Source organism: Tiliqua scincoides, chromosome 2 (assembly GCF_035046505.1).
Source record: "Tiliqua scincoides isolate rTilSci1 chromosome 2, rTilSci1.hap2, whole genome shotgun sequence".
Taxonomy (NCBI): Eukaryota; Metazoa; Chordata; class Lepidosauria; order Squamata; family Scincidae; genus Tiliqua; species Tiliqua scincoides.
Window position 1 is genome coordinate 126,199,890 of NC_089822.1, and position 230,332 is coordinate 126,430,221.

Consider the following 230,332-nt stretch of genomic DNA (forward strand, 5'->3'; position numbering starts at 1 on the left):
CATCTGAGAGGCAGGCAGAAAGAGCAGAGCCTTCCCTCTCTCCAGGGAGCTGTTGCAAGCAAACTGGGAGATTATCAAAAAGCTCAAGGAGACCTTTGACCACCTCTACGACACAGGCCTTGTGCCATGGGACACATGCATGGAGATGGCAGTGGGCAGCAGGAGCAAGCCTTGGGCAATACGACTAGCAGGCACGCAGCACCACCACAGCAAAGGTCACGGGACTGCTGGTTGGGACTGTTGAGGGTACTCAGCTCAGCTCACTGTGAGTTCATGAAGAAGCAAACCATTGGGATGGAGGCTTACATGGCCAGGCATGAGCTGAGGAGTGGAGAATCATTAGGAGGTCACAACACTGAGGGGTTGCACTGCCCCCCTCTGTGAACCCATTTGCCAGCACTTGTTTCCTGCACACGTATAAATACCTATTGTTGTAATTACCTGATGTAACAATGGAACACAGTACCTTTTTGGTGTGCATTTGCAAACTGGAATGAGGCACTTGTTTTGTGTGGAATGAACTGGAATGCAGCAACCAAACCATTCCAAATTTATTTTGGAATATTTATTGACAAGTGAAGGGTTTTAAAAATAAACCTTTGCTTATTTTTTTTAAAACTATATTTTTTAAAAAATTTGAACTACTAATGAATCCAGCCCCTCATCACTAAAGTATCTACAGAGAACGTCTCTCGTCTTTTTGGCAGGAATCACACAGATCCAGCAGTGCTAACCTTCCCACCTGTCAACCCACCAACTCCCTTTCCTGTCCCATTCAGGTAGGTCATCCTGGGTGACCCGTAATCAATCAGCTTGGAAAGAACACAGGGCCCAATCCTACCCAACTTTCCAGCTCTGGTGTAGCCACAATGCAGCCCTGTGGTAAGATCTGAGAACATGCATTCCCTTAAGAAGGCCCCACTGACTACCCCTCTGCCTCAGGATGCAATGCACACCCCACTGGCACAACTGCACCAGCACTGGAAAATTGGATAGGATTGGGCCCTTAATCTTCTTGGTCAGAGAACACGGGGAAAGACCTTCCAGAACATGGGAAAACACCGGCCAATGGCATATTATGCTTGTGGTTGGCACATCAGTTGTTAGGCAGATTCACCAAACTGAAGTCAGGCAACTGTAGTAATTTCTCACCCACTGACACACCAGTTACTGCAGAGATCATTACCCATCCATGTTTAATTATTTTAAAGCAGTGTGTCTCAAACTGTGGGTCTGGACCCACTAGGTGGGTCATGAGCCAATTTCAGATGGGTCCCTATACATTTCAATATTTTATTTTTAATATATTAGACTTGATACTACCATGGCATGTGACTACATTTGGGGAAATGTTACAGACTTGTACTTTTAACAAGTATATTCTTTTAACAATGATAGTCAATGGGACTTACTCCTGGGTATGTGTAGATAGGATTGCAGCCTAGGATTGTTAAAAATATTCCTGCTTGATGATGTCACTTCTGGTCATGACATCACTTCTGGTGGGTCCTGACAGATTCTCATTCTAAAAAGTGGGTCCCAGAGCTAAATGTGTGAGAACCACCGTTTTAAGGTATTTTAGGGCTCAATCCTAAAGGCGGTGGCGCCACGAGGTGCAGGGGTGCCAAAGTGGCTGCATCCTGTGGTACCGCAGCAGCTGCCAGAGTTCTCCTCAGGGAAAGGGAACTTTTGTCCCCTTCCCATGGGGAAAACCCCAAGCCCCACAATGGGGCTTCTCAAGCCATAGGGATCAGCAGTGGACCCTTGGCAATTGCCCAATAGCTGATGCCAGCCTTGCTGAAGGGGAACTTTTTTCCTCCTTCAGCAAAAAAGTGTGGAAGACAGGCCTTTGAGAATACTTGTACCGGGTAATTTGTGAAAACACATGATCTGCTTTTCGGTAGAACTGAAAACCTCAGAAAGGGTCCAGAACACTGTGGCTCGGCTCGGCGTGATCTACAAAAGACCAGGCACCCTTATGTCAGGCCATGGCTGAGTTCGTGCGTTTTGTCCCTTTCCAGATAATCATATCCCCAGCATGAAGAAAGGCGGCAGAGGTTGCCATTTGCAGTTTCCCAGCAACCATACACCATGGTGCTCAGTTACTCACAATTGCAATAATCACTACTGCAACATTGCCATTTTGGGGTCTCTAGATATCACTCAGACAAGAGAGCATATTTCCCAGGTCCCTCATTTCCCTTGCTTCACAAAGAAGCAGGTGGTGTTGTAGCCACTTGGCTTTCTGGAAGGGAGCATAAAAGGGTCTCCAACTGCCACTGTCTTGTCATAACCTGTTGAGCCCCTTGATCATGCGATCATGTGAGTCCCTAGAGCTGCAGGTAAATATATAGGACCAGTAACTGCAGGCCAACGAAGGGATTCATGAAACATCCGCCTGTGCAACGCAGAGGAGGATACATAGCACAAAAACAGGCCAGTGAATTGCTGTTAATGTTACAGGGATTATAAATAGCAGGCAAAGAGAGAAAGCCACTGGTTGTACCACAGAGTGGTCGGAAGGTCAAACAGAATAATATTTAAAGAAGCAGCTCCACCAGTATGGTTGGCATTGCAATGTAGTCTAGCATGCTGGGGGGGGGTGATGCTGGGAAATCAGCTTAGTTTGGCACGACGACAGGGTCTACAGTGTTGCCAGCTTAACCCACCAGTGGGTGTAGACGATGTGAAGCTGGAATGGATAGCCAATAACTGAAAGAGGGCTATGCTAGCTTGCCTAGAGCAGGGTTTCTCAAACTTTAGATACCTAAGGCACATATTTTGGGGTATTATAAAGCACACTTCTCTCTTACATTCAGGAACATGCATATATTTTTCTTGATCTGCTCCCAGAAGGACAAGCAGGCTTTTGTGACTGCCCAGTTAATACTGCCTCGCCATATCTCCTGTGCCCGAACAGCAGTACTAACCCATAACAATTTGCTGCCAGAAGCAGAGAATCAGGCATCTTTTCCTTCCCTTTCTCTCTTCATTAAACTCACCCTGCACATGTCTGATCTCGTCTGATCTTGGAAGCTAAGCAGGGTCAGGCCTGGTTAGTACTTGGATGGGAGACCGCCTGGGAATACCCGGTGCTGTAGGCTTACACCATAGTCTTTCAAGACTGAAGGTCGCCAACCAACCAAACTCACACCCCCAATTCCTTCTCTCTGTCAAAAATCTCTAACATTCTCTCTTCACTTTTTGTTAGGAAGGGAAGAGGAAAAGCTCTGTGGGACCATTTCACCTTCCTTCCTCTGTAGGCCTCAATGGAGGGAGGTGCTAAGTGGGCTGCCGTGGTGCCCTTGAGACCTGGCCCACAATCTGCCACCTGGAGATGCTTCCTCCCCTCCTTTCATCCTCACAACAACTCAACTCTTGACATGGGTGAGGCTGAGAGATAATCAGGTAACCCAAGGTCAAAGGTCACCCAGGAATTTGGCTCCCTGGTTGAGTAGGAATTTGAACCTGCATCTTCCAGAACTAAGTCTAGCTCTGGAACCACTACACCATCCTGGCTCTTCACCCTGCCTCATGAGTTCAGGGATGGGACTGTGCTTTCTGAGCACTGATGTTACTTCTTCGATTCCCTGGCATCTGCAACACAGGCTGCACCAGGAAATTCCAGAGAACTCCTTTCACCCTCTAAATGATGTTGTTATCCATATATTGGCCAAAAGAAGGCAAGATCAATGCTGCACATCACCTCCCTACTCTTATGGGGGGAAAGGATGTCTTAATTTTTCAAGGCACACTTCAGCCCCTCTCATGGAACAGTGCTCTGTAAGCAAGGAGAACACAAAACAACACAGAGACAAAAGTCAGACTCTGTTGGGGTCATAATGCCTAAAGATGAGTGAACTAAAATACATAATTTAAAATGCAATGAAGGGTATGTGCAACCTCCTGGTTTTAGAAGTAGGCTACCTCAGAAGGCCAGATGCAAGGGAGTGGCAACAGGATGCAGGTCTCTTGTTGTCATGTGTGCTCCCTGAGGCATCTGGTGGGCCACTGTGAGATACAGGAAGCTGGACTAGATGGCCTGATCCAGCAGGGCTTTTCTTGTGTTCTTAAAAATAAGTATTAATTACCTCCTGTATGTGCTCCAAGCCATATACATTCCAAGCATCCAAAACTGCTCTTCTCAAAAGTAGAATTTGCTATCAGATGCAAAGCATAGCATCTGGATAATCTCCACTGAATTTTTTTATTAATCTCTTTTTTCAATGAAGATTAACTTGAGAATAGGTAGATAATACTGGATGAAATTCCAGGAGCCAAAGAAGGGCTGAGCAGAAAGGGTGCCAAATCTGGTGGGTTTGCAAATATGTTTTGTTTACCTACTCAGGAACTGAATTCAGCTTCTTTCATGTAGGGGATTTAGATTTTTTAAAAGGATAGCAAAGTCACCTCAACATCCCATTCATCACGGAGATTGTTGTTGCATCATATTATTGAGGCAAATTTGAGTAATGGTTACCATTTCCAAAGGGGTAGCTATGTTAAGCTGTAGGGAGGAAAACAAGAATACAGGTCCAGCCTATTTATACACGGATTTTTTATACACGGATTTGACTCAACACGAATGGCCACTGCAAATGAGAAGGAATGTGCTGATTCCCTGGAGAAAGGGGAAAATGCACCCCTTTAAAATCAGTTTAAAAAACTGAATAGTCCTTGAACAACAGCCTCCTTAATGAGAGAGAGAGAGAGAGAGAGAGAGAGAGAGGGCAACTGGCTGACAATCCATCAATCCTTCTCTCTCCATCGGACCCTCCCTTCCCCCTGAGCACATTTCCATTGATGAAGGGAGGGGCTGAGTGAAGGGGTTGGAGGAGGACTGATTGATGGATTGTCTTCTTAATGACTCTTATCTTAGAGTCAGAAGGTCAGCAAGGCTGTTTTAAAATCAATGGAGCAAAGAAACTTTGTTTTTTAAATTGATTTGCTATAGTGTGTTTTTTTGCCATCCACATGAGTGCTTGGAAGGGAACCCACATAGTCTCAACCTGTAGTACCTTAAAAACAAAGACACTTATTTCAGCAGTAGCTTTTGGAAACTGTGGTCCATTTCATCAGGTGGAAGACTGCCTCTGATGAATCGAGCTGCCACTCTAGACTGTGAAAGCTTGTGCTGAATATCTGTGTTGGCCTGGTGCTACAGAATTTTTAACATGTAATAGTTCAAACTACAGACATGTTTTGTTGCTGTTCTGGTCATTGTCTGCCTGATGAAGAGCGTAAACATTCATTTTCTTTCTTATGTTGCCACCCTGTAGACGGGTGCTCAGTTTCCTCAGAAAGTACCAACCTTGCTAGCGCCTTCCCTATGTTTGATTCCATGCCCTTTGAAAAAATGACATTCCCAAAAGAAAAGTACAGTATTTGCAGTGGAAACATTTCAAATAGCTGGCATCTGGAATGTTTCCAAACCCCCTGGCTGGGATGCCCTGATAGGCTTCGTTGTGAGCCTGATGACCTCACACAAAGCAGCCTTCTATCTTTGCACAGCAGGCGAAAGAATGCTGAAAAATATGCAAGCTAGCCAGAGCTGCGGGAGGCGCGTCTCGTCCGGCTCATGTTAACAGAGGGTCCCGTGGCTTCAACGGTGACTGGGCTTACTGGAAATAAGTACGGCTGGATGACACAACAAGATTCCAGCCTGAGCAAGAGAAGTGGCCTGGTGGGAGGGAGAAGGGAAAGAGGCCAGGATGTATGCTTTGGCAAACTGGAATTCTGGAATGTACTGCACCAGGTACTGGAAGGCCTTCAAATCAAGGCGGAGTTGAATAATTTTGGTTGTTTTTTGTGTCCTGTTTGTATAAGAGGTGGGAGCTGGTTGGTTAGCAGGATAATTTTCTATGGGGTTTCCGTTTCCCAAGTTTTCTCTGAACGCATGGAGCTTTTTTCAGAGAATCAATTAAACATCACACAGAATGCAACTTCATACAAATTCAACATTTCAGAATTTGAATGACAAAATTTTGCTTATGGCATTTAGTTTGGCAAAACCTTGAGTCTTGCTGATGAATTTTACCAGTTTCAACTTTTCAAATTTCCAGTGCCAATGCAGCTGTGCCAATGGGTGGTGGGGGGGGCAAACCTGTGGTGGTGGTGGTGGGGGCAGTCATGGAGGTCTCCTTCACATGGTAAGGGAACAATTCCCTTACCTTGGGGCTGCATTGCAGCTGCATCAGCACTGGAAAGTTGAATAGGATTGGCCCAAAATTAGGCTACAGCTAGGCAAATTAAATATAGTTTTCTCTCTAAAAACCCTAAGTGAGCCTTGCAACAAAAGTTACCCCCCAAAAAAATACCTAGCAACTGAATGTATGAACTGATTCAACTGAACAGTTTTGTGGCTGAAATGGTTTCCAGTAATATGAATGATTCACCTGTGGCACGGAAGTCTGAGATGACTGACCCATGCACTCAAGTCATTTTTTGATGTTTCTGTCATCAAGGAGTGAACCGTGCATGTATGAACCAGCCCAAATTCTAACAACACTTATCAGTTCAATTGTCAAGAAAATATTCATCCTCGTACTGTTGGGTGTTCTTTATTTGTGTCCTGCACATTCCTCCAAGGAGTTGATCCCCTGGTTTCTTTTCTGCTTTAAACACAGTTCAGGGAACATTTGACTCTAATTATTCTTAATTATTTTCTTCTTGGCTTTCTTCATGCATTTCCTAATCGTCTAATCTCAGCTGCAGTCCTCTTCCCAAGCAGCTGGGCACCAGAGCAGTGCACTGGCCTTTGCCAAAGTCCAGATCCCTCAAAACCAGTAGGACCATCTAGAAGGACTTAGTGGGGACTTGTTCCCAAAAGCCCACTTTCAGAAATGTGATGCGGTGATTAATGTTGTTACTATGGTGACTTATTAGGAATGGAACATTTTGAACCCCACCTGAAACGATCATTGAGCAAAGGAACACCCTCCTTTCTACCACAGGGAAAGAACAGCACATTTCCAAAAAGCACCCAGATTAGCCCAAAGTTGTAGTCCATGTCCATAATGAAAGATACTGACAGCTCAAGCCTGTCTTGAATACCCTGCTACCACACACCCTAGATAATGGGGCACGTGCTGTGGTTACTCAGCAGTAATGGAATTTCACTTTGCACATGCTTAGCTGAGCCTTATTCCACATATTCAAAGGCTGAGGCCTAGCAGTCCACACAGGTTCCAGGGGACAGTCATGGCTGCTTGCTGGACTCATTGGTTCTTAGTCACTACCACAGTTCTGAGGGCAGGAGTCAATAGTTCTTTTTGCAGTTACAGCTGTATTTTTTTCCACAAGGAAAGGAAGTTAATTACATTGTACTTCCTTAAACATATATGAAAACTTCAGGTACTTTGCCAAATTTCCTGACACTATGCATTGTGTAAAATTTAAATTGTCCAATAAAATGTTAATTAAAAAATTTTTTGTCTTGTTTTTAATCTTTGACTTCTAAATGCTGGAGACTTATGTCTTGCCAAGTTTCCCACAACTAATGTCGTTGCTAAAATACCTGTAAGTTTTACCTGGGTTATTCAGTTTACGTACTTGGCCTATGACCCGCCAAGCTTTATCATCTGAGTTAAGATAAAATAAAATCATTCCAGAAAAATCCTCTTTTGTTTTCAGATGATGCATTATTATTGATAAATAGGGACATATGGAATATATATTCTTGGCCATTTGGAAACCCCAAATTTGCCTTCTGAGAGTCCTGACGTTTAGGTTTGCTGTGCTTTAGGGCAGAGTCAGCCCCCTTATGATAATCTTGCCTTTCTGGTTTGTGGATATAGTTCTGGTGTTAGGTTTGTAGTGGTTCCTGATTTAGAATGCATCTAAGATGGGTGGAATTTGCATAACTGTGGCAATGCTGTAAGTCAGAATCTGGTCTTCTAGTGCAGGGGTCTCCAAACCCCGGCCCGGGGGTCAGATGCGGCCCGCAGCCAGCCTCTTTCTGGCCCGCGGCCAACCTCCTGTCTCCTGAAAACCTCTGGCCCACTCAGCTGAACATGACCAGAACTGTGCTCTGATTGTGTCTGGAGGGTGTTCTGAGGGCCAGAGAGGTTGAATGAATGAGCCCATTCATTCATTTATTCACTCAACTAAGTTCCATCTCAAATTTATTTATTTAAATTTTATACTTAAATTTTTTTTCCTGCCCTCCACACCATGCCAGATATTTGATGCGGCCCTCTGGCCAAAAAGTTTGGAGACCCCTGTTCTAGTGCAGAACTGAATAACTTTGACTGGAAAACAGGCACTAGCAGTGTGAAGCAAAATGCCCACTTGGGAGCGAAATCAGAAGAACTGTTGTATTCGAAAGCTCAAATTCAGTTCCCAGGGCCAGCACTGAGATTAGGTTAGGTGAGGCAGCCTAGTCTAAGATGGACAATTTTGGCATCTAATTAAAGGAAAGCAAATCAATTTGCCATTTCTCTCTGACAGTTCCATGTGCTCCAGCCTCCCAGCCTGGTATGCCTGTTTGTAGTGATGCAAGGCTTGCCTTCTGCTGTGACTGGGCGGTTTTGCAGAATGGCTGGAGTCAGTTCTAGACCTGCCTTCCCCTTTTCTTTTGTCCCTGCCATGGGTGTTTCTGGCCAATCATGCAAAAGGTGAGTGCCTTGCTGGTTGGGTCAAGTCCCTTGGCTGTTTTCAAAACCTTTTGCTTGGCTCCCAGCTGTGTCTTTGTGCAATGAGCTACCAGCACTGTAGGAAGGTTAGGAGTGCTGTGGTATCCTTGTGCATTTAAGTGAATTCAGCAAGACAGAGTAAGAGAAAACAGAATAAACAAGAGGGAAAAATTTTTGACTACCATGTAATTAGAAATCCATGTGTCTTAGATAGTCTAATTCAATTTTTATTTTGCAAACATATTCACCGCTAGTCTGGCTCAAGCAGGCCCATAAGGTGGCTTAAGAACCCAAGGCGTATCCCTGTCCATCTGTGAAATATTAGAACGCTTGTAATTATGTATATTTATCACCATAGCAGGTGCCATTTGCATTTTCTCTTTCAGCATCACACCAGTGCGATCTGCCTCTGGACTATATTTCTTTTATTTCTTCTTTAAAATTGCAACTCTTTGCTTGAGATCCAAAGAGGCTCACGGTACACAGTAAACTATCAATACAATTAAAATCACTCTGCAGAAATTATACTGCAGTACCATTGATTGCAGTGCCTCTAATGTAACACATATTTCAATTTAAATAATAGAGCATTAATCGAATAACTAGAGCAGAAATCAATTTAGCCTTGCACATTTTGGTCTAAATATGGCCACATGGTCTGTACTGGAGTACCCTCGCTGGCTTCTTGGATTCCCCAGCTTTGATAATCAATAAGCAGGCCGTAGAACGTGCAAAGGAGGTCACACATCTCTCAGTTCTTTCTCCCTCACTAAACCTTGGGGGCTCTTATTTGCAGCACATTTGCTTGCAGAAGTCCAGAGGACAGTGGGCCCTTTGTCTTGGGGGAAGGCCTGTTCCTTAGCAACGCCAGACCATCTCCTTTGGTGAATGATATCAAGGCAGAAACACAGCCCTGGCTGCTTCAGTTCCCCTTTGGACAGGAATTTGTCTGTTCAGCACTGGGAATGCAAGGAATGCTGGCCTGCCCAGAAAGCTGTCCTAAATAAGCCATGCCCTTGTAAGGATCAAGAGGTCATTCAGTTCCTAGGACAATGCTGCAGTTTTCCTAAAGAAATTTATCTATGTACCAAACAGCCTGCACAAAGAGCCTGCTGGCCTCGGAACAATTATAGGAAGAGCAGGTTGCTAACATCCCTCTTCTCAGAACCCTCACAGGGACTTCACAGGTATTCTGTCTCAGGAATCTACACAGAAACCCCACCCCAACAGGAATCTCCCCTCTGTTCTTCCATCTGGGCAAAGCACTCCACACAGGTAAGCAAAAGGAATACCATTCATTCATTAGAACCAGTCAATCAAAATAGAAACATTCTGGGATCAAACTCCAATTCCATGATTTTACTGTTAGATTTTGAATTCAGATTTGCAAAATCTTTTAAAATTTACATGTTTGTTTCATTCTGATATTTTGCAACATTTCATTCCAGCCCTGCCGTGAATTAAAATACTTGCAACTGAGTGACTAAAAAGTTGTTGTTTTTAATTGGCCATCAGCTGCAGGGCTGCTGTATCCAGTCTGGACAGGGATTATATCACTTCAGACTGCAGGTAAAGAATCAAATGAATGGCCCACAGAATTTGTCACAAATTCTGCTTCTCCTCTCTACTTGAGACCTTGGATGGCAGCAGCCAATCAGAATCAGAATGTACTTGGCTAGATGCACCAACGGCCTTCCTTGGTACAAGGTAGCTTCATACGACTTATACCCGCCAGAACACTTTGCACAGAGCAGTCGCTGTTGTGTTTACTTGACAAACTGAATAAACCCAAGAAGGTCCAGCCTTACATCTTTTCGCTGGGCACAAGTTTAGAATCTCTGCACACAGGCACCATATTCATAGAGTAGCAAGGAAAGAGGTCTTGGCGGTGGCATTTGGCGGCCCCTGTGTTTGAACATACCTTGTCAAGGTCAATATTGGATCCATTTGGAGACAGGTGGGAAAGCTGGACTTTGCTTGGGGAGGGCAGAAGCTCCAGAAGACAAGAAGCACCTTTCCTTCTAAGGGGACTTTGTTTGAAGGCGGGAAATACAGTCAGGATACATGGACTATGCACCAACAAAAATGGCTTTCTTGCAACAAGAAAAGCCAAAGTATACAACTCAAAGTAAATTAGGCAATTAAAATGTATGGTGATTTAAACCTGTTCCAGTTGCTCACTTTGTTTTGCATCTGATGTTTGAATTTTTGCAGAATTTGAGTCCTTTTCAGCACAGAGGCAAGAAAAGTGGCAAGACATGATTAACCATTATGTTAAGTACTCTACAGGAGCAGGATCCTAACCACACTGGAAGCTACTTTTGACACTATTCAATGTTCTGCCCAGGAGGAGAAAAGTAAATACGAGGTATTTAAGAATATCCTAACTTTCTGCACCCCCCCCCCCCCAAAAAAAAAACTTCCATTCCTTAAGTAATTTACAGTCTCACTATTGCTGGTCATGGGCCTAAGCTACAATATTAGGGGCACATAGAGTCCCTGGCAAGCATCCTATCTTACTCTAATTTTTACCTGAAGGAAAAACTGCCCTCTAGTGGAAATGATAGGCTTGGTAACCATTAGTTCAATGTCCATGCTAGTCTAGCTAGAGAGACAGAAAATACTTTGCTTTATAAAGTCAAAATCAGTTTGAAAGCAGAACCAAAGCTGATGGAATGCAGTTTCATTGCGGACAACCCTAGTCTGCTAAATTGGAAGTTTTTGCACTGTTTCAAGAACTGCTCAAACAAAGGCATCAGAGAAACAAAAGAAGCAAGCACATATGAAGCTGTGGGTTGATCCATGATGGGCAGAAGCTCTCCAGGGTTTGCAGTAAAGTTTTTCCAAGTCCATTCTGGAGATGCCAGAAATTGAACTAAGGCACTTTTATATGCAAAACAAGTGCTGTATCACTGAACTGAGTCCTTCTTATGTACACCTAGACAGGGCCACCCCACCCATGAGATGGGGCAATGCAGCTGTTTCAGGCAGCACATTGGGAAAGGTGGTAAACAACTGGGGGTTCACCACCTGTCTACTGCCGGCTCTGACCATCTGCCTAGCTGCTCACTTGGCCTCAAACTGGGCTGCCCCTCACTGCAATTCGTCCAGATCATTCTTCAAGCTGCGAGTGATCCAGAAAGGTGAGGAAGCAGCAAATCTGCGCTAATGTAAGCAGCCCCTCCCAGGCAAGAAGGAGGTAGAGCAATCTTGTTTTGAGTGGTTGTGGAAGCACACAATCAGAACAGGATCGCCTTGGCAGCTCTGAAGGAAGAGGTGGTTTGCCACTGCTCTGATCCTCCTCTCACTTGCTCTCAGTGAGCAAGAAGAGTATCAGAGTGTGGGGTGAAGTGGCTGTGTGGGTGGCAGATCAGGAAGGGGGTGACAGGCAGATGCAGGGTAAAGGGAATCCCTTGTCAGTTTACCATCTCCTCCAGCCCACTGCTTGAAGTAGCCACTTCAGGCAGCCTCATGGTTGAGTTGGCCCTGGCAGATGCTTACCAAAATAAAATTCAAGCTTCTTCAGTTCCTTAGTAAGCAAGGGGGAAATGAGGCTAAACTTTTCTCCATGGTCTAAAGCAGGGGTGTCCAAACATTTTGGCAGGAGGGCCACATCATCTCTCTGACACTGTGTTGGGAGCCAGGAAAAAAAGAATTAATTTACATTTAAAATTTGAATAAATTTACTTAAATGAATTTATTAGAGGTAGAACTTAATATGACTGAATGAAGGTCTTGCAGTAGCTCAAGATCTATAAAAGGCCTTGCACAAAGCAAGGCCAGCCTTTCCTTCACTGCCACTGCTACATCACAGATGTGAAACAGCAAGTAATGGAGGGAGCCCTCGTTTCACAGCTCAGGTGAGAAGTTGAACAATTGTCCTCATGCTAAGAGCAGTTGTGTCGGGCCGGCACAGGCTCCAGCAAGTCTCTGGAGGGCCAGAGGCTCATTGGAGACTATGGGCTCCTGGAGGGCTGGATTGGGAGCCCCTGAGGACTGCAAGTGGCCCCTGGCTGGGGTTTAGGCCCTGGTCTAGTTTCCCACACAGAGGAAGGTTTAATCATATGAACTCTCCATTTGCAATCTTAAGTGGTACAGTCCAGCCAGGAACACTTTTCTTACCTTATCTGCTATATGTGTGATCATTTGTCACTACACGACACCAGCCAGCAGCTATGCATCTGCTCACTCACCTGTTACTTTGTAAGAAAGATCCAATGTGCAAATTTTTTATATCTTTTAGTATTTTTTTATTGGCCTGATTCCTTATATTCTGCTGCAATATGCTCTTTTTTACCTGACTTTGTATCTGTCTACTGTTTTTATCATATTTGTCAATGTGTTATTATGTTTTTATCTGTTTTGCTAAATTATGTTTTAATTTGTTTTTAACTGTTGTAAGCTGCCCTGGGTCCCTTTGGGGAAAAGGGCGGGGTATAAATAAAGATTATTATTATTATTTTGTATTTACTCCACAGGACTACAGGGCCCCTGTAGTACTGTGTATTGACAGGCAGGCACACTGAGATGTTGGTTGAGCAATGTCATGATTGGTGTAGGAAGTCTAAATTATCCCTCTATTTAAATATGGGATAAATAGTTCCTGTCTTCTTCAGGAAAGGGTTGAGAGCAGCAGGAATGGAATAAATGGAACATTGTCTCTTCAGCTCAAGGTATATTTACAGAAGTTGCTTGTTCTTATGTGTGTATGTGTGTGGGGGGAGAGATTTAAGATGCTAATGACTAGTTGCTTGGAAATGTTGGGTAAGGCCTTGCTCAGTCTAGGAACAAGGCTGCAGGGACAAGAGAGTCAACATGACCTGAAAATCCCTAGCTAGTGACAGGCTGGATAATATTCTCTTAAAAAAAAAGAACAAGAACAAAATTAAACACTGAATGCTTACGTTAGGTTTCTTATGCTTTCTATGCTATCCCCCCATCATAGTTTCAGCTCCCCCCAGAGCCCCATTATTGCCCTGTTCTGTAATATAGTTTTTCTACTCACTGAACCTTTTCCACACCCACCCCTTTTCTCATACACAAAACATCCAGCACCCTTCTCAGAGAAAAAATGTCAGAATTGGAAAAGGTACAATCTAAATGACCAGGGTTTGGAATGTGTTTCCTAGTGGGGAAAGGCCAAAGGGACTGAAAGTTTCTTATTTATTTCTGAAGCAGTGACTAATAGGGACTGGACAGAGGTTTAGAAAAGTATGAATGGTACAGACAGAGTGGGTACAAAGACATTTTTCTCCTCACATCCTACCAGAACTTGGAGTCATTCAATGACTTTGACTGGTAGCGGATTTCAGACCAAGTTCTGTACTCAACACCATGTTAACTAATAGCACTTGCTGAGATAGTGGTTGCCAGCTTAGACAGCTTTTAAAAAAAAGATTGGTTGAACTAATGGATGGCAGACTCATAACAGAGATGAGCTATGATAGCTAAATGGGACATCCATGTACCAAGGCCATGAGCAACAGGTGCTGCGTTCATACAAGAAGAGGCCTTATGCCCTGCTTTAACCTTTCCTAGGAGCATCAGGCTCAGTTGAGTTAGAAATCAAATGCTATACTGTATGGATGCTGGCCTGATTAAGTAGAGCTTTAATATTCTTAGGCAGAGAAGCAAGCGCACAACTGTAGACATAGACTTTCTAACCATAGAAAGAGAAGAGTAAGCAGGAGTCCATATGATTTTTCTACAAACTGAAAGAGACACAATAAGTTATATGTTCCCCAGTTTTCCTTACAGGCTTTCAAGAGCCACTGCATTCAGTCTTATTAACTTAAAAACATTGGTCAGGTACACAGTAGAGATAGGATATACTGCCTTGCTTTGTGTGGCAAAATGTTGCACTTGGGATAACCTGGGTTCAAATTTGGACTTGGTCATGAGGATCACTCATGTGGCCTTGGATAACCTCTCAGCCTAACTCATAGGGCAGTAAAGAATAAAATCTTTGCTCTTTAACATAACACCCCCCCCCCCCAAAGTAAGATATACAAATGTTATAGTATAAGACCCCAGAGGCTAGTAGCCTTTTGGCAAGCACATCAGACTTCCTATCTTGCAAGTGTCTCTTATTTAACCTAGTGCATGCCATTCATTCAAGCTATGGGATGGCATATTCCAAGCTATGGGATGGCCTATAAGAATACACAAGTTGATAAGAGAGACTGAATAGATTATCATTGCCAAGGGAAAACAGGGTGAAGTCTGGGTTGCAGCTACATACACCTGCTGGTGGAGTGTTCTGTCTCCCCCCAGCTTTACCGTATTGCCAGGGAACAGAATTCATTTTATTTTTTCAACCTATGAAAAGGCAGAAGGCAGGAAAGAGCACTCAGAACTTGCTCTACAATTTGAAATTCTCAAATTTGGATTACTTCTTCAAAATCCTGCCAGCTCTAAGATTAGTAGTAACAGACCACTTCACAAGTTTCTAGCCTATTGGTTCCCAAACGTTTTAGCATCGGGACCCGCCTAAAAAAGTTTCACTTTACCTGCCACTCATGCCTCTGTGACTATAATGGGGATTGGGCATCAGTGCTCCCCCCCCCAAGAAGGTTGTTTTACCCTTGATGCCTAATCTGCCTAGTCAGTTTCATGACCCACCAAAAATTGGGTCATGACCCACTCATGGGTCCTGGATATAGTTTGGGAACCACTCGTCTACCCCCAACGATTTTGGAGGAAGATCTGAATACCAGCCAGTACTTTTGCACATTAGAAGAAATTAATTAAAAGAACAAGTTCAGTGTTATTAACTACAGTAAACAAGCCTGTTAATGTGCCCACCAGCATATACTACAAATACATAGCTTGACCCCACTAGACATTTTCTTGAAAAATACATAGCTTGATTAACTGCTGCCACCTACCAGCAGCAGATATATCTGTGCATGTGGGGCAGGCTTATAGTACCTGCCCATCTACTTGTATTGATTTGCAAAGGGAAGTCAAGTACTGTAGGTAATTAAAAATTGTTTGACTTTGCCTCCACTGATCAGCCTTGTGCATTAAGACACACAAGGCTGCCACAGAAAACATGGTGAATCCTGCCCCCCAACCCATAATATACAGCACCAGTCAGTTATGTGAAAGAGGTAGGAAAACCCCAAGAAGATGAATGTCAAATACATGAAGTATGTTGTACTACAGGGTGCCAGGGAGGGGCTCAACATGAAGTAACTATTTGGATAGCAGTTCTGTTTTTGATAACATGCAGTCCTGCCTTTAGATACTCAGAAGGAAAAAAGGGAGAATAAGGCATACCTTTTTTTTTTTTTAACAGCTGGGTTTATTTAAGAATAACACATTACAAAAAAAAAATACAGATTTCAGGTTTTAAATTCAGTACTTGCAGAAAAACATAGAAAAAGGGTACCAAAGAGACTGGTATAAAAACACACAGACAACTCAAAAAAGATACGAACAAGCTTTCTGGAAAGAGCACGACTTAGGGAAGGGAAAGGAAGAATTTGTACAAAACTATTGTTTACAGGTACAGAATATATAAAATGTTCCCTATCTGGTGGCAAAAATACAAGAGGAAGTTACTTCTTTTATTCTTTAGAATGAAGAAAAAGATACATCAAGAGGTATGCGTGGCTTGTGAACTTGGTAAGCAGTTCTGCAACCTTCTGGTAGGAATTCCAACTGCACCCAACTTTGTTAGCCGACAGTGGGTGCAGCTCCCAAGCAGAGCAGTTGTGCACCATCCATTCATATAAGTGGGACTCACCTTGGGTTCACACTGAAACAAAATGTAGGTTGTACAGGAGTTATGCACAGTTGCCTTTAGTATAGGTTAGCAGCAGTGAAGGATAAGACTTTTCAGTGGAACCTATAGGAGTACTGTCCCCCAGATATTGAACTAGAAGTTAAGCCAATTGGTGAGAATCAAGGTGTAACAAATCTGCTTGTGTGCAAGACAAAGCTGCTGCTGCTGGAAGGGTAACTGACAATTGCTGAATAGATTTGCTATATTGTCCTACATTACAAAATGCACACACGTGTGCAGACTTTAAGGAAGAGTTCCAGTTTAGGAAGACCTTCCTCCCATCATGAATGGCTGTCAAGCACACGTGTATATATGTATGGGGGGGGGGAGGGATTGAAAAACAGGAAATCAGGTTCTCAGTTCACCCGTAAGAGTTAAAACAGAGCATAGGAGAAGAGCTGCAAAACCCAACAGACATTTGTTCACTGCAACATTGCAAAAGGTTTATAAATATATACGGTATAAAAAACAGCTTACCAATAATTATAAAAGAATTTTAAGCAAGTCAAATTGTACCTAAATTCTACAAAGTTTTAGCTCCACCCTCCGGTCAGGTGAGCATCCATTTGACTTACAACTACTTAGTTTGCTTACAAATTCTATTCTGTCTCAAGGACGCAAGGGGACAGTTCTTCCTAATTTCAGGACCCCCTTAGATTCCGACAATAGGCCAAGAATATGGAAAAAGTGCTGGTTTTATAGGTTGACCCAGGCAATTGGGCAGAATGAACAGGACCCCAAAAAGTGATCTGCACACTCAGCTACCTCCTTCCATCAGACTCCATGTACACAGTGTGCCACTGAGTGACAGTAGCATCCAAGAGGACAACTCTCAGTGCTGATGCCTCTGCAGACAAATGTCTCATCTTTCCAACAGACAGGCAGCTAGCTATGGATTTTTAGAGAAGAAATGGAAGGATTCAGTAGGAGAGACTAGATTTCTAATGCTAGAAAGATCTCTTAATTGAGCAGCAGTGAGAAGGGGATTGTTTGTCTTCCATTATCTATCCCGTCACAAAACTGAAGGGAGCGTTATGTCATGGGAGAAGTATGGCAAGCTTCATCTCATGTGCTGGTGTCTGTTACAGCCCCATCTCTCATTTTAGGACAAACTAAAGGCCAGCACTAAATGTTATAAGTGCTGCGAGGAAAAAACAGTGCTATTTGAAGACACATGAAGAGCAGAACCAAACCACAGAATCAGGGCCAATCAGGTCTCCCAACCATGTACAGAGGATATATACAAAGGATATAAAAGACACACATACACGAATCTTTTACTTCCATATTTTACATGTTTGCTATGAAAGGCACCAGTGTTTCCTGCAGCAATTATAGCACACAGTATGACCCTTATTAAATGCTGCAAATTAAACTTTTCTCCAAGTCAGGATAGATACAGTATAACTGTGCAAGTGGTTCAATCCCATATGCCTCAACTCAGTACCTGCCAGATTTCAGTTGTTTATATAAATCAGCTATGTGGAAAAGGGCAGAACCAACAGAGACAAAAGAAAACTCCTTGGAGATCAAAGGCTTTGCTCTTCAGGGTCTTCTTAAATTGCTTGTAAAAATAGGGTTTCAAAATACAAAAAAGGCAAGTGTGCTTCTGAAAGGATTCCACAGCACACTGGTCCATGAAATAAATTTACTGTCTTAAAATCCAGAAAAATGTATTGTACAGTCTCTTGCAAGCATCAGTGGAAAATCCATGCAGTCCACATCTGAGATGGGCAAGGGCACAGTTCACAGTCTCTGAAGGGTCCTGCATTTGGCATGAAATCACAGCAGCTTGCGATGAAGAATCTCCCAGACCATCCGCTTTCGAAAGTAAGGCATGTGTTGCTTTAATAAAAAAAGAGAAAATGTTATGAACATTTCTTAAAATGAACATCAATGTAATTGTTTTTAATATATCCTGGCAAACTGTTCACACGCTCATACCTAGGCAGTTCTATCCCAGTGCTGTTGCACAAAACACACATCAATCAAGAACCAGTCCTGGGTCTAGAATGGCTTCATAAAGAAAGTTACTTTTGATGTTTTGAGCTGGCAAAACTCAAGTTTGAGTTGACATTCCCTGCTGAAGCAAAGTTCAAATGAAAAACAGAACCAGACTGCTCTTGATAGCACCAATTCCACAGCATAGCATTGGGCTGTCAGTGGAATGAAAGCTGTCAAAGTGGAGACCAGAAGAGTTAATGGATGAAGACCATCATAATACAGTCCCACTAAACAACATACACATATCCTGTACCTCTAGCACCTACCTTGTTCAAAAATAAAGAAATAACATTGGAAAATAGTTACAAAAGCAGCTGCTGACCAGTGCATAGGGGGCAATACACCTGGAATTACATTTGCTGTATAGGGTACAACACACTTGACAAAATTATAAGGCTCTGCCTGAGTGCAAAGTACAAGTTTCAGGGTCCTGTCATGGGGAAACAACTGCTTGCCAGTCCATTCTTTGACAAACTTTTCAAATCCAAATTGAACACCATAAGTAGATATATGTGAGTTCCTAATTTGAATCTTTTCATGCAGCTAATGAATCTGGTTGGGCTTGGCTTGTTTTTCCTAATTAAGCCCAGAAGACACCATTATAATCAGATAACCTAACATTCTGCCAATATCATTCATGAGGGTCAGTTTACCTGAGTGAAGTTGATGGGTTTGTCTTTGGTAATGCAGTCAGCATACTTGCAGGCAAACATCCCACAATCACTGCCATTCATCTGTTGAGGGATCTCCTTTAAAGACAAATAAACCCAAGCCGTCTCTATTTAGATGGTGAAAAAAATCTGACACTAGCTTTATCAAATAACTCGTGTTATAAACCTCAAAGTGTAATGGAAGAAACCTAAAAAAGCCCTTCATCCTCTTGGAACTGGGAAGATGTGAAAGAGCAAGACTTCAGAATAAGTGGGAATAAATGAGCCACTATCATTTGGGTGAAGATGGCAAGAGGGTGCAGGAATGCCACAGGTTCCACACATACAGAGGCCTCTGAGCCTGGAACCACTATCAATTCCAACAGCTGCTACCAGCAGCCACAGCTGGAGAGGCCCCTTCCACTTCTATCCTTGCCTCAGACTCCGGGTTAGAAGAGAACTGCTATCACTTATACTCTGGCAGCACTTCATTTCAGCTGGCAGAAAAGTTTTCTGTCATAGGCTGATTTTTCCAACTGCAGAAAAGAGCAGTAAGTACGAGGAAGATAAATGGCAGGGAGATATTTTGTTGCTCTTTGACAGAAGAAGAGAAACGCTGTCGGAGGGCAGACAGACAAATATGGATTGCAGCTTTCACTTTGCCTGGGAGGGTGGGAAAAGAAGAGTCAGAAAGAGTCTCTCTAGCAATTGGTGCCTGTAGCAGATGTTGTCAAAGTAGTAACTACAAATACGCAAAGATTTCTAAACATATGGCTCATCAAATCACAAGCTACTGCTGAGCCAAGCCTACGTTTTCCTAGCTAGTCAGATACTGTGCATATGTGGTGTTCTCCAACAGCTACATACAAAGTCTACCATGGGTAGACCAGGGGATAGGGAACTTTCCTCCTCTGAAAAGAGACCCTTGGAGTAAGAAAGTGCATATAGGTAATAATAATAATAATAGCTAATAACTAGGTATTTATATACCGCCTTTCTGGTCATCGGATTACTCCTCTGACTTTATTCAAGGCGGTTTACATAGGCAGGCATTTCTAAACCCCTCAAGGGGATTTTTAAAATCATAAAGGTTTTCTCTTTCAAGAACCAACAACATTTCAGAATGGATCTTCCTAGTTTGGTCTCACTTCTGGCCTCCAGTTCTCCCACGCAGGCTGACAAACAGCTCCATCTCTCACATGGAGGGCAGCCAAGTCATGATGGAGGGGAGGTTATAAGTCATGATGAATCCTTGGAACATTTCAGACCTTTTCAGTGGCCATCTAAATAAAGAACAACATACCTGGTTTCTTTTACTCAACAGCATCCAACCATTGGTATCAAATTCCTTCTGCTTTTTGTCCAGGCTTTCCTTCTTTAAGTACTGCCTGCAGAAGTTATGTAAAAGTGAGAAGGAACATATTTAGCAAACTTGCAATTAGCAATTAAGATGATTCCAGTTAATTACCTCTGAAAAATTACTTTGAATTTCATAGTTGCTTTCTCACTGTTCAATCTAAGGGTTCAACTCAGTTCCCAAATTCAACCTCAGCATATCCATACAACTTCAGATTCCTCAGAATGCCAAGATATCAATAGAAATCACCTGATTAGAGGACAATAGTAAGCTGATGCTCTAGCTAGAAAGCCCCCCTGAAAATAGAACTCTCAATCTACCAAGAAGTTAAAGTCACTGAATTCCACCCCAAGCATGCTGCTTCTCCCCAGCGCATTTCAGCTTCTTTCCATCATTTCTATTCTCAACTCATGTTCACACTGCTGGTTCCCCACATGGATGGGTCATGGAATGGATTGAATCTTTAGGGAGGACAACATTGCAAACCACCACCACCCACCCACACATGTGCACGCCTCCTGTGCAGACATAGTGAAGATCATGTGCTAGACTGCTCATGCACATCTGAAATGCTGTCAGCCCATTGACTTGTACTACATAGGTAACTTGTACCTGGGCATGCACAATTTAAGTACTGAATTCAGATGACTTGCTGAATTCAGACTTCAGATGACTTGCTATTCATTTCAGATACATCTATGTGATTGTGTAATAAAATATTTTCAGGGTATGTACACAAAAGTTACATGTACACACACCCTCAATGCTCATCTTCGCAGATTAAGCTTTGAGAGTTTGCTACCATTTTCATTATTTTCTTCAATTCTTCTTTCCTATCAATTCACCTAGAATTCCATGTCATATAGAGAGATGATAGATGGTCCCAACTGAATGATGAAGCTCATGCTACTGAGGGAAGTTAGGAAGAATCAACAATATTATTTGGTGCCGAGTGCCCCAGTCTCAATGCATTTTTTTCAGGGACAGGTACACAAGTTGACTGAACAGTAGTTTATTAAACCACACCTTTCTAAAAAGCTGAATGGTTACAGGGGCATTAACAGCCTCACTTGACAACCATTTTCATTGGCTATTCATTTGTATTGTTAATATATTGCATCTTATTTCCCAGGCAAATATTTCAGCTGGATTAGAAACCTCTTTGCAGCCATACGTCCTCACCCAACCCTCCCATCATCCAGATATATGTAACCAAGTCAACTTGGTACAACTTTGATCAACAAACTGAGCTTCTATATGAGATACAGAACATATGAGAGCCAGGATGGCACAGTGGTTCTGGTGTTAGACCTGGATGATTCATGTTCAAATCCCCACTCAGCTACAAAGCCTCCTGAGTGGCTTTGGATCAGTCACTCTCAGCCTAACCTACCTCACAGGGTTTTTGTGAGGACAGAAGGAGGGAAAGAACCATGTACGCCACCCTGAGCTTCTTGGAGGAAGGGTGGTATAAAAATGTGGGGGGAAAAATGAGTATGGATATCAGAAGACACATAATCAACAGTATTTTCATAAAGGGCATGTATGGGGGGATCCCATATCTGTGGTTTCAGTTAACCGCAGATCGGGTCTGTGGGGTTCCCCCATGCATGCCCCCTCCAGTGGTGGGTCTTCTGAGTGGCCTCTGCCACGCTCAGAATGACTGTAGGAGATGAAAAAATGTCATTTCTGGTTTTAAAAAAAAGATATCCAGAAGTGACAATTTTCACCTCTTACAGTCATTCTGAGCCCAGCAGAAGCCATGGGCAGACATGTGCACCCTCTGCTGGGCTAATAAGACTGGAGGGTGGGGGGAGGCATCTCCCATATCTGCCTCATATCTGCATTCATGTATCTGCAGGGGGTTCCAGAACGGAACCCCTCCCCCCCATGGATACGGGGGTATCCCTATACATATCTAATGCACACAGGTGGGGGGAGGCAGTTTTATTTTTTCCCATGGACTTTGGTGTTTTCAACATGTTAGAAGTGCAGAGATCAGTGTTACATGTTTTAATAATTTATTATAATGTAAATTTTGAATAATCACTTTAAAAGTATACTAGGTAGGTGACACAGGTGGTATAGTGTCAGCATATTTAGCCACAGTCATTACCTATGCAACCCCCATTAAATAATAAATAAAAACCAAATAAAAGCTTTTTTTTTTTTTTTGCAGATTTCAGGTTTTTATTTCTTAAACAAAAACGAGAAGTGCAGAAAGTGGTGTTAGATATTTTTATTTCATTATCACCAATTTCTCCCACCTCTAGCTATTGACTCTTATCCCCTATATACCATCTAGGACAGGGGTGCTCAATAGGTGGATCGCGATCTACCGGTAGATCGCGAGGCAAAATGAGTAGATCGCGGAGTGCCAATCCCTTCCTTCAGGTGCCTCTGGGAGGAAACGCCAGGAGTAAGGCCCATTGTACTCAATGGGGCTTACTCCCAGGTAAGTGTGGCTAGGATTGCAGCCTCACAGCCTAATCCTAGGCATGTCTACTCAGGAGTAAGTCCTGTTATACTCAGTGGGGCTCAAGGTACACCAACATACATTGTACACATAAATGTTATATGTTATATGTTATGATGGCGCGAACATTGTAAAAAAAACTCTGGTAGATCTCCGGGCCTTGCTGGGTTTCAAAGTAGCTCTCCAGCCAAAAAAGTGTGAGCACCCCTGATCTAGGACTATATTAATCCTCTGTCATAGTATTACACCAAGTCCCGACATCTGGCCGATTTTCTGAAAGAGCCAGGAAACAAACCTACCACGCTCAAAAGAGTCTTTCCTGAATAGCGGCTACCCTCTTGGCCCCATCCCTATGTTGCATGACAAACCATTTCTGAAACAGAAGGGAGTCTCAAAAATAGCTTGTGATCATGGCAGAGAGTTGTAGTTCAAAGAAAAGACTACGCTAGATCAGGGGTCTCCAAACATTTTGGCTAGAGGGCTGCATCAGATATTTGGCACGGTGTCAAGGGCCGTAAAAATAAATTTTAAATATAAAATTTAAATAAATACATTAGAGATAGAACTTGAATGGATGAATGAACTCAAATTTCCAAATTTTCTCCAAGCAACAATACACACCACAGAAATAAAGCTCACACTCAAATGGACTCCCATTCCCCCACACCACAAGCAGCTTACTTAAAGGTACTGGAGTAAATTCTTCAGAACCAGCACATCATAGGAAACACCTAGAACATGTTCTGAGGGCCATGGAAGCCTCCTCGACCCTCACAGAAAGCCTAAGGCCTTCAGAGGGCCCCAAAACACTTTGTGTTTTTTTTTTAGAAAACCACAAAGTAATGTTTTTAGACCTTCTGAGGGGTGGCCTCCCTGGCTCTCAGAACACCCTCCAGATGAGACTGGAGCACAGCTCTGATCACATATGGTCAAGTGGACCAGAAGTTTGCAGGGGACCAGAGGCTTTCCACGGGTTGCATCTGGCCCCAAGGGCCAGGGTTTGGACACCCCTGCACTAGATGCACACAAGCCGATTGGTTTGTCTACAGTAGTTCTTTAGGATTCCAGCCAATGTTTTTATCTAGGCAAGTTTAATAGGAGAGTCACTCTTTGAATTAATAAAAATATTTTCAGAGATAATTTCGAACTAAATGTAGAGAGGAAGCAGACAAGCATTAGCTGATACTGAATCAATGTTTTGAAAAGTATAGCGTCCCAATTCTCAGTTTGGATCCAGGTTCCCTATAAGAGTTTTCCGTCTCTAAATAGGGAAGGATCTATTTACACCGTTTCTACCATCTCTAAACATCAAAGTAGTGTAGGTTGTCTTCTCTGAGATAAAAAGAATATGTAGGAGCATGTTCTGCTGTACTCACACTGGGATGGCACACACATTTTTATCAAGGTGGCACAAGAAAGACACTGTCCACATGGCAAAGCAATATATGTTGTCCCGGCATTAGAAGCGTGTACATTGCCTTAAAACTCCCTTTGCAAGGGAATAAAGACTCATAAAGCAGAAGCACAACTTACGCATGCATACTTCAACACTTCTTGTAACATCTGCCTAAGGTTTGCATTAGTGTACGCAGAACACAAAATCCTGATTAACATTGGGAAAAGAAGTGGGATGAAGAAGGAAATTGCTCCAGAGAGGAGGAACTGAGTAAACATTAATGTGGAAGTACCAAATTTACAAACAATGCCTGTACCAGCCCACTGAATCACCATCACTACTGTTTCAAAGTACATTCTGTACTTTCACCGAGGAAGACTTTAAAGCTATTAATTTCTACCGACGGGTGGGGGGGGGGGGCAATTCATTTCTGTTAAGCTTTGAGATGACCAGGAATGCCTCTTATATCTCAGATGTCTATACCAGTGTGATGGGTCAAACATATGACACTGCCTCATATTGAGCCATACCATTAGCCCATCTATCCAAGTATTGCCTACTTTGACTGAGAGCAAATCACTAAGTATTGATGAAGCAATAGCTTTTTTGTTTTTTTCAAAAATCTTTTTTTTTCCAAAAGCTACCCAAAATCCTAAAAAATATCAAGATTAATTTTATTCCACCACTGCCACTTAGGAATTACCGCAGACACCCACCTATAAGTCGCCCTCACAGATAAGTTGAAGGCATGTTTTAGCCAAAAATTATGGAATTTTCTATGACCCTCGGATAAGTCGGGGGTCTTGTTTTGTGTGACCTGAGGCCGGATCCTGAAAAATAACCTCCCAGTAATTGTTATCTAAGAACTATACAGTCTCCAATTTATTGAAAACATAGTAAGTATTAAAAACACAGTATACATACATAGTATATACAGTATGTATACTTAGCATAGCAAAAACTGTTTTTGTACAGACTCTAATTTATTAAAAACTATGATCTATCTCATAGATTAGGTGTCTCCAAACTTTTTGGGAAAAGGGCCACATCATTACAGATTTTCTTCTTTGATAAAAACACATGGGAGTGAAAGAACTGGAAAGAACACCTCTTGCAAAGGGAAGAACACTGCACATTGGGGAGATTTAGCTGCACATGGGATTTCATTTCATCAAGCAGGGAGTCAGATGGGGGGGTGAAGGGCAGTGAAAGAAACTGGAAAGAACACTTCATGCCCAGGGAAGACACTGCATAGTGAGGAGATTTAGATGCACATGGGGTTTCATTTCATCAAGCAGGGAGTTAGATGGGGGGTGGAAGGGGAGTGAAAGAAACTGGAAAGCAGCAGCGGATTTACTCAGATGTAGACCCTCTTCAGGAGGAGGTGCAGCAGCACCTCCTGGGGTGTGGGGTTTTGGGATTCCTGGCAGCCACGCCTCCCGCCCAGCACAAGTTCCATAAATCTCTAGTGGCTTCTTCTTCTTTGAAAATATATACATGTTCCCTTTTAAAAATTATTGCAAACAAAGTATGGTAGATACTCGCCTATAAGGCGATAAATTTGTGCCCGGAAATGACGGGAGAATCACCCCCCCCCCCTCGTCTTATCTGCGCAGTCATGCAGACAGACTGAGGGGGCCATCTGCACCCTGCCTCGGTCAGGGAGGGACTCTTCGGAAGGAGGGGCAGCGGCGCCTCTTGAGGTCTTGCGTGGGGTTGTGGGATCCCTGGCAGCCTCGCCTCCCGTCAGGTCCCCCCATTGCACAAGGACTCGGAGGAGCCCTGGAGGAGGCAGGGTGGTGGGGGGACAGCCTGCTGGCCCGGCGCTCCCCACGCCCACTCAGAGCTGCTGCACGAACTCGTTTCTGCCACCCGCGGAGGCAGGGAGCAGAGCGGGGTGTCCTGGCTACTGCCGCCCGCCACCATCACCAGACTGATGGAGGGCAGGGAGCAACCTGTGCTGACTACTCCCAAGCGCTTGGCTGCATCTGTGGTGGGCACGGAGGGAGGCATGCTGCCCCTGCCCAGGGAGCATCTGGTGGGGAGCAGGCAGTGCAGGACACTCCCTGCACGCTCCCTGCCCTCCATCGGTCTGGTGACAACGGCAGCAGCCAGGATGCCCCCACTCCGCTCTCTGCCTCCGCGGGCAGCAGGACTTAAGCGAGTTCTTGCAGCAGCTGCGCGGGGGAGCGCCGGGCCAGCAGGCTGTCCCCCCACCGCCCTGCCTCCTCCATGGCTCCTACGGATGCTTGCGCAATGGGGGGACCTGACGGGAGGCGAGGCTGCCAGGGATCCCACAACCCCACGCAAGACCTCAAGAGGCGCCGCTGCCCCTCCTTCCGCAGAGTCCCTCCCTGACCGAGGCAGGGTGCAGATGGCCCCCTCAGTCTGTCTGCATGACTGCGCAGATAAGACGGGGGGGGTTGATTCTTCCGTCATTTCTGGGCACAAATTTATCGCCTTATAGGCGAGTATCTGCCATACTTTGTTTGCAATAATTTTTAAAAGGGAACATGTATATATTTTCAAAGAAGAAGAAGCCACTAGAGATTTATGGAACTCCATAAATCTCCCCCTTTAGTAAAAAGGGGCAAACAGTCAATCAAAACTCACCAAAAATCAGGAAGCTCTAAAGATTGAAAGCATGAAAGGGTCACTAACCGTGAATAGGACTTCTGTCCCCTCTTCCCAGTGTGATCCTCCCACTGCATTCAACCAATTAAAGCCTCCTGAAAGGAAATAGAAAGGGAAAAGCAATTACAGGAAGGGCATCAATCAGCTGGAGCCCTCCCCCCATCAAGTCTGCATCCCATTTACCCTACCTGTGCCACTAGTCACCTGGCCCAAACTGCAGAGTTCCTGTTTTAACTATGCTGCCATCTCATAGGCTAGAACAAATGTCCCTAGGCCAAATCTGAATGCATTTTGGTTTTCCCATGTACTCAGAGAACCACAGGGCTCTGTGCATTACTCCAATAACTCATTGTTAAATTAGCAGGTTTCCTTCAGAGAAGTTCTACCAACATTAACTAAAGTGGCAGAAAAGTGGCAGAAAAGCCACCAATCTTTAACTAAATTATTCCAGCAATTAGTTATAAAGCATTCTACTGATAACCAAAAAGCATAATCCATATGCATCTACAGAAATGATCAATCATTTACTCTCTCAGGGGTACAATAAGTGACTTCCACTAGTAATCATAGTTGTTTTCTACAGGGAGCTGCTAATGCCAGGCAAAACCTGGAATTAGCAAACATCAACCAAAACCTTGGGTTCATACCCTCCTTTAACAGTTAAAACAACAGCTCTGAGTTCAGACAACAGGTAAGAGTAAGCAACCAAAGATGGTATGCTACAGTATCTTCCTACTACCATATCCAGGCAAGCATTAGGAATTTGAATAACATTTTTAAATAATTAGCTATTTTGCTGGGGATTTTAGATTCCAATATATTTTTAGATTATGAGTAGCATCCCAACTAGTGCTTCCATCCTCCAAATGGGAAGCTTTTCCCCTGAATGGAAGGAGAGCTCTGCTCACACAAATAATCTTCCCCAACCACAAAACCAGGGCAGCACTGATGGGCATCTCAGCTTCAATTTGATGTGCTGGGACAATGGGGAGAGAAGCAATCCAACTGCAGAAGCAATAGGGTGCATTCTGTCCCAAGACAGGCCTTGGATAAATCATGAGATGGTTGAGGGTCCTATTAAACAAGCCAGCAGGCCTTAAAGACCAAGTTGGTCGAGAAGGATAATCTAAGACTCCCAGATCACATCACAAATGAGGGAATGCTCAGGAGAGGGCAGAGGGAGAGGACAACAAAGGGTACAGTTGAAACTTCAAATTGCAAGAAGGGGGTGGGCAGCCTCAGGATGAACAGGCACTATATTTTCCCTCTTCACCCCTTCCTGCAAAGTGCAGATCAGTAGTTTTTTTTTTTAAGTTTGCATTTTCGGTTGCTAAAATTCAATGTAATTTTTGTCAAAACCAAGGTAAAGTTACTCAAGGGAGTGAACCTTAACAATTCCCTAATCTGCTATTTTTATTTATTTTAACAACAAAGCTACTTTAAATTGCTAAAACTGGTTATTCTCTCATTTTTTAAGAGAGAAGTTATTGACTCCATCAGCTGATATTCTAATCGAAGCTTCTTGTAAATAGACCTGCTATGATGGTTCAACTGCTGATCACTATGTGGCAATGGGCAGATACATGGGTGCTTCATGAGCCATGGTTTTCATGGACCAGCCTCCTCAAGGGAAGACCAAGGCATGCCATGGTAAACTGTCCTGGATGCTGTTGTCATGCCCCTGATCAATCCCAGTGGTAGGTGGAGAAATTTATTCCCTGCAGAGATGTATTTTAGACTTTGTCTCAACTTCTCCTCAGCCAGGTAGCTCATTGGCATAGGCTTCTCTCAGTAGTGAAGCCTACTTTGCTACAGGAGTGAAAGGGTTGCCAACTGACTGGTCTGCTCCCACCCATGCACTCATAATCCAATCCTTATAACATATGGCCTAATAGGGAGCAAGAGGGCAAATAGCTCTCAGCAAATGCCTTTTACCAGATAGCTGGATGCTTTGAAAATATAGAAAACATTTAATGGGGGTGGGGGGGGCGGGGAGGGCAAAACAGAAAATAGGGAAAATAAAGTTCTGCGGTCAGGGGCAATACAAAATAAATCTACAGAGGGTTTAACTACACGTTCCCTGCTCTAAACATACCATGAAGCAGCCTGAAGATGCAGCTTGTCTCCTCACAACTACCAAAGAAGCAATTTGGCTTAAACAGCAAACGCTGCTTCTGACAAATCAAGCTCAGTCTCCCACCCAACCTTCCCTTTTTACAGGGTATTGTGGGATAAGGTTTCTACTTTTCTCATTGACTAATTCAGGAGGTAGCCCAACTTCTGGGCCTTCTCTAAGTCCTGATCGGGTGGACTCAGTCAACAGGCAGGTGCAACCTGAACACAGCAGGGTATCACTGGAGTCACTCTTGTCCATTGCTCTGAAGCAGGGGTCTCTAAACTTTTCGGCTGAAGGGTCGCATAAAATATCTGGCACAGGGTTGATGGCCAGGAAAAAAAATTAAATATAAAATTTAAATAAATACATTAGAGATGGAACTTGGATGAATGAATAAATGTCCAGGACTCAATAAATGTCCTGGCTCAAATGTCCAAGACTTCTCCAAGCATGAACACAGCCCAAGAAATAAAGCACACACTTAAATGGCCCCTCATTCCATCACCCCACAAGCACAACTCTGGTTGTGTTGGTCAACTGGGCCAGATGCTCTTGGGATCAGAGGTTGGCCATGGGCCGGATAGAGGCTAACTGCGGGCCACATCTGGCCCTGGGCCGGGGTTTGGAGACCCCTGCTCTGAAGGATACAGATGCCAGATAGTTATGCTATTTCATTGCCCCTTTTCCTGTTGGGCAATGTAGTGTTATAAGAGCTTCTTGGCTAGAATGTGGGATGTGAGGTAAACGGCAGGTACAGGTAAGCCAAACCATCTCAATTTTGAAGACACAAAAAGGGTTTCTAGCAGAGGCTGAAAGGTTCCTGTTCACCACAGGACCATTCTAATAATCTATTTCAGTTTCTGGAATCAGATTCCACATTACTTTCTGGAAGTAGATGTGAACTACACTTTGCAAGCTGTGGTTGTTAAAAGTATATTCTACTGTATGTACATATGTTTTCTTTCACACTGTAATGTATGTTAACAAAAACATTATCTTCCAAACATCCATGCCTAGTGACAATAGGCCAAATTTCTGCTCATGTTTAAGATTGGACCTAACTCATAAATGACATGGAATATTCTAGATAAAGAGGCACTCGCTAATTTTTGCAAATCCTAAACATGCTTACTGGGGAGTAAAGTCCATTGAACCTGGATGAATTTAGAAGCAAGTAACAGGAGTTAACATGTTAGGGATTGTTCTGCATATCCACTTCAACCTCTTCACTATCAAAGGCATAACTAATGTCTTCTTAGGCTAAGGGTGCAATCCTAACCCCTTATGTCAGTACTTTCCAGCACTGACATAAGGGCAATGCATCTCTGAGGTAAGGGAACAAACATTCCCTTAATTTGAGAAGGCCTCCATGAGTGCCATCCAACTGCAGGATGCAGCACACTCCCCATTGGAACAGCTATGCCAGCACTGGAAAGCACTGACATAAGGGGTTAGGATTGCACCCTTAAATCATCTCCTTCCCTTACTTGCGGGTCACTCAGGAGTCAGGGCTGTTTAGGCACTTCATAGGGCAGCCAGGGGAGAGCAAGAGGACAATGCAGAGATAAATAGAGGGCTATTTGTCTCCAGAACAGCGAGGCTGAAAGCTGCAGCCAAAGTTAACCTTCTCGGTCCTCCCAAGACAGAAGTAAACCAGGACTCAAGGTTTCCATTTAAATCAAGCAAGCCTCATTCTTCGTGGTAGGATCATACCTGACCCTTCTGCACCATTTTGCAAATGTTTAGCAAAATATTTTGCAAACGTTTAGCAGAGGTCTGGTTTTTAAAACACCAAGATGTAATCCTCATTTTCATTGGAAACAGTCAGAAGCTACAATTCAGTGCACCATTACTTAAGAATAACATCCATTGAAAGCAATGGGTCTACTTCTGCATAAATCAGGTTGCAACGATGTGTAGGTGCACTTGCTCACAGTCATTCCTTGTTGCTTGTCTCTCTGCTGTGAATTAAATTGCACACTCCCAGTTATGTATTATAAGTTGTATGTTACATGTTGAGCCTCTGGCTTAACACATCAGGCACCTTAAAGAAGAATTTGATTAATGGTTCTACTGGTGTGTTGTTTACAGTGCACTTACTCTGATAGTGTTTACAAAAAGGTTGTGAAGACTAGAATTTTAAAAGGTAATGAATAATAATGTATCTTATGATCTTTTACTATATTTTTAATGATTAGAGACTATGCAGTTCTTAGCTAACAATTCCTGGTAGGTTAATTTTCAGGATCTGGCCTCAGGTAAAAATCAGACAAAATTATAGTCAGACACCCCACTATCCATGGGTGATAGAATATTCCATGATTTTTGGCTCAAAACCTGCCCTTGACTTATCTGTGACATTGACTTATACTTGAGTATCTGCAGTATCTCTGAACTGCAGTAAAGTCATGGGATAAAAATCAGTGACATATTCTTGCCTCCAAAAGGTGGAAGATACAACTAATAAAATGAATGCAAGGAAATGGTAACTGTAACATTTGCCTTTTGGGTTATAGGAGCATGCCTGCTTTCAGTCACTGCTTCTGAAAAGAGGAAATTAGCCCTTTCTACATGTTATGACAGCAGCAGCTATCATTCATGTTGCTTTCCATAATTCTCGAGCTTTTATTGCCACTTCACCCGTGATTGGGAAAACAGGAATTTAAATCAATATATTTAGATACTCACAACAGTATCTTGCAAGCTTCACTGTTCATTCCACCCATTGAATCATAGTAGGTGATGGTGCTTTTCCTAAAGTCTATCACCTAAATAAGACAGAAACTGTCATTAAGGCATTAACACAACCATCTACTTACAATCAACAAACATCTGCTTTTGCTGTCAATAGAACAGGAACTATCTGAAAGAAATTTCAGTAGCAGATTTTTGAAGATCTCCAAAGATAGGAATGGGAATTTTGTACCCATTGGGACACCAATTAGTGCTGTTTTTACAAAAATTGTATCTTTATTATCTGTTTGCTGAGAAGTACATGTATAGCAAGGAAGAAGTCATTTTCAATAAGTTGTTCAGAGGATATGATGGACAGGCAGGAGGGAAAGTTGAATGCTAGGTACACTGGCATCTCTCTCTCTCTCTCTTTCTCTAACACACACACACACAGATGTAAAGCAAACTCACTGCTAGGCACCAGTGGACACCAAGGTGAATAGGTACCAATAGGACATCCACAGAAAATATATCCACTTTTTTCGTCCAACGTTTCACAGCTTGGTACCCTGCAGTTTTTAACTTGGTGAAGAAAAATGTGTTAAACGCATGAACAGTTGGAAAGCCCTTCTGTTTACTTCTCTCCATCAGCATATTCATGTAGAAGTTAATTATCTGAAAGAAATACAAATGTTATTTTCAGGTAGTTCAGAAGTGACTGATAATTTTTCAAGCAGCCCTTTTGCACTCATATAAGACAAACATTCGTTAACACATGCTGAATACTGCCATTTGCAAGGGACAGAGCAATTGGATTCTCTGTCTTGATGAGATAAATGGGACCGCTTGTCAACTTGAGGTGGCAAGTATCTCATAACGTTTTAAATGTCTGAAACACTGGCATATTTGGTGGCCCGCATAAAGTAAGTTTGATTTGCACAACAAACCATTTGAAATCTTGCAGAATTCTGGAAATTGTGACCAGGGCAATGAAGAAAGGAAAGTGACGTGCATGCCAATTTCACAGGGTATGCTCCATGTGAACTTAGCTGAACACTGAAATGACAGCAGAGGCCCTGCTCAGTACTTCCTTATTGTCCAAGATGCAAAATGTGGGCATAAGAGACTGTGGCTTTTTTGTTATGGCACCAAAGTTTTGGAATGAGGAAGATCCACCTGGCCCTGTCTTTATCTGTCATCCAGTGGATGATGAAAACTTTTTTTTTTTCCTAATTTCAGAACAGATATTTGGTTGTCTTACTGAGGTGGTTTCTTCCCCTTTCATCTCACTGGATTTTAAAGAAAAATAACTGATTTCTTCAAAACATCTTGATTAACATTTAAGATGAAAATGGTTGGCAAAAACGCTCCTTTCTCTCCAAAAGTCAACTGACCCGACCTCACTGAGGAGGGGAGTTGATACAGGCTGAAGAGAACCATTTTCCCTTCGCTCTGAAATTGCTGAGGAGGAGCTCCAAAAGAGATGACCTAACTCCAGCAAGGCAGGGACAGTCTGGGGACTGGATCCCTGTGCTTGTGGAGCTCCGCCCACCTTTTCTTTGGCCCTGCCTCCAGCAGCAGCACCAAACCCATTGGTGAGGAATGCCCCCGCCTCCACCAGGGAATAAAATAATGTGATGTTGCAGGAAGTGCCTTCTGCACATGCTCTAAAAAACCTACTCTTCTTCCTCCACATATCCCAGAACTTGGTCTCCTATTAAACAGAGCCCTGACATGGAAAAGGCAACATGGAAAAGACTACGCAAAAGGCAGTGGATACAGATGCTGCAGCAGAGCAGGTCATAGCTCAGTTAAGCCTTGGGTGGGAACAGGGAATACTCACTTTTAGCTACAAAATGTCATTTTGCAATCTAACATCCAGGCTGTCAGTGCGTCACACAATTACTAATGCCAGGACTAAATCACATGACCATGACAGGGCATTTCTGAGATTCTGACCCATCTAATGTATGTAAATTGCACACGCCACAGATCAACTCATGTTTCTGTAAGTTTTCCAGAACTTGCCAAGTCACAATCTTGATGCATGCTGGAACATTCACAGATAAGACAAAATGTTATGACAAAAAATGCAAATTCATGAGGGCCTGGTCATATCATAATAATCTGAGCAGGTATACTGCTTTATTCAGAGATTTATACAATGACCAGGCAGTTATAAATTGTACTTAAGATACGAGGTAAAGATTAGATTACCTCATCATTGAGCCAGTTGAGGTTGTTCAGGGTTTGAATGTCTTTCCTAGTTATAGTTAATCGGAAGGCTTCACTCAGCACCTCATCCTGGTTCCCACTTCGTAATACGCTCTTTATTTCCCTCTCCATTTCCTAAAGAAACAAACAAAATTTATGCATTTTAGCCCAGACAGGACTGGGTGCTACTGCAGCCAAATACCTTAATTTAAACTCAAATTCAGATTAGGAATTAAGTTTACTAATAATTTTTTTTTAATTCACTGTAACAGCTACAGAACAGGGACAAGTAGTGTTGACTCTAGAATCTTGATCCTAACACCTTTATACAATGATTTGTTCATTTTTCCAAAAACAAGGGGCTTGGTCTCTTGTAGAACAGCACAGACTACCAGAAGAGAAAGGGTGAACAAACAATTGTATGCAAGCCAAAAGGCCCATGAACAGTTATGCTCAGTTTCTCAAAATAACTTCCTGGGATAACAGAGTGGGAAGAGGGATCTTGAAACACAGATTACTTGTGGCTTCAGGTACAGGGAAGAGGGATTTGAAAGAGATGGGAGAGTGCCACAGAGGGTATAGATCGATATATTCAGTTTTTTTGTTTTTTTTACAGTGGCTGTGGCTGGATCAAAGGAGAAAATAAGTTTTTGTTTTGGGAAGGGAGACTTCATAATGTTTGAGAAACACTGCCTTAATGCTCAGTTTTAGTCAACAGTTGTTCCATGTTTACAACTCCTCTAGTTCATACCATTAAACCTCTCCCAGATTCCCCAGACTGGACCAAGCATTCTGAATCCCTCCATGTAGCAGCAGGAACAGGCTGTCAAAAGGAACCTATGTAACAATGCACAAAGTTGGGGAACCTACAAGGTGGGGCTGTCATCCCCCTCAATGAATGAACCATAATCCCCAGTGGGGTCACTTTACTCCAGGCCTTGTAGGTAGCCAGATGCACTCACAGGAGGAGTGGAAGCAAGTGCCCAGCATATATCCACAGTATGGCAGTCCAGCTCCCCGGGGTGTATTGTCTCACGGATAAAGAAAACCACATGAGTTTTGCTTCCAAACAGGTAGTTATTCTGTGGCAAATGTCCATTTCAAAGTGGGCATGTTTGGTCTCTGCAAGATTCAAGTAGGATTCATGTAGGATTGTTACCCAATCTTATATTTATTTATTTATACCGGTATTTATATACCACCTTTCTTTGGTCATCAGATTTCTCCTCAGACTTTAATCCAAGGTGGTTTACATAGGCAGGCTGTTCTAAACCCCCATAGGGATTTTTATAATTGAATAGTTCTAGTCTTTCATATAACTCCTCGTACCAGCTGGATTCCTTCCCGGTCTGGCCTCTCTCTGGCCCTTCACCTCCCACGCTCCCATGCTATATGAATTTACGGTAGAAGAAAGCTCACTTCCACATTATTTCCTTTCCTATACAGATCAACCATCTTAATACACTCATTTTCTTTTTGTCATCCACGCATACTATAGCAGCTTCACAGACAAAGCACCTTTGGTAACATTCACTATACAGACTAGGCCCCACTTGACTAATGATTGATGAGATGGTAAAACTGTTCCCAAGTCCAACCACTTCAGACAGCAAAAGCTGGAGGTGGTAGGGATGAATGTTTGAAAGGTGGGTTGGAATCCTAGCACTCAGAAAGCCAGCAGGTCAGGGAAAAAGCTAGGCTAGAACCGTCTCTCAAAATATTTAGGAGCTTTGGTGTGTCTTTAAAAAAAAAGAAAAAAAAGAAAGCAGAGCATTCAGTCATGCAATCCCCCAACTGTAGCCTGAAGCAGTACAGTTCAAGAATGATTTTATACCACATGATCTGCTGTTCCTGTAGACTGGGTCTGAAAACCCTGCTCTCATGGAGACCATCAAGGCTTTCACTATCAACATAAAAATTACCTCTGTGATTTCAGGAAATTCTTCTTCACCATTATCTGTCTTGGAATCTTCTGGGACAATTGTGACAGGAATCTCCTTCTCAAGAGGTACTCGCAGATGTAAGTCTACTGAATCAGGTATCAAAAACTCCTGCTTCTGCAATCTCTGAAAAACACACCCTTGTTACTAGTGTCCCACATTACAACTTGGGATTTTTTTTAATTAGCCTGGAACTTTTATTAGGTAATGCACACAAATAATTCAGGGCCCAATCCTATCCAATTTTCTAGTGCCGGTGCAGCCATGCCAATGGGCCGTGCACTGCATCTTGTGGTGGGACAGTACTCACAGTAGCTTCCTTAAGGTATGGGAACATTTGTTCCCTTACCTTGAGGCTGCACTGCACCGGTGCTGGAAAATTGGATAGGATTGGGCCCTCAGTCATCACATTTATTTAGAGCCTACAATAAACTCCAAGGTATGTTTTAAAATGTGAAATCCTTTGAGACTTCCATAGAGTAGGACTTATATTGCAATACAATCAAGACCTAAATCATGGTCTCACACTGAGTGGACCACTTAGTTCCATCTAGTTTCTTTCCCCTTCATACCACACAAACTCCTGGTCCCTATCCCTAGGCCTCTCTTAAGTAATCTTCCTCATTTCCCAAAACATTAATGTCCCCTGTTCTCCAGTGGGCACATAGCCAGTGTTCAGTGTTGGGAAGCACCTCCTCTTGGGTAGGCAGGTCAGGTGACAACTCTTTCCAAGGGGAGGGGCTCCCAACTCCGCAGACTGGCCTTGCCTCTGAAGGCACTGGCAGGTTTTTCTTGGAGCTGTGTTAGCTCCAGTCATCTCTAGGCACCATGGAGAAGTAAAGGGCCAGTGAGCCCGCAAAGCGACTTACCAGTGCTTGGCTTGCAGAAACTTTGTCCTTGCCAACATGCCCAAGCAGCATTTCACTGCCACCAACACTGGCTGCACCTAAACAGGCCAAGCCTTCCCTCAGCTGTGTGGAGAGGCCATCCGGTTTTGGCAGAAAAGCACCCAGCTGCTTCCCTCCGCAATGCAGTTCGCCTCTGGGCCACAGCAGAGACCTCACAGTCAATTGAGGGCTGCACCATCTTTCTGAACCTCCCCCCTGCCACGTTTGGACAAGAGAAAGAACATGGTCTGAGGAGGAATCACCTTCTCCACCTCTCGACTAGAGTCTTGTCTTCCTTTCCCCCTGAATGGGCCGAAGACCAGGTTTGCCACAAGCACAAGTATCCAGAAGTCCTCCTGACTGGGTGAGTCCTTCTCCATTAAAAATGGCTAATCCCAGTAAGGACTTGCAGGAGCTGCCTGCTCCTCTGGCAGAACCTCCTCCCCCCTTCAGATATGATGAGATGGATGCCAGGATTGTTAAAATGGTATAGGCGACTTTGGCTGCCTCTGGAGCCCCTCACAGACAGTCTATAGGAGAGACATGTCCCTCAGAAACCCCACACCCTGCCGCTTCTATTGTCTCATCCACCTCAGGCAACAGAGCTGGCCCCACCAGATAAGCAACCAGAATAGTGGGAGAGGGTAGTCTAAATATGTCTCAGGGTCAGTCCCCAATTGAGGCAGAATTTGAGAGAGACAAGGGCTTAGTGCCACCAGGATCTTTAGAAGAGGGTGAATTTTCTGAAGAGGATCATGATTCTGAGACTCAGAGGTCTCACTTTTTTTTCACCCGATACATATCAAAAGATGTTTGCTAAAGTTGTGAGGGCACTTGAGCTGCAGAAGGATGAAGATGCAAAGCCTTCTTCTAGCTCAGATAAAAAATGGGAGGCTTCCATACCACGCAGACATGCTGACTGAAAGGCCACTAATGCATCCTCAGCCTGGCTGACAGTATGGTGGCTGAGAGACAAGATCTAACAGGTTTTGGCTACATGGACAGAATGCTAGACACATTGATTGTGGCCCCATCAGCTTCTGGGAGGGCGTTCCTTTCCCCAGACCAGTTCCGCCTCTTAGGAGTCAGTCAGGGTCTCGATTTGTCTGAGCCATAGCTCAGCATATTCTTCTTAAAAAAAAAAAAACAAAGAAAGAAAGAAAGAAAGAAAGAAAAAGAAAATTTTTTCTTCCTTTGCTATCTTCCTCCCCTTAGCTGGAATAGTCAGGGCACAAAGTGATGCCACACTACTGCGTCACTTCCCTTCCACCTTGTGCTGAGGGAGCCTGTCGTGGGAGGCTCCCACCACCACGCCTCCCAACTATGAGGTAAAATCAGCAGCCAGAAGGGAAAGCGGCCCCACTACCACGCTGTTCCCCTTCCACTTCACGCTGAGGGAGCCTTTTGTGGGAGAGCTGCCCGAATACCACGCTGCCTCCCCCTAGACCTGCACAAAGAAGCCAGCTGAGGGTGAGTGGTCCCACTGCTGCATTGCTCACCCCTCCCCCCGAACACTGCTGGTTGGGTGGCCTCTCTGTTGCAGAGTCACCTCGCCAGCTGAGGGTTTTGGCTTGTGGCCCCACAACACACTACTGTCTATCCAATCACCATGTTTTAACAGCACAACTGCACATCGCGCATGGTAACTTCCCCCTCCCTTGTTTGCAACAAGTGGGGAGAAGGTGAGTTTCCTGCACCAGGCTCTGAGTCAATTGATTTTTCCCCTCAGACAGTTCAGTGTGGTTGATTTTCTTTCCCGCCTTTTTTTCTCTTCACCTTTTCAGCATGCAGGGTGATGAAAGTAATGATTTTATGGGGCCGGTAGAGGGCCTCATCAGCACAGCTTTGCAGAGGACAAAGTTATTTTCAAAGCCACCATCAAGCAGTGGCTCAAGGAGATTATGGCTGAAACCAACACACAGGGACAAGAGGTGCCCAAGGGCTAAGCAAGCGTAAGTCCCCGTATTGAGTCTGCGGACATAAGTCCTGAAAGGCTGCCCCAGGCCCCTAAGTGCCCCCAGAAGTCTGCCCCAAAGGACAGGACCTCCTCACACACCCTGAGCAAGAGTAAAGCCAAACTTAAGGATGTGGTATTCTCTGACCCCTAGGAATCTGACACCCCCGCCTCCTCAGAAGGAATCTGACACCTTCCGCTTCCAGAAAAGAGGGAGAATTATTGTGTGAAGAGGATCTGGCCAAAGCAGGGGGAATGAGGCTCTTTCCCTCTGATCTCTTCCCACGTCTATTGAATAAAGTGGTTCAAGTCTTAGATCTAGATCTTCCCAAGGAGGCAGAAGTTACTGCATCCACCTCACATGGCCCCTCTTCCAAGTTCTTCTTCCTGCAGGGTCCTAGGCTCCTTCCCAGAGCCTTTCCAGAGTCCTGGAGTCGAAGTGGGAGTCACCATCCAGAATGAAATGTAACACCTGGTTTGTGAGTAAGTTATATTCCTGGTCAGCAGAGGTCTTGTAATTGCTCCAGTTACTAGGGGTGGATGGTCTGATGGCTGCCCTCTTCTCATTCACAGTCATTCCCTCGGAGGAGGAGGGTGGCCCTAAAGACCACTGAGAAAGACAAGTAGAAGGAAAAGGTGCTGCCTTTCCAGCACAACAGAAATTGTACAAGGTTTCCCCTTGCCAGAAGAATGTGTTGGGGTACACTGATTACATATGCCCTTGTGAACATGTTAACAGGCAAGGGGGAACCTGGTCGATGTCACTGTAGGAGGCGGCCCACAGTATGTCCTTATGGGCAGAGAAGAATCTAGCCTCCATCAGGTCACAGCATGTTCCAGGGCTTAGCAATATTACAGTGGACTGGGTCAGCTGACAGGAGATCATCTGTGTGAAGTGGCAGCTGCACCTGGAGATCTTCTGCATATTAACAAGGAAGTTTGGGACAATGGCCCTAAAACTTTTTGCAAGCCAGGAAGATTACCAGCTCCCAAAGTTCTTCTCCAGAGGAAAGTTGTCCAGAAGTAGAAGTAACAGGGGGGACGGGGCCAAGCAGTGGTCGAACAGGACGTCTTCCGGACTTAGCTCCTGGAAAACTACTTTGTTTCTCACCTGAAACTGCGGATTTAGGAGATCTAGAAGATCTGGTAAGGATTGCCAGGAGAGGCATTGTTATTCTGATGGTGTAAAAGTACCTGAGAAGTTTAGAGGGGCTTTCTTTTCAGGACTTTGCCTGTAAGGCAGTAAAGTAGGAGAGGCTGCTGAACCCCTGTGGGATACCATCTACTGAAAGAAGACATTGGGAAGAACAAAGTAAGTGCTGCTTGTGTTATGTAAATCCCGGTTTTAAAGGATTGATTTGGCTCAATGCTTTGGAGGAAAAAGGAGACAGGGGGAGGATTCTTCCACCCCACTGTGGATTTCTATATTTGAGAAGACCGTTGAGCATTTGGTATCTTATGAAGCATGATTTCATTGATATATTTTATAAATGTGCAACCCTGTATTGAATATAAATTTTCTTTTATCAGACTCTGGACTTGGAACTATTTTGGATTTCTTTCACACTGCAGAAGGATCTCATGAAATGTTAAGTGAGCTGATAGAGAGCTGCTTTGTCTGCTTTTGTCTGCTTTGTCTTCAGCAGGAAAAGAGAAATTCTTAACATTCCATTGCAAAAGAGAGTTGCCTATGACATCTAGTGGACTAAAAGATAATTGCAAGGCAAAAATGACTGGTTTTTTGGAAGAAGAGTGGCAGAACTATATGCTGAGACAGATGGAAGAACTGTTGGTGATGAACCAAAAACAGGTGATTCAGACTTTACAAATCCAAATTAGTTTGGAAATTCTAAGTCAACATGTACCCAAGTTGAATGAAACGGAAGTCAAAGACATAACATTGGGGATAACTAAGGATCAACAATCTGAGTCATCAATGGAGTCATTAAAAATTCAGGAATTATTGAACCAGAATGGAGAAGAGACATTTCGATTAATAGACCTTGAAGGGATTGATCAAGAAATTGGTCAAGAGATTGAGATGACTTGCCAGGACCTGGATTTGTTGGGAGGAGTAAGGAGAAGTCATAATTAAAGAAGCAATGGTTGAGAGGTGTTTGTATGAAGTTTATTAGGAAAAGCAGGGGGAAAAATAAAAATGGAAAAGTTAAAGCTTAGAGATGATATGCAAGATGTGAATTGATACTTAAGATAATGACATGGTCTGGCAGTTATACAGTATTTGATTTGGGATAAGAGAATATATAGGTTAGCATTTTATAGGTTAATTTTGATGAATTAGAACTTGAAATTATAGATGGGGAAGATATGTAGTATATGGAAGCGATTTGGTAGATTGGTTTATAATTAGATTTATGACATATATTTAGTAAAATAATTTATATTAGAATAAGTTGTATTAATGAACGTTTAGAATTTTATTGAAAGAGGGAAAGTAATGAATGGTGGGAAAAGATGGAAAGTTATAGTTAAAGCTTTGAGTTAAAATGTAGAAATTGATTAGAGTACATGTGTTATTGAAAAATTGTATTTTTATATATTAATTTTAGAATTTTATAGGTTAATTTGAGATGTTATAGAGGTTATAGATAGAGAAATGATATATTCAGTTATTATGACATTAACAGTTGTAAAATTTAGTATACAAGATATTGATAAGAGTCTAAAATTTTAATGAAGAGGTAATAATGGAAATGATGAAAAGAAGTATAGAGAATATAGACACAGGGTATCTAGAGATAAATATACTCTCTTTTTTTGTTTGTCCCTTTTATTTGTAGAATGAGATATTAGTTAATAGGTTTATGGTACCTTGCAAACCCAATGTTGTTGTGTATGTCTGTGTTTTTATGTGTGTTTATTTGTTTGTGAAAAAACAATAAAAAATTAATAAAAAAAGGAAGTGGAAGTAACAGATGCAAATTTACCAAGATTGGTCCTGGGGCCAATCTTGGTAAATTTGCATCTGTCACCTGATTCCCAAGGTAAGCTGAAGCAAAGGCTGAGATTCTGCTGATTGCAGCACACTGGCTGAGACACCTGTAGTTCCCCGACCTGGCAGAGCTCTCGATCACTCCTCTGTTTCACATACTGTCCAGGCCTGATGTCCTCAGCAAGGGGCCAGTCCTGCACCCCGAATCAACAATGTTACATCTCACTGCCTGGCAGCTGAATGGCAGGGCTTATCCAGATTAGCTTACTCAGAGGTGGTTCTTAACACCCTTCTTTCTGACCACAGAGCTTCAACTAATTGAGTCTACAGTACAATGTGGAGAGATTTTTACAGCATGGTGATCCAACACTGTCAACAACACTGTCAGCAACACTGTCTAAGCACAGAATAGCTGCTCCTAGAATTTATACAATCAGGTCTCAAAGATCTTAGTATAGCTACCCTAAAAAGACAGGTTGCAGCCATAGCTTCTATATTGGATTTTCCTAGAGGGAAGTCGCTGTCATCTCATCCCCACATCAAGAAGTTTATTCAAATGGGTAGCTTTGATTAACCCCTCTCCTGTTCCAAGGGCTCCACCCTGGGATCTATCTCTAGTATTAAAGGCTCTCACCAGACTTCCATTTGATCCAATGGAAACCTGCCCTTATGGGTAATTATCTTAAAGTCAGCCTTCCTAGCGGGTATCTCATCAGCAAGGAGGATATTGAAGATTGCAGCCTTCTCTATATCCAAGGAGCTTTGATCCTTCTTGCAGAACAGAGTCATCTAATACATTGTCATCTAATACATTGTCCCATCTTTCCTCCCTAAAGTTAGTCCATTTTTCACAAGGCAGAGGAGGTCATGCTCCCATCCAACTGCCAATCCTTCCCATCCAAAGGAGAGGGACTGGCACACCTTAAATGTACACAGGGTGGTGAGTTTCTACATGTCTAGGACTGCTTCTGTTAGGCCAGGGTGACCAAATGCCCTCTTTTTCCAGGGCATGTCCTCTTTCTTTAGCCTTGTGTCCTGGAAAATAACTTAAATGTCCTCCTTTTCCCTGTGAGCAGCAGCACATAGCCTTGTAATTAATAAATTATATGTAATATAGTTTTAAATTTAATAAGTAATATAGTGTTTAAATTAACCACATAAGATCAGTATAGAGGCTTTTTAGCTTTTATTTTGTCATATCCTACATTTTTCTTGGATGTCCTACTTTTGGAGTGCCTTGTCCTCTTTTGCGGTTATGACATCCGGTCACCCTGTGTCAGGGAAACAGAAGCCATGTTTGTCACCTTCAAGCCCCTTAGAATGGGCTCTAAGATCACTCCATCACCACACCAAGGTGGATCATGGAGGCAATAGCAGATACCTACAGGGCATAAGGGATAATTGTGGCTCACTCCTTGTGAGGAGCAGCAACATCAGCAGCCTTCAGGACTTTTCCCTCCTTAGAGGCTGAATGCAGGGCAGCTACTTGGAGCTCCCCACATACATTCATTAAACATTACACCTCTAGGGATGCAACTTTTGCTGGCTCACCTGGCTCTGCAGCTGCAATGTTAAAGCTTTCTGTTCCTCTATCTGACGCCATCTCTCACGGGCTCGAGTGTCATACACACTGGTCCTATAAAAAAGTATATTTGTAAGAAAAAAAGAAAAGTTTGCATACCACATACTAAGCATTTAACAGGAAACAAAAGAATACAGCATGAAACAAAGCATCAGAAACAATATATTTTTCAGCAGTACCATAAAGCTTGTTATTTATTTAAGCATCTAGTCAAATTTTACAGGAACACCAAGGTGAAAGATGGAGAAGAGTGGGTCAATTTATCCCAAAAAACCTATACCCCACAATAACTTGCCAAGAAGTCCTATCACTGTACCCACAAGTCTCTTCACATCTCTCTCTCCCTCTCTCTCTGTACTTTCAGGGAGGAGAGAGTGGTGTTCAACATGGAACCAGATTTGGCTTTTGGGTTCAAGTGGCCAGTTTTTGGAATATATGCAAAAAAATCATATTTTTCCTGCAAAGAGAAAGTACTAGCTTATGCACACTCACAATGTGAAACTGCATTACAAAGACAACCTTGTACCTTTTAATGACTTTATTTCCAACCTCTACCTCCACAATTCAATTAGCAAAAAGGGGCAAGCCCACATAGAAATACCTAGACTTATTGAAGGACTTTATTTCCACCCCGTTTCCCTCTATAGCAGGGGTTTTCAAAGTTTTGGGCAGGAGGGCCACATCATCTCTCTGACACTGTGTTGGGGGCCGGGGGAAAAAGAATTAATTTGCATTTAAAATTTGAATAAATTTACATAAGTTTACATAAATGAATATATTAAAGATGAACTTATGTGAATGAATGAAGGGCTTGCAATAGTTCAAGGCCTATAAAAGGCCTTGTACAAAGCAAGGCTGGCCTTTCCTTTGCTGCCTCTGCTGCATCACAGACGTGAAACAGCAAGCAATGGAGGGAACCCTCATCCCACAGCTCACATGAGAGATCAAACAGTTGCCCTCACGCTAAGAGCAGGTGCGACGGGCCGGTGCGGGCTCCAACAAATCTCCGGAGGGCCAGAGGCTCATTGGAGACTGGAAACTCCCTGAGGGCTGCACTGAGTTCTCGAGGGCTACAAGTGGCCCCAGGGCCGGGGTTTGGGCACCCCTGCTTGCAAAGCACTGATTAATGAGATAAAGAATGAGTGGAATGAATGCAAGATGAAAAGCCTACAGATTAATTAAAAGCTGGAGTTTGGATTCCACCAGAATGAGCTTCTTCAGCTACAGGCGGAGCCTGTTTATCCACAAATTTTATATCTGCAGATCTGTCTCAATGCGGGTCTCCCAGACCCGAGTTCAGACAAACTTGGCTTCACCTGAAGCCTCCAAAAGTGACTAGAGCTGTGCTCCAGTTGCCTCCTGAGGGCCTTCTGAAGTCCAGAGGCCACGTGTGTCCACCCATGGCCTCCCTGGGCCTCAACATGGCCAAAAAACCCTACTTCCAGTTTCCGGATAGAAACCAGAAGTGATGTTTTAAAGTGTCTTATAAGGCATTAGGAGGCCCAGAGAAGCCTCTGGGGGTCTCCCAATGCCTTATAAGGCATTTTAAAAGTCACTGCTGGTTTCTCTCCAGAAACCGGAAGTCACATTTTTAGGCCTTTTTGGCGATTCTGAATCCTGCAGAAGCCACCAGCAGACACATGCTGCATTTGAGGGCTTCAGAAAGCACAGCTCTGGATTTTTTCAAAGGCATTAAAGGAGCTGAAACAATGGATTTCAGCAGTCATGGTTTTTGGTATTGGTGGAGGGTCTGAACACAGATCGCTCACAGATACTGAGGCCCCGCCTGTATTTCCTTATATCTAACAATCAAGAACTTCTGTCCCTGAAGAACACTACAATGCATCACAGTATCCTCTATGAATACAGGCATGTAAGGTGGTTATTCTAGGGATATCTGTGATCACTCTCCATGGCACACCTATGCGAATAATCTTTAATAGGTTGAGTTAAACTTAAGGAACCAGGTTTTCCCCTACTTGAAGCAACAAAAATGCACCCTTGAAACATCTGACCAACAAAAGCAGAGATAAAATTACAACAAAAAGTTGTAAGTTTATTTTGACAGCAGCTTCCTTAATAGATTGTTAAGCAGATTCTTAAGCAGATTCTGCTGCTTTAAGAGCAGAATGAAAAGGCAGTGATAATAGTCTGGAAAGGTATGTACAGGTGTGTACCACTTAAGATGGGGATATGTTCTCCAATTCCTGTTGTTATGCAATTAGGTTGTTAAGTGAACATTCAGCCCAATCTAGTGGCTTTGTTGGGTAAACAGACACTCTGCTGCAGGTTATGGGAGACCTGACCATTAAGAGCCTTTTTTGTGCTTGGACCACCTTTGCATATGCAGTCCATCATTAAGCGGAAGGTTGGTAAGCAGTGCATGCCTGTAGTTTGTTTAAAAGAAATGTCTCTCAGAAATATGAGATTGTATAATGGTTATATGAATACAACCTAGTCATAAATATTCATAATAAAAAGCACTTACAATTCTTTGATCCACAATTCAGCTTCAAAGAAGGGGATGCTGAAAGAGAAAGAAATGGGAAGAGAAACAAACAAAAATAATTGGCATTAATTTGGCTCAGTTGTACAATTGCAATCAAACTGAGAAAATATTCAGCTTAAAATTACATCAGGAGACTGGGGAGCCCAATGGAAGTCAAAGGATAGTAACGGATCCTGTTGAAAGCTTGAACAGCATGCTCAAGAAGGGGCTGACAGAGATGTAGTGCTGGGAATCCCTCACTAGGCGGCACTGCAAACATGCTATAGTAAAACTGCAGTGTTTGAGCTAGAGCAGTGGTTCCCAAAGTGGTGGTTGTGACCCACCAGCCTGGGAAGCACTTAGCTGTGGCCCCTTAAGGGGTGCGGAGGGGAGAAGGCAGCAAGGTGATCCCCAGGATCATGCTGCTACTGTGAGGAGGTTTTTTCCCCCACTTATCTAGGGGGTGCCAGCCTCGGGGGGGGGGGCGCAGAGAGCCCTGCAGATGCCTCTTCAGGGCTCCCCAAGCCTCTATAATAGGGGAGGAAAAAAACTTGATTTAAAGCCACTTCCTGTTGTCCATAAACAGGAAGTGGCTGTCAACTGAGTTTTTTTACTATTACAGTGGCTTGGGGAGTTCTGCAGAGGTGTCTTTAGGGCTCCCTGCACCCCCCAGAGGCTGGTACCCCCTTAAGTAAGTGAAAGACCCCTCCCCCTGGCAGCAGTGCAATCTCCTGCACATACTTACAGTGCTCCCAATTCCGTTGTAGGAGTTTGGGAAGCACTGAGTTAGACAGTAACAAGCTCTAGGCAGAAACCTAAGATCAGACATCTATGGCCCTGTTCTTTGATTCTCTGCCTTCCTACTTTTCATACACTGCAAACAGAAGCAAGAGCCCTGTGGGTGCAAACTTACAGCTTGAAAAACTAAGCTACAAAACACATGCAAGAACTGTTGTGCAGTTGAGGAAACCTGCCAAAGCTATCTTCACGCAATTGGGATTAACAACTCTACCCAAAGAGAACTGATGTTTGGCTGTGGTGGGATTAGGACCTTCACTGATTAGCTAAACCCAGGCGACAAGTCGCCAACTTGGCAAAATGTCTAAACCAGAGAGGTCAAACTCATTTCATATAGAGGATTGTAATTAGCATTCATGGTGTCTGTTGAGGATCGGAAGTGACATCATTAAGCAGATGATGGCCAGAAATAATCACTTTGTCCTCACATAGAAACTCATTAGTGCAAATGACAGAAGAGAAAATGTGCAAGTCATTTTCAAGATATGAGAGAGCCCAATTATCATGCTGAGAGAACTCAATAACTGGGGCCAGATAATTTCTTCGGGGGGGGGGGGTTGCATTTGGCCCATGGGCCTAATGTTTGATATCCCTGGTCTAAAAACTGTCCAAGAGCAGCAACCACCAAAAGAAATGTAGACAGACACAGAGAAGGCTGAATAGTTTATATCACCAGTTTATGTCAGTGAGAGCAAAGCAATGGTCAGGAAGAAAACCCCAGTTACCTTGGAGCTGAAGATTTATTAAAGTCTTGTCCATTTAGCATAACAAAGTCAGATCCTAAATGGGGCACAAAACAGATCAATGTTGAATCCTGCTTTATAAAAATAAGTTTTCAAAATCCCTAAAACATTCAGATCCTTCTGGTTCATTTCTTGATTTCCATTTCCAACAGGAATTGCTCCATTAATATTCATTTTTCAGTGTACAAAGTGTTAGACTGTGGTTCAAATTAGTTACTTGAGATATTACTTTTAGATTATCTTGAACCTCAAGTTGCAAGTCTGAACACGATTGAAAGTGGGAAATATTTCCAAATAAGGTTAGGATTTTTCCCCAAATTGTCATTTGGAAATAGACTGAAATAGACCACCTGACAAGTTTTTGCAAGAACAAATGAGAAACCAAACTATGGATAAACTGAAGAAAGCAGTAACTAAAGAGTCTTATCTGGGACAGGGAAAAATGGAAGACAGCAAAAAGTTTAATTCATATCTATTTCTTTTACCTTCAGGTTGCACGTCCAAAGATGGTAGATTATTTTGCTGAGCTGGTGTGCTGGTGTCCTTGGGCTCAAAGGTAACATGTGAGGGGCAACTACGCATGGGGTGTTGAAGTGATTTGTGAGAATATTGCTCCGGGGTCTTGAGAAAACTAGCTGACTGGTTGTCTGGAGTGATGCCATAAACTTGAACTGGTGTCCTACTCTTATTTTCCGTTTCTTTCACAAGATTTTTACTCAAGTTTGCATATTTGGGCCTGAAAATAAAACCAAAGGACAAATCTTCAAAAAAGGAACAGAAAATACAATGCCAATAACCAATATACTTTAGAAACTCACAGGAAGAGAGACAATGAAGAGGGCTTGGAGGTTGAGAATTGTTTCCCTGTAACCACTTGAAGTAGCTGCCTGTACATCTCTTTCTCTTCCTCTCGAACTGTCTGCAGAAAAATAGTCACACATTTTTCAAGCAACCAAATATTCAATTCTTGCTCTGCACAGACTAAGAACATTTTGCACTATATTCAGAGTTCTCAAACTACATCGTGACAAGAACACAAACTAAAAAGAACGGTTTTGAGGCTCTATTAACAACGACATTCTGGTTGGGAGATGATATTCAATAACTTGTAAGTATATGCAGCTGACAGCCTCATCCTAACCTGTGCTGGTGCAGCCAGGCCACACATGGCCAATGCTGCATCCAATGCAGTTTAGGAGCTGGATGGAGGTCTCCTCAGGTTAAAGGGGTATGTTTCCCCTTACCCTGAATAAAGTGCCAGCCACCCCTATGGGGCTTCTTGGATTTGCACTAACTATTAGCTAAAATCCACAAATCCAGGATTATTGTGGATTCCACAAATTAGCTAAAATGATACAAATCCAGGAAGCCCATGTATGGGCTGTCCAGCCTGGGAACAGGGATTAGGATATGGTGTGTGTGTGACCGCTGCCAATCCCACCCCTTCCCAGGGCTGATCCTCCCCTCATTTTGCCTTCCCCCACATCCCCCCCTCTAGACTGCCCTCCCCACGTCCCTACTTTGGCTATCCCTCTTCGATCCTACCTGCTTTGGCTGGTGCAGGGTTTGGATGTGATGCCGGCAGGCCAGTGCACAGCTTTGTGCTGGTGCTGTCAGCTTGTGAGTTATTGCAAGCGTGCCTTACAGCACATTTGTGATACTCAGGACTGGTGCAGGGAGGGCTGCAGCAGACCAACAAATAGATAGGATTGTGTTGTGAGACGTTTGCATATTCTTATCCTGCTTGTCCCTGCATCCATTTCCCTCTCCTTCTTCTGTTGCCTCTCTTGTGCCTATCTAGATCACAAGTCCCTCAAAGAAGGTTCCTGTTCTCTCACTGTGTAAAACACCATATTCATTGATGGTGATATAAAAATAAAAATATTCATAAGCCTCTGGGCCTAGGAGGAAAGTAAAAGAGACAGAATAGGCACAAAGGCAAGTGTGCATAGGCTGAATGGGAGAGCCTTTAAAGATCTTAGAGACTAATTGAGGGTAGCAAAATGACAGCAAAAAACAGAATTGACTCAACAGATCACAGCATTTTCAAATCAATGCCATAAAATACAGTGTTCAGTTAATTGAGATACCACCCAGCTAATCATTCCAAAAAGACCCTTAATCCAGATTATTTCAGAAGGGAAAAACATGCAACTAAATGTTTGGCTGCTTGTTTCAAATCAATGTGGAGTTTTGCAGTTCTTATTTGTATAACTTCTCTTCTCCCCTCACTCCCCTGGTCCACTCTCTCTTCCAACCTTCCTTTCCTAGGATCCCCTTCACAATACTTCACTTGGCTTACTGCTGTTTCAGGTCCTGGTTTTTCTGTTCTGTCTGCCTTGTCGCTAAAATAATAGTAGCTCAGCCAATCGCAGCTGGAGACCACTGTGCTGGAACCACCTTTCTGTGATGTTATGGCAATGAAGGCAACCACTGCAAGAGGTTTTACCCTCCATCAGAAAACCCATTCATACACTACAATAAATATGAGGATTAAATCTGAAGATATTTACTGAATTTTTATCCCACTTTTCTCCCTGTATGGGGACCCCAGTCTTTTATATCTTGCCTACCCAAGAAAAAACAAAGCATGAGAACCTTCCTACATAAGCAACTCTAATTCCCTCTGCTTTTTCCTTTCATCTACCTCTTCCGCAGTGCTGATGAATCTCCTCTGGGATTTCTTGGGACTCAGTAAGCTCCGACGACAGGGAGCACTCCATGACGGACTGGTAACAGGCTTGATAGGAAAGGACTTTTCATAAGCAGAAACGTGGCAGTGATGGTTTGATTTGCCTACAAAGGAATTTGATGTTCCACTGCAGAGGAAGTGCAATATATTAGTCTATTAGTCCACCAGAAAGTCTTACAAAGATATTCTGATTCTAACTGCTGCATGAAGTTAAGTAGAAAACCAGAGCAACCCAGTTCCCCACACTTGGGTGTCAACCAACAGGTACTGCCACCTTCTTTCTCCAATTATTTATCCTAGAGCAAATTACTCCTCCCATTTGCTATAAAGGCAGGAATAGTTACATTTTCCTTGATCCTATCCATGGGAGGAAATGCTCCAATTCCAAAACAAAGGTTGAACAAAATCAATCCATCTCACTTAAAATAAGTTTGCTAATGAAACTCAGAATGTCTGCTTTTTAGTGATACTGAGGTAGAAATTCTGTTCCACTTTCATGTGGAAAAATACCAGGATTCCTCCAGACTGCCAACTGAGGCTTAGCTCCTTCTCATCAGGACCACTACAGAAAGATCTTCCAAGCAGTTTCAAATATTCTGCTTTTGGAATTCCAAAGGAAGGCCAAGTGAACCTGCATTACTCCTAGGAAGCAGTCAGAGTCTCTAAGATTTGCCATTCAGCCTCCTAGTTAACAAGTGTAGGCACTCTGGGTGTGGTCCAGAGATGTTACTCTGTGACAAGAGTTCTGTTAGCACTGGCAGGAGCTGTTGGGGTTCTGCTGAGTTTTCCACTAGGATACAGACTCATGCTCAGTACACAAAAATCAGATGACCTCCACTTGTTGGTTCAGGCCTTCTGGTTGACTCTGGTCATAAATCAACATACCCATAAATGCACCCATTGCTACTGTTCCCTTTCAGGAAAAAAAGTAAGAAATGCACAGATTGTCCCCAGGGCAATGGCATTGTAACACCAACTTTATGCTGTTCACTTGGAAGCAAGCAGGAAGCAAGCAGGAATTGTGGAATTCCTCTAAGTGGGAAGGCCCAGAAAAGTGTGAATAGCTTGCATTTGTGAATGGGAGGAATAAGGCACCCAGGATGCTTCCCTCCTTTCTGCCAGATTTACTGAAGTTTACCTTTATGCAGATATACTGAAAGCATTTAGAAGAAGGATCAGGCTTATTTTAGCATTGTTAACAGCATAAAGAGGCAGTCATTAAAAAAAATGTGGCAAGCTTAGGTCATTTCCAAATGATAAGAACAATATACACTTTCAAACTGCAGGATTTTTAAACATGTGTTCTTGGCTGCTACTTTAAAAAAAAAATAATGAATGCAGTCTAAATTTGCAGCCCCCAGCCTCCACAGGTGCACCCTTTTTAAGAGATATGATGCCCCTAAAGAAAAACAATTGATTTTTAAAAACAAGAAAACTAGTGGGACTCCAGTATGTGAACTAGGATGTGACTGTAAAAATTGTGAACTTAAAGGCTTCTCTTACCATTGGACCTTCATTTATGGCTGAACTGAATGCTACTAGCAATTTATAAATTAGGCTACCAGATAGGGCTGGAATTCTCTACTTTCTACACATTGTCTTCTGCATTTGCACACAAGCATGCTCAGAATGCAACAAGGTATAACAAGACCCAATTCAGTTGCACTGGATTCCGACAAAGCAAAGGGGGGAGAGGAGTAGGTTCAGCTTTGCTGAACGGATTCTATACTTAGATCTCCCCCCCATCATGATTATTTAGTGGTGACAATCTGACACAATGGCCTGCTTTGATCATCACTTGGCTCTCAAAGTCACAAGTCCCAGTTGCCCTCATCTCACCATGGAAAGGGGGGGGATAGGGCACAGGACGTTGCTTCACTGATAGAGTATGTTCTACCTCTACCTGCCAGAGAGCTCATGGAATTGCTTTGACTATGAGAGGGTGGGAAATTTGGCTTATGCTATTGTGAGAGTATAAGCAAGGGTACAACTCAAATAAGACAAAATAATCAGTTATAAAATAAATATGCAAAACACCCTCAAATGAAGCCTTCTCTACCTTGAGCTTTTACGAGTTTCAAAATATACATTCCGACTTGCTCTGGGTTTCTGTAAAGCAGGACCACAAATCCTCCACTGTCCATTGGCACTTGTTCCAAACGTCCTTGGCATGCCTGCTATTTGATAGCTCTCAGAGGATGGCAATTCTGTCAGGAAAGAAGTACTGAACAGTAAACAAGAATGTAATACTCCCCTTCCAGGTAATCAATTACAAAACAATATCATCTCAATCATTACTGGTCTCAAGAGCGGTTTCCTACAAACATCTCCATACAAATATCTCCACTCAGTATGCATCTCATTCATGCATACAGTGTAAAGAGTAACTGGAAAAAGACAGAAGGTTTCAAGTAAGATACCAAAAACTGGTCCCTCACTTTAAGCTAATTACTTACCTGAATAGTAATTGAGATTACAGGAGGCATTTCCAGCTGGACAAGTGAAAGGTCTCTCCAGACTGCCAAACTTGTTTGATAAAAACTGAACATAAAAATAAAAAAATTCAAAGAAAGAATCACATTCAAAGAGGAAACACTCTGGGATGTAAAAAAATGAACTATGCATTTCTCTTTAATAAAAATTAGTGACTAAATGAAACAAGAGCTACAATATAGGTAGGACCTCTAGAATGCTACAATATAAAAATATGTTCAGGAAAGATTTTGGCATTTCAAAATTCAAAGAGAATGATTTGCAACATTTTATGTTTAGAAATTACTTTATGATATAAATTTAAAACTGGACAACACTGGAGAATATCCCTCAACTTCACCACATTTTGTAAGTCTTCAAATAAAATAAATTTTAAAATTCAAAGAGCTAAAATTAATCACATTAATTTTGATACCAGAACATCAAAAATTTGGAATTCGTTTCTGACACAATCTTTGCTTCAAACACACATAGGTTTGTAAAAAGTAAAAGCAGCTGATTCCCAAACCTTGTTGTCGGACAACAGTAGTTGATCCCCTGAGAGAGCATTCTGTCGTAGAGGAAGGGTTTTGAATACAGAAGTGTGATTAGTTAACACATAGTCTCCAGCATCCATCTTCATAAAATCAGCAGTTTCATCTGAAAGAAAAAAACTCTTCTGGTCATGATTCTCTAGAGCAGTGTTTCTCAAACTTTTAGTGAGATTTATTCCCTAAGTCTATAGTGGAGGAGCAAGGGCAGTGACATGATCCCCATGATTAATATAGTGTTAATATCTGTTAACTTGGATTTGGTGACTAGTTTTCACTTCTTAAAAGTACAAGCTAGGCAGCAGACTATCAACAAGTTCAGCCTATGAGAAAGAGCATGCAGGCAAATGGGAGACAACAGTAATTATTACGTCTCAATCGTTATCTTCATCTGATGAAATGGCTTTAGTAGCAGTAAAAGCAGGACTTGTGCCACTGAAGCCAATACCCAGTCCTGTGTTTAACAACTGGAGAAGAGTTGTGCAATCTTGCCAAAATCTTTTTTCCACTTGCACCTTTACTATTATAGACATGGCCCGTGACCTTTGTAGCATCTGCAGATGAAAAAGGCACACAAAATGTAGAGCAGATGGATCAGAGGGAACCCTATCTCCTCACTCACCCCAAAGTGATATGATGCAACTGCTCTTTCTGTAGGACAAGTGTGCAACAGCAAGGGCAGGTAAGTCACTGGCTTCAAGACTATGGTCAGGGCCCAAAACTGAAGCAAGGGCATTCGCTGGTGAGACCCTATACGCTTAATCCTATATGCTGCTGTGTTACCACAAGACTAGGCTGTAAGGTAGGTCTCAATATGTCCAAAAATACAGAAATATAGAAATTCATGGAGAAGTTCTGTTAGAGGAGGTTTTTCTAACAACTTGACGAAAGGCTGTAAACACACTGGGTTGGCACAACATACACTCACCCATTTCTACACCGTTCACATAACTGACTCAGATGATGTCAGCTGCAAGTGCCTGAGAAGAGAGTAAAACATAACAGATGCATAGAAAGAGCACTTGAGACAAAACCTATGCAATTTTTGTCTGATCCTGAATGAGAAAGTCAGAACTGAGATGGCTTGGGGGGTATCCTGAAACACTTAGAAAAAAAAACATTGTCATTTAATATTGTATTAAAAAATGAGACATACAGGTGCAGCCTATTTATCCACGGATTTTTTACCTGAGGATTTGTCTCAACATGAATGGGGTGGGGGTACTGAAAGTCACACACATCTTTGCCTCCTTTGCCCTGAGCTGGCATCTCAATCCGTTTCCAGACAGCCCAAAACACTGCAAAAAGGCTCCACCTCGCCCAGGCAGGGAAATAGCTCTGGAGCCATGGAAGAGGCTCCCCTTGCAAAGGAACAGTAACATTCTTGGAGCCCACCCCAGCCAGCCGAGGCTGAAGAGGGGAAGGGGGGGACCAAAAACCTCTGTAGCCAGAACACGTACAGCAAGGTGGCGCTCTCTCTCTCTCATGCACGCACGCACAGTAGCAACAGAGGGGATTGCTTTAAAAAAAACAACCCCAGGAGTGTTTGCCAAGCCTTGGAGAGACAAGTGAGGGTGAGCAGAGAGCCAGACTACAAGTCCCAGAATGCTCTGGGGCAGAGGAGTTTCCATGATGGCTGCGGCCAGGGAGGGCTGCAGGAGCGGCCGCAGCAGCAAAGAGGAGGAGGAGAACCTGCAGTGCTGTCGGGTGGCTGCCTGGGACACAGAGGACTCCCAAGCAAGCTCACGATCCCACCTGTGAAAGGGGAAGGAGGGGGGAGGGGATTGATAACAGCTGCCTTAGTTTCCTTCCATCCGGAAGTGTCAGGCTGCAGGCTGTATGGGATGTAGCACAACGCATTTTTTGTTAATCACGCCGAGTCAGGGAACTAAACTAACGCAGATAAAGAGGCTATACCTGTTCTTCCATAATGAACCATTAAAATATCTATAATATTAACAGAATTATTTCTGCCTTTTAGAAACATCAGATAAAAAATTGTGGTTCTTTTAGACACTATGTCTAATTAAACTCAGATACATGGGCAATTAAGGGCTCAATCCAGACGCGCCCATGGACTGGCGCAAGCCCCTTATACTGACCCAGAAGGGTCACAAATGTGCTGTAAGGCTTGCCTCTTGGCTTGCCTGTTCCAGTGTAGGGTAGGATTGCGCCCTAAGTCACATAATGAAAATTCACAGGTTACTGATTTTGATTTCATGCATCTGTAGTTTTTATTTCATGCAATTGTCATTTCAAACTCTATCCAAAAATTAGATCTATTAGCCTTTAAATATGTCATTTATACTATCCCAGAGAATCATGGTAGGCTAGGGCTCAAAATTAATTGTTTTTTGAAAAGTGCCTGTTTTGGCCCCTCCAAAAGAAAATTTGGTTATGAAAAAACGTTTCTTTTTCACATAGAAATGTCTTCTGGAAAGCTCTTTAAAACTGCTATTATGCAGTGTTATCTAGGATTGACAGACACTGAAACCAAACGTAAGTGTAAGGCTTTTATTATGTGGAACGGAACCTGAACCACACCAAACCAAATAACCTTGTTCCAAATCTTCCCCAATTGAGTGAGGACCTAAGGCAGGCACTAGGCAGGCAAGAAGCAGCAGGACTTGAGGCAAAGGGGCTGGGTGTTTGCTCCCTGGTTCTGAGGCTCTCCCAGGGGCTCCTTGCTGCAGCTCTCTCCTCAGCTCTCACAGCAGCTCTTCCCTGGTGGTCTTTCTCCCTCTGTAGAGCCTGCCCTCTAAGGCTCCTCACAGCAGCTCTTCCCTGGTGGTCTATCCCGCTCCTTCCTTGTGCAGCCCCTTTTATAGGCCTCTGCACACAGCAGCCTCTACCTTCCCTCCACTGGTACTGCAGCCTCCTCTCCTGCAGCAGTTTTCCCTCAGGTCCTCCTCAGACTGAGCCCAAGTTTTACACATAACATTAGGTTCCAGCATTTTTCTCCCTGTCTGTCACAGTTTCCACCCAAAACTTTCCTACAGTAACAGTGACGCCACCTTGCATGTGCTAGTTAGAAATCTCTCCTAGAAATGGCTGCAGGAAACAGTTCTCATCTGTTTCTATTAAAAAAAGAAAACAAGAAACAAATAAGCCTAGTCTGTGTATATAGATATCGATCACTAAATAGCACTTTGCGGGAGAAAGACAGCTGACAGGAGAATGGATTTTCAGGGTGGAGAAATCGAGTTTGTTCCACATTGTTCACTATGGCACCAGGAGACAGAGGGGAACAGCATTGATGTTGCACACCAAGGAAGCAAGAGCAAAAGGAACAGGAAGACATTCTAAGAAGGAGAATTTTGTGTGGAATAGCAGTTGGGGAAAAGCAGTTGGAATGTCAGGAAAGAGCAGTTAAAAGAGGCAGTTGGAAAAGAATGTGGGGGAGAGAGGCAGTGGCTCTGAGGAAAAACTGCTGAGCAGATTGTTGGGAAGGGCTGAGGTATATGAGAAGCACTCCCTGAAGACCATCTGAAAGTCCCACTGAGGAGCAAACCTCCTGCAGAAAATATGTTAATACTTACCTCACTGTTCTAAAGTTTACAGTAAAAAATTTTTTAAAGAAATCTTGCCAGTGTCAGTGTTGTTTGATGGGGACCAAGCCTAACGTGACAAATCCAGTGTTATAGAAAGTGGCCACGGTAACGTTACCAAGCCAAAAAACGGGTTGTAGGATCCCTTTTGCATTACATGGTGGCTGTGTTGGGATCGTTTGGGGGCGCTTCTACCCATCAACTTCATGGGCACAGTTGGGGTTGAAGTCTAGTGCACAGTATAATTAGTGAGGGCTAAAGGAGTGGATGTGGAGACTCCTGGATCATTATGTTGGCTGAGGCTGCAGCAGCAACATTTGAAGTTGGAAGAGAAGGGGTAAAGAATGCCGTGCGGGGCATGGACAGTGTCACCACATCTGTTTTTATGAGGAAATGAAGTATTGGTATTGGGAGACTATGGAAAAAGAAGAAAAAGAAAGATGTTAACAGATATGGAGGCTCTGTTGAATTTTCCAAGTGTAAAAGAGGACAGGGAAGAAATAATAAAGCAACAGCTGGTAGTGCGATGAAAGCAGCCACCAATACAGGTCCACAAAGGAGAAGACAGACAAAAGGTGGGGACAAGAAGGAAGTGGAGACACTGAACAATTTTATTCAGGGAAGACAGCAGACCTGTTGTGATGAGAGTTGCAGAAACTTTGTAAACAGGTAGCATCTCTGAAGAAATGGGAATCAGCAGGAAGACGATGACTGGAATGGTGATAGAGACAGAGAGTGGAGTACCTTCTACAGCAATTGCAAATAATGCAGCAAAAAATTGATGAATTGGAGTGAGAGAAAAGAGGCAAAGTTGATGCAAGTAGAGAAACAAGAATACGGAGAAAACCCCAAAGTTCCAAGAGGAAGAGAGAAAGTAAGATTACTTGGAACTCAAGGAGAGAAAGAAGATTTTACTGGTTTACAAACACCACCAGATGAGGAATGTGGATTTAGAAATATGTCCTGTGATTACAAAGGGGCAGAGTGGACTGGAGATGTTTACCAAAGATGGAACCACTAACATCTTCAGAAAAGGTGTACCAAATGAACTGGAGGAGAGAATTTGAGCAGCCAGTGATTGATGATTTCAGAAGGCTAACTAGGGGCCCAGTCCTATCCAATTTTCCAGTGCCAGTGCAGCTGTGCCAATGGGGCATGCACTGCATCCTGTGGTGGAGAAGCAGGAACAGAGGCCTCTTCAAGGTATGAGAACATTTGTTCCCTTACCTTGGGCTGCATTGAGGTTGCACCAGTGCTGGAAAGTTGGATAGGATTCAGCCCTAGGACAGTAGTAAGCTCTGAGTCTGTCCCACGTGTAAGGATGGGATTGTAGAGCAGAAGGAAATGTGGGAAGTAGTAAGATGGTGGATGAGAACTCTATTTCCAAGTGGAAGCTAAATATCTTCAAAGGAAAATGGGACTGGATTAATTCTTCCAAAGGGGGTGACTTATATACCTCAGCCTTTTGGAATGCTAGTAAGAGAAACAGAATTAATTTCCCCAGAACAATCTCTCTGGAAGCAAAGGCAACAGATGATAGACACAACAGGTCAGTTGCAAGTGAGATGAATTCAACCAGAATTGGAGACTGAATAAGCTGCATGCCAGGGGGTTGGTAAAGGAACAGACTTGTAAGCCTAGTGGAGAATACACTTAAGTGGGCAGGGTCCCTATGGAAGAGAAGGCAGGTATAGCTGTGATGCAACCGGAATTTGATTATGAGAACTTTTCTAGGAATAGAAATGTTGTTTCTAAGGCACAAGTTGTGGCCCAGGAAGACTTGAGTGAAGTTGGAAAGGAGGCTGCTGGGAAAGAAGGGGTTGTTGTTGTTGGCATCCTTCAGTCTTGGAAGACTATGGTATCACGCTCTGAATGGTAGTTCTAAAACAGCGTCTAGTGTGGCTGAAAAGGCCAATTCAGGAATGACAATCCCTTCCATACAGAGCAGATGTAGTCTGTCCATGGTCTGTCTCCCTGGCTAAGGGCTTTCTTTCCTTGCCTTTTTGCCTCAGTCTGCTGGGCAAGTGTCTCTTCAAACTGGGAAAGGCCACACTGCACAGCCTGCCTCCAAGCAGAATGATCAGAAGCCACTCTCCCTCTCCACTCACTCCTCCCTCCACTGCCCAGGCTGATGAAAGAAGGGGTTGAACAGACTCTAATTGCATTGCTAGGTGCTGGAGAGAAAAAGAATGTGGAAGTGGCTGCAGTTGTTGAGCCATTAGCACACTCTTCTAATTCTGCTAAGCACAAAAATACCCTTCAAGGGCTTAGTAAGTCAAAGGAAGCAAAAGGAGTATATCCCAAATCCTTAATTGCCTCTTGAACAGCAGATTGGGGAAGAAGATCCATTTTGGGACATTTATGATCTGCCTAGACCAGGGGTGCTCAATAGGTGGATCGCGATCTACCGGTAGATCGCGAGGCAAAATGAGTAGATCGCGGAGTGCCGATCCCCCACCCTTCAGGTGCCTCTGGGAGGAAATGCCGGGAGTAAGGCCTATTGTACTCAATGGGGCTTACTCCCAGGTAAGTGTGGCTAGGATTGCAGCCTCACAGCCTAATCCTAGGCATGTCTACTCAGGAGTAAGTCCTGTTATACTCAGTGGGGCTCAAGGTACACCAACATACATTGTACACATAAATGTTATATGTTATGATGGCGTGAACATTGTAAAAAAAACTCTGGTAGATCTCCGGGCCTTGCTGGGTTTCAAAGTAGCTCTCCAGCCAAAAAAGTGTGAGCACCCCTGGCCTAGACTTTTCTTAGTACTATCTGAAATAAAGGATTCCCCAGAAGAATTGTTTCCAGACCTGGATGATCTGTCAGAGTCTTTCTTATGGCATATCAAGGTTAAAAAAAAAAAAAAACTTTTTACATGAATTGTTTCCCTATGGTTATGAAAGAACTGATCTTTATGCAAAGCAAGGTAGAGGAAGTTGGTTTACTTCAAAAGAAGAGAGATAAGTGGATTTTTTTAAAAAAGAACTGAAATCCCTAGCGCAAGTAGTCAAAGACAAGAAACGGCAGATTTCTGCTATACCCAAGGATTTTGAAGATACAGAGGCTAATAGAAAGAAGACTCTGGAACAGTACAGTAAACTGGAGCAGGAGGCTCAGGTTGAAGAACTGGACAGAAAATATTATGAAGTGAAAAGTAAAAAAGATGAAATGCAGAGTGGGAAATTACTTGTGGAAAGAAGAGGATGTAGAACAGCAAGCTCTTGCTGCAAAGCGGGAAGACTTGGAAAAGAAATGACAGCTTCTTGAGACAGTAACAGGAAAAGCTATCCTAAATGGCATTGACAGTATAAACAGAGCATTTTCAGGGGAAAGGCATTAACCAACATGTTCTGAAAGTGAGGAACAACTTGAGTGTGAACCAGCTTTCTATGCAAGTGATGAAGTTATTGCAGGAAACAGGTTATTTTACTACATCGTAGATTCTGATGAAATTAGTACAAAAATATTAACAGAATTCAAGAAAATGAATCCACCTGGAGAAGTAACTTATCTGGCCTTGAACAAGCTGGATGTTGGAGATGCTGCTTATCCTGAAACCAATGATGCTATTTCTATGATCAGTAAACTGAGATACCATCCAAGATTTGATAAAGCTTTCAAACTTTTTTTGGAAAAACTCTTATTTGTCAGAGTTTGGAAATGTCTACCCAACTGACCAAAGCTTTTACTATGGACTGTGGGAGGTGATCAAGTCAGCCACTGAAGGGCTTTATTATGAGACAAGAAAATCTCAACTTCAACTCCAGAAAGACGTTAGAAAGGCAGAAGAATTAGCAAAACTTGAAGCAAAACACAATGAAAACTTGTGCAAAAATATTGAAAAGATTAAAATGAAATTGATCAGTTCAGGAGTCAAATGCAGCAGATTGAAACACAACAAAGAAGTTCAAAACATCCAGAGACAGCATTTTGTCAGAGACAAAAATGTTGAAAGAAGAGACAGCACTTTCTTTTATATCTAATCAATGCAGCTCACAAAGTTGATTTGTGAGGCAACTCTGCAGGCTATGAAATTAATACAAGAGTCATTAAAAGCAGAACTGGGCAAAGATCTGTTGTCTTGGCTCAGTTTAGAGAACCAGAAATGAGTCAAGGATACCTTGACACGATCTGATGATCTGGGCAATTCAACTGATAAAACCGAAGCAGGGATTAAAGAAATTCAGAAAAGCAAGAAATATTGGAAGAACATGGAGAAAGACTACATGGATGTTAGTAACCATGAAATGAATGAAGTTGAGAGGATGGCTTTAAAAGATCTTTTGCGGTTACCAGGGCAGTTTTTCTTTTGTTCCTAAACTTTCTTTACACTTACAAAGTTATTTGTGTACATTTTGGGTTTGGTTCTAGCAAATGTGTCCCAGGGAGCTGTGAGTTCTTACTTCAATTGTACTGTGAGTTTTGCAGAGGTCTTTTGGCTGCAGCAATTCCAATTTGATCAAGGATGTCTAAAATTTGTAACTTTGCTGATGGTGGAATATTGAAAAGGGAAGAGAATTACATCATACAACAAGCTCTCTGTAGCTTTAAAAATCGGCTGTAACCTCTTAGGGGAAATGTTTGTTGGGAGATCTGTCTTCACGGCAGAAGACCTCGGGCAGATACCGCTGCCCGAACGGCCCCTCCTGACCGAGGAGTTAAGTCAGATAGAGGTTAAAAGAGAAGATGTTTCAGACCTCATTGATAAATTAAAGATCAATAAGTCACCGGGCCCTGATGGCATCCACCCAAGAATTATTAAGGAATTGAAGAATGAAGTTGCAGATCTCTTGACTAAGGTATGCAACTTGTCCCTCAAAACGGCCACGGTGCCAGAAGATTGGAGGATAGCAAATGTCACGCCTATTTTTAAAAAGGGAAAGAGGGGGGACCCGGGAAACTATAGGCCGGTCAGCCTAACATCCATACCGGGTAAGATGGTGGAATGCCTCATCAAAGATAGGATCTCAAAACACATAGATGAACAGGCCTTGCTGAGGGAGAGTCAGCATGGCTTCTGTAAGGGTAAGTCTTGCCTCACGAACCTTATAGAATTCTTTGAAAAGGTCAACAGGCATGTGGATGTGGGAGAACCTGTGGGACATTATATATCTGGACTTTCAGAAGGCGTTTGACACGGTCCCTCACCAAAGGCTATTGAAAAAACTCCACAGTCAGGGAATTAGAGGACAGGTCCTCTCATGGATTGAGAACTGGTTGGAGGCCAGGAAGAAGAGAGTGGGTGTCAATGGGCAATTTTCACAATGGAGAGAGGTGAAAAGCGGTGTGCCCCAAGGATCTGTCCTGAGACCGGTGCTTTCAACCTCTTCATAAATGACCTGGAGACAGGGTTGAGCAGTGAAGTGGCTAAGTTTGCAGACGACACCAAACTTTTCCGAGTGGTGAAGACCAGAAGTGATTGTGAGGAGCTCCAGAAGGATCTCTCCAGACTGTCAGAATGGGCAGCAAAATGGCAGATGCGCTTCAATGTCAGTAAGTGTAAAGTCGTGCACATTGGGGCAAAAAATCAAAACTTTAGATATAGGCTGATGGGTTCTGAGCTGTCTGTGACAGATCAGGAGAGAGATCTTGGGGTGGTGGTGGACAGGTTGATGAAAGTGTCGACCCAATGTGCGGCGGCAGTGAAGAAGGCCAATTCTATGCTTGGGATCATTAGGAAGGGTATTGAGAACAAAACGGCTAGTATTATAATGCCGTTGTACAAATCGATGGTAAAGCCACACCTGGAGTATTGTGTCCAGTTCTGGTCGCCGCATCTCAAAAAAGACATAGTGGAAATGGAAAAGGTGCAAAAGAGAGCGACTAAGATGATTACTGGGCTGGGGCACCTTCCTTATGAGGAAAGGCTATGGCGTTTGGGCCTCTTCAGCCTAGAAAAGAGACACCTGAGGGGGGACATGATTGAGACATATAAAATTATGCAGGGGATGGACAGAGTGGATAGGGAGATGCTCTTTACACTCTCACATAATACCAGAACCAGGGGACATCCACTAAAATTGAGTGTTGGGCGGGTTAGGACAGACAAAAGAAAATATTTCTTTACTCAGCGTGTGGTTGGTCTGTGGAACTCCTTGCCACAGGATGTGGTGCTGGCGTCTAGCCTAGACGCCTTTAAAAGGGGATTGGACAAGTTTCTGGAGGAAAAATCCATTATGGGGTACAAGCCATGATGTGTATGCGCAACCTCCTGATTTTAGAAATGGGTTATGTCAGAATGCCAGATGCAGGGGAGGGCACCAGGATGAGGTCTCTTGTTATCTGGTGTGCTCCCTGGGGCATTTGGTGAGCCGCTGTGAGATACAGGAAGCTGGACTAGATGGGCCTATGGCCTGATCCAGTGGGGCTGTTCTTATGTTCTTATGAGATTTTTATTCTTTTATGGGAAATCTGTCGGATCTATGTAGTGTTGACAGGAATCAAAGAGATCATTAAGAGTTGGGAAGTGATGAGGAAGTGTACTATGAATTTTAGAAGATGGGTATTTCCAAGACTGCTTTTCTTGCAGTGGGGAAGGGGAAGTTTGTAATTTGTATTACAAGTGAAATGTGTCCTTATTGTACCCTGACATGGATTTAAGAATAGTGTGCCATCCCAGATGATAGATTTCCCAAGATCTTTTGTAGGGTTCTAAGTTTATCTGGTTTTGCTGTATCTGATTTAGAAACAATTGGTAAGATTCTGATGTAAGTCAGGTTATTGTGAGCTTAAGTTATAAGCTGCAGGTATAAGATAATTATGTGAATAAGGTATTTTAGAGGTACTGAGTTTCATGACATTAAAGCTAATTAGTTTTAGAGATAAGTAACTTAGGTAAAAAGGTTTGTTGGTATACAATAAGCATTTCTGAAAAAGGGGCATGTTGAGAATGGATTTAGGGGTGGAGATATTGGGTTTGTTCCACATTGTTCACTATGGTGCCAGGAGACAGAGCGGAACAGCATTGATGTTGCATACAAAGGAAGCAAGAAAAGGATGAGAGGAACAAGGAGGCATTCTAGGAAAGAAGAACTTTGTGTGGTGGAATGGCAGTTGGGGAAAAGAAGTTGGAATGGCAGTTGGAATGTTAAGAAAGAGCAGTTAAAAGAGGCAGTTGGAAAAGAATGTGGGGGAGAGAGGCAGTGGCTCTGAGGAAAAGCTGCTGAGCAGATTGTTGGAAAGAGCTGAGGTATATGAGAAGCATTCCCTGAAGACCATCTGAAAGTCCCACTGAGGAGCAAACCTCCTGCAGAAAATATGTTAATGTTGTTATGTGTAAAACTTGGGCTCAGTCTGAGGAGGACCTGAGGGAAAACTGCTGCAGGAGAGGAGGCTGCAGTACCAGTGGAGGGAAGGTAGAGGCTGTTGTGTGCAGAGGCCTATAAAAGGGGCTGCACAAGCAGAGAGCAGACAGAGACCACCAGGGAAGAGCTGCTGTGAGGAGCCTTGGAGAGCAAGCTCTGCAGAGGAAGAAAGATCGCCAGGCAAGCTGGGAGAGAAGGAGCTGCAGAGCAGAGCTGAAACCTGAGAGCTGAGGAGATCAAGCCAAAGGAGGGAGAGAGCAAGGAGCCCCTGGGAGAGCCACTGAGAGCCAGGGAGCAACCAGCCAGCCTTTGCCTCAAGTCCTGCTGCCTCCTGCCTGCCTCAGGTCCTCACTCAATTGGGGAATTTGGAGCAAGGTTGTTGTTATTTGGGTCAGGTTCCATTCCTCACAATAAAAGCCTTGAACTTACATTGGTTTCATTGGTCTCTGTCAATCCTGCATAACAATTTTTACCTTACTGTTCTAAAGTTTATAGTAAAATTCTTTTTAAGAAATCCTGCTATGTCAGTGTTGTTTGCTGGGGACCAAGCGCTAACCTGACAAATCCAGTGTTATAGAAAGTAGCCATGGTAATGTTACCAAGCAAAAAGGGGGTTTCAGGATCCCTTTCTTGTTTTTCTGTCAGTCTGTCATAGTTTCCACCCAAAACGTTCCTGCAGTAACAGTGAGGCCACCTTGCATGTGCTACAGTTAGGAATCTCTCCCAGTACTGGCTGCAAGAAACTGTTCTCATCTGTTTCAATTTATTTTTAAAGAAAACAAGAAACAAATAAGCCTAGGTCACATATATAGATATGGATCACTTAATTGCACATTCCATTGAGAAAGATAGCATACAGTTTTTTTTTCAAAAATTGCTGACTAAAATGTTTAAAAAATATTTCTGATTAAATAGTGTCAGGATGACTGAGGTCAAGTCAGTCAAATTCTTGGATGTACAATGCCTCGGCAATATGATTTGTTTATTGAATTTTGCCCTGCGAACTGGGTAAAGAAGCACTTTTTCAAGTGTGCTCCTAATATTGAGCAGGGGAAAAGTAACTGTCCCTTTTCACCCCAGTACAGTATCTTTTCAGTGACTGTTTGCTGGAGTTCTTCTGCATCTTTTTAGATTGTGAGCCCTTTTGGGACAGGGAGATATTTAATTATTTGATTCTGTCTGTAAACCACTTTGTGAACTTTTTTTTGTTAAAAAGCATAAACAATAACACTTTTATTATTTAAAAAAAATTTTATCCTACCTTTTCCAACCCAGTAGAAAGCTCAAGGAAGCCTATAAAAAATAAAGAAAATAGAACATCAAGCAAAAACCGACCACAAAACAAAGCAACCATCAAATCAAATGTAAGAATACAGCAACCAATGTAACAAATAAGAGCAGATGCAATATATATTGTTTACACTCGTATCACAACAGAGACGCTAAGGCAGGAGTGTCAAACAAGGCCCACGGGATAAATGCAGCCTCTGGAAGCAATCAATCTAGCCCTGTTACAACTGGTCTCTCTCAGCTTGATCATTGGGCTCTCTCATATCTTGAAAATATGAACAAGATTTGCACATTTTATTTTCTGTCATATTTAGTTAATAAGGATCTATGTAGGAATGAAGTGCTTATTTCAGGCCATCATCTGCTTAATGATGTTCCTTTGGCTTAATGATGCCACTTCTGGCCCTCAGCAGACACCATGAATGCTAACCTCAGCACTCTGTATGAAACAAGTTTGACATCCCTATGCTAAGGGAAATTTGTATCTATGCCATGCTCTCATCCTCCCACATTCTCTGATGCAACAAAAAGTTGAAGGTGAAACTGGTTTTTCAAAATGTCATTGCCTATGTAAGAGCTCTGCATTATGCTGATTTTGCAAAGAAATGAACTACTTTACTACATCAAGGATAGGTTGTTTTGTCAAAACAAGAACAGCACAAGATATGTTGTCGGGTGTGTTGTCATTTCCTCTTCCCCCCTGCTCCAATATTCCCATTTGTTCTCACAATTAGGATAAGAACAGCCCCACTAGATCAGGCCATAGGCCCATCTAGTCCAGCTTCCTGTATCTCACAGCGGCCCACCAAATGCCCCAGGGAGCACACCAGATAACAAGAGATCTCATCCTGGTGCCCTCCCTTGCATCTGGCATTCTGACAGAATAATTAAAGAATGCAAAACTAGAACAATTACCCTAAGTTTTTTGGTATTGTTTCCTAGTTGTACATTCTTTCCAGACTGAGGGTTCAATCCTAACCAAACTTCTAGCGCTGAGACAGCCAGGTGCTGCATCTTGTGGTGGATGGGCAGTCACAGAGGCTCCTCAAGATAAGGGAACATTTATGCACCACGCTAGAATGTTGGATAGGATTGGGCTTTAAGTAAAACTGACATCCCCCACCACTTACCACAGTCTGGGAAAAGGTGAGAAAACTGAGCAAAGTAAGGAAAAGACCTAACGAGATCTTTTTTCAAGCAATGTCATATACAGAAGTCACAAGTTTAGGTTATCACCAATAGATTTGAGGGACAAAAGCAGGAGAATCAAGTTAAAATTCCCATTGCTACTGAAAAAGTCAAAAGGCTTATGCAAAAAAGGGAAATGGCAGGGAGGATTGACATAATTTGGGGAAGTTATGCGAGAGGCAACTGGGCGTGGCGTCATTAAGAACAAGAGGAAATTCAGGTAAGAAAGCAAGAAAACTGTAGGAAGGATGTCAGGCAGCTAATTAAGACCAGGGAAAGTATTAACAAGACCTCCACGTGCTACATTAGAAAAGAAACAGACAAAATGCAGAGCAGTTCTTCGTCAAAGAAAAAGACTCCGGTTTCAAGAATGCCTGAAAGGGTGAAGCTGCAAAGGCAACTAATACTGTAAAATTCTTATGTGGACAATAGCAAATATGTCTTAACAGACAAGAGAAGAAGCACATGGGCACTCATAATTAAGATAATAGGAATATGGAAGAAGCTCCAGAATTATGGCTTCAGTTAGTAAGAATGGGAAGGATAGCATGAAGTACTGTCAGTAGCCAGTCAGCAGTTACAATCTTGTTCTGTCACTTTTCCATTGTTCCTTATGATGAAAAAAAAAGATAACAAGTAGAGGATGTTCCTTACAATAACACATACTTGAAAGAAGTACTTAGACAGTTTTAAAGAACATGAGACATGTTGTTTACTTTTCTCATTTGATCAGCATAAAAGTCTTACAAACAAATTATTCAAAGAAGTTGATACATATACAACTACTTTATTCCCCCCGCGCAGCAGCTTGCCAAAAGGGAAGCATGGTGTTAATTAAAAATTAAAAGGTTAAAAAGTAAGTTTAATGTGTCGTTATCCAAATTCAGCAAATGAAGCTTTCCCTTGCAGTGATGGGAAAAATTGCACCTGCTGAATATCTGCCCATCTTATACTTCACAATGGCACAGAAGTTCTGCCAGAAAAAAACATAGCCAGCCCTAGGTGTGAACGTCTGGGCACACCATAGGGAAATAGTAGGAGCTCATACCATCTCATGGAGATTCTTTAAAACAGGGGTCTCTAAACTTTTTGGCTGAAGGTCCGTATCAAATATCTGGCACAGTGTTGAGGGCCAGAAAAAACAATTATCTATAAAATTTAAATAAATACATTAGAGAAGGAACTTAGATGAATGAATGGGCTCAAATGTCCAGGACTTCTCCAAGCACGAACAGAGCCCAAGAAATAAAGCGCACACTTAAATGAACTCCCATTCCCCCACCCCACAAGCACAACTCTGGTTGTTTGGTCAGCTGGGCCAGGGACTCTCAGGGGGTCAGAGGCTGACTGCGGGCTGGATAAAAGGCTCGCCGGGGGCCGCATCTGGCCTCCGGGCCGGGGTTTGGAGACCCCTGCTTTAAAATATGGAAAGAGCCAGTAGGTGATGAACTACTTATCAGTGACGTTAGGACACTTGAACCGGTAGTCACTGTTCAGCCCAACAAACTTAAGTCATTGTGTTGCACATCCACCTCCTGTGACTATACACTCCAGCGTTCATCCAAATCCGCTTTAGAATGTCAAGCAGCAGCAGCGGTGAGAACTCCCACACCTCTGTCAGTGCTGGAGGCAGGTACTGCTTGTCATGCCATGCTTCAGGAGAGGTGAGAAAAGCTGCCCTTGTCCAAAATAACAGTACCCTGATGCTTTCTGTCCAATTAACTCCACTTACCTTACATGAGGGACCCCTGAAGAAGATAGCAGCAGGGCAGAAGAGAAGGAAGACTACTCAGCCTCGTCCTCCAGGACCTGAGGGGGAAACATGGGAAAGAGACACTGGTGGGTGGAAGTCGGAAAGAGATGCTCAGCGCAGGAGGGCACGTTGACGGCTCCTAGCGCCACACACACAACAGACCTGCAGGCAGGCCACCCTCGCCTCAACCCATTCTGAAGATGGGAATGTTGGGGCCAAGAGGAGCCAAGTGGGTGTCCCACAGCCCCCTGAGAATGTTTAGTTCACAGCAGGGCAAAGAGGTTTCCCAAGGCCCTCCAGGCTACAGGACTTCCCCTGCAGAGACCCAACAAGGCAGCCAAGCCTGACCCACGGGGGACACTCACTTCCAGGCCAGCAGCTCCAAGTTCAGCCCTGAGCCCGGCTGGCCTCGACTGACAGGCAAGCAGAGGCGACGGCTGGACTTGCCCACGGGAAGCTGAAGGCAGAGACAAAGCAGGAGCTGGTCGCACGGGTGGCAACGGGGGGGCAGAGAAGCGGGGGGGAAAGCTATTACCATGGTGACCATACCCAGACATCCCCCCCCTTACCGGAAGCAACGACGAGGACGACAAAGGCAGAAGAGCCGCCGAGGGAAAATGAAAGGAGCGCCTCTCTCTCATGCGTCCCGTCTTTCTTTCTTTCCCAACCGGATTCGAAGAGGCGGGAACGTCAAGACAGCCGGAAACGGAAGTCACTTCCCGGTCGGTGGTCCTCTTGCCTCTTCCGGCAGAAGAACAAGAGCGGGGAGAAGACGGACCGAGGGAGCGCGTGTGCGCATGCGCACGAGTTAGCGAGGCAAAAGCCCTCGGGAGGGAATGTGGTGTGCGTCGAGTGCGCATGCGCCGCGGTTCGGCGAAGCAGTGTGCGCGTGAGGTCGCTGCGCGTGTGTTTTTTTTCTCCCGTAAGTACTGTAGTATAAGGGTACGACGTCTCTGAGTTAGATGCGGAGCGAGACAAAGAGCGCGCAGCAGCCCGGTTCAATTCAGGAGGAGCGGCAGGAGAGCCCCGGTGGCAGGCGGCTCCCGCAAGCAGGGTATGAATGGCTTCAGCTGCAGCCCCGCTCCCGCTGCATGCGGAGCTCAGGGGTGGAGGCTGCCTCCGAGCAGCGGTGCTCCGGTTTGCAGTGGCATCTCCTCCTGCAGCTGCTTCTTTGTCCCTCTAGCAGTCGAGGCTGCACCAGCCTTAGCAGCCTGCATGCCTACTCTGAAGTCAGTCCCACTAGTCAATGGGCTTACTCCCAGGAAAGTGTGGACAGGACTGCAGCCTCAGAGCCCAACCCTATGCATGTCTACTCAGATGTAAGTCCCATTAGAGTCAGTGGTCTTACTCTCAGGTAAGTGTGGATGGATGTCAGCCTTGGAGCCCAATCCTGTGTATGCCTACTTTGAAGTAAGTCCCATAAGAAGATAAGAACAGCCCCACTGGATCAGGCCATAGGCCCATCTAATCCTGTATCTCACAGTGGCCCACCAAATGCCCCAGGGAGCACACCAGATAACAAGAGACCTCATACTGGTGCCCTCCCTTGCATCTGACATAGCCCATTTCTAAAATCAGGAGGTTATACATAGCATCATGGCTTGTAACCTGTAATGGATTTTTCCTCTAGAAACTTGTCCAATCCCCTTTTAAAGGCATCTAGGCCAGATGCTGTCACCACATCCTGTGGCAAGGAGTTCCACAGACCAACCACATGCTGAGTAAAGAAATATTTTCTTTTGTCTGTCCTAACTTGCCCAACACTCAATTTCAGTGGATGTCCCCTGGTTCTGGTGTTATGTGAGAGTGTAAAGAGCATCTCTCTATCCACTTTATCCTTCCCGTGCATAATTTTGTATGTCTCAATCATGTCCCCCCTCAGGCGCCTCTTTTCTAGGCTGAAGAAGCCCAAACGCCATAGCCTTTCCTCATAAGGAAGGTGCCCCAGCCCAGTAATCATCTTACTTGCCCTCTTTTGCACCTTTTCCATTTCCACGATATTCTTTTTGAGATGTGGCAACCAGAACTGGGCACAATACTCCAGCTGTGGCCTTACCATCGATTTGTTCAACGGCATTACAATATTAGCGGTTTTGTTCTCAATACCTTTTCTAATGATCCCAATGTCATCACCAGTTACTTCTGGTGGTACTTCAGATAGGTGGACCATGTGAAGTGGTATAGTGGAGGATAAACATTGAGAAACACTGTTCTTAATGCTGTTTTAGTCGGAGGAAGTGGATATGTCCTCATTCCCCTGGATGATGGAGGGGGTTGGTTTACAGACAGGGCCGGTGCATTCACGAGACCAACTGAGGCAGTTGCCTCAGATTGGTGTGCAGACTCCCATCTCTGCCTACTTTCCTCCACTGCTTCTCCTTCTCTGTCCATTCCCTGTATTGGAAAAGGGGAATGGAGAGGAAGTGTAAATGTGGAGGGGAGAAAAGTTAGTCCATTGGGGAGTGGGAGGAGCAGAGGTGGCACATCATCAGTGACACAAAACCACTTAGAGGGTGGTTTTTCCATAGCTTTTCCTATAAAGCAGCACTTTGCACGGAAGAGGTATATGTTCAGAATTCTTTATGGCATCACCATCTATCTAAATCAGTGGTTCTCACATATTTAGCACCGGGACCCACTTTTTAGAATAAAAATCTGTCAGGACACACTGGAAGTGATGTCATGACCAGAAGTGACATCATTAAGCAGGAAAAAATTTTCACAGTCCTAGGCTGCCATGGTAGCATCAAGTCTAATAGATTAAAAATAAAATATTGAAATGAATAGGGACTCACCTGAAATTGGCTCATGACCCACCTAGTGTGTCCCAACCCACAGTATGAGAAACACTGATCTAAATGCATCTTGTTGTGTGTGTAATTCTTTCATATAATTTAGATGGAGTGCTGGTTAATAGGGACGAAAGCAGAACATTTTATCTTCTTAAGACCCTTTTCTGCAAACTATTAATTTTGATGCTAAGGTTAAGTCTATATTACAGTTATTTCTGCATGATGTAGGTTTTGGTTCAAAACGCCTGAATTTGCCTGCTTGAATTCTGGTAATTGCCTTTATTCAGCAGAGAGTGAGTGTATCATGTTCTTGTGCTGCCCCACTGAGGTCAAAAAACTTACTGATGTAAAAGGAATCACCATATAAAGGAGAATGTGGACTTGTACCTTTAAAGTAGACTGCAAGGCAACATGACTGGGACATCTTCAATGTAAGGCCATGACTTTTATGTGCACCAATAAGGAAGAGGTACAGGAGAGCCAGCTGTCTAGAGGCCAGGCATAGCATCTATAAATATCATACAGGAAAGCTTGCTTTTTCTGGTAATGTGGGCGCCCCTGGACCTCTCTGTAGTAGGGTCCAGCTTTTTCATTTCAGTGTCACTTACATTTGCTGCTGTTATCTTCTTTTTTACCATCTACTCGTTCTCAGAAGAAAAAGAAGGGAAAGCAGGTTAGTGAAGATGCATATTTTAGATTTGTTTGATATAGTTGGTTGAAAAGATCTCAGGGCGTTAGCATACTATGTATAGCAATTTACTACACAGTGGAAGCACTGGCATGGTTCAAATCCCTATTTAGACAAGGAGCTGACTGTGGTTTCAGTAATTTGCTATGTCTCAGCCCAATATACCTCACAGGTTAGGAGAAATATTAATATATCCTGAGCTAGTGCAAGAAGATGATCACCTGCATTGAATAATGTAATCCTTAAAGTGGTTAAAAAGTGTCCCAGTCTGGACCTTCATGAATGCTTGAGAAGGCAGCTTGGAAACTTGATGTAAAGAAATATTGTAAGTGAGAACACTGAATGCCAAGCTCTGTGAGACATGCTGAGAAATCTTATAGTAATGTAAACGTAGTACTTTGTAATTCCTTTGTAGTTGGCCTTTGCAAACTGTTTGTTTTTCATTCACACATGGATCTCTGCTGCTGGGTCAGGGTGAATATCCTAACTGTCCTATGAGCTAGTTAAAGCAGGAGTATTGTGCCAAGCTTGTAGGTAGAATCTGCACTTCTTAAGAAGACGATTGCCAAACTGGCAAAATGATAACCTTTTGATGGGGACAACTTCAGTTGGTGAAAGAGTATGAGAGTTCTACTTAATAGAGAGTTGTGTGTGAATTTGAAGGCTTGCTTGATACTTTCATCTTGTTCTCTGTAGGAAAATGGGGGTCCTACATCTTAGAATAGTTCCATCACCACTACCTCCAGGGTGAAACCATGGTCCTCTGTACTTTTCAGGGCGGAATGTGAATTTGATCCAATTTGTGTCACTGATGAGAGTTGCCAAAAGAGGGCGCTCTCCACAGTTCTGTTTCATAGGTTGTTACTTCCCAAGGATTCTGAAAGCTCCCCAGAAATTTGGTCCAGCAGCAATTGCCCCAGTCTCTGTTTTTACTCAATAGTTGCATGGTTGCTCAGGTTCTTCTCACCTACTATTATCTGTTGAACCACCTGGAAAAATGTTAAGAAAACAAAGAGATACCTGAGACTGAATTGGAACACTGCTTCAGCACACCTAGCACTGTTAACTCTGACTGTCAACTCTCCTAACTGTCAATGCCAGGCAATCTCTCAAGATTAAATGTGGGATCCTATATTTGCAGAAGACACACTGAGCAATAGCTTCTGCCCCAAGGCAGAAAGGCCATGTGTCTTGCATCTGTGCTGATGATCCAAGTAGGTGCAGGTGAGTTGTCAGAGATAGAGGAAGTTCTGCCACAAATTGGAGATCAAAATTATTGAAGTCCTTCAACTTCAGGCACTAGCTGAAATCTCTGAGAACAGCTATAGATTTGTAGCAAGTTGCATGGTACATTTCATTCAGTAGACAGCACTGTGCTGGTTTGCTCATATGAAATGTTCTTGAGAACGAGTGCTGCTTACCAGAAATATCATATATTTGGTATTGAGATATTATAGTTGACTGATTTGGCATCAGTAATCTGTGTTGCTTCTGCTACCAAACTGTGCATCCATCTAGTTGACCTCTGCAGCTAAGCTACAAAGCCACTTACTTACGGCAAGCTCCCTTATAATCCCAGGATGGCATTGATAAAATAATATTGAATAAGAAAGGGTTAGAGAGCAGATCGATTAATGTTTCCTCTTTGAGGAAGTATTCAGAATTGGAGGTCTTTCTCTGATATGTGCATCTACATGTACATATGTCAGTATAATTTGTGGTATGTTGAAGGTTTGCAGAGGATGGATCGGGGAGGGCAATAACTCTCTTCCAATTTTTAAAAATGCCTTTGCTTGGTTGACTTCAAGGGAGGCTTAAATTGCTGCAGGCAGCTAGGCAACTAGCAATTTACTAGCTTGCTATGAATTATCCTAACAATAGGAACAAACTGGTGATTACAGCCAAGATGCATCCTATGCCATTTCCTATGCATTGGCTGTTGCATTTAACTCTAAAAGGACCCTATGATTCTCAATTAAAACAGAGAACATATAATTACCTTCACTTGTCTTCTGCCTTCAAGAGAATAACTAGTCAGGCAAACATTTGTGTACACTATCAGTTGAAAATATTTTGATTTCTTGGCTGGGAGATGTATTTCCCCAACTTCTGAAACAGTGTTTTCCTTAACTTAAAATTGAACCCATTCTCTTGCATGTAGAGAAATGGCTGTATAAATAGTCAGCCGGTTTCCAAAACAGTGGGCAGGAATCTTCTTTGCTATTGCAGCATAGCCAAGTTAGGGCCAAGTCCTAACTAATTTTCCAGCACTGGTGCAGCCATGCCAACAGGGAATGCACTGCATCCTGTAGTAGGGGGGCTTTCATGGCGGTCTCCACCAGCTAAGGGAATGCTTCTTCCCTTTCCTTGGGGCTGTATTGCGGCTGCACCAGCATTGGATAGGATTGGGCCCTTAATATCCTCCCAAATATCTTGCATTTTCCTTTCTTTAGTCAGTAAAGGCTAAGCAATATTGTGGTAGTTAGATGGACAGAGGGTCAAGTAACTGACGTCCTGTGACAGGTTGTAAACTGGACTGGTAGTTCTTGCTGCTAGTCCCAAAGGCCAACAGAAACCAGACAAAAGGAGGCTGCTGTGGGGGATTTCTGGGGGTGTCCTTTAAAACTGGACAGTAGTGAATTTTGGTGGCCTGGAAAGGTTGGCTACTGACTCTCTCCCAAATGAACTGAGGCCAGGCAAGTAATACAGGAAAACTATTAAAATAATGAAAGCACCTTAGGAACAAGTAGTAATGTAAAAAGAAAATGATGAATAATGGAAAGGCAAAGGTTGATTTAGATGGATGGTTTGGATAAAGGATGGCATGGAGGATTAAAAGCAAGGTTAAAGGGAAAGTTTAAAACAAACCACTAACAACATCTTTGGTATATTCGCTGCTCTATGTACGCGTGCTTGTCCAGGTTGATGGCCCTTGTCCAGATTGACCTGGCCAGTTGGGTGAGAGAGCCCCCATTAAACATCAGATGCTCTTAATTGGGACAAATGTGCAAAGGGGGAGTATTGAACCCAACTTTTTATAATCTGTGTAGATTAACTAGACTTTACTTGTGGGATTGGATACTTGGAGGTCACCTGAACCACTTTAATTTCCCACTGCTGGGAATAAAGTGAGCTTCACAATCTAAATCCAAGTTCTTGGTTTACCAACTCAAAGAACAACTTAGCTGCCACTTGAAGAAGCTGGTGCACCACTGGAACCTACCTAGGGGATAAGAAGGTCCAAACCAGGTGGAAATCATGAGGAAAATCTGTGATTATTGCCACAGATGTGATTGTGCTTTCTGGGCATTATGATGCTTCAGGACATCAGGCAGCTATGACAAAGGCTGCATCATGGAATCCCTGTGCAGTGGCATCACCAGAGGCCCCTGAACCTGCGGTGGTCACATTGTGATGTCACTTCTGTGTTCTCCTGGAAGAGAAGGCCATGGTGATGGCAGCATTGTGATCTCACTGCTGCCCGGTTCTTTCGCCTTTGGAGGATGAGCCTTCAAGGGAATGGGGCAGCATCAAGCAATGTCACTGAAACAGGAGTTGGGGCTGTGACCTCCTGTGATCTCACTGGTGCTGCTTCTCCCACTGCTGCCATCTTTGGTGGCCCTCATGTTGCACCTTCTTCTGGTCTGACATGTGGGGCTATACCACTGTCCCAGTGTTCTCAGGAGATGTTTACTGCTCATATTTTGGCAATGGGGGTTGTCAGTGCCACTCTGCAGGCCTTTGTGCTCCAGTGCTGGATACACTTGACATAGCATCTTATTACACTTGGGGTGCAATCCTAGGCATGTCTACTCAGAAGTAAGTCCCATTGTGTTCAGTGGGATTTACTCCCCGGAAAGTGTGTATAAGATTCCAGCCTTACTTTCTTCAGTCCCTCTTGTGATATGCTGGTATACCCTGGAACACTGTTTGGGAATCACTGATAGATGCATTATCCTGTGCACTTTACAAGAACTTCTACCAAATGGCACGGCTACTAGTGCTACAAAAGGTAATCCAAGAAATTGCTTTCCATTGTGTCCAGAATGTGGCAGCAGCATTTCTTATTCATTGAACAAGTGATACAGTACTGATCTTTTAAGGCCAAATTAGGTGTTGTTTTGAAGGCATTCACCTTTTTTTCTTAAATTAAAAAAAGTGAAGGGGGACATGTAAAAGGCCTTGCAACTATTATGATGTAGGGGACATATTTCTGTCATGGTCATATACCCCCATGTGCTATTTACATTAAGTACTGTACCCTGCCACATGATGTTTCATAAGGCATTGCCTGTGCTAATTTTTTAAAAACAAAAAAAGGTCCAAACTAATTCTTCATATCTTGTAGTTTGACCCTTATGTTCATAATATGATTCTCTAAACGTATGCCCAGATTGTAAACATTTGAGACCACAGTGCAGTGGAAGAGATACAGAGGCCATCACATTCAACCCTCTACTGATTAAACCACATAACTGAGATTAAATTTCAACTGGAAAATGAGAAGCATCTTCTAAGTATCAAAACCTCTGACCTTCGGAATTCTATAAGGCTGGAGCCAAAGTTGGCCAGTTCACAATAAATTCTGAAAATGACACAAGTTGTGCAAATGTTATTTATGTTGGGATTTGTTGTAAACAGGGAAGAAGGAGAAATAAAGCATCTTCCATATATAGTAGGTTAGGTATGTCCTGTAAAAGTCACAGCAGCAAGGAGGAACAGAATGCAGTGTTTAGCTTTGATTAATGATAGCTAAAGCCAGGAAAGTTGTAATTTACAGCCCAATCCTAACTTGCTCTGGAATATGCAGGCCAAGTGGCCTGCACTGTTTCTAGCGCATGGTAGGTGCTGGCTGGAGGGTAACTTGGGGTAAGGGGATTTTTTTAGCTTATCCCATGTCGCATGCTAGCCACCCCTATGAGGCTACTTAGATTTGCACCAGTGAATTTGGGCCAGGAATGGGGGTTAGGATGGAGCCTGCTGTGGGTGGGATCAACCACCTCCTGGTTCTGATCCTCCTCTCAGTCTCCCACCCAAAAGTGTTCCATCCCCATAATGCCCTCCCACCACCCTCTCCAACCCGCGTACCATCCTCCCTCAGCTGGCGCAAACTCACCTCTTCCTGGTCTGGATCCTGCTCACAAGGAGGCATGAATTTGCTTTACAGCATTTTTGTGACGCTCCTGGACTGGTTCAGGGGCTTGCACTGGCCCATCTATCACTCTGGACTGTGTTCTTAGATCCATAATTAGGAGTATGGACAGACAATTCTGCAAGGTGGAACAGTCTGTCATTGTAGCAACTTGGGATTCAATCTCAGTTCTTGGCTAACTTTAGATATTGTGTCCTGGGCTATCTTTACCATTTTACACCCCACCAGTGAGAGTTAGAAACTTATTTTATCTGACGTTTGAAGCATGAGAGATAGCAACTCCCATCATGGCCTCTTGAAATTTGCTATATGCTAAACTAGTTATCTTTTGTAATAAAATGGAAGAGTAAGCCCACTGTTCCTCAGGATACTACTTTCCTGGCAGATGGATTTTTTTTTCCTGATAGAGATGCTTTCATCTATTTTAAGATGTGTCTTTATACTGTGCCCAGGCTAAATGAGCATGCTGGAACTTAAAGGTCTGGTCAATGATGATATGTCATCAGTTTGGTGACTGTGACCTGGGAACTAGCAATGAGATATCTTGGTTTCCTAGCAATTTCACATCACATGATACATGACAGATACCCTCCAAAGTAGACTAGAGGTAGAGGCAACAACTACAGTCATGGAGCCCTTCCCTAAAACAGACTTCCTTTTTTTGCATGAAGTAAAGCCAGAGATATGGGAAAGCAGTTTGGCAGTATTAGGTAAAGGAAAACCTGCTGACTCCATCTATGTAGCCAATGCTGTTCTCTGCCAATGTTTTTCTTTTCCCTTAAACTGCTACCCTGAAGATGATTTACCTCCTGTTGGCTACATGCAGCTTTATGCCTGAGAGCAAATTTTTTGGTAATGGTGGTTGGTGGGGGTGGCAGACAAGAAAATCCCTACCAAAAGATTTCAGATCTTTTGAAAGAAAATCAAAAGTGACTAAATGTTGAAAGGAATATTAGACTTGTTTTCACAATGGATAGATGGCATTCCCGAACAGGTTCCTCCTTGTGGCAGATTGACCAGGGTATAAGGGAAGCTGGAAGGTAAACAGGTGCAGTGGCTAGCATTTGTAAGCAATGGCACCCTTCTCTCTTCTGCTGCACTCTTACTGGGAAAAGGGGTAGATCTCCAGTGCCACTTTCCAAAGCTAGGAAGCCTAGGCAGAAAGAGGCTGCCTTGAGGGAGCTTCTCCCGCAGATTAGCAGAGAGCCCTCAAATCCAGGGGACTCTTAAAACCAGCAGTAGTGGAACATGATGGTCTGAGAGATGTGGCAACCTGCTCCCTTTGAGTGAATACAGACCAGGAAAGTAAAATAATAAAAATACAAGAAACTAATCATTAAAAGATTGAGTAGTCAAACCAATGAATGGAGAAAGAAGGGGTGAAAGTGAGGCACTGTATGCAATTGGTAAGTGGAGAAAAGTGTGGGGGGAAGGAATAGCATGGGGTCAAAGCAAGATGCTGATCAAAAAATGAGAAGGGTGGCAGGCAGCAAAGTTTTTCCCAAAGATTGATTTATTTATTTAGCGTATGGCAACCCAGAGATTAAAAGGCAAGTTGAAAACAAAACAGATCCCTCACCTGGCTAACTGTGTATAGTCGGTATCTGTGGGGGTTAGGCTCCTGGAAACTCCTGTGCATACTGAATCTATGGAGAGGGAGGCATTGAGCTTATTATTTATTTCTATATCACTTTTCGACAAAGAGTTCACAAAGTGGTTTACACAGGAAATCAAATAAGTAATGGCTCCCTGTCCCCAAATGGGATCAGTGGGGTTAGGGAGAGGTGCCAGCAGGAGACCTGCTGCTAACTAACCTGCCAATAGGAGACCCTCAGGATGCAGCGGAGACCTTCAAAATGTGAATAGCACAAATAGATCTAAAATGACCATGGGAAGCTTCAAAAATGCTGTGGATAGTTTCAAAATGCCAGCAGAGACCGTCAGAAGTTTCCCATTGGTATTTTAAAGCTACTCCTGCTATTCACTGGCTCCGTTTTGAAGGCCGCTGTGTTCTGAGGGTCTTTGACTCTGCTGGCATTTTGACTGCAGCGGAGACCTTCACAATGCCATGGATGCCTGAGAACACCCTGCAAATACGTAGAGGTAGGTGGCAATTGTGCTCCCTGTGAATAAGTGCATCTGCAATCGCAAATCAGTGGGAAGTGGGAACTGAATCTCCCACTATTGGACATCAGCTGGGCGTTTCACTCCAGTGAACTGATTCAGATTCAAATTCCATTGTTTACTGGCTAAGGGGACAATGAAGACGCTCAAACAAAGAACAGCATCCCAGGATAATGGCTACTACCTTGGGATTACTAGGTAGCCTTTTTTGGATATGGGCAGCCCAATCCTAACCTGTGCTGGCACAGCGGGACCACATGGTCTATGCTGTATCCAGTGCAGATAAGGTGGGGTTAAGGAATATTTTTCCCCTTATGCCAGGTAAAGCTGCAGCCTGCCCAATGGGGCTTCTTGGATCTGAGCTAGCTAAATCACTAGTGCAAAACTAGGAAGCCCTGTGTAAGGCTGGCAGGTCCAGGTAGGGGGTTAGGATATGGCAAGGCTTGCTCCACCAATTCCCCTCCCAGGCCTGTCTCATTACAGTTCCACCTTCCTCTGCCCAGAAGTGCCCCTCCCTACCACTGTTCTGCTGTCCCGAAGTCCCCCGCACCACTCAACACTTTTCTGACCTCTGGCAGCCACTCCTTTGGATGGAGCACCTGCAGGCTGGCACAGGCCTTTCCACTGGCACTGCCTGCGCTAGTCACAAATGTGCTTTAAGTCACGTTTGCAACCCTCTAGGCTGGAACAGCAGTCACTGTGCTGGCAGAGGATAAATATAGGATTGCACTGTGAGGCAGAAGCCTCTGTCAGGAGGGTTAGAAGGGTCCAAAGCAGGAAAAAAGTTTGTGATATGATACAGGGCTATGCAAATTAGCAATTTTTTAGAGCCATGGGAGGAACTATTCATTCTAGCTCAGCCCTGATGACTGAGGAGCATCTATTTCCTTGTTTTCTCCTCGAAAATATGATGAACTAACAGTTGCCCCCATGTGACTTTTGAATGTTGAGTGTAGAACTACTCTAATGAAAGAACAAACCTTCCTGAGAGTGGGTAGGATGCTATCATTCACTGTGAAGAAAGCATTTGCGGTAAGGCCAAGTTTTTTCTCAGTGGAGGAGGGCATCCTGGGATGGGATCTCCTAATAGCTGTTTGCCTGGTCTAAGAGGGAATTGGCCCTTCTCCAGTCTAGTTGTGCATCACCTATTGCACAATCTACCTGCCAAAGCATGAGCATGCAGCTTGTAGTGGTGGATAAGTAGTGATGGAAGGTCATTTGGCTGCCCTGCACATCTCTGGTGGGGTGAGGTGTGGCATTTGCCAGGAGCAGTTCAGGTGACTCTACTGTGCACAGAGTGTGCTGTGATTCCCTTGTGGACTCGGAGGGATAAGGCCTCATAGGCCAGGGTAATGCACACATTGAGCCACCTGGCCAGATAGCATTAGAAACATTAGATAACTTGGGAAAGCAAGCTTACAATGCTGGTAGGATGCAAGGAGATGAAGAGCGCTTCTGAGGAGCAAATGATCTTGGTGTTCCTTAAGCAGACTCTCGCTACTCTGCATATGTCCAGTTTGTCTTTTCTAGACAAAACACATTTAATAATGTCATTGAAGGGATGACTCCACAACAATTGACCTGAAGGCCTTGACCAGTGCTCATGATGGCTGGCCACATGCCTCTAGGATCAGATGTGGCTGACAGTGCTTTGCAGATCATTTACAGTGTGACATTTTTACTTGTCATTTATTGGGGTGGGTGGGCGGGCGGAGTGTGAACTTTGAAAAGCAACAGCAGAGGGCTGCAAAGATCTCTTGGATCTCACAGGCAGCGTGAACCTTGCGGAGGGGAGAGGAGGCTTTGGAGGGAAAGGGACATTTTCTTCATCCTCTTTAAAAACATCTGTTTCGGTTAACTTTCCAGCTCGGAGAATGGCGCAAACACCGGTAAAACATGAGCATGCTGACACTATGGGAATTGGCAAGGCCATTGCCGTGTTGACCTCTGGAGGAGATGCCCAGGGTAAGCAGATTGTTCTAGAAATTTTCAAGGCTTTGGGGGGGACTTTTACATTAAAGTAATTGGTATGTATCTGATGTGCCAACCATTACAGCTCTTTTAGCAAAGAGTTTTAGGCTCTTTGCTAAAACAGCTTCTGCTGCACTTCCCTGAGTGGTGAGAAGTTCCAGAGGCAGTTTCCTGGGTCTGGGCTTCCTTTGGAGGAAAGAGCACTGGAAGCAAATTGTGTCTTTGTAATAACGCAAGCCTGCAAAATTGAGGGTCAGAAAATGTTTATTTTCAAAATTTATTGTGGTCTTGTATGAATTTGGTTTTATATGAAGCCATGGTGTAGGCTTCCTCATGAGGAAGCTGTTTGAACCAACTGAGGATATGCTTTATCTCCAAAACTAGATGTGATAGGGCAAAAAAGATGCCATTTTTTGGAATCGGCACCCCCAGAATACTCAGGAGTAGGTATAACTTTTAAGACAGCGAAATGTATGTTGACCTGCGTAACTGCTTTATTTACAAATATACAGGCTGGATCATTTAGATGGGGGAGGGGGGTAATCTTTCAACTTCAGGGCTCTTGGACCTTTAACAATTGCGCAGAGGAGGGAATTTCAGAAGGCGCAGCTTGTCGTCTGTGAGACCACAAGCTGCATCTGCGGAAATTCTACGCAATTGTTAAAGGTCCAGGAGCCCTAAGGTTGAAATGTTGGCCACTCCTGATTTAGATGTTGGCTCTGTCATGTCGTGAGAATGGATGATGTCCGGATCCCAAAGGATCTTCTCTATGGAGAACTCATGCAAGGAAAGCGCCCTACAGGTAGACCACAGCTGCGATACATCTGCAAGAAGGATCTGAAGGCCTTAGGAGTGGACCTCAACAGGTGGGAAACCCTGGCCTCTGAGCGGCCCGCTTGGAGGCAGGCTGTGCAGCATGGCCTTTCCCAGTTTGAAGAGACACTTGGCCAACTGAGGCCAAGAGGCAAAGAAGGAAGGCCCATAGCCAGGGAGACAGACCAGGGACAGACTGCACTTGCTCCCAGTGTGGAAGGGATTGTCGCTCCCGAATTGGCCTTTTCAGCCACACTAGACGCTGTTCCAGAACCACCATTCAGAGCCCGATACCAGAGTCTTTCGAGACTCTGTAGACTCGAGTAGTTGGAGGTTGCCAACTACTCTAAGCAACATCAGTGTTATATATATTTTTAAGCATGCCCGCAGCCACTACCTGTGCACTCTTTCTCTTGGCTTCCATTTTGGGCTCTCTCAGATCAAATTTTGTCTTGACATCGTCCTCTTCCAGAAAACATGTCTTTGTTTTTCTCACACAAGGAGAAATGAATCACCCGGCACTTGCATTTTAGCCCTTCCTCTCAGGTAGATGCACAGGTCCTGGGAGCCCTAATGGAAGCTCACATTCAGGCCAGTCAGGGAGGAGTTAAGGACCACTAACTAGTCCCTAGCTTGTTAGCTTAACAACAGCCTGGATCTTGTTATCCTACTGAATTCCAGCCTACTAGATTCTTAGCTTAACAGAAAGAACTGGCCAGTTAGAATTCTATCATGAAAGAATGGTTGATCTAATATTGAAATTGGCACTCCCTAAGTGTATTTCCTAATCCTGAAACACTGTCATGGCAACATGAGTCCATAAGGTCCATATGACATCACAGACGTGTTGCTGCAGGACCCTTAAGTATGCATGATGTGTACAGGCCTAAAGATCTGGAGAGGGAAGCCCAATCCTTGGGTGCTTTAACAGAAATCTCAGCCATGGGTTTATGAAGGGATAGCATAGTGCGAACTGACAGAGAGTAGTTACTGCTAATTTAACCCAGAGGTATGACTAATTCTAGCAGTGAACAGAATATTACAAGGTGATAGGTAGCAAAAGGGCAAGTTTGGAGCTGGCACCTGGGACAAATGCCCCACTATGGGCTATGGGTTTCTGCACATGTACCAAATAAAGTTTTATAAGGCCTGGACAAAAACGCAATTGGGGAGTCATCTTATTCCATACAACCACGTGCATAAATTGGCCTGTTCATTTTCCAGGTTGATTTTTTGGATCTTTTTCAAAATAATGAATTGCACTGCTAAAACCCACTTTCTTTAGGGTTTTGAGTGATGAGCAGCCCAATCCTATGCTGCCCCTGCACCCAGGAAGATAGCAGTGCCGAAATGGCTGCCGCTGCATCCAGAGGGGCTGGGGTAGCACCAGAGTCTCCTTGGGGAACTGTTATTCCTTTACCCCTGGTAAAGGTGCTGTAGCCCTAACGGTTCTCCTCAGAGCTACACCAGCAATTTTGCTGGCACAAAACTGAGGAGGCCCGTATTGGGCTTTCTGGCCAGCAAGAGGGCTTAGGATTCAGCAGCAGACTCTGCTGCCATCTCCACTGCCCTTCTGGGCCCGATCCTGCCTCTGGCACAGCCTCCCCCCCCCCCACCCTGCCTAATGTGTCACTTTCAGGAAACTTGAGAAAATTTCACATCCTCTTCAGTCTCCAAAGACACAAGTTTTTCAAAGCCTCAGCTATACACATGTTCATAAGTTCTCCTTGGAGCAGTCACATGAGGAAGGAGGTTTCTCTGGGTATGCAGTGGCATTGGATTACATCTCCTCTCCTGCATGTGGATGTATTTTGGAGCCGGCAAGTACGGAGGGCTGGCAGAGAGTGCTAGAGGCACTTACGTTAAATGTCAGCATGTCAAAAATAAAATGTGCAAATCATCTGAGGGTGAGATCAGATACATGGGAGATTCTGGGTCAGTCCTGACCTAGAGCCGTAAGAAACCGCACCCACTCTGAAGGGCAGGGACCAAAAAAAAAGCAGAGGGTTGTGAGAGTCACATGATGATACAACCATCATACAGACCCCACACTGCATATTCATGTCACAAGTCCTCAAAGGTGTAACTTAGAACTATAACAGTAGTTAGCACTGGTATCTCAGAGTTCAAAACACTTCATATTGATTTGCTGCATAAAATAGCATAGCATAGTTGCTAAGGGCCCAACTAAACAAGACTGAGTTGATGTTATGTGTCTCTTGCACTCTGGAGCAGCTACTCTGAACAATCTATTAGCAGGCTGTCCAGTCACATACTATATCAGGAATGCAGCAGATATGAAATTGGCACACATCTAATTTTCCAAAGGTGACATGGTAATGAAGCTTAAGATGCAAGTCTTCAGATACGTCTGAGGCCATCCTCTGAAATTGCCATCATTGCCCTTTTCATCTTTATTTCTTTAAAGCCCTCTGTTTTGTGACGTTTATGACCTCAAGTTTTGATGTACACAAGTTGAAACATTTCTCCCCCACCCTGATTCCTTCAAAGGGGAGCCTCCACAGACAGGAGAAGGAACGGGGGGGGGGGTGCGGGGAGGACATGAAGCTGCCAAGGCCGCCTCCTCCAGGGAGAACCTGAAAGTGTTGCACCCGTTTCTCTGCTAGGTAATTGCAGGCTCTGAGGGAATCCCAGTCTGAACTGCATGACCAAACTGTTTCCCTTTGCCTCATTGCTGGTTTTGCAAACTTGCACCTTTGATTGAAAATATGATCCCATCAGTGAACCCCAGTGATCCACCTTAGATAGTATTTCTGGAGGGCATCCATTCTCAGTCAGTTTGTCAGAAGCCCCTGTGCATTACTAGCATCCTGTGGTGCATGTCGGCACCAACGCTGTGGTGCATGTCGGCACCAACGATGTGGGCAAGTGTAGCTGGGAGGTCCTGGAGGCCAAATTTAGGCTTTTAGGCAGGAAGCTGAAAGCCAGGACCTCAAAGGTAGCGTTCTCTGAAGTGCTACCTGTTCCACGCGCAGGGCCAGCTAGGCAGGCGGAGATCAGGGGTCTCAATGCGTGGATGAGACGGTGGTGTAGGGAGGAGGGGTTTAGATTCGTTAGACACTGGGGAACGTTTTGGGACAAGCGGGGCCTGTACAAGAGGGACGGGCTCCACTTGAACCAGAATGGAACCAGACTGCTGGTGCATAACATTAAAAAGGTGGCAGAGCAGCTTTTAAACTGATCCCTGGGGGAAGGCCGACAGGAGCCGAGGGGCATCCGGTTCGGGACTCCTTATCCCTATGGGATGAGGATGGGGAGGTTAGAGAACAACAAGACAAAGGCAGGGTAGGAGAAGAAATTGGGAAAGTTAGGGAGATGGGATGTGATAGACGGTTTGGCACAATGAGAGGATGCGGGGACAAAGGAGCGAATAAGCAGCCCATCCTGGGGCATTCCGTGTATAAATGCTTTTATGCGAATGCCCGAAGTCTACGAGCAAAGGTGGGAGAACTGGAATGTCTGGTGACAAGGGAAAATATTGACATAGTGGGCATAACGGAAACCTGGTGGAATGCGGAGAATCAGTGGGATACCGCAATCCCGGGCTATAAACTCTACAGGAGGGACAGGCAGGGGCGTGTTGGAGGTGGGGTGGCCCTTTATGTTAAGGAAGGGATAGAATCCAGCAAAGTAGAGATTGAAGGTGGGTCTGACTCCACCGTAGAATCTCTGTGGGTTAAATTACCAGGCTTGTGCAGCGATGTAATACTGGGGGCGTGCTATCGTCCTCCAGACCAGAAATCTGATGGGGACCTTGAAATGAGGAAACAGATCAGGGAGGTGACAAGGAAGGACAGGGTTGTAATCATGGGGGACTTCAATTATCCTCATATTGACTGGGTCAATTTGTGTTCTGGTCACGATAAGGAAACCAGATTTCTTGACGTGCTGAATGACTGTGGCTTAGATCAGCTAGTCACGGAGCCCACCAGAGGACAGGTGACTCTGGATTTAATTTTGTGCGGTACGCAGGACCTGGTTAGAGATGTAAACGTTACTGAGCCATTGGGGAACAGTGATCATGCTGCGATCCGTTTTGACGTGCACGTTGGGGGAAGAATACCAGGCAAATCTCTAACAAAAACCCTTGACTTCCAACGGGCGGACTTCCCTCAAATGAGGAGGCTGGTTAGAAGGAGGTTGAAAGGGAGGGTAAAAAGAGTCCAGTCTCTCCAGAATGCATGGAGGCTGCTTAAAACAACAGTAATAGAGGCCCAGCAGAGGTGTATACCGCAAAGAAAGAAGGGTTCCACTAAATCCAGGAGAGTGCCCGCATGGCTAACCAGCCAAGTTAGAGAGGCTGTGAAGGGCAAGGAAGCTTCCTTCCGTAAATGGAAGTCTTGCCCTAATGAAGAGAATAAAAAGGAACATAAACTGTGGCAAAAGAAATGTAAGAAGGTGATAGGGGAGGCCAAGCGAGACTATGAGGAACGCATGGCCAGCAACATTAAGGGGAATAATAAAAGCTTCTTCAAATATGTTAGAAGCAGGAAACCCGCCAGAGAAGCGGTTGGCCCTCTGGATGGTGAGGGAGGGAAAGGGGAGATAAAAGGAGACTTAGAGATGGCAGAGAAATTAAATGAGTTCTTTGCATCTGTCTTCACGGCAGAAGACCTCGGGCAGATACCGCTACCCGAACGGCCCCTCCTAACCGAGGAGTTAAGTCAGATAGAGGTTAAAAGAGAAGATGTTTCAGACCTCATTGATAAATTAAAGATCAATAAGTCACCGGGCCCTGATGGCATACACCCAAGGGTTATTAAGGAATTGAAGAATGAAGTTGCAGATCTCTTGACTAAGGTATGCAACTTGTCCCTCAAAACGGCCACAGCGCCAGAAGATTGGAGGATAGCAAATGTCACGCCTATTTTTAAAAAGGGAAAGAGGGGGGACCCGGGAAACTATAGGCCGGTCAGCCTAACATTATACCGGGTAAGATGGTGGAATGCCTCATCAAAGATAGGATCTCAAAACACATAGACGAACAGGCCTTGCTGAGGGAGAGTCAGCATGGCTTCTGTAAGGGTAAGTCTTGCCTCACGAACCTTATAGAATTCTTTGAAAAGGTCAACAGGCATGTGGATGCGGGAGAACCCGTGGACATTATATATCTGGACTTTCAGAAGGCGTTTGACACGGTCCCTCACCAAAGGCTACTGAAAAAACTCCACAGTCAGGGAATTAGAGGACAGGTCCTCTCGTGGATTGAGAACTGGTTGGAGGCCAGGAAGCAGAGAGTGGGTGTCAATGGGCGATTTTCACAATGGAGAGAGGTGAAAAGCGGTGTGCCCCAAGGATCTGTCCTGGGACCGGTGCTTTTCAACCTCTTCATAAATGACCTGGAGACAGGGTTGAGCAGTGAAGTGGCTAAGTTTGCAGACGACACCAAACTTGGTGTGGTAAAGACCAGAAGTGATTGTGAGGAGCTCCAGAAGGATCTCTCCAGACTGTCAGAATGGGCAGCAAAATGGCAGATGCGCTTCAATGTCAGTAAGTGTAAAGTCATGCACATTGGGGCAAAAAATCAAAACTTTAGATATAGGCTGATGGGTTCTGAGCTGTCTGTGACAGATCAGGAGAGATATCTTGGGGTGGTGGTGGACAGGTCGATGAAAGTGTCGACCCAATGTGCGGTGGCAGTGAAGAAGGCCAATTCTATGCTTGGGATCATTAGGAAGGGTATTGAGAACAAAACGGTTAGTATTATAATGCCGTTGTACAAATCGATGGTAAGGCCACACCTGGAGTATTGTGTCCAGTTCTGGTCGCCGCATCTCAAAAAAGACATAGTGGAAATGGAAAAGGTGCAAAAGAGAGCGACTAAGATGATTACGGGGCTGGGGCACCTTCCTTATGAGGAAAGGCTACGGCGTTTGGGCCTCTTCAGCCTAGAAAAGAGACGCTTGAGGGGGGACATGATTGAGACATACAAAATTATGCAGGGGATGGACAGAGTGGATAGGGAGATGCTCTTTACACTCTCACATAATACCAGAACCAGGGGACATCCACTAAAATTGAGTGTTGGGCGGGTTAGGACAGACAAAAGAAAATATTTCTTTACTCAGCGCGTGGTCAGTCTGTGGAACTCCTTGCCACAGGATGTGGTGCTGGCGTCTAGCCTAGACGCCTTTAAAAGGGGATTGGACGAGTTTCTGGAGGAAAAATCCATTATGGGGTACAAGCCATGATGTGTATGCGCAACCTCCTGATTTTAGGAATGGGTTAAGTCAGAATGCCAGATGTAGGGGAGGGCACCAGGATGAGGTCTCTTGTTATCTGGTGTGCTCCCTGGGGCATTTGGTGGGCCGCTGTGAGATACAGGAAGCTGGACTAGATGGGCCTATGGCCTGATCCAGTGGGGCTGTTCTTATGTTCTTATCCACATAATTCACCCCGTTCATTACATGTTTAGTCATTACTGAGTCCAGATCTTATGAGACTTGAAAACAAACAAAACACACCTGATGACATGGGGAAGGACCACCACCACCCCTTCTGTAAGGCAACATAGAGATGGGAAAATTAAGAATCGTACACCTATAGAGTGGTAGTGCTGTGGACTAGTTACTGGAATGCCATCATGTACACAGGGTAACCAATGCCATTCAAAGTGCTCCTCCATCTGTGCTCATCTACTATGTGCTCTTCCTCCCAGGTTCCAGTTGGGACTCAGAAGTTCAGGATTGTCTTTTTAGTCTTTTCTATCTCTATTCAGAACAGCCCACTAACACTATGACAGAAATGATGGTAAGGATGCAGTGTTGTGTTTAAGCTATAAGAACTGGTGACTTGTGGCCGTGGTGATCTATTGCTCAAGATCAATTTATCATATACTAATCAATCTGTGCAAGAATTGCTGTGCAGATTGAGGATCTGTGTTAATCTGCCCTTGCTTTTGTTCCCACCCCCATCCCTCCCCCTTGGTTAAACATGATCATCTAGTTCATACTAAAGGTTTACAGCAAAGGAGCACTCAAAAGAAATGCCTTTCGGGTACTCTCAGTTATTTTATTGTTATTTATACAAAACCAGAATCCATCAATGACTTTTCTCTGAACAGGAATGAATGCTGCTGTCCGGGCTGTGGTCAGAGTGGGGATATACACCGGAGCCAAAGTGTACTTTGTTCATGAGGTATGTAGAAGTGGCCATTTTTGCTCATGTAGGAATTACATCCAGTTCTAGGTGTTAATCCAGGTTGGCATCAGTCAGTTCCTCCCAAAATATCCCCTTTCATTTTGTATTGGGAAAACCTAAATTATGTACACACCATGTATTTGTATTGTAACAGTTTTGTGTTTGAATATTTTTCATGGAGTGAGTGTCTGGGTAAGCTGCAACCTTGATCACTGTATCTTTTAAATCCCCCATCATGAATCAGGAAATGAGGCTTTCCCTTCTCCTCCTGTCTGTTTTTGACCTTAATCCTCCTTTACTTCCTTCTCCCACATCTGTTGTGAGCAGGACTCCAAACATCACACAGTAGGCAGTGGAATGGGGAGGAAAATAAAGCTGCCGTAGTAGGTACCTGGTTGGGTGGAGATTTTAAATCTATGGTTAGAGGTGGATTCTTTCAGTAATAATGAAATAAAAACATACTGCATAACACCACTTTCTGCACTTCTCATTTTTGTAAAAAAAAAAAAAAATCTGCAAAAGAACCTTTCTCTAACACCTCTACATGCATGTGGCTACATCTGCTGACACTATACCATACCACCTATATAACCTAACTAGTACACTTTTACAGTGATTATAATTTATAAAAGATGTACCCTTGGAATAAAAACACATAGCACTGCTTTCTGCACTTCTAACTTTGCAATCCATGAAAAATAAGGCCGTTTTCACCAACCTCTAGCTATGGTGTGACTTTCCAGGTTGCAGGCTGACAATCCTAGTCAGGTACATGGGTTCAATAGTTACAGAAAAAGACAGAAAACTATGCAGAAGCCCCAGGCCAGGACTATCTGAAAGCTGTCAAAACTTCCTTTGGTATCTGGACCATTGTAAAAGGAAATGTAAAAGGAAATTTTATAACTTTTCTCTGCAAATTTTAATAGATGCCGTGAAATTTGAACCTGGCTTTCTCATGTTCGTGCACAACACTCTTAGCAGCTGCATCACACTTGCTCTCAGGCATGTAAATAGCTGTTTTTTTATTTCAAAGATAGGTAATAAAATAGAGAGATAAATTAAAATTAACAGTAAGTGCTTGCTTTTTGAAAACAACAGTGTCTATCCATGAAATTCCATGTGAAGCTGCATTCTCTTGAGTCAAGTCATTGGTTCATCAGTAGTGGAATCCTAGGCATGTCTACTCAGAAGTAAATTCTATTATGTTCTGTTGGATTTACTCCCAGGAAAGAGTGTAGGACTGCAGCATTAATCCAGCCCCTTCATATCTGACTTGTAGTGTCTCTCCAACATCTCAAGCTGATGTCTTTTGCAGCCCACTACTAGAATTATTTTAAGTGGAAATGCTGAGAATTCAAGCTGAGACCTCCTGCCTGTCAGTTTAGGGCAGTGCTGATTTCCTGTCTTTGAACTGTTGGTTGGTATATATGGAGCTTAGGGTGGCTTGCTGGAAAGCTCATTAGCTGAACATGTGGAAGGTGCTGGTTATGCTTCCCTGTTCAAAGCTATCTCTGCTACCCAACCTTCCAAGACTGCTGTGGGATAAAATAAAAAAGTTTTATTTCCACAAGCTAAGCAAAAAAATTCCTAAAGGGGCTGATTCAACTCTCAGAAAAAAGTCCTCTCCGGCTTCAAGCCTCTTCACAGTGCAGATGGTAGAGTTACATGTTCAAATGCCCTTCCCTGTCAAAAATTCTTTGCATGTGGAAAGCTAGTATATGGAAGAAGGCTTCACTCAGTAACTTTTCTTTAGCATGCTAGATTTCCACAGGCAGGACACTTTTGCTGTGGAAGATCATATGATACTCCAAATGCATCAAGGTTGAGGTTTTGAATGTAACATGTGTTTTTCCTGTTTTGTTTAGGATCTTAAAGTGTATAGGGCTAGGTGTGATCATGTAGAACAGTGGTTCCCAAACTGGTAGACCGCAACCCACCAGGGAAACCTTAAGGGGAGTAGCGCAGAAATGAGGGCTCTGACAGCACCACAGCAACTGAGGCTTTTACACTTACTTAGGGTGCCATGTTGGCCTCCAGCGGGGTGCAGGGGGCTCACAGTTCTCTTTGCAGACCTCCCTGCTGCTGCAAATAGCTCCGCCGTTGTACTGTACTTGGAATGCATTTTGTTTTGAGTGTTGCTTCGTAACTACGGCAAATTATGGCGGCAACTGTAGTTGCTGTATATCTCATGTCAGTCAGATCTAGAGCAGAGAAGACTTGAACTCTTATTCTTAAATAATCTCTTGTATATTTTATTTCAGGGTTACCAAGGCCTTGTAGATGGTGGTGACAATATTAGGGAAGCAACCTGGGAAAGTGTGTCCATGATGCTACAATTGGTAAGCCAGTCGCCAGGTTTCATCCTTCACTTCAGACTGTGAGAGGCTTACAGAAGTGTCCTCCCCTTACCGGTTTTCACAACTACTAAGATTTTCAGATGGGCTTGTGGGAGCTAGGTGGGCCTGATGCCATAGAATTAGGGTATATTTGCTTGCTGCATCATTTCGTTTCATTGTTTTACTTGGGAGATTTTAATCCCGTACTGCTCTCCATTTGTTCCTGTGCTGCTTTTTGTGCCTGTGTACACTCACGAAGTAATTTGTGTACAAGGCATCTGTGCATTCATGAAGTAATACAGAGGAGCAAACGACACAACCGAAGGGGTAAATGTTTCTGTTTAAGCAAATAAGTGTATGTGCCTTATACCTGGGGAGTATCCTCACAGATAAATGGATTTATGGTTAGACACCCCAGCTTGCTGTTTGAAGAGGATGATGTTTCTTCTGACTGGGAGGAACATAGCAGAAAAGATAGTTCCTCTTTGTGGGACGAAGCAGGGATCGGACTCCTGAGCTAGAGCACCATAGTGACGTAGGGAATGCACTGCCTTTTGTGTTCTGACAGCTGCCTTGTGAAATGCTACTGGAACAGAAGTACCATAAGTCCTCCAAGTATATGGAATGACAGACTCCCTGTAAGTCTACTTGTGGCTATGGGGTATAAGTGCGGCAAGAATGCCAGATGGTGGTCTTGTTCTTGCAACATAACTGAGCAGGTGATGATCTCATTAACCACACCAAGGGAACCTGAAGCTATTTATCATCATCTTCAGTGTCTTCCTTCTCTTGAGTGCTTAACTTTGGTCCTAGACCTCTCAGTTTAAAAGTGGAATGGAGCTGCCCGGAAATAAGGTAGCGGTTTCTGCATATTCAGTGGACTTTCCCGATATGCAGAAGTGTATTAAAAGAAAAATATAGCTTTTAAAAACTCTGACCCAGAATGGACCTATGTTCTGACTTCCAGGATTTACAGAATATTGAACTGAGTCATGGAATGTTGAGGGTGTCCACTCTCCAAATTGGAGAAAGAGTTGGGGGAAGGGAACTGCTCTGTTTTTGATCATAATTGCTTATAATATTCTGTGATTATAGAATGTAATCCTGTGTTATATATTGTATTATGAGGGAGTACAAAGAGTGTAAATCCCAACACTGTATATCGGGAAGTTTCCAGAGGAGAGGAAAGAGAAAGGGATACTCATTCTCCAAAAACCTTCCCATTACACAGCAATATATTGCTCAGGGTAGGGGCCACCATTCCTGAACCTCTTTGGCAATTTATCGCACAAAGAGGCAACGTTCAGGGGAAAAAATGCTGTCCTTTTTCCAAGTGGTGAAGACCAAAAGTGATTGTGAGGAGCTCCAGAAGGATCTCTCCAAACCGGCAGAATGGGCAGCAAAATGGCAGATGCGTTTCAATGTCAGTAAGTGTAAAGTCATGCACATTGGGGCAAAAAATCAAAACTTCACGTATAGGATAATGGGTTCTGAGCTGTCTGTGACAGATCAGGAGAGAGATCTCGGGGTGGTGGTGGACAGGTTGATGAAAGTGTCGACCCAATGTGCAATGGCAGTGAAGAAGGCCAATTCTATGCTTGGGATCATTAGAAAAGATATGGAGAACAAAACAGCTAATATTATAATGCCGTTGTACAAATCGATGGTAAGGCCACACCTGGAGTATTGCGTCCAGTTCTGGTTGCCACATCTCAAAAAGGACACAGTGGAAATGGAAAAGGTGCAAAAAAGAGCAACTAAAATGATTACTGGGCTTGGGCACCTTCCTTATGAGGAAAGGCTACGGCGTTTGGGCCTCTTCAGCCTAGAAAAGAGACGCCTCAGGGGGAACATGATTGAGACATACAAAATTATGCAGGGGAAGGATAAAGTGGATAGAGAGATGCTCTTTACACTCTCACATAACACCAGAACCAGGGGACATCCACTAAAATTGAGTGTTGGGAGAGTTAGAACAGACAAAAGAAAATATTTCTTTACTCAGCATGTGGTTGGTCTGTGGAACTCCTTGCCACAGGATGTGGTGATGGCATCTGGCCTGGACGCCTTTAAAAGGGGATTGGACAAGTTTCTGGAGGAAAAATCCATTACAGGTTACAACCCATGATACATATGTGCAACCTCCTGATTTTAGAAATTGGCTATGTCAGAATGCCAGATGCAAGGGATGGCACCAGGATTCAGGTCTCTTGTTATCTGGTGTGCTCCCTGGGACATTTGGTGGGCCACTGTGAGATACAGGAAGCTGGACTAGATGGGCCTATGGCCTGATCCAGTGGGGCTATTCTTATGTTCTTATCACCTGGTGCAAGAGCTAATTGCGTCACCCCCTTGAAGGACCTCCTCCTGTACCGTACAATACAGAATAACTTACAATATCATATACACAGCTTAAATACAGTGGCATTACTAGGGTTAGTGTAACCCCCCATTAACTTCATTTATTTTAGGCCCAAATCATAACCCATTTTCCAGCACTGGCATTGCTGCGCCAATGGGATGTGTGTGACATCCTGCAGTTGGGGGGGGGCACTCATGGAGCCATCCTCAAAGTAACAATGTTTGTTTCCTTAAATAAGAGCTGCATTGCCCTTATGTTGGTGTTGGAAAGTGGGTTAGGATTGTGCCCTTAATTACTTAATTAATTAAATTAATTAGTGAAATATATAGCAGTGCAGGTCACTCAACAAATCAGTAACTAACCAAAAACAGTGGACAACTTGATGACTAGTTCAGAGGGCTCAGGTGGACCCAAGTCTGCGTCCAGGGGATCCACATTGAGTTAGATCCCGGGATGTAAAATCTTTGGATAAACAGGCTCTACTTGTATGTGAGTTAGCAGATTCCTTATCAAATGCTGTAATTAAGAAATCAAAACAAAAAGGGGCTACTGAGTGAGATTTTAATCCTAACCTGGTGAAATAACTGTGAAGCTTCTGGTGACATGCACAATTGCCAGGAAACCTTGTATTTTTCTTTGCCCCTTGGGAGAACTCTTCCTCTTGTAGTTTGTGAAAGGTCATTGGCTGTTTGAGGGAAAGGTATTCATGTCAAGAAGAAAATTGTTGTAACATCTTGACCTTTTCATAGGTTGGGGGTCACTGGCAAGGACATATGTCAAGTGTAATGCTACCTCTGTCATTGGGGTCACAATGAATGTCTGCGACCCAAAATAACTTGAAATCAGAGCTGATGGTTGCCAGCCGCCATGCTTGTGATGGGGTTGGCTGGAGACTGTTCAGGTTTCACAAACAAAATTGCAGAGATTCTGGTCTAGCTAAGCTTCTTCCTTAGGTGTTTAGGCCCCCTGGCTATGGCTATAGACATACTAGATCAAATGCAGCCGAAATATATCATCCCATCCCCAAAAGGCAAATTTCATATATGAAACTGTCTTTATACTGATCTAGCGGTACTCCATGGTTTGAGACAGGAGCCTTTTCTAGCTTCACTTGAAGGTATTGGGACCTTTGAGTGTGCAAAGTAGGTGCCTTGTCTCTGGGCTATGGTTCATTTATTGAGCTCCATCAGGAGTCACGTGTTCAATGCTCAGTTTGTAGCAAATGGCTTTTGAGGACTACGAAGATGCCTTGTTTTGTAGTGAAGGGAATCTATGTTTGTGGTGGGAGGAGAAATAATAGCGTTTTATTATCTTTCCTGAATAGTGAGAAAATCAGACTAGCTTCTATATAGCACTCAATTCCTTGGAGAGAAGGTATACCGTAGACCAGGGGTGTCCAAACTTTTTGGCAAGAAAGCCACATCATCCTTCTGACACTGTGTTGGGGGCTATGGATAAAAGGAATCAATTTACATTTAAAATTTGAATAAATTTACATAAATGGATATATTAGAGATGGAATTTATATGAATGAATGAAGATCTCATGATAGCCCAGGGCCTATAAAAGACCTTGCGCAAAGCAAGGGCAATAAAGGTTTCTGTTCTGATCTGATCTTTCCTTTGCTGCCGCTGCTGCTTCACAGACATGAAACAGCAAGCAGCATAGGGAGCCCTCAGCCTGCAGCTTGTGCAATTGGTCAGTCAGCCCTTGTGTTGAGAGAAGTCACGTTGGGCCAGTGTGGGCTCCAGCAAGTCTTCAGAGGGCCACAGGCTCATTGAGGCTGGGGGCTTCCTGCAGGCCGGATTGGTGGTCCCCAAGGGCCACAATTGGCCCCCGGGCTGGGGTTTGGGCACCCCTGCCATAGACTAAGGTTGTAGTTTCACTGGTTTTGCAGGTTCTTTTCTCAGAGAACCTGGGGAATTGTAGTAGGGGCGTGCTTATGAATAGAGCTAGTTGCAATTGAAAAAAAAAAGGTGATGAGGAAGTCAGTCATTTAAGCTCACTCCTTTTGCAGTGAAAAGGAATGAAGTAATTAAGGGGAATTAGCACCCTGGGAACTGTAGTTACTCCAAGGTCATGGCTGAGCACAGATGTGATCTCTGAAGGAGCCAGGCTAGAGCACACACAAGATCCTTGTGTTTAACTTTAAGATACCCAAGTTCACTTATATCATTGGTCTATCCAGTTGGATAGTTTACAAGCCACTGGGCATCTCTCCCTGCCCTCTGACCTGATTATGTGAGCTTGGATGCCCAATTGGCTAGTGCCTGCCAGTTTTAGCGGACGGGCTGGCTGGGACTATTGTTCTGGCCAGACCCAGACAGAAGGCACAAAACAACCTGCCTGCCTGGCCATGGTCTGTTTTTTCAATGGTGCTAATTTCAAAGTGTTGTCATTAGAGGTGGAAGAAAAGGATAATAATGAAATAAAAAATACATAACATCAGTTTCTGCACTTCTCATTTTTGTAAAACAAACTAAAAAACCCCAAATCTGCACCAGAAACACCATTTGGTTTTTATTATTTAATGGAGACCGTGGGTAATGATTGTGGGTAATCATTATGGCTGCATCTACTGACACTGTACCATCTTTGGCTTTTCTGATCCACCAGATTTTTCTGATACTGTAAATATCTGGCAATTGTCAAAAGATGTCACAGATCCACCTCGTGAAGAACCTCTGCCTGCTCGTCTGAAAAGAGACCTAGCAGTGCTTTTGCGGATCAGTTGTCCTGTGATGGAACCGATGGTCTCAAAGGGTTTTTATCCAAAAACCTTTACAGACGAGCACAAGGGGCTGTCTCTCTTTTGATCATAGTCAGTTCCTGGATAGGTGGTCATGATGTTGTCTTCCAACTCCTGTTCACGCTCTTGCCTGGCTTGTCCCCGCCCAGGGTGGCACAGTGATTGGAAGCGCCCGGTGCCAAGACTTCCGCACACACGAAGGACGCCTGAAAGCTGCTCGCAACCTGGTCAAGAGAGGAATTACAAACTTGTGTGTGATTGGGGGTGATGGCAGCTTGACTGGCGCAGACACCTTCCGGGCGGAATGGTCCAGTTTGCTGCAGGAGCTGGTTAAGTCAGGTATTGCAGTTTTGAATGGGTAAGCCAAGGAGGAAGCTAAAACCTGAATACTGAGTAGATGTATGGACAACTCCATGCTGAAACATTTTTAGTCCTTCCCATCAATGTGAAGAAGTTAATCCACATTGACATAGGACTGTAGCGTCTTTGTTCATCTGACTTGCGAGTCCTCATTCAATGGGGGAGACTTAGGCTACAGTCCTATACACATTTTCTTAAGATTTGGTCACATTGAACTCAGTAGGACTTACTTCTCAGTAGAATTGCACTGTTGTTCTCATTGCAAAACTTGGGGAACAGAAACAAGGGGCTTACCCAGTTTCACGCAGTGGGTTAGTGGTCGCAAAAGTGACATTAGGTTGGGCATTGACTGAGAGTCTCCTTGGCTGGTTTGAGCCCTCAGTACTGGTGGCAGTGGTATCACCCAGTGCACCATAAAGAGGTATAGGGGGGCCTTGGGAGACTTAGTGCACGACTTTGTCCCAGGACCTCCAGAAAGCTGGTGCAAGATGGCAGGACAGTAACTTTGAAGCCAGGTCTCTGTGAACTGGACTTATTGTTCACTTTACTTTGCTCTAATCCGGGCACTAAATGGCTCCTGTTAGATTTAAAGTTGTATGCTTCTGCATTCCAAAAAGTGGGTTGTTGTCTGAAAGGATCAATATATGCTTTCTCCATTTCATAAATTTGGCCCTGATCTTTATATGAGGTTAAATTATCAGGGATTAAGGGCAAACCCAGTTCTGGCTCACTGATGAGTTGTGGTGTGGCAGCTGTCTCAGGGAGCAGATTGGCAGGAACCACTCTGCATACTAGCCATCTCAGTTGGTCACCCTGATGCATTACTTGGCATTCACCTTGCTTCCTCCTTATGAGCAGTGCTGCTGCTCCTCTTCCTGCTCCCTGTATTTTCCAAAGGTGGAGGTTGGGGCATGCGTGGAGAGAGGAGAGGCAGAAGGAGGTGGCAACAGGAGAGGGGGGGAGAAGCAAGCTCCGTGTGTACTCCTGCAAGATGGGAGGAAGATCAGCAACCCACCTTCATAATCTGTGGAATGATACCCAAGCCAAATATTTGTTTTGCAGTGCCCTCTTCAGAATTCACACTTGGCCTGGGTTGCCATGGCTCTGAGTTTCAGTACTGTACTGAGGGATTGGTCTGATGTGCTTTTGTTCTGAAGCCTGACCTGCATAATAAAGTGGGAATTTAAAGAATGTTTTCTTTTCATCTTGTTCCAGATTAGGGAGAACTTGCTATAGTGACTGGACCCAATCCACAGGGCATGTGCCACATCCTGGGGTGGGGGGACAGCCATGGAGGCCTCCTTAAGGCAAGGGAACATTACCTTGGGCTGCATTGCACCTGCGTTGGTGCTGGAAAGTTGAATAGGATTGGGCCTTTTGTTTTACCACCAACAGATATTTTACTGGTCTTTCTGTTGCCTTTTCAGGTGGCATCACAGCGGATGAAGCCCAGAAATCAAGTCACTTGAACATTGTCGGCATGGTTGGCTCTATTGATAACGACTTTTGTGGTACTGACATGACCATTGGCACAGACTCTGCTCTCCACAGGATAATGGAGATAGTGGATGCTATTGCCACCACTGCTCAAAGGTAAGGTTCATAGGTGTTATACAGGGCTGTGTGTATCCAGGAGTGATGTTAAGCAAAACTGCACAAGTGCAGAAATCTGGTATTGAGACCAGAATTCAGCATTGTGGCTTTTGCTTAAAAAACAAACGGCAACTTTCTAGTCCTTAAGACAGGGTTTGCCATTTATTGATTAATTGAACTATTTCATGATTTGTTTTACAATGTAAACTGCTTTGTGAACTACTCTTGCTGAAAAACAGTATTTAAGTATTCTTTTATTGTTGTTTTTGTTAATGTGTCTTTGTGGATTTTTTGGCCACAGTTTCCATAAGCAACTTAGAAATAGGATGCTGTCTGAGCCAGGGTATAGGGTGAGGTGTGGACTGCATAAGTTTACCCATGTTGGTTTTCTCACGCAAACCTACATGTTTTGAAGATTTAAGAAAAAAAAGCATTAAAATGCTGCAAATAATTCCCCTTGTGCTGTTTATATGTTCCCCTTTCTGTTTTGTCTTGCAGCCACCAGAGGACATTTGTGCTGGAGGTGATGGGTCGTCACTGTGGGTATGTGTTCTTTACATAGGCTATGCCTTTTTTATCCACCTGTGGATTTGTTAATGAAATTATTCTGGAAAACAGCCAGAATTAAACCATGTTTGTGTGTACATATGTATATAACAATTAGTGTCACCTTTTTCTTTCATAATTTCTAATTTTGTGAATAGTCAAAGAATCATACCCTTTGTGACATGGTGTTAAGAAATATTTTCCACCTCAAAACCCAGGAACCTGTACCAGTACCCTATGCAGAAGTTTTTCTTTATCTCTCCCCCCCCATCCCAGCAGATTGACTTGTTACCAGTTCACAAGTTGTCTCTAAACTATTATGATTCTGATGTGTTTGTGTGCATTTATTCTAGGCTTATTAGTCTGCTGGGGGGAAAAAAAGTTTCCCCTTCTCAGGTCAATGGGCAACCATATCTGAATGCAGACAATTGCAGTTTTCCTCAGAGAGGATGGTACGGAGCTTTATATTTTAGGAAGTACTGCACTTGATCTTGGTATTGTTCTTTAGTGGCTAGTCAGTCTTGCCTCAGGCATATTTTGGGAAGAGCACTTTCTCTGTTTCAGTCTTTGAGCTGGTAGGAGTGCTATGCTATGTTTACCAATTGTTGTTCTTGCACAAGATGCAGATCCGGTCTATGTACACAGCAGAATGAGGTGGTATAAATTGATATAGAACTCTACCACTTCTTAGAGTTCCCCCATCTAAACAAAACACCCTGCATATCCACATTAATACATGAGCAGGAGGAGGTCTTACTTAGCTTTCCTTTTTGTGTTAATTTTCTACTGGCAGGAAGTTCTTTGCATACGAAAGCAATCAAAAATGTGATTCACCAGCTGTGAGCTGAAATGGTACAGTCCTTTCGACCATCTCAGGAATAAGTGCATGTTAGGCCTAGGTTGGCAGTAGAAGCCTGAACCGAACTAAGCCAGGTAACTGAGAAGTTGCTACCAGTTCCCAGCTGCAAGAATGTGAGTAGATAAACAAAAGGATTGTTGTCTCTCCTTTGCTGGCCAGAAAGGACAGATAACAAGAATTACAACCCATCGGAATGTTTAGCACCTTAGCAGACAGAGAGGCGCCTTATCAAGCGTGATGTAGTGCAGCTGTAGATCTCCAGTTGGAAGGGGTAAGAACTAGGAGGGGTTAGCAACCAGGCCAACTTTGAGAAGGTTCTGTTCCTCAAAGGTTTCTGATTGGACAGTCTAAATAAGTATGAAGTCATCTCAGTACGATTAGCATAAGATGATACTAATGAGTGCCCAGGGGTGTGGGTGTGGGTGTGTTCCTTCTTGGACAGAGTTTTGGGTGCAACATCCTGCACGCGTGTGAGCTCCATCGTCCATCATGGGCACCTGGCCTCATAGGTAGCCCGGGAGCTAAGAAATCTGCAAGAGTAACTGACCCAGGTGAGAGATAGCCAGCTAGCTTTCTTATTTTATTGCTGATACGTTTTCTAGATGTTTATGCCTTTAGCATTTGCTGCCTCATTGTAGAGTGTGTAACCTTATGTACTTAATAAACTAAAGTCTCTTTTACTAAGTTGTTTCATTGTCTGTTGGGGACAAATGTTCAGAATCCTGCCTAGCTACCAAGTGCTCATTGAGGTCTAGTAACAAGGACTGAAGCTTTAATTGGAGAAAGAGCTCAGTGCCTGCAAGGGATAGAATTAAGCCTAGAGGGTCTCAGTGTCCCTGGACTGAGGCACTGGCACATACAGGGTGGTGGCAGTACTACTGAGCAGAGGGGCCTTGAGGGCTTTAGGGTTCGAGAACCAAGAACTCTGTACGCCCCAAACCCCCCTAGGTTTACGACAGACCACCTCAGTCCAACCTCATTCTGCTGCCTGTATGAACCAGAACTGAATCTTCACTTTTCTCTCTTCCTCCAGTTACCTTGCCCTTGTAACAGCCTTAGCAAGTGGTGCTGACTGGGTTTTCATTCCGGAATCTCCACCAGAAGATGACTGGGAGGATCACTTGTGCAGGAGGCTAACTGAGGTAGCCAGATACAAGAGTTCAAATATAAAGGCTTAACTGCCCAGACCTTAAGGGTTGCTCAGAAGCAAGTCCTACAAAGCCTAATGACTACATGGAGAGGGGCTTCTGCATCCTTAAACCATGCGCCAACATTACGGGTTTGGGCAAGTAGACTTTAATTCTGATGCCTTTCCAGTATCTGCACTCTGCACTGTAGTGTATTCTGCTCTACCTGTTTCCAAAATGGTCACATTATTTTTGCTGTAATAAATGTAGCATCCTGCTTGTTCATCCATCACTGTATTTAATTTTTTTAGGAGATGAATAGCCCACTGTTCAAGTGATTATCCACAGTGGCTACCATAAAATGTGCATTAAAATGTGCATATTGAAACAATAAAATACAATAATTCAAGACTGGCTGTAGGAATGTTATAAAGGGAGGTACTGGGAAAGAAATGCAAAGCAACCCTGTCATGAATATGTACAGTTTAGGCCTAGGTTAGCATGTGAAGCCTGAACCAAACTAAGTCAGTAACAGAGAAGTGGCTAGCAGTTCCTAGCTGCAAGAATGTGAGTAAACAAACAAAAAGATTGTCTCTCCTTTGCTGGCCAGAAAGGACAGACAACGAGAATTACAACCCATTGGAATGTTTAACACCTCAGTAGACTGAGGGGCGCCTGATGAAGCGGAATGGAATGCAGCAATGGATCTCCAGTGGGGAGGGGTAAGAACTAGGAGGGCTAGCAACCAGACCCACTCCAAGAAGGTTCTGTCCTCAAAAGTTTCTGATTGGACAGTCTAAATAAGTATGAAGTCACCTCAGTACTATTAGCATAAGAAGGATAATAAAGAGTGCCCCAAGGGGTGTGTCCGGTTCTTCTTGGACAGAGTTTTTGGGTGCAACATCCTGCACGCTTGTGAGCTCCAATTGTCCACCATGGGCACCTGACCACACAGGTAGCCTAGAGCTAAAAGATCTACAAGAGAAGCTGACTCAAGTGAGAGATAGGGATTAGTAGAGAGAGCCAGCTAGTTTTATTATTTTATTGGTGATATGTTTCCTAGATGTTTATGCCTCTAGCATTTGTGGCCTTATGTAACCTTATCTTTTACTAAGTTGTTTCATTGCCTGTTGGGGACAAAGGTTCAGAATCCTGCCTAGCCCTTCAGCAAACTACCAAGTGCTCATTGAGGTCTAGTAACTTGAGGACTGAAGCTTTAATTGGAGAAAGAGCTCAGTGCCTGCAAGGGATAGAGTTAAGCCTAGAGGGTCTCAGTGTCCCTGGACTGAGGCACTGGCACATACAGGGTGGTGGCAGCACTACTGGACAGGGGGACCTTGAGGGCTTTAGGGTTCGAGAACCAAGAACTCTGAGTACCCCAAACCCCCCTAAGTTTGTGACAAACCCCAAGATGGAACATGCTGAAGTTTTCTCTCAAATTACCTGAAGCTCAATCTAAAGCCCTGTCCAGGCTGCCCACAGCTCTACTGAGCCTTTCATTGTCCTGGACATTCCAATTGATTTCCATACTCTTGTAATGTACCAGGCATCTCCAACCAGGGATTCTGGTGGCAGCGTTGAGATGCCTCATTCCCTATGGCAGTCATGCAAATAGAGAGAACTGCTGACCTCATCTCATCTCTGCTACCACTATAGAGAACCAGGTTTCAGTTTCTAGCCCAGCAGGGATCTGATAATTCAAAAAAACCAGTCCTGCTAACTCTGACCTGGCTTCTCAATTTGAGATAACTGTTGTTCAGGTGTACAGGGCACTGCTTGACCACCTGCTGCATCTCATACCTTTAGTCAACTACCCACCCTCCCTCTCTTCCCTTCAGACAAGAACCCGTGGCTCAAGGCTGAACATCATCATTGTGGCTGAAGGAGCAATCGACAAGCATGGCAAGGCCATCACCTCAGAAGACATTAAAAAGGTAAGCAACAGTCCCGTGACTGTGTGGAACACCTGTGTGAATGATCACGCCTCAACTGCTGAAGCTGAGCTGAAATAAAGCTAGTAGGCGAGTGGCAAAATGTCTGGTTTTCTGTTCTGCCATGGAAAGAGCCACTTTTGTACCTTTAGAGAAACCAAGGGGTAAAGCTTTTTGAGGACTGTACCGCTTCACACTACATGAGAGGCTGCATGCCTGGACATGCTTCTCCCCATCCCCAGTCTGCCTATGGATTGCTGCTTTGTCAGGCAGGGTTTTAACCCAGCTGTCTCCCTAGTATGCTATTGTTTTACTTATGTCCTACCTCAGCAGTTCCCAAACTGGTGGGCCACAAACCACCAAGGGAACCAGAAAGGGAATGGGTCCCCAATGCCTCTGCAGTGATCACAGGGATCCAGGGATATCCCCACATACCTGTGGATGTCCTACAGCCTCCTGGAGGGTCCTGGAGGCTTGTAACCACTTCTGCGACCCTCCATGTGGCTACAATGAGCTCCAATCTGCTTTCAGAGCTCACTTCCGGTTTGCGCAATTGCAAATCACTGCAGCACCGTTGGGGCCACTCCCCGCTCCTGCCTCGCCTCCACAACAACTTAGAGCAGTCCCAAAGTCTGAGTAGGACTTTGGGAACTGCTGTCCTACCTCTTAACTACACAGATCCCCAAGGCTGCTAATAATCACTCTACAACTACCACAGACATTTATTTAAACAGGGAGAGCAATCAGCAATGTCAGCAGCAGTGTCAAATCTTATGAAAGCTAAAAAGAAATGTCATGGCTTGTTTTTCTTTCTAAAAATCAATGGAGAGGGAGCCTGGCAGTTGAACACAAGGAGGGAGTTGCCATGAGAAGTGAAGTGCCATGATCAAAAAGGCCCTGTGTTTTGTTGCTTCCATTTTGCTTCAGAAGATGGTGGTAGGTTGAAGAGGACACCTTAGAAGTTCTCAGACTGGTTCATATGGAAGCAGGAGATCTTTTTTCCCATGCGCAGAAAGTTGGGTTTTGTGGGTTTTTATTATTATTATTTTATTAATTTATACCCCGCCTTTTTGCCCAACGGGCACACAAGGCGGCTTACAATTTAAAAGTGCAACATGAAAAATAATTAAAAACAATTTACAATAATTAAAAAAATCTAAAAACAAACAAACCCCATGGATTTTCATATAAGAAGCAAGAACGCCAGCCAGCCTGTCAACAATTAAAAGCTTTTTGAAATAAAAAGGTCTTCAGTCCACGCCGAAACGTTAGCAACGAGGGAGCAGTTCTCGTTCTAAGGGGAGGGTATTCCACAGTTCAGAGGCCACCACCGAGAAGGCCCTCTTCCTGGCCGCTGCCCCTCTCACATCACTTACTGGCAGCATAGTCAAAAGGGCCCCCCCCAGATGATCTAAGAGCACGGGCAGGATTGTAGGGAAGGAGGTGGTCCCTCAAATACCCCGGACCCGAGCCGTTAAGCCATAATATTTTTAAAAAATATTTGTGTGTATGTGGATGGTGGGGGGGGGGGTTTGCATATTTCAATGCTCTCTTGTGTATAGGAATGGGAGTATTTTAACATGTCTAGCAGGGGCTTGCCAGTTGTGTCCCCCTTCTGTGGCTCTCTAGCCATGATAAAAGACTGGTGACAAGGACAATAAATATCAGGAAGCCTCTATTGACTTGGGATATGGTGGTGATGATGTTGCTGACTTGTATCCATTGGGGACCTGGCCTGTGAACTGTTGTTTGTGGTGATCATACGTACCAGTGGCTGGAAGGCTTCTGCTTGCTTGTCTTCTAAAAATAATAAAGCAGGTTGCTCTTCAGAAGGCATGAGATGTTGCTTCAGATCTTTCCAGAAGATTAGTATTTTTTAAATGCACACACAAATAAAACACCCTGGCTTGAATTCTGTCCTCTTCATGCACACTCTCAGTTAGCACCTGTAGTACACTATTGTGTTCCAGAGCCATGCACAGGTAGGGGCGCTATCCATGGTGCTGCCAGCCACTTTTTGGTATATGGAGATGGATGAGTGTTCCTGTGCTGGCTCTGCACAAGAAGGGAGCATACAGCCAGCAAGGGAATTAAATGGGAGGTAAATTCAAGTTAGCATTCTTAAGATGGAGCGTTGCAGGAAATCACACTGCTTTAAACTTTGAATGTTGGCTGTTGCTTCTGGTCAAGAGGAGAAGCCAGAACTTCTGCAGAACATTGACATCGATTCTCGGGGTCTGCTGAAAATTCTGCTCAGCCTCTACTGCTGAGAGTTCACATGTCCTGTGTACTTTCCATGACTGGCTCTGCAGCCTTCAGGGCTGAAGTTTGATTTTTTTTGAAAGGAATGATGGGGCTCTTGGATGCTGACTTATGCACTTGGGTTTCTATGTGATGCTGTCATGGAATCATGGAGCTTATAAACCTGGAGTATCAGGAGTTCAAGTGGATCTGCTAAACTGTAAATCAGTGCTGCCATTCTTGCACTTCTCTTCTTCCCACAGTTGGTTGTGAAACGCCTGGGCTATGACACAAGAGTCACCATCCTAGGACACGTGCAGCGTGGTGGGACCCCCTCTGCCTTCGATCGTATCCTGGTAAAAAAGTGATGTGTTTCTGTGCCAGGTGCTTATGTTGTGCCTGTAGCTGTTTTGGATACTAGAGTGGGGGAGGTTTAGGGCAAACTTGGCTGTGCTTTCAGTAGAGGGGTACTATTAGCAGTGGCAAGCTGTTATCCTCTCTGGGGACTAATTGCCATGAGGTACAAAAAATTTGACTTCTCAAGAATGTTTCCATATGCTACCGTAACATTGCACAAGAGAGAGCATTGGAAAGGAACCACAAGATCAGTCTACTACCTGCAGGTTCAGCCTAAATTCAAATGCTCCACCCTCATTCGAGGCCCAGTCACCATTGCAAATATAAACTGTTCCATGGGCCAGGGATGACCCAGGCATGAACATTTTGCTTCAGCCAGTGGTTCATGGGAGGTGGCAAATAAACCTGTGCTCACCTTCTCTGGCTTTTTGCTTGCCCAACCTCTCCATGCAGTTGACCCATCTTCTTCTTGCACACTCAAAGAGGAGAGGGGAAGGTTTACCTTTTATTTGAGCTCAACCACCATTATCCTTCTCCTAAGCAGTCAGGAATGCTCAGGAGAAAGGCTGCTGCCTTTCCTCCCCCACAGCGCCTTGTAGAGATATTGTAAACCTCAGGAACAGGATTACTCTGGCCCCAGCTTTTCAAGGCGCAGGAGAGGAGGTGGTGTTGAGTGCAGGTGTGGTGGGTTTGGGGGGAGCAGCAAAACTGAGGAGAGGTGAGCAGTACGTCTACTGCCATTTTGAGCAGCAGGTCAGCTGGAGCTGCCCGTTTCAATGTCTCAGGCCCTCCTAAGAGTTGTGCCTTTTTGGCACAACTGATCTTGCTAATTCCAGATAACATATTTGAATATGGACTGTGGTTACTTGTTGGCAGAGGTGTTTGAAAATGGTGTTGTTTATTTTACTCAGAAGTAAGGCATACGCTGTCGTCCTTACTCACTGGAAACACTCTACTCATTAGTGAGCAGCAGGTATTCTGCATAGGCTCAGAGATGCAGTTTCTAAACAATTACTGATTTCTTGTTGTGTGTCTGAATTTTTTTTAGTCTGGTTAAACAAAAGTCTTAGTAAATACCAAATAGATTCTCCAATAGGGCAAGAATAGGAGAGTCGTCAAGGCCTTCATTCCTTGTGAGCAGCTCTTTTACAGGCTGCCTTTGTTTAGGAAGTCTACAGGATGTGAATAGCATTCTGGGACCACTTGTTGAGAACTTCTGGTGAAGCTCTCTCCACTCCCCAAGACAAAACCCGTTTCCCTTCTTCATTTTGCAGGGAAGCAGGATGGGTGTAGAAGCAGTCATGGCATTACTTGAAGGAACTCCTGATACTCCAGCATGTGTCGTCAGCCTGTCTGGTAACCAAGCCATCCGCCTTCCTCTCATGGAGTGTGTCCAAGTGGTAGGTCTCCCTGCTGCCTGTCTATCTTGTCACCCTGCATTGTGAGGTTAGAATCTCTAAGCTACAGGCTTAAGGTCTAAGACTCAGCTGAAAGCTCTCAAAGAGCTTTTACTGAACTAAGGGGTGGAGGTTGGAGGCTAAAAGGTGTGTGCATGAAATTGGCCTACCTTTTCCTCTGCCTGTTTTATAGCAACAACTGTAATTTTTCTTCTAGCAGCTGTTGGCTGCCAGAAGGATGCTATGATGTAGCTTCCTTCTTAAGGGCATTCTGGAAGGGAAAATGGTACCCACCAGCTGGTGGCTGTCGGGAGGAGCACCAGTGCTACTGAAGACTTTCCAATTGCACACCTTGGGGGGGGGGAATTGCTCAAATGTCCCCCTTTTCAATATCTGAGAATGGGGCAACTGTTTTAGGGAACCCCTTGAAATGGTACTTTGGAGGAGGAATGCTAGGGATAATTCTCTGTAAGAGTTCTCAGTGCCTACCATCCAACTACAATTCCCAGGATTCTTGGTTGTGAAAGTGATACACAGTTTATACCAGCCATTTTCAACCACTGTGCCATGGCACACTGGTGTGCCATGAGTGGTTCACATGTGTGCCACAGGAATTTGGGGGAAAGTCATTTATTAGTAAGACCAATAGGGGATGTGAGCGCCCCCCCCCCACTGGCAGCATGGTGTGCCTTGTCAATTGCCAAAAACCTGATGGTGTGCCTTGACAATTTTAGTGCCTTGTCAGTGTGCCTTGAGACGAAAAAGGTTGAAAATTGCTGGTTTATACATTTCTCATTGTCTCCTTCCTTCAGATGTTCTCTGGGGAAGTTGGCTTGTAGGTTCAGACAAACCTGCAGTACACTCAGGTCTGCAGTAATTTTCTTTGGCTGCGTAAGGGGAATGCATTGAGATCATTTTTTGAATGGGACATCATTCAAAATGGGACATCATTTGCCTACCACATTTTTACCTACCACATCATTTACCTACCACCTTCCCTTCTTCTAAGGAACATCATGGCTCAGTAAACCCAGGATACCAGCAGACCTGTGGGAATTTTTAGATTGAGACAGTGACTCATCCATTGAGCTACTGTTCAGTGGGAATTTAAATCCAGATTTTACCGATCTAAGGATCAAACAAAATATGATGAGAAATATGTTGTTACATTTCTGACCTCTTGGGGTCGTTTATTTTCTTTTTAATCACAGCGATGGGAAACCCCGATCCAGTTCAAGACAATGGTGTGGGTTTAACCTTTCCTCCACCACTATTTTCCCCACATTTCCCCCAATCTACTGTTTGTCCCAATAGGAAAATGGTTGCAAATACCTGTAGTGGCTTCCCTCCTGAGACCAACAACAGCAAGAAGAGAGAGTTTTGTTAGGAAAACAGCATGGAGAGAAAGGAACAGCCCCCCTCTTCCATGCCGTGATCCCTGTCTGAATCTCATTTCCTTCACCCCTTAGTTGTTGTTTACCACATTTTTAAAAAGGGTAAATGATATGTTTAGAGGGAGATTCTAAACTCGTGACCCTTCCAGTTGCGAAATTTTTACACCTGAGTAACTTGAAGAGGGCTAATCTGTTGGTCCTAAGCAACCTGGAGTTAACGCACAAGTAAATTGTTGTGTTTTAACCTTTATCTTTATTTGCTTTTTTTAACATATATTTATATATTGGATTGTTTAGAGATATTATGTGTTAATTTTTATGCCTAATAAAGTTTGATTGATTGATTGATTGATTGATTGATATGTTTAGAAATGCATCTAGAGTCACTCTTTATTTCATTAGGGATTCAGAACTTTCTGTGTTGAGATCCCAACACTTTTTTCCTTTGAATTTTGTGTATCCTGCAGGAAAAACACACCTCAACTGCAACTTGGAATTTTAATTATGCATAGATATATTTACATGCTGTTGCTTCACTTTGGGGTTTTTTTTGCTCTTATTTTGCTTCCATTGATTTGAAATTTCAAATATTAAACATTAAGTGTGCAATCCTAAATCCATAAAGCACGTTTGCGCCTCCTTGGGAGGAAGCGGAGGCTGGTAAAAGCCTCCGTGGCGGCTTGCTCACAGCCGCTTGTGTTGGCGCACCTGCACCGACACAAGCGGCAAAGCTAGGCATGGGGGGTGTGGAGGAGGCGGGAGGAAAGCGTTTCTGGGGTGGGGGAGGGCGGGCGGTAGGCGGCCCTGGGGGCGGGCATGCAGGGAGCTGGAGGCGGGGCTGGGACCCAGCAGTTATGCCAGATCCCAACTCCCCCCATGGAGAACGTAGCAGCTTCAAGCCGCTCCACTCTCCTTGGACTTGCGCTACCTCCAGAGGTGGCGCAGGTCCAAGGAGACCCATTGGGGCCAGCAGCCCTTACCCAGGGGTAAGGGGAAAAGTTTTCCCTTGCCTCTGGCTGAGCCGCTGCTACCAACGAACCTGCATTGGATGCAGCGCAAGCCTCCTGGCTTGCCTGCTCCAACGCAGGTTTGGATTGCACCTTTAATCAAATAATGTTGGAAAAAAATATTGGAAATTAGAAGGATGACAAGAGGGAAGAGTATGGAGACGTTGCCAAGTTTTGTGGCATCTTAAAGACTGACAATGTTATTATATGGTTTCACTGCCACCTATGCTATAATACTGTGGTTCCCAGCCTGGGGGTTATGACCTTCCAGGAGAGCCATAAATACCTTTTTCCCCCTTAAGGGGAGTGGCGAGTCAGCAGTAACGGTAGCAGTGGCAGTTCTGGGTTTGTGCCGCCGCTGTCACTGCCAACTAAGTAAAAAAAGCGGTTGGGGACTTACTTGTCTGTGGCAGTGGCTGGAGGCACCACAAAACCTGAGTTTTCGCCTCTGCTGGAGGTTAAGTTCCAAAAACCCCTTTTTAAAACTTAGATGGCAGTGGTGCAAACCTGGAAGTGTTATTGCCGCTGTCATCACTGATTCATCACCCCCCTCTTACCACCCTCTGCATGCACGCACTTGGTAGTTCCCTTATCTTTGAGTAAAGGTTGGGAACCACTGCAATAATACATTTGTTTGTCTTTAAGGTGCCGCCAGAACTGACTCCTGGTGTTCATATGTTGCAGCAAAAACATATGAAAGCTTTTTTTCATAAACATGAGGGATAGAACCTTAGTTTTTAATAAAGAAGTTTATTTTAGAAGCTAATATTATCAGGAGGATAATACTTGCTTGAGCCAGTTAGCAGAGAACAGTTATTATGCACACTTCTGGCTGGCTAGTCAATGTGCCAAAGCTCTGTTTTTCATGTTGTTTGAATGAGTCCAAAATGGTCCTCTTGCTGTGAGAGATTGAGTGCTTCTAATAAGGAACTGTAACCTTTTCTCGCATCTTTTAATAGACAAAAGATGTCACAACAGCTATGAATGAGGGACGGTTTGATGACGCTCTTAAACTTCGAGGAAGGTGAGTGGGAGCCAATCAAGACCTGCTAAGGGTTGTTCTGTTGTGCTTTTTAAAAACTCGTATTTGGTAAGCCACAAGTTTTCAGTCATTAGATTAATAACTGGTCAATCAGTATGGGGTCCGTTTTCATGGATGTGGGTTGCTTAAGGTCAAACATGTTCGTTTTTGGAGGCTGTTTTGTTACAGACATGTATTGCTGTAGCAGAGCATGGAAATGAAACTGTTTAAAGATTACTCTTAACAATGAGAAGTTGCTTTGGCTTGTTAAATCTCACACTTCGGTATCACAAATATCATTATTAAAGTAGTATTCACTAAGTCTTTTGGTGTTTGGGTTTTGTGCAAGTTTATTCAAATTCAATTGATCGTTTAAGGAGTTGATGATTAGTCAATTTAAAAAAATTCCTCAAGTGACACACACACCTGTGAGATCACCTTGTGGCAGAGGTGAGATTAAAACTAGGGGCTTCATAGTTCAGTCACTTCAATATGCCGACTGTCCTGGTATGCACATGGAAGTCTATGTGCAGCCTGTTCTGCCTTTTCAGCAACTCAACTTTCAAATGGCCTTGTTGGAAAATACTGGGTGTCCATGCATGCACGCACAAGCACTCCTTTTCCCTGCAAAGACCTCAGGAAGGAGCATGCCGTGTGTTTCTTTGGATGATGCTAACCATTGGACTTCTTACATTTTGCAGGAGTTTCCAGAATAACTGGAATGTTTACAAGATTTTAGCCCATATACGCCCACCCTCCACAAAGGTAAGCAGTGGGGTGGGGAAGTGCATAAAGTGGAAATCACTTTAAGATGACTATGGAAATTAGAAATTTGAATATTTCAAAAATTCAGCATGGTGGTTCCATGGAGCCTCCAAGTTCAGGGGCAGTATGTTTCTAGTTTACCAGTTGCTGGGGAGCGATAGCAAGACAACATGCTGCTTCTGAGCTTACTGAGATGTGGGGTGCTGGCTTAGATAGACTTTTGGAGCAATCCTAACCAGCACTTATGCCAGTATAGGTGCTCTGGAGGAGTCGCAAACGTGCCATAAAGCATGTTTGCACCTCCTTAGGCAGGAGCCACATTGGCACATCCAGATGGAGGCACAAGCAGCAAAGGTAGGCATGGTGGGCGTGGGGAGGGGGCATTACTGGGTGGGGGGAGCCGGGGGCAGGGCCGGGACTCGGCAGTTATGCTGGATCCCAACCCCCGTCCCCGGGGCGAGCGGAGTGGCTTCAAGACTTGTGCCACCTCCGGAGATGGCGCGGGTCCGAGGAGACCCACAAGGGCGCGCAGCCCTTACCCAGGAGTAAGGGGAAGAGCTTCCCCTTGCCCCTGGCTGAGCCACTGCTTGTTGCAATCCCGCGTTGGATGCAGCGCTAGCTTCTTGGCTTGCCTGCTCCAGCGTGGGTTAGGATTGCGCCCTTTGAGTCTGATCCGGCACAACTGCTTTTATGAGGTTTCTCAGTCAAAAGACTGGCGCCTGTACTTTAAGTGGGCAAATACTTCTTCGTGGAGGCTGAACTTATTAGTCCCTTTCCACTCAATGATTCTTTGAATGGGAAGGGACAGAGAGATACAAATGGAACAGCTCCACCTGTTCAGATTGTGTTCTGCTTCACAAATGGTAGCCTTCAACTGCAACCTGGAAGTTTGGGGTTGCATATCCCTCCAGTCTTGTCCTTAGCCCTGTCGAATAAAGGAAGGAGCTTGTGTCTCTCAAAGAGGTTGCTCTCTCTTCTGTAGACAAGTGTGCACCACCATATTGAGAACCGTGATTGCAGGGGGAGCAAAGCTGCTCTCTGAATGCATTTCTGTCCTCCAGTGGACTGTAGGTTTGCAGTGTGTGTGTGGGGGGGGGGGGCTGGGGAGGTACCTAGAAGCAGATAGTGTATGCTTGACATGGTGGGTTTAACAGTCTCCCAATCCCTTTTCCTTCTGCAGAGTGGCTACAACTTGGCAGTGATGAATGTAGGTGCACCAGCAGCTGGCATGAATGCAGCTGTGAGGTCTGCCGTCAGAATTGGGTTGATCCATGGCCATAGGATGCTGGCTGTGCACGATGGATTTGAAGGCCTTGCTGAAGGAAAGGTATTAATTCACTGCATTGGGCAGTGCATGTTAATTGTATCGTAATTCTGGAAGAGGTGCTGGAGCTAAGGAACTCTCTCCTTTTAGGTTGAAGAGATTGGATGGGGAGGAGTAGGTGGCTGGACTGGAAAAGGTGGATCGATCCTTGGAACCAAGAGGTATGTGGGAGGGAGAGAGAGAGAGATGACCAGGGACCTGTGTACTCGGTGCCAAAATAAAATAAAAACATTATGTTCTGAAATAACTGAGATACAGCTTTGTGTACATTGAGATTTGGAGGATCAAACTGCATGCGGCATAAAATGTGTTGGCGTAGCTTCATCTCAAAAAAATGAAAAATAATAGCTGTACGGAAAAGGTAGTCTGCAGTGGCAGCTTCTCTCTTGGGACAGAGGCAGCACAGCAGGAAGAAAAGATCAACTCTCTCTTTCCCATGTGTGCAGAAATGACCCAGACTGGGGACCCCTGCAGCAGGGATTTTTTAAAAAATCCACATTGTTTGTCATTTGATCCTGACTTTTGCACCTGAAAGAGTTTCTTTTCAGAGAATGCAAGAGCAAGAATTTCTACCCTCAGTGGAGGGAACTCCCTGTGATTCTGTGTGTGATTCTGGATGTGCCTCTTGACTGGAAAGAGGCAAGCCCAGAACAGTGACATATGCAGAAGTGCCATTTCCACCTTCAACGGAGGCAACTGTGCCTCTCTGCTTTGGAAGTGACTGAATGTTCCAGTCACACCCCAGTGCTGAGATGCAGCGACATTGCCTACCCCTGGCTGAGGCTGACTGAAAAGAGGCAAGGCCAGAGCATTGAATCAGGCAGAGTTACAGCAGATAGCCTCCTCTGTGAGGTGTGGAGACTTTGGGCTCAGGAGCCTTTATATGTTTCTTTTGACACACACTAATGTGCCTCTACCCATGCTGTATGGGAATTACTGGAGCAAGGGGACACAGGTGTTTCTTTCACAAAATGAATTCCAAATTGCCATCCCAAGAAGGATATTTTCATTTTCTTTCAGAACTCTGCCAAAGAAGTACTTTGAGGAAATCAGCAACACCATCACTAATTTCAATATACATGGACTGATCATCATTGGCGGCTTTGAGGTAAGTCTCGGGCCAAATAGATCCTTGTTTGAGCACAAGGAATATAGAGAAAGTAAAACTGTGTTTGGTATGACTAACAGCTCATGTTAACTTGGAAGTTCTCACACTGCAGAACTTCTCAGTAGATGCAGTATTAGGTGTGGGCTGGAAACTCTCTCTCTCTCTCTCTCTCTCTCTCTACCATCCAGCTCCCTTGCTAACTCGGCAAAGGAAATGATCTGCATTGTGGACTTTGATGGAAGTCAGGTCTCCCTTTTCTCTGTAGGCTTTCACAGGGAGCCTGGAGTTGATTGATGGCCGGGCCAAATTTGAAGAACTCTGCATCCCACTCTGTGTTATTCCTGCTACAGTCTCCAACAATGTTCCTGGCTCTGACTTCAGTATTGGTGCAGACACTGCCCTCAACACCATCACGGCGGTAAGGTGTTTGTTTGCATTCCAACTTCAGTGGCGTAACATTAGTATAGAGGCCCAACCTTGCCACAGGGCAGGAATTGACAACTATCTAAAGTAGCACTGTACAGTTGGCCCTTGTGGGCCCTTGTGGTATTTGTGGGGATCTGTTCCAGGACTCCCTGTGGATACTGAAAGCTATGGATAATTAAATCTGCAGGGAGGGGGGGTATGGCATCACAGTAATTTACCTGGAGGCTGCACCTGGCCCTCCGATAGTCACGCACAACCTCCTTGCCTCCTCAGAAGACCTGAGTGCGTCCGGAAGGTCCTCTGAGGCCCTCCAACCATGGGCTCAGAATCCAGGGATGCTCAAATCCATGGATGCTGGGCCTGCAGATAAAAGATCTTTGTCCTATAAATAAGGTGTTATAAGCAGTTCAAAATATACTGTAGCAGTAGCTGTATTGTGTAAAATAGCAGGATGCAGACTGCTTGGTACCTTGCTGTTCATATGCCTGTGTTTAGCTGAATGGGTCCCAGACAGAATCCATTCATTCTCCACTCAGGCTGTCATCTGGTTTACACTTCCATCTTGCTGCCACCTGCAGCAAAAATAAGTACATGGGAATGGCAAACTGAACTTTTTCCCTACTGTAATTTTTAAACCCCACCCCACCCCCAACTTCACCACCTTGATACATTGTTTTGTTCAATCCCCTAGACTTGTGATCGTATCAAACAGTCTGCTGCTGGCACCAAGAGACGGGTGTTCATCATTGAGACCATGGGAGGATACTGTGGCTATCTGGCCACCATGGCAGGTTTGGCTGCTGGAGCAGATGCTGCCTATATTTATGAAGAACCTTTCACCATCCATGACTTAGAGGTGATAACCTTGTGCAGATGTCAAAGGAACTGAGGGTGGTCTTCTCTGAAAAATGTGCCTGTTTTGCTGTGAATTAAAGTCATGGAGAGAAACCTCCATTGTAAATTAGAGCAGTATTCCCCCCCCCCCCACAGCTTCTTTGTGACTGCAGGGAAAAGTTCCCATAATAGCCAATAGAGGCTTTCCTCCTTAGTCTAATAGCAGCAGTCAGGCCTTGGTCCAGATTAGGCTGCAACAGGGGCAAAAGAATAAAATCTCTGCCCACCAGTGCAGTCCCAGTCTGGATCTAACCCCCCTCCCCGACTGTGCATGCTATTTTGCACTGACAAAGCCAGCACATTGCTACATAACATGTGCTTTCAGGTGAAAAGTGTGACTCATCTGTCAGAAGTGTGGGAAACATTGAATCTGTGTTATTTTTGTAAGGAAAGCCAGAGGCAGAACAAGGGAAGTAGCATCTAGTGGTTAGCGCTCAGCAGACCTGTTCCCTTTTTTCAGCTTCACTAATCTAGTGTCTCAGTGGGGGGGGGGGGAGGAAATGGGTTGATATCAGTTGCCACCATCCCAGACTGGGGAAACCAGAAATTGGGGAACCCTAGAGAAAGACCTTTCCCAGGAAAGCATAGAAATTAGTGATTCTGTTTAAACCCAGGCACAAGTGCAAGCAGTCTAGAGATGAGACAATCCCACTTCTGGATTAGGCAGGCATGAGATAAGAATAGAAACAGTATATTAAAACTCAGAAGAAGGGGTGTAATCAAATAATGGGGGGGGGGAAGCTGGGCATCAATCATAATCCTACAACATAGTGTTTCGTTCTTGTCAAGTATGTGTGGGTGTTGGTTGTGTGCTGCATTGCTTCCACTGATGTAAATTGATTTGGATCTACCCAGTTTGTGATTTTATGAACCGAGTAGATCTAGTTCCTTTTATATCCCTATCTGAAACATGACATTCTAATTCTTGCTGCTGAGTTCAAACACCCTGCTGATCGACCCAGCAGCACTAGAGCAGCTTTGCAAGGATGTACTCTAGCAGGGGCCTGTATGGGGAGCCCCACTAACCTTAATAACCTCAAGAAATCATGTGATACTTGTTTTTGGTTACTAGATGAATGTGGAGCATCTGACTGAGAAAATGAAGACCACAGTGAAGAGAGGTCTAGTATTGAGGTATGTGACTAGATTTGACACTCAGGAGCAGCAGGAAACTGGGTGCTTAGAGGTGGTTTACTTGGCTTTGAGTGAAGAAGGCAGGCATTCAGTCAAGGTGTGGGCAACCCAGAATGCTGCACAGTGCCACCTTGCCTCTGCGCACCTCTCTCCCAAAATTGTCCCTTACTATGCTCCTCATGTGATTTCTGCAGTTGCAGAAGTTTGATTTAAAGACCAGTTTGATTTAAAGACCATGTGAATGGAAGGAGCTCCTTCATTCTGCAGTCCCTGTAAATCCAACTGGAAGTCACAAACTCACTTCTGTGTTTGAAGAAACTGCACCAGCAGCAAGGCAATCTACTTTCTGTGCACTTTTAGTGAGTGGAAAACAGCTCACATCTATGGCAGTCTAAAGCGATGGAGGCAACAGTAGCAGACTTGGTGAAGGGCACCTGGAATCCTACCCCCCCCCCCCCACACACACACAATCTGTCACTGGTGCAACCCACAACACTATGCCTAGTGGATGAGCTGCCCTTGCATACTATTGTAGGAGCAGGTGATGTTCTGTTCTGGGATGAACTCTGAAAACTAAAATAAGTTCTGCAGCTTGAATGGGGGGAAGTCTCACTCTATTATCTTGCACCTGCAACAGTATCCTTTCCCTTGCCTCTCCCACCAAAATGTAAATCAAATGTAAATCGGAATTTACAACCTTTAAAAAAATGTTTTAAATGTTTGGAGGATTTCTTTTGGATATGATGAAATATGGATGCATAAATAAATATGCATGTATTGTGCTAAAAATGACTTTTACCTAACACGTATGAGAGGAGGTGTGAAACTAAAGACTGGTTTGGCATTCAACTTACATATGGAGTGCAAGTTGTGATGTTGACGTGAGCAAAGTTTACAATAATGGGTTGAAGAACCTGCCTCAGTTTAACAGAGCAACTGAAGCAGGTTCTTCAACCTATGACGCATTCAACACTGCGTCAAACTTTACCTGAATGAGAACTGTGGTATTTCCTAGACAATGTGTTTTGACAGCTGTTGGTAAGGCCTCAGTTGCTTTATGTGTATTAGGCTAGATCTCTTGCATGAGGTTCAACAAGCAATTGAAGAGCAGGGGAGTAGAATTCTGAAAAGCTGATGCCACATAACTGTTTTGTGGTGATTTAAGCAGAAGTTGCCTACCATCTTATTTCATCAACCTCACTATCTCTAGAACTCAAGATCAGAGCTTAAAATATTTGTACGTAAAGAAAGCTTGCATTCTGCAAAGAGAGATGTTGGCTGCCACTACAACGCACATGGTGCTTTGCAGAGTTTTGTAAACTAAGCAAAAAAGGAAGGTCCTCCTCCCCAGAAATGTACTGTAGCATCTAATCGCTGTAGTGGACAAGACCACTGATGGAAGGAAGGAAGGACAGCAAGGGATGACTCAGCTTAGTTACAGTTGGGGGTGATGGTTATGGGGGTGAATCAAAGGCTTTGCAGACAAAGGTGGGCTTGGAAAAGTATTTGAGCCATACCTTAATATCTTTATTTCTGCCACTCCAGAAATGAGAAATGCAATGAAAACTACTCCACAGAGTTCTTATACAACTTGTATTCTGAGGAAGGGAAAGGCATCTTTGACACCAGAAAGAATGTTTTGGGACACATGCAGCAGGTATGTCTGGTGTCATGGAACCTGGGATACTCTTGGTACCAAAGCATTGTTGTTAATGATGTCAGTAGATCTGTGGAAACTAAACCAGGACATGAGAAAGGTAGACCAAATGGAAAAGCCTGAAAGGATTGCTCCTTTCCACGGAAGCTCCATGGGCCTTTGGTTGGAGACAGATTTTAATGAGTGACTATAACTTCCATCATACTGATGATCAGCTAAGCTTGTTTTCCCAACAAACTGGAGTAGCATTGGTGGAATTAATCCTCCCTTTGAGCCTAAGCTCCCAATGAGCTGTGTTTCCACCATTACTGTTTTCTCTTGGAAAATCAAACCAGCCCTTCCTTTCTCTTTCACAGGGTGGGTCACCAACTCCATTCGACAGAAATTTTGGAACAAAAATGGGCGCTAAGTCAGTGGCATGGTTGTCCACCAAGATTAAGGAGTGTTCCCGACATGGTAGGTGGGAGCTTTCTGTTGGCTGACCTGTTATGTACTTGGATTAGCTGTGGTTGTTGATGGGGATAGTGTGAGAAAGGGAGGAGCATTATTTTTTTTTTCACTTAAGAATATTTATATGCTGCTTTTTCACGAAAAGTAGTTCACAAAGCAGTTTACATGGCTAAATCAATCAATCAATGGTTCTCTGCCTGCAAAGGGCTCACAGTATAAAAAAAGAATGCGAGAGAGATGTTAGCAAGAGCCGCTGGAAAAACACTATGCTAGGGTGAAGATGGACAGACAGTTGCTGTCCCTCTGCTAAATGTAAGAGGACACCAATTTAAGGGTGCCTCTTTGCCCAGTTAGCAGGGGTAGTGTTTGTTTTAATGTAGGCCCACTGGGTTAAAAGGCATGGGAAAAATATTTTAATAATTAAGCAATTCACTTATGGAATCCCCTGCCTTTTTAAGTGTTGATGGCCACAGATTTAGATGGCTTTAAAAAGAGACTAGACATGATAGATAGCTCTGTAAATTCTTACTAGCTATGAAACCTCCACATCTGAAGGAAGTGTACCACAATGCCAGTTGTATGGAAGCTATAGGAGAAGGAGGGCTGTTGTCTCCATGACCTGCTTTCCAGAAGCATCTGATTGATCACTGTGGGAGATAAGATCCTGGACTAAATGGACCTTTGGTCTGATGCAGCAGGGCTGTTGTTATCTTAACCATGCCATCTCTACCCCCCCTCCCCATTTATCCTGTTGCACAGTCCCTAGAGCACTAGATAATCATCTTGTTGTAACCATCAGACCACTCTGGCTTATTTTGTGGCAGATACTGGTGGCAGCAACAGCAACCACCATCACCAAGACTGACCAAAAACATTGTGAAGCATGAGGGAACAAGCCAAGTGGCACCTTTCTTATGTAAACTAACATGGGGCACAATCCACCAGGAAATTCTCCTGCAAAAGCCCCACTTAGGGTCACCCTAAGTGGAACACACTCTAGTAGTTCAGAGATTTTTTTATTTTATTTTATTTTATTTTGAGGGAGGCTATAGGGGCTGGTCACCTGCATGCACACAGACAGAGATTCTTTATCCTACTTGATTTTTTTTTTTCAAATCAGTGAACTTGTGGAACATTTTACATTGTTCTTTTTCAGGTCGTATCTTTGCCAACACTGCTGATTCAGCTTGCCTTCTGGGAATGCGCAGGCGGGCCCTTGTATTCCAGCCTCTCGCTGAACTCAAAGAACAGACAGATTTTGAGTAAGTTTTATATCCTGTCTTCTCTGTGAGCTTAGTCAACTAGGAAGGGCCTCTTAGGTCATCTGAGGGGGCTCTCCTACAAGTGCCACCTTTTTCCCAACTTAGAGGGATGGTGGTGCAAGGGTGAGCCTTCTCTACAGTAGAACTTCAATTATGGAATTCCCTTCTGGGGGAATTAAGAGCTACACCCTCCCTCCTGGCATTTCAGTGAGGGCTCAAAACATTCCTGTTCATCTGGCATTTGAGTGATGCTTTTTTCTCTGACCTGATGTCTGTGTCTCTGTCATAATGCTGTAGTCTAAATAGTTCCCCCCATGGTTTTATTGTTCTTATTATGCCTTTTTTGTTTTACATATTGTACATTTTAATGTGGTATTTGTAAGCTACCTTGGGCTTCAGTACAGGGAAAGGTTAGAAATTAATAACAATTTCTTTATTAGTGCCACATCACAGAGCCCTGATTAAATGCAGATTTAGCCAATTACCTTTTGGCCAAATAACTGGCCTGTCACTGTTGCCTGATCTTGAAAAATGGTTGATGTGGTCTTCAGGAGGCCCTGATAATGACTGTTTCACAAAGGTGAGCAGCTATGGGAAACCAAGATACAAAGCCGCTGATAACTTGGGGCCCAATCCGATCCAATTTTTCAGAACCAGTGCAGTGGTGCCAATGGAGTGTGCACTGCATCCTTTAGTGGGGTGGCAGTCACAGAAGCCTCCTCAAGGCAAGGGAACATTTGTTCCCTTACCTCCAGGCTGCATTGCAGCTGCACCAGTACTAGAAAGTTGGATAGTATTGGGCCCTCAGTCATTAGACACTCTCCTTTTTCTTTTCAACAGACACCGCATCCCCAAAACGCAGTGGTGGCTGAAGCTTCGTCCCATCTTGAAGATTCTTGCCAAATACAAGATTGAGCTGGATACCACTGAGAAAGCCCACTTAGAGCACATCACTCGCAAGAGAGTGTCTGGTGAAGGCAGTCTCTGAACAGATGGCAAGTCCATCAGCAACTCCCTTTTGAATTATGATGCCTTAGGAGACCTCTGAAATAAATTCTAAAATTTCAATTCCTTCCCCAGTTTAGCATGCAGCTGTCCATCCAGTGCAGTGGTTCCCAAACTTTTTAAGAGGCCCTCAGGGCTGCTGCCTGATTTACAAATGCCAAAGGATGTGACTATAATGATTGGGTAGTAGCCCCCCAGGTAGCAGCTTGTCTAACCCTTGATACACATATCGTGAAGTGCCCTGTCAGTTTTGCAAACCACCAAAAATTGGGTCACAACCCACTGGTGGGTCCCAGACCAACAGTTTGAGAACCACTGACTAGTGTTTGTGTGATCATTGAGGGCTGCATATCTGCCATAAATGGATTAAGGGACAATACACAATGACATTGTGCCAAACGTTATGTGGAGAAAGTATTGCATTTATGCATGAAGAACAAATATATATATATATCCTGTTCTTCCTTAAGAAAATTCAGAGCAGCTTATGTGCAGTCTCCATCCAGGTAACTTCTTTTGCTAAAGGATAAGGTGTTGGTAGACCACGCATTAGGCCTCTGCAGTGTTGGTCTCTGGGGTGGGGGGGCAGTTCCAAACAGTTACTGTATGCACATTTCAGACAGATTCAGTCAATCATGTTAACATTTCAACTGGAACAAATACCTTACTTTGCTGCTAGGGACTGTCTCCAGTTTTCCGTTTAAATGGCAACTAGGCCAGAAGATGTTGTATCAGAGACTTAAAAGCTATACCTTCATAATTCAGATTCTTCCAAAGTGCTCAAAAATAAAACCAGTCCTGATTGGCTAGAGGCTGTAATGTGGATCGCCTGTCTTAGTAGCTTTTTCTTGGTTTTTTTTCTCCAGTGTGCACAATGCAGGCATAAATGGAGGTGTGGTAGAACTCAGCACCACCAAGTGGTCACTTGATGCTTGCTTTAGAGTACATGCAAATGGTTGGGTTCACCATGTGGACAATTTCATCCTTGCTATGATTCTGCAACATCTGTGCACAATCTTGTTTGGGGAAACTTCCCCTAGGCTGCATTTAAAGCACCCACTGTGTGTATTGTTTGAAATTACCTTCAGGGTTCTTTCACATGTTGTTTGACAGGGCAGTAAACCTATTGTTCCACTGACCATGCAGCCAGTACTGGCTCTTTAACAACCTATCTGTATGAAGTATGAGTTGCAGATGTGTTTTGATTGTGGTTGCAATTTCTGGTGTATGCACAAAATGTAATGTGCCTTAGACATACTTCAGAATGAAGCTGCCTGTCAGCAGTAAGGTACAGATAAGTAGTTCTGCCCCAGCATTCTTCAACTGGCTAAAGATGGTTCAACTAGTTACAAGCAGTAGATTAACAGTATAACACCCCTGCAACTGGGGGATAGCTCCTGACCCTTTACAGAAGTGGCCCATTTTAAGTGGGAATATCCCTTATAATAAGGCTGATGCAATCTGTTCCACAGCTTGGTGAAAAAATTGGAAGGCTAGTAGCAACTTCCAGTTGTTGGGACTTGTTACATGTGTGTTCTCTTCACTTTTGCATTTTCCATGGCAGCTGCATTAGCCCCCAGTGAACTTAGAACTCTTCTGGTCATTATGCAGCATCTACAACTGGAATCCTTAGTCTTCCCCATAGGATGAGATAGATTTCAGATACTCTTACTGCCAGGCTCTTAACCACCAGTAAACAGACCCAAAGCAAACCTGGTTCTGCAGCACAGTTTTCTTAAGATTAAATTTGCATTTTTATATTTTGTGCTATGGTAGGTTTGTATAAACTCCCTCCCTGGGTAAGGATCCAGGCAGAGGAGGGCTGAACAGAGCACAATAGGCCCATCAAAGAAGGGTGCTTCACATCATGCAGCCTGAGATCATGCCATTGGAAGAGACCAGAGAATAGTCAACAGTAGGCTTTTTGATTTGTCATCACTGTATGTCATTTCTGTCCAACATTGCATATATGCAACAAGGGCCAAATGTATACACCTGTGGGCCAAGCAAAAATGGGTTGTGTGCCTTCAGCTTTGTGAGATGGAGTGAGGATCTTTTTAAAAGGGGAAAAGTAAGGAACTAGCCAGCCATACAGGGGTATATACAGGACTGGAAAACCAGCTTTCTGGTTACCACTGCCACTCCCCTACACTCCCTGGCAAGCATGGAGGAATGTGTTCTTTATTTTGTGCTGTGGTGCAGAGTGCAGTATGAAGTTGGATTGGCATTCCAAGCTCAAAAGGTCAGGAAGGGTAGGATGACCACCAGTTTGCAACTACCCAAATATTTTAACATTGACTACAGCTTTTAATTTAAGCACCCTTACAAACACTTAATAGGGCTAGATGGTTAATAGCTGAGGAGCCTGGTAAGGGTTTCAGCATGATCCCTCAGTCCAAGGGTCCCTCTCTCTCTTTAGAAACAGCCAGCTCTTTCTAATTTGTGATGCAAGCTGCTTTCTCTGTGTCCCCTAGTACATAAGCCATTTCACAGGCCAATGGGAGAGAGTGGCTCAAAGCTATTCACATCCAGAAATAGGGTTAAGCTATTTCTGCCCAACTTTGCACATATGTAACAAGGACCAAATGTGTACACCTACAGGCTAGGCAAAAGTGGGTTAAAGAGCCTTTTACTGAGGTCAAAAATGTTGGGCTGCAATAAGATTTATATATGGGCCTTGTTAAGTTAGCTGGGTAGATATTTCATTGAGGAGTTACATAAGGAAGTACATGAATAAACAGGCCTTATAAAAAACATTGCTAATGAATCTGTGCCCCTTAAAAGAAAATGTCAAGGAAAGGAGACCATATAGAAAGTCTCCAAAAGCCCATTGGCTCAGTTCTACTATTTTGTGACAATAGTCAGTAAAATGGCAGATGGGGCCACAGTAGGAACTATGTATTGACTTGTCACCTTAACTAGAAGTGAACACTTACCACTTCATTCTCCAGTTCTAACAAGAATCCACCCCATCTTGATTTATACAAAGGTAGGTATTAAATTACACCCAGGTTTGGCTCCACAGCAAGGGCATTTGGCAGGAGCCCATACTTATGCCTGGCCACTCTCTGAAGGTCCCCTGGCAGGAGGTGTGATCTGATGAATTAACTGCCACACTGCCTGAAGAGCTAAGTAGGAAGACACAAGCTGTGGTTATCTGTTGTGGTAAAACAGAGTTGCTGCTGAGTTGAAGAGCCACCAGAGTGAGAGCAGGGGAGTATGTGAGAAGGTCGGCCGGCTAAGAATGGAGAACAGATTTGAGGACCTGTCTGGGCTTGATATACAGTTGCCTGCTGAAGCTTGATGGCATGCAGCCAGAAGAGAGAATCACACCAGGAGAGAAATATTTGGTGAACTGAGGGTTCTGTAAGTCTCTTCCACAGAAAATACTGTAAAAACCCATTAAAAATGATGGCCTACCTATGTAAACTGCCTTGAATGCAGTATAAAAACAAATGCTGTATATAAATATCTGTTTGTGTGCTCTCCCCCCCCCCAACCTCCAATAAAACACAGCCCAAAGGGATGGTTACCAGGTTGTTGTAGGGAAGCAGCAGTCTTAGTGTCATTTTACATTGCTAGATGTCCCGCCTCACCCTACCCCCAATACTACATGGAAAACTGGGATATTCAGGAAGTATTATATAACATGGAGGCAGGAGCAGAAGGATGGCCTGCTTCTGCCTCCTGTTTCCAACTGCCCCTCTGTAAGCCTCCCTCTTGGGGTATCTAGCTGAGAAAGCTACATGGCAATTGGATAGGGAACAGGCAAGATGCAGATTACAGAATGAAGGAGAACTTGCACTTGGCTTCTGCCCATTTTCCAGACACCATGAGGGGTCAGCTGGTGCATGTGTGCGCTTTCCAAAGCAGTGAGAAAGGTGTGCCATTACAGCTCTCCATAAGCTGGGGCTGCCACCAACTAGGTCAGTTAACACTAGACTCTCTTCAGAAAGATTTTAAGAGAAAACAGGAGGTCACAACCATTTGTCTTTCAATGACAATACATTCAATACAGTAGTATAAATGCTGTCCAGCACATCATACTTTTAATCAGCATACTTTAATATTCCATACAAATCTCCTACTTGGTAAAGGAATCTTCCTGTGCAGAAACGGAGCCATCAGGAAAAAGGACATTGAGGTCACACATGATTTTTTAATGGTTTGAGTGGTCAGCATGTACTCTGACAGACCCCATCCTACAGCAAAAGGGAGGGCAACTGTGTTATACTTTGCTTTCTCCATTATGGAAGGCAAATGGTGGGATTCAGAATAGAAGTTTTCTTGAATTGCCTTGAACAAGGGGGGAGGGTGAAGAAATGCAGGAATTCACTGAATCCTGTGGCTTTTTTTTTTAATACACTGAATAGTCTCAGCAAAACCATGGTTCATACCAATGATTATTTCACAAACTGATCAGAGCAACAATTCCTAAACTTAAGCTTATTTTGGATGCATCTTCTACACTCAAAGGTCATGCTGTACACCATTGATCCTACCCTACTAAAACAGAAGCAGTGACAACTGGAGAGAGGGAGTAAGGGCACTTTTCAGGACCCCCTCAAGCAGCCTACACTTCAGCTGCAAGGAAAGCCCACAGCATAATTTTGCCCACAAAGCATGTCTCAGAGCACTGACCTATTATCCTGCAATTGCAAGAATGATGGCTATCCAACAGGAAAGCATTGTTTTGAGTACAGAATGAAGGGTGCCTCTATTATTAACCCAGAAAAGACGCTATGGCTCAGGTTCAAAGAGTTTAAGAAAACTGCATTAAAGATTTAATAAACTTATCCACTCCTAGACTTGTTTGGGAGTTCCCGAGACACTATCCAGGTTTACAGGGTATCAGAACTATTATACGCCTGCCAGAAAATGCAGGATTCAGATATATAATTAGGTGGTAATAAACATTCCTGGAGCTTTGCTGCCAAGGAAGTTGCACCTAAGGAGACACCTTGCAAACTTCACACTTTTCTGTACAGCATCATTAACTGTAATTAGGAAAATATGACCATCATACTATGCATATCACCAGAGTATTGCAAAAACTGCAGTGGAGTGAAGGCAGACCAGAACTTGACTGAAAATGCTATAAAGTAGCAAAGTAGGCTTAATGCAGGCAGCCAGCTACCACACTGGAGCTGAATGGTGTGTTGAAGAATCAGATACACAAACACACATCCTGTGGCTAGAAGCTAGCCTCTTCTCACAAGATACAAAGGCAGTACATATATTTGGGCTTGTCTCACTACTTGATTTTTTAAAAAACATGTATGTCTATATGCCTCCAGCCACTAACTGGTTTGCTTGCACAACAGTTTCCCAAGAGAGGGAGGCTGGATCTACACATACAACCAACTCAAGTGGCAGAATGAAGTGTACCATTGTACAATGCCAATTCCCTAGCTGCACATCTCTGAATGCTTTCATAGGTTAAAAAAACCAAACAAAACCTACCTGAAATACATCTAACTGAAATAGTAAGCTAGCAAAGCAGAAGAGAGCTAATTAAGAACTTTTGTCCCCGACATGTCAATTGTCTATATATCTCTCCCACCTCCCACAAAAGGGCATTCACAAATTCCCCACCTGTAAGCCTATGTACTACAGCCCACTAACATGACCTTAGGCTCTTACTACACTAATCCACTGCATAAGTAGATCTGGTCAAAGTAACATGATCCAGTGTTTATTTTCTACCTCCTGTTAATTTGGCACCTCCCAGTGGGGGAACAGGAGGAACCAGAAGGACAGCAAGAAACACAATGTCCTCCTACCCCTACAGGAGAGTACTTTTCTTGAAATCTAATATGTCACTACCTTCTCTTTAATCCCTGAAAAAAAATGTTTACCTCCCAGTACAATATGAAACAGCAGGGCAAATCTGCTGAATCAAAAATGTACAGTAAAGCTAGAAGCAGGAAGGTAATCACAAAGTGCAGCCCCTCATGTCCTGAGGCTCTCAACTATTGTTTCTCTTCCTATTTCCCCCATTTTAAAAAACAGCATGCTGCTGTCACTGCTGTTTCCCCCCCCCCCAGCACATTAAATAGCTCTAGAAGCTCCATCTGAAGCTACCTCTCCGTTTTGCAAAAGATTATTAGCAGAAGTCAGAGCTAAGGATGCCAGGGAAGTTTTGCTGGTGGTGGTGAAGAGGAGGGTTTGCTGCTGGTAGTGAAGAGGGTGGTGAAGAAAAAGGTTCCCCTCAAGACCCACTGAAAGCACCTTCCAGCCTCTTTCACTTAAGGAAGGAATATAACTGCAGCAAAAAGACAAGCTGGGGAGGACAGAAGGGAAAGAGAAAAAAAGACATCAGCTAATGCCAGGGTGAGGAGATGCCCACTGGCCTGCAAGGTAACAGACAGAGCTGCAAAATCTACTTCATGTGCCACCACAGTCCATGGGAAGTGCCAGGAAAGGTATTGCACAGTGGAGCTGGGCGATTACAAAAACCAAACAAAGTTTTAAAATGTTCACTTCAGCAGCACATATTCTTTCAGAGACACTGGCAAAGGAAGTTCCTTCACTGCATCTGGCAGAAACTGGACGCCCAGGCTGCGGCGCACAGCATAGCGTGAGAGTGTCTTTAAGGTGCCCGGCACTGAGCAAAGTGTGGTAAGCTTTTCGCAAAGCTGCTGATCCCGCATGACCTCCCGGGGCATGGCACCGTTCTTTCGCAAATCAAAGTGTCCAACAGCTCTGTGGAGTAGATCGAAGCAGGAGTCTTCCCTCTCAGTGCCAAGCCCTCTAACCAGCAGTGCAACTAACCTAGAGATAGGTGTCTGCCCCTTCAAATTTACAACTCGGACTTCTGCCCCATATTCCAGAAGGATGCTGACACTCTCCAAGTTTCCCTTCATTGCTGCCCAGCTCAGGGGGGTGTCGTCATTATAATCCAGAGCATTGACCAAGGCACCGCTTTCTAAGAGTGTTCGGACACATTCTGCATTGTTTTTAAAGGCAGCCCAGTGCAGTGGTGTATCCTTGTTACCATCCAGCGCATTTGGGTTTGCCCCATATTCTAAGAGGATCTCCACACAAGTCTCATCCTTTTCTGCTGCGTAGTGAAGTGCTGTTCGGTTGTACCCATCAAGGGCATTCACCTTTAAAGGGGAGAGAAGGGATTTTTCAGTGATGTGAAAAATTTAAGGCTGCAGTCCTACACACTTACATGAATAATAATAATAATAATAATACAGGTATTTATATACCACCTTTCTTGGTCTTTATTCAAGACTTTATTCAAGGCGGTTTACATAGGCAGGCTTATTTAAATCCCCCGTAGGGATTTTTAAAAATGAAAGAAGTTTCTTTCTTTTAAGAACCACAACATTCAGGTGTTTCTCTCTGATCTGGTTTCACGTTCTGGCCTCCACCCTCCCACGCTCAGAGCAGATGGAATAGCTCGGCTTCAGCTTGTCAGCTGCTTCAAGGTCGCACGGTGCTAGTGGCCTCGAACTGGCGACCTTGTGGATGTTATCTTCAGGCAAATGGAGGCTCTACCCTCTAGACCAGAACTCCTGCTCCAGTCATATGGAACAAAATTCCACCTCATTCTTAAAAAGATTTGGCAGATCACAACATTTAAAAATACAATAAGGAATTAAAAATAAGAATTAAACACAGAGGAACCAGGGTAAAGCCAAACACTAACTATAATCAAGAAAACCTAAGGTTATAGATCAGAGCAGTGGTTACTGAACTCCCAGGGAGTTCGAGAACCACTTAAGTGTGTGCAGGGGAGCGGGGAAGGCAGCGGGGGCGAAAGCAAACCAGAAGTGGGATGCAATCGCTCCACTTTCAATTTCTAAAGCTTGAGGAGGGGCATGAGTGTACATCCAGGTAAGCACGCATGGGAATGGGCTGGAAAAGGATGAAGGAACATTAACCTGGTAGTTCAGAGTTTGTCCGATCCAATTTTAAAAAAAATCAGTAAGAAGATGGACAATAGCGTGCTTCCATCTCATAACCCCATCAGGACTAAGGCCAAAATACTTATTCCATGAATCTCAATTTCCTGATAAAGTTTGTAAAATCATAGGGAAACCAGTGTGGTGTAACAGTTAAAAGTATGGACTAGGAAAAGAGGAAGCTTAGATTCAAATCTATACACAGCCTATCCTATGTCATAGAATTGTTCTGTAAATTGTCCTGAGCTCCCAAGAATGAATGAAAATGTAATAATTTAAGTTCTACTCAATTGCCTTGGGAAAGATTGGAAATCCTTAAAAGATCGTACCACTGCTATTTCCATTTTCCAAAGTAGTATGCCCCTGGAGGGGACAAAGAGAACCCTATGGCTGCCTCCATACTGCTTTCCCAGTGAGCTTCCCAGGGACATTTGATTAGCCACTGTCAAGTCAGAGTGCTGAACTAGAGGAAATTTTGGGTCAATCCAGAATAGGCAGTTCCTAGGTTCCCTGGAGTTTGATGCGCCACTATAAATTGGATAGCAACTTGTGTGATTTAACAGGTCTCTCAAGAAATTCACAATTATTTAGTTTGATCATCTTCCATTTTGATGCTTTTAAAAAATGAGCACTTTCATAGGCTGCCTTGTGATTTTTGGATTAGTGGCCTCAGTATTTCTCTACCTAGGCAGGTTTTGTTTCAGGACTGATAAAAACAGCTGAAACACACACAACAGAATTCTCTCTATTGCCAAGAGAATTCTAAAAGATGTCCACCAATGACAACAGTGCATCTGACAAAGTGATGCACAACAACAAATCTGACTGTATCAGGGACAAAGGCAAGTAAATTTTGAGCCAAAGCACAAACTCAAGTAGTCTGTTAAAAGTAATAGACCCAACAAATGTGCAAGTTGTTCATAATGACCAAGCTGGTATAAAGCTGCACTACTGTGATACTTAACAGGTAAGTATCCTCACTAAAGTAAGCCTCATTGAACACAGAAGGGTTTACTTTTGAGTAAACATGCACAGATCTATACTGTAAGCTTGTAACTGCTGAAAGGCACGCGCTGCCTCAACCCCACCTCACCCCACAAGATGCAAAGCAGAACTTCGTGTTAGAAAAGCAGTGTTTCCTACCAGCTTTTCGATCTGTTAGAACACACCTCCACGTAACACTGCAGTTTGCAGTACAATGACACATAGTCAACACTACTATATGGATTTTTATATTATTCTTATTATATCTTCTGACTTTGTTTTATCTATATTCTGGTATAGGAGATCTTGAAAAGTAAAAATATTTTAACACAGGCGCAGACAGGCACGCACAATGCAGCCACTCCAAAGAATAGCCACATGTCAAGTCCCCCCCCCCCCTCCATAAACTAACCATATGTCCTGGCATCATTCTGCTAAGTATTTCTTCCTTCCTGCTGGCAACAGGCAATGAGCAGCAGGTAAACACTCAGCACAATGATGTCAGGACACAAGGTATGATGCGTCAAGTTACACATTATAAATGGGAGCTCAACAGAGCACTGCTGCTTTTAGTGCAAGCATGATGTGTTCTGGAATGCACAGTTCCATCTCAAAAGCATTTTGTGATATGGAGACGGCGAACTGTGCTGTTCAAAGGAAAGAAAATTCCCAGTGGGCAAACACAAACCCTTAGGCACACCTAAACTATTTGAATCTCTGCTGTCAGAATTGTGCCTCACTAAGAAAGAGCAACCTATCCAAACTCAACATTATTAAAATGCCGGTGCTTGTAAGAAAACTGTTGCTTAGTGGAGTAATGGTGGAAAATGTTAGACTAAATTACTTTCCTCAAGTCTGTGGTTATGTGCCATGCTTTGGATCATCATTCCCTACCTCTCTTGGCGAAAGGAAAGACACAAGTTGAAGATGCTTCAAACTTACCCACAATAACTAAGACTGCAATACCTGGCAAACTGGATAACTAAGAGCAAGTTTATCGCACAGGAAAAGAAATCCACTTTCAAACTGCTTTTTTTTTGGTCAGAGATCTAGTATAGCATAGTGGCTATGAGGGCAGGCTGGTAATCTGGAATCCCTGGTTCAAATCTTACCTCTGCCACAAATGCACTAGAGTGGTCTTTTGTATATCACTATCTTTCAGCCTCCACCGGCAACACAGAGCTTACAGTACTGACCTACTTACAACGATTTCTGAGCTAATGTACAATAACTGCTTTGAACATTCAGAAGTGTTTCATGGCTCTCAAAGTTTGGCAGATTTTCTGTATCTGTTCTTAGGTGATGATACTGCTCAAGTTCTCCCTACCTCAGCTCCTTTTTCCAAGAGCAATTCGATGCAGTCTGCATCAGCAACCATGCAAGCACAGTGCAAAGGCTTCAGGGTACCATGCATACAGTTAACATCCGCCCCCTGTAAGAACACAGAAGAAGAGGGGAGGTTAGTAAGCCATCTGTTCCTAACCACTGCAACAGGAATATCTCCCAATACACACTTGTCATTGAATAGCAAAAAGACTATTTTATGGCAACCCAAGGAAAAAACACAGACCAGCAGAATTTATCAAAATAAAGATAACGATCTGGTTCATATCAGCCTGTTCAATATTATACACACTGCTGTAAAATTACTGAAGGAGTTCAAACTCAAGAGAGAAGACCTGACAACATCTCATGAGGCCTGCCTCTAAGGAAGCTAGGAAAAAGGTAACAGCATCTTCTCTGTACGTTAAATTGTACTAAAAGACCAAGGTTCTGCTTGCAGTCTGTTCTCCACAGTTTTCATTTTGGACTTTCTCACAGTGACACAAGGAATTCTTTTTCACATAGGGCCCAATCCTATCCAACTTTCCGGCGCCAGTGCAACCGCAACGCAGCCCCAAGGAACAAATGTTCCCTTACCTGGAGAAGGCCTCTGTGACTGTTCCCCCACCGCAGGATGCAGCGCATGCCTTGTTGGCCTGGATGCACCAGCGCTAGAAAACTCGATAGGATTTGGCTCTTAGTCATATTTAATTGCACTGAATGTATTGTTGATAAAATGTTGCTAGGGAACTGGTTGACAACAGGCAATAAAAGAACATGATACATTGAAGTTTTGCATACCCCACAGGGATTGGTTCTAGGTCTAAAGCTGTGTAATTCTTTTTAAAATCCTACTTACTGAAATGTAAGAAATCAGGCCGACAGAGCAATATCAGATATGGCAATGCAAAAAGTGATAAGATCAGCTCAGGAAAATCAGATGTCAAGATTAATCTTTAAATGTCCAGATCAGGGATGTCAAACTCGTTTCATACCAAGGGCAGAATACCATTCATGATGCCTACTGAGGGCCAAAAGTGATGTCATTAGGCAGGAAGTGATGTCATTAAACAGGTCATAACTGAAAATAAGCACTTTTTCTCATTTAGCTCATTCACTGCAAATGACAGAAGAGAAAATACACAAAACTTGATCATATTTCAAGATATGAGAGAGCCCAATTTTCATGTGGGCTGCCCTTGCAGCAGTAACACCTCAGCACTGCTCAGCAGCTGAGAGTCTGAGGGCCAGATAAAAAGCTTCTGCGGGCCGCATCCGGCCCCTGGGCCTTATGTTTGACACCCCCTGGTCCAGATGGCTTACTTTCTCAGAATCCCTTCATAAGTTACATTAGCCCTATCTGGAAGAAATTGCTTCTAAGGTGTGACAACTTCACATGCAGCTTTGTTTTACTCTGTGTACACATGCTGGGAAGTTATTGTTAACTGACTGACTGGCAAAGGCCAACAACCGAAGTTCATTTTCCACTCCTTGCAAAGAGAATGCTGCTTCATGCTTAAATGCCAGTTAAAAAAATACTTGCCTCCTCATTCCTATACCTCCCTCAAGCTACTTCCCTTCTCTCTCCTTCCCTTGTGCACCTAGTCTTGCATTGAAAGAGACTGGCTGTATAGACAGCTCTCATTATTGCACATGATAATTTCTTTAGAAACAATATTACATTAAGTGTAAGGTTAAGACACAGTACTGTGAACAACATCAAGGACCTTATTGGCTTGCTTGGGTGTTTTGGCCACAAGGCTGAATGATGATACATTTAATGGGCACTGGCAGTTGTGAGATACATGCACATTTATATGGCAACACAGCTGGTAGCATCAATCAAACCTCATTTGGAACACTGCATCTACAAGAGCAGAGTAATTGGAAACTGAAGTCTTAGCATTGCCCATTGGAACTGAAGAGAGTTTAAACCATCTTTTGAAGAACAGAAATGTCACATTGCATAGGCCTGAGGGGCACTATTCAGGAAACAGTTTTCCATCCTGTAAAGACTGAACCACCTTCCAGACACAGTCAACTTCCGTACAGACCACCTTGTCTCTCTAAAGCAGTGATTTTCAACCTTCCATCTCACGGCACACGGACAAGGCACTAAAATTGTCAAATCACACCATCAGTTGTTTTTTTTTACCATTGACAAGGCACACCACACTGACAGCAGGGGCTTGCATTCCCCAGTGACCCTACTAACAAATGATCTTTCCCCAATCTCCCACGGCACACCTGCAGACCATCCACAGCACACCAGTGTGCCACGGCACAGTGGTTGAAAATGGTTGCTCTAAAGAGTTGTCATATGAAAAGCTTTCTGGACATGGAAATGGTTTTAAAACTGTTCCCAGTTTGCCGTTACTGATGTATTTTGAAACAGCATGCCTGGGCTGCATGAACACCTCTGAAAGGCTTACTTCCCTCTTTTAATACCCTCTAACATCCAGTGCCACACATCCCATGATTACATCTCATTCTCTCACAACAGCGTTGGGGCCATCCTTCTCTACCTTCCTCACTTCCCTGAACTCTATCACCTGCTGAGGACAAACATACTATCTCCAATCAGCATGCCACATTCCCCACATGAATTCAGCTCATTATAGATATAGTGTGTCTGGTATTTTGTATTCTGAAGGATGCAGAGTTTTAGAAGGGTCTCCCATCACTCATATTAAAATTATTTGGTACTGGGGACCAGGAAGTGGTGCCCAGAGCAAGGAATCTGCACAAAGGAGCTACCCTCAGGTTCTTAGGAGTTAACAGCAAAGCAAGTCAAAATATTAACTGAAGATGCCAAAGATTGGGCCTAGGCCCTTATACGGGCAAAGCACAAACTTCACCACTAAGCAATTGCCCCTTTGAGCTTCACCTCAAGCTAAGCCAATTCACAAGGATCCAACAAACTCAATACAGATTTAAGGTGGCAACATTAAATTGATTTTTAGAAGTTTAACTACAGTGTGTTAGCCTGCTCATTTGTGACAACATTAAGAATTTTGTATTAGAGCCTTAGCATTCTCATGAATCTAAGATTTCTGGAGTTCTTGGAGGTACAAAGTCATAATCATGTAACTAGGTTAAAAGTGTCACATTTATTTATTTAAAATATTTATCTCTCCCCTTTCCTCTTCCCATCAACTCATGCCCAAGGTAGCTTACAGAATTATATTAACATGTTTTCAGTCTCAGTACAACCATCTGATCACTGAGCCAGCTAACATTGTCCCTCACAATATTAGTGCTCTTCCTCACAATATTCGTGCTCTTCCTAACACTGAGAGCCTAAAGCCTGCAAGTATAAAACCTAGTTCCCAGAGTTCTGTCACACTCTGGTGTGAAACCATGAAGAGGCTGTGAAAAAAGTCAGTATATGCATAAAGACAGTTTCCTATGGATGGAGTCACTGAAGGACTGAAGTCTCCATTTCCACCATTCCCCAGTCAAATTTGATACTCTAAATACAGTATATAAATAAAAGACATTGAAGAAAAGTGGAGACACAAAAGAAGCATTGTTGAACATTGTGGTCGTTTCACAAACTGAATTTAAGTCCAGTCTTATACAGCTTTTAGAAGTATCAATACACAAGCTTTCAAAACTAAGTTCAACCTCATTGCTCCTCCTACATACCCTCCTGATAAGGTCTTCAACATTGTCATGCGGGAAGGATCGGATGGCTGCTATAGTCCGGATCAAACGTTCTGACAAAGAATATTTACTTTGAATGCTCTGCATGATGTACCACATACTGGAATGTAGATTCCCAGGGTTATTTTACATGCTCTAGACTGCCTGGAAAACACAAAACAAGATTTAGAAAGTTTTAAGCAGGCTTTAAACCCAACAAAATCCCAGGAAATCTAAACGTAACTATAAAAAAAAATAAACCTGGTAATTCATCACATTACACCAACAAAGAGGCAGAGAGAGTGGCTAGAAATAATTCATCATGAAAATTAAGGACTGGATTAGACTTGCATATCCAAAATTTGATGACCAAGGATCAAGTTGATGGAGAGCATGTCTGAATGAACGCTTCCACATGATATTGTCTGCCCACGGGAGATAAGGAAGAGAGGCTCTGCTCCATTCTTATGTCCAAGGTTAGATTGGTGGGTACATGGGACAAGGACATTCTTGATTGTGATGCATACACTCAGGAACTTCCTCCCTCAAAAGGTCCCCTTCCTCTGTTTTTAGGTGGCCCTATTAACGTTGTCCAATACCCCGTCTGACTTTAATTTTAAAACCAATTAACATAAAGACGTGTTATAAAAACAGTTATAAAATCAGATTACTAATTGGTAAAGTGTTTACAGCATTTTATTGTTAGCCATTCGGGGCCAAAAAGCAACTTCTAAATGTTGATACCCATGAATAAAATTAGTCACCACAACAACAACAAAAACTTTCCTATCAGTCTGAATACAATGCTTTCCAAAGGGAGTCAGTTCACATATTTAGATAGTCAGTACTAAATGGATGGTGAATCAGTCCTAAGTCTCCTACAAAATGGCATTACACAGACAAGAAAGAAAGAGGTGCTGTAAATATTTATTATGAGAATGACATATGAAGCTTGCCTTATACCAGGGATGGCAAACGTTTTTGAGATCACAAGCCCAAATTGGCAGTAATCTTCTAAAAAGTTCTTGTGTGCGCCCATGGAAACTTTGAACAGTATGCTCTCATTTATTATATTTGTATTTTAGAATTTTGTTTGTTCTTCATTAAAAGAACAAAATGCTTGAAAGCATTCTTAATTTAACATTTGCACACCCGGTGCTTTTACTTACCAGAAGTGCAATCGGCAGCCTGTCTGGACCATATCACTTCTGTTTGAAATGGATGCAGTGCAGTTTGGGTTTCCAGCCTGCTCTGCTCATATTAAACGTAAGCTGAATGGAACAGGCAGGCTGTAGGTCATAAACTAAAAGGGCTGGACTCCAAATCACTTGCCCTTGCTTATTTTTAGGCAGGAAGAGGTGATCTAGTGCACATCAGCCTTCCCCCCTTCTTATTACAGCTCCTTACCTCCTCACTGTGCTCCATCCTCACACACAGTATTTAAAGTTTAAAGGGAACCCTTTAAATTTTAAATGCCATGCAAGTATGGAATGAGGGGTGGAGTAGTGAAGCACTCTGTGCAGTATTCAAAGTTTTAAAAAATCAGTTCCCTTTCAAAGTTAAACTCCATGTGAGAAAGGAATATGGAGAGGGGAGGATCCAATTCTCACTTGCATTTTAGTGAGCAGCACTGTATGTCACATGCCAACACATTAATTTCACGTGCCACCTTGGACATACATGCCATAGCTTTGCCACCCCTGCTTTATACCAAGTCTGATCACCATCTAACTGGTAAAACAATTGAGGGTCTTCAAGTTTTTCCCCAGCCTAAACACAGGATTTCTGCGAACATATATGTTCTACCAACATACGGCCCTTCTTTGATCCTGTGTCCCACATATTCCAAGCTATCACTCTTTCTCAGGGGCCATTCCTGAAAAACAGTTATAACACCAACTGCCTACATAAACATCTTACACAATTCATAAGGCATCTAAATCACCCAATGTTTTAGGTAAATCCATTGAGGACACCGAAAGGGGCATGATTCTTACTTTGGGTGCAAATGATCCTGGGTTCAATTCCCAGACAAGCCTATGCTCAGGGGGAAAAAGCAATACACATTTAGACATTTTGGGAAGTTGTAGCACAACAGTCAAGGACATGCTACCATGCAGAAAATGCCTTTGGTTCAGTCCCTGGCATCTCCAGTTAGACAGTATGGTAGAGAAAGGCCTCTGCCAGTCAAGGATACAGTTCTAGACTATATGGCCCAATGGATGGCTCAATACAGTATAAGATTTGATCAGCAGCTCCAAGTTGATGCAGCAAAAGGCCAGAACAAAATGAGGCCCATATGCAATACTTCTCAGGACTACCAAGCCTGATTCATTGCTCTTAGGTGGGCAGACATGGTGCTGCTCTGTAAAGCTAGACCAACTTGCACAAAAGATCAAAACCAAGCTTAAAAAAAACCTATATTCTATGAAGGCAACTCCTGTGCAATGTTCATACCAAATTGCAGGCAAAGTTATTCTATCATGATCGAGTGTAAGAAAAAAGCAACACCTTGCAATTTTTGCCACTATAATAAAATTAAGCAAGTCACCCTGATTTGAATAACCTGCTCTACCTAGAGTTTTCTACTGCTGAATTAATGTCTGCAAGTTGCCTGCTTGCAAATGGTCCCCGAGGCTACAAGCTCATACTACCAGTGATGCAAGAATCATCTCACCTATTTACAGCTTCAAGCAAGGTGAAAAACTGGGTGGTGCAAACACTGTAAACTTGGGAGGCAATTGTGTGACATATAGAATAATCTAAAGTATTTCTTCCTTTTTGCTCCAAAAATCCAAACAGAAAACATAGGGGATAATATAAGAAATACTGTCTGTTCCTGGGAGAAGAGGGGATACACAACATTATGAACATCCCCATATCTCAATTAGTAGACAGCAGACAAGAACAGAAATTCTCAACAAACTGCATGCTGCAAGAGAACTGCTGAATGCCATGAGAAGAAAAAGAAAACATAAAAAAGGCTACTAGGAGGTTCCCCATATTTGGATAATATGCTGCTCTAGCCTCCTCTCAATGTCTCTCTTGAGGGCAGATAATTTTGCTGCACATAATGTAAAAGAACCATTCCTTTACTCCCGATGCAGAGAATTTACTTGTAGAGAAGCTGCATGTTACATTTCTACATGAGTTCTAGGCTGGTCTTCTTGCAAACAGAAGACAAGTTCCAAAAGTGATTCAGGCAGATATACAGAGGGTGGACATCTCTGAGACAGGAATGTCTTACCATTACATGTTTAAAAACTCTCCTCGTCCCTGTAGCACTATCATAACACCAGCTATATCTGCTGAAATTACCTCTTCTATGGCATCTAGTCATGTCACCTACAGGCAATCAGAGACCTGAGAAGGGCCTTAAGACAATCAGGATGTCAAACATAAACCACTGCAGAATTTATTGATCCTTGAGACCTACTTCAGACATTCTAATAAAGCATGTGCATGAAGCTCACACAGTTTTTTTGTCCTTTCATTGCAATTTCTGAAAGGGAACTCAATGCAAGAAAGATTAGTTGTGCATTATTTGTATAGCAGAGTGCAGAGCATTATCATAAAGGTTAAGACACAGAGCTCTAAAGCCCCCTACAACACAGAGTTCTAAAGCCCCTCATTCAAATCTCACTTCTGCCACAAACTTCCTAGTCAGCCTCAATAGGCAAGCCACTCTCAGATTCACCGTGTTATAGTATCACCAACCTACTCTACAAGAGCGCAGCAAGTCTGAGACAATTACGTAACATGCTCTGACCACTCAAAAAAAAGCACAGAGAAGTGCTCATCCAATGGTGTTTGTAATGCTCAGCTGCTTCGGAAAGCTCAATCTTCCAGTTGTATCAATAAGCAGATAACTCTACAAGTGTGAAGGTTAGATCAGATCAATTAGTCCAATATGTCAAGGGTGCAATTGTGTCTATGCACCCCAGTAGTTGTCTTAAAGATTAATTCAATTCTGTTTTGGGGTATGGAGGAGAAAAGAGAACTTCAAAGTAAATTATTACCCTAAAGCCAAGGCACCAGGAGGCAGTGATCACAGACTGAAGGTCCAATCCTATCCATCTTCAGTACTGATGCAGCTGCAACACAGACCCACTAAAAGGGAACAAATATTTCCTTACCTTGAGGAGGCCTCTTTGACTGTCGCCCCCTCCCCCATCACAGAATGCAGTGCACAACCAGTTAGCACAGCTATATCAGTGCTGGAAAAATGGATAGGATTGGAACCTTAGGAAGATATTACTTCACAATAAGAAAATACCAAGAGCCAAAGAGCCTTTATCTATCATTATTTTGAGTTTTTAGTACATAAAACCTGTGCCAATGATGTTAGCATATGCTGCCAAAACCAGCAGACAGCTGTGTGGGCCACTAGAAAAAAAAAAAGCCAAAAATAACAGTGCTGTATTACATTGGGATGGTTTTGTCTGGTCTTCATAGAAGTAATACACCTGCTTTTTTGAGTTTCCTGGAACTAGTCTTCAGGTTTGGTACATCATCTGAAGAGTTCTGGAAAATTCAAATGCTTACTCTTTACATTTACAAGGTCAGGATTTCTCAAACTTTGAGGGAGCTTTACTCCCTCAGTAAGTTCTTGTGGGGGAAGGGCTAGAGCAGCAACACAATCCCCAGGATCACGTTGCTAAAGGAGGCGAGGGGGGTGCTTTAAGAACATAAGAACAGCCCCACTGGATCAGGCCATAGGCCCATCTAGTCCAGCTTCCTGCATCTCACAGCGGCCTACCAAATGCCCCAGGGAGCACACCAGATAACAAGAGACCTCATCCTGGTGCCCTCCCCTGCATCTGGCATTCTGACATAACCCATTTCTAAAATCAGGAGGTTGCACATACACATCATGGCTTGTACCCCATAATGGATTTTTCCTCCAGAAACTTGTCCAATAGCCCTTTTAAAGGCGTCTAGGCTAGACGCCAGCACCACATCCTGTGGCAAGGAGTTCCACAGACCGACCACACGCTGAGTAAAGAAATATTTTCTTTTGTCTGTCCTAACCCGCCCAACACTCAATTTTAGTGGATGTCCCCTGGTTCTGGTATTATGTGAGAGTGTAAAGAGCATCTCCCTATCCACTCTGTCCATTCCCTGCATAATTTTGTATGTCTCAATCATGTCCCCCCTCAAGCGTCTCTTTTCTAGGCTGAAGAGGCCCAAACGCCGTAGCCTTTCCTCATAAGGTGCCCCAGCCCTGTAATCATCTTAGTCGCTCTCTTTTGCACCTTTTCCATTTCCACTATGTCTTTTCTGAGATGCGGCGACCAGAACTGGACACAATACTCCAGGTGTGGCCTTACCGTAGATTTGTACAACGGCATTATAATACTAGCCGTTTTGTTCTCAATACCCTTCCTAATGATCCCAAGCATAGAATTGGCCTTCTTCACTGCCGCCGCACATTGGGTCGACACTTTCATCGACCTGTTCACCACCACCCCAAGATCTCTCTCCTGATCTGTCACAGACAGCTCAGAACCCATCAGCCTATATCTAAAGTTTTGATTTTTTGCCCCAATGTGCATGACTTTACACTTACTGACATTGAAGCGCATCTGCCATTTTGCTGCCCATTCTGCCAGTCTGGAGAGAACCTTCTGGAGCTCCTCACAATCACTTCTGGTCTTCACCACTCGGAAAAGTTTGGTGTCGTCTGCAAACTTAGCCACTTCACTGCTCAACCCTGTCTCCAGGTCATTTATGAAGAGGTTGAAAAGCACCGGTCCCAGGACAGATCCTTGGGGCACACCGCTTTTCACCTCTCTCCATTGTGAAAATTGCCCATTGACACCCACTCTCTGCTTCCTGGCCTCCAACCAGTTCTCAATCCATGAGAGGACCTGTCCTCTAATTCCCTGACTGTGGAGTTTTTTCAGTAGCCTTTGGTGAGGGACCATGTCAAACGCCTTCTGAAAGTCCAGATATATAATGTCCACGGGTTCTCCCGCATCCACATGCCTGTTGACCTTTTCAAAGAATTCTGTAAGGTTGGTGAGGCAAGACTTACCCTTACAGAAGCCATGCTGACTCTCCCTCAGCAAGGCCTGTTCGTCTATGTGTTTTGTACTTACATTTTAAATGTAGGGCTGCAGCAGGTTCAGGGAGCCCTGCGCAGCGCTCCCAGAGGCTTTGAAGCTACAATAGAAGCAGGCGCAAAGCTCCTCCTACAAAACAGAAGTGCTTTACACCCACTTTGATTGCAGATTCCAAACCCCTGGGAGCACTGCTGAGGGCTGTGCAGGACTACCTGCACCTCCTGTAGCCAGCTGCAGCCCTACATTTAAAAAGTAAGTGCAAAGCACCCCCCCCTTGCTGCCTCCCTCCCCTTCCCCCACCTCTTAAAGGGACGGGGGAAGCGTTACACAAACTGGTGGGTCACAACCCACCAGTTTGAGAACCACTGTACTAGGTTATTTGAGGAAGGAGGCATGGTCTGGTACTTGAACTGAAGGCTGCCCAAAGAATGGTAAAGCAGGACTAGTCCTGGTTGAATTCTGGATGGGACACTGAAAAAAACGGACAAAGCTCTCCTGAAAGGAAACAGCCAGGAGGAGTTGCTGTTGTGACTTCACTGTGAGAGGGTGATGGATGTGCAAACAATGCAGCAGGAATGTGGAGCAGCCTGGGAAGTCAGCTTCCAAAAAAGAATAATTAACAGATTGACCTGAAGCTTGGAAATGATGACCACAAAGGATTCCATCTGGAAGAGAAGGGCTATGAGTAGAACAAATGCAGTAATGTGTCATTGTGATGTGATTAGGTCATTAAGTGAACATTCATTCAAATCTATTGCCTTTGTTGTGTAACAGACGCTCCCTGCCAGACACTAGCTGGCTGCATGGGCTACTGGAGATAGATTGCCTCTTCCTTACATTAAGAGCCTCTGTGCTGTGTGAACATACACTCTGCTGCAGGCTATGCGAGACCTGACTGCCTCTTTAGGAACCTTAAGAACATAAGAACATAAGAACAGCCCCACTGGATCAGGCCATAGGCCCATCTAGTCCAGCTTCCTGTATCTCACAGCGGCCCACCAAATGCCCCAGGGAGCACACCAGATAACAAGAGACCTCATCCTGGTGCTCTCCCCTACATCTGGCATTCTGACTTAACCCATTCCTAAAATCAGGAGGTTGCGCATACACATCATGGCTTGTACCCCATAATGGATTTTCCCTCCAGAAACTCGTCCAATCCCCTTTTAAAGGCGTCTAGGCTAGACGCCAGCACCACATCCTGTGGCAAGGAGTTCCACAGACCGACCACGCGCTGAGTAAAGAAATATTTTCTTTTGTCTGTCCTAACCCGCCCAACACTCAATTTTAGTGGATGTCCCCTGGTTCTGGTATTATGTGAGAGTGTAAAGAGCATCTCCCTATCCACTCTGTCCATCCCCTGCATAATTTTGTATGTCTCAATCATGTCCCCCCTCAAGCGTCTCTTTTCTAGGCTGAAGAGGCCCAAACGCCGTAGCCTTTCCTCATAAGGAAGGTGCCCCAGCCCCGTAATCATCTTAGTCGCTCTCTTTTGCACCTTTTCCATTTCCACTATGTCTTTTTTGAGATGCGGCGACCAGAACTGGACACAATACTCCAGGTGTGGCCTTACCATCGATTTGTACAACGGCATTATAATACTAACCGTTTTGTTCTCAATACCCTTCCTAATGATCCCAAGCATAGAATTGGCCTTCTTCACTGCCGCCGCACATTGGGTCGACACTTTCATCGACCTGTCCACCACCACCCCAAGATCTCTCTCCTGATCTGTCACAGACAGCTCAGAACCCATCAGCCTATATCTAAAGTTTTGATTTTTTGCCCCAATGTGCATGACTTTACACTTACTGACATTGAAGCGCATCTGCCATTTTGCTGCCCATTCTGCCAGTCTGGAGAGATCCTTCTGGAGCTCCTCACAATCACTTCTGGTCTTTACCACTCGGAAAAGTTTGGTGTCATCTGCAAACTTAGCCACTTCACTGCTCAACCCTGTCTCCAGGTCATTTATGAAGAGGTTGAAAAGCACCGGTCCCAGGACAGATCCTTGGGGCACACCGCTTTTCACCTCTCTCCATTGTGAAAATTGCCCATTGACACCCACTCTCTGCTTCCTGGCCTCCAACCAGTTCTCAATCCAGGAGAGGACCTGTCCTCTAATTCCCTGACTGTGGAGTTTTTTCAGTAGCCTTTGGTGAGGGACCGTGTCAAACGCCTTCTGAAAGTCCAGATATATAATGTCCACGGGTTCTCCCGCATCCACATGCCTGTTGACCTTTTCAAAGAATTCTATAAGGTTTGTGAGGCAAGACTTACCCTTACAGAAGCCATGCTGACTCTCCCTCAGCAAGGCCTGTTCGTCTATGTGTTTTGAGATCCTATCTTTGATGAGGCATTCCACCATCTTACCCGGTATGGATGTTAGGCTGACCGGCCTATAGTTTCCCGGGTCCCCCCTCTTTCCCTTTTTAAAAATAGGCGTGACATTTGCTATCCTCCAATCTTCTGGTACCGTGGCCGTTTTGAGGGACAAGTTGCATACCTTAGTCAAGAGATCTGCAACTTCGTTCTTCAATTCCTTAATAACCCTTGGGTGGATGCCATCAGGGCCCGGTGACTTATTGATCTTTAATTTATCAATGAGGTCTGAAACATCTTCTCTTTTAACCTCTATCTGACTTAACTCCTCGGTTAGGAGGGGCCGTTCGGGCAGCGGTATCTGCCCGAGGTCTTCTGCCGTGAAGACAGATGCAAAGAACTCATTTAATTTCTCTGCCATCTCTAAGTCTCCTTTTATCTCCCCTTTCCCTCCCTCACCATCCAGAGGGCCAACTGCTTCTCTGGTGGGTTTCCTGCTTCTAACATATTTGAAGAAGCTTTTATTATTCCCCTTAATGTTGCTGGCCATGCGTTCCTCATAGTCTCGCTTGGCCTCCCATATCACCTTCTTACATTTCTTTTGCCACAGTTTATGTTCCTTTTTATTCTCCTCATTAGGGCAAGACTTCCATCTACGGAAGGAAGCTTCCTTGCCCTTCACAGCCTCTCTAACTTGGCTGGTTAGCCATGCGGGCACTCTCCTGGATTTAGTGGAACCCTTCTTTCTTTGCGGTATACACCTCTGCTGGGCCTCTATTACTGTTGTTTTAAGCAGCCTCCATGCACTCTGGAGAGACCTTTGTTGTGCTTGGACCACTGTCGCATATGCGGTCTGTTGTTAAGTGGCACACACCTGTACTGTAAAAACCTATTTGTAAAACTGAGCTTAGTATAGCCACCAGTGAGTCAGGGAGTGTCCAAATGCTGCTGTTCTTGTCACTGCACATTCTTCACAAGCAGGAGAGCAGCTCTGTTAGCCTGTCACAGCAAGAACAGAGTGTCCTGTAGCACCTGAAAGGCTAATATATTTGTTGTGACAGGTGTTTAAAAATCTTCCTGGCCTTACTCAGGCTGCAGTCCCATCCACACTTTCCTGGGAGTAAGCCCCATCGACTCTAATGGGACTTACTTCAAAGTAGACATGCACAAGATTGGGCTCAGAGCCTGCAATCCTCTCCACACCGTTTCCTGGGAGTAAGCCTCACTGACTAAAACGGGGCTTACTTCCGAGTAGACAGGCACAAAATCGGGTTCGTCATCAGCTGCGCAGTCGAGCCCTCGCGCCTTCTCTCGGCTGCAGCGTTCGCTGCAGCAGCCCGCGCCCCCCCCCCCGCGACGGCCGGTGAAGGGCGGTGCCGCCTGCGAGGCTGCCGGGGCGCTGCGCCTTCGAGTAGCCACCGAGAGCCCGGCTGCCGCTCCCACCCCCGCAGGCGCCTGCGGAGACGGGGCGAGCGCGCGCCGCAGGAGCCTTCCACGCCCAGGACGCGCGCCGCCCACAAGAAGGCAGATGCCGGCCTCTCCCTGACGTCACAGCCAAGCCGCACTCACCCAACCGGCGACTGTACGACCCGCCGCCGCCGCGACCCGGAAGCAGAACTCCCGCCGATCGGAAGCGAGCGAGCGGTCACGGGAGACCAGCGACTGTTATTTGCGGCCAAAAATGCACCAACGAACAGGCGCCGCAGTAAGCCCCGCCCCCGCGCATGTCTCCTCCAATCACGCACGAGTGCTTCTCCACGCACCGCCTCCCGCTCCACCGGCGGGTTAACCAATAGGACTCGCCTCTGGAGCCACTCTCCTCCAATCACCGACAAGATCTCTGTGTAGGCCCGCCTCCGACACCCTGACAACCGTCAAAGGCGGGAACCCCCTCCCTGTACTGTATTGAGCAGGAAGGAAATCCCGCTGAGTTCAGGGTGCCAGGCTGCAGTGCTAGCCACGCTTTCCTGGGACTAAGTCCCATTGACTACAATGGCATGTATCTCTGAGAAGGCATGCATAGGATTGGGGTCTCAAAGCCCAAGCCTTTGCATGTCTACTCAGAAGTTAGTCCCATTATAGTCAATTGGGTTTACTCCCAGGTAAGTGTGGATAGGTATGCAGCCTTAGGCTGCAACCCTTCCTTACTTACCTGGGAGTAAGCCCCATTGTCTATAATGGGACATAAGAACATAAGAACAGCCCCACTGGATCAGGCCATAGGCCCATCTAGTCCAGCTTCCTGTATCTCACAGCGGCCCACCAAATGCCCCAGGGAGCACACCAGATAACAAGAGACCTCATCCTGGTGCACTCCCCTGCATCTGGCATTCTGACATAACCCATTTCTAAAATCAGGAGGTTGCGCATACACATCATGGCTTGTAACCCGTAATGGATTTTTCATCCAGAAACTTGTCCAATCCCCTTTTAAAGGCGCCCAGGCCAGACGCCGTCACCACATCCTGTGGCAAGGAGTTCCACAGACCAACCACACGCTGAGTAAAGAAATATTTTCTTTTGTCTGTTCTAACTCTCCCAACACTCAATTTTAGCGGATGTCCCCTGGTTCTGGTGTTACTTCTAAGCAGACATGCATAGGCTTGGGCTCTTAGACACCCTTTCCTGATATAAAGCCTCACTGAACTCCATGGGACTCAGAGCTCGATCCTACGCAGGTCTACTCAGAAGTAAGCCCCACTATATTCAATGGAACCTACTCCGAAAGTAGTGAGCATAGGATTGTAGCCTTGCTTCTGAGCAGAAACGCATAGGCTTGCAGTGCAAAACCTGAATCCTCCAGTATGAAGGACAGAAGCTGTGCTCCCTCTGAACTTTCTCCCCTCCTACTGGAAATCTGCTCGTCCTCCTGGCAGTCAGTGAAGGCGCCCATCAACAAAAGGGCACAGGAACGAGAGGCAGCAACTCTCACACACAGATGTGCCCCTAACAACATTTTGAAAAGTCATCGCTCCAACTCACCAGTCACTAGATAGACATGGGACAGATACCAGAAAATCATATATGTATATATATATATATGTTGGCAACCTTCAGTCTCGAAAGACTATGGTATAACGCTCTGAAAGGTGGTTCTGGCACAGCGTCTAGTGTGGCTGAAAAGGCCGATTCGGGAGTGACAATCCCTTCCACACTGGGAGCAAGTGTAGTGTGTCCCTGGTCTGTCTCCCTGGCTATGGGCCTTCCTTCTTTGCCTCTTAGCCTCAGACTGTTGGCAAAGTGTCTCTTCAAACTGGGAAAGGCCATGCTGCACAGCCTGCCTCCAAGCGGGCTGCTCAGAGGCCAGGGTTTCCCACTTGTTGAGGTCCACTCCTAAAGCCTTCAGATCCCTCTTGCAGATGTCCTTGTATCGCAGCTGTGGTCTACCTGTAGGGCGCTTTCCTTGCACGAGTTCTCCATAGAGGAGATCCTTTGGGATCCGGCCATCATCCATTCTCACGACATGACCGAGCCAACGCAGGCGTCTCTGTTTCAGCAGTGCATACATGCTAGGGATTCCAGCTCATTCCAGGACTGTGTTGCTTGGAACTTTGTCCTGCCAGGTGATGCTGAGAATGCATCAGAAAATCAGTACTGCCCTTATATGAAGAAGGTGATTGCCTTAACTGACCTATGGGGTGTTCTGTGCGCCTTTGTAACAATTATAGGCATTTCCTTTGACCTGGGGCATGGGGTGAAAACTGGTGCACACGCACAGCATACAATTCTGTGTTTCAAGATTGAAACCAAAGGATCGCTCAGAGATGACTTTGAACACGGGGGGGGGGGGGAGAAGCAGGGTTACCCCTTCCTTGAAGGCAACCCGCTGCCACTGTTGCTCCTCCGCAACTAGTATGGCAGCACACTGCCTCTGAACATGGAAGATCCATTAATGGGATCTCTTTGGGATATCCGCTAATGGGGTCTCTTTGAGCGCACAGAATGTTGAGAGCAAAAGCAAGGCATCTTTATGCACAGATAGACACGCTGAGGCTGCATTCCTATGCACGCTTTCCTGGGAGTAAGCTCCGTTGACTAGAATGAGACTTACTTCCGAGTAGACATGCATAGGCTTGGGCTGCGAGGACGCTCAGGTGAACAAAAGGACAGCATGGCGGAGGGCGGCACTGGCTGCTTTCTACCGAGCACAGCGCTTGCCTTCTATTCAGACCCGCTGCTCAGAGCAGCGATGAGCAAAGGCACCAGAGCAAAGACTAGCGGGCTGGGAAAAGCCCTGCACGCCGCCAGAACGAACGCCTCCTGAAGATCCCCTGAACCTGAACGCCGGTGGAAACTGGCAGGTCCCTCCACTCTCTGGCGCCTGCAGGGGTTCTCACTCCTGTGCATACAAGCAAAGAAATCTTTCCGCGCCGGCCAGAGCAGTGGTGTGTGCTACAAGATGGGTGAGTGTGCAGGAAGAGGGAGCCAGGCGGGTGAAAGAGGCCCCAGGATCTAGATCTTGCTTGCCATCCCTGCGAACCCAGTCCTTATGCAGGTCTACTCAGAAGTAAATCCCATTGTAGTCAGTGGGGCTTACTTCCAGGTAAGCGTAGATAGGATTGCAGCCTGAGATATTTTGTGGGGTATCTGGACTCCAGACAGTCACACGATCCGATTGGTCGCTTTAATTCTTTGCAATAAATTGTAATGAAAAGCCTTCAAACAATGCAAAGGAAAAGATAAATCCTGCCGGAAGCTGATATTCAGCTTCAGCTGATGTAAGCTGAAGCTGAAGCCATTTAGTTATTTGATTTTTCTCTGTAAACTGCTTTGTGAACTTTAGTTGAAAAGCGGTATATAAATACTGTTATTAATAATAATAATAATAATAATAATAATAATAATAATAATAATGTGGCAATTTGCCCTTCCTTCCCCACCTGCCATCCCTAGATGTCCCCTCACCAGTGGTGTTTACACATGCTCAGAATCAACCTTCCACTCCTGGGATCTCCATGCTGGGTGTGCAGACAGGTGTTTTCAGAAAAGGTCTGTTTGGGTTTCCTTGCATAGTATGGCTTCTTCACCTGCACAGCATTTTCATCTTGGCCCAGGTGCTTTCCAGTCTGAATCTAGTTTTCTGCCACTCTACAACAGGACCTTATGCTTTTCCATTTTACAGGTGAAAGGGGTGGGGATGTACATTGCCTCAGTGTACATCTAGACTCAACAGGCAGGGATGGGTACTCGACTTGGGTTGACTCGAGTCTCACAAAAGAATATTTTTTGATCACTTGAGTCAATGTCATGGATGCCACTGACCCCAATTCAACTCATGACTCTGGGCCAATGACTTGAAAAAGTCTCTAGACTTGAAATGACCCGTCCCTATTTCAAGTCATGTGTGTGTGTGTGTGTTCTTGCATGTTGCTTACTTTTTTCCACCAGCTCTGTATTGCTCATGGGGGATCTGGAAGCCAGCCTTCAGACTGACAGCAGCAGTAGGTAGTGGGAGATTTGGTTTTTGGTTCAAGGTGATGGGGCTGGGGGGTACTGAGGAGAAGAGGAAGACTTAAGGGTTTGGGGGTTTTTTTGTTTATGTTGTTTGTTTTTTGGCTACGCAAGACTGGAGAAACTGGGGGGGTCGCTGGGTATGGAACCAATCATTTTTCTAAACTGGAATAACAGCACAGCTTTTGTTGACATAAATGGAAGCAAAGAACTTCTATGCATAACTGACTGGAGTGCAGATGGGATGGGAACATCCAGGAAGTGTTAAATGAGAACTCCCACACACAGAGAGATCCCTTTTATCTGTGAAGTCCTGCTCAGGGAAGCCCTTGGCTTGCAACTCATCTCATTTCACAAAATGACTCAACTCGAAAGATGCAAAAATTCTTATGAGTTGCAACGGCTGCATTTTATTACTCATGAGTTGAGTTGCAGAGTCATTGACTTGGGATTCGATTCACAAGTCCGACTCCGTGCCTTGAGCACATCCTTGCAATATGGGGAGTGGGGAATGGGAAGAAGTTAGCCTTCAGTGCCATTAGGGGCAAAATGCAATTTGGGAAGTTTTTTGAAATCAAGATTGATATTCAAGCATGTTTTGTTTTGTGTTGTGCAGCCTACTCTTAATACTTTGCCAGATGTCAAACTGTCAGCTAGAGGTGAATCTGGTAAAGTTGTCAGTCTGCCCAGTTCCTGCCCTGACCCATTAGGAGGCAACATGCATATACAGTAAATGGGGGTTGGGTGAGCATAAACCCCCGCCTGAAAAACCTAATCAAGGAGGCAGGATTATGTTTGAAAGACAGGAGAGGCTGAGTTGGTGGGCTTGGTTCAATTCTCCTTAAGAATAGGTGATCAGCACTATAGAGGGCAATTCATCCCAAGGACATGCAAGTTTAGCACCCATTTACAGGCAAGAGTGCTCCTGTGGATCCTGGTACCCAACTTGAGCACCCATTGAAGTGGGGGGTTTCTGGTGGTAAGCCATGTGCCAGTTTAGTCTTCTCTGCACCCCCTGTGCCTGGGGAAGAGCTGCCCACCCCTAGTTATACAACTGCTGCTATCACTTGTATCACTGTTCACTTCACTATTGTTAGGGCTGCTTTTAAAAATTGATTGATTGATTAATGCCCACTTAGGAAGCTTTGACTGAAAGGCAGCCTAGAAATCTTTTCAATCAAAAATACTCATTCGGGGAGGGGGAGGATTTTGTATTTTTTAGGGTCATGTGAAGATTATAACTAAATAGAAAAACAAGTAGAATCCCATATTTAGAATGTTATCCAAGGCTGCGATCCTAAACTATGTCTGGGAATATTTATTTTAAAATGTGTATCCTTCCTTTATCTACTAGAATATTCAGTGCAATCTTAAGTATGTTTGTTCAGAAATAAGTTCCATGGTGCTCAGAGGAACATACTCCTTGATAAGCAGAAATATAGTCTCAAGATGTTTTTACATGATATAAAAGTAATTCACTCAGAGTCCACCTTGCTACTATTTTTCCTCCCCTCCTCCTTTCTTTTCTGGTTCCACCATTGTTGATACTTAAATTTTATTCCAGGAGACGGCGGAATAGAGAGCAGAATGGAGGACCAGCCTGCCCAGACTGACCCCATAGAAACAAGGCCTCAGGGGCCAGAGAAAAATTATCAGGATGGCATTTTCCACAGCGTTGTTCAGGAAAGAGCCTGTGAGAGTCAGAGTAGGCCAGAGAGAAAACAAAGAAAGAACCCAGCAGTGAGGAAGTGGCTTGGTATACCCACTCAATGCAATAAAGGCATTTGGAAACTGGAGGACATCCTGGTGCTGCAGAGGTCCTACTCACACACCCGGCCCACCATCTGCAGTGAGTGTGGCAAAGGCTTCAGCCACAGTTCGGACCTCACCCGGCACCAGATCACCTACACTGGGGAGAAGCCACACACATGTGCTGATTGTGGCAAGGATTTCAGCCAGCACTCCAACCTAGTGACCCACCAGAGGATCCATACAGGAGAGAAGCCCTATCAATGGACTGACTGCAACAAGCGTTTCAGCGAGAGTTCAGCTCTAATCCAGCATCAGAGGACCCACACCGGAGAGAAACCCTACAAGTGCACAGAATGCGGGAAGCACTTCAGCATCAGCTCTAATCTCATCCGTCACCGGCGCACCCACAAGGATGAGAAGCCCCACACCTGCGTGGAATGTGGGGAGGGTTTCCCACACAAATCACAGCTCAGAAGACACCAGAAGCTGCATGTAATATAGGGGGGAGTGTAGACTCAAACTGAATAGCATAAAGAAAAGATAATAGGTACTATACAGAAATGAAACATGTTCTTGGGGTGAAAGTGTCAGTCATGTTATCAAACTCAGATTTCCTTGCAAAAATGTAAGGTGGTTTCTTTTAAATTTAACATTTTTTTCAGTATTCTCCTTCATAGATGCTACTGGATTTAGGGGGAGGTTAGAAAAAAATATATTTCTTCAGACATTTGGGTCTTCGGTGTATCAGATTTTACACTGAAAATATAGAGTATTTTTGTTTTAAAGTATCTCTTAAAAATTTGGTCTAGAAACTGAACTTTGAAAATTTATTTTATTTATACCCTGCTTTATCTTCCTCACAGGCATTCGAATTCACTCACATTTTAAATGACAGCTGGAGTCTAGTTACAGTACATATGGAATCAAAAGTATGAGCGACTTCTATGTTTGGAACACACTTTATACAAAAACATGGTTTAACACTGCATATCATGCTTCCATTCTGCAACCTGAGAGAGATGCTGCACCACACAGCAGAGCAATGACAAATGTGTAACACCAATCAGTCCAAGAAAACAATTCAAAACTGATTTTAACGTTTCCTGGAATTTCCAGTATGTTTCAAACATCTGTGTTCTTCCTCAGGAGAAGTTAGCCTTCCGGAGTTGCAAAGAGGGCTGGGATCCAAACAAACTTGCATCTCATCTTTCCCATACCATAGCTTTTTAGCACTGCTCCACTGTATCCTGAATTTCATGTTGGGCCGGAAGGCCTGACATGGAATCTCTCAAGTCTGTGCCAGCAAAACAGCCTGCACAGACTTGTGAAGCCCCATTGCAGAGCTGGGGCTTTCCCTGGGGAAAGGGAACAAAAGTCCCCTTCCTCCAAGGATTCTTCTGGCTGCTTCCCAGTGCCCTCTTGATACAGCAATGGCTGCTTTGGTGCTGTTAATTCAGTGTGCTCAAGCTTGCGTTGTAAAGCCTCATTCGTTCTGCTTCTTTCGTTACTGATGTTCTTGAAATCAGCCCTTTAATTGCTTGTTTCTGACTCTTTTCCTTGTGGTAGCCATACATAACTCATCACCAATCAATGAGAAGTCAATCTCATTATTTGCATGATTGTTGTTTTATTCTTAGGGCACTTGAGCTTTACTGCCAAAATAACATCCCAAATAGGGGCAGCTCTTCCGTAAAAATATTCTGAACTGAACGTTTGTTATTAAAGGAACTTGGCTTCAGTTTAGGACAGGTGATGTTGTCACATATCCAAGATAATAAGGACTGGTATTAAAACAAAAAACAAAACCAGGTGCTGCTATTTTAGTAACACTTGGATCAAACTTTCCTTTCATAATGTGGTAAAACTATCACACTTATAATGGTGCCTTTAATAGCCACGAGATATGCAGACATGAGCGGTAGGGAATAATTTTCTTGTCATGGTTAGTGTTACCCACTAATTTTTGTAGCTTAACCAGAAAGTCACAACAGCAGGGCAAATTTCTTTCTGGTCAGTTAGCAGTCTTCCTCACCCAGGGCCTGATTTTCTCTTTGGCACTGAGGTACAGGAACCACCTGATTTACACCATCAAAAGGAGAGAGTGCGCCTTTCTATCAAAAATGTGAGCGTCAGAAGAAGACAGCATCCCACCATATTAATACAGGCTCTAGCTGGTAAGCCAAACATGTGGCAGCCAAAACTATTCCTGGCATGGAAATGAAAATTAGCCTGCTAAATTTCTGCTTATCAGAAAGCTGCTGAAAGTAGGAGAGCTCTGCTAGAAAAAAAGTTGACAATCTAGACCAGTGATTTTCAACCTTTTTCAGCTCATGGCACACTGACAAGTCTTGAAAATGCTCGAGGCACACCATCAGTTTTTTAACAATTGACACACTGGCACACTGTGCTACCAGTGGGGGGAGGCGCTCACAACTTCCAATGGTCCTACAGATAAATGGTCCTTTCCCAATTTCCCACAGCACACCTGTGGACCGTTCATGGCACACCAATGTGCCGCAGCACAGTGGTTGAAAATGGCTGATCTGTACACAAGAGAGAAGGCCTCAGCACAAAATCATTTGTTCTCTCTGTTTGGCTGACTACAGAATTTGCAGTGATGCGCCTTTTACTTCATGCAGTGCACACGTAAGCCCATAGTGCACACGTAAGGCCAGTGGGGGGGGGGTTGGGAAGGGTGGCGGGAGGGCAGAACGGAGGTGTTTCAGGGCAGGAAGAGGGCAGAATGGTGGGAGGACTGGCCTCCGTCACTTAGTCCAGATCTTAACCCCCCTCCCAAGCAGCCCAGCCTAATTCCAGACTGTTTGGATCTGCACCAGCGATTTAACTGGTGCAGATCCAAGTAGCCTCATTGTGGTGGGCATTACTCAGGGTAAGGGGATAAATATCCCCTTACTCCAAGTTACACTCCAGGTATCTCCAACCTTGTGCTGGATATGGTGCAGGTCAGTTGGCCTGCCTATTCCAGTGCAGGATAGGATTGGGCAACCCATGTAAGGATGTGTAACTGCAACAATCGCATACGCTCCAGTTTACTGCTGCCCCATCTTCCCTGCTCTTGAGTCAATGCCTAGTTTGTAAGTCCCTTCTTTTCATGCTGTCTAAAGAACCATGTGATGGTGATATATAAATAAATTACATAGCAAATGTCAATTGCTGGCACTGTCTCAGACAAGGAATTCCCTTTTCTGCCTCATGCAGAAGGAAATGCCTCTTTCAAATTGGTGTCTGTCTGCAATGACGTGCATTCATCATCTAAACACCAAGCACAATTCCCCCAAATGTCTTCCTCATAATCAGCCCTCTCAGATTAGAGGAGACCAAAAGTCAACCTAGACCAGCATCCTCTTCCTTCTGCAGCCATAGGGATGCTTTCAGGACAACCACAAGCAGGGCATAAAGGTAATATCTTCCCCCAGGGTATCTGAGAGGGAAAAGTTTCTTTTGGGCCCCCTCCAAGGGGGAGAGTGGAGGGGTAAAACAGAGTGGGGGAGGCTGGTGATGGGGATTGACAGAACGGGTCAGGAGGGGGCACAACAGGGCAGAGGGAGAGTGGCAACAACCAGAAAAGTCTTTGGAGTCCAAGTCTACAGGACTTCACAATGCACAGTCCAGATCTACCTGTCCATGCAGCCTCATCGGCTAGATATATTTTTATATATGGAAAACTAAATACATGCTTCAGTCTCTTTAAAATGTTTCAAGTATAGAAAATCATTGTGGAAAATTAGCATCATCATATTTAGGCTCACACTAGAATAGAAAATGTCCTATGTGCACCAAAACATGGTTCTGCAGCAGCTGTAGCCCTGTGGCTGTATCTCTGAGCTCCTATACACTCCTTCATGGTAAGCAGATTCACAAGCCAAAGAGCTATTGCAGCAGGCCAGTTTCTTCCCAGATTTGACACTGTGTTAAGCAGTGTTATGTATGCATTCCTTGGCCCGGTGCTTATGGTTGTGGCAGCCTCCAGCATCCCATGTGGGAAGCGAGTCTAGGTGAGATTGGAAAATATTAAGATCCTAGGAAATTTCTAGGCCCCCCCCTTTGGCTCCTGGGTTCCCTTTTTGACACTGGGCTCGGATACAAATTACCCCTTTCAACTCACTCTCATGGGCCCTGTCTTCCTTGCTAGTTTCATGATCATTGCCATGCCAATTTATGCAAAGATTGATGTGCATATTTCATACACTTATTAACAGATTGATTTATCATATGCTGTCAGCCTACAAGCAAAAGAGGTGCAAATGGCAGTATGGTAATATAATATCCTATTTGAGCCTTAAGGGCTTGGTGCTGAGATGTAAAGGATAGTGTTCCAACAGGCTTCAAACTGACCCTTTAAGAAAACTAGTTAGGGACCAGAGATGTAGAGGATGGATACCTCAAAGTTTCTGCCCAACTGCTGCAGATATTCTGACACACCATTAAAATTATTGTTTGTCCAGCTATTTGATTTTATAATCTCTGGTGAAAGAGAGTTCCACAGGTCAACACTTCTGTGTGAAGAAAATTTCTGTGCGCTTTAATCCCACAGCTTGGTACATTAATTCAGTACTCCTAGATTCTACCCTTGCTTTTAGCTAATAAGTTCAATTAAGGCTACAATCTTGTCCACACTTACCTGGCAGAAAGCTCCATTGACTATAATAGGACTTACTTCCAAGTAGACATGCATATGATTGGGCTCTAAATCAAGTAAAACAAGTATTTTAAAAAATCAAAAGATGTGCACTATTTTGAAGATACTGAATGAAGAACCCAGTGACTCCCCTGACAGCACGTATAAAAAAAACAGCAGCCAGAGAAGCAAAAAGAAAAAGTTCACTCTTTCTCTTTATGCCAGGTAAAGCTTGGAGGGGGGGTTGGGGTTGATTTTTTTATATGACAGGCACAGGAGCAGTGCCTGTAAAAAAAGTTAGCACCCTTACATAAAAAAGGCTTCATGATCTCAGTGAAATGTACGTATTCAGAAATAGATAAAATGGCTTTATGAAATACATAAAAATATATAGAAATACATAAAAATGGCCGTATGGTCTCAGTGAAATGCAAGTGTTCAGAAACAATCAGCCCAAACTGAGTTCAGTGGAGCTTGTTGCTTCCAAGAGTGATAGACTTCAGGTGAGACCATCTCCTCATTTTTTATTTGTGCATTGTACTCATAAAACACTACCCCAAGCATGAACAAAATAACTCCACCAAAATTATTGGGGGGTCATCCTGAAGGCATCAATGTAGCATTAGTAACGTGGAATTTATTGATCATTTCTCATCATCAGTATATTCCACAGAGGCAAGGTGACCAGACACCCTCTTTTTCCAGGACATGTCCTCTTTTTTTAGCCTAGTAGTGTTTGGAAAAGAACTTAAATGTTCTTTTCCCTGTGAGCGGTGGCCTACAGGCACAGAGTGCCTCTACCTTTAACCATTATATAGTGGAGGGAATTTGGGCAGGTGCACCTCAACATGGAAGGGTTTAAAAAGCAGCACCTGCCCAAATTCCCTCTTCTATACAATGGTTAAAGGTAGAGGCACTCTGTCCAACATTGTATCTGGTCACCTTGTGCAGGCAGTGCATAACCTTCTTGTAACTAATAAACTATATGCAATAGTTTTAAATTTAATAATAAGTAACAGTGTTTAAATGAAGTAACATAGTGTTTAAATTAACTGCATGAAATCCATATATAGGTGTTTTTAGCTTTTCTTTGGTCATGCCCTACGCTTTTCTTGGATGTCGTAGATTTGGGGGTGCCTTGTCCTCTTTTGTGGTTATGACATCTGGTCCCCCTGCAAGGAGGGACTTGCATATCTCAGTAGAGATGGTGACCATCCCAGAGCCTGTGAGCCATCCCAGAGCCATCATCTCCTATGGCTATGTGGGGGGTGAGGAATATTCTTTGCGCATGGTTACAAGAGAGAGCTGTTTTGTTAACTTGCAGCAGATCATGCACCCACACGAACAGGGGCTGTGTTTAGGGGATGCTTACTAGCAGCCCTAACCATAGAGCTACCAGCTCCTCCCCGCTCCTAGTGATCACCAGGAAACATAGCAGAAGAGGAGGTGGAGGAGGAGGAGGAATCGGGGATTAAATTAAACTGGGACCTTCCTGTTCCCAGCAGCCCCCTGAGCTGTGAGTAGAGCTGGAGTGCAGTGGCTGCTGCGGGGCTACTCAGCCTTCCTTCCTTCTCTCCGCTTGCAGAGAATCCAAGCGGTGAGCTGCGGGCTTTCTGCCTGCAACGCAGAGCAAGTGAGTTTTTAATCGAGGCGCCTGCGGGGGTGGGTAAGGGCAGGAAAGCGTTGCCTGTAGGAAGCAATCTGGTGCATCACAAGCCGGATTGCAGCGGGGAGAGGAACATACGGAGACAATCCGGAATAATCTCCTCCTCCTCTTCCTCCCCCTCACCCTTTGCAAGGGGGCAAGGCTGCTTTGCCCCATCGCTTGGCTTTGCAACAAGCTTCTGAGGCTGCGATCCTGTCCATAGTTTCTTGGGAGTAAGCCCCATGGACTGTAATGGGACTTACTACTGAGTAGACATGCATAGGTTTGGGCTCTCAGGCTGCTATCCTAACCACACTTACCAGGGAATAAGCCCCGTGAACTATAATGGGACTTACTTCTGAGTAGACATGCATAGGCTTGTGCTCTGAGGCTGCAGTCCTATCCACTTTCCTGGGAGTAAGCCCCATGAACTATAATGGGACTTACTTCTGAGTAGGCATGCATAGGCTTGTGCTCTGAGGCTGCAGTCCTAGCCACACTTTCTTGGGAGTAAGCACCATTGAACACAATCAGACTTACTTCTGAGCAGACCTGCATAGGCTTGGGCTCTTATTAATTAGATTTTTCTACTGCTCTCACCTTTGTCCAAAAATATACTGGCTTGCAATTGTTTCCTCTTCTGGGAAGTAGAATGGTTAAGAATTGTGATGGACACACACCTGCTTGCTGCTGTTGCTGCCCCAAATGACATTGCTTGATCCCAAGATGGCCACCTCAAGCTGTAGGGAAAACTGTCATTTAAAAGTTGCTGCTCCAGGGTGCAGCCAGCCAGTCAGCGTGCTGGGCATCTAGTTCTAGCCTGAGCACAATGATGAGGGTTATTCCTTTTGCTTTGGCTATGGGCTGCACAGACTCAAGGAAGGAGCAGCTACAGTTTCTTTTTGGCAACTTTAAAAATGCTATTTATAGCATAAGTGGAAAGGAGTCTTGTGGCACCAATTTGTTGTGCCATAAGCATAGCAATAGAAATCTGTTTGTCTTTAAGGTGGTTTGCACAAGACTCGTTTTTTGCATTTGCTGCAACAGATTTACACAGTCGCCCCCTAGCATGTGTTATGTATAGCTGGCTACATTTTTCAGGCAAGTGTGCCAGTTTCTATTCCAGGTCGTGGAAGTGGGTGCATTGCCACTCATTTGGAAATGCAGAAGCAGAAAAGGGCTTTGGGAACTTTGGGCCAAATCCTATCCAACATTCCAGCGCCAGCGCGCCCATGCCAATGGTGCATGCACTGCATCCTGTGGTAGGGGTCCAGCCATGGAGGTCTCCTCCAGGTAAGGGAATGTTGATTCCCTTTCCTCCGGCCTGCATAGCAGCTGCACCTGCACTGGAAAGTTGGAGAGGATTGGGCATTTGCCAGCAATATACAGAGAGCTTCTTGTGAAAAGAAGTTGCCCCTTGTGTTTAGGGTGCCAGATACAGTGCCTGAATAAGTTTTGCTGATGCTCCCAAATGATGTGTCTGATGGAAGAAAGATTTTGACAGGCAGAAAAGACCAGCATTGCAAGTATACTTAAAAAGTATTTAATATTTCTATTTTTGAAGAAATAGAATGCATGATACTTTTTGCTATCCTGGCTCTGAGAACTGGAATTGCTGTGTCAAAGAAGAGGCGGGAATGATAATTAGGCATGGTGACCTGTTTTCAGTCATTACTAAATTCCCATTTTTATACTTGGTTGCAACAAGCCTCTAGATCAGGGGTGCTCAATAGGTGGATCGCGATCTGGTAGATCGTGAGGCAAAATGAGTAGATCGCGGAGTGCCAACCCCCCCCCCTTCAGATGCCTCTGGGAGGAAACACTGCCCCCATTGTACTCAATGGGGCTTACTCCCAGGTAAGTGTGGCTAGGATTGCAGCCTCACAGCCTAATCCTAGGCATGTCTACTCAGGAGTAAGTCCTGTTATACTCAGTGGGGCTCAAGGTACACCAACATACATTGTACACATAAATATTATATGTTAGGATGGCGCGAACATTGAAAAAAAACTCTGGTAGAACTCCAGGCCTTGCTGGGTTTCAAAGTAGCTCTCGAGCCAAAAAAGTGTGAGCACCCCTGCTCTAGATGTTGTACCCGTTTTTCTCTGCCATCACTGGGTGGGACTGAGTTTGTGTCAGTTTGACCGTTGAAGAGGTGACCACCTTACAGTGAAAGGATGTGTGTGCCAATGCAGGTGTGCGCTGGTTAACACATTTATAATGTGTTATATTATACATTTATAATTTTTAACCGCATTTATAATGGACCACATTTATAATGGTAGTCAAGGCACAGTAAAGATGCTCTTAATGAGGCAATTGTGTTTCCCATAGCCTGCAGCAGAGTGTCTGCTTACACAAGGCTCTTAATGCAAAGAAGGCTCTTAATGCAAAGAAGAGGCAATCTGTCTCCAATAGCCTGTGTAGCCAACTAGTGTCTGTTGAGAGTGTCTGTTTACACAACAAAGGCAATAGAGTGGACTGAATGTTCACTTAATAATCTAATCACATAACAACAGGGATAGGTGAACTTATGTCTGTTGTTAAGTGGCGCACACCTGTAGTTTGATTAGGTGGCTGTGACATCATAGAATTTCCTGGCAGGAGACACTGTCAAAACACAACAGCTCTTGCTCACATGGTGTGATTTAAAGACATCTTAGGCCTCAATCCTAACCAACTTTCCAGCACTGACATAAGGGCAATGCAACTCCAAGGTAAGGGAATAAACATTGCCTTACCTTGAGGTGGCCTTTGTGACTGCCCCCTAAAGGCAGGATGCAGCACTTGCCCCACTGGCACAGCTATGCCAGTGCTGGAAAGTTGGTTCGGATTGCGTCCTTAGTTGACTATATGCACCTTGTTATACTTGGCATGTGAATAAAATAATTGTTTTGGAGAAAAAACACCCCAGTTTGTCGAGAGATTATTCATGTATGTGTCCCAGCAAGTGCTGGTTTGGCAGCGGCATCCAATTTTTTGCACGTCGGAGGCAATGCCCCTTCTAAGATGCATGCCATCTGCAGTTTTTATTTTTAAAATGATGATCTTAAGCCATTTTTGCCCAATGTTGCATGTACACAATAGGGGCCAAATGTGTACACCTGTGCGCTGGACAGAAATGGGTTTAAACACATGTTCAGTTAATCAGAGACACCTCTTTAGATGGTCAAAATATTTGTAATTAACTAATTGAATTAAATCAACTATGGGCCCACTCCTATCCAACTCTCCAGGGCTAATGCAGCTGTGCCACAGGGGCATAAGCTGCATTCTGCAGTGGAGGGGCAGTCATGGGGGCCTCCAAGGGGCGGCACCGTGGCTACATTCATGCTGGAAGGTCGGATAGGATTTGGCCCTATGGCTAGACACATTTGTCTGAGAGTACATTCCGGTGAACAAAAGGAGACTTGTCTTCGAGTAAACATGTATAGGATTGAGTTGTAAACATTGCAGCTCCACTTGTGAATAAGTGTGCATTGGATCAAGATGTAAGCACTGCTGGTTTGTTTGTTTTTCCTGCCATTCTCCTGCTTTTTTGTGTGCCTTTTTACTGTTGCATGACAAAAATAAACTCAGCAAGCATGTAAACTTTTTTTCATAGCATATAGGAAGACAGTGGTGGGAACAGATTACCTTTCTGGATTTCTTCTCATCCTGCCGTTGTTAGGCGTAAAGACCCTGCCCTCAGTCTTGTTTTGTTGTGTAAGCTGTGGCCTATAGCTAGGGGTGTTTTGAAAATGGTTTTATTTTCTCACAGATTTCATGATTTGAAAAGGCAGAAAGCCTTGTTATGTGTTTTTCTTCCAAGTTTTCATTTTCATTAATTTTAAACACTTTAAAAGTGTATTAGGTAGGTGATATAGTACCAGCAGAGGCAACCACAGTATTATTTCTAAGTGGAAAACTAATCTATTTTAACTTCTGGAAAATACCTCAAACACCAAAATGCAGTGTTTTGTGTTTTTTGTTTGGATGTTTTAAACACGAAATGGCAGTGTTTTGTGTTTTTATGTGCTTTAAAAAAAAAAAAAAACCTCTACCCGTAGCACAGTGATACACATATTTAGATAAAGACACCAAGGCATCAGTGCTTACTTTGATCAGGGCTCAGCCCTGTAGCCAGTTCATAGTCCCAAGGCTCATGTCTTGGAACACTTAAAATAGTGAGTGCCTCTGAGCATATGCAAAGTACCTTCATTTCTATCTTGAATAGCCCTCATGTATCTGAAATTTGGTAGAAAATTCTAGGGTGAAACATATGATTTCTAGGCAGGCTTGAGCCCCTACAAACTTCTCACTTGAGAACAAATAATTTCACAAAAGTCCACAAATGTCCATGGCCTACATGGATTTATATTAGTCATTCTGTATGTTGATAGCTGCTGGTTTGGGGGGAAGGAGGAGAATGGAGAAGGATCAGCTTGAATCTATTTTAATGAAGTTTCCCTGCCTAGCTACCTGGAGGCAATTCTTTGCTCTTCCTCAGGTATCTAGACAAGACAGTATTCTATGCAGTGCTTAAAAGTGAAGTGATTGCTTTATTAAAATGTGTGGCAAGTGCCTGAGATGCTCTTTAATGAAGTCTGGACTTGGGTATTATCAGGCAGCTCTGCAGAGACTCAGAGCATTAAAATGAATGATTATGGGTTTATAGCCAGACAATATTAATTATCAACAGGGATGCTGACTGAGTCTATTTTTTTTCTTTACATTTGGGTCAAATAATACATTTATTCCCCAGAAGAGCACATTGCACATAGTTGCAATAGTTGCACATTGAGGAACAAAAGTTACAGGGAAAAAGTAACTTTTACCTAGTTACTTGCCTAGTTGTAAGGGCAAATTAGTTAGTTTGAAACAATATTCTGCCTTAAGAGACACATACCATTTCAGAGGTATGATTACATGGGAGACAGGACCTCAGAGATGTTGCAGATTGATGCTCTTTCACCAGGAGCTGCTGGTAATTTGCAGTGTAAAATGCATTTTGTTTTCTTTTTAACAGAGGAAATGTTCAAAAAGGTACAGCCCACAGGCACCTGTTGCAAAGGCTGTCTTTGGGGGACGGAGGTTGCCTATTGTCTCCACCTTTGCCATCACCCTCTCAGGCCCTGCATGTGAGCTCTGTGGTTTTGGTGAGCTTGTCTCTGAAAGGTCTCTGTTGACAAAATAAAAACTTTTTTTCCCCCTAGGCAATCAATCAGCATAAATATGTAGTAGAATTCCCTGAGGTCTAGATTCTGCCATTGCACATGCTTTGTGTATGTGTTTTAACTTATTTCCCGTGTTCCTTCCATCATGGAGCTCAAGGTGACATGCATGGAGTCTCCAGGTGGTCACCTATCTACGAGCTGGCTAGACCTATTATTATTATTATTATTATTATTATTATTAATAATAATATTTATATATGGCTTTTCAACTAAAAGTTCACAAAGCGGTTTACAGAGAACAATCAAATGACTAATGGCTCCTTGTCCCAAAAGGGCTCACAATTTAAAAAGATGCAAAAAGAACACCAGCAGACAGCCACTAGAAGAGACACTGCTGGGATGAGGTGGGCAGTTACTCTCCCCCTACTGAAAAGAGGAGCATCCACTTGAAAAAGTGCCTCTTACCCAATTAGCAGGGGTAATTGAACCTAAGAGGTAAACCTAAGAGAGCTTAGCTTTGGCATCATGTGCCCGTTAAACCAGCAGTTCCCAGACTGTGGACCATGACCCACTGGTGGGTTGGGACAGATTTTTGGTGGCTAAGCAGAGCCTCTAATGAAAACGGGTGATGGAACAGATAACTAATTGCCTCAAGCTCTGAGTCTACTAAAAAATCAGATAGCTGCTAATTGCTCTGCAAAGAAAGAGTTCCTGCAGTTTGCAAGCATGTGTAAATTAAATGTATCTTAGTTGATTCCCCCAATAATTTAAAAGAAAAACCAGAAGACAATTTTTTGTCTTTTTTTCTAGGGAGAAATGGGAAAGGAAGGAGAGGCATCATTAAAGTACATTAGGGGTCCCTTATTATGAGAAATTGATAAAGTTCTTTGTAAAGAAAGAAAATATTATTTATGAATAATTTCTTTCTAGATCTCCTTTTAAAAAAAAAAGCCTCGTAAAGCTAGGTGGGTCCTGATAGAATGTCCCTTTAAAAAGTAAGTCCCCATGCAAAAATGTTTGCAAACCATTGACTAACACCATGCCCAGGGCTGCCTACAAGAAGCATTTGGTTGAATTAGTTCATTGGGTGCTTGAGCAGAGAGCCATTTAAAATTCCATTTATGGATGGAGAGGGGGCCAGATGTTTTCTTTGTTTATCCAAAACACTTCTGTCCTGCCCTGTCCAGGGTGGTTAACAACATAAGACCTGATTTGATGCAAATATGATGTAAAGATTCACTCCCAGATTAGATAACTAACTATTAAAAAGTGTTGCTAAATGTATGCAGAGTGCATTATGGTCACCACCAAAAAGACTCCATGCATCTGAGGTTACAGGGTACTCCTTTTAGATCCTTTTGTGTTATCCAAACCAATCAGTCCTGGCTCTTTTCTGTGTAGAACCATGACAATGGGAGATCTTGGAATAACAAGGCAAGGTAGTCTTCTCTTTGCCCAGGTGAATCCCAACAGGAGAAAAGCTGTGCAACCACAGGATGTCACTGTGTCATGTCCTGCCCAGCCCATCCTTTCCTGTGACAATCAAGAAGACCGTCGCTTATGGGCCGTGTAATCTGTTTATTGCCCTTAGGGTAATCAAAAGGCCATAAACCCATATAACCACCTGACACCCCTCAGGTCTTTCCAATTCCAGTTACCAATTGCTCTTTAACCGTAGAGCTTCCAGTCCTGGTAACCAGGCCAAATTTGGGGAACCCTCCCCTGAACCATGCTCCAGCCTGAGCCCCCTTGGACTCGGCTTAAACCTTGAAACAGGCTCCTAGTACTGGGTCTCCAGGTTCCACCCAGTCACACCGGATTAACTCCCACAACCAGTCCCCTTTGCTTCACCAGTTCCAATAATCTGGTCAGTTGTAACAGGTTTAAAGAATAGTTATACAGACAGCACTGCATCAGTCAAGGGTTTTAGAATTTAGGATAGAGCATACCAATACAATACAACACTCAGCACTAATAAATCAATAAAGAGATAACTCCTAATTCTATCACTCACCAAAGTCTTAGATTTCCAAAGTCCAGTCTAACCCATCTTGCTGCAGTCAAGTTGGGTCCCTCTTGCCAGAATGGTCAAAACTCAGGTCCCCTTAGCCAGAGGCAAAGCTAGAACAAAGAAAAGCTCTTTTCCTTCACCTTTATAGGTCTCCTGACCCATCCACCAATCAGAACTTGGTTCCAGCCGAACATACTAGGGGTGGACATGCCACAAGCCTTCTTACTCATGGTGGAATCCCCGCTCCCAACCTGAGAAGTTCACAGCTGTACCCTGTTGTCAATCAAGTTGGCCTTGGAGCCCACTTGGTAGTTTGGTATGGTATCTGAGGGCCCTGTGAAGTGGCCTCCTCCACAGGTCTCTCAGGCCTGGTATGCACTAATTAGAAGTTGGTTACAGCTGGGGCCTTGTACGTGGGCCTAACAACATGGCTACAAGCAGAAACTTTCCTTGTTCAGGTGTTACCTGGTCATCGATATTCACTTTTCTGTCACACGTGTGTCCCCCCTTTCTCATATCCAGCTTTGCTTAGTTGCACACCTTGTGCCCAATTCAGAAATACTTTACAACTTCCCTAACTTTAGCTCTCTCCTCCACCCAGCAGCAAGATTCTGGCTTGTAAAATCTCCGTTGGAGATGGAGTGTGAAGACCTGGGTATCATGGAGATCCAGGACTCGGATGATGGTGGGATCGTCAGGAGAGTCTACGTGGGTGAGAGGCTTGACACTGGTTGCACAGCTTTGTTTGCAGTCCTCTTGTTGCTTAGCAGATTACATGACCCTGCACTTAGAAGTGAATACTCTACATGGAATAGCACATCTAGAAAGCCACCTTACCCACTATCCTGTCATTCAGTGGAATCCTACACACATGCCACCTTCATCCTCATTTACAGAATAACCTATATAAGAGAGGTTACCATTTGATGAGTTGCTATTGCAGGTGGGTGGGAGTTTATTTCTAGAAAGGTGAGAAATGTTCATCTCACTTGAAACTGCAGCTGAAAATGTAGATATGAAGCTGAGCACATGTGCTTCCCGTGTTCTTTGTTCCATACTTATTAGCAAGGCTGTGTGTATATTGCTGGAGCTTCGAAAAAGCATTGTACGTGGTGTTGCATGAAGGTCTTAGCTTGAGAATCTTACCTTTCAGTTTGGAGGTTTATTGATGGGGACAAAGTCTCTAATCCTTACAACTGCGAAGATGAGCTTGAAAGTCTATGGGCTATGCCTGTTGAAATCTCAGCAGTTAAAGAAGTTCCTTGATTTTTAGTGGCTGTGCCCCCCATACAAGAATTCAAATAAACTAGTAGAGTACAGTGTTTGAAGAGGCCTTACTTAAGATACTGCATTACAATCTATTTTGCATCCACTTGGAAACACGTAGAGGGACTGAGTAGCTGTTCAGACTTTAAAAGGAGAATGTTGTAAGTGCATACATACTCATGGGTCTTCATGGGTGTGTGCATGTGTCCTTTCTCTGAAAATGGGTATGGAGATCAAGCTGATAACGGAACTTGAAATGCAGAGTAGTGTCCTGAACAGGCACACCAGCTTCCATTTTGATTTCATTCAGTTTCTGCATTACCAACAAACCAAATGCCAGCCAAACAGGCTAGTTTAAACCCAACTTGTTTTGCTTGGCTAAGCTATAGGGGGGAAAAGTAAACATTGTGGAATATGTGCAAATCAGCATAACATGTAGGTTGCACAATTAGTTCTCAGCATAAAACCTGGATTAGGTACAGCATTATTAATTTTTTTAAATAAAAGACAAAACACTTGTGTGCATGCAGCCCTGTTCATAAAAGGTTGGTGGGTTCCTTTTATGGAAGCTTTACAGGGATATTCTTCTGGCCTCTGGAGGTCAGTCTATAGGTTTTAGTGCATTGCTTATGTACCTAAACCATGTGGCTCTTTTCCTCCCAAAGCTGACCAAGGTGCAGTGAGTGAGGGTGAAGAAGATCTGGAGCCTGAGACTATCCAGCCTGCCACACAGCACGGACAGCCCAACTGGAAGGCAGGCTCACAGCAGATGGACTTGGCCACAGAACAGCAGGGGAGCCCGCTTCCCCCAGGTAGTTATGGCGAGACCGAAGTGGGAGTAGCAACAACAGTAGTCTCGCGCTCTGGCAAGCAGCGCCCCTTCATCTGCAATGAGTGCGGCAAAAGCTTCAGCCACTGGTCCAAGCTTCTGCGGCATCAGCGTACACACACGGGCGAGCGCCCCAGCACTTGCACTGACTGTGGAAAGAGCTTCTCGCAGAACTCACACCTGGTGCAGCACCGGCGCACACACACTGGCGAGAAACCCTATGTCTGCCGCGACTGTGGCAAGAGCTTCAGCTGGAGCTCCAACTTGATCCAACACCAGCGCATCCATACAGGTGAACGCCCTTACACATGTGGGGACTGTGGCCGCAGCTTCACCCAGAGCAAGAACCTGGCTAAGCATCGGCGAACACACACAGGGGCCCGGCCCTTCCGATGCCCCGAGTGTGGGCGGGGCTTTGCACACACTGCTGGCCTGGTCAAACACCAGCGCCTGCGTCATGACACAGACTCTCCCATTGGCCACCCTTGCCCAGAATGTGGGCAGCGTTTCCGGGCACCTTCTGAGGTGGAACGTCACCGTGTTGCTCACCACGGGGTGACCCCATCTGAGCCCTTCATCTGCGTGGAATGTGGAGAGTGTTTCACTAAGAGCACCACACTTATCCGTCACAAGCGAGTCCACAAGCCAATATTTGTGCGCTGAACTTTGCCACTGTGGGGATGTTAGTGCTAACCATAGGCCCAGGTGTGCAACCTGGAGCCCAATAGCAGGTTGAGCTGGGGTGAATGAAACACTGACTGTAACCTAGGTTTTGTTCACCCACATCAAAGCCCCTGAAAGGACCTACAAGCAAAACCACTAAACAATGATGGAGAGATAAGGGCTCAGAGCATGGACTTCAAGCACTTGATGGGAGAGAGCCTCTGTGGAGCTCAGATAGCAGTTTGCCTGTGGGGCAGGATCAAACCACAGCACAATGCGCACCTCCCTCTTCTGAGAACCCACAGGCCCTGGGTGCTGCTACTGTACATAATATGGGGTTATTCTTTAGATAGAAGCCATAATAGAAATCTACAAGGGGAGGGGGAAAAGATCTTCAGTTAAAATAAGGCTTGGAGACTTAGGTGGACAAAACAATTTTGAATGGGAAGTTACAGGGAGGAGCCATAGCTCAGTCGTAGAGCTCAGCATGCAGAGGGGCCCAGGTTCAATTCTTGGCCTCTCTAGGCAGGACTGGGAAAAACCCCTGCCTAAAATTCTGGATGGCCACTGCCAGTTAGCCTGAATGAGCAAGCATCTGATTCAGCAGAAGGCAGCTGCATACATTTGTACCTCTAAGCAGAAAGGTTCCCTCAGTTAAGAGAAGGAACTTGGACAAATTTGGTGCTGTCAGTTGTTGGGGGGGGGGGGTCAAACCAGTCCTGTGAATTAAAGTCTTCTGTATCTCCTTATCTCTAATTCCTAGTATCTTTCTTTGATTAACCATTTCTTGTTTCATATACTTTTGGCAGGGGCAGTTGCCTTTCTAAGACCTCCAGCAGGCTTTCTGAGGCTCGGAGAAGTCACATAAAGCCTCCCTGGGCCTCAGAAGGCCTGCTAAAGGCCCCTGCCTGCTCAATTTCCGCTGTCAGGGCTGTGGGTTGGCATCTCTCAAGGTGTTATACCCAGGGCAATGTACCCCACCCCCGTTAGCTATGGCACTGGTACCAGTCCACCTATGAACATTACTCACTCTGTAATCCTACCTGTTTATTTTGTACAATTCCATTTACAAGTGACAACATTTCCACTGGGGTTCAAAATTAGACAATCCCATATGACAGCCAGCAACACAAGTGCCCAGCCACAGAGCTATCAAAAGTCCAGCGCCTTCAATGGATGCTCTTGTCTCTAGAAAAGCTTTCAGTAAACTGGAGTCGCATTTGTGTTCAAACAAGGAGCACTGGCCTCTCTCCCCCCCCCCCAATGTGCAGTTGGTTGGAGTGCTGTACCCTAAACTGCTGTATTATGAGGTTATGCCACAAAACGCTGAACCATAGGAGTACAGGGGCATATGGGTGGCTGGTGTTTGCTAGGCCTTTGTTGTTACGGCCTGCGAAGCCCCTGCTGCTGTTAGCTGCTGAATCTTCTGGCTCATGGTCTCCACAACAGCTTCAAGAAAAGAAACAGAGTCAAGAGTTAATTCCAAGTGTTGTTATATGCCTTTCTGACCATAGCAACAATTTCTCAGTCTTTCCCCAGTGTCAAGTCCCACCTTGCTTCATTGCATGTTTCTCCTGTAGTGCTGGTTGAATTTTCTCCATCTGTTTTGTCAGGAAATCAATCTTCCTCTTGAAGAAGTCTTTGGCATCATCCACTGACTGCAAAATCAAAAGGTACTATGACATCCTTGCATACCACCAAAATGGCTTCCTCAACAAGAAATGTTAAACCAGAGCCTCACAATCACTAGGACGACATATTCCAAGATCACTTAGACTGAAATCCTATACACTTACCTGAGTGTAAGTCCCACTGGACCGAACTGGACTCACTTCTGAGCTGACATCCATAGGATTGTGCAGTTAGGCTCCTAACCACTCTGGCATAATCTGAGTGGCTTGCCCTCTTGCACCCTTAAATCTCTTTATGGTAAGTTTTAATCCCTGGGGATGCGTGGAAATCCTTATTAACAAGGTAAGTGAACCACAACTCTTTAGGTTTCCCTTGCAATTCTTCCAATGTCTTGCCCATTCAGGAATCTCAAAATTCAATTAGCATTTCACTTCAAGCATATTTCAGCATCCCTCCAAGAGCCAATTCATATCTGATGCAGATAGTGTGGCTGCTGTTGCCAAACCCAGATTGGGGAGAAGGAGTAGTCTCTCTGTGCCATCAGTTTCCAAAGGCATGGTGCTTGCCAGGGAGACTCTCCGTCCTATTCACTCAATCCACATGGCAAGTCATTTACAAATGTCATAGGCATGGCTAATGTCATCTATGAGTAAGGTTAGGCCCATGACTGATTCACTGCCATATTCCTCTATGCTAGTGATCTACTGCCATCTCCCATGCACAAGACAGGAAACTCTGGTGCCATCTTAGGTATAGTTTTCATAAATATCATGAGGGGTGCTCCTTTAGTCACAGCCTTTACCCTGGAAGCCCTTTCCTTAGTCTCACACTCTTTTAGGCTATCTGTGATTATGCCATGGCAACTCTACATTCTCAAAGACCTCAACATTTTTTCCCCACAAGAAGCAAAATGGATTTTGAGGGTTCTCTGATAGTCAGTTGCCCAAGGGCCCACAAAATACTGGATTCAGCATCAGTTATAGCCCCAGTTTTGAGTCCCCCATTAGGCAGAAGCGGTTTGGGACACAGTCTAGGGCAAGAGTTCTCACACTTTTAGCACTTTAGCATCACTCTGCCCCAAGAATATAGCTACAGTTCAAACAGTACACTCAAATAGTCAAATCAATCCAAGAGTTCCAGATAGAAACTGGTCAAAGATCAGACCATCCCAGGCCCCTCCATTTCATGTGAAATGAAATCATGTGTTGCTTCTTCCTTAGACTGCAGCTAATTTCATGTTAATTTGGATTATGAGAGTCTTACCTTTTCTACATAGTAACCTGTCCCAACATCTATCAGCACCTGGCCAACATCGGAGAGTTTCCCGGGGACGTACATCTGTGATGGTGGGGTATTAAGGAAATGCACACGAGTGGAGGAAGAGTCAAATAGGAACAAAATGATTAAACTTTGCATCTTAAAATGAATTTAAAAATCAGCAGCTGATGAATGGAAATCAGGCACTCTACAGGTGCTCATAATACCCAAGCTCTAATGAAGCAGATGTATACAAGTTTTAAAGAATGATTCTTACCTGAACAGATCTCTGAAGTATCATAACATTTAAAAACGGTGCCAAGTTATATTATTAGTTTTCTTCTTAAGCCTAGGCATTGCAATACATAGGTACACAGAATTGAAGCTGAGAAACAAACAACCCATGGGGAAAAAATGTACCTCAGGTTTTCCTTGAGGGTGGCGCAGGATCATTCAGCTTGTTCAGCGAATGGCAGCTTGGGAGAGTTGTTTTAGCCAAAGGATATGCTGTTCTGGTCACAGCACCACATTATACTGTGATATCACTGTGATGGTGACATCATTTTACCCAGGGCTACAGACTCCATAATGACAGACATGCAAAATACCCATTATTATGAAAGGCAGGGAGTTGGCAGAGGACAACTGGGAGTACTCCACAGGAAGCCAAACTGCTCTCAACCTGAGACTGTGGCAACTCCGGGTTCAAACTGCTTATTTTTCCCCAAAGGACTCAGGGTCAAAAATAACTGAACCCGCTCCAATTTACATAATCCCACCCTGAGCACTATCGTATGATGATGATGACTGGTCATGGTTATGACTAAGATGGAAGCCAGCAATGGCCTGTCATTTTTAGTGAAAAGATTTCACCAACATGACCAAAATATTGATATCCCAATGTTATGTTCCTTGCTTAAAAGAACATATTCCAACTAAGTACCTTCCTGGATCACCATCATATTGACAAACGTGTAAGTTCTCTCCTAGCTCAGTAATTTGTAATCAAGCATCACCTCTCCCCCCACAGCTTCTCTTCAACTTCTGCCACACCATCCCTCTTCATTCTTCTTCAATACCAGTAACAGGATTGAGAGCAAAAGAATAAATCGTGCAATAAACAGCAATTATTTAAATTATGGTTAAGCAAATAACAAATATTGATTATTCCAAAGCCACTTATTTGTCCACAGACAGTTGAGACAAAAGGACAAAAATCAAGCCCTTGGGAAAGGGAGTGCTGCGGTGCTGAAGATAAAAATTCAGCTACCTGCTACAAATTCTACTTAAAGGGCGGGGGGTGAAAAATTGTAAGAGGCCAAAGCCTTCCATTCAGAAGCTTGAAAAGAACCACAGAGAGAGAAATCCACTTTGACTGAACTACAGTTCAGATTGCTAGAAATGAGATGTTTCCTTTCTTCTGATAATCTTTCTTGGATCATATACGTCATCTGTAATGTGAGGAGACATGGTAGAAGTTTTCCAGCAGATACTACAACCTGAACTACTTTAGACGCTCAGGGCCCAATCCTATCCAACCTTCTGGCACCGATGCAGCTGCAATGCAGTCCTGAGGTAAGGGAACAAATGTTCCTTGAGGAGGCCTCTGTGACTGGCTCCCTACCACAGAATGCAGAATGTGCCCTGTTGGTACGGTTGCATTGGTGCTGGAAAGCTGGATAGGATTGGGCCCTCATTTGCATATAAATTCTGGTTACAGGATAATGGAAAGGCCACCTACAGAAGAAAAGATTTAGCATAAAGGTTTTAATGCTTCAGTAACATCACTCCCATGCAGAAAGGATACAGAGCTGGAGAGTGGGACGAGTAGCTCTTTACCTGATGAAACAGAAATACATGGCTATTAATGTATAGGTACACCAAAACTCCAGAATTATCCCTTTCACAACAGCACCCTCCACAACCCACAAAGAAAACTTGATAATTCAGTCACAGAAATCACCACTGAAGTCCTTCAAATTACTTTTATGCCAGTGCCTAAAACATCCCATTATGGTAGGGTTGGGTTCTCAAAATGGGGTGCCGCAACGCCTCAACCTGTGGGCCCTGGACTCTACCCCCTTAAGGGGCTGGGCAGGGGGAAGGCAGCGACGTGATCCCCAGGATCATGTCACTAACGGGGGTCGCAGGGACTGGCATGCACTTACCAGTCCCTGCTGCAGCCTCCTGGGGGGTGTGGGGAGCCCTGCGCAACCGTCCACAGGGCTCCCCAAGTCTTAGAAAGTGAAAGCAGAGCTATCGCGCTCCACTTTCAGTTTGCGATTGCAAACCAGAGGTGGGGCGTGATTGCTCCGCTTTCACTTTCTGAGGGTTAGGCCACTTTCTGCAGATGGTTGCGCAGGATTCCCTGCACCCCGGGGAGACTGCAGCAGGGACTGGTAAGTGCATGCCAGTCCTTGCACCCACATTAGCGACGTGATCCTGGGAATCATGTCACTGCCTTCCCCCTGCCCCCGCAGCCTTCCCCACTCCCCCACAAGGACTTCCTGCGGTCCTCAAACTTCCTGTGAGTTTGAGAGCCGCTGCATTATGGTATACCTCACCCCTGCTTCATGCAAAGAAACCAAGGAGTGAAGCAGGAAAAATGCTTGGACTAAAGTCATCAGGTAGGGCAGTCGCAAAACCAGGAATCAAATTAAGGACCTTCAAATCATTCTTTTCCAGTCCTAGCCCTGAGGTCACAACACGAAACCAGATGATCAGAATAAGTAAAAGGGTCATAATGCTGGGAATTTGTGTGTTCAAGAGAGTATCCTAGCAGATCACTGAAACTCACACATGAACCTGCAACCCTGAAAACACAAGAAGTGCTCCTATGCTTGCCATATCTACCACCCTCTTTGTAAAAGAAGATGAACTGTGCACAAGGAAAGGAGTGTTTTCCAGCTCACAAGAAAAACTGAGGAACAAGTTCAAGATTCACCCACCTCTCAAAACAGGATGCTTAAAACCAATTTCTATTTGTCTGGTACATTGCATTAAGCCATACAGTAAGACTGCACCAGCACAATGAATCCATAAACTAAAAGGAACTCATCACCAAAGGGTGACAGAGCTGAACAGGCTCGGGGATGTGCATGGATGGAGACTGGGAAACTATCAGAGAGGAAACTACTGACTCCATGACACGCTGTTTACATCAAATTAATTAGGTGCTGCATGTCTCACCTATGTCCTTATTGGACCAGTAGTGGGTAGTGATCAGTTTGGGACAGTGATAACTGTTCTGAAGGACTGCCTTCAAAATGTGAAATTATTTTTCTCATTCCTGCTTGTGCATATGCCATGTTTTGCTTTTCCAGGTGGTTTGGAGGATGATTAAATCTTTATATAAATGCCTCCCCAACCCAAAAACAAAGAAACAACAGTTGATAAAATACAATTACATCTCACTATTTTCATATGCATATGGTGATGTGTTTCTAAGAGAAACTCACCTCTTTGTCTTAAAAATTAAAAGATAAAGCAGTAAAACAATCACTTGCCTTCATTGCTTTTGTTCAGTATGGTCAGGCAATCTTTTGCTTCCACATACTTTGTCTGCACCACTTTAAGCTGTGCAATAGATGAGGAAAGGAATTCCACTTCCTATAGAAAGGAATACAAAAGCCAAAGTGAAGGACCCATGACCTTAGTCTCACCACAAACTATTTTCAGGGATTTTAAACTAGCATCGGATAATTTTGTTACTACCAATGCAGCTATGTCACAAACTTCTGCAGCAGGGCAGTCCAAATTCTATCAGCTGGGAGGCTGCACAACCCCCAAATGTGCAGGTGCAGAAGTAATTGGTGGTGATGTGATGATGTCACCATCAATTACTTCTGGGTTCTAAGCCAATCACTTGGCTGGCTCCGTTGGCTGTGGCACGGCTTTTCTATCAATGCTGCACTGTTCCAGCTTCTCCAAAGGAGAAGCTGTGAAAGCATAGCAGGGAGATAGAAAAACTGCTGAAGTGGCAGGAGGCAATGGGCGGTGGCTGCAGCAGGGCTTTTCGGGGCCACCAAAAAGGGCCTTGTGGGGGCCACCCCGTTCTACAGTAACAGAATGTAACAGTCCGATAACTTTATTGAAATCTTAAACCATCCATTTTCATTAAAAAATCCTGCAAACTCTGCATGACATTCACAGTGACATCACAATCACTTGAAGGGGAGAAGTTACAGAGCAAGGAAGTGAGTGGAGTCATCATGGATGTGGACCACAAAGCATTGCAAGTCACTGCACTTTCCTGTGGGCCTCCGCCCCCCACAGTAAAAGAGAGAACATCTTTGGGCTTATACACTTCATTTCCTGCTCTTCTCGCCACATGCAGAACTGATATCCAAACTGAACATTCTATGCCTGTCTGAATATAGGATTTTGCTTTGGATATAGAATACTCGAATTACTAGCCATTATACACCCAAGCCAAGGTTTTTCTAATTTAGATTAGATCTAAGGCAAAGGAAATTGGAATACGTAACAAACAATGGTTCAATTTATAATTACTGCTGGGTACAAATGACACACATTGCTCAGAAAGAGATGGCTGCTGCCAACTGACCTACATGGATCACAGTCTAAACCAAAAGACAGTAAGGCAAATCTCATGCTTTCTTCTACCAATCGAACTTGTGTTGCTTGTCTAACAGTTCCATTTCATTGTATGCTAGATCATAACTGCCAGCTGCCCCACCATTTCGCAACAATCATGAAAGAGTGAGTGAGTTGCAGGGGTGCTTCAGTTTTACTGGATGACACTGGTTCCCAACCTGTGACCTGTGGACCACAGGTGGTCCGTGAGACCCTAAAAAAGTGGTCCACAAAGTCTCTGGAGGAAAAAAAAAGATTACCTTTTGTCACTTCCACCTGAAGTTTTGGTTGCAGCCATGGGCAGTCTGTTCTCCGCACTCTCTGATAGTCCATGGGGGGAGTGCTCATTCAGGAGACGCTTCCCCACGGACCACCAGAGAAGGCCGAGAATGGACTGCCCACAGCTGGAAACAAAAGCAGCAACCCTCAAATCTTCTCTATAAAGCAGCCATTTTCAACCACTGTGCCATGGCACATTGGTTTGCTATGAGTGGTCCACAGGTGTACCACAGGAACTTAGGGGACGGCCATTTATTAGGAGGGTCAATGGGGGATGTGAGCCCCCCACCAACAGCATGGTGTGCCCTATCAATTGTCAAAAACCTGAAGGTATGCCTTGACAATTTTAGTGTGCCGTGATATAAAAAAGGTTGAAAATTACTGCTATAAAAAATAAATCTCTACTAAAACTTATCCAATTATTATAAATTGTGTTTTTTGTGTACAGGGGATGGGGTGGGGGTTTGCACGCGGTCCACGGCAATTCCAATTTTTGCCTCAGTGATCTGCGGGCTCCAAAGGCAGCGATTTCCAACCTTTTTCATCTCACAGCACGCTGACAAGGCGCTAAAGTTGTCAGGGCACACCACCAGGTTTAGGACCGTTGACGAGGCACACCATGCTGCCAGTGGAGGGCTCACACCCTCCACTGGCCCTACTAGTAAATGACCCTCCCCCAAATTCCTGGGGCACACCTGTGGGCCACTCGTGGCACACCAGTGTGCCATAGCACAGTGGCTGGAAATAGCTGTATAAAGGCTGGGAAGCTCTGCTGGATGAGATGCTCTCACCTCCTCCCCCTATAGAAGCAGTGGGGCTCTGAGAGTGGGGCTCCTGAGAGCCAAGCACTGGGGGGGGGGGGCTGGCAGCCCAGAGGTGGTGCCAGGCAGGGCAGAGGGCACCCCAGTGGCAGGTGGGAAGAGCTTGGCTGGGGTAGCCCCCCTTGTGGTCAGCTGTGCTCAAGGAGCCAGCTCCTCACCCTCCCCCCCCGGCTGCCCTCACCTGGTCCAACTGGTTCTTCAGCACCTCCAGCTGCGGCAGCGAGAGCTCCGAGATGTTCACCTGCTGCGCCATCTTGGTGGGGAGGGAATAGAACCGCCCCTGCGCGCGCCAGACCGTCCACCACCCTCGGTCACTCTAGCCAGCGACGTCTATGGTCGGTCCGCCCACTGTTCCCCTCGCGGAAGAACCCTTTCCCTGGCCGCGACTACAAAGAGATGTCAGATAGACAATGGTCCCCACACAGCCCTCACTTCCGGTTTCAAGACGACAACTCAATGCAGGGCAAGAGTGGGGGTGCGAACGTTTAGGGCTCCCTCAACGCACTCCCTGAAGGAGCCTGCTGGGATCACGGTGACCAGGTGCCATAACCCCAAAAGAGGACACCCAAGAAAGATGCAGGGCATGCCCAAACAAAGCTATAAACGCGCATATATGGATTTCATGGGGTTAATTAAGCACTTCATTTCATTCTCAAACTGTGGGTCACGAGCCAGTTTCAGGTGGGTCCCCATTCATTTCAATATTTTATTTTGAATAGATTAAACTTGATGCTACAGCATTTAGGGAAATGTTACAGATCTGCACTTTTAACAAGCTACTATATCATTGTTAAAAGCATATACAGTCAATAGGACTTACTCCTGGGTAAGTGTGGGCAGGATTGCAACCTAGGATTGTGAAAAATGTTCCTGCTGGATGATGTCACTTCCAGTGTGTTCTGACAGATTCTCATTTTAAAAAGTGGGTCCTGGTGTGAAAAGTTTGAAAACCACTGCTTTAGTACAATAAATTTAAAACTATATTATGCATTATTATATATAATTTATTACAAGAAGGCTATGCAATAGCTATAGGGGCTGCTCACAGGGAAAAGGAGGATGTTTAATTTCTTTTCTAGGACATGAGAATAAAAAAAAGAGGACTTCTGGTCACCCTGTCTGTGGTTTATAAAAATAAAGAAGGAAGTAGGCGGGCAAAGATGTTTCTAGCTAAGCACTCACCATGTGGGGTTCATCTGTTTACATATATGGTAAACAGATTAAGTATTTTTCAAAATGTACAGTGCAATCCTAGGCTAGGATTCCTAGATGTATGTACTTGGAAATAAGGCCCACTGCATTCCATGTACAATACTCTGTAGTACTCCTTAATCCAAGCAACACTGATTGCCCTATTTATTTGAATGAGATGATTTGGCATTGAGGTTTTAATCAGGGAGGGGGGGAGCTAGGGCCAGCCCACCCATAAGGCCAACAGATGCCAAGGAAACATTCATCAGAATAGGACAATTTCCTTACTTTGAGTAGTGCTACTGCCCTTCTTTACGTCTATCTCAGCAAAGTCTTCTTTGCTTTTTCTTCTAATAATAATTCACTGGCTGGCTTTCACTTTCCTTCAGTGCTATGTGATTTTAAAATAAACTTGCCTAGACTTTTTTCTTCTCTGTGCTCTAGCTTTACAGTATATTTGTACCCCATACTTTTAATTTCACCTTCAGACAATGAGCTAGTGTCATGTTCTACACACACACCAAACTAAAACAAAAGGTGGCACTTACTTTTTGGGGTCTGGGAATTCTGCAACTGAACTGGGTGACCAGCTACTGGGGTCTAGTAGTTCTGCTCTGAAGGTGTAGGTTTCACTTTCCCCTGTTTGAATTGCACTAATACACTGGTTCCCAAACTTTTTAGCACTACGACTCACTTTTTAAAATGACAGTCATGACCCACATAGCTTTACTAGACAAAAAGTCTAGAAAAAATATCAAAAAATTAGTAATAATCAGGGTCCTATTCTCCCAAGGCAGCTAGAGACTTTATATATAGCATGAGATGTGTGTAAACCAGTGATTTTCAGCCCTTTTCATCTCTCGGCACACTTACAAGGCAATAAAATGGTCAAGAAACACCATCAGTTTTTTTATAATTGACAAAGTGTGCCACACTGCTGGTGAGGAACTCACATCCCCCAATGGCCCTACTAATAAAACTACCATCTCCCAAAATCCCACAGCACAGCTGTTGTCCATTTGCAACACACTGGTTGAAAATTGCTAGTGTAGACATTTGCTAGACTGAAATGGAGTTCAAGGACAGTTCCCCAAAACCTTTTTACAGTTGTTCCAGGATACCCAGAAGTCGGAACTGGAGAGCAAGTTAGGGACTTCCATACTAGGCAAAAGACTGAAACTGGGTTCACATGTGATCTATGGCATGCCAATTACAGTACTAGAGAATAGGAAAATGTGACATTTTAATTTGTTGGTATTAAGATAACCTCTTACCACAAGTTAGCATTCCAGCCACAGAATGGACTCTCCATTCAGATTTTTCACTGTTGCAATTTTTCTCCTGCAATTTTTTTTTCACTTCAGAAACTTTTTGCAGCCCACCCAAAGTCGGCTCCTGACGCACTTGTGGGTCCCAACCCACACTTTGGGAAACGCTCTACTAATACATGTTGTTGCTCATGGAGATGACCACACTATTATAACTTTAAACCATTTCCAATGCACTTCTATTCCCCCAGAACATTCTGGGGGGGACTGTTGATGGTTAAGGCATCAGAACTACCCTTAAACTACAGTGTCCAGAATGCATTGCAGTAGTAGAACTGCATTGAAAGTGGATTAAAGCTGTAGTGCGGTGGTTCTCATACATTTAGCACTGGAACCCAGTTTTTAGAATGAGAATCCTGGAAGTGATGTCATGACCAGCAGTGACATCAAGCAGGAAAATTTTTAACACTCCAAGCCTGCAATCCTACGCATACTTACCCAGGAGTAAGTTCCATTTACTATCATTGTTAAAAACAATATACATAGCAGCTTGTTTAAAGTATAGGTCTGTAACTTTTCCCCAAATGCAGTTACATACCATGGTAGCATCACATCTAATATATTAAAACTAAAATATTGAAATGAATGTAGATGTACCTGAAATTGGCTCGCGACCCACCTGTTGGGTCCCGACCCACAGTTTGAGAAACATTACTGTTGTGAAAATGCAATCTGGATCAGCTGAGATACCCAAATTTTGTAATAAATTTGTTTTGTACTGTATCATTTTCCCCTTCCTGGCAGTCGCAGTTCCTTTTGTTAGAAGATACCTAAGGATGTGTGGGAAGGTCAGGTGTCTGGGCAAATACGGGTTTAACACCAGCTTCTTTACAGTAAGGCACTAAACTTGTTGATTTCCTTCTTCTCTTGCAGTCTTTCAGAAGAAGGCAGACACTCCTATGCCTTTAGAACCTGCTTGGGATCATTAGAAAAAGGTATTGAGAACAAAATGGCTAATATTATAACGCCATTGTACAAATCAATGGTAAGGCCACACCTGGAGTATTGCATCCAGTTCTGGTCACCACATCTCAAAAAAGGCATGGTGGAAATGGAAAAGATGCAAAAGAGAGCGACTAAGGTGATTACTGGGTTGGGGCACCTTCCTTATGAGGAAAGGCTACAGCGTTTGGGCCTCTTCAGCCTAGAAAAGAGACGCCTCAGGGGGGTCATGATTGAGACATACAAAATTATGCAGGGGATGGATAAAGTGGATAGAGGGATGCTCTTTACACTCTCACAAAACACCAGAACCAGGGGACACCCACTAAAATTGAGTGTTGGGAGAGTTAGGACAGACAAAAGAAAATATTTCTTTACTCAGTGTGTGGTTGGTCTGTGGAACTCCTTGCCACAGGATGTGGTTATGGCATCTGGCCTGGGCGCCTTTAAAAGGGGATTGGACAAGTTTCTGGAGGAAAAATCCATTACAGGTTACAAGCCATGATGTGTATGTGCAACCTCCTGATTTTAGAAATGGGCTATGTCAGATGCAAGGGAGGGCACCAGGATGCAGGTCTCTTGTTATCTGTTGTGCTCCCTGGGGCATTTGGTGGGCTGCTGTGAGATACAGGAAGCTGGACTAGATGGGCCTATGGCCTGATCTAGCGGGGCTGTTTTTTTGTTAACCTAGGCAAACAGTGAAGCCCATCTCATCACTACATTTTTGTTTGGCATGCAACATTTAAAAGACTAAGAGGAAAGAGAATCCTCCTGGTCCAATCTCTTGCGATTAAGAGTACAACATTTCAAAGTAATGGTAACAGAAGGGAGCATCTAAGCCTGCCTAATTTTTTTTTATATATCTTCCCCCTCTGTTGGTCTGCTTATGAAGCATTCTGTGAAGTGCAACTTTGAATTTGTAGCCCACTGGAGAACTATGAAGATTGAACTCTATTACTTCCTTCTTAACTTCAAGCAGTAGTGTTAATCATGCCTTGTAGCAGACTTGGGGCCCAATCCTAACTATTTAGGAAGCAAGTCCAATTATAGTCAATGGTGTTTAGGACTACAGTGTAAGTTCAGCCAAGAACTACACCTACAGCCCAACCCTATGCATGTTTACTCAGAAGTTGGTCTCCTTGTAGTTAATAGACCTTACTCCCAGGAACATGACCACAGGATTGCAGCCCTATAGAATTAACCAAGTTGCATTGCCGGGCTCTTGTGTCTTTAATAGCAGTATTGCATGTGTGGTGCTGTTCAAAGCTTATTTTGGCAAATTTAACCAGATAGAGTTCACTCTGCTGGGAAAATTTGGGTCCTCTACGGATTGCAAAGTTTTCTGAGACCTAAAGGGAATGTCTACGTACTAGCAGTTTGAATTTTGAGCAAGTTAGAACAGCAATTCAGGGCATACTAAAGACAAGACTAATACAGCAGAGTCACTGAAAGCCAAGACAGGATGACTCTCTCACCCACATATCAGCCAAGGTAGAACTTCCATGTCTCAAGTTGCAGATGGAAATTAAAAAAGGTACCAGTAGAGCCTATTAGATTTAATCTTTATTCAGGCATTTACAACATTAATGCAATAAATTAAACAGAGCATACAGCAAACCTATATGCTGTGCAAATAGTCAAAAAACAGCAGCTTCATTAAGAACACCCCCTGTAAAAAGCCAACAGACCTTCCACTGAAGATGAAGCAAGGCAGAAATGGATGGCCGAAGTAGCTTGCTTAGGCCCATTTTTAAGTCTTCTCTCCTTCTGGAAGAGTTTGAATTCAAGCCATGGCTCAGGAAAAGTCAGAGTCCTTTCAAATTCTTCACATCCTAAAAACCCAAACTGCATATTTTCCAGGTTTTTTACTGCAGAGAGACTGGAAAGCCATAGGCTATAGGGGCAGCACCAATCATGTATTTGAGCCTGGGGGCCTTGCGGGATTGAATGACATATTGAAGCAGAGAAGCTCCCGATCCTGCCTTAAGCCAGTTCTTCAGAAGCGCTTCCATGTAACGATCAATGTCTCTGTCAGTCACATCCCAGAGATTACCCAGCACCAGGGGACTGGGAGGTAAGAGAAAAAAGTTAACATGCCATCAGTCACTTAAATCCCAATATAGCTGCTACTATTCTAATCAAGCATGCCATCTTAGGAACTAGCTTCTCCCAAGTGCACTAGGGAATGTCCAGACATTTTCAGGTCCTTTATTTACCCAATTTAGGAGTCTATTTAAGGTTGTTCACTCCCGGATTGGCCTTTTCAGCCACACTAGACGCTGTGCCAGAACCACCTTTCAGAGCGCGATACCATAGTCTTTCGAGACTGAAGGTTGCCAATACAATTAAGGTTGTCTTTTCTGCTTGCTAGTCAGCAAGAACCAAATCCCTGTCCCATCTCATTTTAGCATCAGGACTGCCTACAGAATGGCTTTTGTCAAGTGAGCCTCCTATCTTCAAGTCAAGAATAAGCATCTCATGTTTTCCAGAGTCGAAATAATCAAAGCCTTCTTCCTCTACACCATGCATAATCAAATCTCAAGCCTGCCCCTCACCCTAATCTAATCCAAGCTCAAAAGTGCCAGAGTTGTAGCCATTCCTTAAAAGGAGTGCGTTCCAGCCCTCTAATAATTTTGGTTGCCTTCTTTTGCATCTTTTCCTGTTCTAAAATATCTGTCTTAAGGGGTGGAAACTAGAACAATGTGCCTAAATGTGGCTGCACTATTAAATTTACATAAGGGCATTATAACATTAGCAGTCTTATTCTCTACCCCTTTCCCTAATGACCCCTAGCATGGAATTTGCCTTCCTTGCAGCCTGCTGCACATTGATCATCATCATCCTAATGCAAAGACCCCTGAACTAATCCAAGGTTGGGATAGCTCACTCACCATCCTGCCATGAGGAACTTGAGGATAACACCAGTTCCTTCCAGGTTGCCCTGCACTGCCAGGGCAGCACTGCTGCAGCCAAAAAGGAGGGCGACAGCTCTGCAGTCCACCTTAAGTATGGAGTCCACAAAACGAGCACCTGCACCATGTCCGGCGTAACTACAGGGAGGAAACAAACACTCAAACAAACTGCACACGAGAGAGACAATGCTCAGTAGAAGCAGAGATGCAGCTTGCAATTATTTGCATACTAGTCTGTATGCAGAGGCATCTTGCACAGCAACTCCTTGCAAAAAGCTGGATCCATCTGTGCAGGCAGTAGGCCTGTGCCCAACAAGGCTCCCAGGTGCACCCAGTGTGTGAACACTTGTTGCAACCCCTCCCTTCAAGGAAGTCCACTGCAACCAAGTGGAGGTGAGAGAAGATGCCTGGCTCCAGCCATTAGATCAGCTCCCTGCAACCTCATAGTTGCCTTGTAGCTGCCAATCATCCTGGCTCCAAATGGATTTAAGTCCTCATAAAGCTCTTCATTCCACACTGAACTTATTGAAAACACCACCTTGTCTGTTCAACTGGTCTCAACTGTTTACAGAGGTGTGTGTTCAAGCCTCTCCCTTTCCTCATAGAACTAGTCGGTATGCATGTCCAAGCCACTACTCTATTACTAAACTTAACTCCCATCCTAACCAACTTTACTATTGCTGATGCAGCTGCAATGCAGCCTCGAGGCAACAGAACGCATGGCTGCATTGGCGCTGGAAGGATTGGGTTCCTGGAGTATCCATTTGCCCTATTGTTAACAGAAAAGTGAGGGGAATTGCTAGGAAATGCTAATGAAGCTGCTCAGACAGAAGAGGTAAAATCGGAACCAAACTGCTGTTAAACAGAGCTTCCTCCTTTACCTTTTCTTTCCACCATCTTTGTGTATCAAGTCCAATTGTCAGCCCAAGGACAGCATTTGATTTAGTTAATATATGTGCACTAGGAATAAAGAGTTAATAAGCAGAACTTTAATATTTTAGAAAGCTCCATTCTAGAGATATATTGGTGACATTCAGTCATATGGTAGCAGTTAGATGCCAGTAGAAGGATAAGATAGTTCAGTGTTAAAGGAAACGTGTCTCATGAAGCAGAAGTAGCCATTCATTTGTGAAACCTTCTTTCACAAGTCACTCTGTGGGATCTACCTTTTAATAGTGACAGGACCAGATGATAGCATTAAATGCCTTTAAAGTGAGCTTTGCAAACTTCTGTGCATTTACTCATTTATCTTACTTTTTTTCCTCTCCTAGTAACTGCAAGAGCTTCATCACAAAATTGACTTCACAATTGAAGATTAGAGAGAGCGAGTGCTCCAAAAGCAAAGGAATCAGTTTGGCCAGGAAAACATGGCCACTTTTGAGGCTGTTGGGAAGAACAATTGAGTTTGGAGATCCTTTACACAGGGTCAAAAGGCAGGGGTTCAGCGCATTTATAAGTCTTGTGGCAGTCTTTTCTTCCTGGATGAGATTGAACAAAACTGCCTGCTCCCATCCTAGCTAAACAGATTTTCCTACTCCCATCAGGGAAAGAATTACCACGTGCTTTAACAGTATTTCCACCTCAAATTACGTAGTGCCAGCTTCTTTTTGCACCATCAACTCAGAACCAGATTCCATGGTGTACTCACATATAGAGATCACGTTCTTCAAGAGCCAGAGAGACTTGGTCTGTACTGGGGGCCTCTCCTACCACTCCTGTCCAGCCAGGTTCACTGCAAAGGGATGATACAAATTGGATGCCAGTGCCAAAAGGAAGTTTATTGACAGGCTGTGTGGGAACTGCCCATACCTCACCAACAACACTAACCCAAGGGATTAGTGTTTTAAGTTTGTCACATGTTCACTTCTGTGAAATTCAACGTGGTATCCATGGAATAGCCAGGCAATCTCTCATCCAGGCATTGGCTTGACCCAGACCTGCTCAGCTTTAATAAAATGACTGCATCATTTGTCTTCAGATCATACCCTGCAACCCATTATGTAAAAACGGGAAGGTGCTTACAGTAGCAAATCACATCTCCATCTAGCCCAGGGGTGCCCAAACCCCAGCCCTGGGGCAATTTGTGGCCCTCAAGGACTCCCAATTCAGCCCTCAGGGAGTCCCCCGTCTCCAATGAGTTTTTGGCCCTCCAGAGACTTGCTGGAGCCTGCGCTCGGCTGATGCAACTGCTCTCAGTATGAAGGCCAATTGTTCACCCTCTCATGTAAGCTGTGGGACAAGGGCTCCCTCCACTGCTTGCTGTTTCATGTCTGTGATGCAGCAGCGGCAGCAAAGGAAAGGTTGGCCTTGCTTTGTGCAAGGCCTTTTATAGGCCTTGAGCTATTGCAAGACTGTCATTCATTCATATAAAATCCATCTCTAATATATTCATTTATGTAAATTTATTCAAATTTGAAATGTAAATTTTTTCCCCAGCCCCCGACACAGTGTCAGATGATGTGGCCCTCCTGCCAAAAAGTTTGGACACCCCAGATCTAGCCCTTTGTCAGCTCTGTCTGGCAGAGATGCTTTCCCAACCTCTACCACCAACTGATTAACTGGAGATTTTGGGGATCAAACCTGGGATCTTCTGTGGTCACTGCATGTGCTCTGCTACCAAGGTGTGGCCTTTTCCTTTTGAGACCTGGTATGTGTGGTATGCATGTGTGGGTACATGCATGCAGATCCCTACCTCTGAAACCAGTCTTTGAATATCTTCTCAGTCCCAGAGAGGTTTTTCTGTGGGTTCAAGACATAGAAGGTGCTGCTGATATTGACTCCGTGACTGAGGATAGCCTTTTGCTGATGCTGTTAAGAGGAGAAAAGAAAACACAGCCTTATGTAAGCTTGGGAGAAGCAGCACAGAATTTGCACCAGACAGATTTCCTGCCTATGTTTAGTTAAACATACAGGGTACCCTGCAAAACACCCTATTTCTTCCCACAGGCAACAGCAAGCAATCAATCCAGTCAGCTTGGCAAGCAGTTTTACCAAGCCACAGAATTCATTCTTAATGATGCAGAATTCTGTTTTTAGAACAATATGCAACTTTGATTATGACTAATCAGTCCAATGGCTCACTTAGAATGAGAACTGGAAGGTGGCCAAGGCACTCTCTAAATCAATGGCCCTCTATGTGGGCCATATGGCCACACAGGGGGCCACATGGAAAAAAAGAACATTAGGGGTCACAGTAAATTCCTGAGTGGGCCACTCAAACTTAACTTTCAGGTATAGGATGAAATGAGGTTCAAAATGAGCCCATGAAAAAAAAAAAGAGTGAGAAACTCCGTTCTACATCACCAACCCACCCAATGGCAAGCCCATCATCTGGGAATCTTCCCCATTCCTAACCAGCCTACGAAAAAAAATCAAAGCCACAAATGACATCTCAAACACAGGAAGCAGATGCACTGCAGGTGTTCCTATTCACATAACTCTGATTATCTCAAGCATCATGCCACAGAGGAAGTAAAACAGGTAGATCAGTGCCATCTCTAATCTAGTTCACCAGGGTCTTTCAAAGAGTCCTTTTCCCAACTCTGCTACTACAAAACCCATTTACTGAAGATGCCACCAGGAAGGCAAAAGCTCTACCATTTAGCTATGGCAATGTCCATTCCTTTCGCTAATCAAGCTAACTTTAAAGGATGTGGCATAAATTTCTACCCTGGGGTATGCTCTGTTGCCTTCTAATTGACATGCATTCTTTACCTTTTTTGAAAGAGAGGCACTGAGCAAGAAGTGCAGAGATGGCAACCTGGTCACTGACTGGGATCTCAGGCATGGCATGTTTTCCCAGGGGAGCTTCTGCAGGTGCTGAAAGGGAGAAAGGATTGGGAATCAAGATCTCCACAGGAAGAGGCAACAGCTAAGACCATTCTATACTGCTAAATCAATGGTTGTGTTAAGGTCGTCAGCCCTGAATAGGCAAGAGACACTGTCTGCAACCTACCCTACCCAAAAGAACCCGGTTGATCATTTTTCACCTGGCCAGTGAAAGTGCAGCAAGTGGCACTTTTGAGTGCTGCTCATCAGGGGTGTGATTTTTGCCAGGTGAAAAGCAGCACATAAGCAGATCACTTCTCACCAGGAAGATCTCCTTCCATGAAATACAAGATGCTGCTTTTCTATTTTCCAAGCACAAGAAAACATGCCAGGCAAGAAGCAAACTCTTTCCTGCTGCAAGAAAATGGGAAGTGATCCAGGTGCAGCCCCAAGGGTGAGATATTTGCCCATCCTTGATGGAAATGCTCTTCACTCACTTTATGCAGTATTAGGACCAAATGGCCACTCGACATCTGACCAGTGCAGGATCCCAGTTTGTCCACTGCCTCCTGCAGAACATTCTGGGCTCTATGGGGCTGACTTGGGTTAAACCCCAATGCCAAGCATTGCACATCTTGTGGAGTCAAGAGATGTGAGCCTGTCAGCATAGCCTGTTAGGAGAGAACAGAAACTTAATGCATGCCACTTCTGCCACAGCAGTATCAGCCCATGCCACAATAGATTTTAGTCCTTGCACAAAGATACAATGAAGTATAAACTATTTTCTGTCAGGAAGTTGCAGGACATTCCCTGTGAGGGAATGTCAATGCACTTGAGGTTTTTCAGTTTAGAGAAAGGGCATGGGGTGGAGGGAAAATTACAGTGGTTTATTAAAATTATGAATTGTACAGAAAGAATAGTTAGAGGCATACAGGGTTACTCAAGTGAAATGCCCCCCCCACCCCTGCACTCTGCTAAAAGTCAATCACTTCATATCACCCATAATACACAGAGTGCACTGTTTTAAGATATGGGTGATGCCCACTCATAGAAAAGGAAACTTAAAAAGATTAATGAGATACTAGTCTTTCAGCTACATGACTACTAGTCTTGCAGCCCAATCCTAACTTGCCCTGAAGCAGGCAGGTCGATTGGCCTGCGTTGCATCCAAGGCCGGATTGGGGCTGAAAGCAGCTCAGCCAGGGGCAAGGGAAATTGCTTCCCCTTACTGCAGGTAAAGCAGCAGCAGCAGCCCTAAAGGAGCTACTTGGATCTGTGCCACCTCAAGAGGCAACACAAATCCAAGCAGCCTGGGACTGCCCGGTAATGGGGTTAGGATGCATCATAACAGCTGAATCTGCCTCCTGCTCCCCGCCCGTCTGCCCCTCTCAAAACACCTCTTCCATCTCCTCCCCAGACCCCTGCACCAGCCAAGATCGGTCAGCGCATTCTTACCTGGCCCCAACCTCTCGCTGACGCAGGGAGGCCAGTGTACATCTGTGCACTGGCCTATCTCCCCCAGGAGTGGTGCAAAAGTGCATGATGGCACTTTTGTGACACCCCTGGGTTGGCGAAGGGACTTGCATTGGCCCAGGGGCGCATTAGGATTGTGCCCTTTATTAGCCGTGATTGCCAAATAGGACCTCCAGATTCTGAAGCAGTGTACCTCTAAATGCCAGATGCTCAGGGCAAACAGGAAGTTACCATTATGCCCCATTTATGGTCTTCCCAGAAGCAGCTGGTTGCTGTTGGAAACAGGAGACAAACCCACCCAGGCTCCTCACCTTGAGCAATGCCAGATCCACTTCCTCACAGCCACACTCCCCAAGACGTGCCTGAAGGCAAGAGGCTTCCAGGACTAGGCTTTGGTCCTCACAGGCTGGCAGCAGAGCACCCCTCCAGCAGCCCAGCACATGCAGCTCCAAAGACTCTGTCAAAGCCTATGAAATGAAAAACAGAAAAAGGAGGTGGGGGAAAATAGTTCACTCCATCAATGACAGCCAGAGAAGAGGCAGAACAAGAGCAGCCTCTGCTCCCAGAAGTTCATATCCCATAGACTCTCATTTGCCACCACTGCCTGTCAATGTGCTAGCAAAGCCAAAGCCTGAAAGTTCTAGTTTTTGGCGGCAGGTTGAGAAAGTAGTGAATGAAAGCAATAGTTGTGAGCAACTGGTAAAGCAGCAAGAGTCTGACTCTAGGATACCAAGAGCTTTTCTCCCTAAAGCTATAGCTGCCACCTTGGAAAGCTTCCACTTTGCAATGAGCATCACCCCTCTTCTGCCTTGCTGATCTTTAGTTTTTCTTCTTGGCCTTAAGCCCAGAGGACCACTGCTCCACCCCCATCTTCTTCACTCCTTTTAGGCTGGATAAACCTCTCCACCTTCATTCTCTTGTCCAGTGCAATCCGGCCAAGCCACCACTCCTCCTTTTCTGTCAAGTTAGAAATCTCCTTCTGCTTCTGTAGGATGGCATCAAGCTCGGTGAGTGCCGCACTTAAAGGAACCTGAGAAATAAAATGGCCTCATGAAAAACCACACAAAAAACCACCATATTTGCCCCAGGTTCAGAAAGCCATTGAAAGTTTTGCTTCCTTCTGCCCTCACCTTGGCACGCATAGTCTGGATCTGGATGGTCACTGGGGTGGCATCCCTCTCTAAGCGTGTCAGCAAGAGGGTGTCCCCAACAGCTCCTGGCTGAATGCTCACCAGTGTCAATATACATACAGTAATGCCTGCGACAGGAATAGCAATGAGGACAGTTAAGAATTAGAGCCCTATGAGGATTACACCATCACAAGCATTAAAAAGGAACCTTATTTGCAGGAACCCTTGTTTGCAGAAACATGCAACGGGCACAATCACATCAGTTGTGCCCAATACCCAAGTTCAGCATGGATTTATTCTGCTCCATAGCACCTTCTCTTTGTGTCCCTCCACACCCCTTGAAGCTGAACATATTTCTCATTGTCTGACAAAAGGTCTTACAAACCTATTTTTAAAGCATATCTTGATGGATCCAACCCCAAATATGACCAGGATAGGACTCTGGGCAACTTCACTCTGCACCCACTTGTCTTTTGCCAGAAGTAAAAGCAAGCTTCCATGAGATTACAGGGCACTACAAACTGCCAAATCGTTAAGGGTTCCACTACAGTAACACAACTTATCTCTCCAGATTTTCTGCCACAGTAGCATAAAAACCTACATCCCTTAGAAAGACCATTGGACATCTACAGGCCTGTTCTACTATAGAAAGGAAACTGCCAAGTTGCTACAGAGCAAATGCTGTTACCTCTCACATCAAGTCAATCACATACCATGGGGGATTTGTTGCAGCTGTTCTTTGAAATTCTCCATCTCCAGATGTGTTGGGCTGGGACAGCTGAACTGGAAGAGTTTCTGTAGTTCCAAGAGATGCTGGAGCCGAGTATCAGCATTTCCATCTTTCAGGTTAAGTTTCTCCAGTTGCTTTGTTGTATTGTCTATGGATGCTTTCTTCATTTTGCTAAGGATGAAACAGGAGGTGTGTTGAAAGGAGACCAGTCATCGCATGAAAAAACCATTAGTGTGCCTGTCAAATTAGACCCGCGTACGGCCTCTACAGATCTCAGAAAGCCTCCTGGATGCAACTGGAATAAGGTTCTGGTTGTGTCCATAAGGTCCTCAGTGGGTCCTCCACATGCAGGTTTAGAACCCTCAGTGGGTCAAATCCGCAGGTTCTAAATCAACAGATAAGGAAGACTCACTGGGGACACATCCATTTCATACTAAAGAGATCCTGAGGGAAACCTTATTTCATGCCAGTTTCACTCCTGTGTACAAATCTGATACAGATCTTTTTCTGACATTGCATGCTGGGCACCACTATTGTGTCATGGTAAGTCACACTAAAGGCTTATATTTCCCACTGCCCTAGCATGGTTAATATAGTTGAACCCCCTACCTGCTTGTGATGAGCAAGAAAAAGCGGCCTTTGAAGGGCAAGAGAGCAGCCTCAGAGGAAAAGTTGTGGCAAAGAAGTGCTCCCTAGGATGCCATCTCACCTACCAAACTCAGATACTAAAATCTAGAAGTACACCTTTAAGAAGACACATTCTCAAGCTTTACGTACCCCTATGCCCCCTCATCCTCCCCTTTCCCCAGCAAGTTCTTACTTGAGTCTCTTGTGAATTGTGCTCATCATTCGATGTCGGAGAGTGACAGAGACCGACTCAGAAACCAGGTAGGCAGTAGCAAAGGGATCCTGGTTCCCAACACATAGTGCCATGAGTTGGCAGAGAGGGCTATAGAGGGCAGCAGGAGGATAATGCCCAATGGAATAGAAGGCAGCTTGCAACAAGTTATATACAGAATCCATGGACAAGTCTGCAAGAGTAAGAATAAGGATAGAAGAGAAATTTTTGGATTCAAAGGAAGGTTCAATCCAATCAAGCTATTTAGGCAGATTTTTAAGAAGTATGCAGAGGTCAAACATTGGCATGCTTACATTAGACATTAAGAGTTTCTGGACCTGGCTATAGCAGAGATGGAAGCACCATAAGGGTTCACTCCTAGCACATCTCTGCTGCAAAGGCTAAGTCAAGGGTGTACCCTTGCCCATGAAATACCCAGAGGGTAATTGCTGGGTTCAGGGCCAAGCTTTGTCCTCCTGAGCTTTCCCAGCTTGAAAGATTGCTGACTCTTTCAAGGTGAATATAGAATCAAAACCTGCTCCTTAACTACTGGCAACCCTAGTCCCGTGAACTGGGATGGGGGGGGAGAATAGCAGACTGATCATCAGTAAACACTGCAGTATATTCACAAGTGCCAAGGGTAACATCAACAGAAATAAAAAAATGAATTTTGGGGAATCCTCAAAAAACCAAAGAGGAATTCTGCAAGACTTCCAAGAGAAAATGCTAATCACAACTATATTGTAGTTTAACCAGAGTGTTGTGTCCCATGAAGCTCCTTACGCCCTTCCCACAGTCAGTAGAAGATGAAGAATTTTGCAAGTCAAGGGAATCTTGAGCACTATGTAGAATTTGCCTACATGGCCTAAACAGGTTGCAGAATTTGGCTATTTTAGCATAGAAGCTTGATTTGAAACATACCCAACACCCAGGGTCTGTTCAGACTCATTTAACCCATTTCTGCCCAGCCCACAGGTGTACACATTCAAACACTGTTGCATATATGCAATATTGGGCAGAAATGGCTTTTAAAAAGTGGAAACACTTTTTAAGAAAAGGGGATAAGGTGGATATGTGGAAGAAGAGTCACGGAAAGGTTCCTCCAAATCTTACCAGAAGCTGTATCCAGAGAAGTAGCAAGAGAGTCCAAGTTGAATAGGTCCTTGGAAACTCTCTTGCCTGCTGCCAGGAAACTCTTCTGCAAGTCACCACTGACATCTCGCCGGAGAACCTCTTGCTCCTCTTCTGTGCCATTTGGCCTAAGGAAAGGCTGCCTTCTCCTTCCTGTAGAAAGTCATGCCAGGTTATCACAGGTTGTTTCTGGAGTCTATTATCAGCACTGTGTAGATGTAGCTATTTCCATATAAGGACACAGTCTTCTCAACAAGAAAGTTAAGGCACTTCCAGAATATTATTCACAAAAGCTGGTGCCACAAAAGTATACTCTTCCCCCCCCCCCCAAAAAAAATATGTTAGGGAAAAATCTCAGCATTTAACACAAAGATCAGTAGTCACACTAGCAGTTGAACATAATTTCTAGTACAAGTGGGCTACAATGTTTTACATAGTCATGGGGTCCTTGTTTATGTATCTTATCATCTGAGCTTCTTCTCATCAAGCAAGAGCCTATTCTTTACACCCCTCATTTCAAAGCTTCTCTTGCAAATGTACAACCCCCTTCCCCCCACACACATACCCAAACTAACTATCTGCCCCCAATATAGCCTCATCAGCCAGCTCATTCCTAGGTTTCTGCTTGCCACTACTAGATTTCGCAAGCAGACAAACCTACCTTCAACCGCTTCTTCCTCATCAGAGCACCGGAAGAGCTCAAAGCTGTCCTCAAGCCCTTCTTCAATGGTCCTCAGAACCTCCTTTTCCTCTTCACTCTCTGTTTTAAGAGTCTTCTCCTCACAAGAAACTTTCAGAATGTCTTCTTGCTGCTTTCCTTGCCTGGCAGCTCTCTTGCTGCATGGCCTTCCACGGCGGGGTTTAGCATCTGCAATTTGGGAGCAGTCATCTGAAGAGCTAGCACCACATGCCTCCATTTTAGCATGGGTCATATTGGATTGCTTTCTGCTGGAGACTGCCTTCCGCCCTGGTTTGTGGGTGGTAGAGGAGAGCTCTTTGGCGGCAGGTAACTTGGCTTCCTGTTTAGTTTCTGGAGGATCTTCAAGGTCACTGTTGTCACTGAAGTGGGCCTGTGAAGACAGATATTTGGTGGCTCAAAACATTTGAGGTAAAAGCAAATTATCTCTACAGGGAACATAGTGCAGAGGAAACCTAAATGAAGAGGTAACAGATGGGGAAAAGGGAAACCAAGATGGACAAAGGTTTGGAACAATGCTTTGAGAAAACAGACTACAGCATTTGGGGCTTTAGGCTACAATCCTATCTACACTTTCCTGGTAGTAAGCCCCATTGACTATAATAGGACTTACATTTGATTTGACATGCATAGGATTGGGTTCTAAAATTTACAAAAAGGACGAGGCAGGGGCATAAAAGACATTTAGTAAGCTGTGAACTGTCTTGAGAAAGCATTTAACATCTCATGATACCAGAATTTGGTTTAACTAATGGAGCTGATTTGTAGTATATTAGAGATAAAAAACAAGAGGGGTTTTTTTTGGGGGGGGGGGGGTGCTGGCTGCTAGTAGACAGCTGATCATAAACTCAGCCTCTATGAATTTGTTTTATCCTCTTACCAGCAAGCACCGGCCAAGTACAACCTCTATATACAGAACAAGCATAACCCCAACAGCACATGACCATCACAATGATATAGTCAATTGGCCCTCTACTTCTGCATTGCCTTAAATGACATGAAGTGGCTCTTAGGCAGGAGACCTTCCCCAACTCTACTTGGAGATGCTAGAAATGGAACTCGGAAACTTTTGTATGTGCTCTGCTATCGAGCTACAGCCCCATTGTCTAAGGAGGACTATTATCCAACTATGCACAAAGCCATCTCATGATCGTATTGGGCTCTTCGCTGCTCACTACAATAGCCTGTTACCTTAAGTCGAGACTTTGTTCTCTTGGACACTTTGGGAGCCTTTGGAAGTTCAGCCTTCAGCCTTGGAGAAGATTCCTCAAAGACTACAAATGAAGTCTTGGGAGCGAGTGTTGGCTTGGCAGCAAAAGACTGGGTTGGCTTGGCAGTCCTACGAGTTTTCTGCATTGGGGTGAAGTGTTCTGTCAGTATCTTAACTGGAGGAAGTTCTGAATCAGAATCAACAAGGGCAAATGGATCACTGGAGTCACTCTCGGGCAAAGGCTTGGTCCCTTGGATTTTCTTAGGTTTTGCTTTCCGGTTAGGTCCCGACTGCCCCTGGGTTTTACTTTTTAGGGGCAGCGTAGCAGGTGTATTGAGCATCTTCTCTTCCGCTGGCAGCTTGTTTTCTTGGTTCTCATGGAGAACTAATGGTGTCTTCCAGAACCAGGTGCTAGAAAAGACATTTGCCATGCAAGCATCATGCTTGGAAGCTAACCCAGAGATAGTAGCTATAGCTTTGGTAAGCAGCAGGCTAGCCCTTTGGTATTCAGTTGCAGCCATTTGAGGTCCCTTGGAAGACAGCAACACCAAGCCAGCCTCCAGAAATTTCCACAGTTTCTTCTCCGGTTGACTGGTGTTCATGCTTTGTCTTGCCAGAGCCACATAGATATGGGCCACCAGATCATCAAGAAGTCCAACTACAGGCTGGTGCCGAACCACTGCCCTCTTAGCATTGCCTTGAGAAACACATGCCATCATGCTAGAGAGGCGCAGGGTCACAACAGCACACCGTTTCAGACTGACCTCAAGGAGATGCAGCCCTTCTACTCTGTTTCCGAGGGCCAGCTCGTCTTCTGCAGAGATGAACAACCAGTAGGGGCAGATGGCTGAAAGAACCACATCAGAGCACACTGAACAATTGCATGTTTCTGGGTGAGTCAAGAAGCTGGGGCGCTTCTTCAGCCTTGGCTTCAGCACTGGTGAAGTGGTCAGAGGGTTCTCCTTTTGCATGGAGACTGTGTCAACAAACTCAAGGGAGACTTCTCTCAAGAAAGGCTGCTCCTCTTCCAGAGGCTCTGAGCCCAGATCTCGAGGCTTCTTGCCCTTAGCTCCACCTTTCCTGGGCTTGATTGTTACATCGTTTTGTTCTGGTTTTGTTTCAAAAACTGGAAGCAGAAGAGAGAGTGGCTGGTTTAGCATGCATGTCTGGTTATCAAACTTAGCAGCAACCCTACTCCAGGCTTATGTGAATTCCCAAGTTCTCACCACTTCAGGACCTTCCACAGATCTGTGCTGCTCAGACTCCAAACACATTAATACTAAGCTTGTACACACATTTTGCTAACAAAATCCAACACGTATTCATATCAGTGGTTTAAGAACCTACACTCACATGCTTGGTTTACTGGCTTTCTACCTGCACTGTGGAACCAAACAAATTATGCTTAGAGTTGGATTGCCTTCCTTGGGTGTAAGTGTACATGAACAGGGGAAGCTGACTTATCAATGCATTGATCCATCTAGCTTAGCACTGCCTATAGGACTGAGCTCTTTGGAATTCCCCCCCCCCCCAGTGATTAAACTGGAAGCCTTCAGCTTGAAGAGTATGCACTTTAAAAGCATATACACAACAGGGACCAATGTGTGCATCTGTGGGCCAGGCAAAAATGGGTTAACACTGAGCCATGGATGCTCCAAATTTGGCATTATGAGAATTATGATGCCAATACCACTAACTGTGGAGACTAACTGGAAATGTTTTGGAAGCTAAAAGGGGCATTTAGCTGTTGGATGAGGTTTTATTGCCCTGTACAGCTTACTTTTGCTTTCCCATTGTGAAGAGTCTATCAATTCCCACAATCAATCCTTGTTTGTCCTTCCTAGAACTGTTATGATACATGCAGTAATCTTTAACTTGTATAAATTCTCCTGCCAAATCTATGTCAGTCCAACTCATGCCTGCCCTCTCAAGAGACTGCCACCCTCTCAGGCAAAAGTAATGAACAGGTTGATTTCTATCAGGAAGCAGCAACTGAGGTTTGCCTCTCCTTGCAATGAGAGATTAATTCCTAGAGCAGCCGTTCCAATGTTTTTCTTCTCATGGCACACTGACCTCTATGGTATTCATCTCTTATGATGTCACTTCCAGGAGACTCTTCCTGGTTCTGTGGCTCTGTTTCCAGGGCAACTGTCTGTAGTAATGAATTTTCTGTTCTCCTTCCTCTGCCAGCTCCTTCGAGCAGGCAGAGGCAACTTGTTACTACAGACAAATACCCTAAGAACAGGGTCACAGAACCCAGAAGAGTTCTTCAGTGATTTTCAACTGCTGTGCTCCAAACTCCTCGGCATACTAAGTTTAACTTGCTGCCTTTGAGTATGATGTTGTAAAGTGATGGCTCACCAGTGCCCGATTCAAGGAGAAACAAGACCTGCTCAAGATCTGAGCGACACAGTTCCAGATCGCTGCGCTTAAGCTCCAGTTCACTCTTCAAGACCAAGAAGCGAGCACACCTGAGAGGAGAGAACAGGAACACTTAGAGGAGCCTCAGCAGCAGGAAAGCAGCCTGCACTTCTCTGAAAATCATTCCAAATTAAATGCAGTGTCAGGTTTTAAAGCATGTTTCCTTAACTAGAAATGTGGTCTAAAAATAGACATTTGATTTGACAGTTTTGAAAAGGACACAATAGTAGGGTTGAAAAGCATCCAAGATCGGTTTTGCAACATTTGATGTGCAAGAGGCATCAGCTAACCAGTTCCCGCACCACAACCTAACATGCAGTACTGCATCAGAAGAGCTGGGGTCAAACACTACACAACTGTCATCAGGGCTATTTCCTTCTGGAAGCCTCATGTGCATGAGCCTCCCAGTCCAGACTGGAATTACAACACTTTGTCCCTGCTGTAGTCCCAGTGCAGATCTCTCTCCCACTCCCTTTCCCATGGGTACAGATTAAAGATAAAATAGCCTTGGCATGCTTGGTACAACATCAAGTGTAGTTTGTGCCCTCCCCACCCTCCAATTAACAGTGAGTTCATTCAGCGTGTAGTCTTATTGCCTTGCCTTCAGGGCCAACATTGCCATGGCAAGTTCAGCAGACTTGATTCACAAATAAGCAGAGTCTACAACCAGCATTCTTGGGTTGATACATTTGACAAGGAGCACACCGAGAACCACTTGGACTCCAGTTCTTGCCACTTCCTTTCCTGTGTTTCCACCCGCAGAAGACAGATGTGTTATAACGATAACTGTTCATCTTACCATCGAATTGACTGTAGCTTCATGGAGAGCTTGAGAGCTTCTAGGCAGAAAGCTTTAGCTTCACTTACAGTCTCTATTTTGCCAAGGAGGGAGACAAAACTCTCAGAACAGACAAACATGTCAGCCAGTACCTGCCACTTCTGCACCAGATTATCACCTGAGAAGGAAACAGATTTTTTTTTTTGAGGGAGTGGACAGTTAGGTATGAGAGCTGAAACTTCCATGCAGTCACCTTGCCCAAGACTTGTCACACTTCAGCATGCTAAATTCCTAGGGAGCTAATATTCTCTAGTATCAGTCTGGCATGACCTGGTGTGCTCACATATGATGTTGTATAATACAGGTGGCTTTTCTTGCAATTAAATATGGAGCAGATGCAGTCTGATGGAAGTTACATTTACACCATGCCTTTCTTCTATGATAAATCATCATATGTTCCCAGGTAGTCTCTCATCTAGGTACTAACCAGACCCATTAAGTTTAAGCAAAGCGACCGTATCACGTGCCTCAGTCTAGATCCTGGGATCATCCACTGGAAGGGGCTGAGCAACAAGTGAACTTACTGGAAGATCCCTTCAAGAGGTCAGCCATGGTTCTTGACCTTTTCAGAAGGTCTGCAAGATGGTGAATGAACAAACATTCCTTAGGAACAGAAGCGATTGCTTCTTTTCCTTATAATTACAGCTGAGAAACTGTACTATAATTACTAGCACAATTCAAATTTAGGGCTAGACAGGCTTGCTTTGGAGCCTATGGGTTATCAGTTGGATCATCCCTGGATTACAGGGATTGATTGATTTTGCTGTGAATTTGCATCAGTGGCATCTGATATGGGAATGCATGCTTCAGGTTTGCCACTGCCTATTGTTAAAGGCAAGAGAGCAAACTGTTTCAGCTTGCAGCCATTATCAATCTTGCTCAAGACATCACTGAAGCATGAGTCCCACTCCCAACTCTAATACACTAACTTAATGTAGGAGTAGGCTGAGTTGGTGCCTTAACCAAGCAAGAACACAGCACCCTTTATAAGTTGTGCAGACATTTGTCCACGTTTCCATATTTGTTCTGCTAATTATAGGATAGGGTGATGAGCTTTTGCCCTGACCAACCAAAAGCCTCCTTCAGCCACCTCTTAACCAGTTACTGCCTATGTGTTTTCAAACCTACCATTGCAGTCATAATGACAAGCAAAAGCAGTCAGTTTTCTTTCCTCCAGAGCAAGGAAACTGGATGCTACACTAGGATAATGTTTAACCCATTTCTGCCTATCCCACATGTGTACATTTGGTCCGTTGCATATATGCAATGTTGGGCAGAAAAGGTTTAAGAAAGAGGAAAAAAGGAAAGCAGGCAAATTATGTAGCCGAGTGCATTTTGATTACAAAATTGTGGGTTGTATAACCAATAATTTTACCATTATGCACCCTCCCCTCCAAAAAGGGTTAAAAGATGAACAAGTTCTTTTCTTTAAAAGCCTTATTGCTTGAGCTACTAGAGTACCATAATAGGTGAGGACTAGCAAATTGTGGGTTGTTTTTAACTGCATAACAAACAGCATGGCGAATGGCAGAGTCAAAGGTTTTGAAAGGTGGGATGGGATGAGGCACAAAATTTCATCTTAAGACCTCAACCAAAATGGTGGTTTATTGGAACCAGCACATGGAAGCAAGTTTCCAGCTATGTATCTTTGTGCTCCAATACAAGAAGATGTGAAGGACAAAGGATCTTAGGAACAGCAGGAATGGGCACACTGTACTAGGGGACAGTACTCATGTTTTACCGTAATCGACGAACTGTAGCTCTAGAACTTCTTTAGCAGACATCTCACTGCTAATCAGCGAGAAGTTCAAGAGGATGCTGCGGTAGAGTTTGTGTGCATCACTCAGAGCAGTTTCGGGGGTCTTCCATCCTGTATGGAAGCAGAAAAAGAGTATGGCATATTGGCCCTGTGGGTTTAAGACCTTTCAGCTTCAGGAAATCCTTCCTGAAAGGAATCCCTGCAAATCTGCAACATGATGCTGTAGATATTTATGAAAATGTCTAGTGCACATGCACAGATGAGAGGAGAGCAAGCCAAGCACACTGGGCCACTGGGGTGCATTAGAATGCACCCAATACTCCTCTAGGCTATGAATTTTAGGAGTCACAATATCTCCATCATGAAGTCTGCCAGTACTCATCTCAGCCCAAAACTCAAGGGCTCATTGGGAACACAAAGTCACTGCATTTGGATATTCTCAGCAATATTCCTTACAAGACTAATGCACTATGCTCCCCAGTAGATCAATATTTCCACAACATACAAGCAGTGTCAACAGTCTGTCAAAGGCTCAATCATTTTGACTACTTGGATGCAATTTACAACTATCAAGAATTGCAGACCATTAAGCAGTGCTGTCTAAGAATTGAGCCATCTCTCTTCCAACTTGGACTACAGGTGCTGCTCACCAGCCTATGGATGAAAGGAGACTCCAGAACAATCACTTTTATAATTTGGCACTTTTAAAAATGTCATATCCTGCCATTCCTCTATAAGGGATTACCATTATCAACAAGTTCCTGGCTACCCTCCTGGGCTTGCAAGATCTTCAAATCCTCCATTCATAGGCAGATGTATTAAGTGCAAGGTGGACCACAGATTAACACTGAGCAGAGGCATGTATGTTGCATACTTACCTTGGAGACAAAGTTTTTGCCTGAGTGTCTGTGGGAGGGTGGCAGGAGGTAGACCAAGATAAGCTGCTGCTAACTGAAGAGCGCTGGCTCGGAGCAGGTACCACACTTTAGATGGCTTTTGCAAGGCTTGGTGCTGTAGGATTTCTAGTAGCAGACAAAGGCCTTTTTCAGGCTGCCCATGAAAAAACAAAAGAGGATCAAATGGAGTGTCACTGACACGCAATTATCAGGAGAAGACTGCACACCATTCTTCAGAGAGAGTCAGTTATTATTCACAAGTAACCGCTGCAGAAAAACATTTCGGTTGATTGCTTACCACAGGAGAGTTTTCCTGAAAGTCAAGGAGTTCGTTGCATGCATGGGTGGGCTTCAAACTGGAATAGTCCAGCTTGACCTGGCACTCTGCCACCACTTTTTGAACATATCCAAAATATGTTTTTTAAAAAAGCATGAAAACAACTTCAAGATCAGGGCTAGCAAAAGTAGAAAGCCAAGAGGTTCCAGGTAAAGTTCAGTAGTAAATGCACTCTGTCTCCCATAACAGAGATACTTGCATAGAGCATGAAAAAGAGGCAGTTAATGGAATCGCAAGGTACAGACCCAGTTTTCAGAAGTATCACATTTCTCCCCTGCCCTACTTCTACTGTAGAATCCTATACGGTTCCCCCCTCCCCCCGTTTTATTAACACAAACTCTCCAGGAGCCAAATTAGGCAGATCCTTAGAAGGAGTAATTCTCTACGTTCAGAGAAAACTAAGGACAGCTCATTCATACAATTCCCAGGAGCTCTGCACTAGAAATACAGAGGTATGCAATGTGTAGAGATGTTGAGTTGGTTTGGAGAACATACAATTGCCCAACCAATTCTATACAATAAAGGACGTACATGCATGCAACTTCTGCCCTCCCTTCTGAGGACAGTTCAGACATGCTCTGCAACTCTGAGTGGCAGGGAAGCTGTTGTCCAAACTGCCCTCCTACAGACGTTGATAGACCTACTTTTAAAGTAGTGTTTTCAGCACAAGTAGAAAGAGCATTTTAGACAAATCCTCCCCCCACCATGCAGTTATGGTAAATGCCCCAAGTTCTCCCAGCAGCTGGGCCAGGTGTGCCTATACTGCAAGCAAACACACACACACACACACACACACACACACACACACACACACCCCCATCATATGAAACTGGTTGGGCAACCAAGTAGTGTCTGAACTGGCTCCTTGAACACCAGAGCAGTGATTTTCAACCTTTCATTTCATGGCACACTGACAAGGTGCAAAAACTGTCAAGGCACATCCGTTTGACAAGGTACACCGCACTGCCAGTGGGGATCTCACATCCCCCAAAGGCCCTACTAATAAATGACCCTCCCCCAAACTCCCATGAGGACCATTCGCGGCACAAGGTGCCACAGCACAGTGGTTGAAAAAAAATCCCTGTACCAGTGGGTAACCCATTCACAATGAGTGACTGAGTTTCTTGCCAGGATAATTCACTAGTGCAGTTCATTCCTAGATTACACCAAGGAAAGAATGAGATATTTGTTCCAGATACATAATATGCTTGTGAGTGATCAGACAGTGACCTGCGCTTTAGGAGGGGAGACAGCATTTTCACATTGCTTTGGAGTCTCTTCCCCTTGGCATAAAATGCAGCTCCAAGTTTTTTGGCCTCTGTTCACCAATTTCAGTGCGATATGATGCATAAGGCAGCCGCGTCCAAAGATACCTTGTTGTTGACCAAGCACAGCTTACTCTGGAGCACAGCTAGTGTTAGATCTGTCAGCAAGCAGGAACTATTACTTTTGTCAATATCTTGTAGGCAAGTTTCAGCTTCCTTTAAGGTGGTCTAGAACAGTACAGAGAACAGACAGCATTACTAAGGGGACAAAACATCCACTAGAACAGCAGGGTTTGGCAAGCAGCTTTAGCAGAAGATCGTGAGACAGTTGACAAGCATCAGGGACATAGAACTGATTTCATCTGCATGCTCCAAAATTGGTAGAAATTCTCACATTTCAGAGACTTGTACTCCGATGCAATGATCTATTGGTGGTAACTGTCCTTAAAGTGGAAGCCAACATGGTTGTGAACCTTAAGAAATCATAGCTCAGTGGCAAAGCATACACTTTGCTTGTATAGAGTCACAGGTTTAATTCCAGACATTTTCCGTAAAAGGATTTCAGGTGACAGAGCTGGGAAAGCCCATCAACAGCGAGTGCCAGTTAGTGTGTGCTGGGCTAAATGGATCATGGATCCATCTTGACACAGGGCAGCTGAAACATCTATATTGCTACAATAGTGAACCCTCAATTTAACAAGCCTTGATTTAACCGACTTTGGAAACAATGGACATTTTCTGCTTCATTAAAAATGAGTTATGCATGCATGTCTCTTTTAAATGCATTTGTTATCAACACTTCTTGCCCCCATTGAATCAAGGGTTCACTGTATATCCAGGATATCTTAAGGACAACTTCCTTCCATAAGAGGCTGTCCAGATGCTTCATTCAAAAACCAAGTCTTTAAAGTCGGACGCCACCTAGAGTGCAACACATTAAGAAATGTGATAGGGTCTTTCTGACTGCAGTACCCAGATTGTGGAGCTCCCCTCTCAAAGTATATCCACATGTTTGCCTGCTAGTGACCTCATTGTACGGAGTCAAAATTCACCTTTTCTGGAAAAGTCTTTGCATGGTTGCATGCATTGATCAATGCATGATTGACATGACTTCATTTTGTCAAAATAATATATTTTGTTTCTTGATTACATGGCTTTAAGTTATACTATTGTAAGATACCTGACTATTGTAAGATATCTGGAGCATTTTCTGGAAATGGAGAAATATTTTAATAAAGTCTCTGTACTGGTTTGGTATCAGGGGAAAAATTGTAAACTTTTCACTGTAAAGATCACCAACTCCTAGTGATCTTTCACTGTTTTTAAGATGCCAACCTAAATGGAGAAGCCTGGCCTCTTGCTGCTTTAGTTTTGCTTTCTACCTCCCACCTCCCACTCAGAACAGTAAAAGTATACAAGCCCCGCAAGAAGGCCTATTCTTTGGATTTCGCTGGTGGATGAGGAATTGATCAGATGTACCCCAGAACTTGTCCCACTGGACTCAGTTCACTGCTGTCTAGAATGACTAGCACACTGAAAGGATGCTGTTCACAAACTCTTTTGCCAATGAATCACCAATGTGTAGCCATTCCTTTATCTAATGCATATACAGGTGTGTGCCACTTAACCTTCCACTTAATGACAGGTGGTGGTCATATACAATGGTGGTCAAATCACAAAGAGGCTCTTAATGAGGCAGTCAGGACTCCCATAGCCTACAGCAGAGTGTCTGTTTACACAGCAAAGAAGCTCTTAATGCAAAGAGGCAATCAGTCTTCAGTGGCTTGTGCAGCCAGTTAGTTTCTGGCAGGGAGTGTCTGTTTACACAAAGGCACTAGATTGGGCTGAATGTTTGCTTAACAACCTAATCACATAACAATGGAGACTGGAGAACATATCCCCATCATTAAGTGGCACACAGCTGTACACTGTATGTTTTTACTTATTTCTTATTCCGTATATCAACCTACGCCGGGGACTGGACAGGGGGAGTGCGTCCCTGTTGGTCCTGCTGGACCTCTCGGCGGCGTTCGATACCATCGACCATGGTATCCTTCTGGGCCGATTGGCCGAGTTGGGAGTTGGAGTCACTGTTTTGCGGTGATTCCGCTCCTACTTGGAGGGTCGGTCCCAGATGGTGGTGCTGGGGGATGCCTGTTCGACACCCTGGCCATTGAGGTGCGGGGTGCCGCAGGGTTCAATTCTGTCCCCCATGCTATTTAATATCTACATGAAACCGCTGGGAGAGGTCATCCGGGGGTTTGGAGTGGGGTGTCATCAATATGCTGATGACACCCAGCTCTCTCTCTCCTTTCCTCCAGACTCCAGGGTGGCGGTTGAGGGCCTGGAGCGCTGTCTGGAAGCAGTGAGGATCTGGATGGGGGCTAATAAGCTGAAGTTAAATCCGGATAAGACAGAGGCTCTCCTGGTTCGGAAATCCTCGATGCAGGTACTGGACTATCGGCTTGCTCTGAATAGGGTTGCACTCCCTCTGAAGGAGCAGGTCCGCAGCTTGGGGGTCCACCTGGATTCGCAGCTGCTCCTGGATTTACAGGTGGCGGCTGTGGCTAGGGGGGCCTTTGCTCAGCTTCGGCTGGTGCGCCAGCTGCGGCCGTACTTGGATCGGGCAGACCTGGCCACAGTGATCCATGCCATGGTGACATTGAGGTTAGATTATTGTAACGCGCTTTATGTGGGGCTGCCCCTGAAGATGGTTCGGAAACTGCAATTAGTGCAGAATGCGGCGGCCCGTGTGGTCACTGGAGCTAGGCGGTTTGACTCTGTCAGCCCGCTTCTCCGGGGGCTGCATTGGCTGCCCATTCGTTTCCAGGCCCAATTCAAGGTGCTGGTTTTGACCTTTAAAGCCCTATACTGCTCTGGGCCAGGGTATCTCAGAGATCGCCTACTTCCGTACAATCCGGCTCATCCTCTTAGGTCATCAGAGAAGGCCTTTTTACAAGTGCCGCCGCCTAAGGAGGTACGTGGGGCGGCGGCAAGAAATAAGGCCTTCTCAGTAGTGGCACCAACATTATGGAATTCCCTTCCCCTTGACTTGAGAATGGCTCCCTCTCTTGAGACTTTTCGGCGAGGCCTGAAGACATTTTTGTTTAAAGAAGCCTTCTGAGTGCATGGCCTTTTTAAACATCTTTTCTGTATCTCTTTAGTATTTTTACAGGCCTGATTCCTCTGATTTGCTACGTTTTGCTCTTTTTATCTGACTTTTTATCTGACCATGGTTTTTATGGGTATATGTTAATGTGTTTTTAATATGTTTTTATTTGTGGTGAAATTATGTTTTTAATCTGTTTTTAATATGTTGTGAGCCGCCCTGGGTCCCTTTGGGGAGAAGGGCGGCATATAAATAAAGTTTAATAATAATAATAATATCAATAGAAAGAATAAGACTTAATACACTGTTGTCTGGCTGTCTTTGGCTGCACTTTGAAGCTAAGTGCCACAGAGTCTGACAGAACCAGCCTCTGATGTCAAGACAGTCTCTGTAGGTGGACAATGGTTTACTGAAATAATTCTGTTACCTGCTACTTCATGCTTACCTCTGCATAACTGGGACATTCCAGAAGGAGGAATAGTTTGGCAATCTGGCATAAGGAGTTAGTCATCCCAACAGAGTCTTTAAGTGCATAAGAGAGTCTTGTGATAAGGAAGTAGGTTTCCATGGCCTGTAGAGGCTGTAGAGTAGGAGAAAGGAAATAGAAATACATAAGGGTGTGAAGACCAGATGTTGCTGTAGAGCAGACATGACCAGCTTTTGATATCTGGAGAATTCAGTGGCTCAGAATGATTAAATAATGCCTTCTTGGGGAGTACCGAGAAGTGTTCATGTACATTCCTGTAGGAGAAAGCCTGGTTCTCTCCATTGCTGCAGCATGGGTTACACATTTGAGGAAATGGTATAACAAGAAAAAAAGTTGAGAAATGAGACAATTGGGCAGCCTTTTCAGAGACAGCATGCAACCAAGGGGTGCTTTTCCAATGTCATTTTCTTCTGTGAGAACTAAGTGCTCCTCTAGCTACCCTTGCCTCTTTGGGGTAGTAATGGGGCAGTTCAGAGCATGTACCACCATACTTCAATAGCCCCAAGTTTTGGCCTTCCCACCACCACATAGGTTAGAGCAGAGGTCTCCAAACGTTTTGGCCAGAGGACCACATCAAATATCTGGAACAGTGTCAAGGGTCGGAAAAATAAGTTTTAAAGTACATTAGAGACAGAACTTAGACAAATGAGCCCATTCATTCATTCAAAGTTCCAGGGTTTCTCCAAGCACACACCACAGAAATGAAGTACACAAACGTACTCCTATTCCCCCACCCCACAAGAAGCTTACTTAAATGTACAGGAATAAATAACTGAGAACCAACACATCACAGTAAATCCCTGGAGCATGTTCCAAGAGCCATGAAGTCCTCCCCGACCCTTAGAAAGCCTAAGGCCTTCAGAGGGCCCAAGAACATCACTTCCGGTTTTGGGGATTTTTAGACCTTTAGAAGATGTTCGGAGGGCTGGGGAGGCTGTGTGTAGTCTCCCTGGCTTTCAGAACACCCTCTGGATGCAACTGGAACAAAGCTCCAGTCACATTTGGTTGAGCAGGCCAGAGGCTTGCAGAAGACCAGAGATTTGCAGCAGGTTGGATAGAGGCTTGCCATAGGCCATCTCTGGCCCTGGGCCGGGGTTTGGAGACCCTGGGGTTAGAGGGAGGAAAGAATGAATCAATACTCTCCCCCCCCCCCCACAAAGCACATCACATCCTCTTTAAAGTGTCCTTCAGGAAACACTTTGGCCAACATACTCATGTGCAATGCTAGAATTGGATTGACATGTTTGTGGCAGATACCACCAAAATGACAATGATTCATGCTCCCTGTCCCAGTTGTAAATTGTCTCTCTAGGACAGAGGCCTGAGGAGGGGGCAGGGCAAAATCCCAGGGCTCAGGCTGCGACAAAACTATACAGTAACATCTAGTTTGTAGGAAAATTTAGGAAGGGGGGGCCCAATCAGGCTTCTTGCCACCGGCCCAATCCCAGCTCTCAGTGGCCCTGGCAGGACTTTGAGGTGGGGGCAGAAGGATGTTTTTATGGGCACTTTTACAAGGCGACATGCAGTTCCTATCCGCAGTTTTCATCCTACTGTTCTGAGGATTTTCAGGGCAGTCCCCTCCAAATGAAGAGGCAAGAGAGATTACATGCCAGAAATCCAGGTAGCAAGAGATAAAAGAGCAACATTCAAGGAAGCTGAAGGGCAATCAAAATTTATGGACTTGTACCACGCAGCATGCAGAGATCTCATTACCTTTCCCATCATTCTGTACAGAGCTGCCATGAGGTGAAGGGACGCTGATGTTTGCTCAGTGCTACGCACAGCTGGGATCCTTCCTTGGGACAGGAGTGGCTTCCACAAGGCAAGGGCATCGTCCAAGCACTTAGACTGCACTGAAAAAGGAGTCCAGATAAAGTTTACCAGCTCTCCAGTCATTTTATTACCAACCATTATTTAAAGTTTCCACCATATTTCTTAAATTTTCCTCCTTGCAGTTAAGTGACTGTTAAGTGCATTTGCACAAAATGCCAAAGCCAACTGCAACTTTTGCCTGCTCTTGACACAAAGACAGCCCTGCAGCATGGAGTAGTTTGAGGGCCATTATGGGGCAGTTAGATATGCATTTGATTAAAGAGCAACATAGAGTCAAAGCCATCTTTCAAGGATGACATAAGATACATGCAAAGAGGGGAGGGGAGGGCATTCTCCGACAGTGGATGCACAATAAATGGCAATGTGAGCAATTGTCTTTGGAGGGCTATCTACTTTAACCCAGTTAAGCATGAACACATATGTGTATTAATGTGTGGAAAATGCTCCGTGAAGTAGAAGGGCCTCTTGCAGTCCTGTCATCCGTTATAGACAAACACAGATGCCCCAGTACAACAACATTCCTCACCAGAATCTGCAGACAGGTTAAATGCAATGCCGAGATACAGAAACTGGTCATCCTGGGATTTATCCTCATAGCCAAGATCATTGGTTTCAAAGCCTTCGAGGACTTTAGAACCCTTTTGCCCCCAAGTGTGAGCATTTTGGGCCCTCTGCTCTTGCTTGATGCTCTGTATTTAAAAAGGAAAATATGCTCTGTAAGACCTGTACAGGTCACTCAGGGTTACCCGTTTCTACTTCCAGTGTCCAAAATGAGGGTAGAGGCACATATGCACAGCCTAGAACAAGAGGGTCACAGATGACTACCATCATAGCCCACATAGCTCATATGCATGCCAAGAAGTTACTCCAAGTTTAAAAACTGCCCTCTCCGCAGCAGATTCTGTTTTGTCAATATCAATTCATACAGGACAGTGGCGATATGGGAGTGATTCCCCAATGGCATCATACCATGCTGCACCTATGAGATGGGATGAACAATGCAGTTCTTCTATATACATTGCTCATATGGAGACCACTCATCTGGTAAGAGATGAGGTCATTCAATCCCATCAATACAGTTCAGTATTCAAAGCAGCCTTCAACAAGCCAAATGAAAACAGCTCCTATGCCACTGCAGTGATCTACAAGTGTGCCCAGAGTTGAACTGGAAGCAGCAGAGATACCCTAGCCAACAACACTTGATTACTAGCACAATGGGATCTGCCCCATCCTGTCCATCTTTGCTATAGAGGGGACCCACGTCTTTAGGAATCCAGCACCAAGACTGCACCCTCACACAGGTTCCCCTAGAATAAGATTCTCCATGAGGTGGAAGACAGGATGTGTGCCTGTCCAGGGGGAATAAACAATACAGAAGGCACATTCTCCCAACCACCATCTGCAAAGACATGCAACACAGTTGGCCTTCACTCAGGTACATAAAGCTTAGCAGTGGTGAGAGGTGGCACTGGCAGAAGATGCTACAACTGCCTAAATGAGGAGCTATTTGCAAACTTATTTTGATGTATAGCTCATGGCTGAGTGTTAAATACATTAGCAGACTGTACCAAGAACCCTCAGGGTAGCAGTAATGTTTTAACACAGGCACTGGTCTTCCAACAAAATACTCACCTGAATCATAACTTTAGTATCACAGCTAATCTACCCTACCACTCCTAGGATAAGTCTGAGTAAAAAAAAAACAAGGTTTCTGACCCTCATGGTTGCAGAGGTATGCTTGAATACATATGGGCAAAGCCTGACAAGGTCTCAGAAGCTTCATGGCCTGAAAATTTTAGCACCTTGCCCCTTACTCATGACTAGTACACAGAATGAAATTTGCATAACTCTGCAATAAGAACAATTTGAATATATTCATACCCAAGTCAGAGAATTCAGCTTCACTTAAGCAACAAGTACACATAGCCCCAATTGTCAGCTGTAGCATCCTGTGCCACTTTGTTTACTGCTACACACCTCATGCATTTTGTCTTCAATTGTGCAGATATAGAGCCACAGAAGGGCTTGGGCCTTGTCATCCTGGAGCTGCTCTTCATTCTGGGGCGTTTTAGACTCAGAGTCCAATAGGCGCAGGGCTTCACGTACAGAGTCTAGTGCAGAGCTACAGAAGACATTTGAGTTCAGTCATCAATCACAATGCTCTTTTGGGGAGAGTTGCAAGACTCATTACGCAGAGCACACAAACACATAGCAGCTTGACCCAGACATAAACCAGGATTTCGCACAGCAACCAAAACCTGCACTGCCTGAAGACGTTTCTTATATAGAGATGAAGGGTGTGCACATTTTCTCCTTCATAGCTGTTTTTCAGATTTTGCTGCATAAACTCAAGCCTTATCCAAAGCTGGGGCTCCTGCCACATCACTACTCCATTCTACAAAAAGCATTATGGGTTTTGTTAATTCAAGAATGTGTTATTGAAATACAATTAAGGTGATGCTAAATAGGCACTTGATAGAAGTCTGGTTTTAAGCACACAATTAACTTTCCTTTCGTGGCCTTAACCACAGTTCTCCTACAGCATGTTGATATGTACCACCATCAATTTTAAGTCAAGTTACTTAGGGTTCAATCCTGTCTAACTTTCCATCATCAGTGCAGCCGCAATACAGCCCCAAGGTAAAGAAAATAATGTTCCTTTTCCTTAAGGAGGCCTCCATGATTGCTCCACTAACACAAGATACAGTGCATGCCCCATTGGCACAGCCACATCAGTGCTGGAAAGTTGGATAGGATTGGGCACTTAGTCTAGTTAATCTTCAGGATTAGGTTCACATGAAGATGCATTACATAAGAAAAGACTTGTGCAGCACCTTAACAAAATTCCAGCATTAAACTTTTGTGGACAAATCACATGAATGCACCAGGCACATAATCTAAACTGCTTACCTCTTCTCTTCTGCAAGATGCACACTCAACTACAGGTCAGGATAGCAGCACCAAACAATACTGGTCACTCACCATTCTGTCTGTTCGCTATAGTCATGATAACACAGCACTTGAGCTAGTTCGGTCAGGATCACAGCCCGTTCATGGACCCAACTGCTTCCTTCTGAGCATATGTCCAGCAGGTCACAGATGACATTGAAGCGCTCTTGGCCAGTATCTACCCGCACAGCCTTGTAGGCCTTTAGTTCCTCCAGCAGCACTTTTAGAAGGATTTCAGCAGGTAAACTATAGTCTTCCAAGCCTTCCTTCAGAGTCCTTTGGTCAATATACAAGACAGTCAAGAATACATGTTAGAACAAAGCCAGAGTGGAAGGTATGGGTTCGAGAACACGACATTGCTTTGCTTGATCAAGCCAAAGCTTATTTAAAGCACAATGCGAACAAGAACAGAATCCCCGAAGATGCTGAAGTTGGACTGTATATAGGTTTCTATTACTAGAGCACTCTCTGGACAGTTCCATAATATCCCTTAGGAGTCTGTGTGTGCCAAAAACTCCCTAGAGCTCTGGAGGCAACTGGGTGTGCCTGTGTACATACTGAAACTAAAGTTCTAGTAGGCACACACCTCTAATAATTGAATGGATGCATGGTAGTAGGATTGTGCCTGGTCACTCAAGTATGCCTGCCCCACCTCAATGCTCAGTTTCGAACAGTCCCAATCTGGAAAGTCAAGGATAGAACAGGTCAAACCTACACAATATGAGAACGAACACTTAAGGGGAACTATGGCAGGAAGAAACAAAAGCAGCAATAGTCCTAATCCTCCACTACCAACAGGTCTGGCATTTGCATGACTACCATTATAGGCATGTTTCTGTTGGCATGTTTATAGGCATGTTTCTGAGTTATAGGCATGTTTCTGAGTGTTGACTCAGTGGAATTTCTGTTTAAGTTATTCCACAAAGAACAAAATTGGGAACCCGAGTGTTTTACAGTGCTGGCAAGAAAAGAAGGCTTATTTTATTAATAAGCAGTTTAGTTATAGTGTCATACAACTAAATAAGAGCACATTTATGCTTAAGTAGAGCAAAGGAGCTTTTGCTCCAGTGCAGCACTCTACAGGAACTCTTAGGGCACAACCCTAACCAACTTTCCAGCACTGAGGTAAAAGGCAATGCAGCTCTGAGGTAAGGGAACAAACATTCCCTTACCTTGAGGAGGCTTCCATGTCTGCAGCTGTGCCAATGGGACATGTGCTATGTCCAAGCTGGAAAGTTGGTTAGGTAGCCAAACAGGCTCATCAGCCACCTGCTCCATTTCTCCTTACTGCCATCATGTCAGCCAAAGTGCACCAATTCCTTCATGACTCAACTGCATTTCCTTTATGCAAGCAAAAATAGTGCAAGGATTTAGTAGGCCATCTTGCATCTTCTGGTGGGGGCAGCCATGCGACAATTCCTTCATACACAGGACCAACTGTCAGTAGCATTCCCAGAGGGGGAAGCACATTGGTAGGTTTTGTAGGCACCATATAAGCATCCCTGCACCCTCAGCCATTCTGGGCAGCGAGAGCACTTTGCTTAGAATGGTTTAGAATGGCTCCAAAAGGGAGGGAGAGGGGGCTGCTTACTCAGTGTATTGAGGCACCTGCAAAACCTAGTACTATGCCCCTCCCCGGGAATACTACTGCAAATTACCCCAATTCCAAGCATTAACTTGGTTAAACCTCTCCCCCAATTCCATTCTTACTTCAGTCTCAGATCCTCCTCTGCTCCGTTTTTGTGGGCATCCATTTTGATTTTGGCCCAGGATGAGACAGGCTCTGCCAATTGCTCCGTGATCTTGCCATGCTGAGCGACAAGCCAGAGTACCACAGCCTTGAGAGCCTCCTCAAGCCTGCCCAGCTTCCTGTAATTTTCCACTTGCAGCTTAAAGCAGGTGTGCAGCTGTGTAGAGAGGGGAAAGCACTTAAGTGACACACTACAGAGAAGGACAGAAAGCTTCTCTGGTTTTCAGACTCCCCATTAACTAGAGTAAGAAGATCGTGCATTGCGCACGACTCTTCTGACTTACAGTTCATGCCTTAAGCTATCATACTAGTGGCCCACTTATCCCAGTTATGTCTGACTGACAGGGATACTCTGTGAAGAGACTCTCTCCCAAGTTCACTTATCAAGAATCTTCAGCATCAACATTTAAAAGATTACCATCATGTCTGTATTTGCCGAGGAGCCCCGAGTCACGCATATGGGGTTACCTGCAGTGATAAAGTCTCAAGCAACTGATTAGCTGAACTGCTCTAAATGCAACCGAAAGTCAGGGTACCAGTGGCAGAATTGCTAAGATCAGCCAGAGTCATAAATAGGCAGCAGGCCCCAACAAAAAAAGTGTGGGACCATCCCATGTTTCAAAGAAAAGGGTCAAGAAAAGTCAGGCCTACAGGGAAGAGGCTGAAGTTTACCTATTGACTTGAAATAGCCAGGCAAACTGCAGGCCTTCTACCAAAATTTATCTTAAACTGATATAGGCTAGGTTATGACAGCAGTGATCTACACACGCACCTGAGTGCAAGCCCTGCTGAAGTTAGAGCCTCTTGAGAAAATAGTCATAAAGGATAGACTTTGACAAGACCCTCCCTCCCCCCCCCATAAGCATAATGAAGGTCTAAACCTAGGACCAACCCCAGAAGTCCACCTACTACATCACACCACATTTGATTTAGGCCCTTCACACAAAATACAAGCCTGTTCAGATAATACAGCAGTTTGCCTAGCAGATACAGCTCTTGGAGTTTATCAAGTTGCATCCCTGCTTACTTCATGAGAGCAATTCCAGCAACAAGGAGAATTTACAGTTACCTTTTCTGTAGGCAGCTCTGAATATTGGAAGAGTTCCTCTTCAGCCAACCTTCTGCAGAAGGGTTCTACGATAGAGTTTGACTCCACAAACATCTTATGAGAATAGAAGCTGTAGGCCAGTCGGGACACGCAGTAAGCTGTTAAGAGAACAAAGTTAATCTTAAATCACCCATGATGGTTACTAAGCCTATCTTTTGGCTGGGTACTATTAAGTCAACTGCAATAGACAGACAATATGTCTACTGTGAATGGCAATGTGCAAGGGGACAAATAGGAGCATGCCAGCTAGCTCACCTCAGGGCCTCCATGTGTCTTGGGCACTGCCCTCTGCAGACAAGTGCCAAATACATAGATGCCTTTGGTGCTTGCTGGCTTTGCCCATCAGAACAGCGGGTGTGGCTATCCAGTACACATCTGTTCCCCCGCTCATGCATTGGCATCCAGAACATCTGATTATGGCTTGCATTATCCCTTGAGCAGTGACTTGGTAGGCACCTTTGCAAGCCTAGAAAGCTACCACCAGAAGTTCCTGTGTAGGACATCTGCCTTTGAAGAGGACGACAAGCCTCAAGAAGCTAGAACTGTTTGTTTCCTGCCAAGAGGTTGGATGGCAAGTTTTAACAAGAGCTGCATCTTGAATGAAGACTAGCAACTTATGCTCCACACCCCAACTAACTCCCACACAAACCAAAACTCAGAGAGCTCTAAAGGAGACCTTTGCCTTTCACAAGAATAAGTCATTTTGGCAAATGTTTCCCAGTATGCACTTGACCCATTCATTCCCATCTATGCAAACTAAGCTGCATGAGCAGCTGAGGTAGAAAAATCTTTGTTTTCCATACAAGAGGAGGGGATGTAAAAGCCCATTGCTTGTGTATCAGCTAAGGAGAAATTGGAGGAGAAAGGTGTTCTTGGAACCCATACATCTAGCCCAAATTTAAAAGATTTATACAACTCAAAGTGGTGGATAATAAAATTACAATACCACATAACTGATAAAAAATTAAATAAAACCAATCCAAACGTTAAGTAAAATGGGCAGATGAAAAGGTGTACAAACAGCAACATACAATTAAAATAGTATAAAACAGCAACCAAGAGCCATAGGGGTTCGATTAAATAGGGATCCCTAGGAGATTCCTTTCTCCTCTAAAGAGAAGTGGAAGAAAAATGCTTTTAAACCCTGTGAGAAGTCATATATACAGGGCTGTCCCCAGAGTCACTGGAAGTTGGTTCCAAAGTCACAACATAAAAGGCTATGCACTTTGCTGCCATCCCTTTGGCTTCAGTTGGCAGCAGTATCCTAAGCAGGGCCCTATCTGATTATCATAGGGCACATGCAGGATTATATTGCGGAAGACAGTCCTTGGGGTATCCAGTCCTATGCCATGCAGGGTTTTAAAGGTTATCACAACAACTTGAATTGGGCTTAGTATGGGGCAGCCAGTGTAGCCATTGGAGCAACAACATAGCAGAAACACCCTGTATTCAGCACTAACTATAGCTTCTGAACTGTCTTCAAGCCCCATTACAGGAGTCTAGGCGAGATGTCACTAGGGCATGGACCACTATGGCCAGATCCGTCTTGATTCCAATTTAGTCTCGGCTGATGCACTAGCTGAAGCTGAGTGAAAGCCCCTCTGGCCACTAATGCCACATGGCTATCCAAGGCCAGCTGTGAATTCAGGAGGACTCCTAGACTGCAGGCTTAGTCCTTCAAAGGAATGTTACCCCAGAGTACTATGTGCCATTCCCCAGTCCCATAGCAATGTGCTATGTCCCATACCCAGTCCCATACCCATGTGCCATCCCCCAGCCCCATAGCAATTTGATTGATAAGCAGATCTCCTTAGCTCTATTCTGTCATCATGCCATGGCATAAGTGGACCATTGATGGGGGAAATGTGACAAGATTGATCTTGGCCTTTGATACAAACCTGAGACATCCAGGTACTCAGTCTGCTCTCTCTCTGGAAGGCCTTCTAGCATATCCAGCATCCAGGTTACAGCCCTCTGAAGAGACACCAGCAATTGTGGCAATCCAGAAGACTCTGACCCCTGTGAGAAAACCAGGAATATAGAAACCAGTGCTGAAGCCACAAGCCACAGCAACATTTTGCCATCAACATTGAACCACTGCCTTGGCCCATCTTGGGGCAACCTCAGCATACCTAGGATCACTTTATGCAGTCAACAGTAAAAAGGTTTTCCTGGACGTCACTATCTCTAGTTCTAGAGAAAATTAACCTGCATGGAAGCTTTGTTCTCCCCACTCCCCCAAATCTGGTTGGAAGTGAAGTTTGTTTTCTTTTAAAGGAGGAGGGGAAGGCATACCAAAATGGTATCCCTGCTACCATAGGAATCAATTACAAACTCATAGGAGGGCAATCAGTAGCAGTACCCACCATTCTCCTCTTAATGCTAACTAGAGCACAGCTCTATAGCCATACCTACTATTGTGCACTACACCAGCATATAGGAAGTTAAAGTACTTCATGGTCCGACTTCCTAGACACAGGCTTCCTTTGCCCAACTGCCTCACCCACATGTTATTCTTCCTCTGTAAATGTCACCTGTAAATGTCTTGGAACATGCACGCCACGCACACTCACATGTTGACAGGATTATAACATGCACACACTGTCGTCTATTCTGATCTGTGTGGCTTCCTTCCAGAAAAAAAATCAAAATTCATTCAAGGTACAAGGTTGAGCCATCAACAGAGGTGTTCCTGGCACTGGAGCCAAGGGGCCATGTGGTATCAGGCAGCAAGGCCTCACGCGGCATCCCAGAAAGGCTTCTGAGCCTCCAGAGGGCCCTTTAAACAGTACTTCTGGGTTTTCCAGAGTGCCCAGGTAAGCGACGGGGCAACAGCCTTGGGGGTACACTCTGCAGTCGTGGCCTTGAGTATGTCGTCTCCCAGGGCTGCCACTGGTCACCATACCATCATATTTCTTGGACCATGATATGCTTGCTAAGATGTGCACACTCTTGTTAGCTACTGTAGAGAACTGTCCAGAGTAGCACTAAGGACCATGTTCCCCTCTGAGAAATCCAGTGCTTCTTCCCACTCCAAGATCATATCAAAACCTCATGTACAGTTGCACTCTGACTGCACAAGGATGGAGTCACTGCCACCAGAAATGAGGGTTAAAGAGTCACATTTCCAGCCCTCCTCCCATCTGGGAGTCTATCCACCCACTGATAGTAGTCCTCACACTGAGTCACCTGTAGAGGAGAAGAATGGAGAGTATCTTGACAGACTTCCCATTCTTATCCCCACAGCCACATACACATATACTCTAGCCTTCTCTGGGTAGCATGCAAGGCTGAACAAAGCATCAGAAATGGGAAGTCAACTGCTCTATGGGTAAAGCACTAGGCAGGTTGTTTTAATCAACTCAAGGAAAAGATTTATCAGGATCAACATGGAACAAGAACAGACAACCAATTCAATACTTGCAATTAAGGAGCCAAGTTCACCCCCCCCCCAAAGTAATGGAACCCAAAATTCCCTGACTTCAGTAACCATTTCCAGTTGCAGCATCCTCAGGATACTGGAGGAAAAGATCTTGGTGATCAATGCCTTCCTAGCTGGTCAGAAGCAAGGCTTGCATCTGATCCAGAAATGAAGCCCGAGGATCTGGAACTAGAACTCAGTTTCTCAGAGCACTCCCTACAACCCAAGTGGGCAGCTCCCTTATCCCCTTTTGGGGAGCTTAGTCTCCCCTCAGCTCTGAAAGGCTGGTTTTAACTTAACTGATGTTCATTCCAATTCTCTCTTCTCCCCCCCCCCTTCCAAGTGAGGCAAGCAAAACTGGGCCATTCCAGGTGTGAACTAGCTTTAGGTCAAAGACTATTGCTTTCTGGTGATACTAAGCAGTCACGGACTCCAATTAACATCCAGATGAGGGAGTCCTGTGCCTGAAGGGTAACTAGAGCTCTGATCAACATGGAGAATCTGACAAGATGCTCTTAAAGTCAGCCTCTGTATTCACAGACAGTTGTCTTTTAAGGGGGGGAAAAGGAATTGTCTCAGGAAAAGGGTGCTTGTTCATGACAGAAACACACATTTCTGCCACGTTTTAAATACTGGAGCATGTGTTTTGTTTTGAAATATGGAGATGCATATTAAGCCTGCATGCAATTTTTCCTTTTTCCTTTGATTTTGTGGTGGCAGTTATTTTTTTTTAATTTTCTAGTCATAAGTATAGGAGATGGAAATATGGAGGTAATCTGGGCCCCAAAATGTATGAAATAGCCTGCTTCTACTGTAAAGGGCAAGTTTCCAGCTTGAGTCTAAATCACTCATTTCTCTCATTGAAAAAACACTAAAGGGCTGGATAACAGAACACTGGCAAGCGGGTAAAAGCAAGCCTATTTCCAGGCCTTATACCAAAAGATTCATTAAAGCACCATATAGCCATCTTGGCTGGAGAAAGCAGGTAAGGGATAAGAGTACCATCATACCCCATCAAGTCCATTTAGCCAAAAAAACCACTTACACTGCCTAGCAGCAGGTCTAAGCAGTATGCTGCGTACTGAATCTTGGACGTTAAGCATGCAAAATATTGCCACCAAGTCATCAAGGAGTCTCTGCTGAGCTGAAACTTAAGAGCCTGAAAACCTTTAAAGCTATTTATTCTACCACAAAGGCCTCCACCCCTCCACAGTGTTTCACCTCTTGATTTTCCACCATACCTGCAGGGTCTGAAGTGACTCACAGACCACAGTTGTGTACAACTGGAAGTAATGGTACAGCAGTTTCTTCAGAGCTTGCTGCTGTTTAGTGTTGTCAGAATGAGACTGTGGGGGGACAGATGAAATAGAAAACACTTGAGTAGCCTTAAACTCAAACCTCTGCCAGGTTATTTACAACAGTGCTTACTTGACAGCCTTGGCAAAAATGTAGATATTCCTTGCTGACAAATAACTAGGCTGACTGATCCATTTTGAATCTTTAATCCAGGAGATTTATTGTTTTACCTAGCATTCTTGGCTCAAAGCTTTACAGTAGCTCCAGTGTGAAACACAATAAAGGAGAACTGGAAGAAAATGATAAATATTCCTGAATGTAGCTCAAATATTTGCATTTTGCAAGTGTGAACAAATGAGTGTGAAAGTTTCCATTTTTTTTAAGCCATGTTTCTAGACCTCAGGATGGCAGGTTAGTTCTATTACACAGGTCTACAAAACTGAGGGTCAGAAAAGTTTTTCCCAAACTTTATGGTAGTTTGATATGAATTTGGGATGCCGATTTCAAAAATGGAATCAGATGCCCGATCTTATCTAATCTCGGAAGCTAAGCAGGGTCAGGCCTGGTTAGTACTTGGATGGGAGACTGCCTGGGAATACTGGGTGCTGTAGGCTTATACCATAGTCTTTCAAGACTGAAGGTTGCCAACCAGTTGCCCTATCATGTCTAGTTTTGGAGATATAGTATAGCCTCATTAGTGAATGGTTCAAGCAGCTTCCTCATGAGGAAGACATGGTGTAGGCTTCCTCATGAGGAAGTTGCTTGAACCATTCACTAAAGATGCTATGCAGCATCTCCAAAACTAGATGTGATAGGGCAAAATTGATGCCACTTTCGGAATCAGCACCCCAAACATACCCAGGAATTGGTGAAATGTGTGTTGGCCTGTGTTATCTTTCCCACCTTCTGCCTACATAGCTAGCTACTTTCCAAGTAAAGAGCCCACCCTCCTCCTCAGGACAGGTCCCTCCTTCCTCCTATTTAAAGCAGAGTAAGGCAGGTGGGAGTTTCAGAAAGGCTCCAACAGGAACTGCAATCACATGGCCACTCTTGGAGCCCTTCCATGCCACTCAGGACCTCCCTCCTTCCCCCTTTAAAAAGGGGAGGAAGAAGCAGTGGGGGGCCAGAATGGCATAGAACTGCGCTGATAGTGGCTGCACTCTCAACCATTCTCGGCATGGTTCAGGAAGTAATTGCAGTGACACGACGACATCACTGTGATTACTTCCACTTGAGGGAGGCGGCATTTGTTCTCCCCCACCAGCACTGCCGTCAGGACTGCCAGTGCAGGAGACAAGCTTTGAAAGTGACATGTTCATAAAGGAGCTTTGTTAGCTTTCTTTTGCACAGTTTGCATTTGTGGGGTGTGCAAAAGCCAACACCATGATTTTCCAAGACTCAGTCATGCACTGTCGCCCTTGACCTGTCATCCAGGGCTCTGATCTAAAGGACAAAAAGAAAACCTTTACTCACAATATCCACGAGCTTCCTCAGCAGCCTGGAGTAGGCTTCCATGAAGGCAGAGAGCCCCAGAATATCTTGCAGCTTAAAGCCCCCCAGTTTGCTCTTCCTAGCATGTCCATATAGAGGGGTTATGAACAACTGGCAGCTTTCAATCAGCGCTCTCAACAGGAATTCTTGAGCATCTAATGAAGCATTTAAAACATCAGCAGCTTGGGCAAAGAATGGCCCCACAGAACCCTCAGAAAGAGCCAACACTCTGTTCAGTTCTACTCCAGCAGAGAGAATATCTAAAGCTGCACTCCAACAATGCCTCTTGTTCTTCAATTCTCTCAAATAGACATGGGATTGTTGGAGAACTTCTTTGCTTTCTCTGAAGCAGCCACTTTTGCAGAGGTAACGGGCCCTTACCACAGTGAGCTCAAAGATACAGAGGGAGTCCTGGAAAGCCAAAGGCTCATTCATACCCCTCCTTCCTAAGAAGGCTGTAACAAGGTGGGAAAAGAGCTGTTCACTGAGAAAACAGGCCTCTGTCATGCTCAGTGGACTCCGCTGGGCCTCGTACTTAACAGCTGCACTGGAAGCATGCCGAGTCACCATGGAAGTAAAGAATGGGGGCTCTTGGAGCAAAACAGGACTCTCATACTCCAGAAGTACCAAGAAACGCACTGCTTGAAGCTGTGTGGAGAGCACAACCCTCAACCCAGCAGGCGTCTTCTCTGTACCAGACATGGCATCTGTACTCTTCCAGAGCACACTAAAGGCACTTTTGGCAATAGATGCATAGTCATCAGCAGGCACTTGGGGAGGCTGGTACTTCAGCAGATCAGCGTAGAGGAGATTAGCAAATCTCAGGCAGGCATCAGATAGGCCTTGAGCAGCAGCACCCCTCAGTAGGTGGTACAGCAATCTTTCCAAATAGAGGGGAACATATTGGAGTCTAGCTGTTACATATCCATGATAGGCCAACTCAGCAAGGGCTTGGAGATTTTCCAAGTGGACTGGGCAGTCCAAACCTTCACCAAACCAGTGGATGCAAGCCCGCAGGATTTTGTCACACGCTGTTGTCCATTTGGAGGCTTGGCTGGCAACATCCGACTTTTTTGAAACTGAACATTCCTGAAATAGACATGAGCTCTTTAATGTCAGTGTACAGCCTTAAATAAAGTGAGGAGGAGGACCTTAACACATTCCATATCATTTAATTTTAAGACTGTTATTGGAGGAAGGCATGCAAAATAATGTATGCCAAATGTAGTTCTTCCAGTGCACAATGCACCTGCATGTTCATGACAGGACAACTGCTGAACACCTTATGCTAGTCCAATGGTCTTCAAACTGGAAACAGCCTCCCCAGTGTGATTGGAGTTTACTGTTCCACAGTGGAGGCTGCCTATGTCACTGCCAAACTCCCCCCATGTTCACTCCGCCCAGCCATGTCTGCCAGGATATCCTAGCGCAGAGTCTGCTGGGCAGCAGAACACAGAAGCCACTGGATGAAGCACATAAGGGGCAACCAGCGGCAACAACAGCAGCCTCCCCCACAGAACAGTAAGCTCTATTCATACAGAAGAGTGTTTAGCAAGGGTACCAGATAAGGCCCATGGGCCACAGTTTGGAACACATTGAGCACCCAATTTCTGTGGCTAGCCAGATATTTCCAGAAAGCCTTCAAGCTATGTGTTCTCCAGCAACTGGTATCCATACGGACACTGCCTTGGAACTTAGAAGTTCCATTTAGTCAACGTATCCATCTTCTGTGAATAAGCCAATTCCCTTTTAAAGGTTTCTATGTCAGTAAAACAAACTAGCAGTCAACACAACTTGCAGTCTTACCTTCAGCTCAGTCAACAAAGCCAATGTCTCTTGGGGAGTGCTGGTCTGTGCCACAAAATCCATGCCCTTGAGGAACTTCATTTTGCATTCTGCAGAAGGGGAAAACAGACTCGTATATTACTAACTGACACAGAGCTGTGCAGGACACCTCTCACCCTGATCTGAATGCACTTCTAAATCCTTCACCTCAAAATTGTTCTGCCACATCTGAGCCCTAAAGCAGCAATATTTACTTCTAAACAACAGGCCAGATCACAACAGCAGCAACTGTGTGCTGGCAGCAGACAGGAAACCATGAAACACTAAGGGCCAGCTAGGTCAATTTATGCCAAGCACAGAGGTGAGCTCATCAAGCTAGGTCCCATATCTGAACTACTACCCTACAAACATCTTGCATATTTCCTCCTCTCACAACACACAGCCACTGAGATACAAGCAGCTGTGGTGGAGGGAGGGCCATAGCCCAGGACTTTGAGCACTTCCTTCACATGCTGAAAGCCCCAGGTTCAACAACTGACATCTCTAGTACAGTAGACTCCCCATCTAAAATTATGGAGAGCCTCTGCCAGTCAGTGGATCACGCAACATGTACAGAGACTGTTGATCTATCCAATACAAGGCAGCTTTATAAGGGACAAATCTTGAAGGTTTCATAAGAATAACAAGTAAAGTTATCACTGCAATTCCACTCTACTGTTACAACCCCAACAGCCCCTCAACTGTTCCCATGCTCCTCATGCATTTCACTCTGCCTAGCCTGACCCATTCACTTTCCATTCTTGCAGTCATGCCACAAGAATAAAAAGGTGACCATGCCAGGACTAGAACTGAAGATGCATCAAGCAAATATTCCTGAAGTTATGTGGAACCATCTCATTCCTGCACTACTGAAGAAACAAACACACATGGTGGTGGGGCCAACTCTTCATTCACATTTCTTCTTTGTTCAGGTATACAAAGCAGGACTGAAACAGTGAGCAAACACCTGCTTCGGGTAAAGGCAGCCTCATAGGACTTGCTTCTTAACACAATCCCAGTTCTTCATACACCAAGCTCCTTCCCAGTCTCTGTCAAAACTTCAACCCACTACAAATCTCATATCAATTCTATTTTTAAGAGCACTCACAGGTGCTCCTGTGGCTCCACCACACAGTGTCACTATACTGCAAAAGCCCAGTGTATCTGCTGTGGATTTCTTTCAAAGAAGCCAGAAAGCTTAATTCCTGTAAATAAGAGAAACATCTTGAGGAAACTTCAACTCCACCAGAGTTACTGACTTCAGAGTACCTCAGAGTGAGGGAAACCAGAATAGCTGAACTAGTTTTAAAGGATAATTGGTTTGCTGTATAGCCGACCATGCTTTCATCACATGCGGATGCAATGGTTAACTACACCACTAAACAAAGCATGGCTCTCTCCTCTCTCCCATATTTTCTGGCCTATGCCCACTAACCTTCCCCTCAGGGCCCACAGGCGGAGAGAGATAGTGGGTAATTCATACCTGGGCCCAGGATAAAAAAGAGGCCTCAGGAGCCAATTGAGGGGGCCCAGAAATTTCCTGGGATCTTGTATTTTCCAGTCTCACCTAGACTCGCTACATGCATGTGATGCTTGGTATGTGGCTGCTGCTGCTATCGAAAGCCATATATGCTGAGCCGACCTGCTACAGAAGCTCTTTGGCTTGTGGCTCCACTTACCTTGAAGGAGCATATAGGATCTCAGGGACACAGCTGTGAGGCTACAGCAGGGGTATTTTCTGGTAAGCATAGGGCACTTTGGTAAACATAGGACACACATTACAGGGCCAGCCTAAATACAATGATGCTAATTTCCTACAATGCTTATCCATATCTGAAAGATTTTGGAGAGACATAGGAGTGCATTTGTTTTTCTATAACCCTGTGTCTAGCTGCTGGTGCTGCACAGGTAGGTAGACCTGGGCTCTGCAGTAGGAAGCCCAGCAGACCTGGGTTCCAAGGACTTCTCCAGCTATCACCACCCCCCTCCCTACCCCTGTCCTGCCCACACTCATCACCACCCTCCCCTCCCCGTTGCTTTCATTCCTTCCTCCGCCCCCTTTGGGAAAAAGCGCCCAAAGAAGCTTTGCACCCCCTGGTGAAACTCCTCCCAGAGACCCTGTCCCCCTTTTAAACAGCCTACCTCCACTTCCTGCTACTGCCAGGCGCTCTCTCACCTAAACGCTCTGCACTCCTGACACCCCTACAGCAAGCAACGTGAACAGAGGAACCAGCCTCGCGCCCCGTTCAAATTGCCGCCCTCGGCCAATCACCGCTGCAGCACTGGAGCCCCGCCCCTTTCCCTGCCTGTTCCCTACTGGGAATGGCTGGAGCAGCAGCCGCGTCAACTTCTTGCAGCGGGGAAGTCTCATTGGCCCCCTCCTTAGAGGCGGGCTGAGCTCGCGCCCTCCTGGTCTGCATTTGGTACATGCCGGGTGTCAGAGCAGAATCTTATGCATGCTTACTCAGAAATGTCCCATTAGAGTCAGTGGGGCTTACTCCCAGGAAAGTGTGGATAGGATGGCAGCCTCAGAGCCCGGTCTTATGCATGTCTACTCAGAAGTAAGTCCCATTATAGTCAATGGGGCTTACTCCCAGGAAAGTGTGGATAGGATTGCAGACTGAGGCTACAATTCGATGCACCCTTTCCTGGGAATAAGCCCCATCGACCATCATGGAACTTACTTCTGAGTAGACGAGCACAGGCTTGGTCTGTCAGTTCTTTAACGCACTCTTGCATTTGAGGAAATAGGCTGCAGTTCGCTAAAGCTGCAGCCGCAATACATGTGCTCATCTTTATGGAGTCACCTAGAACTCTTCGTTGTATCTGGTGGAGGAGATTGTAAAGGGTCGCTTTTCTATGCAGAGGTCAAGAGCTGGAGGAGGCATCTGGCAGGGAAAGGGCTGTTCGTGTGCAGTCTGATAAACCGGCTTCGTCTTCTCGCAGGTCGGATGTGCTTGCACCGACCGCACAACTAAGGAAGAAATGGGGCTACCAGTCCTATCCACACTTACCTGGGAGTAAACGCTGTAATGGGGCATGATACTTCTAAGTAGAAATGCATAAGATTGGGCTCTGATGCTGCAATCCTATCCCCACTTACCTGGGAGTAAGCCCCATTGACTATAATGGGACTTACTTCTGAGTAGACATGCACAGACTTGAACTCTGAATCCCGCAGATTTCAGTGGGGTTTACTCCTAAAATAAGTGTGGTCAACCAAAGACTGCAACCGTTAAAGAAGGCAATTCTCACGTTGACATCCTAGGCACTTTTTCTGGGGAGTCAGCCGTGTTGAAACAAGGGGAATGATGCGGACTGGCCACGAAATCCAAAGCGAAAAGCACAATCCTATGCCAGCCTATTCAGAAGCAAGCCCCACTGAGTTTAATTCGTGCGTATGAGTCACTAGTTCTTTTGCACTAGATCAGCAGCTCCTTGGGACTCTCCTAACAAAACAGGCTTGTGGAGACCATAGAACCCAATCCTATGCACGTCTACTCAGATGCAAGTCTCCTTATAATAAATGGGGCTTACTCCCAGAGAAGTGTGGATAGGTTTGTAGCCTCATAAGGGCTAGCTAGCAGATTGTTGCAGCGCAAGTCCTATACATGCTTCCTCGGAAGTAAATTCCATTGCCTTCAACTGGACTTACTCCTAAGTAAGCGTGCACGGGATTGCAGCCTTACAGCCCAAGCTTATGCATGTCTACTCAAAAGTATGTCCCATTATAGTCCATGGGGCTTACTCCCAAGTAAGCGCGCACAGGATGGTAGCCACACAGCCCAAGCTTATGCATGTCTACTCAGAAGCAAGTCCCATTATACTCCATGGGACTTACTCCCAGGAAAGCGTGCACAGGATTGTAGCCTTATCCCTTTATACTTTGACTGCCAGACGTGGATGCTTTTGATTCTGTTGCAACTTCTCTGCAGCCTCCTATGAAGAGTGAACGGTGTTTGCAGAGCATGTGCCAGGAACTCACAGGCTCGAGAGGCAACGGGACTGCGCATGCGCAGCCGACCCAACCCCGGAGAGCCGTTTTGTTCGACGGTTGCTCCGCCGCTGGGCGCCCGGGGGCGCTGTTGCTGCTGCAAGGCAAGGCCTGGCCATGTCCACTTCCACCAAGGAGGCAATGCAGCCCGTCACTCATGTCATCTTTGACATGGACGGCACCCTGGTGGACACGGAGCGCATCTTCACCGCGGTCCACCAAGAGATCTGCAGCCGTTATGGGAAGACCTTCAGCTGGGACGTGAAGTCTGTCATCATGGGCAGACCGGAGCCCGAGGCAGTGGGCATCATCCGGGAGACCCTGGGCCTGCCCCTCACCGTGGAAGAAATCATGGGCGAAACCAAAAAGAGGAAGGAAGAGCTGTACCCAAAGGTTGACCTGATGCCAGGCGCTGAGAAGCTCATCCGCCATTTCCATCGGCACCAGGTGCCCATCGCCATGGCCAGCAGCTCGTCCCAGGAGGCCTATGACCTGAAAAAAGTCCGCCACCAAGAATTATTGGGTTTACTTCACCATATTGTGTTGGGCGATGACCCCGAACTGAAGCATGGCAAGCCAGCGCCGGACATTTTCTTGCTCTGTGCCAACAGGTTCGTGCCACCAGCACCTCCGGTGAAGTGTCTCGTGTTCGAAGATGCCCCTAATGGAGTCAAAGGGGCTCGGGCAGCTGGGATGCAAGTGGTCATGGTTCCAGATGAAGGCCTACAGAAAGAGCTGACCAAAGAAGCAACCCTCGTCCTCCACTCTTTGAATGAATTCAAGCCGGAACTGTTTGGCTTACCAATGTTTGATTAATGACCTTTATATTTATTGTATTAATTTAGCCATCCTGGTTCAAGGAAAGGACTGGCTTCTTATTCAAAGTGTTCCCACTCCCTATTACAGTAATCTTAATTACTGTAATTACAGATACCCAATACTGTAATTAAAGTTTTGTGGCCAGTTCACTTATTCAGATTCAGGGGTGCTAGATAAAATAATGAACCTTGTTTATCAGGCATGGAAGACAAGTGTCTTTTTAAAGGCAGTCAAAAAGATTATTTGCCCCTGCCATTCAGACTGTTTCAGGAGGAGCTTCTCATGCATGCAAGGAACTGTTCTGAAGCAGGCAGGTGCCTTTTGTTGGCTCAGACCATTGGTCTTTCTAGCATGCTATTTGCTGGCTGGTAGCAGCTCTCTAGGCTAGAGTTTCAAGCTGGGGTCTTTCCCAGGCCTCTCTGGAGATCCCAGGGTTTGAACCTAGAACCTTCTGCATGCAAAGCAGGTGCTCTCTCACTGACTATGGCCCCATGCAGAAAAAAAGGGACTCCTAGTTGGGACATGCAGGCTCTGCATTCCTAAAAGGGCTCTGAATCACATCTGCGGTGTTGCCTTTTTTGCCATTCCACTTCTGCCATGATCAGTTTCTGTTTTTCAGCAGTGAAATGAGAACATGAAACCCCTATTTTTTGTTTGAATGGGAAATTATATAGAACTTCTCAAACATTATGACACAAAGGCTGCAGTCCTAACCACACTTTCCTGAGAGTAAGCCCCATTGAACAAAATAGGACTTACTTCTGCATAGACCTGGTTAGGACTGTGCCCAAAATCTCTCTGCCAGCTGAACAGCTTATAAACCAGTTGGCAGGGCTCTATTTAAAAAAGAAAAAAAATTGTCCTATGTTGCTCCAGTCTGAAGGTGTTCAAAGCATCTTATACATTGTATTGGCAACCTTCAGTCTCGAAAGACTATGGTATCGCGCTCTGAAAGGTGGTTCTGGCACAGCGTCTAGTGTGGCTGAAAAGGCCAATCCGGGAGTGACAATCCCTTCCACACCGGGAGCAAGTGCAGTCTGTCCCTGGTCTGTCTCCCTGGCTATGGGCCTTCCTTCTTTGCCTCTTAGCCTCAGACTGTTGGCAAAGTGTCTCTTCAAACTGGGAAAGGCCATGCTGCACAGCCTGCCTCCAAGCGGGCCGCTCAGAGGCCAGGTTTTCCCACTTGTTGAGGTCCATCCCTAAGGCCTTCAGATCCCTCTTATACATCTTATACATCTTATGTATCTTATACAATACAAAGCTAAAGCCAGTACAACATTAAAAGTACAGATCAGGAGTAATTGATTGGTACCAAACTGGATCTTCCATCATCATCCTTTATGATGTGGGCTACAGTCAAGAAGTGAACTAAAACAAACATAAAACGGTAAGGAGGCTCCTCTGCTCACACAAACCATACTGTGGATTGCCATGGCTTGGATCAGTAAATAGAAGACTCCATTAATTCTTGTGTAAGCACTAGGAAAATACTTCATAGTGCAAAGCCACAATGCATGACAGGATGAAAAATATGATGAATAAGGAAGATACAGGCTGTAGTAGATAAGTTCTAGGTAAAGATTTTGAAAAGAGCCTGCACAACAACTGCAAATGGAAGAACTCTGGATTAGGAGCAGTAGCGTGGCTAGAGGGTGGTCACAGCACTGAGTTTTTGCAGGCACCTAAACACACTGTGCAAGTTTCCTTGATTTTGCTCTCACCACCTGGAATGGCTGCAAGGGGGAGGGGTCACTTGCATGGCCCATTCAGACACCTGCAAAAACGTGTTGTGGCCCCCCTAGCTACACTACTGATTTGGAGGTCTTTTGTAACACACATCTATTAAGTGGGAAACAGAATTCCATGAGTGGAAGATGACTTTTGGATCAGCCTTTATCTACATTTATGTACCCAAGTGTTGCTGCTACAGCAGCAGCAAGCACAAATCATTTCCCAATATTATGGATGGCTGATGCATGCATGCTAGTGTTTGGATGGATGAGAGGGAGTGTGTATTCTCATTTTGTTCCTGGTCCCTTCCCTAGCAGCCCTTTTGTGCCTGACCCCTCATTTTCAGTAACCATTTTGAGGCGACACCTGCTTTTGGTGCTCCTGTGGTAGAATTCCTGGTGCCAAGTGGCTTTGCATTACTGACAGGGAGCCCACAGGGAGGCAAAATGTCTCTGGTAAAATGCAGATACATGCTGTGGCCACCCAGGACCCAATCTTCAAACCCTCCCTATGCATGTACACCCTACCCCCATAAGAACAGGCATTTTACTAGTATATTAATGTGTGTCTGCCAATCACAATAATTGCCACAATTATTGCCATGTGTCCCCAAAGACAAGATCCAAACTGTGTTCAGATGATACACTTTATTACACATATTCTGTTGGTAGACTAAAGGCAGGGGTACCACATTTTGTTTCCCAAAATGCTGGCCTTTAGAGTTGAAGGCCTCTGAGCCAGGGCAGAGTTCATTTCCACATGGGAAAGACCTTTTTCAAAAAGCCAAGAGCAGGGTCTCCTTGAGCATGTACACAGTGCCTTTGTGAAAGAAAATGCTTCCTCATTTCTCTGGAAATTGGTTACAGAGACCTGTGACCCCTGTTTCAACCACTAGCAAGGTGAAACTACATTGCATTTGCCTGAGGTGTAGTCTAGGATGAAATGACCCATAGTCTAACTCAGGGGCCTCTAAACTTTTAGGCTAGAGGGCCACATCAAATATCTGGCATGGTGTTGAGTGCCAGAAAAATAAATAAATTTTAAATATAAAATTTAAGTACGTACATTAGAAAGTTTCAGAGAGTCTAAGGCCTTCAGACAGACCAAAACATCACTTCTGGTTTTTCAGGACAACCAGGAAGCAATGCTTTTAGGCCTTTAGAAGGCATTCTGAGGGGAGGCACATAGACTTCCTGGCCCTCATAACACCCTCCAGACTCAACTGGAGCACAGCTCTGGTCACATTTAGTTGAGGCTTGCCAGGGGCTGAACAGACGCTTGTTGCGGGCCGCATCCGGGCTGGGGTTTGGAGACCCCTGGTCTAACTGAAAGGGGAAAGCCTTGCTCTGTGTATTTCAGAAAACAGTACAATATTTTCAGACTAAGAGATTTCAAATTGTGGAAAACATCCCAAGCAAGTTCCATCCACTCACTGCTCTCGAGGTCATCGGTTTGAATCCCAATAGAATTACAGCAGGAAAGACTCAGGAGGCTGAACCTTTATCTCCAAGTTTGGGAGTTTTCCCAAACTCCATCACTCCAGTCACATATTCTCTGTCCCACACATCAGCTTGGCAAATCATTTGACCACAAAGCCTGACAAACACACACACACCCAGGTGACAGAGGGCAGACATGCATCTTCCTGAATGTCATCAGGAAGAGAATCAAGTATCTGTAAGTGCAAGTCAAGGAAAAGGCACAAGTAGTAACAGATCACTCTGAAGGCCTTGGAAAGAAGAGGGGGGAATAATAGGTGTTTGGAAAGGGAGGGCCAACAGAATTTTCAACACTCTTAAAAATGAATTAGCTAAGAACACAAGAGCCTGGATCACACTCAAGAGCCCAACTAGTCACCCCTGCCATTTCCAGAAGTGACCAACTGGATACCCTTGGAAACACAATGAGCATCAATACAACCATCTCCCACTCTTTGTCCCCTGCACCTAGCAGAGGGGATAAATTGCCTCAGATCATTTCATTTTCATAGCTAGCAGCTGCTGCTAACTCCATTCTTCAAAAATTTGTCAAATCCTTTTTTAAGAATAAAAAAAATCATTTAAGATGATAGCCATCAACACAGTTTATGGCAGTATTGTGGGGAAAAATTAAAAGAAAATAATGTACTGGCTTTTATTCAGACCTTGATTTGGCTCCAAAACTGTGCTCGGACATGCCCAGGAAAATCTTCCTTTTCAAGATTGCACAGGTCATGCCCAAGCAGTGTTGCATCCAAGCCTTTATCTGTCCTAAGCCTAGCACCAATCAATTTTGTGAGTGATTCCAAGTTCTGCTATCCTGAGGGTAACAATTTCTTTCTAGTCACTCCATCCCCATCATGCAGAATTTTATATATCTCATAGTGTATTGGAATTGCAGAAGATAGGAGAAGGAGGTAGAATGTGGTGTCTGCAGTGGCCCCTTTAAGAGTTAAGGCCTGGACTTTCAGCAAAGGGTGTGCTGCACAGCTGCAGCCACTGGAGGCAATGAGGTACCTAAGGATATAAGGAGCACCTGAGGCAGGAAGGGGTCGTGGGTTGTAGGAGTGCAGTTTGGAGGTAGAAGAGACTGACTTACTGGACTGTTGACTTATGGCTCTGACTTCTGGACTGACCTTCTGGCTAATTGATTATCTGGCTCACTGACTAATGAACTACTCGAACAGGCTGCTGGGAGCTGAGGTGTGCTGCTATACCTGGAAGGAAGGCTGCCTTAGGAACTGGGTCCCTGCAGTTTACCACCAGGGTAGCTTGCCTGTTTAGAGTCTAGCAGTACTGCAGTAGAAAACTGGGGCCATTGTTGGGGGGAACAAAAGGGGAGCTAATTAGCTTAGAGTGGGCATAAATTTCCTAAGTGAAGCTTGGATTGGGAATCTGACAGAACACATAGTTGCTAGATTTCTTGAATGAGGGGGGTTGATTAAATCACAGTGGTTGATTTAAGCAGTTGAAGCTTAGATACAACTTTAAAACAACATAATCTGGATGTGGCATATGGGCACCATATATATTTGCACATGAATTTTTAAGACACCTGTATATATGCATCTAGAAAATCCACTGGGGCAAATTCCAGGCATGTATGTATAATCAGTTTTTACATATTGCACATCTTCTGCAAGCCACAGTAGTATTTCTTACAGCTGACATGGTACATAGTGTTTTCTTTAAATGACTTAGGGCCCAACCCTATCCAATTTTCCAGTGTCAGTGCAGCTGTGCCAATGGGTGAACACTGCATCCTGTGGTGGTGGAACAGTCACAAAGGCCTCTTCAAGGTATGGAAACATTTGTTCCCTTACCTCAAGACTACAATGCAGCTGCAACAGTGCTGGAAAGTTGGATAGGATTTGGTCCTTATATCCCACCTTTCCCTCTGAATAAAAAGAACATTTAAGGTGGCAGACAAGAGTAAAATTAAAGAATAGGAATAAAATGCAAAGTGTAATAATGGTAGACATCATAATGGTAACCCCTGCTAATTGGGTAAGGGGCACTTTTTCAAGTGGGTGCTCCTTTTTTTTAGCAGGGGGAGAGTAAATGGCCCACCTCACCCCAGCACTGTCTGTTCTAGTGGCTGTCTGCTGGTATTCATTTGCATTTTTTTAGATTGTGAGCCCTTTTGGGACAGGGAGCCATTTAGCTATTTGATTTTTCTCCGTAAACCGCTTTGTGAACTTTTAGTTGAAAAGCGGTCTATAAATACTGTTAATAATTAATAATTAACAATAAGTTTTAAATACAACCATAAAGCCTGAGGGCAGCTATTTAAGAAAGTAAGGCTAAGCAGAAATAAATATTTTCAGCTCTCCCCCAGAGGCTAACAGAGAGGGCACTGTTTTTAATCTCACTGGGTATGAGTGCCATAAAGGCACAACAGAGAAGGCGCTGCTCCTTGTTGCTATCCGGCCTGCACTAGATGTGGCACGTGCAGCAGGGCCTCACTGCTGACCTTGAGGACAAACCAGTCCTTACGGGAGAGCTTCCTTCCCACTGCTCATTCTTTGGAAGAAGAGGAAAAACTACCTAGTATAATAATAAAAAAATTAATTAGCAATTACTGTGCCATCCTGAAGGCACTTTGGCACCCAAGGCAAGAAGTCAAGCTGGTGGGTGTGAGTGTTTGAAATAGGGCACTCTCCTCTGGAATCTATTACCTAAACACCTGCCTCCTATTGCTTCATAATAAGCCAGACCTGCTAATTAGACCACATTCAAAGACAGGAACAATTGCCTTGTGAGGTGAAGAGGGACCTTGTCTCTTGTACAGGCTTAGGCAATCTTATAAATGTGGTAGTATCACAAGCAGCTTACACACACACACCAGACAATATGGCACAATCCAATCATGTTCTAACATGCAAGGTCTTATCATTTTGTACTAGGGCAAGCCCATCACAATTTCTACCCAGGGCTGGTGAAGTGTAGGTGTTCAGAAGTCTCCAAAACAAATACCACCAACAACATGTGGGCTGATGAATTATAAACTGAAAGTAGACTGGCCCAACTGGTTTGCCAGGCACAACTGCTCTCACAGTCTTCTTGTAATTACATACACATGTATGTAATGTGTATGTAATGCAAATGGACCATTTGAATACATACACTACAGAAAGGGAGCATAAATTACCAGAGAGAAGCTGCAGAATGATACACTATGGGGAGGAAAGGATTCTGTAGTTGCTCCAGCCAGCCTTTTTCTCCTCCCTCCACAATGCTGCTTGATTCAAATGATGCTTCCCTGTATAAGGTTTGGGGACAGGATTGGCTCTACTGTGTTCTGGGATTCTGAGGCACTGTCAAGGCAACAACCACACCTCAGGTACAAACTATCTTCAGACAACCAGATGGGAAAGCTTCTGCTATCTGGAAGCCCCCTACACTTAAGACCATCAATATACAAACAAAGGAATAATAGACACAAATGGACTAAAAAAAGTGTGGTGGTGTTTGCAAGGCTGCTCTACCCACAAATTATGGTCACTCTTTTATTCAGCCCTTAGGTACATGCAGCACTGTGGCCCTGAAGGTAAAATGTGTGTGTCAGGTGGAGAGGGTTGTTGCAAACCAACTTGGCTGAAGCCCAGAAAATTGCTGTAATACAGGCAAGAAGGTTGAAGTTGTCCAACAAGTTCTGCATGGGGTGGGATATGCTTAAAGGTTTGCTCATAACTCCAAGAAACATCAGGCAACCTGAAAAGTAAGTATGTAGCAATAGCATATACGCACACATTATCTACCACATCCCAGTGATATGTCATTGTTGTCTCAGAAATGCTGATGACATAAGCATGGGATCCCATTCAAAATC

At 44.5% G+C, this 230,332-nt stretch overlaps 6 protein-coding genes and 2 pseudogenes across 12 annotated transcripts; 4 read left to right on the forward strand and 4 right to left on the reverse strand.

The window, feature by feature from the left end:
• Positions 1-15,942: 15,942 nt before the first annotated feature.
• SENP1 (SUMO specific peptidase 1) lies at positions 15,943-68,741 on the reverse strand. Of its 2 annotated transcripts, XM_066614740.1 has the most exons (20): positions 68,656-68,741; positions 68,066-68,142; positions 65,117-65,148; positions 53,931-53,982; positions 52,981-53,111; positions 52,436-52,520; positions 52,039-52,186; positions 49,935-50,106; positions 48,106-48,206; positions 47,773-48,023; positions 47,270-47,324; positions 45,747-45,785; positions 43,228-43,312; positions 35,865-36,008; positions 33,946-34,077; positions 32,200-32,403; positions 31,744-31,823; positions 20,380-20,464; positions 19,080-19,175; positions 15,943-18,267 (listed from the first exon to the last, which is right to left on the reverse strand). In XM_066614740.1, the coding sequence occupies exons 4-20, from the start codon at positions 53,932-53,934 to the stop codon at positions 18,205-18,207; spliced, it is 1,875 nt and encodes a 624-aa protein (XP_066470837.1). In that variant the 5' UTR covers positions 53,935-53,982; positions 65,117-65,148; positions 68,066-68,142; positions 68,656-68,741; the 3' UTR covers positions 15,943-18,204. The 2 variants fall into 2 exon arrangements, with proteins under 2 accessions (XP_066470837.1, XP_066470839.1); XM_066614742.1 differs by lacking the exons at positions 15,943-18,267; positions 19,080-19,175; positions 20,380-20,464 and adding an exon at positions 26,972-27,034.
• LOC136638774 (structural maintenance of chromosomes protein 3 pseudogene) lies at positions 59,366-60,660 on the forward strand (annotated as a pseudogene).
• A 203-nt stretch (positions 68,742-68,944) lies between the features above and the next one.
• On the forward strand, positions 68,945-120,917 carry PFKM (phosphofructokinase, muscle). 3 transcript variants are annotated; one of them, XM_066614518.1, is made up of 23 exons: positions 68,945-69,008; positions 80,709-80,807; positions 88,711-88,784; positions 91,049-91,126; positions 96,384-96,573; positions 98,022-98,187; positions 98,686-98,730; positions 100,626-100,734; positions 102,558-102,653; positions 105,155-105,247; positions 106,523-106,648; positions 110,006-110,070; positions 110,769-110,832; positions 112,013-112,159; positions 112,247-112,317; positions 113,177-113,264; positions 113,530-113,682; positions 114,382-114,546; positions 115,657-115,718; positions 117,264-117,375; positions 117,732-117,831; positions 118,982-119,087; positions 119,928-120,917. In XM_066614518.1, exons 1-23 carry the CDS (start codon positions 68,945-68,947, stop codon positions 120,073-120,075), a joined length of 2,421 nt encoding a protein of 806 aa, XP_066470615.1. In that variant the 3' UTR covers positions 120,076-120,917. The 3 variants fall into 3 exon arrangements, with proteins under 3 accessions (XP_066470615.1, XP_066470616.1, XP_066470614.1); XM_066614519.1 differs by lacking the exon at positions 68,945-69,008 and adding an exon at positions 69,051-69,140; XM_066614517.1 differs by lacking the exon at positions 68,945-69,008 and adding an exon at positions 71,390-71,551.
• Positions 120,918-124,124: 3,207 nt separating this feature from the next.
• Positions 124,125-143,995, reverse strand: ASB8 (ankyrin repeat and SOCS box containing 8). 4 transcript variants are annotated; one of them, XM_066614522.1, is made up of 4 exons: positions 143,917-143,995; positions 133,964-134,121; positions 130,320-130,424; positions 124,125-127,201 (listed from the first exon to the last, which is right to left on the reverse strand). In XM_066614522.1, exons 2-4 carry the CDS (start codon positions 134,078-134,080, stop codon positions 126,572-126,574), a joined length of 852 nt encoding a protein of 283 aa, XP_066470619.1. In that variant the 5' UTR covers positions 134,081-134,121; positions 143,917-143,995; the 3' UTR covers positions 124,125-126,571. The 4 variants fall into 4 exon arrangements, with proteins under 4 accessions (XP_066470619.1, XP_066470617.1, XP_066470618.1 ...); XM_066614520.1 differs by having other exon boundaries at positions 133,964-134,125; positions 143,917-143,971; XM_066614521.1 differs by lacking the exon at positions 143,917-143,995 and adding an exon at positions 143,498-143,767 and having other exon boundaries at positions 133,964-134,125.
• A 2,712-nt stretch (positions 143,996-146,707) lies between these two features.
• On the forward strand, positions 146,708-166,439 carry LOC136638775 (zinc finger protein 436-like). The gene is made up of 5 exons (XM_066612803.1): positions 146,708-146,750; positions 149,363-150,045; positions 155,714-155,822; positions 163,603-163,713; positions 164,933-166,439. Exons 1-5 carry the CDS (start codon positions 146,747-146,749, stop codon positions 165,757-165,759), a joined length of 1,734 nt encoding a protein of 577 aa, XP_066468900.1. The 5' UTR covers positions 146,708-146,746; the 3' UTR covers positions 165,760-166,439.
• A 352-nt stretch (positions 166,440-166,791) lies between these two features.
• On the reverse strand, positions 166,792-174,635 carry PFDN5 (prefoldin subunit 5). The gene is made up of 6 exons (XM_066616636.1): positions 174,526-174,635; positions 172,155-172,257; positions 170,456-170,487; positions 168,655-168,729; positions 167,312-167,417; positions 166,792-167,208 (listed from the first exon to the last, which is right to left on the reverse strand). The coding sequence occupies exons 1-6, from the start codon at positions 174,595-174,597 to the stop codon at positions 167,129-167,131; spliced, it is 468 nt and encodes a 155-aa protein (XP_066472733.1). The 5' UTR covers positions 174,598-174,635; the 3' UTR covers positions 166,792-167,128.
• A 4,821-nt stretch (positions 174,636-179,456) lies between these two features.
• Positions 179,457-218,541, reverse strand: ESPL1 (extra spindle pole bodies like 1, separase). The gene is made up of 30 exons (XM_066615942.1): positions 218,461-218,541; positions 216,637-217,743; positions 215,109-215,213; positions 212,345-212,465; positions 210,408-210,544; positions 209,299-209,495; positions 207,622-207,864; positions 206,617-206,761; positions 205,166-205,328; positions 204,520-204,659; positions 202,765-202,899; positions 199,319-199,438; positions 197,591-197,762; positions 196,695-196,823; positions 194,915-195,071; positions 194,056-194,165; positions 191,676-192,820; positions 190,445-190,857; positions 189,770-189,933; positions 188,639-188,849; positions 187,802-187,989; positions 187,089-187,216; positions 186,866-186,988; positions 186,270-186,425; positions 184,983-185,156; positions 184,432-184,536; positions 183,410-183,525; positions 182,366-182,449; positions 180,697-180,855; positions 179,457-179,872 (listed from the first exon to the last, which is right to left on the reverse strand). The coding sequence occupies exons 1-30, from the start codon at positions 218,539-218,541 to the stop codon at positions 179,671-179,673; spliced, it is 6,630 nt and encodes a 2,209-aa protein (XP_066472039.1). The 3' UTR covers positions 179,457-179,670.
• Positions 218,542-222,613: 4,072 nt separating this feature from the next.
• Positions 222,614-223,288, forward strand: LOC136641766 (pseudouridine-5'-phosphatase pseudogene; annotated as a pseudogene).
• Positions 223,289-230,332: the final 7,044 nt, after the last annotated feature.

Bases quoted from the DNA above. Each gene is read 5' to 3' on its own strand.
- SENP1 (XM_066614740.1), bottom strand. The intron at 48,024-48,105 runs GTGAGTTTCTAA...TTTTATTTTCAG, and splicing joins TCTTCATTGTCTCTCTTCCT to GCCCAAATATGCAAACTTGA. The intron at 18,268-19,079 runs GTAAACTGACCC...TTTTTATTAAAG, and splicing joins AACCCATCAACTTCACTCAG to CAACACATGCCTTACTTTCG.
- PFKM (XM_066614517.1), top strand. From the start codon at position 71,425: ATGTGGGCGCCCCTGGACCTCTCTGTAGTAGGGTCCAGCTTTTTCATT. The intron at 112,318-113,176 runs GTATGTGGGAGG...ATTTTCTTTCAG, and splicing joins TCGATCCTTGGAACCAAGAG to AACTCTGCCAAAGAAGTACT. The intron at 117,376-117,731 runs GTATGTCTGGTG...TCTCTTTCACAG, and splicing joins TTTTGGGACACATGCAGCAG to GGTGGGTCACCAACTCCATT.
- ASB8 (XM_066614522.1), bottom strand. From the start codon at position 134,080: ATGTGGTACATCATGCAGAGCATTCAAAGTAAATATTCTTTGTCAGAA. The intron at 130,425-133,963 runs GTATGTAGGAGG...GTGTTCTTACAG, and splicing joins TTGAAGACCTTATCAGGAGG to GGGGCGGATGTTAACTGTAT. The intron at 127,202-130,319 runs GTAGGGAGAACT...TCCCCTTTAAAG, and splicing joins TCTTGGAAAAAGGAGCTGAG to GTGAATGCCCTTGATGGGTA.
- LOC136638775 (XM_066612803.1), top strand. The intron at 155,823-163,602 runs GTGAGTTTTTAA...TCCTCCACCCAG, and splicing joins CTGCCTGCAACGCAGAGCAA to CAGCAAGATTCTGGCTTGTA. The intron at 163,714-164,932 runs GTGAGAGGCTTG...TTCCTCCCAAAG, and splicing joins CGTCAGGAGAGTCTACGTGG to CTGACCAAGGTGCAGTGAGT.
- PFDN5 (XM_066616636.1), bottom strand. From the start codon at position 174,597: ATGGCGCAGCAGGTGAACATCTCGGAGCTCTCGCTGCCGCAGCTGGAG. The intron at 167,418-168,654 runs GTAAGACTCTCA...TTGATTTTGCAG, and splicing joins CAGGTTACTATGTAGAAAAG to TCAGTGGATGATGCCAAAGA. The intron at 167,209-167,311 runs GTGGGACTTGAC...CTTTTCTTGAAG, and splicing joins GAAACATGCAATGAAGCAAG to CTGTTGTGGAGACCATGAGC.
- ESPL1 (XM_066615942.1), bottom strand. From the start codon at position 218,541: ATGAAGTTCCTCAAGGGCATGGATTTTGTGGCACAGACCAGCACTCCC. The intron at 186,989-187,088 runs GTGAGGGCAGAA...TTTATTTCTCAG, and splicing joins TCCAGACTATGCGTGCCAAG to GTTCCTTTAAGTGCGGCACT. The intron at 182,450-183,409 runs GTAGGGATCTGC...ATCCCTTTGCAG, and splicing joins TTCAAAGACTGGTTTCAGAG to TGAACCTGGCTGGACAGGAG.